This window comes from Tauraco erythrolophus, chromosome 15 (genome assembly GCF_009769465.1).
Source record: "Tauraco erythrolophus isolate bTauEry1 chromosome 15, bTauEry1.pri, whole genome shotgun sequence".
NCBI lineage: Eukaryota > Metazoa > Chordata > Aves > Musophagiformes > Musophagidae > Tauraco > Tauraco erythrolophus.
Genome location: NC_141479.1, coordinates 2,373,937 through 2,653,983, shown reverse-complemented (window position 1 = coordinate 2,653,983; position 280,047 = coordinate 2,373,937). Strand labels below are relative to the sequence as shown.

Genomic DNA, 280,047 nt, shown 5'->3' with positions numbered 1-280,047 from the left:
CTGCCCTCCGAAGCTGATGTGGAGGTTTGCAAAAGATGCCCTTTTTGGGGTGCGGGAAGTTTTTAATGACTCGGGTCACTCGTCCAGCAGCTGCATCCGAGGGGTGTCGCGTTGAAAGCGGCGTTAGCAACTCGCCATGAGCTTCAGGCAGCGGCAAAAAGAAAGAAGGAAATCCCCCCCCCCCGTCGCTTGCTCCAGCGGCGATGAGGGGTCGGGCGTGTGGAGCTGTGAGACAAAAAAAATAATGCAAACAGCTCCTTTATTTAAATAACAATTTCAATGAAATAGAGGAACCTGTAGAAGGAAAGCCTTGAAATGAGCCTGTAGATGAGGTGGTGAGGAGAGAGATGAGAGCAGCCTGTACCGTCATGTACGTTAAAACGTAGCTGGTGGTTTTCATCTACTGTGGCACGAGCCCAGCGCTTGCCTGCAAGGGACCAGACTTTGTTCTCGAGCCAGGAATGCAATCTCCAAGAGGTCAGGAGGGGGCATAGAAGATGTCCTCCTGCCAAAACACGCCGGTGTGCCCAGCCGCCGCGGTGCAAAGCACCGGGCAGCCCCTCACCGCGCAGGGTTTGGCGGGGGGTGGCAGACGGCACCCGTGGGGCATCGCGCAGTTGATGCTGTAGAAGGGACCAACCCGGTGCCATAGCCTGTGCCATGTGTCCAAGTATTTTGTGGCCAAAAAAAAAAATATCTCTTGGAGGTAGGGAGACGTTTGTTATTGAGTTCCTGGGAACAAGGTTGACCATGTGTCAGGGCAATTAGAGAAGCTCAGTACTGGTGTGTTTGTGTTTTTGTCATGGGCCAGGTTTGTCTTCAGGCTTACGACCAAAAACTCCACAACCATTCCCAAGGAGACTAAAACCCTCGTTAACCCTCCAAGTCGTGGCCGATAGCGATGGTGCTACTGAGCACCACCCACACCCCAACGCATCCGCACGAGAGGGCAGAGATGTGGTCCGGGTGGCACAAAGACATAGACCACGCTCTTGCCTCTACCCCCCGAGGAAAGAGCAGACAGAAACGCTCTCCCAAAGCACCCCGAGACCCGAGTGTACGTTACCATTTCTGAGCTCCCACAATGACACGAGATAACCAATGCTGACAGATATAAGTACGTGACCTATATAAGACGTTGTGCTGAGAACGTGGCTGTGGAAAGGGACTTCTCAGAGGAGCACTCATGTCCAAAGCAGCAGAGCTCTTTGTTCATGCTGCGAGGGCGAGTTGGCGAACACGAGCAAGTGCCACCCCTAAACGCCAATGTGTTAGTAAGAGCAGGAGGAGAGAAGCCTCCCAGCTGGCACCCCACGGTGCAAGGAGAGGGGAGGGAACTGGGTTGGGGACAGGGCAAAAAACATCTCCATCTCCCAGAGAAGGCAGCTCAGTTCTCTGCAGGCAACGGGTGCAGCAGGGATGAGGAGGAGAGACCTGGGGAGGAGGTGAAGGACTGGGAGCCAGCCCAACACCCGCTGTCCTGGCCCCTCTCCCACCCAGGGCCTTGGAAATGAATGTTGAGACCAAATCCTGACTGTCCTGCAGCACAGGGAAGCAGCTCCAGGTCTAAACCTCCCACTCCAGGTGGGGAAAGAAGATCAGAGTGGGTAAAACACAATTTTCAGCATTGCTTGAGTCTCACCAGCTTTTCCAGTGCTTGAGCAACCTGGTGGCACTGGGCAAGCAAATAGGGTTGTATAAAGCCCAGCTGCTGCCCTGCTAAATAATCTCTAATTTAACAACCCCAGCTCTACTCCCCCCACCTCCCTGTCCCCCCCAACACTTTCAGCTCGACAAGGGAACAGTGACCATCACCCTGCCTCTGGGCTCCTCGCTCCCCACCACGTTTCTTCCCAAAGGATCGCCGGAGGCCGCCACGATTTTCCTTTTGCCGGTTTCCCGCTGATTCGTTTCTCCTGCATGTTTGATGGCCCAAACTGTATTAACTGTAATTTTGTACGAAGAGTGACTGTCCGTTGGTTTAATAGAGCGTTAGTTATTGTAATAATTTATTGGCTGTCGGTAATGTATTTATTAGTTACGAACTGTTAATAAAGTGCCAGCTCTTTTCTAGCGTGAGAGGGTTTTATTGTGTCTCCCTTGAGCGCATCCGGGTTCTCAAGGCCGTTATTTACCGTGCGCAGGGCACGCGCCTGCAGCCTCATTCGCCTGGAAATAAGGAATTTGAGAAGGATATAACCAAAAGGCATTTAATTTGATGTAAGTATTTGATGGAAAATTTTTTTCCTGTGTTTTGAACAACTTTACCATGGTTTCCGTTTGTTCCTTGGCTACTTGAAATGAGACTCTTCCCCTCCAGAAGCCCCTTGTGCCCAGGTATCTATGTCAGACCATCCATGCTGTTCCCCTGGCACTGCCAGACCCCATGCTAGCGTCCGTCTGTCTGCGTCCAGCTGCCCTTTGAGCACTGGCATTGGCAGGGCAGAGCATCCCTGCTGCCACATTGCTGCCTCCAGTTGGTTCTTTCGTGTTTAAACCAAAGATCTTCCTTTATTTGGGGTATGGAATGCAAGCAAAGAAGAAGAAGAAACCAGGAGAAATTTCTCCATAAACCTCAGCAAAGGAAAATTAATGGTTATTCCTATCCACTTCACCAGTTTCCAGTGATGTAACTTCAGCTGGAGCCGTCCTTGGACACCTATCCACATATGTCTCATCCTGCAGATCAGACAGAATTATGGGCCAGCTCTGAGAAAAACTGCTGGCAGAGAGGGAGAGAATTTTTCTTCATATATTTGTATCAGGGATTTCTAAAAATCTCCTCCAGGACACCTGCACGGGTGTCCTGGGCTCAGACATCACCAGGATTATTTTCCTTGTGCTTGGGAATTTTTTATTATTATAAAGCCATTCCCTGGGCATGTGCTTTGTTTCAGCTGCTCCTCCACCACCACCATCAGTCCTTTATTTCTATATATGGGACAACAAGGGAAAAAAACCACCACACCCAGAATCTTTCCATGAAAATCTCAAGACCTGGCATTTTCGCAACAGCCACAGGTCAAGAAGAGCCACGTCCTTTTGTGGCGGTTTCTGTTCTCCCTGTGAAAAAGATAAGGCTTTTTTGGGTTGTTTTTTTAAAAGATAAGGATCAAATGAGGTCCTGAAGCTTCGGAAAGCGGCTGCTTGGCATCCCCAGCTCCTCTTTGTCAAGGAACCCACGGTGCAATCTCGAAGCCTTTCAAGATGAAATCAGACATCTGCTAAATTTTGCATGCAAAGCTGCCGTTGAAGTGGAGCTAATAAAATGACTCACTTAATAAAACATTCATGGAAAACGCCACAACGTGTAATTGGGTCATCATTTCATTAGGAAACACGTGTGCTCTCACAAATCTTCGCCAACTCCAAAGCCTCCCCCACCCACCCTTACTGCACCTCCAAAAAGAGGGGTTCGGGGGGGGGGGGTTGCTGCAGGGAGGGGGTTCCCAACTCTTCACAATGCGTCTCTCAGCATCATGCACGGCTCTTCCCGTATGAGGAGCGGACAGCCAAGCCAGGACTCAGGGGAGTCATCCCTGAGACGGGGGTGGCACAGAGGGGCACAGGGGCCCGTGGCTCCAGGCTTCACGCAGCCCCTAGTTTTGATCCAGGAACTTTGCAAGTTGGAATAGTCAACTAGGTGGGTATGTACAATGAAAAAAAGTGTGTGGACCACCTAAAACATCTCCTAAAGTTGTCAGCGGAGCAGCAGGAGTGGCTTTCTCTGTATTTTAAGAGCACATTAATGACAGAGAAAATTTTTGAGAGCTTCTAAAGAGCCTGACCCGTCCTGCCCAGCAGCACCTTCACACTAATGGACACACCGCAGCCGCTCAAGTGAGGTGTGAAAATACTCTGCTCGGTGGTGCCCTGTGACAGCTGATTCGCACAGGACACCCTCACCACCTCCTTCTCCTCCTCCTGTCCTTCTGTCCACTCTCCGCTCCTTCCTGGTAACAACTTCCATAGCATGGGGAAAAATGGCTTCACAGGGCTTTGGTCCACATGGGAAAGGACAATTAATTTTTCAAAATGACAGCTTTTAGAGACTTTTTTTTTCCTCTATTTATGCTCCATCTAAAACTTTTGTGTTTAAAGTGTTGCTGGAGCAGCCCACAAGCCTGGAACGCTCAGGAGAGCCGGGCTGGCAGAGGTATTTGCCATGGTTTCCTCCATGCAGCAGCCCTGGGATTTCTCAGCAGGAACCCAGCCACTGCTGGGGTATTTTCAAAGGTGGGCTGGAGGTTTTTCCTGGGGCAGAAGGGCCCAGGTGGGATAGGACTCGCCCCAGCCTCTGGGCAATCCCTCAGCACCTGTCTCACCACAGTGGCACTGCTCAGCACAATTCCCATCCAGGCAGGTCTGTAGGACCACCCCGAGGTGGCCAAAACTCCCTCTGTCCCAGTCCCTGTGCCCAGCACGTCCTGGCTGGTGCTGTCTATCCTGCAAGTGATGCTTCAGGGGTGCCCAGCTCCTGCAGGGTCACAGGGCTCCTTCCACCCTCCTCTGGCTCAGCAGACAATGACCAAATGACTTTTTCCTGCTCTTCCTTGAAGCTCCGGTGCTGGCCCTGCCACAGCAGCCCTGCAGGGACACAGTGGGGGAGGCTCGGCTGCAACCTCCACCCCTGCCTTGTCCTCCAGCCCAAGAGGAGCAAGCAACAACCCATTTCCTCCACCTTTGTAACCATCTCCCCTTTACCACTGTCTTATTTTAGATGTTTTGTTGCTTTCTAACCGTTTCAATTCAGAAAAAAAAAGTTCTCCTCTCCTCTAACTCTCTCTTTCTCTTTGCCTTTCTCTCTCCCGTCCTCCCTCCGTGCTCCCCGTTGCAGAACCGCATGCACGAATCTCTCATGCTCTTCGACTCCATCTGTAACAACAAATTCTTCATCGATACCTCCATCATTCTCTTCCTCAACAAGAAAGACCTATTCGCCGAGAAGATCAAGAAATCACCTCTGACCATCTGCTTCCCTGAATACACAGGTACGTGCCAGGGCTGACGCAGCACAGCCTGGCGTGATGCCCACCATAGCGCCCGCAGGGCTGGGGGGGCTGCGTCTTGCCCCAGAGGTGGGCAGGGGGACAGGGTGTCTTTATGGGTGGGGTAAAAGCACTGCCCACCTCTGAGAGCTGGCTCATGGGGTGGAGTTGTGTCCTGTGTGCGGTCAATTCTTGCGGCAAAGGTGCACGACCAGCTGATGGGACAGAGAGATGGTCAAGATGGTCAAGATGGTCAAGATGGTCAAGATGGTCAAGATGGTCAAGATGGTCAAGATGGTCAAGATGGTCAAGATGGTCAAGATGGTCAATCTGAGTTTTAATGAGTCTAGGCACAGGGAGCCATGGAAAGGAGAAGCCTTGGTGGGAGCCGACTGCCCACCACTTGAGCCGTCCTGTTGGCTGATGGTTCCTGAGAAGCTCCTGCTACAAGAGCTGAGACACGTGGTCCTCCATACGCCCTCCTAGGAGGGCCTTTGCCCAGGGTACAGCGGGGGAAGGAAGGAGCCCCTTTACAGCGGAAATCCATGAAGGCACAAGGGAGCCACGGATTTTTAAGTGAAACCAATGTGGCTTGGGACAAAGAACAAAAAATAAGAAAATGAGGTGAGAATAGATGTCTGTTCTGAATCTTCTAAGAGAAAGAAAAAAGTCAGTTCCGATTCAGAGGATCCAGCATCTCCTACAGACACATGAACATCTCTGAATTATTTCACCCGGAGCACACCCACCCTGGATGCCAGACCTTAGGGACAAGGAAGTCCCCCATCAAGACAGCACCCATTCCCTATGGCATAAGCACACTGGCATCTCCACCGGAGGTTTTCAGGCTTCTCCATCACAAAAGCAGCAGTACTTTTTTTCCCAGCCACTTGGTGGGACACCTCAAACTATCCCACATGGAGTCACAGGGCACATCCCGGCTACCACAGGGTGAGGGACAGCCCGGTGGCAGCGGGCCACCTCCCCTCTCCTTTGGCCACCCGCCGCATTGGGAAGGAGGGGAACCAGCAAGCTGGAAAAGGAAAATAAATCTCCAGATAAGAGCAGCTCTCCCAAAGGCGATTTCAGGGGCGTAATTCGGGCTTTGTGGCTCCCCGCGAGGGCCCGGGCGCCGCCGCTCGCGCTGCCGTAAGCGGCTTAATGCCATAATGCACATTTTTCGGCTCGGCCATCTGGCCCCTCTCCAGCCACCGCGCAAAAACAAACCTCCCCGGGCGGCCGAGCAAACAGGCAACAGCAGCGCGTCCCCAACACCCCTCGCCTGTCCCAGAGCCCGGGCTGAGACCCCCCCACACCCACCCTGGGCATTGCCCCGACGGCACACAGAGGGGCTCAGCCCCGCTACGGGGTCACAGCTGGCACCTATGGGTGATGTTGGGGTGGCCACCGACCGACCCTCCCTCCCCCCTCCTGCCTGGCTGGCCGGGGGGCCACCAAGCCCCCCGGCCTTTCTCCCCCCCACCGCGCCGCCTTAGGCTGAGCGCTGCGGATGCGCCGCGGGGACTCACCGGTGGTGCTGATGCCAACGGGAGGATCCCTCTGGCACAGCCCGGCTGGGCGCAGCTGGGGGCTGCTGCCCTTCCCCGGGGAGAAAAAGGGGGCGGGTGGGGAGGGTAAAGTGGCCACACCTGAGGGGGAGGGAGGGGTCTGCAATGGGGCCCAGGTGCCCTGCGGTTTGGGGGGAAAAAGGGGGGAAACGGGGCAGAATGGAGCAGAAAAGGGTGCGGGGAGGGGAAGGAGAGAAACCGGGAGGAAAAGGGGTAAATAGACTCTGCCGAGGGGTGGGTTGAGGGGAAAAAGTGGAAAATAAATAGGATTTGGTCGGCTTTTTTTATAGAAATAAAGCGCTTTGCATCGGCGAGGGGCGGGAGGGTGGCGGCCCTGACGCCCCCCCGCTCTGCTCCCCCCCCTCTGCCCGCAGGTCCCAACACCTACGAGGACGCGGCCGCCTACATCCAAGCACAATTCGAGAGCAAAAACCGCTCCCCCAACAAGGAGATTTACTGCCACATGACGTGCGCCACGGACACGAACAACATCCAGGTGGTATTCGACGCCGTCACCGACATCATCATCGCCAACAACCTGCGGGGCTGCGGCTTGTACTGAGCCCCGCGGCGCCGAGCGACACGGTGGCGGTGGTGGATCCGGTGCCGGGAGGGGAAAGAAATGAAAATATCAAAAATGGGAAAAAAAAAAAAAAAAAAAAAAAGCGACAAAAAAAAAAAAAAAAACCAAACCAATCAAACTCAACACAACCACACACAGACACACGCGCGGGGGACAAAAAAAAAAAAAAAAAAGGTGGGAAAAAAACAGATTGAATGAGAGAAAAAATAAATTGTCGTCGTTAATCATGCAAGTTGGTAAATAAAAAGGCATAAGGAAAAATTATATATATACGTATATATATAAAAAAAAAAATCCGCACCCACTTGTTTAGTTCGTGGGAAGGGGCTGAGGCAGCCCCCGCTCCCCGGGGGGGCTCGGGCATGTCACAGCCCCGGGGGGGACCGGGGGGCAAAGCAGCATCTCCTGGGTCACCCCCCGGCACCAGCAGGGCCAGATCCTGCCAGGATCCCCCCCCGGATCCGGGGGGGGTGGGAGGGAGCTTCTCCTCTTGTGAGTTATTTGACCGTGGGGGTTTATTTTTATTCTTCTTCTTCTAATTAATTATTGTGGATTGGCTTTTTAAAAAATATTATTAATTATTACTGTTATTATTATTAATTATTTTATTCCCAGCGTGGGGAACGCCGGGCTCCCCCCTCCCCGGCCGCCCCCAGCCCAGGCAATGCGTTGCCTCGAGAAACGAAAAGATACATTTTGGTTAAAAAAAAAAAAAGGGAGGGGAAAAATTTTGAAAACTCCCCCCTGGCCACGTGCCATAGCTAAAAAAGAGAAATAATCAGAAGAAAAAGCTCTTTTCCCGTTTTACCCCCCCCCCCGGCTGAGGCGGCTGCGGTGGGACCATCCTCCTGCCATGCCCCCACGGCGATTTGGGGTTTTTGGGATCCCCCCCACACCCCCACACTCCTCCCCCCAATTTTCACTCCCTCCGGGTTCACCCCCCTCCCTCCGCCTGGTCGGCACCCAAAAGCACAGCCCGGGCCCCCTCCCCACTCCTGCAGGGCCCATGGGGGGAGTCAGGGGGGGTTATACAGATATAGGGTTTTTTTTTTTTAATTTATTTATTAGGATTTTTTTTTCTTTGGTTTTTATTCATTTTTATCTCTTTCCAGTGAATGCTTTTTTGTGCTGCTTTTTTCTCCCCCCACCCCGCCCCAGTCCTCACCCTTTTAGTGAATGGTGGTTTTTCTCTCTCATGTGGGGACGTTTGTGCTGCGAAAACAAAAACAAAAAAATTTTAAAAAAGGGGAAAAAAAAGAAAAAAAAAGAAAAAAACTTCAAAAACAAACTTCAAAAAAAAAAAGGCGAGAATGAAAACAATTTAAAAAATTTTAAAAAAACACACACAAATCCACGAAAAACAATTAAAAAAAAAAAAGAAACAAAACTCGAATGTAGTGTTTACATCGAAGCCACCGTTTTCATGACCAATCCTTCGTCATTTCTACTTTGATTAGTAACCAGACGTCGTCACGGTTTCACTTTTACGAGTTACCTTTGCTGGAGACGAGCAGTTCACACCTGTTTAAAAGAAAACGAATAAATAAAGAGGAAACTAAAAATAAAATTAAAAAAAAAATATTATATATATATATATATAAAGCGCCAGGTCTTTCTAAGCCTTTCTATTACCAATCAGTGAGGTTTCTGTGATATATTACACACTGCCAATCTCTTTCTCTGACTAATGGAAAAATTCATGTGTAGCTCAATAAAGAGAATGTTTGTCTGTACCCCGGGCTCTCCCCTCCCGCCTCCGCCTGCTTCTTTCCCCCGCGCCCGCCCGCCTCCTTCCTAAGAGAGGAAGAAAAAAAAAAAATTTAAAAAATCACGTTTCAGGGGTTTTGCGGCTGGTAGAGTGGGCAGAAGGGGCTGAGTGAAGAATTGGGTGTGAATCTGGGGAAACGGGTGCATGGAAGATCTTTCTGGATGGCACGGGGTGCTTCGGAACGTCACCAGGAGCAAAAATCAGAGAGTCATGGAATGGTTTGGGTTGGAAGGGACCTTCAAGACCATCTAGTTCCAACCCCCCTGCCACGGGCAGGGACTCTTTCACTACACCAGTTTGCCCAAAGCCCCATCCAACCTGGCCTTGAACACTTCCAGGGATGGGGCAGCCACAGCTTCTCTGGGCAACCTGTTCCAGTGCCTCTCCACTCTCAGAAGGAAGAATTTCTTCCTTAGATCTCATCAAAATCTCCCCTCTTTCAGTTTAAAGCCATTGCCCCTTGTCCTGTCACTACACGCCCTTGTCAAAAGCCCCTCTCCAGCTTTCCTGTAGCCCCTTTAGGTACTGGAAGGTGCTGGAAGGTCTCCCCAGAGCCTTCCCTTCTCCAGCCCCAACTCTCTCAGCCTGTCTCCATAGATGAGGTGCTCCAGCCTTTGGATTGTCTTCGTGGCCTCCTCTGGACCCGCTCCAGCAGCTCCACGTCCTCCTTCAAAATCCTCCCCAAACAAGAAAATATTTTGATTTCTTTTGGGAACACAAAGATAGTCACCAGGGTGAGCCCTTCATTTTGTGGCAACATCAGGAGCCCCACAGTGCGACAGCTTTTTCCCCCCTAAGACACAGAGAAGGGTCTCCAAAGAAGTTGAGATTTTACCCCTGCTGCAGGAGCAACTTGGGCTTTGTTTGAGGTTTGAGGGTTTTCTCCCAGTTTGGTTTTTTTTTTCGTTTTTTTTTTTTTCTGCACTCTCCTTCGTCCCGGGTCCCCCAGCCCCTGCAGACGCCAGTGTCAGGCACAGTGATGGCAGGTGGGACACTCAAGAGTCAGGTGGGTGCCACTTGGCACAGCGCAGCACTCACTGTCCCCTCTGGAGCCACGGGAACACTTCCCAACCCTGTGGGACCACGCGGAGGTCCCGGAGAAGGAACCATAGGGAGGGTTCCCCACAGAGCCAGGACCTCCCACCTCAGCGTCACACCAGGCCACCCGTCCGACATCACCCCCCCTGCCCGTGCAAGGGAAGGCTAGTTAGAAAAGCTGCTCCTTCACGCTGCAGCATCTCCTGACCAAGGTTCCTGCTATTTGCAGTGATCCAGAAGCAGCTCGCGTTGACACTGGAGAAGTCCATCAGGCTTTTCCTCGGATGACCTCCCTTTCCAGGGCAGCAGAACCAGCCAAGAGGCCACCACTGGTCCAAGTGCTCCTCCATGCAAAACCCAAGGGAGCAAAGGGAAGAGCTGCTGGGAAAAGGTCAGGAATCCAACAACAGAAATCCAGCAGGAACAGCCCAGGATTCTCTGAAACATCCCCACCCCTCCTTGGTTTAGCTCCAGGAGCCTCCCTCCACCCACGAAAGCCAGGCAGCCCCTTCACTCATCTCCACCACATCCCGAGCAATTGCAGGACCCTGGGCAAGAGGGGTTTATGCAGGACAGGCTCATGGCATCTTCTCCTTCCCCACCGACCCGGTACTGGGCAAAGGACTGGACTCACAGCAGGGTTCCCCAGCATGCAGAGAGAGGGCTGGTGGCTGAAAAGAGCCACTTTACCAGTACCTTTCCAGGTACTTTTTTCATAGTGGTGAAATTTGGGGTGACCAAGACCCCGCACAGCTCAGAGAGCAGCAGCAGGTGGTGGCTTGTGAAGCACTGCTGCCCAGCTAGACCCCATGGAACAAGGGGCTCTTCACATTCGGTGGCTGAGGAGGGGGAAGGAAACCTCTCCAGGGCACAGCGCTCCCTCCCCGGGAACTGGCGAGATGAAGCAGGGGTCGTTCCGCATCATCACGTACAAAAGCTCCCAGAAATGCAGTGAGGAGGAGGAGGAAATCAAGGAAACCCCGACCCTGGAGAAGGATTTCTGTGCTGTCTTCTCCTCTCCTGTCTGCACTCCCAGAGGCACGTTGACTCTGCTGCTCGAATAAAGACCTGAACTCTGTGCTGTTCACGTACAACAGCTCTCATCCCCTCCGTACGCTGCCAGACAGTTCAAAACCCCATTTTTTTTTTTTTTTTTTTTACAGTCCCTTGAGACACCTTTTCTCTTCTATTTCCACATTCACAGCACGACTGAATTCCAGCAGCAATTACTGCTCTGCAACCCGAGGCTCGGGAAAACGTTCCTAAAGCCGTGGTTGGGCAGCCATGCTCCCTTCTGTCGCGACAGAAAGGGGCAATGGAAGGGGACCAAAGTGCAGGTGCTACATTTTACAACCCGAACGCAGGCCAGGAACAAGAGAAGTCACGCTACAGAAATTTCCAAACAATTGCCAACACTGACCAAGATTTTATTTTTGTGGGTTTTTTAACAATAAAACCAAAACAGCTGTGCTCTGAGCAAAACCAAAGATTTAAAAAAAAAAAAAAAATTCTTTGAAGTTTACTAATAGCATCGCAAGATAAGGCTTCCCAAAGAGGTTTATTGAAATAAATTATTTTCACCTAAACATCGATGCAATTCCTCTCATTAAATTCAGCCTCCAATGTCCTAAAAACCAACAGTAAAAAAAAAAAGTTACCAACAATTCTAGATAATACTGAGCTCCTTCTAAAGGACAGCGATACTAGAACTCACTTTTCAGAAGTTTAAAAATTAAGTCGCTGCCGTGTAAAATTCAGCTAAGCAAGCTGGCATCGGCGGCTCCGTGCGGGTGGATCTCGTGTCAAAAGTTCTTTGGAAAAATGACAGGTTATCAGGTTGGGCGCAGCTGGTGTAAGGTCCAGCCACCCCAATCCCTCCCATCGTTCTGAATAAACTCACGGTGATGTTGTGGGGTTAAAAAAATGAAATAAAAGGGGGATATCAGAGCTATCGCCACGAAGCGCCATCCGCGTTACTCCGGAGTCCAGAACAGGCAGGTTTTTCTATCCTACTCCCTTGGCTTATGGCAACGCCGACTCGCAGGGGCTGTACCCTCACCTCAGGCCCCTTCTTCTTCACTCCATCCCCCTCAGTTTCTCCCTCGGGCAAAGGAAAACACCGCAGCCCTGGGGAGCGGGCAGCGCCGGACGCCTGCCGGCGCGGAAGAGCCCAGCAGCGGCACACAAACTACGTTACGCTGGAACCGAAGGGAATCGGCGCTTCGCTGCACAATTCACAAACCGGTTTCCTCCTGCGTTACGTAGGCTGGACAACTTCCATCCGGGCTCGGAAGCGACCTTCCAGCGATGCCACCCCAGCCCTTCGAGCCGGCCTACGTAACACCCTTCGCTGTCGACGCGAACAGGGACTGCAGAGCGGGCACCTGCTCGTCTAACGCAGGCTTCGCTGCGGATTCCTAAGCTTTCTTCCCTCTTGGAATAAGTCTCCCTGATCTCGAGCTGAACGTGCTGGTGCCCTCTGCGACCGGCACCCGCAGCTGCCAACTCGGAACACGCTTTGCCCGGGCTCTGCTGTGCGGTCAGCCTAACACCTCGCGTTAGCTGCCGAAATCACGCCCGCGGTTTAGAAACTGCCTTTTGTTTGTGGAGGGGATCAACGTACATAGAAAATATTACCAAAAAAAGAAAAAAAAAAGGTTAATTTGTCAGCTGTCCAAACATTAGACCACATGCTTTATACAGCAGAGAGGCAGCCAGCTCACTCGGCAGCACAGCCAGCTCAACTCTGAAGAGACGCTTTCCTGCTGGTATAGAAAGCGCAGGGGTTTTTTTTTTGTATTTAATTTATTCACTCAAGATTGCTCACGAGGAGGAGGAGGAGGAGGAAGGAGGGGCGAGGAGCGCTAAGAGTTTTGCTGCATCTGAAGTCTCCGTTCGGCGGCGGCGGCGAGCGTCCGGCGGCGCAGGGTGACGGGATCGGCGGACGCTCCCTCAGGCGGAGGAGAGGGCTTCTCTGTGGTCAGCTCCTCATCGGAGGTTTTGTTTAAATAACGCCTGCAAGAGGGAAAAGGAAAAGATGGGTGAGCAGAGCCCACCTCATTTCAGCTCTGGAAAATACATCACTGGTACATCCACGAAGTAAGGGAGGGTGCAAGGCACGCTGAAAGCAGGAAAATACCTTGATACAAGTGCACACAAGCTACGTACTGCCAAAAAAAAAATTAAAAATAGCCTGTATAACCTACAATAGACATTGCAGAGTTGGCAGAAGCTGTTAGTGTTTGTGCAAGATCCTCGTGCTCGTGGGAGGGAGCAGGTTCTAAAGGCCGGGGCTCTACTCAGAGCGATTCACGGAGACTGCAGGCGAGGCACTGCATCTCTCTGTTCCCGTTATTCCAGCGCTCGTAAGACGCCGGCAGTGTCCACCACAAGGAATCACTTGCTGATGACAATGAGTCAACCGACAGAAGGGGCACCAGGGCTGCAAAGCGTAAGGCAAAAATACAAGGAAGCAGCTGCCAGAGTTAACAGCCCAATGCATTTTTACACTTAGTGACTAAATAGAGCAGTTTGCAATTCCACAGCTCTTCGGTGCAGGAAGGGAACCTCTAAACCAGAAAGTCAAAAATACCTTGTGTCCCTAAATTACATCTTTCAAACAGAAAGGAAAAATTATTCCAGAAGCAAGCCTATTTATGGACAAACTTGCAAAAGGTGTCATAGCCCCAGTTATTTATACGAAGGCATTTCGCTGTCAATTTTAAAAAAAGCAAAGCGTAGGTAGCCTGTAACATCAAAAGACTCATAACGCAGTTTTTGTAGACCCTTTTGGCAGACTCCCTGAGACACAAAGGAAGGGACACCATTTGTTAAAAACGCTAAAAAGTTTTCTCTACACCACCAAAGCACTTTTCCTTCTCTTTTTCGTCAGCAACTGGATGCCAGTAAAGTTCTCCAACACGACTGGAGCACGTGTGGGGAAAAAGGTGACGTTCCACCTCTAACACCTCTTACTAGTGGGGCTAAAAGCAGCAGTTAAAGTTGGTCACTCTCTCTTCAGTGGTGTTGACCCGCTGGTCACGAGCTCCCCTGGTGTGCTTTAGTGTCACACCTGTCAACTCGGTGTCGCTTTGTGCTTAAGACATTCGCTCCGTATTTGGAAAAGGTGGTGCCCGGCTGTAATTCCAGCTGTAACGGCACCGGCAGCGGGGGCTGGCACCTATGCCAGGAGACAAACTAAACGTTACTAGAGGACTCAACACAAGGAATGCGTTCTCACTTATTACAGGCTCAGGCTAAAGCCCACTGAAGCTGGAGAAATTATCCTCTGATTTCAAAGAGCTTTGGATCAACCACTTAGGAAGCTGTGCGCACGTCGGGACGCGCGGCGTTATTTCGGAGTTGGGTTTATCAGTGACGGTTGTCTTAGCAGCATCCTGTGCCTGCTCTAACAGATGTGTTCGTTCCTCTTACTACTTTTTGCATCAACCCAGGCTCTCAGTGCGTGTAATCCATTTGATACTTATTCTGGGGGACTAAAACCGAGTGGCCGGCCTGGAGTTTTAGGAAGGAACGTACTTTCGAGCTTGCTGCAACAAGTCCTCCTTCCGCTGAACCAACATACGCTGCCTTTCGTCAGCTGACTTTGAAAAGCGACTTCCCCTGACCTCAAAATCTTCTGCTTCGCTAGGCTCTGCTTCCATTTCGCTGAATTCCACCATTTCTTCCAGTCTTGAGTTGAGTTCAAGTGGCACTCTCTCAGTCTAAGAGAAAAGGAAAAGGAAAAAAGTCCTAAGTCTTTGCAAAACTTGCTAACAGGGCTCCTTTGCGTCACACCAACAGCTACAAAGAACTGTCATTTTCTGAGGCACTGGAAGAAAGTAGACTCTCACCTGCCGTACCCAATTCCCTTGGGCTCCTTTGAAAACTCCAGCCAAAATACAGAACAAAGCTCTTCCGAAACACGTTCAAAGAGCCTGTATTCTACAACGCTTTATCTTTTATGCCGTGTTTGAAAGTGATCCCAAAGACAAACATTAATTACTCATAATTAGTGCTCTATGAAAACGGGGCATTTGAAACAGTCAAGATTCTGCACTGACTTGACAAGCAGTGCAACAGTAAAGAGTTGAAAAAGCAGAAAACCACAGAGTAAGGAAAGAATAGCAAATGTGTGTGCAAAGAGGATGTGTGCCGGAGAAGGGAATTTATGAGGCTTTGGTTCACTGGGTTCTGCAGTACCCAAATTATTGAGTACTCAGGCTGCCGGAGCAAGGCTGGCATCTGTCCCAAGCACGGCGTGTCAATAAAAGAAGGTGGCAGCCCCGCACTTAGTACCTCTTCACCCGTGACAGCTGGCCGACAACGCTAACGTGAAAATTGAGCTGATGAATGATGATGCTGAACTAGCCCAGGTGAACCAGATCCCATCCTGTCATACACCATCAGATCAGCTCTGCGATGGAAAAGCAAGATGTTTCCAAGCGCGGTCACGTCAAGAAACAAATCACCTCAATGGAAGGCTTAAGGCTTTAGCCATCATTTGGTACCCCAGAGGATTACTCAAACAAGTAGGATGCATCACAGAGGCATTAGCCAAGTCAGTTCCTACCACCCAGTGCTGGTATATCCACGGCAGGAGCCTCGCCAGCCAGTGACGCGGGCACGGCAGGAGGACACAGCTCACGTCCCAACGGCCTGAACCTGCAGCACGACAGCGTGCAACGCACAGGCTTCAGCAGCTGCTGTGCCAAACATGCTGAGTCATTCCAAAGCCCTGGAGACACACCGGTAACGCTCGACGCGACACCTTCAGAGAGCGAAAACTGAGAGGAATGTCACTTCCCATCAACGAAGTGAACCAAGCAGGAGTGTCAGGGCTCCAGCCGGAGCAGTACCAACACTGCAACCTCAAACACAAGCACATCTTCAGCCTATTTCAGCAAAACCAGTCAATTCCAGTGCGCTGGGGAAGGGCTCCCCGTACCACTCCTGGGGACGCACCAGGCCAACGCGAGGGGTACTGCTGGACCGCCTCAAGGCAACGCCGCATCCATGAGGAGGAAGCAAGAGCTCCACAGAACGATCTCATGGATCCTACCCACGGCCAAGACGACTTCAGCAGACCCAGAGGAACCGGTATGGAGCAACAAAACTGCTGCTGCCCACTACCACACAGGCGGGCACAGAAAAAGGAAGCTCTGCTGGGTAAAGCAGTGAGGAGGGCACTCACCAAGGTTCATGTTGAGGCAAGATCACTTTTTTGTTTTCCGATGGGCCGTTTGTATCAGAAGATGCAAGCTAGTTCACCTAAGCTTTTTTTTCGTAACGTTAACAAAGATGCAAAAATCGATACCCAGAGCCTCTTCTTCCATCCAAGCACAAAAGCAGTTACTGAGGAGGTTTCAGAGACAAAAATATCAAAACTAATTGCAGTAAAGGCTATGATAAGCCTCGGTACGAGAGCTGATCTCGGATGCAGAAACCTGTAAGCTACAGAAACCACTCCTCCTTCAGGCTCCAAGAGAAAAAGAGTTAGTTTCATGAAAGCCATGGGATGCCTCAGAAGTGTCTCTAAGCAGAATCACCAAGTACTTAAACGACGACAATAAAGCGTATTCCCAAGGGGAGGGGGGCAAGAGCTGCACCAGGCAAGCTTCAGCTTTGTAACAACAGCTTACTAGTTAGGTCTGAGCATGCCCCACTCCATCTCCACCCAGGATTACAGAAACAGATAAACAAACACAAAAAAAAAATTAAAGGATAATCTTTAAATACATTTTAGCACATGAAAACACAAGCCTGCAGAAAACAGCTATAGCTGCTCTGAGATCTGTTCTTATAGGGAGTAAGAGTAGAGTCAGAAAAAGAGGGGAGGGAGGGTAAATATGACAGGAACGGAGAGCGAGTGTGTAGAGCATTATGCACGCTGCTGGAAGCATCAGCACTTCAGTGCACAACTGGGGAAAAGTATGTGCACAGCATCTCGTTGAGTGTAGCAGCCAGCGCTGCTGGAAGCACCATCTCACAAACCTTTACCACCATTTACACCACAATGGTGCTCAGAGATGCCTCTAAGCTACCCTTATGTTATGTCAGCACTGACACCCCAAACTCATAAGCTACATTGGAGGGGGAATAATAAAAAAATTAGTCATTATCTTTATCTTAATTCTATCTAGAATTCAAAGATTTTAAGTCATGATATGATGTACAGCACAGAGGCAAACCTATGCTGCTCATGGAGAAGGGTGTTTATGTTTGAGCATCTTGGCTCCCCTAAGAAACGTTATTTCCAACAAGCAGGACTCCAATAGGTCTGTCACTTGCTGTTGGAGATCTATAAAGATTCCCAGTGAGTATGTTGATTTTTTTTTTAAAAAAAAAGAAGGAAAGAGATGGAAAGCTTGTAAAACTTACTCTAAGGCTGCAGCACAAAGCAACTAAGAGCTGCCACAGTCTCTCGCACGGACTGTGCCATGAGGTGTGAAGTTACATCTATCCACTATTTGGAAATTCAAGTCTCACCCAGAGGAGATGATGACGGCTTCTTACATCCCTTCCCACTTGCATTTTTAAAAAGCTTAAAAATCAAGCACAATCTGCTGAAGTGGCTTGTCTGCTGCTAGACCTTTCCACACGGACAAGAGTTTGACTGACTACAGCAACACATTCCTCTGGCAAGAAGAGAACTTCTACAATACGCCAGGCACTCAGTTAAAAATGAAAGCAAAATCAGGGAGATACAAAAGTGACAGGAGTTTCCTAGAGGAAAGACACTGCCAGGCTCCCAAGTGTCCTCTCCACAACAAAAATACTATCAATAGCAAGGAGGAAAGCAAGGCTGACTCCTGGGTAGATCTCTGTGGCTATGTAACACGGGCGATCAGCTTACTTGAAGCCAGCCTAAGTTAAAACTAAATGCACAAAGCATTTACGAGGCAGGAGGAGGACAGCAGCCCCACTCAGCTGCAGGGGATTCACAACTTTTCACGTATCTCCAGGCTATCACTGTGCTATTTTACAAACCAAAAATACATCCTCCGTCCAAACTGCCATTCGCTCCAACTAAAACACATCATTTGAGCAAAGTGCTCAGCTGTAATTCAGAGCAAGAAGGTGTCACTATTAGAGAGCACGTGGTCAAGGACGTGACATGTGAACATCCCTCCCAGGTTTTTCAAGTTCTGCAGAAGGCAGGACAGAGACACAGGCAGCATCAAGCCGGAAGAAAAAGGTGAACAGCAACACAACAATTCACAGCGAGATTTGAAGCCAGTACCAAGCTAAGGAAAATTAGTTAGATACTATTTGTAGCAAGAGAGGTTCTACTCTCACTGAAGAGGGAAAATGCCACCAAAACCTTCACGTTAACCCAAAAAGTTACTAAAGAGTTGCTAGCTCAAGATTTTCATTCCTGTAGTTCTGCATCTCCTGCCCCAGGCTCTTATCAAACACCTGCACCAATCCCCACCACGTCTTCTTCAGCCTCAACTGCAGTATCAAACCAGATGAAAGTTTTATCTGTCCTGCAACCTGCTAACGAGGGAACTGCTGCAGTTCAATTTCAGGTGAGAGGTTGGCTATTTAGGTTATTAAAGGCTTCAGAGGCACAAAGTCACACACCTCACAAATCCACACTTTCTAAGCCGGCGGAAACTGAGGTTTATAAACCAGAAACCCTTGAGATTTTTCTGCTACAGTCAGGGAAAACAAAGTGGAATAAGACCTTATTCTACTCACAGGCTCATTTTTTTCTTCTTGCCACATTTTAGCTAGCACACGCTGCTTAATAAAGCCCTTGGTGAAGAACAGCGAAACCCATTATTGTGATTTATATTTAAAAGAGCTGTTATTTCTTGGTCGTGTATCCCACTCCATTCATACCAAAGCTCTCTATGCCTCCAAGTGCTTTCTCTAGAACACAAAAGAATTCTTATATGCAGAAGAAAAATACTACCCATTTTAAGGGAAGTGTCTGGAGACATACAGATCAGGAATGGGAAGAAGAAGGGGAAAAGCAAAGCATCCTGCTCTTCGTATTCCACAGATGGGCACGGGCCTGACCAGACGTGAGCAGAGACATGAACTTTTTCTGTTCTTTGTATCATTTGAGAGCACTTTCCTTCAAGGAGGAAAAAGAAAAGCACACAGATAATTCTTTACTTTGAAGTGCTACTTCAGGTGCCTGACAGCGTGAGTTCTGGTGTGAAATGCCAGGAAGGGCTGCCACAGCCTGACCTGGTACGCAACCAACGGCACTGATCTGTCCATGCAGCTTCTAATTGTGCTTTTTGCTCGTTTTTATGCCAAATTACCTGGGTGACAGTTTCAGTATCCTCCTGATCGGTACCGTGCCGTTCCACAGAACTGTTCAACGCAGGTCTAACGCTGTCTGCTCGCTGAAACGCAAACGTCACGGGTTTAACACAGCGCGCGAAACGGCAAAACAAAACCGAGTTCTTTGCACGCATTCCAACTCTGCCCTCTGCAATGTCATGTGTTACGTTCAATTCAGAAACAGATAAGTTAGCAATAAACAGAATGCACTGTGCTGAAAGAGAATTCTCTCTGCTTCCCCACACGCAGGCTCCGGATAACAGCGCTATCTGATGTGCACAGAACCAGAATTCAATATTTTTATTAACGGAAACATTGTCCCCAGACTGCTTTACTGAAATCTGCTATCGCTAATTAAGAACAAGGCATCACTTTGCCGACCAGCCTAACACATTAAAAGGCCTTCTTCGAAGGGCCACAGCAAGGAACACCTGCTTACATCTCAATTGTACACCACTGACACATTCCAATTAGTCAGATGTTGCGACATGGAGATAAAACGTGCACTAGACTGCCAAAACCAGTTTGGTGCTTCCGACTGCAACAACTTCCTACAGGTAAAATCTGAAGGATAAGTCTGCATTAAACTAAGCTGGATTCACCAGTGCTTCCACTTACCTCACTCCCCTCACTCATTATATTAGCAGGCTCGGTTCTGTGCTAAGAAAGTCATTTGAGGTACACGGTCTTACGACTTACCTGTGTGGGGAAAGGTACCTGGATGCGCCCTTCGAGGATGTTGTCGGTGGTGATCTCGACAGAACGGGTTAGCTGCAGATCCTGTAGAACTAAATGATATGGAACCTGAGGGAACATCTCCTGAATCTGATGGGCCTGGAGAAAACAAACGTTTACACAGTCAGTATCAACAGTGAATAAAAGTCAGCTGGTAAGTATGTCCAAAGATGCTGTTTATGATATGATAACCCTCACGGAGGAAGAAAAACAAGAGAAAGAAAACCCATGTTGGCATGGACTTACAGGGCAATATTTTGACTCCACTGAAGCCAACGGCAAAATTGCTACTCCTATGGAGACACCACACAGTCCTGAAAATTCAGGTTCCTAAACAGGGTTTGTAGATACACAAAGGCTTCAAAAATCTTCCCTATGCTCTTTTTATGATGGCCTTTTTAATAAAGATCTATATGAAATTCACAGGAGTGACTGAATGTTAGATGAACACATCACTTTTCTTTGTCCCAGACAGATTACAAAATGGAATAGGTTTCAATAACCTACTCTCTCCAGCCACCCTGCCTGCAAACCAGTTTAATAGGGTCTGAAAGCTCAAAAAAAATGAAACTGAGCTGTCAGGGAACTGTTACTATTGAATTTCAAGCTACTTAAATAATATCCAAATTAAATAGATAAGAGAGTAGAGAAATAATATGCTTTTAGAGTCCAACAGTTAGACTTCATTAAATATTAAAATCTGTATTTTAACTAATGCTGAAAGTTACTGAGGGGGTTGGGGAATGAGAACAACAATAAGAAAAGGAGGGTGGAAGGAGTTTTGAGAGCAAAGTAAAAACTATTCATCAGCTGACAGTGAGTTCAAACACAAGCAACGATAGCAAACCTCACTCTCCATTGTACTAACTTGTGGCCAAAGCCAACTGAATCAGCATTTCAGCCTCTGGCCTTTCCCTCAAAACACTTCCCTAGGTTTTTATTCAGTAACACAAAGAAGAATTTCACTTATTTTCTATTAAAAATGTGTAACATGCTAACAGTTTGCTAACCTGGGTCTTTCCATTAAAGTAGGCATTTTAATGTAAGTTGCCACTGTACTTTTAATACTACACAACACTAAGAAATCATTACTCATCCTTAACAAAAGCCTGTTCGTGTCACTGTGTCCAGTAAAAGAAAAACTAAACCAACCTTACAGGGAGAGTTCCTGCATATTTAACTGGTACATCATCTGCCAACAGCTTACCGCTCCCTGCCTGCCTTGCCTCAAGCCCCCTAAAAATCGTGGCTTTATCCTCTTGAGGCTTAAACCTGGAATACTACATTCAGCTGTGGAGTCCTCAACACAAGAAGGACATGGAGCTGCTGGAGCGGGTCCAGAGGAGGCCATGAAGATGATCTGAGGGCTGGAGCACCTCTGCTATGGAGACAGGCTGAGTTGGGGCTGTTCAGCCTGGAGAAGAGAAGGCTCCGGGGTGATCTTATTGCAGCCTTCCAGTACCTAAAGGGGGCCTACAGGAAAGCTGGAGAGGGGCTTTGCACAAGGGCATGTGGTGATAGGACAAGGGGCAATGGCTTTAAACTGAAAGACGGGAGATTTCCATGAGATCTAAGGAAGAAATTTTTCACTCAGAGGGTGGTGAGGCACTGGCATAGGTTGCGCGGAGAAGTTGTAGATGTCCCAGCCCTGGAGGTGTTCAAGGCCAGGCTGGATGAGGCTTTGGGCAACCTGGTGTAGTGGAAGGTATCCCTGCTCATGGCAGGGGGGTTGGAACTGGATGATCTTTGAGGTCCCTTCCAACCCTAATCATTCTATGAAACAGTAGTGAAGGTTATGGGAGAGATCTCACATTCAGAAAATTTCACCACTTTCATGAGATACCTCATTTATTTACATTTCTTAATATGCTACTGCACACATCCTTCTCTTTTGTACTACATTGGAGAGTTCATGTACAATGTCAACAAACTGGGATTTCATCCTCAACACTCCTATCATCATCATGAATCTGCAAGAGTTGACTGTGCTACAGAGAGCCCCATCTCGCACTGGCAAGACACTCAAACAGAAACAGCTTTCTTGGAGCTTAGTGCTATTAAAAACAAATACTAAAAAAAAAAAATAGAAATCAAAAGCTGTAGAATGGGTTTGATCAGTTACCACTTGACCGATGGCTGAATTCTCTGGTTACAGACTCACATCCTTTGCTACCCCAAGTTGTGAGTGAAGGTAAGTTCTGAAAAAAAGCTAAAGAAGTTGCACTGAGCAAGCTGAGAAAAAGTCTGCCTATCTACGCAGAAAGCACACGTAATTTTTCTCTCTCACTTACCTACCTCCAGACCTGTTCTTTTACGTTCGCGTATTTGAACCACCATACGATCCTAACTTGACTAAAACAAAGCTTCTCTCACTCAAAAAAGGCTTTCATGTAGCATCTAAGCACTGTTTTCCTCCCCGTCCACGTTCTCCACTTACATTACCTCTTTCCCTTTACGACACAAACAGGAAGGCTGAGGTGCACACTACTAAAACAGTCTTACCATGGCATTCAGCTGGGAGTTGCTGGCTTGTGCGATACCCAGGATGTTTGTGGTATGCATCACTTCTACGGAAAAACTAGGCAGCCAGCTGGCAATTCGAGAGCCTAAGAATAAGAGATTACCGAGTCAGTCAAGGAAGAATATGAGGTTCTCAGCAGGCAAAGTACTTCTACATGTATTTAACATAAGTCTTCCTATTTCCACAAGGTACATATGGGGAGTTCTGCAGTGCAATCCATCCCTAAGGTCCCCCAAACATGGAGATCGCTGGAGTAAATCAGTAACTGCTGATACTGTCCTCAAACACGCTCATAGTGGCTTAACAATCTGAGGGCCAGAAGGGGATCAAGAAAAAAAAAACCATCATAGAATCATAGAATGGTTTGGGTTGGAAGTGACCTTAAAGATCATCTCATTGCAACCCCCCTGCCATGGGCAGGGACACCTTCCACTACACCAGGTTGCCCAAAGCCTCATCCAACCTGGCCTTGAACACTTCCAGGGATGGGGCAGCCACAACTTCTCCAGGCAACCTGTTGCAGTGCCTCACTACCCTCAGAGTAAAGAATTTCTTCCTTATCTCTAATCGAAATCCCCCCTCTTTCAGTTTAAAGTCATTATGCCTTGTCCTTGTTTTCTTGTTTTAATGTTCCCATTCAAGGGAAAATTAAAATAATCCAGAGCCAAATTCAGTTCTAGAATACAGGAAGAACTCCAGCAATTTTATTAAAAACAGGCCAGCTTCTGAATAGGCTTAATCTGGTCCCAAAATAGGCCAGCTACACGTGGCTGGCATCACTGAGAAAATATTCCTACAAAGGGACAGAGAGTAACCAAACAAAGTGACTGCTGCAATTGTGTGCTCAGGCTCAGAGTAGGGCACATGGCTGGCTCCCTCCTCCTGCACTGCCATGTAAATAAACAGAGGGTTTGCTCTACACCACTTCACCTCCTGTCTCCACAGTAATTTTGCAGGTCTCCAAGTCACAGAAGAGCGCTGGGGAGGACAGCTATCAAAAAAACAGAGTGATAATCTAAATATAAATGTCCTTTGGAGACCTAAAGCACCCAAAAAGTGGGAGCCTTGCAAGAAGCTATCAGTCAGTCTCAATGCACCTAGAAACATCTTACCCTTCTCTGCCTATTCTTCTCCTCCCACAATCTCCAAAGACTGCAAAACCAGCACAGGTGAAGAATGGGTCACCATAAGTTTGCGGCATCTCAGCTACACTAAGGGAGCTCCACAAGGACAGAGCCCAAAGCCAAGTGTTTGCACTAGTGAAACCTACCGAGAAACAGCAAGATGCCACCAAAAACCTGGGAAACTGGAAGACAAGTATACACCAATACCAAAACTATTAAAAAAAAAAAATCTAGAAGATAAGCAAAAGAAATTGCATCTTTCAGAACAAGTTTGTCTGCAAACACAGAACTCGGCATGGTCTGAAATCACGTCTGCTTTGTGAGTACTTGTAACACCACTGAGAAAAAATGAAACAAAACGTTAAGAATGTTCCTGTTACATGTTTCCTTCTAAGAATAAGCTTCTGCAGACCTCTGCGCACAACCAGGCAAGGCAAATGGACTTTTGACAACCTCACCTTAGGTAGGGATAGGGGAAAGATCGACTTTTAGACTGCACCACAGAGGTTTTTTTTCCTCTTTGACTGTCACTGATTAACCAGCCACCTAGCAACAAAGACACATGAATTGCCCATTCTGCTCGTCAGCACAGCACGCAATGAATCAACGCCAGCATTAAAGCTGCTAAGCACAACCAATCAAGGAAAAGGGAGCACTTGTACAAAACATTTCAAGAAATCTCTGTAGCTCTGGACATCAGAGATATGGTTCTTTTACAAGAGCTCAGATACCTAAGAAACATATTTGTGTCTGATAAACATAAGCAGAAGCAAGGTTTAAGTTCCAACTGAAGCATGGACAGAGTTCCCTTCTACAAAAGGCTGCTCCCTTCGTTTATTTGGGCAACAGCATCAGACATCAGATCTGCTTAGCTCACCATCGAAGTGGAAGAAGTGATTGTGCTGGTTCAAGCGTGGTCTGCCTTCTGCTACTGCCACGGGGACCAGGTTCTCCTCCAGATTTTCCCTTTGGTGATCCTCCCTCACATGATGGCTGTCAGTGATATTGAGAGACATTCTGCAGGTGGGGCAAGATGTGTCTTGTTCCAGCCAGGACCGCAGGCATGAGCTGACAGGAAAACAGTAATATCACAGTGAGCTTGCAGCATTTTTCCAAGACATCCGTGTCACATCAAGCAGCTGTAGCATGCTCTGTACGGAACACCGACACACGGACCGCGCGGAGATCCTTTGTGGGGTACGCTTGACGAGCTCCTGATGACTCCAGCAGAGGTTTCTTATTTCTTTCAGCTGAAAATACTCGTGTTCGCTTTTTATAAACAAACATGCAGATTTAACACAAACTTTAAACACTCTCCAAGTTTGTTGTCCCTCTAGCTCAGAACAGGCAATTTTTGCCTGGAAGGGGAAACAAAGCGTTTCTCTTCTGACACCATCTGCAACCGAAAAAGGACAAAACCAACTGGGCAAGTATTTAAAATATAGTGACACAGTTTCGTAGCAGTTCTGCCAGTGTGATGTGGCAATGGCACCTCTGCAGTTTTTCAAATATCGTTTCAAAAATGTCAATACCCAAATCACCACTCAAAGTGAGTACCACTCTGGGAACTCTCTAAACAGAGTTGTTAATACCAAGCAGTGCTGTGTCACTACAATGTTTACTTAATTCTGAACCTTTGCTGTCTTGCAGAAAGTGAGAAGTGTTTGAAATGCACGTTTAAACACTCAGAGCTGGGCCTGCTTTTTGATTCAGACCAGTATGACCCAGTTGCGGTATTTGTTGGCACGATAAACCTAATTTTCCGTATGGAAGAACTGAACTTCACAGAACTGAACACAATTCAATATTGCACATTTGCAGGGTGGGTTTTTTTCCACACTCTCAAAACACTTTAAAAAGGCAGAGACACAGAAAAGGGTTAAATAAGCCCATTTCCCAAACTGTGTATTTGCAAATGGAGTACAGGCACAGATCACAGGTCTGGGCTGACAGGGCAAGGAAAAAGCCCTAATTGCAGGAGCACAGCAAAGTCAAGGACACGAGCACTTGGCACAATTCCTGAAGCTGTGGCATATAGACATATTGCCAAAGTGTTTTCCACCATATTTGAACAGAGGGATACACCGTGCTCAGAAATTACAATGCTGGGTTTCCCAGAAACAACCAAAGCACTACAATAAAAATCTACCATCTGCCACCATCTTGGTCATCAGCCCAGCCAGCACGTTAGCAGTGCTGGTGCTGTCCAACCCGATCTCTACCCTGCACGCAGCAAACTCAAACCTCTGCCACAGTTGTGCTCAGAAGGTCACTTGTGAAACACCCACAGCGACACAAACTGCCACCACGGTGCTGCTCCTCAACGGCTCAACCACTGAGATGCGGGAACGGACACGAACCCCTCTCAGCTTCCATCAGCACCAAGCCCTAAAGGTGTGCAGCCAGCCAGCCCTGGTTGTACCCATTTCATACCGCACAGGCAGAAGGGCTCGGTCACCTACAGCACTTCAGCAGAAGGATGACTAACAACAGGTCAAGGTCGGCAACATTTCAGAGCAACAACTCTTCTGAAGTTGCCTGCTTCCTCCAAGATAAAAGGGAGAGCCTCCACAGAGCCTAAAAAGATCCAGATGCCCACTGCCACTAACCTTCCTTAATATTTAGGCACAGAGTTGACCTCAGCAATGTGAATGTTCCCTGCCGTCTTCTCTTCTACTCCAAATAAACGGCTACAAAAAAAGATCCCATATAACCCAGAATGGACACCATGTTTAACCTGTTGGCAAAATCACCAGGCTTTTATGAGGGGTGAAACCACTCTTCGGTTGTAAATAGGATTGTTAATTACATCTGGCTTTATATGCAAGCTTAAGTCATCCACTCTAACATGTTCCCTCCCTAAATGCACCAAGGAGGGAAGTGTAACTTAGCTTCAGAAAAAAAAACACTAAAGGATCCTTTTAGAAACAGGGAAAACAACTTTCTGAAGAGAAGACCCTGGGCTTCTCGAGTGCTCAGCAGGTGATTAAATATTCATACGATTCAGTTGCACTGGAAGAGGAGTTTCTGCTACAGAGGCACATTATCTCATTAGAGACTCCTTGGAACACAGATAAATATTTATGGCAAGGTTTGTCACAAATGACAACAAATTAGCAGGCAGATTATAACCTCTGGTTCGACAGTTACCAGAAGAGTAAAAAGCTATTTGCAGTAAGTAACTTGCTCCTAGGACACCACAGGGACAACTTAACTGACCACGCATGTTAATCACAAGGCACTTCAGAAACTCCTGGTTCAATCCCCACATCTCCTTTCATTTTGAAGCACAAGCATCAAAACGTAGGCACTGCTACAAAAGATCTAAGAAAAGACTCATCTAGCTGAGCACACTGTCTCCACGAGCATCTGATACTATTTACTACTGAGTGTAAGAAACAGTATATAGAGTGATGCTCTGCTCAGGGCCTCCCAGTTCCAACGACCAGCTGCTTAAGGACCTCTTCAGCTAATTTGGTTAACCTCTTTTATAGCCCCGATGGACTCATCTCCCCATGAAATCGTATAATCAGACCTGGCCTCCACAGCTGTCCTGGGGGACTCATCACCATACAAGAATGCACTATATAAAAACATTCCCCGTTCTCTCTTTAAAGTTAACATCTGAAAGGTACTCAAGGATCTAACTCCAATTTGAATTCCTCACCTGAAGATCAACACACCCTCACGGAAGAGGTGATGCATAGGATAAAGTAAGGGTGTGCTTTACCACACAGTTACACAGGAAGGCAGGGTGCAGATTTGCAACTCAGATACCATAACTCAACACCACCTACCCATTAGTTGATAAGATACATACTCTCAGTTTGAGGGGAAAAAAGAAGGCACCAGGTGAAAACAACTGGAACATGTCAAAACAGACCAAAACGGACATGACCTGTACTTCTGTTATTAGAAGCAGACCAAAACAGCCCCGGCAGTAAGCTTTGCTGATAGCTCGTTACTTGTCATCCTGCTGTAACTTTTGGACATGCCCATACATCCCTTCCTCTCCAGCCCCAGAAACGTACTTGTGGAAGAGATGGCCGCAAGGGAGCTTACGCGCGGATTGCATGGAGTCCCAGCAAATGGCACAGTCGTCGTTATTGACTGCCAGCTCCTCTGGTGTTGCAACGGCAAACCTACAAGGAAGATAAAGGAAGAGACAGAAGTAAGGACTACACCTGCTCAGCAGGTCCTCCCTGCCTAGAGAATCCCGCACTGAGAAAACCTTATCCTCCATGTTAACTTTTCCTTGGGAGAGGTGTGCCAGCAGGTTTGCTATTTTTTTTTCCAAACTCAAACTCACAGCACAAAGGCAGACACAGACCCTCATCCCTCCCATACCTTCTCACAGGCACTTTTGCTTTTTTGCACATCTCTGCATCCATCCTAGTTTCAAAAAGCTTTTGACTTAGTGTCTTCCAAGAAGTATGATCATTAAGTTGAGAACCTCAAACTACAACCTGCATGGATTCGGCTTATGTCATTTTTCTAAATGAGTTTTAATAGCTGTACCCATTAAGATGTCCTCTTGGGATCATAAGCATTTATGGTCTGACTAATTTTGGCCTCAGATTTTGCCAACCCCCATTTGTCTTTGATTTTTTTTTTCTTTTTTTAAACTATAGTGCCATGCAAGCAGCTACTACATAGTAGTAAAACACAAACAATATAGACATGAGTGGTGTAACAACATTACACAGTACTGCTGGTGGGAAATATACCTGGAAAACAACTACCCAAGTGCAGGGATCTCGCTGCCGTCGGCAGCTTCAGGAGGAAGTCAGGACGTGGTTCTTCCAGAACAATCAGAATGACAAACACACATCAAATCAAACAAGAAGTCCAAGACACTTGCAACTCAAAACTTTGTGAGCAGCTTAAAGGGGTTTAGTGGCTACATCCTACTGAAAAGAAACAATGCATCGTGGATGAACTTTATTATGCAGCTCTTAACCTGGTATGACAGCCATTAAATGACTTTTCCCAAAGTAAAGCTCAGGAATTTCTAGAGAAGTCAGTCTTCTCCATCTGGACTACAGCAGCAGTCATTAGAGCTAGTCAAACTCACTGAAGCCCACAATGAAAATGGTACGACGAGTACAGAAAGAGTAAAACTCCCTGTTGCTCTTGAAATTATTAAGGACATAGCTGAGTTATGAAAACACTGGATCAGAGATGCAGTAGCATCTGCCACAACCCCAGGTTTTTGCAGGCCTCCTGATTTCTCTATATTGTCTCAGTACAGGGCGATGGATTAAAGTAATTCCAAGATGCTCTCAGTTCGTCTGTTTAGAGTTGGCTCCAGGTTTAATAAATACATCCTTAAAGCTGAATAGGTTTTAATTAATATTTTCATTTAATTTCAGGCAGTAACTGAATAGTATGGCCTTGTGAAATTAAGAGCATTTACTTCTATCACAGCCAAAGCCAGTATCTGACAAGTGAAAACAGGCAAAGCTCTGCAGAGCTTATGCCACCCCACCACCTCGAGTAGCGTACAAGAGAATGCAGGAGAAGAAATACTGGACAGAGGAGTTCACTTGTTGCCAGTAACACGTTACCAGTAATACTCCTATTTTAATAAGTCAATCCTACCTATCTGTGAAAACCAGAAAGGGTGTCCTCACTGCCAAATAAAATGGGTAAAAGCATACTGTACAAATGTAAAAAATGTAGAGTTGTATTTGCAAGATTGCATCTCTCCAGCTTACACCATGCCATCGCCTACCAAAGGAACGTACAAGAATCCCAACTTCTTCATCAGAATCCTATCTCCAAGATCCACATCAAGATCCCAGAGCAAAGAAGAGGCCCACCTAGCTTCCATGTTTCCGACCACACGCAGGTAGTTCTTGTGCCGCCGAATTCTTCGTTGAACCTCGTGAAACAGGTAGCGCAGCTGCATAAAGATCACCAGGCTCGCCATCGACAACCAGATATTGCCAAACAGCTTTGGAAAAAAAACAGAACAGTCATGAGGAACAAACACCGTGGGAACCAACAGGCAGCCGCAACAGACTGCATCAGGTCTTAAGAGAAAAAGTCAAGAAACCAACAGTGAAGAATTTTCCTTCTGTTGAAACCCTTTAGACTAACCACACATGTTCAGATATGTCACTACTTGTTACGTCCTCTCATACAACTTAAGTAGTGCAGCATTTGTAACAAGGATAAACTGTATTCAGCCCTGTTCAGCTTAATGTCCCCTGCTGCCCATGAAAATAATTCAGTCTGATACTACCCAATAACAAAGCTAATTAAACACCTATTAAACAGATAATTACACAGGAGCTAATACTCCATAACAAAGTTATTTGTGAGGACTCCAGTTGCACAGAGGGAAAGTACGAGAACCCCACAAACTACATTTTCCTCTTTATTTCAAGAGCATCTCTGCAATATTTAGTTCATAATACAAGCAAAGAAAAAAAAATATATAAAATACATATACCCAGCACCCTTTATTTTAAGGCCAGTCTGTTTGCTCAACATTATGTCCAGTATTTCGTACCAGCATATGAATATGATGCATCAAGTCCAGTGAAAGCAAGGTCAGCTCCATGACAAAATCCGTGTAGTAGACGTAAGTGCCTTTGCCCTCCCACGTTCCTTCATGGTTGAGATCCCACAGATGAATGATGTATCTGCAAGAGCAGGGAAATTAACATTATTCTATCTTTTTTGTTAAATAGTATCTCTAGCATTCAATCTACTTTAACCTTTTCCCAAACAACTTCTGGGTATGGATTCTTTGCCCTTCCTAAGCCCAGCACCCACACTCTGCTTTCCTGGGGAACTTTTCTTTACTGTTTACTGGTTTCAAACAGCAACGTTTTAAAAAGGCAAAAAGCAACCAATGATCAGCCCACACTGGCATTACAGATACCACCAGCTGACAGAGAAGATGTACCATTGGCTAAAAACTCCTGCATGTAACAAAAGCAAATCTTGGGATTATAGTAACTAGTCCCACATTTTTCAGCACGCGAGGTGTTCCTCTGGCGAGGTGTTACAGCTTGGTGACAGACCCCAAGTGTCAACAGCAACCTGGACAAAGAGGTTCTGTGCTACATGTCACATCGTATATGCACACACATGTGCATTACAGATACACATGCATGTTACTTCTTCAAAGTAAAAGTTCTACAGATTAAGACTTTAAAAGAAACCCAGTAGAATGACATTAAGTAGCATATATCAACCCTCATGCAGCAGCACCAATCCATTTCAATCCATGCCTCGAGCTATTAGCCCCCACTAAAGCTACCCGTGCATTGCAGAATTCATGCTTAAAATAGCACAGGCTAAAGGTAACCACCTTTGCCCATCTTCAAACACGCATCTGCAATTCAACAAGGTAACTACAGAGATCTCTGAAATCAAGAAGTGCTATATGCACTACCTTCTGGAACAACCATCCTGCAAAACATAAGCTACTCACCGTAAAATCACATGCGCGGTTCTGACTGTCACAAGCAGAGACTGTGCAAGACAGAAGAGGGGAAGAAAAAAAAAAAAGTGTTAACAACATTCTGGCATGGACAGTGTCCAGAGGCAGGAGCTAAAGAGCTGAAACACAAAATGCATTTATTGCAGCTTAACAAGTTCCTGTGAACCGACAGTCACTATAGGTGACTGTGTGCAGAAAATGCCTGTGACAAACATGAAGCTTATAAATAAATATGGAATAAATTGTTCTCAAACACACAATGCTCATGGACCAGCCACGAGCATCACTGCTGTTAAGCCTTACTTTTTCTCTCATTACATGGGATATATTATTATTTTCAACTCTTATCACTCAGTGAGTGTCGAGACCACAATCCCACCAACTACCTCTCCTCATCCCACTGCTTAAGAAAAATCTGAAGAACCAAATAGTAGCAGGAATTTGAGGAGGAATCACAGAAGCACTTCCAAGTAACTTCTCCTCTTTGCTGAGATGTGAACCCTGCATAAGTAACTGCTCTCTTTAATCATACTTACCTCTCCAGGTTAAGTACAGAGAAAAAACCTGAGTATATCAGAAAGTGTAAGCAGATCAGAAGTGTAAAGATGAGTCACCAGAAAGAACTGTTTCCAGAACACCTAATCACATTTCCACAGGCTTTTATCATCTAAGAAACGTGGCCCCATCACCCCTCTCTAACCTGTCAGGCCCACAGGATCCCATCCCTTCATCATATCCTCCCAGTGAAAGAAAAGGGGACAGGACGAACCCCCTTTGAGGCTGCCCACACTACCCTCTAGTTAGCAGGGGATTTATAATGAGCAACAGAAACCACTTCTGTACAACTGGTCTGATGGCATGCCTTCGGCACCAGCGTTACAAACAGTACAGAACTCTCAAAACCGCCAACTTCCCAACAGAGCAATAGAACTGTTGGTTTGAGTCATTTTTTCCATCTGTAAAAAGCATTTTTAAAATGCTTCTATGCATACTTAACCCTTAGTAATACCCAACATAGCTGCCACCCATTTACTAGTTGGCATTTCTGTGACTATTTAAACACCAGCACAATCTCTTATCCAAATAAGGGCTTCAGGATGAGATGCACATATCATTCAAATAGCAGTGAAAAAAGTCAAGAAGGTAACAGCAAGTGACCTAGCACGGTGTGCTGCTCTCACCACAAATATCTTCCATGAGAAAGTTAAATTGGCACGCTAGCTGCTCCTGTGAGGCACGTTACGAGACTCTCTTCTGTCTCCTGTCACCCCGCACATGGGTACCAGAAAGAGACACCACCTTGTTCATATGAGATTTTTGGCTACAGAGAAGCTCTGAGCACACCACAAAGTAAATACATCCAAATTCTAGCCAGGCAAGTGGTGACACAGAACGATTACCTGAGCTGCTGGATGGATATGTTACTGAGCACAAATTTGTGTCAGAAACAGCACACGTGGCATAAAGTCTCTGATAAGGAAGACACTTGTCAGGTAGAAATCTGAGGAGTCTAGTCTTTGCAACTTTTAAGAAGTTAAAATATAAGTTGGTACTTGGAACCTGTGGAATTTCAGTGCTTCCTTTCCACGCACCATTTCGTTGCCAAGATATCATTTGTACTGGTTAGCACTGAGGCAGCAGCAGCATCCCAATTAAAACAACGAGCTCACACAGATTTGGTCAAGGCACTGGTCTCCAGTTCCTCCACTGTTTCCAGAAACGCATTTCAACGTTCTGACACAAGAAACACTTCGCAGAAAGTACAACATTGCATCACAAGTTACACAAGTCCACGATTTGAGGTTCTAAACGTACAGCAGGACCTTCTCAGCGCCCACAGCTCAAGAGCTCCAGCTCTGCTCCACTACACACACACTTATTCCCCAGGGCCTCTGTGATACCAGCAGATACCAGCCCCGGAGATCAGCACACGACTGGAAGGCACTCAAAACCCTACGATAATGGATGTGGTTTGAGAAGCTATATAGGAAAACACACTATTATCTGTAAGGTACAATTCTAAGACTTGAATATCACTATCATTATATGGCCTCAACTGAGATGTGTGAAACAGGACCAGAAGATGGCTGCTATAGGAATGGAGTAATTCTTTCTTACAATAAAAAAGGTGCAGCGACAGACAGACTGGATATTACTTGCTATACTACAGTTCTCAAATACCATCTATTAAGGCAAAAAAGCTTATTGTTTACTCAAAACCACAGACTGCCCTTACTCAGCCTTCTCTGGGCACTTGCACGTTTCCATCCATCCTTTGGAGGCAAGCAAATGCCGACAACACAGAACGAGGGGAAACCTAACGAAAACCTGAGAAAAACATCTATATGGCTCTATTGAAAAACCCAAGGCATCAAGCTAAATCAACGTTTGCAGAGGCAGGAGAGAGATGAACAGTTTAGTGTAACTTAACGTAATTAAATAACTAATGGAATACACTTGGCGGAGTCCCTCTTGAACAGCATCGCACAAGCGACCACCAGGAAAACATTTCAGTCTGCAAGATTTAATGCTTTTTGCTGAGAACTTGAGGACTGCCACAAGGTGTCACTGCCAGTACCTGGACAGAAAGAAACCTAAATGTTTTATTCCACTTACAGGAGTGCTAGGTATTGAGTTAAGGAAACCACTCACGGCCACCCAACCCATACAGACCATGTTTAAAAGATCTACAAAAAGGCAAGATACTAGACAATCTCATGTGAGGAAAGATCAAACAGACTAGAACCCTTCTGCTTGGAATGAAAGTCAGAAGGGGAACACGAGAAAGGGCTATAAAAATCACAAACAGCGTGAAGAACAGTAAAAGGGGAATGATTCTTCATGTTTTTTCACCATAAATGTACGAGATGATAGCCAGGGACATTAGCAGAAAGATTCAGAACAACTATAAGAGCTCTTTTGTGCACATAAAGCCAAGTTAAATGTGGAATTTGTTGCCTTTGGACATTGCGGAGGCCAAAGTATAAATGAGTTTAATAAACGAACAGACAACTTTCCAGAGTCCATCTGAGGCTATGAAACCCAAGAGGCTTGTGCAACCCTCAGCTCAGGAACGTCCTAAAACACCAGAGGCCGCAAGCAAGTGCAAGAGACCCCTTCCTATGCATTGCCCACAAACCTCCGCTCCGCCCACCAGCAGCACGGCAGGCTGCATGGATCCAGGGCTTGGCTGAGGACCATTCGCTCACGCTCACGGAGCCCCTCCTTTGTTAATTAAGCAGGCAGAACAGCTCTCACTGAAACCAAGAGCTGGGCCCCATCCTGCAACCCCAAACACATACACCACCACATGGCACAGCGCTAACGAGGCAGTGCTTCAGCACTGTAATGCTCCCTGACAAACCCACCCCATGCTGGTACATCCTTCTGCCAAGCCAAGAGAAGAGACGCAACACCAGTGAGGTCTCACCAACACCCTTCCAGTGTGTAATTACAAATCTGGCCTTGCATACTCTGGTACTTAGGGAAAACTAAACCGACATATTAAGTAACCGAACCATGGTGTGACCAGCATCATATTCTCTTATTATCAGCTGACTTACTCTGCTCAGGCAGAGCACAACAACCCATCATAACATCAAAACATACTGATGTCCACTCCACAAACACACTGATGTTTACTCCACACTGCAAAGGGTTCAGAAGTGCACAAACACGAGTTGCTCAGCTCAGCTGAGATGCATCTCTTTGCGAAAACATAAGCAAATCCCATCAGTATGCCTTAAGGAAAGGATGTTAGTCTCGTTTCTTTTTGAGAAGGATGAAATAGAAAATAGAAACTCAAAGAAACAGGTTGAGGTGTACAACACACTTTCATGTACACTCTCTTCCTCTCTTTAGTGACCACTTCAACTAACCCTTCTTGGAATGCTGATGAAGCACAACCATTATTTTTTCATAGGCTGCCATTTGATTTCAGCATCATCTTAAAGATTTATCCTCTCATTCTCTTCTTCAGACAAAGAGGTTCTTGCGGGCTTAAACTCTAAGAGTTTAAGATCTGCACGCAGATCTGGCAGCTACTCTAGAACAGGGGAGGGCTTGTTGGCGTCTTCAGAGTTCCATCCTTGTGGGAAACGAAAAGAAAACCCACCGCCAAGGTACTCCCAAGCAAGGGGTGAAAAGCAAAGCAGAAATCAACCCATGTATCAAGGAAGTCTCACCTCTGCTGCCATGAAAGCCAAGGTGTGCATGCCATGGGTGTAGCCAATAACGCCACAGACGACTGCTAATCCACAGCAGGACAGGAGCATGGCTACGAGCAGCGTCAGGACTCTGATGTGGCTGCTCATGGGTGTTGTAGGGGAAAAGGAAAGCTGCAGAACAAATACACAAACAGATAAATACATAACAGGTTTAAAGGAGTACTTCGTCCACTCTGCTTTCCATTGTCACCTCCCCAAACAAGTCCTCACTCCGGAAAATCTTTTGCTTTCTAGAATAAAATTCATTTCATGACCTCAACCACATAGTGTAGTAATAAAAGATGTAGAATAAAGCTAAATCCACACACCATCCCAAAGTCTCGTTCATCTCGCTGTCATTTACATTAACAAGGCTTTTAAAGCCAGGAGGGATCATTAGGATTATTTGATCTGATGTTTACATCACCCGTGCAAGAAAACCTCAGAGGCTTTCTCACATGGTACTTTCTGCACCAAATCCACAGCATCTGCTTAGGATGAACATGCATTTTAGGAAGACACCTAACCTTCATGCACAGTCTTTGAGCAATGAGAATAATTGTTCTGCCAATTTTGAATCTTACAGCTGATCTGAAGTTGCCCACCTTTTATCTTCCAGCCCCTAGGTCTTCCAACGTAACTTTCATCTGAAAGAGACATCTCCCCCAAAAATTTATTTTGCAGCTAGAGACTGCTGGACAGTCTACTGAAAAGAGCTGTCTCGTTCAATAGCATCTATAGCTTATCAGCTCTCTAACCTGCCTTAATGGGAGGCTACACCCAGGCTGTCTAAATCAAAGATGACTCAAGAGTCAAAGTATTTCGGTGGTACATCCCCTTATTTTCAGGGCAGGAAAAGGAAGAACAGGACAAGGAAAGGAGCTGCCCAAAGCTTTGGTTTGATGTTGGGTGGGTTTTTTTAAATTGGTTCTTTCTTCTTTGTTGATATCTGGTTCAGTCCCACATCCCCTTGAGTTAGCAAGGCCAATCACACAAGTACCATTTGTCCAAGAAAAGAACTAAGATATAGGCTTTGCATGCAGAAAGAATATAAAAAGGATTTATTCCCATGTGAGCTTTGTTCTTTTACAGCCTTCTGAACAACACTAAAAATGCCAGATGACTGCCTTGCTCACTTCTGTCTCAGTTTTCCTAACTCAAATTGACGTAGTTCCAAGCTCAGTGCTTAGCTACTTGTGAATTAACAGGCCTCACTGTGCAAAGCACAGAGCTACCAAAAGGAAACTCACAAATTCAACTCAGTTCTAACTTTTACTTGGGGCAGAGGAGCTGAAGAAAGTGCATGTCCATTAGAGATGTTTAAAGGGCAAGATTTGCTGTTCAAATTCCAGTTCCTTCTTCCTTGCCTAGCCTTCAATTTCTGCATCTCTGCTGAATTTATTCCTGGTATTAACAGAAACTGGGATATAGCTTGCGGAGAAAGTTGCACTGTGTATCGTAAAGATGTTGACAGTCAACATTGGACAGATGTAAATGAGCTTGAAACCTGAGCACAGAACACGCAGAAACAGGCTTTACAGACTGACACCAAAGGGCACCAATCTAAGGGATGCTCTGTTGTCAAGATTTCTTCACTAAGGAGAGCTATGGAGACATCTCACAGAGTTATGTAACAGTAATTACAGAGCACGTACAAGGAGCAATTTATCTAAGAAAATAAGCATCTTCAGCTCCATTTGTCTGATGGGAAAACTGAAGGAGTGAGATTGACATGGCACTTTAAAGCAAGCATTCGAAGCTACTGGGAGATACACGTGTTCTGCACCACAGGGTGGGGAAAAGGTCTAAATGATCTGTTTGTAACCTACCATGAGCCAGTGCCCGAACCAGAAACAGAATTTTTATGTCCCAAAAGACAGCCCTTAATCAAAACTTACATATTCAAAACGATCCTTGCAGAGCTGAACCATAAGATGAAGAAACACGAGTCCAGAGAACCAGAGGCACCACATCACCACTTCTTCCACTGTCTGAACATTCAGCACACCAAAAATGAAGATGAACTTGTAGAAAATGAAATTCCAGAATTTATCCTTGAGATGCTGTAAAGGAAGACATTTGGTTACTGTAGTGAAAGCACTGACAAGCCACATGCAGCAGAGAAAAGGAGAGAAAAAGAGAAAGGCGAAAGAAAAAGATGGAAGTAGAAATGCAACAATACGCTAGCAAAAGCCTGTTGCATACACATCTTGAATAGAATTTGTTACTCTTACTGAATTAAAAACATATTAGAAATATTAGCAGCCCTTAGCATCTATCTAGTCTTTCGTACCACCACAGCGTAACTGTTTCCTGCTGTACTTCTGAAACAGTGCTTGGCACAACCCAAGTTTGATCTCAGCTTGATTCTCCCCGCCCAAGCAACACAGCTACTGGGCCCCAAACACAAAGTCCTCTTTGCTAGAAGAGCTGCCATGGTTAGTTAGACAAGATGCCCGAACAGCCTAGCACCTTGCTTCCAAAAACCTGTCAAAAAGTACAGATGATTAAGAAGAGATGACAAAGTCTGCTCTCAAAAAGCAGAATGCCTACAGTGAAGAATGAGATGGATGAGCAATGAAAAAAAAAACAAACACTATTCCCACACACATGCAGTATGAAAGAAACAATGTGATGGTCTCAAGCAGCAGATCGCAAGCCAGCTTGTTGGGGATAAAAAAAAATATGAAATAAAATGTTTTGTTAAAGAACACGATGAAATCTCCAGGAGTTTAGTGAAGACAGGCCCAGAATTCCTTCATGATGCTGTCGTTTTTGGCTCACCAATATTAATAACCAGCTTTCCTTTACCTGAGAACCGAAGCATACTCCCACCGTCCCAACGCAAACGGATCCACGTTGCTACTGCTTTTCACTTCAGTTTTTAAGAGGGCAGAGAACACCCTGGAAACTATCACTGCTTAAAATTCCACATCCTTATAGTCAACATGGACTGGAAAGAAAATCTGGCCCAAGGCAGTCTGAGAGTGCCTTGGTTTTAACACACTTCACTCGGAGGCTCTACGGGGTGCGAATCACAAATACAATAGGCTTTGAGAGATCCACGGCTATTAATGAGGCTTTCTGTGCCTCAGTTCTGCATATCAAAAATCTTCATGGCCTGATTTTTCCTAAAGAACTGCATTTACACGCTTTTTTTTTTTTTAATATATATCAACACACTTCAAACCACTGCTAGTGCATTTACACAGAGCAACTTAGGCATCTGCTTTTCTTTTTTTTTAAAAAAAAGATATACAGATGCTATTCAAACCATTGCTGCTGCTTCTATCTTCTGCGGGATCCTGTTTTTAAAAAGCCTGGGCTTTAACAGTTCTCTTGCTGAACTTTTAAAAACATTCTCGCCCAGCCCAAGAGCAGGTCTAAACAGCTTGAGTTTTCAGCCCTGCTCACCTCCCTTCGCTGGGCATACGCCTGCCTTCCCCCTCGTCAGCCTGGGGGCAAATAAACCATTTGCTCCATGTCCCAGCACGGAAAGCACAAAACACAGCACAAGAGGAAACTCAACCTGCCAGTGCTGATAACTAACTACAAAACGCAACGGAGAAATGCTGCCAAGTGCAAACTGAATAGAGAAGAACATTTTATAAGAAGTCTGATAACGTTCATCAAGGAAGTAGGATTTTCAAGTTGACCACGAGCTTCTAAAATAACAACACAGTAACACCAGTGAAAAAGAGAAGTTGCCCTCAGAAATGAACTGGAAGCTTGTGGCTGTGGATACCCTAGCTAACCATGAAGGGTTTCCTGGGCAGATTGTTTTCTGTATGGTTTTACTGGACAACGTTTTCCAAAGCAAGAAGTCCCCATGGTAAGATTTAAGTTGCTCTAAAATCTACTTTTCTTGCGTACCTTCAAGCAATTCCATACAGAAACCCACACCAGCTGTACACCAAGTAATTACGAGACACCTCAGATATCCAAGGGAACAAACGGCTCTTACCTGCCTCTCGCTGACACGAAGAGGACCAAACACCATACACTGGATTAGCTTAGCAACCAACATCAGAAAACAGCAAGCAGTGTTCACCAGCACCTGGAAAGAAAGAAAGCAGTCAGCGATAAATACTTTTGCCCTACTTAGAAGGAGGGAGAGAGAAGGGGAATGAACGAGTCTAACAAAACCCACCATTGTTCACAGGACGGTATTAGTTGCCTTTTTTTTTTTTTTTTTGATGAAACTTAAGCCCAGCCTCTTCCAAGACATGTGCAGGAGCTGATAAGTCACTTAACTTTTTTCTAGAAATACTAACATGGTCAGTTTGCGACGCCAGTATACGTGACAAACAAACCTGCCTCTTCATGATGCGTTTTTTTATCTAGATTAGCAAACCTCAGCACCAAGGAACACGGGGATGAAACTTACAGATGACCAAAATGTTCATTTTGTTTCATGTACAGCAGATGAGAAAAACCCCGTTTGAATGTGCTGTTACAGGAACAAGATTCAGACATTGTCTGGAAACAAAGTAACACACAGAGTAACACCCCCCCCTCTTGTAACAACACTGCTTAAATCCTTCTCGGGAAAGCGATTTGAAGCACAGCAGCAAGGAGCAGAATACACGGGCCTGGGAAACTTTCTCACATTTGACAGAGACACTTGTAATTAACTTTTGACCTATGCACAACACTAAAAAGGGGCTGAGGAGGGGGATGATGAAGCAGCCTCACCCTATCATTTCCAAAGGACGTACAATCAGCTCTCCCAGGACTCTTAAATTAAGGTCCTGAGACCAAGTTTCAACAGGCTGAACGTGTTCGGTATGTTCAAAACTCAGCACCTCGGCCAAGCAAACACGTTGTAAAGCACATGTCTAACTAATACGGCCTTCGACTGCCGGACACATGGAAGCACCAACTCAAGCAGGTTTCTGATATCCCGTCTTGGAGCCTTTATTTCAACTACAGAAATCAGCGAGCCAAGATTCACACACCATTGCCAGGTCTGGGCTTAAAGAGCTACAGAAGAGGGTTTTTTTTTTCATTTTCTTAAGCAGTGAGAACGCTTCCTCTTACCTGCACAACTCTAAATAGTTTTTTAAAAAAAAAAACCAAAGCGGCAAAGCTTGGGCTGGGCTACCTGCCGGTGCCTCACGCAGATTTCTGGCTGCGCAGGACGCACGGCGCTCCGCGGAGTGCCAGTGCGGCACCCGCCGGGCACCACAGCCAAACGCTCCCGGGAGCTTCGCTCCGAACCCACCCCCGGCGAGAGGGGGACGCCCGAGCCCCCGCCTGGGCTCTCGGGGCGCTCGGCTTTAACGCGGCCCCACCGCCCCGGCCGGGGAGGGAAAGCGGCGGCGGCCCGGGGCGGGGCGGGCAGGCGGTGGGTTCGCCGCCCCACGGAGCCGCCTTTTCTCGCCCGGCTCGCTGGGAGCCCCCTTTATTCTGGGAGCGGTCTCCGAACGATAACGAACAAGCCCCTCCGAAGCCCGGCGGGGGGGTCCGTCGGTCCGTCCGTCCACCCACCCACCCGGCCTTCTGCTCCCCCGGCCGGGCTGAGGCGGCACCGGAGGCCGCGCCAGCCGGCCCCGGCCCCAGCCCCGCCGCAGGCCCCGCCGGGCCCGCAGGCCCCGCCGCCCGCCCGGCCCGGCCGCCCCGGGCTCACCCAGACGCAGAGGCTGTCGGAGAGCAGGTAGAAAGCGACGTCCAGGGCCCGCGGGCCGCCGCGGGGCAGGAGCTCGGCCGCCTCGGTGCCCGCCGCCCCGCCGTCCGGCTGGGCGCCCACGGGGGCCTGGCTGAGGGCGCGGCAGGCGCTGAGCACGGCGCCCAGCAGGGCCAGGGCGCTGAGCGCCGTGTAGGTGCGGAGGCTGGGCCAGGGGAAGCGCTCCAGGAACAGCAGCGGCATCGCGCAGCCCTCGCCGCCGCCTCGGCCCCGGCCCCGGCCCCGACCCGCCGCGCTCCCCCGCCTCCTGCGGCCTAACGCCCGCCTCGCCGCCGCCCCGCCCCGGGGCAGGGAACGGGCCCGCCACCCCCCGCCCCGACGCCGAGCGCCGCGGCCGCCCGCCCGGTCGCGAACGGCTCCCCGGCGCGCTGAGTCACCGCCGGGGCGGCGCTTCCCCCCGGCCCCGGCGGCGCGGGGGGAACCGGGCTCCGCACCCCGGCAGCCCGCCCGCTCGCAACCGGAGAGGGAGGGGAAATGGAGGGTTCTCCTCCGGGAGCACTGCGCGCCGCGCTTGCAGCGCTTCCCCAGGCAGCCTAACCCCCTTGGAACAAACCCGGCTCCCACTCAAACCAGCGCGCAGCCATGTGAGATACGCAGTGCTGGTAAACGCCAGGCCTTGACAGCAGCCCAGGTAAATTTTGTCGTTCTTGTAGCATCCGACTTCCAAACCTCCACCCTCCCCCTGCAAGAATTGCTCCCTTCTGCACTCCCCTGCCAGCTTTGGTTTCCTCACCCGGCGGTTGCCTAAGCGTGGGGAAATAACGGAAGATTGGCAAGGAGATTGCAAACACGTGTTGCTCTAGTGATGTGCAGCTGGGGTGTTGGAAAACCCATGTATCGCACTAATTGTTCAGTTCTCAGTGCTTGACAAGTACAACACGAGATAACACAGGCCTGCGATAACACTCTCTGCGTTTCATCCCGTTTGTGGCTGTTCCCAAGTCCTGCCTGTGTCAGCTCACACAATAACAAACCACGTGTTTTGCTAACTGTATGTCCAGGCCTTCCAACCAAAGTGAAGAGTTGTTCCATCCCAACATCAGAAGGACACGGAGCTGCTGGAGCAGCTTCAGAGGAGGCCACGAAGATGATGCGAGGGCTGGAGCGCCTCTGCTATGGAGACAGGCTGAGAGAGTTGGGGCTGTTCAGCCTGGAGAAGAGAAGGCTCTGCGGTGATCTTATTGCAGCCTGCCAGTGCCTAAAGGGGGCCTACAGGAAAGCTGGAGAGGGGCTTTGGACAAGGGCGTGTAGTGACAGGACAAGGGGCAATGGATTTAAACTGAAAGAGGGGAGATATTGATTAGATAGAAGGAAGAAATTTTTCACTCAGAGGGTGGTGAGGCACTGGAACAGAGAAGTTGTAGATGCCCCATCCCTGGAAGTGTTCAAGGCCAGGTTGGATGAGGCTTTGGGCAACCTGGTGTAGTGGAGGGTGTCCCTAGATGATGAGGGTTGGAACTAGATGATCTTTGAGGTCCCTTCCAACCCAAACCATTCTATGATTCTAAGAGCCCTACCACTCAATTTCCCACACAGCTTCAATTTGACTATCGAGCTGTCACAATTGTTCTGCAGATAACTTACCAGTACAACTGGCAACAGAACCAAGCACTTTGTGGAGTTTCAATTCTCTTGGCAGCAAGTGCTCTCCAACGATCCCTTCATAAATGGGATGAACAGTGCATCTTCTGACCAGAGGCAGAATTTGGAAACAAGTCTTTTAAAGAGTTAAGCAAAACTATGGAAGGCTAAAGGCATTAGGAGGGACATAACCACATCCAACCAGAATCAATCTTTAGCCAAGCATGTAAAAACCGTAACTATAAAGGCTGATATTTACTACCTGCAAGAGACTGAAATATTGAGGAGAAGCAGCAGAAGCACGGGTACCCCTTGCAGGATGACACAGCACAATGGTCTACTACAACAGCTCAGCATAACATGGAACAATTTGCACATGGCATGAACAAAACATTTCAACATGACCCAAGTTCTGTCCTGTAGCTATAGAAAGTATACTCAATTAATTTCACTCCCATATTTTAACTGGATCTCAGACCAGACCAACAGAATTTGTTGGGCTGTTATTTTCTTAAGGGGGCATGGAGGGAGAAGATACACACTATATTTCCTCCAAGCCCTGTCCCAATGGTAATGCATCCAGATCAGTTCTAATAAGCTTTTTTACACTGGCCCTCGAAACAGCATTTCTGCTCTCTAAGTTAAGAACAGACTCAAAATTACATCGCACCTACTTAGACTGTTCAATCTCTCCCTCAGACTAACTCTCTGCTCAGGGATGTGGGGATCAGAGCACCCAAATGGTCCCTGAATGGGTTAGGTCCTCTGCTTCTTTCCAAGATCTTCTCTATTCCTGAAGGAAAGTAATAAAGTTTAAAATATGTACCTACAAGTAGGAGACAACAACAACAACCCAAACAACCAAAAAACAGACCCAAGACAAAGAGAATCTTAACCATATTGTTTAATGTTGTACAAAAAAAATTTGGTGAGTATTACAACGAAAAGTGATTAAAACACTGATTTCACATTGCCATCCCACTACCTAAACAGCTGAGATTCACTTCTCTATTCATACAATAGAAAGTTTAGTGGCCTTCAGGAAAAGAATGACATAAAAAAAAAAAACACCTTGCGTCACACATATTCTTTTTTCTACATTTTAAAGCTGTGCTCACAGAGACGGCTTCTTCTATCGGATTCTTCAGGTATACAGGAATTCAGTTGTAAATAAAGTTGAACCTAAAATGAAAAGGATTATACCAAGTGAGGAATTTTCATTCTTTTTATTTAAGTGACGCTTTTTAATAAATAAGCAGATGTTTTGTTTCTGCTCTTGATAAGCCTCTACCTGACAGAATAAAGCTGTTATTTAAAAATACACTTTTGTAGAATAGTAGGAAGCATTATTTTTAATAGCCAACACCACACTAACATTGCACATCAGCCTCGTTAGGTTGCAGAAGAACTAATTATTAACATTTCATCTCTTAAGAGAGATTCACAGATATGAAAACGCCAGTGAGTTATGTTACTCCCATCAGCAACTCTTTTGCAGCATTTCTGCTAGCAGAAATACATACTCCAAGGGTAACAGATGGACATACTCAACAGAAAAGCTAATTATTCTCCACCAAGTTTCACAAGAAACAGCATTCACACAGTGAAAGCGAGTATCTCAGCTTCCCCATGTCCATCCTTTGGACGTGCCTGTTGTACTGGTACCAAACTGGCCTTTCGCTGTGTACTAGCCAGTGTTTTGCTGGTACTCAGGAGAAAGTATCTGCTGTCTTTAGAGCAGGGGGAGGGCGACATCCCCATAACTACAGCTGCCAAAACTGGGACAAGATCGGGGGGGGAACCACAAACAGCACGCACAAGCCTGTTATGGGCAATACCAGTGCTGATATTCTGCTAGCAGATTTTTTTCATAAAGTAGGTGGGTGACAGAACTACTTCCCCGAGTAACAGCTGACAGGCTGTGGCATGCCTGGCATTCCTGAACATTTGCTGAAGTAACAGAAACCAGCAAGGCTAGAGAGCTCTCGAGACCCGAGGCACAAGCCACTTTCAAGTAAGAAAGCCCAGGAGTGTGTACTCTGGGGAAAGGAAGGAAAAAATACAGCTGTCCCTACGGATACTTGTGTTATAAAGATGCTACACGTTAGAAACTCTACGACGCAGAATCTAAAAACCTCACATTTAATCAGCACAAAGCTGTGAGAACGTGCACGCCTAATTCAGTGCTTCAAACACGCATTTTGGCTTTTACTTTCACACTAACACTTACGAGAAGCTGTTAGTCTGTGCACAGCTTCCTCCTCATTGTCTTTCACGTTTCATAGAATCATAGAATGGTTTGGGTTGGAAGGGACCTCAAAGATCATCTAGTTCCAACCCCCCTGCCATGGGCAGGGACACCCTCCACTACATTTCCCTCTGCTACAACTACCAGATAGCACTTTGGTGCCAGCAAGTTGCGATCGGTGCCTCTAAATTGTCCGTCGCATCTTGCCTGAGGTAGATTCTAAGCTCTTTGGGATAGCTGCAACCTTTTCAAGTTGGTTTCTGAAGTGCCTAGCCTTGCTCTGGTTTCCTACAGCAAACGCGTTCCCAAGAACTGTAACACAAATAACTCATAATATACCTGCTCAAAAGTTGAGGAAGGCTGGAAATAATGGGTCCGTATCCTGGTGCATTGTCATAGAGCTCAAACAATGGCGCGGCAACCAACTTGTAATTTTTCGGGACTGCAAACAAAGCTAAAACCAAATACAAGCTGATTATTAAGGAAAAAAAAACAGCATAAATTCAGCCAAGGTATCACCACCCCCACACACCTCAAAACAATTTCACTGCATATACCACTGGAGTAGGCTTATTCCTTTCCTAGTTAAATACGGGGTTCACGTGCTGTACGTATCCTGATGCAGAAGCAGGAATAAGAATTTACTAGGAACTCACGTTCAAAGGGTCACCTACCTTCAAAACTGACAGCATTTAACTTTTTTAGAGATCAACTGTAAACAACTGGAAGCATACGAACACAGACTTGCTACTACATTCCCTTGCATGAAACACGAGCATTTAGATGTTGTTATAAACACAAGCCTTCGTTGCAAACAAACACTTACCCTTTTCTTGAAGCTGGACCAGGAACAGCTTTTTGTGCTCTTTTGGTTTCGTAATATGAGCTGGGATATAAGGATACTGGAAGAAAAACAATAAAAATCAGTGGCACAGAGCTTTGAAAATATAGTGCAGTCTTAAGTGCTACTTTAGAAATTATCAAGCACGGTGCAAGCTTTCAACCTGGTGTACGTTGTTCTTTCACGACATCAAATAACGAAAACCATTTTTATAAGAAAGTGCTTCCAGTATTAAAGCATTTAGAAACAGGGTAGCATGACTATTTTATTCACAGGGCACCTGTTCCATATGCAGCAGTGCGAGAGTTTCCATTGTTGGTAAAACAGGACTTTAAATGGCGTGTCTGGGTCAGCACAGGACTGGAAGCTATCACACCCAGTGGTTTCTCATCCATCAGGATGAGTGTGAGGAAGGAGAGGGGGGTTTCCAGAAGAAAAAGTCTGTAGTTTCTCCTCAGCCACAGGAAGGAGATGAAATAGGTAAAAAACACAAAAACTACTTGCTTATGTAGCAGGTACTCAAAAAGCCCAACTGCTAGGTTGAAGGTTTTTGGGAGAACAATCAATACTTGACTGAAGAAGATGAAAGTCAACACGAGTACTCACCTGTGGAGGTTCAAAGTTTGGTCTCCACCAGTTACCAATGCAGTCATCAATCACCCAGTCTTGCTGAACACCATCCTGACGACCCAGTATCTACCAAAAATCCAGCCACAGTCAAAACTCTTAACTACCTCAAGTCAATTTTTTAAGAAAACATATACTGGAAGCATAAAGACTTGCTGCAGTAAGGGTCTGACGTAGTTCAGAACTGCTCTGTAACAGCTTTTAATAGAACTTTAGAGTATTTTTTGTATGAAGTGACATTTTTTAGTAAAAGCCTCACCTGACAGGACAAGGACACTTTTGAGAGCATTTCAAATTCCATGCTGTATTCAGTTGAACTGAGTCCCGCCAGACCAAGGGGAAGAATTAAATGCATCATTACACTACCTGACAGAATTAATTTAGGTTACTTGGAGAGCATGCAAGGTTAATTGGTGCACTGGGAAAACTATCTCAAAGGCAAACCCTCATCAATTGTGCTCCACAACATATTTTATTGCCCATCTGCACACTCAGTTGCCTGATGCCAGCCAACAAGCAAAGCTGTACATGAACACAGACAGGACTCGAGCAGCAGGTGGGTCAGCCACGAGACCACTCTGTCACACTCATGATGCAGAAAAATACAAGCTTACTGCTTTGTTAGCTACCCCAGAACATCACAAAAGCATCAAAACAACCGAAGCAGCAAGAAGACTACTCTAATGCTTTGGCTTATTCTGTAAACTCCAAAATAATCCAACATTCTGGTATAGCAACATAACAAAAGAAAACAGACCTCTGTCATTAAGCGTTTGAGCCCTTCTACCTCATCTTCTCCTGGATTGAGTTCACCACCAGGTCTGTTAAAATAATCAATGATGAAAGCTGAAGTTATGTCTCATGGCATTTACCGACTTTCACAGGCAGGTTTGGATGCACTTCCAGGCAGGGAGTTACAAATTCCCTCAAGGCCCTTAAGTCAGAAGTTCCAAATCTGACTTTGCTGAATTCAACGGCAGTAGGATAGCTCTCACCAAAACTGTGACTAAAATGGCTACTGTATGTCCCTTAAAAAAATAACTACTACATAAAATACTTTAACTTCAGCAGGACAAAGTATAACAATATATACGATAATAACTGGGACACTGAAAAGTAAAGTTTTAACAACAACACAAAAGCACCAGAACTAGAAAGAAAGAGTTGTGAATACCACCTGTATTTGTCCTTATCTCAAAACCAGCACTCACTGAAACACACAGGAAGCAGAAAGCAAAACTTATGTGGAGAACCATCCTGCATTTGATGCACGGTTAGTGCAAAAAATCTAAAACCCCGTTTTTGTCATGACAATTTTGCAAAACTTTTAGAGTCTGGCCGACTTTGTCCGCAGACATCCTCCGAATCAAGACGTCAAAAAAGAATCTGGATATAAAATTAGATTTCACACACACACTCGAGAGCAAACAATGTTAAAACATAAGAACACGATCAGGGTAACTTGAGAAGGGTCAAGTCCAAACAGTTTAACAAAAGAAAACAAGCACCACCACCATCGCTACGGGCATACGATCCAAAGATTTGACTCCGGCTGTGATGTCATTCTGCTTTTACTGGGATTTATGCCTGGAGCTTCACTTTATCATTTTTGCCACCATAGCATAATCATATTTAAGCGTAACAGCTTTCACAATGTAAGAACGACACACAAACTGCTGACAATGAGTTGTAAACAGGAATCTACCACAGCGATGCACCGTAACTAAGGTTTCCAGTCAGAACAAAACTGCCAGCCCTCTCATGAGGAAAGTCAAATACATTTTAGGTGAAAATCCCACCATTCAAACAAAGTCTCCCCACACCAAGTCTTCCCAGCAAATGAGTGACATTCAAACCATCTAACAGTTGGCTACACTTTACGCTCTAGCCCGCACCTTTAGTGGTCTGTGACGACACACTAAAACATTCCATTACAAGAAGCAGACACTTACAGCTTGAAAAAAGTTGTACCCAGCTGCAGCAAGAGCACGTGGGGCAGCCTGTGCTCATGTACAATCAGAACCCCTTCCACTGTCCGCCTCATGCCAATCTTGTCAAACTCTTCCCTCATGCGCTGAAACCGAGCTGCCACCGAGCTGTCCTTCTCGTACAGGGGCTCCTTTGTACCAAACGTGTAATTCGTCAGAGGATACCTAAAGGGGAAAAAAAAAACCCATGTTACTGCACGGCGAGAACTCTAAATTTAAACCACTGACGCAGCACCCACCCAGAGGCAGAAGGTTCTCTGCTCGATGGAATGGTAACTCATTCACAGTGCTGGGCCAGAAGCTCCTTTGCAACGTGAGTTATGGGGCCGTGTCACACACAGACCAGCACTACGACACACACGAGTGCTCAACGTGCACCCGTGGTGCTGATTCCAAAGAGGGAAAGAAGCCCAGAAGAACCAGCAGCAACTGTCAGCCAACAGCCACCCTCTTTGATCTCCACGCCGCAGAAGAAAAGGCAGCTGAGGCTCTGAGAGGAGCTGGGAAAGGGACAGGAGAGAAAAGCTCTGCTGGAAAAGAAGGAAGCTGCACAGGACAGCATTTTTTCCACAGAGGTAAATGAAGAGGCCGAGAACAAAACTGTTAGAAGTGGCTTTGTTCTGAAGTGGGCAATCAGGCGTCTGGATCACAGAAGGGCAGAAATGCTGAGTGTCTGAGCGCAGGGCCAGGAGCCTGGGGTAAGACCGAGAGCGTGAGCAGGGCTAGGTGCTGGACCTCCACGTTCTCTCGTGGTAGTGGAAACCTGAAAGGTTTCTCCAGGTAAGAGGGACTGAAAAGAATCAGTCTTAGGCAAGAAATCAGGCAGTCCTAGAGAGCATAGAGGGCAACAGGAAACCGCTATTGCACAACAAAATCCAAGTAACACAGAGATCTGATCACAGGAGGCCTGAAGGAAACACAGGATCATCCAGCTAAGTCAAAACGGGAGAAGAAAATGGCTTCTGGGCAGGGGAGTAACGAACTATCGCTACGGTTTTATTGACTTGTGGCATGCAGCGACTGAATCAACGGAATAAATGACCAGTTTCGTGGGGAATGTGTTCCTTGTGATGCCTCTTGTCATGTATTCTTTCCCCAATACTTCATCACATGAAACTTAAGCACTATACACTCTTCCTCCTCAAATTTTTCTTCACCCCCCAAATTTTCCTGTTTTACAGTGGCAAAATCACAAGCTTGTTGCAGTTGTTAGGGCCCTTTCTCATGTACACAAGCGAGCCAAAACAACCAGTTTCCTCACTGCAGATTCCTTTATTAGCAAGCTTCCCCACTTTCACTTACAGCTTAGAAGCACCTACATTTCCTTTTCATTCATTTCCGTGTTTAGATATACAAACAGCTTCACTAATAACCTACTAAGTCAATGCGGGTACATTAGTCTGTACATCAAAACCCCCAGCCTATACTTTAAAAAAAAACCAATGCTGATAACACAGCTTCCTGCTGAGTCTTTTCTTCAGAAACGCTATAAAAATATTTCAATCTCTGAAGTGCATGTTTGAATTTCCAGAAAACGCTTCCTAACTGTGAATAAACTAAATAAAAAAATACATGAGTCTGCGATTAATAGCTAAAATTGAATATTGACCATTACAGTTAATATTTGCTGTTTCTGCAACTTGACGGATGCCCTCAGCAAAGAACACGTCCATACGAGTTTCCTGGAAGAAGCTAAAGTATACGTTCTCTCGTATAAAGCAAGTAAATATTTATTAGCACATCATTTGTATCTATGACAAAATAAAGTTTTCTCTGGTAGCAACCACTCGGAATTTTCATTACGATACCTGCGCCAGACACCTGGCAAACACCAGGCACACCTACCCACATCCTGCTGGCTGCACAGGGTCAGCCCGCATCCCATAGAATCATGGAATGGTTTGGGTTGGAAGGGACCTCGAAGATCATCCAGTTCCAACCCCCCTGCCATGGGCAGGGACACCTTCCACTACACCAGGTTTCTCACAGCCTGCTTCCCTCTCTGCCGCCAAGGGCGGACGCCCATGAAGGGGAACACAAGAAGAGAAGCATCCATGATGTTCACCATGCCCAAATACTCCCTGCACTCTCTGAGGGCCGCGCGTTCCCAGTCAGACGCCGTTTCTACACACTAAAGCGGACACTCGAACCGCGGCGCACTGCCCCGATCGCTTTCAGGACCCGCGACATCCCATAGTGTGGCGATTCACAGCTTAACAGCGCGTCCCTGTTGGGGGGGGGGGGCGGGGACGGACCCTCGCCGGCAAGCGGGCTCCTCCGCCGCCGTCCCCTCAGCCCGCGGCGGACCGGGGCCCCGGGCGGCCCTTGCTGAGGGAAAACCTGCTCCGGGGGTGCTCGCGGAGCGGGGAAGGGCTCGCTAGCGGGACGGGACGGGGCGGGGGCAGGGCCCGGGCAGGCCCGAGGCGGCGCTCACAGGTTGATGGTCCTCTCCAGCGTGAGCGGCTTCGTCTGCTGGATGTACTTGTTCCCGAACTGGTTCACCCCGCGGGGCCAGCCGGTCTGCGAGCGGTTGGGCGGCACCACGGACATGGCGGCGAGGCGGCGGGAGGCGGCGAGGGAGCGATCAGTGCTCAGCGGCGGGAACGGCGTCCGCCATTAACCTCCCCGCCAGGCCGCGCGCCGCCTCGCCGGAACCGCCCGCCGCACTTCCGGCGCACGACCATAGAGAGGAGCCGCTCTGCCTCCCCCAACCGCTCCGCGCTAGAGGGCGGACGAGGCACCCGCGCTCCGCCCTTCCCCCGCTCTTTCATTGGCCAGCGGAACGGCGGCTCCGCCCCCCGCGTGATCCGATTGGTTCGGCGGGCGGCGCGGGGGCCGCCGGGGGCTGTAGTCCGGCGAGGCTCTCGGAGTGGGAGCGCCATGGGCGCCAAGCGGCGCGGGGGCCGCGGCACCGCCGCCGGCGGGGAAGAAGCGCGGGAAGCGGGAGGCGCGCGCCGAGCTCTGCGCCGCCCTCAGGGACGCGGCGCTGCGGGAGCGGGCGGCGGCGGCCTGGGGCCGTGGGGAGCCGCTCCGCCACGGTACGGCCCGGCGCGGCCCCTCTCCCCCAGCCCGGCCCGCGCGGCGCCGGCGCGCCCCCTGCTCCCCTCACCGGCTGCGTTTCCCTCGCAGAGGCGGCGGCGGTGGAGCCGGCCCCGTTTCGGCACGGCGTCATCCCCGGCTTCTTGGCGGGCCCGGCCTTCGCAGAGGCGCTGCGCGACGAGCTGCTGGGCCTCGGCTTCCGCGGGCGGCGCAACGACCTCCTCTCGCTGCGGCAGGTGGGCCCCGCGCCGCGCCGAGCTGAGCCGAGCCGGGCCGGGCCGGGCCGGGCCGCGCCGCCCTGACCCCCGTCCCTTCTTCTCTTCCATGGGCCGCCGCAGTCCGAGGAGCTGGCGGGAAGGCCGGAGCCCCACGTCGCCGCGCTGAGGTAAAGCGCCGGCTGGGGGCTTTGCCAGCTCCGGGCGCGCTCGCTGGGGGTTACGGAAAACCCTGGCTGGGCCCCTGGGAAGGCGAGGGGCTGCGGGGAGGGCCGGGCAGTGCCCGGCTGCCTTTTCATAGAATCATGGAATGGTTTGGGTGGGAAGGGACCTCAAAGATCATCCAGTTCCAACCCCACTGCCATGGCAGGGACACCTTCCACTACACCAGGTTGCCCAAAGCTTCATCCAACCTGGCCTTGAACACTTCCAGGGATGGGGCAGCCACAGCTTCTCTGGGCAACCTGTGCCAGTGCCTACGTTTCGCCACGTTTGCCAGCCTAAAGAGCTGAATCCATGTAGGTCGTGGCCCTGAAGTCAGTTAACAGTTTTCCTCCGAGCGGTGCAATCGGATTCAGCCATCGTGTGCTGGCCACTTCGGAAATGCTTAGCTGTTTCCTTGCGACTGATTTCACACTCGCTGCTGGTTGTTGTCAGCAACGTGAGTGCTGGGCTGTTTTCCTCGCCAGCTCCTGTGTGGTTCTACAGGAATAATGTCTCTGGCAGGAACAGCACCTTGAACTGTTTCAGTAGTTGGAAAGGGGATAATAAATTAGTTTAGGCTATGGTGATACATTTTCTAACACAGGAGGACACTTACCTTGTGCTTGTCTTCTCAGACATGCTCTGTGTGAAGAATTCCGAGTGTGGCTTTCTGCTGTGACCCAGATAGAGCTGGAGCCAACTATTGACATCTCCTGTGCTAAATATGAATATACAGGTCAGTCTATAAGTGATCCTCTCCCCAGAGATCCTATGGGTGTATAGGAAACCGTGTATCTACAGAATACCTAATTATACAACCTCTTTCTAGTTCCAGAGGGTCCTAGAAGCTATCAGCAGCAAATCCAAGTGTCAGAAAATGAAGTCCCGGTTGTGGAAACACCATTGCTGTAGTCATGTTGCTGATGGCTTTAACCGGGCCCGGCGTTGTTGCAAGCCCCTGCCTTTTCGGAGCTGTTCAGCTGGCGTTTGCGTGCCTGCTTCCACGCAAAAGGGTGGCGTGTTCCAAATGCCACCGCTGAGTTTGTGAGGTCTGATGCTAAAGTGTCACCAGGTCACAGCTGCGCCTGCCCTTTTAGTCAGGAAAAATTGCTGGAGGAGGGGGAACATTTTTACTGCTGCCAACTCTACTTTTTAAGTCTTTTACACAATGAATTGTTGGTCGAGTTTTTCTGTTCCCAGGGCTACCTCTCCCCTATTCCAGCAACAGACCTACTCAAAGGGCAGTTCTGTAATTAAAAGAGCTTGAATCATTATTAAGTCCAGAATCTCTGTCTGCTGTGCCCAGTGAGAGCCACGGAGGGGGTGGATGACGAGTCATAACTGCCTGTACCTTCAGAGTGGGCAAATGTGCCCATTGCAGTGCAATCCCACAGAAGTTAATCTTGCAAATCTTGGGCTGGTGATGCTGTTGAGTGAAAACGCAGTTCTTGGAAAGGACGTGTTTTTTCTTGTTGTATCCGTGCGGGGACAAAGCAGGGAAGCAGCTGCTGGAATGAATCATGTGCGTACTGGAAAGGCGCTACCGCAGCAAAACGCATGTAATTGCAGATGTCTTGCTGTGCCACGATGACGAGCTGGAAGGTCGGAGGATTGCTTTCATCCTGTACCTTGTGCCACCCTGGGAGAAAAGCGACGGGGGAACGCTGGACCTGTATAGCACGGATGGTAAGTGCTGGGAGCTCAGCCTCAGGTGGCTGAAAAAGATGAAGTTTATGTGCTCCTTGCAGCAACTCTCTCCTCAGACAGCACAAGGGAGATGAAAACTTTCTCCCTTGTCCATAGAAGCTGATGCGTAGGTAAAGTTTGCACCTTAGAGATGGCCGTAGCAGCCAGTTAGGCTTCGCAGACAATGCTAATGGGCAACAGTGGAGAAAAAGGAGAAGCTAAAGCAGAGAGGAATCTTTTTGGGTTTTTTCCCCCCACTTTTTTGCAAGGGCCAAGAGTGGAGGCAAGGCAGGATGGAAGTGATGCCAGTAACTGTGCTTGGAACTCTAAAGTGATGGAGATAACTTCTCTTTCCAGCAGCACAAGTCCACTGGTTGCTTATCAAGCCTTTACTCTGCGCTCCATCCCTGATACTCAGGTGTCTTGCCAGTCGCAATGTCACGACGTCAGAGAGAAACAGCAGTTTCTAGTGAGTTCCAGTTCATATCTTAACCAGAGTGTGTTTTCTTCTTCCTCAGAACACTGCCAGCCACAGCAGATCATCAAGTCACTCGTGCCTTCGTGGAACACGCTGGTTTTCTTTGAAGTGTCTCCAGTCTCTTTCCACCAGGCAAGGAGCTGCCTCTTTGGTTTTTGATTCTCATTGTTGTGGTTATTCACTCTGTGTTATTACAGTCATGATGGGGAGGGAGAAGGGAAAGGGAGGAGTGTGGGGGGGAGGGACACTCATGCCAAGTGCTCTATGTTAAAGGTTGGCCTTCAAGTAGGACAAGAACTGTCAAAGCCAGCTTTAAACTGTCAGTCAAGCTTCATCATCTTGGGGGAAGAAAAATTGCCATTTCTATTTTGTGTTGCTGTCCTGGAAGGCCACTGCTGCGGGTTTGGCTGTTGTGACAAGAGAGATTTTTGCTTGTTTTAAACTAGCTCACATTTTTCATGCAGATGCCATGACTTTGCTCCAGAAGAGCTCCTCAGCACCTCACTTTGCCAGCAGGGCACTATACAGATATGGCTTTGCCCCCTCGGTAACACAGAGGTAGTATGGTATTCTACAGTAGAAATGCTGATATAGTTGAGGAGCACTTTGTGGCACTTACAGGAAGATACCTGGGAACAGGATAAATAGTCTGTGGAACTGCATGATACAAACACATGGCTGAAATCTGAAACTGCTGGGTACTGGAGAACACCACGGACTGTAACAAACAGGGCCAAAGAGCAGAAGGCTGGAGAGGAAGACGATCAGTGATGTAGGTCAGGCATGTCCTCACCTAGACTGCTTAGGCTTTTACTTTCTCTGTTATTTATGTCTTACAGTTAATTAACAAACATCTACTTGGTCACTGCCCTCATTGTTTTCAGGTAGAGGTTTAACCTTAAAGCCCTCTCAGACATTGGGCAAAGAGCACTTAGTACTTCCTGATAGATGTTCAGGTTTTGGCCTTCATGGGGTACGTTTCTTCAGGAGATAGCAAACAAAGCTGTGGGTACTTGCTGAGCAGAGTGGGTGCAGGAGCTTCTAATGCCAGGCATTTTTCTGGTTTCCATTTCCCAAGTGATGTAGGATGCAGTAGCCATTCCAAATAACCCAAAACACCTCTAAGTCATGCAAGGAAAGGGCCACTACAGCTCTGTAACAATCAGTAAGAGCCAAAACCTTTTCAGAACAGACTGTTTCTTCCTCCTGTTCCATCAAACTGTCGTAAAAAAATAAACCAAACGAGTGCAAAGTCTTTGTTTGCTATTCAAAAATTTACATCAGTTTATGGCTTGTAGCAAGTTATAAGAGGATGGCTCCCTTCACACTGCACACTAGACTGTAAAATTGCTCAGTTTAGACCAGTTTACCTCAGTGTGCAATTTGGTGAAATCAAGATTTAACAGTGGCCATCACTGTGCGAGAACCAAGGGTTTCCACAGAGCAGGTTAAATGCCAGGATAGAGGGGTTGCTCTTAGTTTGGTACATAGATGGGCAAAGAGCCAAAGGTATTGGGCAAACGCCCTTCATGCTAGCTTGTATTACAGCACTTTTTAAAAAAGTAAAAGAGAAAAACGTAGAGCAGTATAGTCTGCTGCGGCCCACGGATGCTCAGTGATTGCTGAGGTTCCAGACTAAGCTGTGACAGCTAATTTCTGCAGCCTGGGGTAGCTGGTTCTTCAACAGAATAAATGGTAGAAAAATAAAATACCATTCCTTCTCATAACAGAGTGACTCGAAGCTCTCAGAGAGAGGTAGTGGATTCTGCTGGGAGCTTGGAGGAAAGCTTGGTCTGGGATTCTGGAAACTTACAATGGACTTGAGCATCAAACTTTGCTTTAGCTCACTCTGTGAGACGAGTAATCCAGCCTGGTCTAGCCCTTGCCTGACTTCTGTGTGTGCGCAGTGGGCTCTCCAGAGTCAGGTCCCTCTCCTGTGATGAGTAACGTGGTGCCTGTTAACAGCTGGTCCTTAAACATTTTGTAGTGTAAGCAGTAACGTGCTGCTTCATGTTGTTCCAGGTGTCAGAAGTTGTCTCTGAGGAGAAGTGCCGCTTGGCGGTGAGCGGCTGGTTCCACGGCCCGTCAGTAGTCAGACCTGCACGCTACACTGAAGCTCCCTTGCCCAGGAGCCCACACATCCCCTATGATGTGAGTGACAAGCCTGTATCTGCTTCTCTGCATTTCTGTGTCTTCCCTCTCCCTGGAATACCTATTATGGGATGCACTGGTGCTTAGGGATGCTTTAACTTACCTTTTTTTTTTTTGTTTGTTTCCTATCCATAAATTTGTAGGTGGTTTCTTTCTTGTGTATCTTTCTTGACTCTATACATTTCGCACACCTACAATAGTGCAGAAAACACAGCAAATAATCACGGTGCAATTAAAAAAAAAAAAAGGGAATGGAGCATGTGTGGGGAGGAATCCAGCCCTGTGGCCAGCTGGGTAAAGGGGAATTGGGGAATCCTTTTTACTTTTGCAAATTCAAATCCATTTCCCTTCCAGCATGAAATCTTGTACGAGTGGATCAATCTAGTTTATTTGAACATGGAGTCCCAAGCTCAAATCCAGGAGGAATTTGAAGACCGATCAGAAATTCTCCTGAAAGATTTTCTTAAGGTGAGACCAGTGGTTCAATCTGATGTGGTCTGCTAGAACAGGTCACAGGGCTGGCAGGTCCCACGTCATGCAGGCTGAGAAAGGCCTTGCTCACACGGCTGTCAACTAAAACACTTTCTAGTTTCACTCCCAGAAGGGGAGTGGACCAGATGACCCCCAGAGCTCCTTCCCAACCTCAACCATTCTGTGATCCTCTGGGTGGATCCCCTTTGCCTGCCTCTACACTGCTGCAAAGAGACTCATCAAAAATCACAAACTTTGCTTCAACATTCTTGTTTCCTGCAAGAAGCAAAGCAGAAGGATGGAAACACTTCATCCTTCCAGCTTCCTGGCCTTGTGGTGACCAGAGTGTCCTTCCTTGTACCTCAGCTCTCACAGCTTAGCGCTTGGGGAACGCCACCACTGTGTGAAACAAATGACCCATAATAGCTTTGTCGTATTTGAAAGGCTTTGCTTCTCAAGGCTGTTCTGCCTCTGGTTCACTGCGCATCCATATCTCACAATCAAGTAGCATTTGATACCTGTTGATCACTGGCATCGAGAGGACATGATGCCCACCCAGGCTATGTCCCTCAATTCAGCAGACCTTAGGTGCCTCAAAGAAGTTGGGAAAAAAAATGTAGTGCCTTATCTGAGAGTAGACAATGGCTCCTTCTAGCACACCAAGGGAGACCTAGGAGCTGAACATGAAAGTTTCTGCACTGTCTTTCTCTCCTAGAAAGAGAAATACCAACTACTGTGTGAAGCTTTGGAGAACAAAGACATCCAGTGGAATAGCCGGGGCCCTGCCAATAAAAGGTGAATAAAAGGGGGAAGTGACAGCACTCGGTACCTATTGGTCAGGCCAAGCAGGAACTGCCACGAGGCTGCACTGGTTGATGCTGCCTCTATAGACATGGTCCTTGTTGGCTCTCCAACCAGGAGATACATCTGCTGATACACCTGCTGTCTTTCAGGCTCTACGAGTCAGCAGAGGAAGACAGCCTGCCAGACATCCTGAAGAAATTCCTGCAGTTCTTACGCTCTGAGGCCTTGTTTTTACTGCTTTCCAACTTCACTGGCCTAAAGCTGCACTTCCTGGCTCCCTCTGATGAGGATGAAGATGCTGGGGAAGGAAGAGCAGCAGACACCGATGGGCACAGCAGTCCCAAACCTGAGCAGGAAGAGGCCAAACGACACACTGATGGCAGTCCCCATCAGCCAGACGAGCCTGACAACATCCCTGGAGCACAAGACAGCGAGACACAGAACGGTAAGTAGAGGAGCAGCAGTGTGACACGACTGGAGCAGAATCCTGATGTTAAGAGTGTCAGCAGCAGAATTCCCAATGATTTTCATGCAACTAGCATTTCACCTTGTGCTGCAGGCAGCACAAGGCACCAGCACAAACATGGGACTTGAAGCATGTCAGATTGAGTATCTAAAATAAGTGACCGTTGCAAAAGAATTTGGAATAAATTAATGACTAACTCAAAGAGACCATTTTGAACAGACCTGAGTCTTAAGGGTGGTGGGAATTCTGTAGAGTTAAGGCATGGTTGGGGGACATTAATTGCCCAATAATCTTTCGCCAATAGTTACATGGTTTCTACATCCACATACTCCTGCTTCATGTAGAGTATCCTATGAGAGACCAAATCAAAAGGAAGAAAGCAAACAGAGCAGAAATAAAGAGAATTTTAGAATTAGAAAACAGATACCTGAACGGAGGATTTAACCTTTCAGAAAACGCTGCCAGCCTAAATAACCTCTCAGCTGTCAGCAGTGAGATATCGTTGCTATCAAAGATCAGATTAATTTTGGATTCACGGATTGGTGCTGTTTATTTAAAACAGTGGCTTTAAAGTTAAGGGTAGAATTTTTGAAAACGCTCATCTTGTACAGAGTCAGGCAAGTGAGCAAACACTGGAATAAAAGGTAATAAAAAAACAAGTCCTTTGGAAAATCCCACCAGAACAGAGCGGGATCCTTACCTGGTGCAAAGGCTTTGTTTTTCTGAGTCATTTTGCTTCTTCTATCTGCCGTGTTCCCAACGTGTGATTTTTAATTCACGGATGAGGAGAGCATAGTTTGAGGCTGCATGGATTGAAAACTAGACCCATCAGAAGAGACAGGCTTCCCCAAATTCTGGCATATCTCCTGGGATGGCACACAAAAGAGTGAGTTCAGAGCAATATCCTTCTTCACTGAAGCTTCTGGCAGTTTCAGGGTACTTCCAGAGCAGGTAGGTTGCTGGCTTTTGAGGTTCGGAGCTCTACTGTAAATCCAAGGGGAAACAAAACAAAAAAGGAACTTGTTAAACCCAAGCACGTCACAGCTTGGACTTGTCAAAGAGCAAATCTTGGCCCCACTCCTCCCTGTTGTTCAAAGTACCCAATTTAGAGCCCCCTCTAGAACAGAAGGCAAGATCTGTGGTTTTACTTTTTCTTCCCTTTGCGGGGGCTCACGCCCCACACGCCTCCAGCTGAGCAGCGGCAGCTATTTTACAACTGCATTGTTTTCCCTGGCTCGTTCGTTCCCTCTCCCAGGGACAGGATCCCCCATGTGCGCAGGGGAGCTGAGGCGCTGGGCCCACGGGCACTATACTCTAGTCCACGATGCTCAAGCAACAGAATTTGCTCTCGACCTGCTCTTCTTCTGTGGCTGTGAGGGTAAGTGGACAAAACACGAGACGTCAGACTCTCCTAACAAGTTTTGCCTAAAGGAAGGACTTCTGAAATCTCAGCAGTGCTACAATAGCCAAAACTGCCCTGCTTTCTCCTACATAGAAGGGCTCTGTAGACTTTCTCCTAGTCCTCACTTCTGCATAAGCAGGTTTTGGTGGTCCTGAGACAAAGATGTGGGATCGCAGCCTTTGCCATCAGCTGTGACCGTTGTGACTGGAGCCAGGAGGTGGCGCTTGGGCAGAGGGAGAGGCTGCGGCTCCCAGACCTCTCCTCCTACTAACCAGTGGCTCTGGCCATGGAGGAGGGTCAGGTGGGCAGAGTACCTGCTGAAAGTGTTCTGTTTGGCCCCTTTTCTCATCAAAAAAATCACTGCCTCCAATTCACAAAGCCTAGGGTTTTCCAAAGTTATTTTGGGCATGTCTAGGCATTTTAGTTTGATTGCTAGTTAGATAGTGGCAAAACCAAAAATATGAACATGAGCATTTTTGGATCAGCTGAGCCTCAAGTGCACAGCTGAAAGCACCTGGCACATGCCTGTAATTATACCGAAAGCCTTTTAGGTATCTGCCAGGGCAAAACTGCTCTACATGTGAGGAGAAGAGAGCCAAGCAACCTTCAAGGACCCTTCTGTGGTAAAATGCAAATCCAGTACATTTGCTCCAAGTTATTTCTGATTTGGAAAAAAAAAAAAAATAGACTAGTGGGGGTAAACTGGGGATTGTCCTGTGTCCATTAACTCTAAGGAGTGGGGTGGAAAGACAGCATCTTCAGGAAGACTGTATGGAGCCTGGACAGGGTTGAACTTTCTCAGAATCTTTCTTTTCTATTTTAAGACTGGGATCCGGAATACGGTGGCTTTACTTCCTACATCGCTAAAGGTGAAGATGAAGAGGTAAGGACCTCAGGCACTAGCTGCAAATTAGATCACGTTGTTCAGGGTGGAGAGGCAGAATTACACTTTGCCGTAATGCGACCACGATCCCGGGGTGCTCGGTGTGGCACTGGAGCCCTCCTGCCTCCGTTACAGCTTGTGGGCACAGCCTGGCTTCAGCTGCAAGAGGCCAGCGTTCACCATAAAGCCTGAGACTCAGGCCCTGACTGTGCCTAATGCCACCTGCCCCTGGGAGGTGCTTTTCCAAGGAAATGCTGAGTGGTCATACTAGTAAGAAGTCCAGAATCCCTTCAAGTGAACCTTGCTGTCCAATATATGCTTGAGGTTAAGCGCTATTAAAATGAAAACAGTGACACAGTTCATTTTCTAACACCAGACCTTTGTTCGGACAAGCTTTTCAAACCATTTTGTTTGTTTCTTCCTAGGAATGATACCAAAGCCATTTCTGTGAAACTCATTTCCTCTCATTTTCATGTCTTCTAGCTGTTGACAGTGAATCCAGAGGACAACTGCTTGGCCTTAGTTTATAGAGACAAAGAAACTATGAAGTTTGTGAAATACATCAGTCATCGTAGCTTGGCACGCCTGAAAAAGCACCCGAACAGAACAGGATTTTGGGATTTTTCCTTTGTCTATTACGAGTGATGGTGTGCGGAGCATGACCATTGTCACACAGAGAGCAGTGGTGGGTGGTGGGCAGGTTGTCTAAGCCCAGACAAACTTCGCTGGTGCCGACTTCATCACGCTCTGTACGAGCTGTACCTTACCCAGTGGGGTCCAGGGGACTTGAACCATACAAACGGAAATCCGGGCTTCTCCAGACTCCATTCTAATACGAACTCCCAGCTGCTTTTAATGCTGCGTGGAGGGGGTCGTTGTCACACAATTCTGACAGCTCTCCAGCTGTTCCCTGGTGGAAATGGCATGGTGGGATGCATCTCTCATCTGTCAGGGTGAAAATCAGAACTGTGCATTGCCCCAAGCTAATGGCTGATTTTTATTAAAACCAAAAACAAACAAAGGAAATGGGTCAGTTAAATGCATCGAACTCTAGCTGGGCAAGTTTTGTTACAAAACGCCTGAGACATTTTCTGGGGCTTGACTGCGTTCACTGTTTGTAGAGGCAGAAACAGAGGAGCTGCCATGGGAAATAGGAGGTTTTTCCAGCTGCACAACTCTGTGGAGTTGGGAAGGAAGACAGCGAGGCTGTAAAGCTGCTGGCAGTGGGAAAGACTTGGCGCTGTAACGAAGAGCAGGACTTTATTCTGCTAAGTGCCACGCAGGCAGACCCAGACACAGCCCTTTCACCAGATAATGTCCCAGCTAAATGGACCTGCTCCTGCATCCTTCTCTGCTTGTGTGGGTACCAGGATGGCTCTGGGGCTCCGGCCTCAGAACAGGGGTGGTGGGTGGGTAGCGGGAAGGTGCCAACTCACCTCTCCCTGGCTTGTCATCCACAGGCAGCAGGAGGGTCACCAACAGCGTGGCCTCATGTCCTGTTAGTTTTGTCCTGGGGACTGGTGTGCTCCAATGTGGCTTCTGTCCTTGGAGACCAGCTCGGATCTTTCCAGGTAGCAGACGCCCAGCTCCTGTGGTAAACAGTACCAGAAAGGCAGTAGTGGTGGTGCAGGACTGTGCCAGGCTGTGGTGCCCAGCCCATGGGAGGTGCTGTTGCAGAGCCGTGCGCGCGCCAGGATGCGGCCAGGCTGCAGAACGCCCCGCTTGCACCTCAGCCCTGGCCTGCACCTGCTTGCCTGAAACTAACCTTTTTGGCAATAAATAGACACAGGTGCACTTTCAGCTCATCCACGCCAGACAGTGCAGGCCACGGGCTGGCAGCGAGCTGGGGAGAGGGTGTGCGTTATTCCTCCTGCCTCTCCTGGCACAGGTACAGGAGCAATAACCTTCAGCTGCGATCCCAGCACACGAGGTTGGAAAAAGGAACCGCTGAAGCATGGAGCTGCTGCCGTTGCTTCTAAAATGAGAGGTGCCGAGGTGCCTGCTGATGCCAGAGCAAGGGGACAACACAGCCGTTCAGGGAGTGACGTGCCAGACTGTGGTTTCAGCGTTGGTTGTCCTGGACTGTGGGCAGTTGCTTAGTTCTAGCTTTCCTCTCTGTCCAGGAAGGACAGATCTACACCATCTTGTTCATATTCAGACTTGTGTCCCTAAGTCGGCTTCTCCGTGCACTGCCGAGACTTTCTTGTTCAGTTTTAACGCTCCTCTGCTACTGTTTTAAGGTACTTACTTAAAAGACAAAGGGGATGAAGTCAAACACCAGGTCAGGACACTCTTCTTTGTGAATCGCTCGTTTCTGGGCCGCAGCTATTCTTGGGGTAAAAAGTTCTTACTCTGAGCTGCTCCAGCAGAAAGAGACAAGTAACGGAGGTTTCAAAGAAAAAAAAAAGATAAGGCAAAATTATTTGGGTAGTTTTGAACAAAGGTGACGGGTGCCACAGCTGTTCACATCATAGTCAGCTCCACAGAGTTGGGAGTAAATTACTTAACGAAGTTACTCATTCTACTGCATCGTCAGCCTCAGTGTGTGCTTGGTAGATCTTGGAACAGCCTCCCACATGACTGGGAAGAAGCTGGGCTTTCTGAAGCTTGAGCTTGCTGCTTTTTAATAATACATAATACACTAGAGGGCACAGCAGCCTCTACTTGAGCGAGCCCGGATCGATCTGGTACACACAGAACCACCCTTCTGCCTCCAGTGACTGAGATGAAGTAATTCAAGAAGCCAACTTTGCAGTTAGCATTCAAAGATTTAAAAATCAACACTTTTGTGCTCTCCCACCCTCCCTGTTTGGTCCCAAAAGCCAAAGGCAGCCCCGCACGTGGCTGGTGCTGCGGGGACAGAGGAAGGACTGCGCTCACCGGAATTTCAAACGACACGAGTTACGTGGGGGAGAGGGGCCTTCAGTTAGACTGCGCTGATAATGGGAGTCCTCTCTGTAGATGCTCTTGCTGGATACAAATCCGTATTTACAATTAGGTGTAGCTGCTTGCAAAGTGATCCTTATGGAAAGGAATATGAGTATGAAATACGTACGTACAGACCCACAAAATGAGTAAGCAGGACAATAATAGAAAAATAGGACTGAGAACAGTATGTTATGGAGTGTGAGCAACAGAGGACAGAAACTTCCTACCAGGCAAGATGGCCTCGTGCAGACATCCATCAGCTCAGCTGATGCAGGATGCCCATTTCCCACCAGCTGACTGCATGTCCAAAGCCTGGCACCTGATGCAGGGCACCAGCAGCTTTACTGAAGCGTTGTGTTATTCAAATGCTTCATAACAAATTTTTCAGGATTTGGTGGTTATCAGTTGGCCAAGCAGCTGAAAACAGGAACAATTCAATATGGAGCAAGATAAACCAGTTTGGCGGTAGACCAGACTGAAGAAATGGTTATGGCATTCATAAACATGCCCCAAAGAAGTTCTGACACTGGGTATTGAGTGAATTAGCATTAATTAAGACAAGCAGTGATCCACAGGACTTGGAGAAACGGGCTAAAATCAGATAACCTGTTATCAAGCGTCAGTTCCAATTGCTTTGGTTTTTTAAACTCCAAACTGGAACCTGAATCAGGACGTTGAGAATCACCATTACCTACATCCCTCTTCAGCAGGCGCCGATCCAGCATGGTACTTCTGCGGCGCGTTTCCCAGGCAGCGAAGGGGCTGTATGAGGAAGGCTCCAGCCCAAACTGAAGTTTCAGGCAGGCACATACGAAGATGTGGTGCCATCTAAGCTGCCTTGCCCATGAATTTTTACCAACATGCAGCTCTACCAGTGTGGTTTCACAGGTTATTCTGTACTTGACCAGTGGCTTCACCTGCTGTGACCAGTTTCCCTTCTGTACCCGTGAAGGGGATCACTAGGGGTTAGTCCTGGGCTGAATCGTACCGGCAGGGACTGTTGGCCACTGATCTCCTGGAGCAGGTTCAGCTTACGTCAGCTGGCTGCTGCACAGCAGCCAAGGGCTGCTTTATTTCAGACAACTGCAAACCTGGTGTCGCTTCAGCTTACAGGATGTGAGGTTTACGTTTGGCAAAGATAAAAGTTGTTTTTACAGGAAAATAAATGACAAATTATTTGTCAGAAACTTAGCCAGGGGAAATCAGCCTTATCTGAGGTCTGGACTATGACCCAAGGACTGACCTCGCTGCCAAGAACAAAACAGAGCTGGGACTGGAAGTGCCTGGTGTGTAGCCCTGAAAATCAGGCTGATGGGAAAGCTGCTTTCTGGTCAGAGCCCCTCTCTTATCACTGAGTGAACTACATAAATGTAAGGAAGCATTAAGATTTTGAACGTAAAGAACAAAAGAAGAGGTTGAAACAGTGGGAACAGGTACAGCAGGTGGCAGAAAGCCCAACGCTTATGCCAAGAGACTGTTCCATAATCAAGTCTTTTAAATTTTAGAACAGCATGGGTGGCTCACCACCCTTTTTACTGAGGAGCTGGATTTGCCTAACAACCAGGTTCTTGAAAGGATTCAGATGAGCTCCTGCTGCAGATTTGAAGTGACAGAGATCCGTGCTTTGGGCAGCACAGTTCTCCGTACTGGAGTGGCCAAAGCAGTGGAAAGGGGCCGTTTTGGGGATTAAAAGAATCGCAGGAATTCCATTCCCCGTTCAACTGACTGCACGCTCACCGGTTGCGCTGTAATGAACGGTGGGCTGCTGGCTTTAACTCAGTATTGGCAAATCAGAGACAGACCAGTTACAGGACACAAATGCTCCTGACAGCCCCAAGAAGGTACCTCAGAACTCTGTTCCACCTGCGTTGTGAACACCGATCCATACAGCGGTAGACGTGATGAACGGCGCGGGAGTCAGAAGCACTGGGGCCCAACCTCCATCCTGTGCAAGATATTTTTAGCTTCTAGAAGAAATTTGCTTTGGCAAAGGTTCTAAAATATCTTTAGATCTAAGATACAGCCTTACTGCAACATTTTAATCCAATTCTAAGAGATCTCACAATTAATAAACAGGTTTGAGCCAGGAGCTACGAGGTTTTTCAATACCACCTTCTTTTGATCTCATTAAGTACTGCCAGCTCTTCTTAAGTACGCACCAAACTTGGGTGTGTAGTTTGTTTTTGTTGCTCCTGAAACACACCTTTGGCCACCTCAGTATCTGCAGTTTTCTCCAGCAGTAGCACGGAACAAGTAGCCGGAAGCAAAACTTCCTGCAATTCAGGTGTGGGGATGTGAAACAGACCACTTCCTACCTGCGTGGATCCGGGAACCGGACAGCTTTCGAAGATCTTCTGGCTTAAAAGCCAGCAAGGAGATGTTATCCCTTCGGTGGTTCTAGGACACTGAACTGCAATTTAGCTAGAAAGCAGCACATCCCTCCAACGGAACCCGGGATTCTCTAACAGAAACAAAAGTGCTTAGTGTGCACAGAGACGATGCGGCAAAACCAGAAAAGTGGTCTGGTTTTTTATTGAACAAATAAACTTAACCATACGCCTTCTCCCCAACTAAATCAGACCAAAAGCAGTCAAACCAGTCTTATCTTTTAATGGAAAAGGCCGATGCCTTAACTACAAAATATATTAAAATACATAAATAAGTTACTGTAAGAAAAATAACTGTTCCAAGGTTATACCTCTCTCAGGTTATACCTCTCTCTTGCATAAATACCGTATCTGCACGAAAACTCTGATGCTTTCTTCACAAAGCTTGCTGTCCTTTGGCTTGCAAAACAACATTTATGGCCCGATGGCTTCCCTAAAACGCTACCTTTGCAATTACTTCACCCTACAGTGGAGCAGGGGACTGAATTAACTGCTTGTCCTCGCTGGTCCGGTATCTGCCCGCTGCATGGAAGCACTGTCTGCGCGACTGCGGCGTCTCCGGTCGTTTCAAGAAGAGGCTGTTCCTACACGCATGATCCTGAACAACACGTTGAAGTTGTTGCTTCTTATTGCGTCCCGACAAGCACTGATCACTTGTGTTTTAGGTTTGCCAACTGTAAAGAGAGGAAAAAAAAAAAAAAGAAAAAGAAAAAACCACTTCAGTTACTGAGGAAGAAACCGGTAAAAATACTTATTAGATCTTAGTCTCAAAATTTAGGGGGTTCTTCTTTCATATATTTTTAAACACACAGTGAAGTGTCACCTTTCTTCTAATACACAAACAAAATCCTTTCTTTAAAGAAGAATTTTCTGTAGTGCTAGTATAGTAGAGCTTAAAGATCTTGTTGAAAGGAGAACGCTATAAACACAAAAACATACCTCTTCCCCCAAAGACCTACAGAACTAATAATGCAAACAGCCTTGCTTAAGTCGATAGCTTCATTTTTTTTGAAGCAGAGTTATACAGGAAGAACTGAAACACTACTTTAAAAATGTTTTAAAAATTGAGTTCCACAGAACCAGCAGTTTCTATACCATCTAGAAAGCTGGAAACTGCTTTGAACACTTCTTTCTAAAACTGTGATCCCAGATTACACTGGACACTCACAGTTCACTGAAAAGTGAAAGTGATCCTCAAGTCACTTAACGAACCCAGGTGGCCTCCAAGACACATCTTATCTCCCTCACTGGGGTCCAACACTCCCCGTTCCCTCCAGACACACACGCTTACCACGTAACCGCCCAGCCCTCTGGATTGCCTGATTCACAGCCTTCAGATTATTCAACAGCTCCGTGTGATTGTTGCAACGGATTTTGTATTGATTTATTAAATCTCTGTTAAGATCGTACAGCTCGATGTACCGCGTCTTCATGTTTTTCCTGGGGGAACAATCAGTCCAGTTATTTGCATCTCTGAGGACAAGAAAGTCATTCCTGGTTTGTCAATATGTGTGTAGTGATACGAGGTTGTGAAGGCTACCACTGTTACCTACATGTCTGCCAGCTGCAAGACAATGGACTTGTCTAGACATGTTGGTTATACTCATTATTTTACTTAAAAAAAAAAAAAAAAAAGCCTATTTTTGCAGTTACTTTATCCAGCAAGCCAAAGAGGAGTGCCACTTTCCCCAGTGAAAGTAACACTGCTCTGCAGTAGCTCGGACCTCTTCACCGCTGCTCTTGACAGTAAGGATAGGACATTAGCAGGAGAACATAGCAAATCAGAGTGAAAGGACTGACACGTAAAATTTTGTTCTTGGCATTCTCAAAAGCTCACACACCACAGGGCTTTTACTGCCACCTTCCCTCAGTGAGCCTTTTCTAAAGTATCTCACCATCTCAAGGTTGATTCACCCCACCAGCTCTACACTAAGCCCCTACACTTGCCCTTTTCCCTTTCCCGCTGGTTTTCCACCTAAAGATCAAGACAAGACTCAAGAAGAGCTCATGGTGGGACCAGCAAAAGGCACCAATTCTACATCTGGAGTTGTCACTAGGCAACTCCTCTATCACACAGATGGTTTTTTGGGCTCTTTTTCTGCCTGAAAAGCAGAGCCTGGCTGTTCTAGCCCCAAAACACACAAGCTAAGCAGCAATTGCTCACATGTCTCCCAGCAGCCGTGCGTCTTCTGCCTGAACCAGCATCATGCGGATGAGGTTGGAGTGTTCAGCCATGTCAGCAGTGAGCCTCTGATTCACCGCGTGGTGCTCATCCACCTGTCCAAGGCAAACGGGCATGAGAAAGGGCCACCAGCACTCTGGGCACACAGGTAATTGTTTAAGCTAAGCCTTGGCCTAATGTCATAGGAAATAACCTATTTTCTTTTAGGTCATTTCCAGCATCCCTGGGACCATTCTCCTTCCTCCCACCCTCCCTCTGGCTGCCAGAGCGGCACCTCATCCCCCACAATGGGGTGATCAGGCTGAGATGTAGACCTTAGGCCCTGACCCAAATCCACAGCTCAGTCTCCGGGACAACATATTTACATTATTCTAAACAATCAGCTGCCGGGCACCAAGGGCCTGTTCTACAGAACAAAGAACAAACAGAACGCTGAGGGCGCCCCGTTGTCTTTACACAGAACATACGCCATCGCTGGCTGACTGCCATGAAGAAGATCAAGCAGTTCAGAGATTCTGTCATCCAAATGCCCCACTGACTGCTCAGCTGCCAATTCAGAAATGCCTCCTCACCTTGACCAACACTTTCCGCAGCTCCTCGAAGTACGCAGGGAAATCTGCTTCCACCTGCAAATCTTCGATGGCCAGAAAGGAGGCCATGGACTGGATAATGTCACCAGCCAGATCAATATCATCCGTGTTGATGGCAATCTGTCAGAAAGGATGAGAAAGCACTTCAGCGCTCTTCCATGCCAAAACATCTCCCAGAACTCCCAGAATGCCAGCAGGATTGCCTCTCAAGCAGTTACCCAGGCTGAGAGCAGTTCATCCCACCAAGAGGCCAAGTTGTTGCATTAGCAAGCTCCACAGTTTTCGGGAGATAAGGAGATATTGATTTCAAAGGGGCTTTTCTTCAGGCCTGGAGCAAAGCCGCATCTGTGCGTACAGGACGAGTGCAAGAGTTACAGGCAGCCTTTGTGCCTCAAATCACGGCTCCCTGAAACCGCTCTGCGTGGGAATAAAAACACCTTCCTACAGATCTGTAGGCTAAGCAGTTTTTTTTCGTTAGCTGGCCCTGGAATTTTACCCACTAACAGTAAAACAGACTCAAAAGTTTCCAAAAACATCCCTAAAACACGAGAACTCTCTCTGCCTGTTCAACCCTCTTTCATTTTTACTGCCACTTGTTGCACCACCCTTCAGTTTCCCCAGAGTATAATTAAACGGGAGTTGCCCCTGTCCATGATGGTACTCACCTCTCCGCCGGGCTTGATTTTGATGTAGAGCTGACCGGCGTTACGAAGGGAAGTGAAGCAAACCTGAAAGGGAGCGCTCTGAAACTCCGCATCCTCTGGGAGCAAGAAGCTCTGATTCAGCCACATAACCACCTTGCAAAAACAAAATTCAGAGCATCAGCCATCACCTGTGTGGAAAGCCCGGAGAACCATGCGATGTCCCTGCACGCGACGTGCACCAGGGCACTCTAGTAAGGATACTTTGGAAATTTAATTTACTAAATTTCATCCCCTAAACCCATGTCATGAACTTGTTAGAATGGGGGCAGTTGGCTCCCCGCTCCAAAGCTGAGTATTCCTAAAGAAATCAAATCCAACAACCAGAGACCACAGCCCAAGGTCAAAACATAAGCCCAGGCCTGGAGACCAGAGAAAGCTGGGAAGCAAGACTTGGTTCTACTGCAAGAATTTAAGAAGGAAAGTTTCAATTCATCTCGGTTTTTGCCTTGGCCATTTAACACAAAAAAGGTCATGCACATACGGCAGAGCTCCAAAGTTCCGGGGGACACAACCAGCTCTAATCCCTGCCACCCCACTGTTCGGATCTTTCAGAACCGAACGGCAGCACCACTGCTCATCCCTCATCGATCTGAGCCGTTATCTGGGCACTGTACTGCCCTTCTCCTGCTCTCTGCTCACTGACAAAATTCGGCACTCACTACAGGGCTCCTGCCGCCGGCATTCCATCAGTTGTCACGCAGCAAACAACAGAATGTCTGAAACTCCTCACCATCTCAGGCCGTTAGATCCTGCAGCTGCAGGAATTCCTGAAGCAGGAACCACCTCAAGCGAGGCATCACTCAAAGACCAGAGAAGCACTGAGCCAAGCTGTCACCCTCAGACTCCACAGGCCAGCAGCGCGGTTCGCCGCACCATTTCCCTTGGCTCTCGGGTGCCTCGAGCTAACTGCAAACCCTCCGCCCGCAGGGTCTGCACGCAGGACCGGGAAACGGAGCGGAGCAGAACCCACCCTCTGCGGTCTCTCGTTCGTTGTACAGCTCACAAAGCTCAGGGGTTCCGCCGCCGACTCCGGGCTGCTCAAGGCGTACATGGAAAAGCGGGGAAGCTGTCTTGTCAACTCGAACACGTGGAACTGTGTGCTGGAAGCAATCCAAAGGAAAACACGGAGACAGTTACTAATGTACCAGAGATTCACCTATTGCAACAGTTCCTGGTTCTTTTTCAGCTGGCTACTGACAACAGCAGCTTCCAGCTATGTCAGCAGCTGCTTACCTTTCCCAGAAAAAACGCTGGAATTTGGAAATTCCAGGCTTATCACATCACAAGGTTGAACAATTCCTCCCCATTGCTTAAATTTTCCTTAATCCTTCCAATGAAATATATTCTCTAGGCTAACGCATTTATGATTTTACTATGTGATTGGATAATTCCGTGAAGTCTCATTGAAAGGAAAAACAAACACAAACAGAGAAAACAACTCAGTCCCGTACGCTCTTTCTGCAGCGGTTGGCTACCTCTCAAAATATGCCTCCCTGCTCAGGGAACGCGTGATGCTTCCTGGGGCACTGCCAGTTCTGGCAGATGTATGCAAGAAGAAGGATGGCGTCAAGTGTATATGAAGAGACATTTTATTTCTGTGGGAAACTGGGAAAGTGCTGTCCTGAAATCATATGCCACTTTCTACTGCCCTGAAGACAAATGGGTTCAGGGTTACTTCATAGCTTGGACGCCACCACTGTGCCTCCAGGCCTGCTCAAGTACCTAGTCCAGAGCAGCCACCACTGAAGGGCCCTGGAGAGGAAGCCACATGGAGCAGGCAGCCTGGATTCAGCCTCTACCTCTCTCCTTCCAGAGGTCCACCTCTGCTTCCTCCAGAGACCCACAGTAAGGCATCCTCTGGACAAGAAATGCTCACTGTTTCCCTAAAGGCAGGGTCAGAGCACAACAGGTCCCAGTGGCTCCAGAGCATTTAGACTTTGTCTGAAGAAGAGCTCAGGGTCACAGGTGCAACAGTGTTTTTAAGAAAGCATTCCAGCTCTCCTTCCAGTAACAGAGAAGTGAGGCAGCAGGGAATTAACGGTGCACTTCCCACGGGACAAGCGTGAAGCCACATCATTGCTGTTTCCTGGTCACACAGTTAGCTCTGAAGACCAGCAGAGATCACAACACAGAACTCACCTGTTCCTGTAACCCACAAAGGCTTTGATGTGCAAATCCACAGGGACATCTTTGGGTGGAGTAAGAGGAACACGAACACAGCCCGAGAGGTTCTGGAGACTGGGGTGTACCACGTGGCTCTCTCCTTCAAATATGCCTTCAGCAAAGATCAGCACAGCACGGATGATTGTGTCTTAGCAACAGGAAGAAAAAGCAGGTCCTAAATTAACAGCTGTCCTCTGGCAACAAACCACTGCTGTTTTCAGAATTAAGCACAGTCAACTCCCTACACCCCTCCTCTGAACTGTTAAAGTATTCCAGATGACTACCACTACCACCTGACTGCATCCTCAGCACACCTGCTGCCAAGTGGATTTGCTATCTCGGGGTACTTCCAGTTTTGCACATCAAGCCATGTGAGGTCCAGCTGCATTCATGCAAAGCGCTCACCAACATGGCTGTGGGTTGATGATTAGAGTCAACACAAGGAGCGTTACAGGAATCATCAACACCCGTTTCATCCAAGTTAGATGTTAATTGCCTTGGAAAATAACACATAACAAGAAACAAATTCCATCAAACTCCTCTCCCCTGAGACCCATCAAAGGAACACAGCTCAGTTCAAAACTCTGTGGAAGGAAAGCAACCACAAAGGGGAAATTACAGACAATAAAGGGGAGACAGGCAAATCATCAGCTAAATATAACTAAACGTTTGCATGAATTTACATTAAATGAATGTCAATGGTTGGAGGTTACCCCTCACCGTTTGTGGTGGAAATACACAGCTCCACATGGGCAGACTGGCTGTCAGAGCCCAGGTTAACTGAGAGGGCTGTCTGGAGTTGGGTATTTGCTGGAATCACCCCTCTCTGCCCATCGGCTTCCTTCAGTTGAGTGTTCAGTTCAGCCTGTTGCAAAACACATACCCTTCAGTATCAGAATTTCAAGATTTTCATTCAAGCAACCTAGAAAACATATTTGTAAATCAGTTCTCTTTTCTGGCAGGAGAAGGCTGCATTACAACAACTTCCAGACACTTGACGCAGCTATGAGCAGCAGCTGGATTAGGCATGGAGCTGTGGACCCAGGTGCTGCAATTTGTTCAAGCTCAGCTCTGTACCCAAACCTTTATTCAAAAAAGCAGTTAACATATACTCAATTTTAAGCACAAGCTTATATAATTCCATGCTTTTGCTACGGTGGTCATTTACTGCTCAAGTCTGCTCTTTCCTCAGACTATTTTTTGCAGCTCTTCATTTCTGCACCTTCACCATCAAGCCATTCCTACACCCTGGCAGTGCTCCCAGCCCTCACCCAATTACCCCATGCTCTCACACAACCCCCTCTGACCCCCGTGTTGGTTTATGCATTGAAAATTCCATTTTGCAGTCATAAGCCAAAGCACAGGGCTGAAGAGAACCCAGCTCCAAACATGACTGCTCTGGCAAGCCGAGAGAGCAAGGAAAGTGTTACTTATTAAAATAGAAAAAGCAAGCTCTGAGCTTGCACGGGGAGCAAGCCAGATGCAGAAGCAGGAATCCCCAGTAGACAAGCTCCCTGCATCCTAACAGGTTACAGCTCTGACGCGCCTCTGCTACCCCATGACCGCTTCCCAGATCGCTCCGGACTTATAGCAACAGAAAGGTGTGTTTTGGCCCTACACATCCTTTAAGTAGTACCTTTGCATTTTCCTCATAGTTTCTTAATTCCAGCAGCAGATTTTGTTTCTTTTGGCTAAGTTCTCGGATCAGATCCTGCTCAGCACTCGTATCCATTAGGTTTCCTTTCATCTCCTCACCTCCTGGCAGATAGCCTCGGACTGTACAGAAACAAAACATGGCCAATTTCAGCAAAGCCTTTCACAGCCTCCCCAAAATTTTAGTTTCTGTAACAAGATCCCCCTGTACCACCTCAGCAGCAGACACTGATTCTGGTCTTCAGCTGGTACCATTCATCTGAAAACCTGAGCATTGACTTACACCCTCAGAGGCTTTGACTTTCCTGGTGATCAGGACAAGAGAATTGCACATTTTAAAAAAGAAAAAAAGGTAAATTTCCAACCTGCCTTTAAGCTGCGTTCACCTGACCAGACAAGTACAGCGCCCGGTCCTTTTGCGAGACGATTCCCACTGCAATCATTCTTTCAGGTGCTTAGGCAAGTTTGCAATTATGCAAAGTTAATAAAAGGTGTAACTGGATTTCTAGAGCTGGTCAGAGGAGTTGTTGCTGTCTGGAAGTGGCAGTAAGTCACAAGTAAACAAGATTTATCCGCATTAGTTTTCCCTTAAATCAAGGGATACTTCACTTCAAGGGGTAAGACCTGTTTCCCAGCAGCCCAGTGGAGCACAGAGTTATGGAAATATCTCCAACTGCCCGTGGAGACAGAAGAGCTGAACAGATGACGAGACAAAGACACTTACTATAAACTTCCATTTTGCTCTAGAGCTGTGTGCTCTGATGGCAGCTGACAATGGAAGTCAGGGACAAAAACCATATACCTGCAAAGAACATGCTGCCTGACTGCGTAACCCCCGTAAAAAGTTGCGAGGAACTTTAAAAGCATTCGGTGTGCACACCGTCCTCCCATGAAAGGACCTGCTTTATTAACTCTGAGTGAATCATTCACTTAAAACGAGAGCAAGACAGAAAATACTCTGAAACACAGAACAACACCTCATGTGGCAAGATGCTGGCCCAAAACAGAACTCTAATAACAAGGACGAGGAACACGCCTTGTCCACATAACCCCAACAGCAGGGCTGTTACTATCCAGTAACGCCCAGAGGCTCCAGCCTAAAGGGATCCCCGTTGTGCCAAGGTTTGTTTATGACGGACCCATCAGAAAAGGATGATCTTGTTCAGTGATAGGAACCCGCGCAGCTCTGCTAGGACAAGGTGCCTTCAGAACTGTGCACAGCGTTCCCCTTTTGCAAGCTTGGGAAAAAGCTTTCCATGCTGAAGCCCAAGCGCAGCAAATCCCTGCAGCCTGTGATTAAGACAGACGGCGAAACAACTGAGCTATTTAACAAGGACGGGCTTTTGTTCCAAATGGGTTGTGCCAGACCTGCTTGTCTCAGGCCACTGACGCCAAGCAGTCGGATAATCGCACCAGTGTCTTTCCTGGAGCCATCCCTGTAAATTCCTGCTGAGCTTATTTAAATAATCTGTGATCATATTTGTTTCCACTCACAGTAACCAGGTCTGACTTCTGGAACACGTGGTGGGATAAATCCACCAGTTCTCCAGTTTCAGGATAGCATTCTCCAGGAAACAAAGTGCTGTTAACGTCTAAAATTTCTAACATAAAAACTATTCATCTTTAGAAGAAAACCAGAAGCATACACACCCTTAGCTCTCTAAACACCTTTCCTTTGGCTGCTTTACTGTGAGTAGTACCACATATAGGAAAAAAGTTTTCCTACACATCCATCTATAACAATGTTGCCTGAAGAACCACAGTTCGTACTGTATATAGTTATTTTTGCATTATTAGGATGGGATTTCTGCCGTTAGACAAATGAATTTTGATGGCTTCTTGGATCATAACGAAACATACACTGATTATCACAGAGAAGGCAATATTCAAAATCCTGTTTGCAGATAGCGTAACTCAAAATTCCCTTAACTTGCCCTAAAGCAAAGGGAATTTGGCACACAAAAATGCCTGTGGAACCGAAAAAATGTTTAGCCAATCTAAAATGATCTGATGTGCCTGATAATCTTGTGTATTAAATTAATATCCTCAACAATGCTCTTACCTTCACCGTCAACTGAACAGCAGATTAACTGGGTGCTCCCATCCATTCTGTAATCCCCCTCCACCACTCCTGCAATTGAGGAAGCAAAGTTGTCCTTGAAGATGACTTCTCCAGTTCGGTCACTGCGTGCATCAACCTGGAACAACAAGGAGTTCCAAGGCACAGCATGAACAGAAAAGCCAACTCCAAAATATATGTCATGCCATACTCTGAGCTGTTAACCGAAAGCCAGCTCCGCTCACAGAACTGCAAGTGAACTTGCAGCTCACCTGATCAGAACACCACACATGAAAAAAATACCATGAAGAAATGACCTCTAGACAGACCGAGGTAGAAGGAACTGCTCTTCAGAGATGCTTCCCGAAGTTACAAACAAGAGGAGGGAAAGAAGAGGACTGCCAGTCTGCGCTGGGAAGGTTAGGCATACACGAATGCAGCAATGATGGGACTCATCCAGAAATAACCTTAATGCGGTATTTACAATCTCTCCTTTTAGCTGCAGCCCTTGTGTGGTGAGTGATTTTTATACACAAATACCACCACTTTTAAGTGTCTTTCACTGGAGAAGAACGGCGAGGGGGGCTCAGTTCTGTGCAGTGTGTCTTTTCCAAAGCACAGGACCCAGCATTACTCTTCCTAAGAGCTAGGGACCGTTCCAGACCAACAAGCAGGGTAGAGACTGTCAGTGGAAAAGAACAGAGAAAGGAGTAAAGCAAGAAGTTCTCTCTTTAACAATGTTATACACCTAATCCAACATAAGTTACAACATATCTGGACTCTAGGCTGTCAGCTTGATATGAAGTTAATTAAATTCCTCCAGGCTAATAGGAGTAATTAGAGGTGTGAAGAAAGAAGTATAGCTTTACAAAAAAAAAAAAAAAAAAAAAAAAGGCAAGCTGTGCCAGAGCAGTCATTTCTGGCAAAGAGGAATACCAAGCGACAGGCTGAAGAGACGACGACTGAGCAGTACAGAACGCCTTTACATAAAATTCAATAACACTTGATTAATCCTGCCATAGTCAGGACTGACGCAGCTCTCCTGTTACACGACCGCTTTGTCTTCCCTGTAGTTTGAGAACATTCAGGAAACATGGCAGAGGATTACTAGCATGTCTTCAAGACGCAGCTGGAAAGAGACACTCAAGAGTTCTAGGATGTGGCACATGATCTCTGCTACCACAGAAACAACTTACCACACCTTAGCAATTGACTCTGAGCTCAGCAAAGGAAGCTGTTTTTCTCTGATCTTGCACTTGGCACAGGACTCACCAACCAAACTTGGTCTACTGCAATAGTTCTTCAGCACTCAGCTTTCAACAGTCTCTAATTTTTTGGCTGTTCTCCTTCAGGCAATTTAACAGCCTCGTTCAAACACAGCTTCCAGATTGACAGCTCCTCATTTCTCCCCCCTGTAGAACTCACCTTCCCGTTGGACCAGCCAGTGATCAGCTCACACACACCATCAGAGTTCAGGTCAAAGGCATGGATGCTCATCGCATGGTTCTTAGACTGAGGACAGAAAATAAAGAACAAATTAAGCTTGGGGATGTGTTCTAAATTGCACGTGCTTGACACATGCAAGACGCTGGCTACAGAGATTACAGAAAGGAATACTAAATGTCTCTTCACAGGAATTTGGAGCATCACTATCTCCAAGGTCACATGGATGTCTGAAATGGAATCATAGAACGGTTGGGGTTGGAAGGGACCTCAAAGATCATCTAGTTCCAACCCCACTGCCAAAGTTTCGCCCTTGCTTTACAAATCAAGTCCAGTGCTCTCAAAGGACCTGATCTTTCCTTTAAATACATTCTCATCCAAGCAGATGATTAGAACTCACAAAAGCAAGGCGTAAAAAGCCAAATTCTCTCAGAAAAAAAAAAAAAAATCAGAGGTTTAACACTGTCATAAAATGAGACCACCAAGCAGAGCCATTAGCCTCTTCCTGCCACCCCCTAAGGAATCCTTTCTCTTGTTACTATTAAATAGATTGTTCTAATCTGTATGATATTAAGAATATCAAAATGAGCATCAGGAAAGGATCTTGCCAATACGATTTATGAGCAGCAAATCGCTCAATGCGAAAAACTAGCTTTGAACATATACAATGCAAGATTAATTCAGTCTCTGAAAACAGTTTATTGATTCAACAATACAGTCAGAGGCATTTTCTGACAGTCAACTCGAGTTTCTCTGTTCTCTCTGCTGCTTAAGAAACCCTGCGAAGCTGAAGCATCCCTAAAGGTGGTACAGTGGTACCAGTGTTGTTTAAGCCATCACCAACAGTCCCAAAAGCACTGAAGGAACTGACACGGTATTAATTTTGCACATATCTATAAAATAAGTAGATTCTGCCAGAAGAAAGTTACATTAAGTGTTATGCTCAGCAAAAATTTCTAATTCCTCTAAGGAGTCAGGATAACATCAGAACGACCTGAGGTTAGGCACCAAATCTCCTAGCAGCCTTCAAGCTTTTGGTGATGATATTCCAACATTGGACCAACCTTAATCCTCCAGTAGCGAGCTGTCTTGTCGTAAACTCCGACCGTCCCGTTCGAAAGAGCGTAGCCAAACCGACTGCCATACATGGGGCTAAGCGCAGTAATCGTCTTGTGAGCAGAAAGGAGGAAAAGAGAGGATACAGGAGTGAAAACTGCATCTTCAAGTAACAGAGAACAGACTATACAATCCGCCGTATGAGCTGCACACTACTTAAATGCTAAGTAAGTCTACTGTAGGAAGTGTTAAACACCAAAACAGCTATTTTTAAAAATCAGTTTGAAATCACCGAAGGCCTTGCAGGATTTCCTCACACAAGCTGCATGGCCAGCGTTAAGATACACTTCAGCAAAGACTGCAGAATTGCCCTCAAATCATGTACTTTGACCAAACATTTCCTGCCACATGAACCAGCACAACTCGCAGGATTCCTGTGGTCATCAGTGCTAACATTTTACCATTGAAAACCTCCTCCAAACACACAACATTCCTTAAAGCTTCGAGACCTGAGGATACAAAGGAGTTTGATGTTACAAGGGTTGGGAATGCCTTAGAGATATTATAGTAGAAAATCTTTGCCCCAGATAAAATCTAACAGCTCCCACAGTTGGACTTTTTCTGGAACACAATTGGAACACCAGGCTAGGTATTAACTGAGTAAGTAACAGCTCCAGGGAAAGATCCGAGAGTCATAACTCAGCCTGTTTCTCACTCCTTTTAAGACCCATTATCTTACAGCTCTTCATTGAGCTAAGGCTCTCAGTGCTTGGAAATGCAGGTTTTTCCACCCACTAAGACTAGAGATTTTAATGTCAGGAGGAACAATTGCAATCATCTGTCTGGTCTTCTATACAAGGTAGCACAGGAGACTTCCTTAAATTCCATCCTTCACCAACTTCTTAATTCAACTTAGCTGACTGTGCTCCTTGATTTTTTACCATAAAATACCGTTTCCAAACCCTTTACCCTTCTGTTTGACAGATCTTCGCCAAAGCCCTTCCCAAGTATCAAAACCCTCTAAATTGTGAGCGCCCAGTAAGGCCAGAACACCTCAGCAACAGTCAGAAACTCGTAAAGGTACCAATACACCCTTCAAATCTGATTGTCCATTTCTAAATTCCACAACCACAACAGTCTAGGGTTTCAGTTTCACCAGAGTAAGTGATTACACACAGAAAACACAAACTATTCAAGCCTCCCAAAACAAGCACCACTGCTCCCTGAATTTACCTTCCTAAAAGGAAAGGTTTAGCTGCAGCTGTGTCCTTTTAAATTAGAACAGCAGGGTTGTAATAAGGCCTCTAAAGACTCTGCAGACGTGAATTTAAAACAACTCTACTGTGGATCTGGAAATAAATCATACAAGAGTGATGGACCTTTAGCTTCCCTTTAATTAGAAATCACAACATGATCCTGGACTGGCTTCTGTAGAGACAGCAGAACATATCACAGGCCCAGTTCCAATTCCAGCTATAGCAACAGCTTCCTTTCCTAGAACACTGCCCGGATTTGTCTTTTATAGCTCTCCCTAAGTGGTTTAATAACTAACTAAGCCTTTTAGTCCTAACTTGGGCAGCAGGGAGACCTCAGGTCTTCAAGGAGAAAAGGTCTGCAGTGTGCCCTTACACTACCCTGGGCCCAGAAGGGTCGTGAGGAGGCTAAGCAAACTCCTAAATGCAATGATAAGGGTTATTTTTCTCCCTTCCAAGCAAACAAAATTTAACAGTGGGGATGTCTCAGTTCTTAAGCCAAAAAGCAACTCCCACACCTTCCAGTTATTCCTCTGAAAAACTATCTGCCTCATATTTTACTGTAGGCACTGCAGAGGTGCAGCTCTGTTTATACAGACAGTGTGTAACTCCAACCGCAACATCAACCTCCCATTTGGCCTTGGCAACCCCCTGCTACCCCATCACACACTGTCTGGATACGCACAGCGGCGAGTTACCTCACCATGATTGTGTCAACACGTTTGAGGAAAAGTGTAGAAGACATTTTTTTGCTCAGAAGGCACCAAGAGCTTCAACCACAATCCAGTAACCTTAATCACTTTCGGACGGGGCTCTGGACTTTCAGTCAAGCAGCAGTTAATTTTCTCAACCTGGTGGAAGGTTTGTAAATAAACAAAGCAAAAAACCCCATGCACAAGGAAAGACATTATTAAACTGTAACTTTTGCAGTTCTAGCAGAGCAGATACGGTGCCAGATTGTTACGTAATTATTTAACTACATAATAAATCCGAACCAGAGTAACCAGAGCAGCTTTACAGTACACAATGCTTTCAGCTCCATCAGCAAGTACAATAAGCATTAGCTAGAAGTAATTTACCTCTGTCTCGGACATTTCTGCCACAATCTCATCTTCTTTAAATACCCGGATGTCAAAATCTTCAGAGCCAACAAGAAGCTAGAAAAAAAATAAAGTCTACCTTTAAAATTAGTTATTCAAGCTAAGGAAATAAAGAGGACATACTCCAGGACCCAGAGGGCAAGTAAATATTCCAAGTCCAGCAACGAGAAAGTTTTAACAGCTGTATGAAAAGTTGCCAGTGGAACAACAGGCACCCTCTGTCTAGATTTCAGAAGTTTCCCATTGATCAAGTACTAGTTACATCTTTTTTTGTCAAGCCAGACTCTACAACTGGGCTAGGATGAGAAAAGATACACTGGAACATCAGGGCCATGCTCTTTTCTTACTGTAGAAGATTCAGGGTTATAATAATTTGTAGCTGCAATTATACCCATCAAAACCACTATGTTGCCTGTGTTCGACCAGGAGATCTGCTGCTCAGTTCTGACTTGTACTACTGGGGTTCAGAGAAACAGACTCCCATGAGCAAAAAGCTGTGAAAAAAAAAAAAAAAAACATTGCTTAGCACTGAACGTCTTTCATTCAAAAAAAAAAAATCTCAAATCCAATGAATCTAAGTATCAAACCATCACTGCTCCTCCAACCTAACTGGTGGCTGCCACTACTGAGTAAAACAGGCTTTAGCTTTGTGCAAATGATCACACAAATAGGACAGCAGCACTGAATTGGGTCTTGTGCATCCTCATTCCTTACCGTTTCTTACATCTTCATTCTTTTCCTGTTTCCTAGATAAGCAGGCAGAAGGTATTAACTGAAAAGGAGGCCCCATGGAAAAAACACTTTTCTAAAGATGGTGACAAGTCATGGCTCTTTTTTTGCAAACTGAGAAACCGAGGAACAGATCTGCTTAGTGCCTTGCCCATAAAGTCACCCACCAAATCCCTGACAAACAGAATTATAAACTCAAGTTTAAAACCCGGTAGAACCTTTTCCCACCGGAACCGACGAGCCTTCCATCTTTACTTGGCAGAACAGATATAAATCCATATCAGAGTCGGATTTTTAAAAAGATTAAAGGCTTTTTTTCTTCCCAAGTAAAGATGCTTCAAATCATGACAAACTCCATTACACCAACCTAAGCTTACTGTAGCTATTGAAATAATTTACAACAAATAACATGTGTAAGATGTACAGATTTCTCGACAAGTTGCAACTAACAGTAAAAAGTGGCCAGCTGAAAGCACAGAATCGTGAAACAATTACTGGTGATGCTGCATTTCCCAGAGGTGCCTAGAAGATGTTTTTTTCATTTAGTTTGATTCAACCCATCCACCTCAGTGACTTTCATTCCACTGGACTGGAATTTGAAAAAGTAAGGAAAAAGTTTTCCCCCCCTAAGTCTTTGACAAGATGGGAGAAAGTAACCAGTATCGATCTAAAACCCCGAGGAAGACACGGACTACAACAAATTAGGTTTTTTAGCTACTAAATGACATTCATGCAGTTTTAAAATCAGTCAATTTTAAATGCAGACATGTTTTTACTGGGGTGGGAAGAACAGAAACGAAGCTAGCATGCCCAGTTAGCAGATAAGACACAAAGTGATAAACAACAATTTAAAAATACGTTTCTGTGCATTTTCTAAGAATTTCAATTTTAAACCAGAGGTGGTTTCACAAAAGCCAAAAATAATTTAAAAAAAAAAAAAAATCACCTCGATAATTAAGATTAAAAAGAACCCTAAAAAAAAAACTCTCAGCAAATGCATGCAGGGGAACTGTCAGAGTAAGTTAGTTGGATAAGGCATCCAGCTCTGCTTAGCCCAAAGTAGCACCTGACTATATCAACTGCTGCAAATGAATCCTTCTTCAAGCAGAAAAAAATAACAAAACAAGAAAAAAAAACCCACCACTTAGAAGCACAAGTGCAAAACATTTGTAATTAGTGCCACAGATCAGTTTCCTGGTTTCTGAACCCTTCTACTCCGCCTCCACTTTCTAGAACCACTTCTCAGCACACAAAAAAAACACAGCCTGAGAGAAGCTGTGCAGAAATTGATTTGAAAACTTGAAATTTCTCTATTTTCTGAAGATCCCAGTGAAGCAAAGGGTCTGTATCCCTGTTGTATTTACAATAAACACCGAAGGTGTAGAGGCCCTTTACACGTCACTATAACCATTACATAGCCCAAGTAAACATTCCAAAGGAGGGTTTGCAAGGAACTAAACAGAAAAGCTTAAGTAAATTATGATTAAAATGGAAAGATGACAAAAGTAGGTATTTTTAGCATGATGATTTAACATCATATTTACTTGCATCTGAAGTACAGTAGGAAGTGGTTACTTTTCTTGAAGATACATATTCATAAGCATGATCCTTTGATTCATTCAGAATGGAAGAGTGTTTACAACAACAGAGAATGCCATACAGATTCATGACTTCATCCATCCCTTGCAGCCTGTGTGATCAGAACGGCAGCTGTTTCCGACTGTCTGTCTCACATCTTACCAGCAAAGTGCTTGTTAGAAGCCATCTTCATTTCAAAACAGAAAAGCAAAGAATATTTTATTTCCCCATGTCACTGGGAAGAAACAGAAGGACTAGAGGTGAAGAGTCCTTGATTTTAGAATCATAGAATGGTTTGGGTTGGAATGGACCTCAAAGATCATCTAGTTCCAAGCCCCCTGCCATGGGCAGGGACACCCTCCACTACACCAGGTTGCCCAAGGCCTCATCCAACCTGGCCTTGAACACTTCCAGGGATGGGGCATCTACAACTTCTCTGGGCAACCTGTGCCAGTGCCTCACCATCCTCTGAGTGAAAAATGTCTTCCTTATATCTAATCTATATCTCCCCTCTTTCAGTTTAAAGCCATTTCCCCTTGTCCTGTCACTCCATGCCCTTGTACAAAGACCCTCTCCAGCTTTCCTGTAGGCCCCCTTTAAGTACTGGAAAGCTGCTATAAGATCACACCGGAGACTTCTCTTCTCCAGACTGAACAGCCCCAACTCTCTTACTATTTTACCAATAGTAAGTGAGGCTCTTCCTAGCAAAGCTTTTTAAGAGCTCGCTTTTACATGCAAGATGCTTGCAAGGTGTTTCTCTGAGATATAAAAAAGGATTTGCAACCATATTCAATGCCACTGAAACAGATGCCTTGCAACTGATGATCACAGGCATCTCATTGTATTTCTCCTAGTGTAGTTCAGGGGAAAAAAAAAAAAAGGAGAAAAGTTTTCCATTAAGTTGACAATCTATCCACCAAAGCAAGGCAGTAACACTGTAAAGATCTCAGATATGTCTAGTTTTACATACTCCAAGTAGTGCCAGAGACCAGTGCTGCTCCCTGTACATGGACTGGGCATTTGTGCATGTCTTTGCCAGACTGGAGCCTGAAAAAGGCACAGCTTCCACACAGGGATGACTTTAACCAGTAATATAAGGCAATTATATTTGATAAACCATGGGTTTTTATTATCATTTCACTACAAGACCATGAAAAGAGCTGAATTCACATGTGAATGCTTACAAACCTCAGTTTTGCCATCACCATCGAAGTCACAGAGCGCTAACGAACGAACATTGTCTCCAGTAACCTAAAACAAAACAGACAGTCCTCAACACCACTGACAGCTGTCAGAAGCTAAACTATTTTTATGATCTCAACTGCAACAGAACAATTAGTCGACATTCAAACAACATCTGAGCACAATGAATATATGACTAAAATACAGTTTAAGGTCTGAGATAAATTAAGAAAGCTCTGAGCTGTTCAACAACTGAATTAATATTTATCATATAAAAAAAAAAATCAAGAGGAACTAGCATCATAGAAAAAATCTTGTAATAACATCAAGAGCACTATGCATAGCCTTACCGTCCAAAAAAGGTCATTTCCTTCATAATCAAAGCCCTGCAGGGCACAGTTTCCACCAATAATAGCAAGTGGAGATGAAATATCTCCCAGCTTTCCAAGAACTATCGCATTGGCTCCATCTGAAACCTACAGAGAAACATTAAAGGAAAAAGAAACAGCAGACAATGAGACATCTGAGTACCCAAATCAGAAAGAGAGCTTCCAACATTATCACTTTCAGGTTAGCTAAGCCCTGAATGTCTATTAATTTTTTTAAATTTTCTCTTGCTAGGTGATGTGTGACATGTTATGAAAATCTGCTCTCACACATGCATGCACAGACACACATCACTGTCATATTTTTCTTTTGAAATATTCCAGATGTTCTAAGGGCAAAATGTTCTGAATATAGTAATGCAACCAATGCAAAGAACAGAAGCATAATTAATTGACAAAACAATGTAAAAATTGTGACCTCTAGAACGGAAAGAAAAGGAAAACAATGAAGATACTAAAACAAGCAGACAGTAAATTGAACTTGCCTCTCTGTAAAACAAATCTGAGTTGTTATACACGTCATAAGCCAATAAATTAGTCTGTGTTCCAACCACAAGACAATCGTAACCAAGCTGAGGGTTCAGCACTCCCGAAGCCAGGCAAGTGATCCCTTGATTAATGTTGAGAAGAGAAATATCCGAATCTTGGTTACTTTGCACCATGCGGTTTGTGCTCGTTCTCTGCCCTCGAGCATGAGGATTGTGAATAAAAACCTGCAGAAACAAAGAGAAAAATGTTATCACAATGCATATACGTGCTTGTATACAAACATTAAAGATTACTGTTTGGGTAACAGGTGTGATGGGGAAGAAGGACATTTGCTCAACCAAAGCAAGGACAAAAGACTGGGGGTTTGGCTGACAATAATGTTTCTGACAGTTACTCTAAAAGAGTATAAAAAAAGGGAAATCACAGGAAAAACTCCGCTCTGGCCAGCACTGCTTCATTTGTTTCTGAAAATGGCAACTGACAAATCCTCAGAGTAAGGCCAAAAAAGCAAACAAAACGGAGCAACAACAACCAAACAAACTATATCCAGCTGGCAACGGCATTACCAAAAAACCCCAAACATTTAGGACAATTTACCTGGTACCTATCTGCAACCTCCACCTGCAGGTGAACTGGTTAATTTTAGAAGGGGCCTGTGATAAGTGAGATTTTGTTCTCACTGACCAACACTCAACATAATCGTTTGGAGCACAGCCAGGGGATCACGGGATATTATCCTTAAGCATAAGGATATTACAGCCTGTCTCTGGAACAAGCCCTTGTTCTATGCTGCTCCTCAAGGCTCCAGAACACAGCTAATGATGGTGCTGGCAAGTGCCACAGGTGAACCACGTTTGTATTTACAGCGAACTGAACGCCCCTGCGGGTTCACACCTCAGCGCACGTTTTGTTCATTAGTTAGGCTGTGCTTCACCCGCTTTGGCTTGTCTTCCAAACTCGCCCGCAGCACGCACCGCGTCTCCCGTTGCCCCAGGCAACCCGCGCATCCCCTGCAGCACGCTGGGCACCGGCCCCTTCGCCAGCACGCCCCAGCAGTGCCCAGGCTCACCGCTGTGACTGTGGGCGCTCCGATGAAACCCCCGGCTTGAAAGCATCCCCTCGCCCATTAGAAAATGGGGAAGCTTCCTTGGTCACTTAGGTTACGAGCTATTAATTTTTGCAAACTCCCTCGAGCGGGGCTTCGGGTGGCGAGCCCCCCGGCCCGCGGCCAGCCCCAGTGCCCGCGGCTCCCTCCCCCCTGCCCGGCTTTCCAAGCTCCGGGGCGGGCAGGGCAGCGCCCCGACACCAAGGCGGCTTTCTGCCGCGCCCATCAGCGCGGCATCGGGGCTGCCCAGCACACCCAAACCCCCCGAGGCACGCTGCGACCTCCGCAACGTCCCCACCGGCCGCCTCCCCACCGCTCTCCCCTCCCCAAGAAGGGCCGCTGCCCCCCGCCCCGCCCCGCCCCGCCGCGGCCCCGTGCGGGGATGCGGGCGGGCCGCGCCGCCCCGGTACCTTGCCCGCCTGCGTGGCGGCCGCCAGGCACGGGTGCGTCCCGTCGTACCGGCCCAGCGCCACCGCGCGGGGCAGGATCTTGTGGTTCAGCTTCAGCGTGAACACGGGAACCAGCATGATGGCGGCGGCGGCACCGGGCCGGGCCGGGCCGGGCCGGGCCGCGGGGGCTCCGCCGGGGCCGCGCAGCGCTCGCTCGCGTCACGGGGCGGGGCGGTGCCGCGGCGGGGCGGGGCGTGCGGCGGCACCGGGGGCAGCCGCCGGGGGGCGGGAAATGGGGGGGGGCTGGGGGGGGCAGTTGGAAAGGTCGGGGGGGGCTGAGGGGCAGTTGGAGGTGTAGGGCTGGGGGGGCAGTCGCAGAGGTCGGGGGAGATGGGGAGGGGCAACTGGAGGTACTGGGGGGCAGCTGGGGGAGGTGCAGGGCGGCTGGGGTGTGGGATTGGAGGGTCAGGAGAGCTGGGGGGCAGATCGTGATGCAGGGGGCAGTTGGGGAAGCTGGGGGGCAACTGGGGGTGTAGGAAAGCTGCAGAGCTGGGGAGGGACTTTTTGCAAGGACGTGTAGTGACAGGACAAGGGGCGATGGCTTTAAACTGAAAGAGGGGAGATTTTGATTAAATCCAAGGAAGAAATTTTTTACATTGAGGGAGGTGAGGCACTGGCACAGGTTATCCAGAGAAGTTGTGGCTGCCCCATCCCTGGCAGTGTTCAAGGCCAGGTTGGATGGGGCTTTGGGCAACCTGGTGTAGTGGAGGGTTTCCCTGCCTATGGCAGGGGGGTTGGAACTAGATGATCTTTGAGGTCCCTTCCAACCCAAACCATTCTGTGATTCTATGATTCTGTGATTCTATGACTAGGGAGGACATTTGCAGAGGTCAGAGGAGCTGGAGGGCAACTGGAGGTACTGGGGGGGCAGCTGGGGGATCTGGGGTGCAATGTGGGGTGGCAGAGGGGCAGTGAGGGGGCTGGGGGCAGGACGGCAGAGGCCATTGTCCCCTGGGCAGCAGCAGCAGCATCAGTTGTCCCCAACATCCCCACACCACCATCTCGGTCCTGGCTCCCCCTGTGGGGTCAGCACCCAGTTGGGGCTAAGAGGTGTCGCCTCCCTGTCCCCAGCCCCCCCGCCTCAGCGAGCTGAGAAAGCCAAATCCAGTGCGGAAACGCTCCATGCCACCTGGGAAAAAGGCAACCTCAAAGCGTCGGTGCTGCCGTTTTATGGGCACATGCACCGGATTGTACAGAATCCAGCCCTTGGGGCACGGGGAGGAGGCTGAAAACGGGGGCACAGAGGGTGAACCCCCACCGAGCCGCTGCGTAAACGCCAATGCCGGTCCCCATCCCAGTGTGGATTTTAGTACCCAGACCCTTACAGGTCTCCAGGGTCTCCCCTCTCCATGGCAACCGCTCCCTTCCTGAGTAGGAAAACCCTGACTTGAGGTTGTGAATTTTTAGGAATTCTTACATTATTTTGGGTTTAACAGGGTAGCCTTCATGGGTGCCGTAAATACACCGTGCTCTCTGACCTGTCCCTGGATTGAGCAGTGCAGGTTTGGAAAAGGATGCGCCGGGACAGCAGCCCCTCCCTACAGAGGCCACCGGATTGAGGCAAGGATTCATTTATTTCTAGGAAAGCTGGCAGGCGCGTCCCAGTTGGCATTTACCAATGCGGCATTGGCATCGGCCAAGCCCTGGCTGGCAGTGGCATCCCTGCCCTGCATGCGAAGGAGGGCTCTCAAAAGCAGCGCTTGAGCGGAGATCATGCGACTCCGAATGTGACAACCGTCTTTTTCTCTTTTTTTTAATTGTTTTTACCAAGTTTTTCTGGCAGGTCTAACAATGTGCCATTATACTTGCGGATAGCGAGGCAGCGATCGCATATGGCATATTGAAGAGGGTTTTTTTTTCCCCCCTCTTTGTGGATCTGTTTTGGGCGAGTGTGGGTCTCGCTGCCAGCCCTGCAGTGGGTCTCCCCTCCCGGGTGCCTGTTTGGATACCGGAGCACAAAGGCAAAGCACCGGCATGAGCTCAGGCAGGCAACGGAGTGTTGCTCAAGCACAGCAAATGCTGCTGCCCTCCCAGGGAAAATCCCCAGCTCCCCTCCCCGCAGCGCCGAGCATCGCTCTGCCCGGCTCTGCACACCTGACCGAGCAAAACGGGGTGAAAAACTCAGCTCAGAGACCTTTTTAGGCTGGTAAAACTGTAAATAGATGAAAACTCCAACTTCTCACTAAATATTTATGGTCTGGGCTGTAAATATTATTTTGCATCACTAATTATGGCATTGGGTTTGGTGCTTCTACAACACAGTTAAATGACGCTGCCTCTTGCAGCTGCCGCTTCAGATTTGCTGCCTCTGAAACCCTTTGAATCGAAATCATGATTTTTAGTACTCGTTTCCCGGCGTTCCAGAGGCCTCTCATTGGAATTACGTGTACAGCCTCTAGTCCTGAATTCAGCAGCCACCCCGCTCATGTTGCAGCCGTCCGGCTGCGCTGGGGACAGGGCTCCTTCCCTTCTCCCACTTCTATAGTGGGGGAGAGCCCATATAGCCCTCGCTGAGCCCCGGGGTATCACTGCGGCACAGCCGGGGGCTGCCATATGGCCGGGGTTGGTGTGGCTGTACCCACGGGGTGAATCGCCACCGGAGCAGGGGGCTCAACATCCAGCAAGAAGACGTTCTTCCCACGCGGCCCTGGAGCTGCTCCGCACGAGCTGAGCAAGGCCATGTCTTAGGACCAGCGTTTGCTCTTTTCTAGCTCCTGGGGGAATATAACTTTATATATTTATATGACATGGTATGATATACATGATATGATATACATGATATGATATGATATACATGATATGGTATGAGATAGGATAGGACAGGACAGGATAGGATGGGATAAATTTTTTTTATATATATATATAATCTATAACCAAACATGCTCGACAGCGGTTGCTGGTTTTCCAGGCAGGTTGCACGAAGAAGCTGCCCATGACAGCATGACAGGTACAAGGATCATCACCCACCCAGGACCTGTTTCTTGGCAAAGACTTGAAACCGAACTGAAAATTCCTGATGCCCTTATCTGCCTGGCAGGGGATCCTCCTGCTCCATCTCCACTGGTGAGATGCTAAACCCCTGAGAAGCACTTAGATACTGAGCTTAGGAAAACGTTGGCAAAAATAACCATCCCCAGCCCTCAAGAAAGGAATAATATGGTCAGTGGGAGAGAGGAGGGATGAGCAGCAGCATCTGCACCCCTAAATACTTCTTAAAACGACGATGGAGCCTGTCTGAGCAGCAACAAACCATCTTTGTTGTCTGCAGGGATTTTTCTCTTTCCCCATTTGCTGCTGGAGCCGGAGCAGTGTTTCTTTCCCTGCTCCATCCCATGCACATCCTTGGGATGGGAAATTCCTTCGGATGGGGATGGGAAGAGCCGCTGTGGTGGATCCTGCCTCCCCCAAGAGCAGCGGTAGCTCCACCACAGCGGCTGCATGAATTATTCCCGGGATACACCATCTTCCGCATCCCATCCTTTTATTTCACCCCTTTATAGCGAGGAGGTCGGTGTTTTCTTTGCAAGTTCAGGCAAGTGGCTACTCGACATCCCAAGGGATTACTCATCTTTTCTACTCTCGGCTTCTAATTAGCAACTAGAGGGGAATAGAAAAGAATTAAATATGCTCGAGGTAACGATACTTGGGAAACTTCAGGTCACGTTTCAGCCGGCGGAAGGCGGCGAGTAGTTGGAGGAGGTGAGTTTGAAGTCTGTGGGAACCTGAAAGAGGCAAAAGGGAAGATGTAAGGTGGGAGGGGGGGGGAACAACAACAAAAAAAAATAAAGAAAAAGAAGAAAATCCAAATTATACACCAGGAAAGCATTAGATTTGTGAGTTAAAATGATGACTAGAGTTAAGGTGATGCTTAAAGCCTGTACATGCACGTGCCAGCACTGCTGGGCAAGGGGGGGACACACACTTGGGGACCCCCTTTCCTGGGAGGGTCTGCAGCCCTGACCCACCGATACTCTGCTCTTGTAGGTGGGGGACAAGGTAGATTCGAGCCCTTTTATTTCCCTGCCAAAGCTTTGTCGGTCCTCACCCCTTTCTCCCCTTGGGGGCTGCAATTCTGCCCTCGTTAGACCTTGAAGTAATTCCCATTAACATTTATGAGAATTTCATGATCAAAAGAGGAATCAGCCCTTTCATCTTCCAGACGTGCCCGAACACATATCGCCCGGCCCCAAAACCCCCTACTGGCGGGTGGGAGCTCCCGCCGAGTGCTGGGGTCCCTCGAGATGCACATCCCAAAAGCGGTGGGGAGTTTGCAGGGTCAGGCTCACCCTCCTGCACCCAACCGCATGGCATCGGTTCAGCATTTCTTCCTTTCCCCCTAAGAATAAATAATTAGGAAATCACCACTCTCTCCGCAGTTTTTCAAGGGGAAGGTAATATTGATAGCTCGTTTCCAGATAAGAAACATGGAATAAATTTCAAGCCCTTGCCTGGAGCCATAGGATGAGCCGGTGGCTGAGCCGGGCTCAGAAACCCGGAGTTGGGAGTCCCAGTGCCAGCACAGCCGGCTGGGTCACAAGGCGGCTCCCAAACATCCCACATCAAAGCGGGCTGCAGGGTTGTGAAAGCGCTGCAGTATTGCAGGTGCTGCAATTCCTGCTTAATGAAAATCTGCTCCGTCCCCTTCCCGCCGCGAGCGGGCCCTCGCCAGAAATGTGTTCCTGCTGCTGCAGATGTGATGGTGGCCAGCAAAGCCCATCAAGGAAGGCGTTTACCCGGATAAATGGAGATGCACCATGTCTTTGCCGATAGCCGAGCCCCTGGAGAAGCACCAGCTGGGATCTGTTCTCCCAAAGGTGCGACAGAGGTGCAGGCAGGGGTTTGGCAGGAAAACGGGCAGCTCCTGGGCAAGGAGCGAGGTGGGAAGGCAGACGATGGGCTTAGCTCATGTCTGTCACCCAGACCAGAACAAGTCTTTGCTCACCGTTTTCTGGGAAAAAGAAAGAAGACTCCACAGCGTGAGGTCACCCCACCGATCCGGTTTCACTCCCAAATCGTTTCCAAGGCTTTGCCTATGCACACGGGGAGCGGTCAGGAACAGCTTCCCGGGGCAGGCAAGGGGTGATTCATCTTCTTCCTCCTCTGCCAAAGGGCTGGCAAGCGCTGGCAAAACAAAATGACGTCAGCACCTATTTCCCGTGTTTTAAACCCTGATTTACCATCAGCAAATAATAACCTGAGATACTCATCAAATAAAAACCAAGCAGCCTGCTTTCTAAGCACCGGTCGCTCCCATGCCTTCCTGCTGGGCTTCAGCATTCGGGATGCGCCGTGTGTTTGCTGGGTGCTAAGAAGGAGACATTAGCCCCCTATTTTCGTTTGAAAAGCTGGTCCCGGGTGGGTTACGGCTCCTTGCACCCCAGGGTGCTCAGCCTTGGTTGGCCATGGCTCTCCTGCCCAGGGTCCAGGGCAAAGAGGCAGCTGGAGCGGGCAGAGTTGAGCTCCTCGCTGCACTGGGGACACCCCTGGGTGCCCTGAACAGCCAGGGTGCCACGGGGCATCAGCTCCCTGCCCAGGAAGCAGCAGGCAGCAGTGAGGGGCAGTGCCCCGCCCCGGGACTGTCCCCCAGGGTCTCTGTGCTGTGCCCACGCTGGGTTTGTCGCTCCCTGGCATCCCTGCCCATGAGCCAGGCTGTTTCAAGCTGCGGTGCTTTGCCAGCGGAAAGACGTGTCACCAAACCTGGCACTGCTTGGGAGGGGACGATGTGCCCGGTGCGAGCACTTTGGGGAGACACATGGTCTCGGAGAAGGGAGAGGCAGACCTGGAGCCGTCCGCAGAGTGCCCTGAGGTGGCTGCAGAAATCACACACAACCGGAGGCAGAAGCAGGTTCATCACGTGCCATGGCACAACTGTGGGTGACTGGAGCCACACGTCCTTCAGCGAGGAAAGACGTGTCACCAAACCTGGCACTGCTTGGGAGGGGACGATGTGCCCGGTGCGAGCACTTTGGGGAGACACATGGTCTCGGAGAAGGGAGAGGCAGACCTGGAGCCGTCCGCAGAGTGCCCTGAGGTGGCTGCAGAAATCACACACAACCGGAGGCAGAAGCAGGTTCATCACGTGCCATGGCACAACTGTGGGTGACTGGAGCCGCACGTCCTTCAGCGAGGAGTCAGACCCATGCCAGGTCACCTCCTCGGGAGCCGTCTGCTGCCCCTTCCTCCTCACCTGCCTGGCACCGGCACTGAGTCACTGCCAGCCGCTGGCATGAGCCCTGGCACCGTCCCGTGGCTGTCAGCCATCGGCTGCAGTCACTGTGGGTGTCACAGGCACCTGTCACAGGGATGGGTGCCTCCACCGTGTCTTCCCAAAGGCTGTCAGCCTCCTTCACTCCTTTCCGGGGAGCCCCATCCCTGCCATGCCCTGCAGAGCCGCTACCCCAGCTCAGCCATCACCAGCCCACCAGCAGGCGACATCTCTGGCTGTGCCCGGAGCACCTGAGCATCCCACTGACTCACCCACCTTAATTCACCCAGCAATCTCAGGGCAATTGTCACAGATGTGCCTGCGGACAGAGCTGGGAACCCCATGCAGGGGACACAGCTGCCAAGGGGTACAGCTCCAGCGTGGCAAAGGGTGGCAAGTAATTGCTGTGCAAGGATCCTACCCATTTTTCTCGGCTCTGGGGAGCAGCATCAGGCTTTGGGGAGCAACATCAGGCTTATCGAAATGGTGGGGAACACCCAGGCTGTCCTAGCAAAGGCAGGGCAGGGGTCGGAAGGCAAACCAGGGCTCGCAGGGCCTTGTAACAGCAGGTATTTAAGCAACAGGATGGTCTCCCTGGATGAGTCCCAGCTCATCACCCCAATTAGAGGCAGCTCCTGGAGGTGACCTGGCTGATGCGTGCCCGATCGACAACCCGCTGCTCCAGCCTTACCCCAAGAATGGACCAGGAGCAACACAAGACCTCCCAGAGCCCTGATCCCCAGACGTGCGTCACCTGAAAGATGTTTTTTCCTTCATGCGAAGAAAGGAAGGAAAGAAGGGAAAAAGGGCTGGGGTCCGAGCTGGGAATAGGTGCTGGGGAGCTTTTCCTCTGCCCGGTCCTTGTGTGACAGAGATTGCACAGCGCAGCCGATGTTGTTCTGTTCCCCCGGCGTGGGCTTTGCCTTCCTCCCCCCAGGCTGGAGGAGAGGGACCACTTTGGAGGGACCACCTGTTCCCGCATCCCTGGGCCAGCACCGGACAGGGACAGGGACAATCTGCCAACACCACGGCTTTGCCAAGGTGGCCAAGGGTGCCAGGTTGTGCGGGAGGACACAGCGGATGCCACAGTGGCATTGCTGCACCCCATCACATCACGTCTGGAAGCATTCCCCTGGGCATATTCCTGTACCGCGGGAATGCTCAGTGGGTTATTTGAGGAGCAGACACAGGCGGGATCCCGAGGAGATGTTCCCCCCTGCACCGTGACACCCATAGGGTAGCCAGGGCCAGTGGGTGGCCACTCACACGTGTATTCCCCGGCACGTTTGTGTCTCCCTGCTCCCGCGGGAGCGACTGACACCCTTGGCACGCGCCTGGTCCCTGGCACCATCCCTGCCATCACGCCCCAGTGCATCAGCAGCGGCGTGACGCTCACATAGTCGCAGGGCTGGCACGCTGGGGCACTGACAAGCCTCTGCCAGGGCAGTGAGGGTGAGGAAGGGGCCCATGGGCTCTGCCTTCCTCGAGCTTTTACATACCTACTTCCCACCCTGACCTGACTGGGCCGGAGGAGACGCCGAGTCGGGGCGCTGGCACCACTCCCCACCAGGTCACCCAACAAGCTCCAAACATGCCCAGACAGCTGGGTGGTAAAAATACTCCCTGGCCCGCTGTTTCGGTTGGATTAGCATCGCCTCCGACAAACCGCCTCAGCCAGGCAAAAGCCCAGCTGGGATAAAACCCTGAAGCAAAGGAGTTTTGGAGTGAGGGGCAGCCAGGATGGGGTACCACTGACACGGGGAGCACGTGAAAACGCCAGGGGTGAGGAGGAAGGATGCTCCACAGCTGGCAATGCTGCCTTGCTGTGGGGCAGTCCCTTCCCATACCCGAAATCTGAGGAAGCAACTTTTCTTTTCACTCCTTCCACCCCACACCCTCACTGCTCTTCCGAGTGGGTGCGTAAAACCCACCAGAGGAGTTGACCAGGGTGATGGCAGCTTGCCTGCTCCCCTCCTCCCCTGCACACCCAGCTCATGGCACGCAGAAATTAATTCAGATGAGTGGGACGGAGCACCCCAGCTGGGAAGGAGACGGGGCCCCTGAGGTGCCATGCACGGCACCAAGAGGATGTGGGTGCCACCATCCCGGGGCGCTGGGAGGGCACGGCAGGCTCCAGCCGGGCCAGTCCGGCTTGTTGTGGCTACCGCTTGCAGGGAGGGTGTCAGAGCCACGGGACAGGGTCTGGGGCAGAGACCGCATCCCCATCACCCCACTGTGCCAGTTCCCCATCACCCCGCTGTGCCAGTTCCCCATCACTCTGCTATGCCAGTTCTAGGAGGAGGAGGCTGGGAAGTCCCGGCAGTGGCGGCAGCTCCGGCATCAACGCACCCCCCTGAGATATGCTGGGGCTCAGCAGCTTGATTTCGGCAAAGTACCGGGCTGCGGGGGCCTCCCTGGGTGCACCCCTTCAGCCTCTGGCCGGTGGGAACCGAGCAGCGCTCCCGAGGCAGGCGCCATCTGTGTGACGAGCGCTGGCCGTGCTCTGCACCACCCTCCCGCCACGGCTCAGAGGGGAGCAGTGGCCACCCGGCCAGCCCTCCCTGCTGCCCTCGGCACCCCGGGGAGGCGGGACGTGGGAGTCCCATGTCCTGCCCGGCCACCCCGGGAGTGAATCAGCAGCGCCCGGGGCAGGTGCCAGGCTGAGCCGTGCGCACGCTGCGAGGGGCGGAGGTTTTGCACTCGGTCTCACCCGGCCAAGGATAAATAACAGGCGGCTGCGAGTCCTGCCAAAGCCGCTCTTCCCATCACCCGACGCCTTCGACAGCCAGCACCCAGCCCGGGCGGACATGGACTCCCAGGACTGCCCTTGCGCCACCGGTAAGCCAGCGTGTCCCATCGCCGCGGCCACGGGGGGCTGCGGGAGCCGGAGCATCCCAGCGGGACCACCGGCGCTCTCACCCACCGGCCTCCTCCGCCGGCGCTCTCATCCTGGCCGGGATGGCCAGTCAAATCCTCTGCCAGCGCTGCCGTGTCACACCTGGAGCCTCGCACCGGGAAGCTGCCGGGAATGCCACGACTTCGCCACCGAGCGAGGCCGAAGCATCAGCCCCGGCAGCGGATGCTCGGAGGGACGGCGATGGTGTCCCCGCGGCCCTCGCCCCGGAGCGTCCCGGCTGATCCCTGGGAGCACCGGGGTCCTCTCCCCTCTCAACTCTTTTTTCTCCTTTGCTCTGTGTTTTAGGTGGCAACTGCACCTGCGCGGACAACTGCAAATGCAAAAACTGCAAATGCACATCGTGCAAAAAAGGTACGGGGGGGACCCCGGCCCCCACGGAGAGGGGGCAGAAACACTCGTGGGGTTTTTCACTACACATCCCCAGACAGGCTGAGCCAAATCAGGCTCAGTTCTGCCAGAGATGAGTTTATTCCTCCCGTATCTCTCTGCCCCAAAAGGAGCACAGGGTGACTTCCCCCCCGGCCCCCCCGCCCCCAGCAATACGAGCCACTCCATATAACCCAAAACTCGGGGTACCCCTCGCTGCTGCCCCAGGCTCAGCGCAAGGGGATGCTCCGGGAGGAAACTGGCACCGGGATTTCTTCCAACTGCTGCTGACGCCGTCACCACCGGGCAGAGCAGCAAGCAGGAGGGTTTGCACAGAGCAGGGCTGGGAGGGCACTGGGTCCTGCGCCCCCCTGCTGCCTGCCAGCACCAGCTCTGGCTGCAAAAAACACCCCGGGACATGCTGCCGGGGACGGGGACGCTGATAAAAGGGGGCGGACACAGCGGTTGGTGGGAGATCTCCAAAGCAATCATACCCCCCAGGACCACCCCCCCAAAATCCCACCCTGAGACCCCCCCCGGGAACATTTCTGACTTATTTTTCTCCCCCCCCCCCAGGCTGCTGCTCCTGCTGCCCGGCGGGATGTGCCAAGTGTGCGCAGGGCTGCGTCTGCAAGGGCCCCCCCTCTTCCAAGTGCAGCTGCTGCAAGTAGGGACCCCTGGCTGCACATCTGGGGGTGCTGCACATCTGGGGGGCTGAAGAATAACCGTATTGTGTATGTCGGGGGGGGGGTATTTTTTGTTTTTCTATGTATTCAGATATCTTTAGTGTTTCTCACTCGTGATGTGTAATACGCTGCCTAAATAAAGCGATGTGTGTATAAAGGTCTGCAAGGCACCTGGCACTTCTGTCGGACGCGGCGGTTTCCCTGGGGAGCGGGGGGGCCAGCGCGTCTGGGGGGGTCATGGCAAAGTGCCCGCGTCTTGTTTTGCCTCTTTCTTCCAACCTCGGCTCAGCCCTCCCTGCCAGCAGCTCCGACTCTTGTTTTAACACTTTCCCTGCACGAGGTAATTTATAGGTGGGGTTTCCCCCCCCACCCCCCCGCCCTGTTGTTAGCCAAGGGCAAATCCCAGGCTCTCTCCTCCACCAGAAATCCTCGGGGCTAAGGAGCAGCTCGTTATTACAAGCCTTCACCGACAGCGTAATAACGGCTGCAGCCCTTCCCATTTCCAGGGGTAATGTTTCCACAGCAGGTGGGGCGGTGGGAGAACGGGTTTCATTTTCCTCCTGGCAGTTTGATTGAAATGGCTGGAAGAACCACCCTGCTTATCCTGCTGCCAGCCTGGCAGGGTGCTTCTGCAGGGAGCCCCGGGTGACCTGGATGTCCGCCATGGGTTGTGATGCCCATGATGGGGTGCAGTACCCGTGATGCGATGTGATGCCTGTGACAGGTTGCAGTGCCCACGATGGGATGTGATGCCCATGCCAGGGTGCAATGCCTATGACAGGGTGTGATGCCTGTGATGGGTTATGATGCCTGTGCCAGGGTACAACACCTGCACCAGCGTACAATGCCTGCAACGGGATGTGATGCCTGTGATGGGTTGTGATGCCCATGCCAGGGTGCAACATCCACAATGGGGTGTGATGCCCATAATGGGGTATGATGGCAGGGTGCAATGTCCGTGATGGGATGTGATGTCCATGCCAGGATAAAATGCCCACAATGGGATGCAATGCCTGCAATGGGTTGCGATGCCCGTGCCTGAGTGCAACACTCACAATGTGATGTGGTGCCCACTCTCGAGTGTGATGCTCGCCCTGCCAGGACACCGCACCCCAGGTGCCACATGGCACCATGCCGCTTCCCAGGACACATGAGGGTTCCTGCCTGTCCCCGTGCTCCACAAATGCAGCCTTTTGTGGCCTGTTTTTACTGCAAAACCCTTCCTGACTCGTCCACCACCACTGCCAGGGCTCAGCCAGGGTTTCAGCACAGCCGAGGCCGCCCCTGCCCACCAGCTGCTTGTGGTGCACATGCCCAGGGGACACCCCTTTGCTCCAGGAGGGGTCTTTCCCCAGGGTGTCCCCTGAGATGTCACCATCACCCCACTGCTTCCGACCGGCGTGAGGCACATCCCCACGGCAGCCGAATGTAGGGCAGGGCAGGCGTGCCGCAGGCAGGCTGCAGCCTCAGCTCTGGAGCTTCAAACTAAACTCTGTTCTGCAAATAGCAGGGCTATTTTTATTCCTTCCTATCCAGAGAGATTTAAGTGCCAACCATGTAAAAACACTGTTGGTGAGCCCACAAGTGTGAGGGAGAGGTTGCCACTGAGATTTATCCCCAAACATGTGGTTTAACCAGTGGAGGTGAGAGCATCCTTCCAGTCTCACTGTCCCTGGTAGGTTTCATAGAATCATAGAATGGTTTGGGCTGGAAGGGATCTTTAAAGGTCACCTAGTCCAATGCCCTGCCATGGGCAGGGACACCTTCCACTAGATCAGGTTGCTCAGAGATCCGTCCGACTTGGCCTTGAATGTTTCCAGGGATGGAGCATCTACCGCCTCTCTGGGCAACCTGTGCCAGTGCTTCAACACTTTCAGCACAAAAAATTTCCTCCCTATATCTAGTCTGAATCTACTCTCTTTTAGTTCAAAGCCATTGCCCCTTGTCCTGTCACTACACACCTTTGTCCAAAGCCCCTCTCCAGCTTTCTTGTAGCCCCTTTAGGCACTGGAAGGCTGCTGGAAGGTCTCCCCGGAGCCTTCTCTTCTCCAGGCTGAACAGCCCCAACTCTCTCAGCCTGTCTCCAGAGCAGAGGTGCTCCAGCTGTCAGATCATCTCTGTGGCCTCCTCTGGACCCGCTCCAGCAGCTCTATGTCCTTCTGATGTTGGGGACCCCAGAGCTGAATGCAGCACTGCGGGGGGGGGGGGTCTCACAAGAGCAGAGCAGAGGGGCAGAACCCCCTCCCTCAACCTGCTGCCCACGTTGCTCTGGATGCAGCCCAGGATACAGTTGGCTTTCTGGGCTGCCAGTGCACTTTTCCAGCTCATGTCCAGCTTTTCATCCACCCAGTCCTTCTCCACTCTCAATCCCTTCATCCCCCAGCCTGTATCGGTACCTGGGGTTGCCCCAACCCATGTACAGGACCTTGCACTTGGCCTTGTTGAACCTCATGAGATTCACATAAGCCCACTTCTCCAGCTTGTCCAGGTCCCTCTGGATGGTGTTTCATTCCTCGGGAGCATCAACCACACCACTCAGCTTGGTATTGTCTGCACGTTTGCTGAGGGTGCCCTCAATCCCACCACCTATTTGGCTGATGGAGATACAGAACAGTACTGGTCCCAGAATGGACCCCCAGGGAACACCACTCATCACTGGTCTCCATCCAGACATTGAGCTGTTGATCACCACTCTCTGGATGCGACCATCCAGACAATTCCTCATCTGTCCAACACATCCATCTCCAATTTAGCGAGAAGGATGTTGTGAGGGATCCAACTGGATCCCTTGCCCACACTGGAAGAGGGATTGCATCAGTCCTGCCCCATGGCTCTGCCCCATGCCCGTCCTCGAGCCCCACAGCAGCATGATGGAGAGCAGCTACCAGATGCCATCCCCTGCCTCCATGGGAAGCAAGGGGGCAGGCGGGGGTCCCAGCAGCTCAGCTCCGAACCCAAAGCCCTGTGCTGGGCACCTGCGGCTCCTCTGCTCACTTTATGGCTGCTACAAAATCAGAGCTGGACCTGGCACTCCTCTGACGCAGGCACAGCCTCGGGATGAACCACTCTCCCGGGAAACAGGAGCACAAGTACCAGCAACGACGTGGAAAACCCCCTAAGGTCCTCTCTCCCCGCTGGCATCTGGCACGTGCTCGGCATCTTGGTGTTCTGGCAAACTTACAGCTCAGAGGAGACATGGCTCATCCCTCCCCGTCTCACTGCGGGGTCACTTCATTAGTCGGTGGAAATGCCCTGATCGGGAAACAGGGCATTTTCCAGGGTCTTTTCTCATCCCGGCTCCATGCATGGTGCTGCGGGGACACTGTGCTGCCCCTTCCCGCTTGCAGTGATGGGGGGCCCAGGGCCACATGTCCCGGGATCCAGGACAAACTGTCCATGGGTGACATGCAGGATTCTTAGAAATCTGGGAATTCTCCCGCCTCCCTCGCAGGCTCGCCCCGGCACGCTCATCCCCCGCTTGCTGGCATGGCCCCATGTCGGGGTGCACGTCGCCGTTTCGGGTGGCGGGGGGCTTTGCTTTCTTCAAACAGGGGTGCACCAGAGCCCATCCCTGACACGGGGGCGGCAGGGGGGAGCGGGGGCAGCACCAGTCAGCAGCGCTATGCTGGGGGGGGGCTGTCCAGGAAGCGATTTCACAACCCCTGTTTATGTGTAACACGACCACACGCGCACTGTGATTTCACTTCTCCTCCTTTCCCGCTCAGCCGGCAGCCAGCTGCCTTCGCCTCTATTCACCCTCCCTCGCTGCTGCCTGCAAAACATTGCCAGGACAAAAAAAAATCGGTGTTTTTGCACACGAGCACGGGCTGTTGCCCGGCAAAACCTCCCGGGGCCACCGACCCCCTGGTCGTCTCAGGTCCCGCTGGCCCACGGTCCACAGGGATCGACCCCGTCTGCAGCACTGGCTCCCAGCCCTGACTTGCCCCGTTTGCAAGAAACCCACCACCAAGGGCACGGGGACAGCATGCCCCTGGCCCAGCTGTTGGTTTCTGTGCCACGTGGCCAGCTGGCCACGGGTATGAGCGGGGCGGTGGAAGCCAGTTGGCACGTAAACACTGCAACAAGGGGGAAAACCCATGGGCACTGCTGGTTCTACAGAGCTGATTTCCAACAGCCCAGCCATGCCACATTCCCACAGTGCATCCTGGTGCTGCACCCCCATGCTGACACCTCCGGGGGGACCAGCCAAGCACCCCAGCCCACAGCAGGCTGCCTGGGGTCACCCTGCTCTCCGCAGGATGCTGTCCCAACCCGGGGGACAGCCATCTGCACCCCATGGCCTCCCCAAGGGTAGGGGGCACGGCTGCACCCCAGCTCTCCGCACACGGGGCTGGGAAGGGCCAGGGAGCCTGGTGGGGCTGTCCCAAACGTGCAGCACCGGGTGGCAGAGCCGTGCCAGCGCTGCCACCCCCCATCTGGTGACATCTTGACCCCCAGCACGAAGCACCGCGCCGGGAGAGTGGTGGCAGAAAGGGGTGCAGGTGGGACCCCCCCGCCTCCCCAAAGTGGGCTGGGGGCCAGAAAGGGGAGGAGGGGGGGGGCAGGCAGTGCCATGACCCGGGGTGAGCACGGCACGGCCCCACGGTGAGCACGGCCCCGCGGTGAGCACGGCACGGCACGGCCGGGCCCGGCCCCCCGGTGAGCACGGCCCCGCGCTGAGCACGGCACGGCACGGCACGGCACGGCCCCCCCGGTGAGCACGGCCCCCGGTGAACACGGCCCCACGGCACCGCCCCGCGCTGAGCACGGCCCGGCACAGCCCGGCCCGCCCCCCGGCTGAGCACGGCCCCACGGTGAAGATGGCGGTCCCACGGTGCGGATGGCCCCACGCTGAACACGGCCCCACGCTGAACACGGCCCCGGCTAACCGCAGTGCCGCCCCGCCGTGCGCATCGCCGAGCAGCGCCCGGCGCCTCCACGGCATAAATACCGGGCGGCCGGCACGGCTCGGTACCGCTGCGAGCTCAGCCGAGTGAGCATCTGCCTGTTCTCCCGGAGCCGAGCCGAGCTAAGCCAAGCCGAGCCATGGACCCCCAGGACTGCACCTGTGCCGCCGGTAAGTGTCCCGTCCCGTCCCGTCCCTTCTCGTCCCTTCCCTTCTCGTCCTTTCCCTTCCCTTCCCTTCCCTTCTCGTCCCGTCCCTTCCCTTCTCGTCCCTTCCCTTCTCGTCCCGCCCATTCCCGTCCCGTCCCGTCCCGTCCCGGCGGGTCCCGGCTGACGGCCGCTCTCCCGCCCCAGGTGGCTCCTGCTCCTGCTCCTGCGCCGGGTCGTGCAAGTGCAAGAACTGCCGCTGCCGGAGCGGCCGCAAGAGTGAGTGGGGGGGCTCAGCCCCTGGGGACCCAGCCTTTCCCTGGCGGGGCTGCCCCTGCCCTGTTGGACCCTCATGAGCACCCCCTGCCCCACAGGGGAATCCCTCCTTACCCCGCAGGACCCCCGTGATGACCTCCCGATCCTTGCCCCACAGGGAAACCGCTCTTGCCCTGTGGGACTCCCTATGGAGACCCCACTGCTCCCCCATGGGGGTGCCCCTGCCTTGTGGAACACTCGGGGACCCTTCCCTTTTCCCCTGCTCCCCTTTGGAGGGGTGCCCCTGCCTTGTATGACCCCCATGGACACCCCAACTACTGCCCCGTTGGAATCACAGCCCTGCTCATGGGGAGGAGGGTGGCTCCCCAATCTCCATAGGGTGCCCCTGCCCCGTGGGACCCCCCCATCCCTTCCCACCCTAAATCTTGTGTTTTTCCCCCCGCAGGCTGCTGCTCCTGCTGCCCTGGGAGCTGTGGCAACTGTGCCAAGGGCTGCATGTGCAAGGAGCAGGCCAGCAGCAAGTGCAGCTGCTGCCGCTGAGCTACTCGCCTCTGTCTGTGAAGAGCCAGCACACTTCAAGGACGAGGGCTAGAAGGCCCTCAAAAAAGCCAATTTTTCTTTTTTTTTGTCATGTTTTTGCATTTTCTGTACCAGTGATGGAACTGGGTGGAAATAAAGGTGCTTGGCCAGAGATATGAGTGCTGTTGCTGTTGTGTTGGGCTGGAGGCTGAGCCCTGTCGCCACTTATGACTCCTGTGTTGGAATTGTCACCTGGGGGGGGGGAGGCTGCTCACAAACAGCCTCATGGCCTTCCCTGAGTGGGCTCTGCACTTTCCTGGGGGAGAAAAGCAGCTTCCTGGGGTGGGAGACGGATGGATGAACATCATCCTGTAGCCAGGTGGCAGGGGCTCTGCGCATCTTGTTGGTGCTGGTCCCCTGGTGAGGACAGGGGTGACATGCCCAGGGGTGTGGGGTGGTGGCGGGGGGCTTCAGCTTGCTCTTGCCTTGCTCTGGTTGTGCGGCCGATGTCTCTGCACCACCCTGGGGCTTCCACACCCCAGGGCTTCCTCTGGGTGAAAGAGCTTGTGGGAACAAGTGTGGTGGGTGGGAGGGTGGCATGGGCTGGCAGCTGCCTGAGCCACTGCTGCAAGGCGCCTGGCTGAACCCCACCGGGGACATGGCTGTCTCCTGGGCAAGGATGAGCAAACCCCCCTTGGCCCAGGAGCTCATGCTTCGCAAACCCTGACCCCTTTGCAGAGCAAATCCATCCCCGAAGGAATGCTTTCCGAGCAGCCTCCCCATACCAAATGCCTCCAGTTGCACCTGGCTCCTCCTGCCCCAGGTGCAACCTCCGAGCACTATTTTCCAGCCTGTTTTTGGGGAGCACCTTGCTTGGAGCTGCGATGGCATCCAGGCCCAGGAGGGCAGACAACCACAGCAGTGAATAAGTCCTGATGGTGGGTGGCTGCAGGGTGATGGGAGTGGGGGGGCACAGGAAGGTGTGTGGGCTGTGTTTTGCTTCCGAAAGTCTCTGCCAAGTGAAAGTTGCTTTTTATGGACAGGAGCCCCAGCTACCCCTGCCTGCCCATACACGTCCTCTGGGTGTGCCGCACCGTGGAGGCAGGTTCCCAGCCCCACTGCCAGGGCTGGCACCCCGCTGCCGTCACCCCATCCCTGCCTCTCCGGGCAGGGGGACAGCTCAGCAGGCAGGGATGGCCCCTCCAGCCCTTGGTGGCCAGGCACTGGGGACAGGATGAATTGAAACAGCAACACACTGGGGCAACCCTGAAACGGGGGCACCTGAGTACCTGTGCAGTCATTTTTGCCGGGCTGGGTGGCACAAAGTGGGGTGTCTGCAAGCGGGGAGCACGGCAGCACCAGTCCCCAGCACCCAGAGTTATGGACTAATGAACTCTATGGACGTTTTGGAGGGATGACCCCTCGAATAAGGGAATGACACGAACACGCATATGTGAGATCTGAGTGCGACGTGGATGGTACAGAATAAGGGGTGGATACTGTCCTGGGTTCAGCTGGGATGCAGTTTTTAGCAGCTGGAATAGCTCTGTGTTTGGGATTCAGTCTGGGATTTGTTACCAGAAGAACATTGACAGCGCACTGATGTTTATAGTTGGTGCTGAGACCTCAAGGACTTTTCAGCTTCCCAGGTTTTGCCAGTGTGGAGGAGCACAACAGGCTGGGGGGGAGCACGGCCAGGACAAAGGGCCCCCAACTCCCCATAGGATTTGAACTGAGACTTAGGATTGAGGGTTAAATTGGCCAGTGGAATATTCCGTATCATGATGAGGGTTGACTGGAAAGATGGAAATTGCTCACTCTCTTTTGGGGGACTCTCAGTCTCTTGGAGTTCTCTCTCACTTTTCGTGCCTCTCACTCATCCGGGATTGTGGTGTCAGGGCTTATTTGGGATCACTTGCCAGGATGACACAGGTGTTGGTCACCAAGTGGTGAGCAATTACACTGTGCATCACTTGTTCGTATATAATATTATAATATTTTTTTATATATTTGTATATTATTATTATTTTATCATTAATACTTCTAATTTTATATTATTGAAGTTTTCTTAACTCCCAAGTCTCCTTCCCTTTTCCCCTTTAATTCTCTTCCCCATTCCCTGCGGGTGTGGAGGGTGAGCAAGCAGCTGCGTGGCATTCAATGGACCACAACACCCCAACACCCAGGGATGCTCCAGGCACCCCGGGACGCTGCTCGCCCCTTCCCCAAAGGTTTGCCAAGGTTCAGCACATGGCTCTGCAGCGGGTGCCCAGCCTGCTCAGCACCCAGCTTCGCTGATGAGAAAAGCAACACCCAGCTCAGCACCCACTTGCTTTTTAAACACGTTGTCTTGTTGCTTTAGTGTGTGTCTTTTGGCTAAGCAGCCTCCCAGCAGCAGAGGCTTAGTGCTGGAGACGGAGCTTAAGGGCTTGCCTTGCCCTAAATGCATTTAAAACCCAATAAATCTCACAGGAAGATGCTTTGCTGGAAAATAAGACTGGAGCCCAGTACAGCGGGGCTGTGGCCCCAGCCGGTGCAGCCAAGGAGCTGTAGGCTGAGCCCCCCACCTGGGCTGGGCACCGGCACGCTGCACCAGAAACAAAGCCGGGGCGCCCATCGCGGTTTCCCCTCTCAGGAAGCGCCCCAGGCATCAACTGCTTCCCGTTCCCAGTGCTGTGCCAGGTTGGTACGTGGGCACGCACATCTGCACCCCGCTGCTGCCAGCCTGCCCTGCCTGTGCCTGGTTCTGCCTGCACGTCTGTCTGGAGGCATGGACCCCCAGCCGGGATGCCCTTCCCAGCCTCCCTGGGAGTGATTTGGGATGAGAGAAGCCACAAGACTGGCGGAATGGGTGCATGGAAGGTGCCAGCCTGGGGTGTGCCCAGTGCCTGGCTCTGCTCGTGGCTGCGTAGTAAGGTGACCAGGGTCTTTCTGGTCCCCTCAGGGGTACTTTCTATGGAAAAAAACCCTACTTTTTAATGAAATGGGAGCTGCCCTGAGCCTGCACACAGTGGTGTATGGCAGAGAGGGTGACAGGAATAAAGGCTTGATGCAAGAAGAGGCCAGTGGGCTTTAAGCAGCCCCTCGAAGCAGTTTGAGGTGACCATGTGTCCACCTGTGGGAGCTGGGGCAGGGGTGTCCTGGGTGCGCACACAGCTGGGCAGCCCTGCAGCAGGGTGCAGCACCCCAGTGGGTCTGGGCTCAGCACCAATTCGGGCTCTGCCTGAGCCCCGTGAGGCTGGTGTGTCCCCATGGGCCTGGGTGGTGCTGGCGGGCACCCTGTGCACCCTCTGCAGAGGAGATGGGCACCCTGTATGCAGAGGAAATACAGGGTGTGCAGAGGGGACAAGCACCCTGTGTTGAGGGGACACCCAGTGCAGAGGGGACAGGCACCCTGTCCTCAGGGGACTTGTGCTCCCAGTGCAGAACAGACATGCACACAGTGTGGAGGGGAAATACACCGTGTGCAGAGGGGACAGGCACCCAGAGCAGGGGTGTGGGCACCCAGTGCACCCTGTGCACCCTGTGCAGAGCAAACATGCACCCAGTGCAGAGGAGTCAGACGTTCAGTGCAGAGGGGCCTGGCAACTTGTGCAGAGGGTAGAGGCACCCAGTGCAGAGGAGATGGGCACCCTGTGCACCCAGTGCAGAGCAGACTTGCAAACAGCACGAGGGGGAAATGCACCCAGAACAGAGGGGACAGGCACCCAGTGCAGAGTGGACATGCACCCTGTGCAGAGGATGGGCATCCTACGCAGAGGGGAGAGGCACCCTGTGCACCCAGTGCAGATGGAACAGGCACCCAGTGCAGAGGGGATGGACACCCTGTGCACCCAGTGCAGAGGGGATGGACACCCTGTGCACCCAGTGCAGATGGGACAGGCACCCAGTGCAGAGGGGATGGACACCCTGTGCACCCAGTGCAGATGGGACAGGCACCCAGTGCAGAGGGGATGGACACCCTGTGCACCCAGTGCAGAGCAGACGTGCACCAGTGTGGAGGGGACAGGCACCCTCTGCAAAGGGGAAATGCGCCCTGTCCTCAAGAGAAGTGCATCCTGTGCACCCAGTGCAGAGTGGCCATGCCCACAGTGCGGAGGGGAAATACACCCAGCGCAGAGGGGACGGGCACCCGGTGCAGGACGGAGGAGCACCCAGCGCAGAGGGGACGGGCTCCCTGAGCACCCAGCGCAGGAGCTGGCTCTCCGGGGCGGGCCGCCGCCGGCTCGGTGCCGCCGAGCGCTTCCGTAAGGATTTGCTGCCACCTGCCTGCCCCGGGAGCCTGGACAGGCTCAGGGAGACCTGGGGTGGCATGGCCACCCTGATAGGACACCCATCCTTCCAGGACACCCATCCCACCAGGACACCGATCGCACCAGAGCACCCATCCCAACAGGGCATCCTGCCAGGGACTGGTGCATCCCACAAAGTGGCTGCCCCTAAAAGCCCCGATGCCATGAACATTCTCCCCTCTGCTAATTTTCGAGCTGAAGCTCCACAGAGGGTGTAACTGGGCACCTTGGGGCCAAGCCCAAACGCAGCAGATCCCAGGGCACAGATCAGCCAGTGGCACAGGGAAAACACACTTTATATGTGCCAGGTCTTGGCATATAGTATTAAATATATCAGAAAGAATTGGAACTTTAGATTTACAAAGGATGTGGACTCTGGGGAGCTGGGCAGGCACCCAGCATTGGAAAATGTTGATTTTTGGGGAGTTGCTAGCCAGCTGCAGAACAACCGACAAGTGTCACAGCACAGGGAGAGCAACCGAACCGCCTCGGAGGGAGAAAACTCAGGGTTTGCACTTTTTTTTTTTTTTTCTGGGGAAGGCGATTGAGCTGGAATGGCTCTGAGTCACCTTTGCCTCCTCAGAGACCTGAAGCAGGGCCAGGGCATTTGGGGCAGCCCCCGCAGGGCTGTAATTTATAGCAGAAGTATTTATGGGCCACCCTGCACTCTGATGGGGTCCTAAATCTCTGCCATATGTTAGAGATGCTCCTGCCCCAGGGGGCTGAGGCACGGGCAGACCCGGACATGGAGGAAGGCAGCTCCCCAGCTTGCTACGTTTTAGAGCCACTTTGGGTGGTTTTATATGCCCTGAGTGATGCTTGTGCCTGGGAAACAACGAAGTAGCAGGAGATGACTTATGATGGCTTGAAAAAACTTTTATTTAGGGAGGCAAGGAAAACAAATCCCCCGGAGCCTTTGAGAAAAGCCATGTTTTGATGCTTGTCCTGTGTGCGAGGAGAAGCCCTTGGGAAAATCTGGATTTCAGTGTTGGGGCAGCCTGGGATGTGGTCTGCCCAAGAACATCTCAGTGAGGGCGGATTTCTGTGCAGCTGCGTCACAGGCCTGCGGGCAGGGCTGTAAATCCACGGACAGGGATTCACCCTGACCCCCTGCCTGCACTCAGCAATTAGGGTGTAGCAACTGCAGCCCATGCCAGAGCTGGAGCAGCCAGGCTCGGAGCAGCCTTAGGCACAGGAATTGCTTTTTACATGGGAAATTTTGGAAATAGGGGCTGTATTTATGGGGAAATCCATTCAGCTTTTAAGGGCTTGTCCTGGTTTTAGCTGGGACCAGGATTAGCTCTTCTTTCTAGCAGCTAGAAGAGCTCCGTGTTTTGGTTTTACTCAGAGACTCACTCTGAGAAGAACGCTGATAGTGCACTGATGTTTATAGATGGCACTGAGGTCTCAAGGACTTTTCAGTCTGCCGGGTTCTTGCCAGTGTGCAGGAGCACAACAGGATAAGGGGGAGCATAGCTGGGACAAGGGGTCCACGACTCTCCTTACGATTTGTACCTGAACTTAAGATTGAGGGCCAAACTGGCCAATTAGTATTCCATATCATGCAGCGTCATGCCCAGTATAAGAGTCAGGGTCAGCCGGAAAGAAGGGCTTTTGCCCTTCCGGGACTCTCACTTTCGGGTGCTCAGAGTGTTTTCCCTCTCTCTCTCGCTCTCTGTCTCGGGGCCTCCCGTTCGTCCGGGATTGTGGTATCGAGTTCTATCTGTTTCGGGATTGCAGTTTCGCGACGAGACGGGCCTCGGTCAAGGGGTGGTGAGCAATTACACCGTACATCACTCGTTTGCATATGTTTATCCTTGTACATATCTGTATATACATATATTGGTAGCGGTAGTAGTAAATTGTTCTTATCTCAACCCTCGGGTCTCTTTTCTTTTTCCTCTTTGATTCTCTCCCTCATCCCTGAGGTGTGGGAGGGTGAGAGGGGACTGTGTCGGGTATAGTTGCCGGAGCAGCCTAACCCACCACAGGGCTGTAGGAAATCTTGGTGCTGCATCTGCTTCTCTTGCTGGGTATCATAAAACGGGATCGCTGCAGCTGGACCGTGGTGCTAGGGATTTCCTCAGCAGGAATAGCTCTTCACCAGGGAGAAAGGGAGTGGGATACGGGCAAAGGGGAGCAGGGGGGTGTTTCTTGCTGCTGCTTGTTAAAATAAGCCTTAACGAAGACAAAAAACACGTTTGCAGTTCTGAGGCAGAGACTTTGAAGGTTTGATGGGTGACATTTCGGAGCTGCGACAAGGACCAGCCATCACCTCTTACACAAGCTGGCTGTTGGATGTGCCCTATCAGGGTCCGTGAAATTCCCAGTTCCCAGATCTTGCCCTACAAATCCCCAGTAACCGGCAATACCTGCTCTAAGGCTTGTGCCAACGTCCTGCCTCCCCGCCACTGTGCACATGCATCCATGAGGGGACCGAACACAGTGTATCCCTATACACCTTCAGGAGACCATTCCGCTGGTGATGGAAAGAGTACTTGCTGGCTGTGGGTTTGTTTGCTGGTGTATTTGTCCATAGGAGGGAAGAGCATGAGGACCTTACCCTCATCTTACCTCCCAAGGAATCAGCTCTTGGATGGGGTTTGTCAGCATGAGTTAGTGGTGACTATGAAGGGACAGAGAGGAAAACCTCCGTGCACTTTCTTTCTGTATTTCTCTTTTTTCCCAGGATTTGGCCGCGGTGCGGCATGTGCAGCGCCGAGCACACGGGGCGAGGAGGCGAGGGGCAGCCTCGAACCCGCGGTCTCCGGAGGTAGCCGCCCCTCCCCGCCCCACGCTGTCCGTGTCCGCCTCCGAGCGCCTCAATAAAGTTGTTGTCGCGAGGGGGCGGGAGCCGGCGCCCAAAGAGCGGCGGCTGGGCCAATAGAGACGCGCGGCGAGGGGAAGCGCCGCGGCTTGGCCAATGAGAGAGCGATGATGGGAGTGAGGGTGGCCAATAGGGCCGCGCGGCGCGTGGGCGGCAGGCGCGGCGGCCGGAGCGGCGGGCAGGTGAGGGTTCCTCGCGGGCGCGTCATGGCTTCCCCTCCCGCCGCCTTCTCTCCCTCCCTCTCTCGGTGGGCGGTGTGGGCTTCTAACCTCCCCCCGGCCGGGTCCTGACTCCTCGGCAGCTTCCTCCTGCCCGGGGCTCCCTCTCCTTGGCCGCCGGGCGGGCCCTGCGGCGGGGGGCTGCGGCGGGGCTCCCCTGAGGAGAGCCCTCTGTGGGAGGCAGCTGCCAGAGGCCGGGCGTGACCAGCCCGGGCCGCGCCGCGACCCCCGCCGCTCCCTGCCGAGCCCTCAGCCGCAGTGCGGGCCGCTGCGGCGGGAGGCTGGTGGGGAGCACGGGCAGGGCCTCCCCCTGGGCGTTTCTGGGGCTTCTCGCAGGTTTCTGCGTATCTCTGCTCGAAAAGCAGCCCGCATTGAAGCGGCGGAGCTGGCCTCGTGTGGGTGAGGAGAAGTCTCGTCATCTGAGCTGGTTTCTGCTGTAGAAGGGGGGCTCAGCGTTTAACCAAGGTGCCCTGTTGGTGCTTTAGGAAGCAGAAGCTCGTTGTTTGAGTGAGCAGGTGTCAGGAGAGTGGGTCTGTGTTTGTATGTGATTTCGCCTCTCTCCTTCAAGTTCTGTGCATGGGGGACATTCCTCGCCATGGTGGGGTTACTGGCTGGTTCCTGACTGGGGCAGAGCACCTGCTGCCAGGCATCTGGTGGTGGAAGCTCATGAAAGGCACAGTGTTCTTTCTCTGCACTGTCCCTGGCTAATCTTCTGTTTCACAGAAGGTTTTGGTAAGCTCCTGTGACCTCATAGTTGTCAAGCATTGCTTTTGTACATGCCTGGCAGGATATAGAAGACTTTTGAATAGAGAAGATAAACTGTATATGGTACTCAGGATTCTCATGTTTTTCAGTTCAGTAAGTTTGATGCAGGACAGGATAACTATCTTTAAATGCTTAACATGGACCCTTTGGACTGTACTTAAATGAGAATGATGACTAGCCCTTTCCCCCTACCCTAGCTCACAAGTCCTCTCTGCCAACAGCAGTGCTGGCTTCTTGTGCAGAACAGGTGAAAATGACAATAAGGATTTCTTACAGAGCGTCTTGGATGTGGACCTCTATTTCTGAACCTAAAGAACACTATTTGTTAGACTCTTCTAGGCGAGATTCACTCTGCGTTATGGTTTTGATTTTCCCAGAGTCATCAGAAAGTGTAGAGAGTGACTTGCTCTCACTTTTGCTCAACTTCTGTGGCATGATGTTGAACCGCCTTTGTGTTAAAACTTGAGCTGTGGATGAACTGGGTAGCAGTATTGAATTAGCAACTGCTGTGGAGTGCTGGGTGCCATCTGTGTCCCAACGTTATCCTAAACCAGAATATATTAACAGCGAGTGGAAGGGGTTAAAGTCCAAGTGCAAACAAGGGCTACTTCCCTCCTCCTTTAGTGTGGTCATGTTGTCTTATGGGACAGTGGTTAGGTCACGGATAACTAAGGTGAGGGTGATGAAGAAAAGCCAATTCCTGTGTGCTTCACTGCTGATCACTTGTGTTGTGTCTCTAAAGAGGTTTCCTACTCCTCTGGAAAACTTCCAGGGCTTACAAATAGGAGAAGCTTAAAAATTGTTTGGAGAATGTATGTGATTTCGTCATCTAAATCCATAATGTTCCTGTGGTAATGATAACAGGAGATTCAGTGAGGGAGAAAGATCTGGGTTTTCATGTAAGGAATGAGAAATACCAAACTAAAGGTTTGCCACCCTGTGGAAGTCAGTGCCCTGCTGAGCTGGGTGAGAGTCAGCTGCTTAAAATAAGTACTAAGTGTTTGGGAAAGAGGGAGAGTGATAAGATGGCAAAACTGCCAGCTGTGTCAGTTATTCAGGACAGTGGGGACGTGAGGAACTTCAAAGCCAGATGGCAGATAGAAGGCAGTGTTGGCAAACATGTCGTAGGGTGTAGAAGTTTTCCCTTTGCTAGGTTTGATTAAACATTTATTATTGTGCTTTACATGCCAGAGGGTATCTGCTGAAGGTGTGCAGCAGGTGTTTGGGTTGTACTTGGTCATTTCTGCTTGTGGCACATGGAAAATAAAGCAGGAAGAGGCCTCAAGTGTTGACCTCAGTGATGTGTCGCTGCTCTGAATGAGGGGTCAGTAGATCTCCACCATTTCTGCTTGATGCCCATCCTACTCTTAAAAATCTCCAGTGACAGAGCGTCTGCATCCTTGGAAGTCACCGTATTTCAGTGTCTAACTAATACCCTATGAATGTCGTTGTGCTTTCCTTTAAAAACAACCCAAAATTTGGCCACTGGCTTCTTGATTTCCATCTCTGCATTTCTTCATCAGTTCCCCTGTCTGTAACATCAGGATTATGTTGCTGACTTCCTCTCTGAAATCACAGAATCACAGAATGTCAGGGATTGGAAGGGACCTCAAAGGATCATCGAGTCCAATCCGCCTGCCAGAGCAGGACCACCTAGATCAGATCACACAAGAACGCGACCAGGCTGGTTTTGAACATCTCCGGAGAAGGAGACTCCACAACCCCTCTGGGCAGCCTGTTCCAGTGTTCTGTTCCCCTTACTGGGAAGAAGTTCTTCCTCATGTTTAAGCGGAACCTCCTATGTTCCAGCTTATATCCATTTCCCTTTGTCCTGTCATTGGATGCCAGTGAGAAGAGCCTGGCTCCATCCTCATGACAGTCACCCTTTACATATTTATAAACATTAATGAGGTTCCCCCCTCAGTCTCCTCTTCTCCAAGCTAAAGAGACCCAGCTCCCTCAGCCTTTCCTCATAAGGGAGATGCTCCACTCCCTTCATCATCTTTGTGGCCCTGCGCTGGACTCTCTCAAGCAGTTCCTTGTCCTTCTTGAACTGAGGGGCCCAGAACTGGACACAATATTCCAGATGTGGCCTTACCAGGGCAGAGTAGAGGGGGAGGAGAACCTCTCTCGACCTACTCACCACACCCCTTCTAATACACCCCAGGATGCCACTGGCCTTCTTGGCCACAGGACACGTTTGGGTGTCTGCTTGTGCAAAGTGCCAGGTGTTATTGGTTCCGTCCCCATGGAATTCCCCAGGCCTGCACAACGGGCCTTCTGCTTGTTCATGGTTAGCTTAGGTAGAAGCTGCTGTCTGTAGCAGCCCAGGCTTGCAGCCTGTTGAAAAAGCACTTTTGCAGCAAGTAAAGAGTTGCTACTTCCTCCTGCTAGCGTGCTCTCGTGTCTCCCTTCCAAAAGAGGCTGATCCTGATGCGTCAGACTGGGTCTCTTGAGCGTTCGGGGTGGGAGCCTCTCTGCGAAAAGGCAGCACTAGATTCCTTCCTCTTCATTCCCCATGTTGAAGAATCTGCTTGCAACTTGTGAAACTGCATTTGCCTCTGTGAAGTCTTCCTCCTTTCTTTTTTTCAAAGCACTGATTTTTTTTTTTTTAGGCCCTTTCTCAAAGTTAATTAAAGGACACAAAGCCTGTCAGTATGGGAAATACCAGAGGTGCTTGTGCACACGTCGAAGTGTTTCAGCTTTGTGTCCTTCTGAAGTACAGTAAAACGTTCGTCGTGGTCGTGTTTGGGGTATAACAGCTATAGCATTCTTCATTAGATAGGGCTGCAGTGCTCCTGAGAAGTGTTCTGGGGTTTTTAGGTGATAAATCATCATTCATAATCAGTCTGAATAGACTTAAGAAACCTGTCATCGTCTTTTCTGGGTTCTTTTTGGCTTAAATTCAGTCAACTTGTACAATATATAACCTTTATTTGTGGTTTTAAATGGTGGGGAAACATTAAACTGGGGTTTAATGGAATAGTCTAATGCAGCAGCTCCTATTGATAAGTCATCAAAGTTGTTTTACAGAAGAGCATTTCCAGTCCTGGCTTTTAGCCCAAGGTCGATCTGATTTCACAGAAGTTAGCGTAATTTCTGATGTCTTTTCTTTCCCTTAGGTGTCAGGTGTTGCTTCTTCCCCAGCCAGCCATGAAAATCTGCCACAGCTCCACTTGTTACTGTGGTGGCAGTTTCCATCTTGCACAGCAGCGTTCAGAGTCAGACTGCAGTCTCCTGAATGCAGTAAATTCTGTCGGGGTGGAGACCAAGTTCTTCGTGCTGTTACTCAGTCTAAATGCTTGAATCCTGTTGCTTAGAAAAAGCTGCTCGGTGTTGGCTCTCTAGATTTGAGCTGTGATTTCCAGTGCTTGGTTATAATAACAGGTAGTTTAACTTGCTCTGAAGTAACTAGTTTATTCTATATTTGCTGAATTCAGTTCAATCTCAGAGTCATTGCTGTTGTTCTACATCAGCAAATTTATGGGACAGACCTTATACGGTATTGACGTGGGGTCTATGGCTGAAAAGTGCGGGTTTGGGAGCAGTTTTATAGTGCACTGATGCTCCATGCTTTTGGTTTCGGTGCTCTCTGAGAAGTTAGTGCCTTCTTGTGCTCCTGACTTTTTATCTCGTTGGTAATGGAAAGAGGAAGTGGACCGGATTGGATCAAATCAAGCTGAAATTTGTGCTGTTCTTTTAGTCGCTGCTTGTGGAGGATCCGATTGCTGTGTTCGGAACTTTATGGGAACGTGGCTGTTCCAGTCGGTGTCTGCCAACAGAGGCAGCTTCTGGCAGGACTGCACCGGAGTTATCACAAGTAAACGCTGGAAGGATGTTCCGTACTGCATTGCAGGGCATGAAACTGCTCATTTCCACCACCAGCCCTGCCCGTTCCCCTCTGTCTCGGTGCCATGCTAATCTGTTCAAACAAATCCAGTCTCTGCTCTCTCACCTGATTAACAAGTCTGTGTAAATATGCTTGCTCTCTCCCCCAGTAGCACCCAGCTTTCCAGAAGTGTGTTGGAAATGCTTGTGAAACTCTCCATTCCAGGTTGCTGGCTGTTGGGGTTTGTCCTGGTGCCCAGGCAGCAGGGATCAGTTTCTCTTTCTAATGGCATGTGTCTGAATGAATCATCATGCAGTGCCTTTAAATCACTGGGCCAGACAGATGGGAGCAGTGCTGTTGCCTCTGGTGGTTGTACTTGGGAACGGTGGTGAGACTGGGAATGGTGGTGAGGAATGTGAAAATTGTGCTATTAAATTGCTTTGGTATGATTGAGGGGTACCGAGCAATACCCAGATTGCAGGCTGGTTTTGGTTGGTAAAAACACCCTGTTTTCTTCTGGGTGGTCTCCCTTGAACCAGATTCTCTTGCTTTTACTTTTGAGTGAGTGATAAAGAGCTGGAGTTGACGGTTGATCTGCTTTGTCCTACTTGATCCCAGACACTTTAGGGTGCAAATGCTGTGAGAGGTTGTACCAGATGTGTTTTCACCCCTCATATATGCATATATATCTATGGATGCATATGTACCTGTCTCCGCTTACAATATATATATAAAAATATAAGTATACACAAATAGTTTTAACTAAAATTAACACCAAATTTTTCACAGGGACTTCTCTGTTTTCACTCACCTTTGTATCAAGGTATGAACTCTCCTCTGGCATCTCCATCCCACTTCTGATAGGTCCATAGATCTGCCTTAAGAACACTGTCCTGCAAGGCAAAGCTCTCTGAGACCACTTGGAAGTATTTGCTTGATGTTTAGTGCTTGGGTGAGATGGGCAGAAGAGTATCCTGCCCTAGAGGACCTGCTGTTGGTGGTCTGTCTATGTGCCTGTAGGTGTAGAAAGTGTTTATAGCTGAGCAAGAAGTTTCTCTTTCTCTGAAGGTTTCTGTGCATCTTGAGTGAAGCCTGCAACAGAGATGGACACCGAAGGCTTTGGAGAGCTTCTCCAGCAGGCAGAGCAGCTTGCGGCCGAGACAGAAGGCATCTCTGAGCTCCCTCATGTAGAACGCAACCTGCAGGAGATCCAGCAGGCTGGGGAGCGCCTACGGTCCCGCACCCTGACCCGCACTTCCCAGGAGACTGCGGACGTTAAGGCGTAAGTATGGAGTGCTGGCATTGGAAACTCTACGCAGAGGGTAGAAGCTACTTATGGGTTTGGTTTCTAATGTGTGGGGAACCTTGCAGAAGGATGTGCCTGGGAGAAACGGAATGACTGCAAAGTTGGTGTTGTCGTGTTCCCCCCTCCCTTCCCATGCATTTCTCCCATGTACCAAAACAAAAGAATAATTAAAGGATTTATCTGAGGCAAATCTATTCCTGATTTCAGGCACTAAAGCCAAAAAGTGCAGTACCTGGTTCTGGCCGCTGCTGAAGACATTTACCAACATAGTACAGTTTTGTTTTTTTATCTGGAAGGACTTGGCAGCTGTGCAGTACTGCAGTAGAACAGCAGAAGGAGTTCAGGAGGACTGAGGTGGTTAGATATACACAGAGGGCTTTTAAAGTTTGTTTTTTTATGCAGTTCTCATAACACAGCTGGGAGCACTGTCTGTACGTGGCTAGCTGGTGACCTAAATATTGGTGATGAATTTGAGTTGAGAGTTCTACCTGTTCAATACTAACTTCATACTTTTATAATTTCTTTATAGGTCTGTTCTTCTCGGGTCTAGAGGGCTTGATATATCTCACATTTCTCAGCGACTAGAGAGTCTGAGTGCAGCCACTACGTTTGAGCCTCTTGAACCTGTGAAGGACACTGACATTCAGGTAGGGGTGTTTCTGGTGTGAGTTACAGTGCCCTGGTAACTGCCATTCCTCTGGTTTGGTTCGAAGCTCTTCTAAGGTCGTTGTAGAAATAGTCTTGCTCTGTGTTTAATTCATTGGCTAGAGGAAGTACGGAGGAGGGATGCTGCTTTCAACGATGGAAGGTGTTTGAGTTAGCCATCAGAAGCAGCATTAAGTACCAGACTGGCAGAAGTACTTTAAGTTCTAAACTCTTGCTGAAGTCAAGAGGAACTAGGTACGTACTTAGAGCCTTTGCGGATCTTTGTTGGCTTTGCCAGCCTGAACTGCACAGGGATACCCTCCCTCATAGTTTTGAGACCTTTTTTTGTACCTGATTGGAAAAACACACATGGAACCACTTGGCAATTTTGAGGTGTTGGAATAGGGGGCATTTAAGTCAACGTGCAAAAGAGGTGAGTATAGATTTTTTTTTTTCTTGGACTGTCTCTCAGATGTCATAACCTTGTCTTGGTGGTAGACTGGCTTTACCATGTTTCGTATGCTTTACCAGTGTGATTATATCTTGTCAATTTTCCTGTAGATCATCTCCCCAGGTGTCTTAGAAATTAATGTGACCCATCTGTTTTTGCTTTTTGATAGCTGCCTGTCCTTATAGAATATCATCATGATGAAGAAATCCGTGGTATTCGTTACTCAGTTAAGAGCTGGTTATGGAATTGGTGTTGTGAGGTGCATTGAAGATAAAAGTCCGAATTACTGGTTAATCATTTTTAAGCTCATATTCTCTCTTCTTATTGGCAGATAACTAAATTAGGAGGGTCAAAAGAGTTGTAAGCTCTTCTGTTTTTCAGAAGTAGTATGCTCTAAACTACTGAACTTCACAAGGGGGAAGGGAGGGGAGGCAGGTGTGTGAAGTTACCCCGTTTTATCTAATAGTATGTTCTCTCTAAGCATTTGGTGCTGTTCGTTTTGGGTGGACAGGCCCTGAGCCTAGTTTCATTTCTAGCACTAGGAGCCTCATGCTCTCTGGTCTTTGGGCAGCTTTACTTAATCCCCTGTTCCATAAGGCCTATAGCCTTTCCAGTAGGTTACGTGCGTGCCCCAGGGCCCGCAGCGAGGGGATGTTTCCTTGCAGTGCCAGCAGCACTCCTCTGTGCCAGGGCTGCCTTCAGCCCCCTTGGGCTGGCAACGCAGAGGGGTGACTGTGCCCGTGCGAGAACTGGCTACTCGGAGTGTCTAACGTGCTTTTCAAAGATGGGATTTCTTCCCATGCCTTTGCACTGCTTCACCTTCTGGCAGTTCCTACCCTATTTGGCTATCTTCTCTCACCTTCTCCAGATTATGATCGTGTGATAAAGTCTCCAGAGTGCGCTAATTTTGAGTGACAAAGAGGGGAAAACAGAGTGAGAGCTCTAAACTACTGGCGTTATTCACTGTCTTTTCTCATTTTATTCTTTCGTTCCAATTTCTGATGTTTTTCTATTTCTAATTGGTGATGTTAAACTTGGTACATGTCTTCCTTGACCCCATTCTGTCTAGATTTTTTTAAGAACTCTTCCTTTCTTTTATTTTTTTAAGGTTTACTACTGCTGTTAATTCTTTTTTTGATTTCTGATGTTTTCCCTTCCTGTTTTAAGAATGTTATTGTAGGTTCTCAAGCCCAGAAGCAGTGGAGCTCTTGACTGTTTGCATCTAAGACTTGTGCCATATGAGAAAACGGCTAGGACTGCATAATACTCTATTTTATTTTACTGGCTACCTAGCCAAATCATGGAGGCTTTCTTCTTAATTATACCAGGTCTCAAGGCCTTATCGTTTGATGTGGTGATTCTGGTGATCTTCTCAGTATATTTTCTCATCTCTAGTCTTTTTTCTTTTTTTCTTTATGACCCATGTCAATATTTGAGTAGTTTTTCATTAGGATACCTCTATTTCTTTAAAGAAAGAAGTGTTTAAGTTTGAATTCATGGCAGTTGACATTATGGACTAAGCTTGCTAGCAACTATTAAAATTATTTAAATAAAAATAAGTGTATTTATTTTTGAAACAAAAAGTAAGTGACAGGAGATTTCTTGATTGGAAAAGCTTGACGGGATGTGGGAGGAGATTTTAAAAAAAATATATTGTCACCTGAAATCAAGAGATTTTCAGCCATGCTTAAACAAATTTGGTATCTGAGACCCATTGATTTCAACTCCAGGTGATTTGTGTGGGAACTGGGTACTTAACCTTGCGTAGATATTCTTGAAAGTTTCTGAAATATTGGTCTGTTTGCATGTTTAGATGCTGAAATGCCTCTGTGTAACCATCACTTTCAATCTGTCTTTTTGCTACTGAAGTTAATGATTTCTTTGGTCTCATAGAGACAATTTGAAATGCAAATATTTTGAAATACAGGCTGGATGCTGTTTTCTTTATATAAGGCATTTTAATAGAATATTTTTATATAGTCTGTTTCTTATGGGATTCTAGTCCATTTTAGTGGAGCTTGACACAAAGCACGTGTGTATCATCGAGTAAATAAGGAATTTCTCATTCATTCTTTTCAAGCTTAATAAAAATACCTAAGATTCTAAATAAATACTGAGCTTTTAAAATAAGTTTGTATTGTGACTATAGATACAATTGTATCCTCCTGTTCAGGAAAAGCTTCAAATTTAGCATAAAAACAGTGGTTGATTGCAGATCAATGTGTTTAAATGGCCAAATCAGCCAATAAGGTTCAGCCCTTCCTTTAGGAAAACTGCTAAAAAGTACAAATGAAAAACAGGATTAAAATCAATAATTTAAATCAAAGTTCCCTGCTCGCTGTTTTGAATCGTGATTAACACTGGTGATTTAATCAGTGATCACTTTAATTTAAATCTAACTACTCATGTCTGAGGCCTAATATGTGTGTGCTTTGAATCTTAAATATTTTTGCAGGCCCTGTGCAGAAAATACTCGTAGTAAATTAGCTAAAACTGCTTTGCAGTGGGAAGCATGGCAAGGTGCTCCATTTTTAGATCATCTTGCAGGCACATGATTAAAGCATTGGTTTTAAACGTTTTGTCCCTGTTTGTTTTGCAGTTGGCAGGTGCAAGGATGTTTATGTTGTTTTGCAGAACATCATCCTCTGCTCTGTCTGAGGATATTTGCAAGCAGATCTCGGGCTGTCTGGCTGATGTGGACAACGGTCTGTTATCCAAGAGTAACTTGCTTACAATACGGGCAAGTCTCTCATCTGTAGGTTCTGTGTGCAGCTGTCAACAAGGAGATCTTGTCCTTTCAGAGCAGTTTTTATGATGTTTTTGTCAGTTACGTGACAGGACCTTAATGTTACACACTGCTGCTTCTCCTCTAATTAGCTCTGTTTACCTAGTGGGTCTTAAAATGATTTGAGTCTTTAGATAAAGATGTGCTACAAAAGCTTCTTCCTACATTACTCTTTTTTATACCTTCTGATGATTGTTGGGATTTGTTTTCATTCTTCCAAGCGAATTAGTTTCATAAGGCTTTTTCAGGCTTGTGTTTGTTTGGGGCCTGGTGTAGCTATCCCTTTACAATGTGTAGAATTCTCCTTCCACCAGTTACTCCTGTTGTATCCTGGGAGGCAGTGTGCACAGTGATAGAAGGAAGGGATCTGTTTATTGTTTTACAGGACTATACTGTTCTTGTGCTGTTACTACTTATGCAGACATACTGGTAGGCTTTAATCCTGTGGATTGGGAAGGGCTGTTCTCTTCTGCATCAAGCCTGCACTTTCTAGCATTACCATTACTATTTTTTTTAACCAGCAAAAACTTCTTCCCCAATACTTAAGGACCTTGGTTCATAGTTATCGTCTCAGTATTGTAGGCTCAGCTGACCTTTCTCAGTCCTGTCTTTTCCTGATGCTCAACACGCACACTCACAAGGCTGTGTAGTCTGCAGCAAGCTTATTTAGCCTTGAATCCTGTCTGAAACTTACTTGTTGTGTGTAGATTCTTTAACACTCGAATTATTCTTGTATGTGTGGTGTCCCTCAAGCTTCAGTTTGAGCAGGTAGTGTTGCCAGTTCATAAATACTTTACGGCATCGTTTGATTAAGAGACTGAAACTTTTTTTTTCAGGTAAGCACCTGAAACTACAAGTCTGTGCACTCTTCCTCCCTGTAAAGCTGTGGTGGGACCCTGCGTTGGTACAACTGATGTACACCACAGCGCAGAAGGTGGTGTCTCTGGAGGTGGATATGGGCACCTGTGCCAGAGGCATAGACCTAATGCTTAAGCTTTGTTGACGTGGTTATGTGAAGCTTACAAATACAATTAAATCTGTATTTTATGAGTTTTAGGTTTCTGCTGACTTTTAAATTCTATCAAAAGCTCTTACGGCATGAAAATACTCCTTAGACTTCCTGCCATGTGGTCCCACATCTGTCCTTTGCATCCAGTGATTTCTCTGACAGTTTGCTTGAGCTTCTCCAGCTTTCTTAAAGTATTCCCTTGTTGTCTCTATTCCTTCTTACATTGCCATCTATTCTAGCAGCTTGTGTGTGGGCAGCGTAGAGAGATATGCTAGAATCTAATCTCTCAAATGATGACAGTCAGCACTGCAGAGGGAGAATTCCGGGAAATATCCTGTTTCTGGTACAGAGAGTAAAACAGCAAGAAAAATCAGAGGGGAGCATCCCAGGGCATGACGTCTCAGGATGCTGGCGTGAGACATTCAGAAAGCGTTAAGAGAATCTAGGAATTCACCTTAACAGAAGCCTCAGCTTGGGTTAACAAGCAAGAGGGACTTTCTGCACAGAACCTCTTTTAAACGGTATTCCATAGTGCTGACTGAAAAGAAGTGCACCAAATTGCAGCTCAATTAATTATCTGAATTATTTATCAGTTGTAAAATGTAGATTGCTTGCACATAAAAGGGTTGTGAGTCCAGGAAATGTCTCCCACTAGAGCAGTAGGCTGGGAAGATGATGAAAAATATTTTAGGCTTGCCATTAGATTATAGGAATTTTTATTTTTCCTCTCTCATTTCAAAGATTGTGTTCTTAAATTGCATGCAACACAACAAATGTTTCCTGCAGCAAATCCACTTCATAACAATTCCTGTGTCAAGAGTTTATAAAGATCAAGATTTTCTAAATTGTCAAAAAGCCCTATTTTGGCAAAATATTTTCAAAGTTGAATATGATCGTCAAGTGATTCTTGATGCCATATGTAGCACATAAATGCATGTCAGGTTTTGTGGCTTTTCAAAAATCCCGGGTAAGGGTTGATCGTGCGAGCTGATATCTTAAAGACAGGATATATGTGTAGAAACATAATATTGACATTCTGTTCAGAAAAGTTATTTCTTCTTTCTTCCCAAGATGCAAGCTATGGTGTCCCCTTCTGGTGAGCACTGTCATAGCAGACCTCTCTCGTGTCCTAATAATGGCAGCCAGAGGAGGAATTATTACAAGCATACGGGAACTCTGTACTGTTGTAACATGTAAACTAGGACCTGGCTCTTGCACGTGTGCTGTTTTATATACGGCTGTCAGAGAAGGTTTCACTTCTGTTCTAGTAACTTGTTTGGAGTACCTGGTGTGGGGGTTAGTTGCATGATCAAAGCCTGTTTTATACCTACTAAGATATTTTGACTGATTACAGTATATGTTGTACTTTGTGCTTCGTGTTTTGAACACGTCATGATGGCTTGATACTAGATTTAGCCCCCCTGTGTGCTCGTTTTGAAGTGTCTAAGCCCAAAGCCATGGTGGTAACTTTAAGAAATGGTGTTGCTCTCACTTTTAAGGCTTGGTCTAGCTCTGTGTAGATCTGTGAAATGGATGCTAGAAACAGACACGAGCTCTCCTTGCATACGTTGTTTGTCTGCTTAGGAAATTTGAGGTGAAGTCCTGGCTCTGCTACACTGAAGGAAAATTTTGTTGAATTATCTCACTTGTACAACAATTTCACCTTGGCCTTCTGATGTAGACAGAACTGAAATTGAAGGTTGCATACCAGGGTTTGGTTTTGACTTCTGCGTGTGGATGTTCAGAGTGTTAGGGCTGAGGAGCTCTCTGGAGGTCCAGATGCAGAAATAAGAGCTTTTATTTAAGTGAGGGCAGAAGGTTAGACTGAAACCTGTCCAAGTGGCACCTGAGGTGGACTGAAATTAAGTATCTGGGATATTTTCAAGTTTTTCAGAGTACAGTAAACAGGCTTTGTATCAAAGGCTGCTTTGACTTCTGTTTTAGTGTTGGTAGAATCTGGGTCCCAAGATGCTCGCCCTAGCACTATATGTTCTGTTTGTGTGTATGTATGTGTATAATTCATAATTTAAGAATGCTTACTCTGACATCAGGTACTGAAAGGGTGCATTATTCCACCAGTGAGCTCCTACTGCTCTTTTATATTAGCATTTGTGATATACTTTGTGGTATCTGCTGGAATAATACCAAAGCCTGTGGTAATCTACTAGAGTGTAACTAAAATCAGAGTTTATAAATGGAAATGCTGACACAACCTTAAAGGGGCAACCTCAAGTGCTGTTCACCATCCATTGTTTGCATTAGCTTAGCCTGAAAATGCATTTTTCCTTTTGCAGATTTTGTCCTTTCCCATTTGCCAAACATTGATTTCTTCCCCCCCGCCCCCAAGTCCTTCAGTTCTAATGGAGCTTGAAATTAAGGTGGCTTTATTTTTCTGTCGCTTCCTCCTTCGCCCTAATCGATGATGCCAGCACAGCTGTGGGGACCTTTTAACCATTGCAGAGCCAGGACAGTGAGTGCAAGAGGACAACCTTCTACCTTGTGTTTTTTAGGGCTGGTCATTAGCTGTTGGTTTCTTCACAGTCTGAATGAAAAATATTATTTGCGGTCATAGTTGTGAATTCTTCAAAAGTGATAGAAATCTTACGCTCCAAAAATACCACTCTACAATGGTTTTCAGAAGTCATTTTTTTCCCTCCCATTACTAGTGCATGCTAGTGTCAAACCCTGCTATCTTCTTTGCCTGGGTTGTCTCATTGATTTCATTCAGGATTTGGCCCTTAATGTACACATTTAGGCATGTAAATGAAGAATACAAATATCCTGGTAATTAACGTGGCCAGAAGCAGTTTTAACACAGTTGAAGAACGCAGTGATGTGGGATGAATGAGTATTTGACATGCAGCAAATGGAGTTAAGGGATGTGGACCTTGAAAATACAGATCACAGAAACTTCCTCATTTCATCTCTGATGTGTTTGTGTGTCTCCCTTCTTGCAGGTAATGTGTAACAATTTTACATAGACCTTCAAAGGAAAACTGCATCCTGTCTGTGGCTCTCTGCTGAGTGCTGAGACTTGCAAGGGCTTCCACAGCATGCAGCCTTGGTGAGGCAGCCGGGGGTTCAGTGGCCTGCCTGCCACCTTCCTGACACCCAGCAGTCTCCCAGGGCCCCTCTGAATGAGCAGGTTTGTCTCCAGGTTCCAGGTTTTGCTGATCAAAGGATGCCAAGGTGTGCATAGACTGGGATGTGGCTGGAGTTTAAGAGTGCAGGTTTCTCTATTTCATAGCCAGTGTGGGTTTTTGTTACTGTTGTTTTTTGTTTGTTTTCTTAAGTAAAAAAACCAAACAAAAATACCCAAACAAACAAAAAAAACCCACAACACCCAAAACACCCACAAACCAAAACAACAAAACCCAATAAAGCTCCTTTTGGCATCAGGCAGGTGAGTGAGTAACGCTCTCTTAATAAAGAGAAGCCCAAAACATTGGGAATGTATTTGGGTGTTATTTTTTTTGCTCGTCACTTTTTCCCTCACATGCTTAGTCTATGTCTAAGCAGCAGTTTGCTCTTGTGTTTGTTGCTGGTTTAATAGCATGATCTAGTGGTGCAGTTTTAAATTACCCTGGCCTTATTAACCTTAAAAACACATGCACCCCCTCCCCCCAAAAAAAAACCCAAGTCATGGGACATTTAATGTAAAACACTCTATGGCGTTTTGTTAGCTGGCCAGATTACAGTCACTCAATAAGTGCTGTGATACTGGATTATTTCAGATTTCTTTTTTTTGCTTGGCTGCATGCTAACTGGAGTAATTAATGTGGTGATACCATGGTTCATCATGGATTCCTAACCCTAAGGGGTCAGGAACAGAGGGAGAAGAGACATGATCTGCCATCATGGGTAAACAAGAGAGTATGAAAGGGACATTTTGAAACTTTATGCTAATACAAGGTCATGAAATGGAAAAATTGAGGACTTTTGTTCTAGTAGTGTTTATTGATCCATTAAAACTTTGCTATGTCCTGGCACATTTCATACTTCCTGTCTGCTTAATCCAGATATGTTCTTTGCATCTCAAATAGGTATGACTGCAGACTCTTAATAAACACCTTTGAAGTATCTGTCATAAACATCTTTAAAACAGAGATCAGATTTTCAGTCCTAACACCTGATTTCATTCCCCTACTCTTCTTTTTTCCTCCTTACACTGTGCGTAGCTCTGCCCTTTGATGAAAATTGTTCCAGTTCCCAACTGAATGTTAACTTGTACCCTTGTGAAGGGGCAAATATGCTCCAAAAGCAGTTTGGAGAGCATATATCTTAAGTGCAGCCTCTCCTGTGCTGAGGTGTAGACATCTCCGCTTCTCTCGGTAGCGTTGCAAGACCCTTTAAAACACCACACATAACTGAAACTCTGGAGCAAACCTCAGCTGGTGGGATGCCATTATCTGAGTCAGAATTTCACCAAGATCCTGCTTGGAGAAATGTTACCATTACAAGAAGTACTGTGGGATCATCAATGACTTTCAGGATCTGTGTTGTACCTTTCCAGGAGGACGACACTTCTGGCAAGGTGGTACCTCTTAATGTCACGCTGTCCCGTTAATTTAGTGCTCACTGAGGTCTTGTATTGACTACTGACCTAGACAGTGTGTGCTCAGCATGTGCAAATGAACTATTGGAATTAGTGTTTTCTTAGTGCTGGAAAAATTTAGTAGAACAGTTTCATCTCTGTGGTTATACAGATTGGTGAGAAAAAACAATGCTGAGATGCAAATTCTTGCAGCCTGGCAATTTGCCACCTCTGTGTATCATATGGTAGAGCAATTACTTGGGCTAAAGAGGTGGTTTTGCTTGTTTATTTGAAACTTGAATGCAGCTTTTGCAAAGCACCACTCCGTTTTCTTTTGTATTGCTATTTTACATAAATTTTGGAACTATTATGAAAAGTGTAGACTTTACAGGACGGGATTTGGAGACTTCCAGTACCTTGATTATAGCTCTGAAATAAAACCCCTGCAGATCTAACAGTGGAACTGCTTGTACAGACAAGTGAACCCAATTCATCTTTGTTGCATTTGAAGGGGGGGGAAAAAAGTGAGAAATTAACAAGGTAAATTAGGTGTCTAAAATATTAACAGCGTTTTGGATAGTAACAGAGTAAGACCACAGTTTGGAGTGGTTTCTGTGGGTTTATTACCTTTCTCCTCATCTATTGCTTTTGCAGAGTTTTTTGCTCGTGTCTTTTTATGACATGAGCATCTTTCTCAACTAATCCCTCATGGTGCTGTGAGCTGTGCATAATGGATCACTCTCTCACAAGGGAAGTTTGTAATGTGACCAAGCTGGACCGTCTCACTCAACTCCTGTGGTCACAAACAGCGTAAAACCCTGGACACTTTCTTTCCAGCGAGGCAGTTCCTCAAATCTATTAGAAAAACCGGCAGCTGCTGCAGCCCTCGGCTCCCTCCCCTCCTTTCAGGCCCCCCTTAATTTACTCAGGCCTCTTGGAAGTGTTACTCCACTGATGAATTCCCCTGGGGTTTGTTACCAAAGCGTGATTTCGCAGTCTGGGAAAGGCCACAGGTGTATATTGTTGTGCACACCCTCTTCTCCACGGTGGCAATTAGTCTGTTTGACTCCACATCCCAAATCTTAATCCTAGGCATTATCAAGCTTTAGTTTTAAAGTAGTGGCTAACTAATAAGTGTCTAAACTGTTCACCAGTGTCTGGGCATCAAGCTGTGGATGTACTTAAACTTCTCCATGCAAAACAGCAGCCTGAAAATTTGGCATTTTGCAGAAGAAATGTTTGGGTGGTGTGTATGGATATTTTTTAACTTTCTTTTTTGAAGTCAAAATGAATTCTTATTCCTGCCAAAATGTGCTCCTGAAAGAAAGTTGCAGCCTTTTGAGGTGGAGCTACGGACACGTGCATTTGATTCACTCATTTAGATTTTTGGCACAACTTCTGTTCTTGCTGCCTCCTTTCTGTTTTCTTTCCTGTCCTTTATTTCCCGTCTTTCTTCCACTCTTTTTTTTTTTCTTCCTCCAGTTGTATTTATTCCCTTGGCTTTCCTACTTTGGATTCATTTATTACCTCATGCCTACTCTTTACTCAGGTCTGTGCTTTGACGATATTTTGAGTACAAGAGAGTTATTTACTTACTTTAAGTGAAATCATTAAACTCTGTTTAAACAAAAAGCAGTTATTGTGAAGTGTCTCATGTTGGTTTTCCATGCACATGGAAATGACCAGAAGAAGCTTAGCTAAATGAGTTGGAAATGTTCTATACCATTCCATTACTTGTATCTCAGCAAGCATGCAAGGAGCACGGTGCTTCTGCCGGAAAGGATCTGTTTACACAGTATTTTGAGCCCCAGCTAATAGATTTTTTTTTTTAACTTACCTGGAGCAGCTTACTTAATTGTTGCTTGGTAAAAATGGCTTAAGAATCTTGGAGAGACTTTATTTTTAAAATTATAGAGAATAAAATAGCACATTGCCAGCTTTTGTGGCTGCAGTTCAAGTCTCTGTGGACTGCCCTTTCAAAGCACTGACTTCTGGATTACGTGGTATCTTCAGTGTTTGTTTGGGGTGGAGGTGGGGAAGGGGAGAGAGATCTTCCGACTTGTATTTTTTGAGGGAGCAAAGGGAAAGCTTGCTAGTGTTTTGTGAGTGCTGTTCGAAGGCTGGTGAATGAGGAAAGACCGTGGTAAACATGTCAATGTTTAATTTTGGTTTCAGCAGCTTTATTAAACCTTCCTGAACGGTTTGGTTGGCTATCCTGGACTTGAATCAGAGATGTGGGATTATCTGAAACTAAATTTGTCATAGTTGATTTATTAGATTGGATTTGGGACACATCTATTTGGTTGTCTTTATGTGCTTATGTCCAGCACCAGCTAATTCAGAGGAGAAACACTGACAAAGATGTTAGTGAGTTTACCTGCTTGCTTTGCTAGGCTTTACCCTTGTTCTCTAGCAGTTAGAGATTGGTTAAAACCCTGAAGCATGAGGGATAATAATTCTTTTCACAATTTTATTGTTAAACACAGCTCTAGATACTGTCAATATCCATATAAATACTGAGTCAGTTTGTAATCCCATTATGTTTTGGCCTTGCTGTCATCTTGTGGTACCAAGTTCCTCAATTCAATTACAGATTGTGTAAAAATTTATTTCCTTTTATTGGTTTTGAGCTTGGCATCATTTAAACAGACATCCTTTTCTTGTTGTTCACACCTGTATGAACTGGATTTCTGGATCTGCCCTTTCTAGATCGTTTATTTCAGACTTTTTAAAGTATCAGCTCTTATTTGGTTCCTTTTTAATGTTATCTGTCCCGAAAGCATTTCCATCTCACGTCACATAATGGGGTGTGCACGCTTCTGCTAATTCCCCTAATCTGTCCTGCAGTTTTTCTTTTGAGAACGGCCGTCCAGCTTACATGGTGTTCCTGATAAAGCCGCATCATTGTTTGGTTTCTCTGATGATAAAGTTCAGTGTAGCCAAACTCGGTGTGAAAGGCAGAAGGAGCAATCTGTGAAGGATTGGATTTTAATCTCAGATAAGTGGGAGTGCACAGGTGGGGATACCGTACAGTATCATGACAAATCCTTATCTCTAAATGTGTTGGCAAGCCAGTAGGATTCTTGGGGCCTGACTCTAATGTATGAGAAAAGACATTTCTGAAGAGAAGTGGGGAAGGAAATGGAGACGAAGAAAAAACCTCCAAGTTTCAAATAGATGAGTGGGAACTGGCATGTTATCTCCAGATCCTCTCAGCAGTAATTGATTTTGCCTGCTATGGTTACCATATAGTAATTCGGAAACAGTCATTATTTCTTTCCTCTCCTGCCCCAAGGCTTGTAACAGAAAATGGCGTGTTTAAGTCCTTTTACTCTGTCTGTTAAATAGATAGAAAAACCTAAAGGCTTTAATGAATCTGAAATAAGTGCTAATTCAGTAGTCAAAAGACTGACTATTGTCTTGGCTAAAAGGGGCCATGCCCATCTTGAAGTCCTAGTGAAAGCTAAATGACAGAAACTGGATGCAAAGATCCACCTTTCTATAGATTTACACATTTGGACACTGTTTTGTTTGGGTTTTTTTCTCTATAGAGCTAACCCTGCTATATTTCTCTTCTTAGTCCCTGTCTAGCTTGATTTAATTTTTCCAAGGCTAAAGATGGCTTATCCAGAAAACTTGCAGCTCATTTCTAATGGTAAGAAGCTCGATTTCTCAACAGATACAGTCAATCAATATTGCTTCTCTTATTTTCGTTTTGCTATTTGGCTTGAGGTTAATGTTTTGGTTTCATATTTGGTGGTAGGATGAAGTGCATGATAGTGCTGTACATAATTAGTTAATGTGCTGTGCAAAATGTTCTGATGTTTTTCTGTGGTTTTGTACTCTCAGATGCCTTTTTCTCTACCTTTTCTAATGTCTCCTTGATTTATTTTTTTTTCGTCTTCTGAGAAAAAACTTTGTGTATTCTCAATAGTTTCTGGTTTTAGTAAGCTTATGATTTAGTGAATTATGGAAATAGACACTCAAGGTGGATACCTCCTCTGGCTTGTTGCTGGAACTGAAGGGAGCTGAGCTGGGAGGGGATTACTATCAACTAGTTGTGTAAAATCTTTGGCTAAGAGTTGATCTGTGACTTGTCCCTCAGTTATTTTCCTGTTAGTCACTGTATTAAAATTGTTAACTCTTTTCCTTCTTTCCTCTGGGTTACTGTATTTGCTTGCTTTTTCCTTGCTTTGTCGGAGCCTTTTGCGTTATCTTTCAGAGGAATCTCTCTGGCATGTAAGGTGTCTTGTGCTGTGTCATTTGAAAGCTGTGAGAAGGCAGCTAGGAACCCCTGGGTGTTCTCCTGCCCCTTAGTTTACAGAAGGTCCACCGAGTCTGTGTGAGAAGAATCTGGGGCTTGTTTTGAAGGCTGGATGGTTCTTGCTGCCGTTTAGGGTCACCGGGTTTGCGCAGGAAACATGACGTGAGTCCATCCATCCCGAGGAATGCCAGAAACGTCATACCTTTTGCAAAGCATCACCAGGAAAAAGAAGCAAGTCTTGCTTTTCAGTCACAAGCCATCCCTACAATAAATATCCAAAGCTAAGCTTTGTGGAGAAATAATGTCCTTTTGCAGTGGAATAGCAGAACAGATCTCTTTCCAGCAGTAAAATGAGCATCAGGGGATTGGATCTGCAGTCGGTCTTAAAGGGCAGCATTTAGTCGTTTGTCTCAGTAGATCTGTCTTCTCTTGGTTATAGGTTTGCTCTGTTTGTCTCACAAGATTTCTTCCTCAAACTCTCCTGCATCCACTGCCTCTTAAGAAGCGCCTGTAACATTTTCTCTCTCGGAGATGAAATACTGATTTCCAGCCAATATCTTATGTATTAGCAATGCATCCTGGCAACAAACGTTGCTTGAAACCACGTTTTCTGGGAGGAAAGTGGGAAGCAAAATTCAGACTCCTGTCATTGCAGAGATGGCTCAGCAGAACATGTTGCATGTGGGAAGTGCCCCTGTGAATCCAGAGAAGGTTCATCGTGCCACCTCAGGAGTTTTTTTAATCCATTGATTTTTATGCAGACCTCTGAGGAGGATCCTTTGGCCTTTAGCACTTTTGATTGTTGTCATCCAGAGGAATGAGCACACCTTGGTACTGGGATATGCAAATCCTGTGTTTGTCTTGTTGCATGCAAGTGTGCTGGATGGCTACAGTCATCTCTCACTGAGGAAGATGGTGTAAGCTTTTCCCCTGTTTTTTGAAAGCCTGTATTCTTTACATTGATATACTGTGCAGGAGATCATCTTTGCCTGGCCCATGGCCACATGTATCTCATTTTGTAGAAGCAAGTGTTTAACTGGTTTCTTGAAACAGAATTTTTCTCTGATACTTTACATGAACCTTACCATGGAAACTTTGAAATTAGAGAGTCACATGGTTGAAGCAGAAGGAGCCACCCCTTATAATGGAAGTGGTTTTTACAGGCACTGTTTTTACATGCTGATTAAATGACTTCAAGCAAGTTTAATGGGCAGAGGATCACTTCTGCACTGCATCTGGTGCAAGAGTTACAATCTGGTTATAGATAGCACTGAAGAGCGTAGACAGCCAGGCAGACTGTGCCTTCGCGTTAGTGAGGCTCTTCTGCTAGTGTCAAAGGCAATGGCTTGCTTGGTTTCATCCTTTTTCTAACTGAAGTTTCAGAGTGATAAATTGAAAACTATCGTGACAGGTATCCTGTGCCTATCTGCCTTGTATAAAATGCCTGCAGTAGACGGTGAAATTGAATCGCTGTCACGTGTGACTAAAGAAAAGGGGCTTTTTGTTTCTTTCACAATTTTATTTTTCAGCAAGTGCTGCAATTTATTTTTGTAAGCTGAATCTATAGTGCACTTCCTTGAGAAGCTGAGGAGTTCTGTTAAATGTGTGAATTTGTGGAGGCTTTTGTTCCTGGTCAGGGTAGGTATGACCTCGGAGTTTAAACATAACTCCCGAGCTCATTGATCTATTTTACTCCATTTTTTTCCCCCCCCATCTTGAAACAACCCTTTATCACTGTTAGAGCACCAGATCTTTGGCATTCCTGTGTAGCATCAACTAATTATTGTAAAAAATGAACTTACAGCTTCCAGGACAAATCAGGAGTGACACCATATCAGCACGAGGAGTGGCAACATCTTCCTCTGGCAGAGAGGCCTCCATATAATCATAGAATCATAGAATGGTTAGGGCTGGAAGGGACCTTCAAAGGTCATCTAGTCCAACCCCCCTGCAAGGAACAGGGATATCTCCAACTAGATCAGGTTGCTCAGGGCCTCATCCAACCTGGCCTTGAACGTCTGCAGGGATGGAGCATCCACCACCTCTCTGGGCAACCTGTTCCAGTGTTCTACAACTCTCATGGTAAAAATTTTTTCCTAATATCCAACCTGAATCTACCTCCCTCTATTTTAAAACCATTACCCCTTGTCCTATCACAACTGGCCCTCCTGAATAGCCTCTCCCCTCTTTCCTGTAGGCCCCCTTGAGGTACTGGAAGACTGCTATAAGGTCACCCCGGAGCCTCCTCTTCTCCAGGCTGAAGAGCCCCAACTCTTTCAGCCTGTCCTCATAGGAAAGGTGCTCCAGCCCTCTTATCATCTTTGTGGCCCTCCTCTGGACCCTCTCCAACTGGTCCATGTCCTTCTTATGTTGGGGGCTCCAGAACTGGACGCAGTACTCCAGGTGAGGTCTCAATCGTGCAGTAAGGCTGATGGCACTGAAAAGAGCCAGGTTTGAAAGGCTGAAGTACTGCACTTTCTAGTGCCATTTGTGAAAGCAGTGCCGTGTATTAATAAACTTAGCTTTCATCGATGGGGACAGCTTCACAGTCTAAATCTTCTTCACTCAGACTGACACTCACAGCTGATGCTGTTGGACTCTTCTTGTTTTCCAGGGCCACCTGAGTGTAAATGATTCGAGGGCAGCACTGCCCGTCCAAGTGCTCGTATGAACGTAGTGCCTCTTCATACACCGTGGTGCATTCTGACGGATTAATCGTATCTGTGGGATCATCAAAGCTTCCTTTTGTATAAATACCAAAGATTTAGTTGCTTGTTACTTCTTACAGCCTAGCAAAACTAAAACTTAAGGCAAGAGCTAGCTTGTTCCTTATTTTTTTGATTTGGTTTGGTTTGGGGTGTTTGTTTGTCTTTACTATTAATCTCTTGAAAGACTTGCATAGGTGTTATTAGCAGCATCTGCTTGAATAAACTATTACTACCAGTAGGAGAAGCAAAACTGCAGATGTCAAGTTTCTGTGGTCAGTAGTTAGGTGAGTTTATTACAAAAAAGTTAGTGATCCTTATAATGTAAACACTACTGAAATACCTTTTAACAAAGTTGTAAACTTTCTTTTCAAGAGCAACTTCAGCTGTTTTGGAGCGCGATTTCCCTGACAGGCCTAAGATGCAGAAGCACAGGGAAGTGAAGGCTGAAATAGGAGCAGGTTCTGCTAATCAGTATTGAGTGTAACGGTGGAGATCTCGGGACTGGAATGCTGCGATTCAATGGATTGGATTGTTAGCATGTGCAGCCAGGTGGGGTGTTGGCAGTGCACATCTGCATAGCTTCTGCCTCCATTTACAGCAACTTTTCTCTCACTGAAGGTTGCGTAGTTTAAAAGTAGGGGATGGGGAGGGCAGCACAGGTAATGACTAATAATAAGAAAATGTTGCCCTAAAATCTCATAATCGTAGCTTATATTAATGACTGCTACTAAGTTGGTTTTTTTTCCTCTGTGAAGCTAAAATAATTAAGAGATTCAACTGCACATGGAATATCAAAATGGATTTGTCACTGTGCTTTGACTTGGTGAGATTTCTATTCAGATCTTGGCAAATGTTTTTTTGTCCTCCGTAGTTTGGAAGTGTCTAATGACAAAATGTGGCTTGTATTATTTTGTAGCACACATTGTGAGAACAGCCAAAATGGAGCCCAAGCATTTCACTTTTGAAGCCAGAGGTTATAAATATAAATATATCTAGATAGATATAAAAATGGAGAGTGTTGTGGAGTTTGGGTGGTATTTTCTAGGTGTGTTTTTGTTTGTTTGTTGGGGGGAATTTAGAACAAGGCCTCATAAAAAGCCAAGGATACAGGCTTTCAGCAATTCAGATTTATCCATTTGTACTTGCTGACTGAAAGCAGCACATTCAAAAGAAACCAGCCAACTGCTGTCAGACGTACTGTGGATGAGCAGGGAATAGGGTTTGTTCAGAGGTTCCACAGGACAGAAGGAAGAAGGGAATATCTGTTATAAACTTTGAAAGCAAGCGGCTGAAATATGTTCCAAGAGTATTTTGGAGCAGGAGTGCCAGTTTAAATATTTATGCAGTGTTTTATTGCACTGATTCAAATATTGAATAGCGCCTGACCCTTGAATTTTTGGATCCTTGCCTGACTGGCACCTCGTGATGGGTATATTTACTTAGAAAACAGCCTTCTGCGGCAGCTGTTTTTCAGCGCAGGAAACCGGGAAAGCTGGATTTTGATCCAATTCTTGTCATCATTTTTATGCTTGACTTTGAGTTCAAGAAATGCCTTCCCATGCATCAGTTTCTTCACCTGAGAAATAAAAGTTGCATTTACCACTGGCTCTCACAAGATTGTGAGATTCTGTAGTGGGTCGAGGCGTATTCGGATGCTTTCCATTTTACTAATTCTTCGGACCTCTTTGAATACAGATCAGGACTGTGAACAACAACAGCACTTAACTGGCCTCCGCCTTCCCTCCCTCAGATACCAGACTTTGTAAGAAATAAGGTTGTTTCTCTCTGTCAGTACTTTTTCTGGTTTGGCAACGCTGAGCAGAGCAGCCCTTGGCTGCCCCTGTGCTACAGCAGCTGTCAGCAGAGCTCCTTTCCCCACCTGGAACAAGAACCTGAGGCTGTGCTGCAAACACCCATCCCCTGGCAGCCCTGCTGAAACCACCCTTTGTTGTCAAGACACCTGCAGGGTCTATCGCCAGTCTGGGCTGGAGATCTTTGGCTTCTCTGCCCTGAAATTCTGCTAACACTGCTGTTAGTTGCTGCCCGGAGCTGGAACTGGGGCCGTGCATCCCTTTAAGCTGGCATTTGGTGAGAGTCAGAGGCTAAAACTTGAGTCAATACAGCTACTGCCTGCTACCCAATATAATCATTTTATGCAGCAGGATTTTGTAGTGTGGCGACTCTCTCTTGAGATGGATTATTTAGGATTGTAGAGAGAGTGAGACGAAGTAGCAAAACCTACTGAAGGGAGGTCTGCTCTAGCCTATTGCTGGATGTGTACCCCACTGCTGAGCTTGGATCATACACCCACAAACTGCTCCGTGGTCTATGATGGTTCGTGTGTTCCTGTTCCTTGGCTACCAGGCTTGTAGCGTTGGATCATCCTGCAGAGCTCAACGTGCAGATGCCCCGACTTCAAAACGGGAGCATCTCCAAATTCTCTCCAAACTCCCAGCCTTGCTGTGCGCTTGTTTAGAACCAAAACCCCAGGGATGCAAGATAGTTTTAGCAAATAAACGTAAGGGATCTGTGGAGGGATTTCTGAAACAATCATGTTCTGTTTCCCTGTGTGTGTTTGCAGACTCTGAGAAGAACATGGAGAATTCGGTTGGCTTGTTTACCCAAGCTATTACGCTAGCTTAACCGTTCCGTGATGAAGTTCCACTTCAGTACTGAGCTTACTAGGCTGTGGAGATAAAAATGATCAATTTGATTGGTTTTGTCCTCCTCTTTTTACATTCAGCTTTCACAGGGTTGGATCGATGGCTGCCACCATTTCTTCCTGAAAAACAGGCTTACCCTGAACCTTTCCGCAGACATACGCGCTGCTCCAAGCACCCATAAACCATGGGGTTTTTCCCACTGTTCAGAAATACAGCAGTGGCTCAGCATTATGGCCACGGCTCAGAATGGGAAGCCAGAGTTAACTAAATTTAAAGCATTTTTTCTATTGCAGAGCAATACTGCCTGACACACTTTCCAGAGGGTGTCCACGTCTCATACGCTGCGGAGTTTGCCTTTGGCTTCATTTGATCAAACTGATAGAATATATTGAGAGGGGACGTACAGGACTGATGCTGTGCAGGCTATTAAAATCTATGAATGGGATTAAAACCCAAATGTTAGTATGTTTTGATGGGATTCTTTTTTGTTTTCTTTTGACTGAGATGCTTTTTGGAGATAAAGTTGGAACTACGCTCCTAATCTGCAGTTGCTTGGGGCTTAGCTGTTTGAGGTTTCTTTATTTTGCTACTCTTACCTATCGACCTGCTTGATTAATTTTATGTCTGAACTTCTGTCCTTTTTATTCCTGACTCTTCTGCCCTGTCAGTACACAGTTGAAAAAGATCTGTGCAGTCCAGAGGACCAATTAGGTCTAGACTTGAAGAAAAATGTTTGGTGGCTGTGAAATAATATGTACTTAATTTCTTGCTTCAAGACTTTTTTTTATTTAGAGCTGAGCTTGGCAAAGGATGAGGCCAGAAGCAGTTATAAAGAGTGCATTGTATTTTTACTGTAATACTGAAGTATTGATTGCTGACTTATTGGTAGGCTTAATGCACAACCATTTCCTTAGTGTTTGAATGTCCATTAAAACGTTGGGTTGGTGCCAGAACGTTGAAATCCTGCATTTTATAATATAATTTGGCTATCCAAAAGTACTGATGTGGTTTGGATTTTTTTTTTTAGAAAGAGAGATAGGCAAATCTTGAGTTTGCATGTTTTTTTTGTATTTGTTAACCTTTACATACTGAAATGAACCTCTGAAGCTGGAGATGCTGAAAAGAAGAGAGGGAGGCAGGCAGGAATCCTGAGGTTTCAAGGTTTGTGCCTCTTAAAATTTTCCACCTTTTATCTTTTGAGATGCCCAGTGCTTGGTGAGCATAGACATTCATGGATGCAGAGTAATATTACTGTTTCTTTAATTGCTTAGTTTAAAACTAGCCATTGTGTTTTCTAGAGGAAAGTTTTGTTTGTATTGCTTCACAAGTGTGTTGCATGCTAGTAGCACTGCCAATAAAAATATGCCTGTTGTCATTTTGTAATTCTTTTCAGGTGTGAGATGGGACTTGCTCTCTCTTCCCTGCAGCACCATGGATAATCCGTGCCCAGTTCGCAGGGGCACTTCCCTGTATTGTTTAATGGTACATGTTCCTCTTGGTCCCCTCTGCTCAAGCCTCAGGCCATGCTACTCACTGGACAGCTTTCTGGCTTGTGGAAGAGGCTGCATCAGGTTTTCAAGAGACAGATATGGAAGACTTGATGCTCTTGCTCTTGTACAGGAACAATATTTGTGCAAAGCAGCTGTCTTGATTGTGGTGGCAGCTCTTTTTTGTGTTGGTAAGGTAGACGGAGGTGGAAACTTTTCATTGCTGTGCATCACTTGCCACTTCAGTCAGCCAGCAGCTACCCCAAGCCCTCCCGTTCTAACTGCTCTCTGGAACAGGTACCCAGTGCTTCTGCAAGTACATCTAAAGTTTTCTGTCTGCCTTTTCTCTGTCCTTTTCTGTCTCCCTTTTATAGAAACATAAACTTTTACAAAACAAAAAGAGTTAAGCTTGCTTTGATTTATCCATGTCTCTGGTTGTGGGTGGCGACATGAACACACTTTTAGTGGAAAATGATGTCATTTCGGCTATCTGGTTCTATCAGGTGGTATTGCTGTTTGTTACAACCTGCCATGAAGAACAATAATTACACAAAGCCTAAATACTTCATTACACCTAGAAAAAAGTACTGGAAATTGAGAGACTGCAACAGCTTTTTGCTCTACCAAATATGAGAGGAAACACTTGATGAAAGGTGAGGAGCCAAGAGTTTGCCCTCTGGCTACTGTCCTGAGTGTTATTTAATCTTTCTCACTCAGACTTGTAGCCAAGACTTGCTGCAGTCCCTTTCCTGTCATGTCAGCTTTCCATTAAATAATAAGATTTTTGTAAGGTAGGGTTATTGCATGTTAGAGTCTACCTTTTTAAAAGAAATTAGTGTGATACTTTTGCAAAAAAAATAGATGGTTTTCTCTCACTGGGAAGTAGTAGCAGTTGTTCTGTCTCTGAAGCAAATACCAGTGTGAGTGGTACAATTACCCAAATGCAGCTTATGCTGGTATTTGTGTTAAAATCAACTTTTTTCTGCCGTGGAATATTTTAGGCTTAGTGGTGCTTTCCCCACCCATCTGACCTCCATTCCACTGTTTCACTAGTCTGCCAAATCTGATCATGCCGTGCAAAGGCAGCCGTCGTCAGTGTTCAGTTGTCTTTCCAAAGCAAAGATGCTGGAGAAGAACTTTTCAGATATTTTTTTTTTCCCCCCTATGCAGTTCGTATCCATTCCACTACTGTGGTTGGTCTGGGGAATTTTATGGTGACTTTTAAATATTTTGAGTTTGGGTGACAGATGAGGAAGCAATTTAGAAATGAGTCTGTCTTGTACAAAGTGAGAAAGAGAGAACCTAACAGGCTGCTTTGGAGTTTTGGCTGATCTTTGTGTGGAGTACAACACAATTTCTAAGCAGTCATATTCACTTTCCGTGGACTCATGGGCCTTGCTTACTGGACTTAATCAGAGTTTAGCTTTAAAAGGTAGAAAAGAAAGAACGTTACCATATAGCAATTTAATTTACTCTGTGGCAACGGCTACTTATAAACTTTAAATAATTGCAATGCCAATTTAAGTTGCCCTGTTCCACTCTTTTAGATACTAGCAATTGCAAGAGATGATAAACTCCCTCTCTACAGGAGGATGAATTGGTAGGTGTCCAGGTAGGCCTGGAAGGGGCAGGATTTGATTGCATTCCTCGAACGCTTAACACCTAAGGCTCTCCAATTAGATAGCAAAGAGAATCTGTTGAAGGAACACGTGGACTTGCAAGAAGGGCCCTTGCTGATCGTGGAAGACCCTAGGGAAAGTGCATTGGGAAGTATCAAACTTCAACAGCTGGAAGATCTTGTTTGGAGCAAATATCAGTAAGATTTCTTTAAAAACAAAATCAAGTATTCTTTATTTTTGCCTCTAGCATGTCCTTGCTTCCAATAAATAGACACAGGAGTTAAGGTTACTTGCAAGACCCTAGTTCAGTAATTGTTTGTGAATAATATGTTACATCATAATTTATTAGCAACTAATACTTTAATATAAAAATATACTGATGTGTTTCATCACCATGCTGCTAAAACTACTGGTCCACAAGGAAGTGTTTGCTTAATGCAATAGTATATGGAGAGTGGTTTGACCCAAACTCCAAGTAAAGGCATCTGCAGCCTGTGTTATTGTGCCCAATAATGGAAGGAAATTGCCTTGCTGGGTGTCTCTGTATTATACAGCATGGTGCAGTAGTAGAGCTACAATTCCCTCTGAAGAAACATGGGAGACACCTAAGTTTTGCTTGATGAGCGAAGTTAAAGCAGCTGTGTTACTGGATGTACCTCCTGAGTGCTAAGCACTGTGTATTTACTACTTTTCATTAGTGAAATGTATGTTTTGGAATCCTGTCTGCCCTCTTTGGGCGTCCTTTGGAAGGATCTTCTGCAGTAACGCATCTCATAATGGACGTGTCTGAGCCCGCATTGCTGCAAGATCTCTAGTGATAATCGAAGGCTCTTCTGATCTGTGTTGGGGAAAAGGATGAAAGATATTTGGGTCTATGTTTCATGAATGTGTAAGTTATATGATGTTAGTGAGTCAGCAAAGTAATTTTACAGGATAAGTCAGTGACAAAACAACGCCCTCAACGTGCAATGTGATCTTTATGCTTGCGTATAGATGGTAAGTGGATATCTAAGTGTAGTAGCTGATTTGATGTATCCAGCAACAAACAGGTGAGCACACTAAGGCAGAGGGTCATAACTGAAAGAAAGAACTTGCCCATTCGAGCAGTGCAGCCTTCACACTTCTGCAGTGACTGGGGGGTCAGGCACGTCTCTCTGGGGACCCACTGACACCCGGGCTGTTCCTGCAGGGCCGGGACAGAAAGTAAGTTCTGTGTTACTTTCTGCAGGGAACTTGCAATATGAGCACTTGTGTAGCAGGAGCTGAAGGAATATTAATAACACGTTTTTGTTTAAACTGCTCATCAGTCTTTAGATGCTTTAGTTCTGGCCACTCCTCATCTAGTTCATGTTTGAACTAGTGACCTCTATTTGAAAGTCACTTTGTCCTTTTAATAGTTTTCTGAGTCAGCCTCTGTCCCTTCCTGAGAGTCTCTTTATCTACATGCTTGCAAAAGTTGTTTTTTTTTTTGTGAAAGACTAATCCCTGTTTTGTATGGCTATGCACATAGCATCGAATGAAAGCTGTGTGTATTCCCCTCACTTGCCTTGAATGGGTCCTTGCTTCTCTTCTGATCTGACAGTTTGTAACTCGGTTTTCAATGGCCTTCTCATAATTTTCAGTTTTGGAGGGTTTGGATGGACAAATGGAGAAGGTGGTAGTGAGGACCTCCCCCCCCTGCAGCCCGTTGTTTCCGGATCTCTTACAGGTTTATGTTCTTGAGTTTGACCTTTCTCCAGATGCTTCTACTTCCAGACACTTCTACTAGAAGTATCTGCCTAATCACAGCTAGCTGACCTTAAGACACGGAGCACTGTCGATTCTTCATCATCTTAATGAGCTCTAAGATTTGATCCCTCCCAATTCTTTCTCTTCTAGCTCTTCCCGTTCTCCAGCTATCTCAATACTCTCAACTGTCTTTGTAAAGAATTACTGGGTGATAACTCAGAACCAAGGTGATGTAAGTACTTTTGAACATAAAAAGGACGGAGATGTAGAGGTGGAGTATCATTGGGAAAGGTGAAAGGCACATGAGCACAAAAGAAAGATGATCACTGACCTCAGTCTTCTAGTTTTGATATTCCAGGTGAAACCTCTATAGATTTAAGATGTAGCGTGTTTTGGAAAGGGTTTACAGGCAGGATAAGCTGTTCATGCCTTCGTCTTCCTCTTTAGTCAAACTCAAGAGAGAGAGTCAGGCAGAGAAATGAAGTGATAAAATCCTCCCAAATTTCTTGATTTGGTCCATGAAGGACAGGTTTTTGTTTGTCTTCAATTCTGTCAGTCCTGCACAGAAATGTTACTGGGAGGAGACATGGTGCTAATCTATCTTTTAATATGTTCAGCCGCTTAATCATTATGGTGGTGATGATGATATTAAACCATTAACCAAGCAGACATGGCTGGCATGTGCTCTGTGTGAGGAGGCTGAGCCAGGGCTTGAGGAAATCTTCCTTCCCAGTTGTTGGCTGTTCCATGATCCCCTTGAACACTGTGTTTCCACTCCCCCAGGAAAGGGAGAAGAGAACAAACAACATGTGACAGATGTTAGTCATGTCACTTAACGCAGGACTGGAAGGCTCTTGGATATTAATGTAATGAGCACAGTGTAAAGACCTGAATAGAGTAGACCTGACTTCTAATTAAGCCTGTTGAGATGCCAATACTGATTTCGGTTGTACTTTCACTATGGAAAATACAAGGATGGTTTGACAAAGCAGGTGTGTACTGCTGCCGTTCATTTTGAACCATTGTGTGTGTGGGTGTTCGTTTCCCATGCAGGCCAGTAGTGCCAGTGCTGCGTTCTTCAGAACTGGCAGCTGTTAATGAAAGGAGAAGCACAGATTGAGCTTCTTTGCTAAGGAAAACCTAAAATGCTCTCTTCACTCTGCCTCTTCACAGTTAATTGTGGAACTGCGTGGTATCCCATCCTAAGCGAATATCCATGTGCACCTTAGGATTCAGCAGGTCGTCTTAGGTCCATCGCTGGTGTTTGTTTGTCTCTTGGCACCTTTTGCTTTAATCTTGGGAGCTGTCTGGTATCCTTTGGCAGAGAGCTGAGCAAATTGTTCTTCTTCTTGCAGCATCCTGACACAGAGCCTCGCAGGTTCCATGGAGCTTGCAGGGTGGCCCCCATCTGCCTGCCTTTGAGGGAGGCTGGGGACACCCTTTTGAGCCACACTCCTCGTAGTAAGAGCTGAATGCATCTGTCTTCATCTGTCCACTGTTGGTGAGCAGGCTGGGAGCTGCGGTTTCTTAACCTGTATGTGCCTGGTCGGGCCCTGGGCTGGAAATAGCCTCTGCTACATGATGTAACCTGGGGAAGGATGGTTCTGAAACTGCTGGCAGGTGTCTGTGACTTGCGTGGATTGAATTGCTGTGGAAATTAAGAATATGGGCTTGATTCTACATATGTCACACTTCTTCCAGCGATGCAAATCCATGTATAATTGCTGTAATGCCGGGGGGAAGGCAGAGCTTCCTTTTCTCGAGTCGTTTGCAATTGATCATATAACTCAGAAGGAAGGTAAAGGCACAGAATTGTTTCTGCTCTCGTACGTGTGAGTGTGCGTGCCTGCATGGTGCCTTTTGGGCTTTGTGTGATGGAGCATTCGGAGACATTTTGTGAGACGCAGGAGCATTGATAATTGCATTCTGGTTAATCATCGTAGAAGGATCGTGATTGCTACTAGCTGGTGCTTTGCAGCTTCCGCCGGAGTTAATAATTCATTGCCAGACTATGTCAAAGCGTGGTCTTATGTCAAGTCTCTCCGTGGATTGCAGGCATCAGCAGGAGTCAGAAGAGATGAAAGATGGGCTTCGTGTTTGACAGTCATTAACTTGGTGGGGGCCTCTGGGCAGTGCTAGGTTAACTTCCTTGTCCTGCCCTTCCCTGTGTTTGGGAATGCGAAGGATGTGGGAATTCATCCTCTTTGGAAATTGTGTTAAGAAATCCAGTAGCTGAAATGAAGGTGTGAATATCAGTGACCATACGGGTCTGGTTTAATAGGCTGTGGGGTTGAGAGGATTTTGCCTGCCACAATGCTGAGGCGACAGCTTTATAAAGGAGCTATTTTCCTACGGGGCTGGGTTGCTTTCCAAGGCACAGTTCCTTGCCTCCCAGGGAGAGCCTGCTTTTACCACTGAGAGTTGAATTTTGGTCATGTCAGTGCTTGGAGTCATCTGTGAGAGGGATCGACATTCAGGGCTTGTATATAAAAAAGGAGTTAGCGTTCGGAATTAAAAATTAACATGTTCTCTGCCTAATTACAGACTTACGGCACGCACTAATGCTGTACAAAAGGGGGATTTCCAGGCAGCATTTAATGGTCCGAAAGTGGAACCATCACTTCTTTCCCCCCCTCCTTTTAAATTAGCATTGGCATGTTTAAAACACTCCTCAAATTCTGCTGCAAAATAGCTGTTTGGGTTCCACTTGTGTTTTTTTAGTGAGTTTTTTGTGTGGTTTTTTTTTTTAAAGGTGATTATTCTTTTTAATGCTAAAGATGGAAAGTGGTTTGCATGTTCATGGCACATAATAATTTTGAAAATAATCTCCTAGTAGGTGTTTAACAATGGCTTTGGGTAAATGGACACTTGTTGCGCTTTGTTTAAATGATTACATCTCAATTATCGCTTGATGGTGAGAGCGTGGGTAATACCCTTGGTTCTTTGTTAAAAAGGCTCTAATTAAAACTGGTTCCTGCTCTTGCCTCTTGGACAAATATGGACGTGAGGTAGTTCAGTGACACTCTGTCAAATTGCCGAATCGAGTGCAAGTTCCCCATTCATCCTGACAAATGATGCCGTTAATTGGGGTGCGGGGTGTGGATGGCAGGAACAGCGCTGCCAGTGTTGGTGCTAATCCTCTCTGCTTGGCTGGGCTTCCCCTCGCCTCTCCCCTGCTTGGGACCATTGCTCTTGTGATTTTACAGGTTTTGTAGGGGGTTTTTTGGTTGTGTTCTTGTTTTTTTTTTTTTTCCCCTTCCCTACTATTTGCCTGGTCACAAAAAGCAGGGTTCCTCAGTCGGTGCTGTCAGAGATCTTTCCTACTCTGTGCGTTTTTTATCCTGCTGCTCCTTTGGTGCAGATTTAGCCCCAGAAAGCTGTGTTGAAGCTCGGGTCTGCTTTGAGCTCTGTAACAAGCCAATGACTCCCAGGCTGAGTGAGCTGGTGTTTTTTTCCCTGCAAGGGGATGGCTTTCTGTGATGGTACTAAACGTTACTGGAGCTAGTCGCTTCCCAGTTGTAGTTTTTGCTTTGACTCTGGATAACTCACATTCTCTTAGTCCATGAAAGTTAGCCCTTTGCCACAAAGCCCGAATTCCCTGCCAGATAGGCCAGTAGCATAATAATACACTCAGCCCATCTGACTTTTTGCTCTACAGTGTTTGTACGTGAATATAACCGTACTGATGTGAAAGTGTTAGCCTGGATTTTCTTCCTATCCTCTTCACCGCAACCTCCTTGCATCGGACTCATGAACCTTCCAGCTCTCCTGTCTGCATTCCTCTGAAGGGAGAGGATGAGTGTGCAGAGCTGAGAACAGAGGCAGGGTGCTGGGTATGACAGCCCTCCTTCTGAAGCGCCCTGGTGTGTCATTAGTGCTGGATAATCACCCTGCCAGCCTTGCAGAGGGAGGGAGCTAATGCTTTAAGGCACTTTCCAGCCCCAGTATGACAGTGCAGTATTTGCTGCTGCTGCTGCTATAGTGCTGGATTAAGCAGAAGGAAAAAGATTTTTCGGAAGGAGCTACCTATTGCTGTTTTCACTCGCTGCCAGCGATGTCTCTGATTTTTGCTGGCTAATGCTCGCTGATGATAGCAGGCGTCGCAGCTGTAGGACTTCAAAAAGCAGCTAACACAGGAGCAGATCCAGGGATGCTGTTCATACTCCTCCTCCCGTCCCTGCCCGCTGCAAGACTCTCTGAAAGAAAGGGAGAAGAGATTTCAGTGATGGTAGACTCGCGTGTTTTATGAGTTTTTGTGGAATTTAAAGTAGTGGTGATAGCGTCTTTGATTAGTTACAGTTTGATAGTTACGGTGAAGGAATCTCCTTTGCTCCAGAGGTGCAGCTGTACCTAAGAGGGAAGGAGGTGGTTGTGGATACCCAGAGAGGGACAGGGGGAGGATATTCATATTCCTACAACTTCTGCAGGATCTTTGCATCATCTTTCTCTTAAGGATATGGTGTTTTCTAGTCGGAAGGAAAACTTTTGTGTCTTTCCTTAGCTGTGGCCCAGTAGCCCTGAACAGTAGTTTTCTCCCTTCTCCTCCCACAGTCTCGTTTAAGCACAGAAGTGATTGATGCGTGAGCTGACCGAACACTCGGCTAAATTGATTGCCAGTGAAACGGCAGTTCCGACATCTTAGCTGGCTTACCCTTCAGCGTTGTTTACGCTAACAGCCATTTGGGGTGAGTAGTTTCTGCTCATAACCCTCAAAGCTGTTGCTTTAAGAAATCCGTAAGTAAGGGAAGACAGTGCTGTGTTGAGCTGCACTGGGAAAGCTTTCCCTGCAACATCATGAGCTGGAAATGCAGCATGTAAAACAAACAAACAGACAAAAATATAAACTGTGCCGATCTGTAATGTGTAGTTCCGTGGTTGGGAGTAGCTTCTGCAGTACATTACGTGGCTAGAAAATAACAGGGAATGTCTGGTGATAAAAACAGCGTCTTTAAAGTTGTGGCTAACAGCTCCAGACAGATCGTTACGCTCCTGAAATCCCTGATAAGGGCTGCAGTGTGTCCCAAAGAGCCCACTGTCTGTCCAGGTAACGCCCTTTACCTGTTTTAAGGTTTGGCTAGAAGGCAAAAGCTCTGTGTATCTCCTGTCCTCTTGGCTCTGCACTACTAGTGGGTTATGCAAACTAGAGGTAAGCAGGGGGAGAATCCATCCAAAACCAGAGCGGAGCATGTTAGGCGAGTGGCAGGTTACGGAGGCGAGCACGGCTGCAGGGACACTGCCAGGCACGGATGCTCAGAAATGCAGGAGGAATGCCAGAGTTAGATTCTTCCTGCAAATGTATACCCTTCCTCTCCCGAAAAGAACTTTGTGTGCACTCTTGGGTGTAGCTGGTCGTGACTGGTGGTTTTCCCTGCAATGCAACTGAGTGGGATTTTCCTCTAAGAAGGCTGGTGGGTTTGGATCTTTTTATCCGCTTGTGAGACTCCTGGTATGAGGATTCAGGTATTCAGCACAGCGTTCCTTTGGGCACAGGCAAGGAGGGTTTGCTCCTTGCAGTGGTTTGAGGAAAGTCACCCTTCGGATCAAGGTGGCTAGTTTCAAAGCCTAAATACGCTGTATTTAAGAGGCCACTCTGCCACTTGGGAAGCTCCAAGTTCTGCAGGATGCCCAGTGATGCCTTGGGGGTGGGTAAGCCCGAGTCGCGGAGCCCTTTCTACGGATGTAATGCTGTTAATGGGAATTGCTCCCAAACCAGAGTACAATCAATATTAATTGAGAAACTCCTTTTTTTCTCTACATGAAATATTCTTGCCCATTTTTACTGGTACTGGTGTCCAACCAATACCCCTGCAGTGTCGTTTCAATTAAAACAAAAGTGGAAATAATGAATTGGTAGTATTGGTGGTGATTCTGCAGATACATCAATGTTATTGCACGATAAAACGCTCTCCTGATAGCTTTCTGAGACGCATTAAATTAAACATTGACATCCCAAATCTGGATTATTTTTGTGTGTGCGTGTGTGTCTGTGTGTTTGCAAATACAAGATGTGCATTCGGTAAGCAGAATTATTGAATTGTAAAATGCAGTCCTGTTGCAGCAGGGCTGTCGTTCTGGGATTTAAAAAGAAACAACTTTGAATTTGGGAGCGTCACCAGCAGTTTGCAAACGGACGGGAGCTGCGTTGGCACCGTGAGTTAAATGTGCACTTGAGACCTGTGGAAGCAACTGCCCGATAGTGTTATGCTCACGTTTTGTGCAACACTTCTTTATGGTTATACGTTTTCTGTGTTAGCAAATGCATTCCGTATTTCTTTGGTGCTTCTAATTTTTTTCTTTAAGATGGGGGTGGTCCGTTTCTCGATTTTTCTCTGGCTTTCTGCACTGTAATGATGGCACCATCACCTGACTGCTGGAATATACTGGCCTGACTTTAATCATCGGGTGACTGGCTCTTAGCGTGGTTTCATCTCTGCTGTTTTACATCCCCTCTTGTAATTGCACGATTGCTCGCAGCATTGTTTTTCTATTGGCGACAAGGAGAGGCACATGTTGGTGTTTTATGTAACCTTATACTTTTTGATGTTTAAAGCATAGGTGAAGACGTGGTACTTTGCGAATAAAATCCTCTATTTGTAGGCAGCATATTTTCACCTCTTGTGCAATCATTTGTAAGACGTTATATACATAAAAACACGGTTGTAAGTGTATCATATGGAGGAAGAAGTAGTTAGGCTGTGCCTTTATTAATAACAGGGCTGCATTTCTGTAGCGCTGACAGTTTCATTGAGGTGTATGTGCTTACAATTAAACAACCTGTTCAAAGCTACAAAAAAAGAGTGGTGTTTAGTGTAAATAGTATCTTAAGTCTTTTAACTGCTAAACAACCAAACCCAGGAAAACAATAGAGAATAAAGCTCTCCTTTAAAGAACATTGATGCCAATTATAGGCAGTAAAATTATCTGCCTGTACAAGTTGTTTCAACAGCTCTGCAGGTCTAAAATGGCAGAAGCTTTCTGTTGCCGTATAAAAAGCAAACTACCATTTATTTCAGCCTCATGGTATGTGCAAATTCATGCAGCTCAGTTAAGGGAATAGCTTCACAACTGGTGTTACAATCTGTGGCTGGAGTGCTGCATCACAATGCAGCAAATGCATTTTCCACATTAACCAGACATGACAGCTGAAACGATTATTAACCATGCAATATGTCGGAAGTCATCAAAAATTCACATCAGAGTAATTGCAGTGGCTCGGGGAAAAAAAAAAATAGTAGCATCTCTCTCCTCTTGCCTGTCTGCCGCCTCACCCCCTCCTAATTCTTACATGGTACAGTCCGTTAACAATAAAATATCCTTCTGTAACCTATAAACTGTTACTCCCATCAGTTACTGGTTTCAGACTGATGCTTTCCCTAGAATTTGAATAAAGCACCACTGGGGAAAAAAAAATATATATATAGATGCTTTACAGGCAGTGGTGTTCAGCCATGGAAAGCAGCTGCTTTCTTATTGTCTTGCTGGACTCTTGACTGTCTCAGCCATTTCAGGACTTGCAGGTTTGATTTATATATATATTTCTTTATTTTTTTTTTAAGATGAGAAAACTTGAGCATTAATACAGAAAGATATATCTGTGTAAGCCTAAATACCAGGCAACTGAAGTGTGGCAGTTAGAGCCAGCATTAACAGGTTTGTAACTCCTCAGTACTGAGATCTACAGGTAGGAATGTATCTATTTAAAAATGTATAAAATGAAGGTAAAAAGCTTGTTTTGATAAGACAGAGTTTTCCTTCAGGTGTCTTCTATGGCGTTTTTCTTTGTGCTGTTGCTGCAGGTTGCTTAAATTTGTAGGTGAGTAGTTAAAGAGAACAGGTGGGTGGTTTTGGAGAAATCCTCCTTTGCTCACAGAAAAGAAACCTTGAGGTCTGTGCCTTTACCTTCTCCGATTCCTTGCTGGAGCGGCTGTTGGGTGGGGCAGTCCAGTGTCTGCTTTGGGTTTCAGTCGTGTTGCCTTTTTCAAGACCCTCTTGACATTGCTGACTTTGCTTTTCATTTAAGCAGAAATACAGTAGCGTAACTTTCTGAATGCCTTTATTCCTGTTTTCTCTTCCCCAGGCTGTAAAATATCCACGGAAGTGGATTTTTTTTTTTAAACAGAAAATAAAGATGCTACTTGATTATATGATTTTTCTTAGTTTTCAATGTGGTGCAAAGATTGGTCCAGTCTGTTTTCTCTGTTCCTACAGATGCACTTATGATTTATTTAGAGGACACGCTAAACTTTCTTTAATTTTATTTTGAAGTAAGGATTTCAAATGTGGGCTGAAAATAAAAATGAGATAGAAAATATTTCTACTTTCCCAAAGTAAATGAAGACACTTGGAGACTTGCTTTTTTTTTTTTGATGTTCGTTTCGTAAATGAGGTGGTGAAGTATATTTGCTTAGTCAACTGGAGTTTGCAGCCCAGACCCCACCTCTCGTTCAAGTGAGTAGGATACGTTCTGAAAGGGGTTAAGGCAGTAAAATGATGGTAAAGGGAAGCAGTCAGGGAATTAACGTTTATATAAATGTGGTGGCCGTGACTAGCTGAGTGGGTGGCAGCTGATTTAATGCTCTCCGATGTAGGGACTCGGAGGCTACGTGCAAACTGGAGGCTCTGCCTGCCTTTGGTGTGGGGGCAGAAGTATAGGGTGGGCTGCTTTTCCTCCTTTTCTTTTAATTCTATTTCTTTTATATGGAGAAAAACAGGTTAAGGAAATGTGCTGTGCCGGGACAGTGCCTGGGCTCTTGCAGCAGAGAATGACTTGCCTCCTTCGGGGCTCCCTCCCCAAATTTTAAGGCGCCTATATACCATCTTCTGCACTCTTCCTATTGTCAACTGCTGAGAAACGTCTGAACTGCTCAGACGGGGCGACACGGGAGCAGTGGCGTAGCACGGCCGAAAAGTCGCCTCTTTTAAACAAAATTACCTGTGCTAAGGGGAGGTCTTGCCACAAAAGCAGCTCAGTCAAGTAAAAGACAATGAAACGTGTGGTTTGCATGTGTAAAAAGATGGAGGAAGCCATCGCCACTGACCCGGTGTGGGAGACGGCTCGATTATTCTCGCAGTTGGTACGGTGTGGCAAATTATTTTCCTTTGTCTGAAGTGGGTGGGAGACAGAGTTCAACTAAGCTCCATAAATTAATGTATGGAAAAAAATGACTGAGCCACTGTAATTATTAATTAGCTGTAGGTCTCTCATAGCGTAGTTTTCCATGCTATCTGTTGGCAGCATCTGGAGTTGCCATTTCATTTCCATTAAAGTCCGAAAGCTCGCGTGCCTTGTTAATGCAACGCGCAAATAAAGGCATGCGCTGCCGGAGAGTTCCTTAGCAAGGGTGGAGTACAGCCGGAGGAGAAAAATGGAAACCTTTTGTCTCCGGTGTATCCTCAGCACACCGGTCTCATTCCCCAAGTCCAGAAAGTTTAAACCTTAGGTTTATGACACAATAGGAGAAATAAGCTGAAAAAGGAGAAAGTGTTTGTTATATCATGTGTTGCAGCAGAGAATTTTAATACATGCCTTTCTCTCTGAGCTTTGTCTAACATTGTTAAATATAAACTGTGTAATTATAACAGGTATATTCCAGACTTCTGTTTTTTATTTTAATGATCTGTAATTAATAATTTATAGGTAATTTAAATAATTAACTTCGTGAAATGTATCAGTAATGTAGCAAGGAAAAAACGTTTTTGAAGACCACAGCATGTTTAAATTGAGGATTTAAAGATATCATGACACAAATGAACTCTTGGAAATTGCTCGCTTTCACTCTTAGTAAAATATTTATATTTATTCCAAGGGACACGCTACCATGTTGCAAATACCGATTAGCTGAACAAAGTAGCTATGATTCATCTGCAAATATTTAGGAAGAATGAGTTAGCTGATTTGGGCTTATCTTTCTAACTCAGGTGGAGGATTTTGCCAAATCATCCCATGTTATTTAAGAGGGCTGAACTTTAAATTTGCTCGTTTTCTTGAAATTCCAGTGTGTATTTATATTTAAAAAAAAAAAAAGGGCAAGCTCATTCTTCACACTACAATGCATGTAATCTTGGCTTGTTCTTTGTAGCGTTAGCCGGCCACTGTCAGCGAAATACAGTGGATTTAACTTTGGAAGGGGTTTCTTTCTCCATGTGGGTTTTTCTGGGAGACTTCAAATCGAAGAAGAAATGTTCGGGGAAACCCCGTTGTGGAGGTGCAGCGCTAAGGAAAACCACCTATGCCGGGGTTTAGGATTTGCATCCCGGTTTAACTCGGTTGTGGCGTTTACAGTGCTGAGGGTTTCGATGTCTCTGAGCCAGGCGTTGTCCCTTTGAGGCAGTGAGTGTTTGCTGCGAGCATCGCTTTGTGTCTGAAATACAGATGGGGGCTGGAAGATTTTTGCTTGTGTGTTTTTTCTTTTTTTTAACTGAAGCAGAAAGATAACTAGTGCTCCTGAGGAACGCTCAGGAAGGTGGTACCCGGGCTTTCTGCTGTGGGATGGGGGCACGGCAGCGGAAATCCTTCGGCTTGAGTCAGCCCAAGAGCAGGGAGAGTGTCAGGCTCAGCACTGCCAGGCTTGCGACTTGGATCCAGAGGAGGTAAAGAGAACCAATTTTTTTCATTACTGTCGTGTGGGGTTTTTTTTTACATACAATTTCAGGCTAAATTGAAGGCATTTAACTGGTTTTATGCATCTGAAATTCTGAAGGAAGAGATGTGCAAATACCAAGAATATTTTTGCTTTCTGAAACTGCCTGAGAACATCCCTGTTTCTTGCAAACAGCAAGGTTACATGCTCCCAGCCAGACAGGCAGAAACAGAGAGCACTTACAGGGGTGGGGGAGGCTAAAGGATTGCACTAAAATTTGCACAGGTGGGTTGGAGGAGACTGGGTGTTAATGACTAGCAGGTTTGTTTAGTAATTTGTCCTTGCTGCTGTTTCATCAGAAACGTGCTGTTTCAGGCTGGGAAATACTTCATCGACTGGTAGGGACTGCAGTTTGGATTTCGGATATGATCCTGAGAAATGAATTTGCTGCTGCCAGGTTAAGTGGGTTATTGTATCTTGCCTATATGTTGATGCTAATGTACAGTTAGTCCGGCGACAGGCACCACAGGCTTGTCGGGATGCCTCCGTTATGCCATTTTCTTTGCTTTTCAAACTGCTCCCTTATTTGCTAGTGTTTTTTGTGCATTCGGAGAGAAGCCTATCCTTCTGTAACAGGGCTGAACTCTCCTCTTTCCTTGGCTTTACCAGTTTCTTGTGTGGTCCTGACAGATTTCCAGTGACTGGTTTCTCAGCTTACACCATCTCGGGAGACTCCTCGCCAGCTCTCGGTACGGTAAATTGAGGTGTGGTCTGCGATGGCAACTGTCTGCCCTGTCCCTGCCGTGGAAGGACGTGACACAGGCAGGAATTTAACGTACAGGTTCTGTTTGTCGCTGCGTTATTGGAGCGTGGTTTCCTCTTAGAGAGGGAACAACACGCAGCTACTTCTCAGGGAAATGCGGAGTAACCACGATGCTAAAATGGCAGCAAAAGAAATAAGAAAATGGCGTCATCAGTGAAATTAGTTTCGTTGGCTCGATTTGAGGGCGTCCTGCCTGATGCGAGGGTGTTTTCAGCAAGAGGTGTTACATTGCAGGCTTAGTTATGACTATAAAACAAAGACTTTAAATTTAAGTTTATTCTCAGTATTCCCTTAAAAGGATGATACCAAAGAAGCGGATATAATTTCTCATCATCCACTGGAATAAGCCATTATCTTTGTTTGCGTGCTGTAAACGTTTTTAGTACAAGGTTGCATTGTGCATCTCAAGCCCATTGGAATTATCTCATAATTTAGTTGATTTAAAGTAATCTCTGAAAAAGAGCCAAAGCCCTGAGTTTTGCTTTGATTGTAAATCTCTTGATGCATTTATGATTTTTGTAGGGTTGTGCTTTTTAATTGGGATGCTAATACAAGGGCACCTATAGCGCAGGGGAGAGACTGTAGCCGCTCGTCGTGGCGCTCAGCAAAGCCCCTCACCAAGGTCATCCTTCTGTGTTTAAAAATCTTGAGGAAAAATGGGTAGCCATGGATTTGGAAACTTGATGGATGAGCTCGGGTTTCAGATTGGGTGATTTGTTCGCTCTGTGCCGATGCTGTTGCCGATGGTGAAACGCCAGTGCCAAAGGAGATGGGCACTGCTGCTGGGTCCTGCTGCTGGTCCGATCTGTGCGGAGACCCTCCCTCCGTCAAGAAGTTATATTCCAAGTGAGATGACGTTGTGTTTAATTGCTTTTGTGACATTTGGTTTCTTTATCTTTATTAAGACAAACGGAAACATGGGCTGAGATGCTTTTGGGTGTGATGACCAGTGTCAGCCAGCTGAACAAGCTCCTTCTGGTGGCTCTCAAATAATGTTTCCCACTGCTGTAACTGGCAGGCAAGAGTCTGTCCACCTCCTTTCTCTAGTTCGGATTATTTTTTTATGATGATTGTTTTTCTTCCTTCTGTTCTTTGCATGGCCTCTAAGCAGGTTAGAGTTATTCCAGACTTTTTGTTTTGTTATTGTACGGATTTCCTTGGTGCTTTGTGGCTTGGTAGGACCTGGGATTCTTGCTGTACAGCTCCCAGTTGCGTCGCAGGGAGACGGAAAATGAGTAAATGCCTGGGGAGGAAGAGAGGATTACTAGGGAAGGTAGCACTGTTGCTTACACTATTTTTGTGTTGCATTACAATTGCTGTCAAAAATGATGTGTGCAGTGGAGGCTGATAATCGTATGTGGAAGAGAACCTCATTCTGAGCAACTTTGCTATAATATTTTAGATTAAAAAAGGTATTATCTTAGATTTATGCCATTGAAGTGTTTGTGACACTGAAAAAAGCCTACTAAACCCGCTTCTAACAGCATTCCCTTGCGCCGTGTAGCCCAACGTGACATGGCAAAGATTTTCAGAGCCTGAGAGTGAGACACTAATCTGTGTAATTGAAGTTATTTTCGTTTCACTTTGAAGGGGAAAGACACAACAAACAGTATGGATAATTACTAATATTTTAATAATTAGCTACACTGTATAAGTAATACATAAATTACATATATTATGATGGTTAATATATTTGGGGTTTTTTTAAAACCGAGTGTTTTTCTTCACTCAATTTAATCATTGCACTTGGGTTTGTTAAATCTTGCAAATCTCTCCGACGTATTTTGTGAAATCTTAAAACCCACAGGAGCATTGCAATGCATTTCCATGTTCTGTTAGGAGTTAAGCCACTTCTAAGTAAAATTTTAAGTGAAATATTGAAATCTTGTAGTGCACGGAAGCCTGAACTTACTGAGCATCTTATGTTGAATTTAGAAGAAACTAAAATTAAGCGGAGCCATGTTTCGTGCCAGCAGCGATGATCTCTGTTTATACGCAGAACAAGCAGTGCCATGTAGCAGTGACTTGGGGCTGCTGTGTGAGCACCTGGCACACAATATTCCAGTAGGAAATCTGAGCAGTGGTATTTTTGTGGCCGTTTCTAGTGTGATAAAGCTGTGCTCCCCGTATAATTCATGGTGAATATTGCTTGGTTTTGCTGCAAACACCTTGCGCTCTCCTTGACGGCCACATGTGCTTTGGAGGACTGCGGTTGGGTGTGGGATGTGATGGTGCCTCTCAGTGCTGGGGGATGGTTTGGTGTTAGCCCTTCCTGGCTTAACGGATGGTCTCATGGCTGAAGCAGGAGCTAAGAGGTGTTTTTATTTCTTCCCTTGAAGCCCGTATGCCTGCCGAAGGAGTGCATTTCCAGTCTTCGCTTGCCAGCTCCAAATGGTCCCAGCAAGAGTCAAAGAGCATGCACCATCTGCCCCTGCTTCTGTTAGGAGCCAATCTGTGACTTCCCGAGGAGCGCTTCTTTTGGCGGTTTGAGTTTGCCCTGTCACAGCTAGAAGGAATAATGATATTTATCCAACACAGCAAAATCCAGTGCTCCTGGATACGGTCTGAAGATTACTGTGAAAACTGCATGAGTTTCACAGATCAAACGGTCTGAAACAGTCAAATAACACCAAAAAAAGTACTAGATTTTTGTGTTGCTGGCACTAGCCTACGGCAGAGCACGTTGTAAATATTGCCTAAGGCTCGCTGCGCAGCACGGATTGAAGGCTGCACTCAGAACTCAGCGTTATGTCGATGAGATGCCGATGGTGGGGCAGGGAAGCCCTGCTCCTGCTCCGGAACTTGTCTCCAGATGAGACAAGTCGCCTCTGTGCACCTTCCACCCCGTCGCAGCAGCCTTGCGGGCAGATGGCGATTCCCCTTCCTTCTCCGTTCCGCGACGCGTGCCCCTGCCCGCTGGGCATGCGCCAGGAGTCGCGCGCGTTGCTGGCGGGCGCCGGCTCTCGCGTGGCGCGCATCGACTCTGGCCGCTGCCGGAGCGAGGTCCGTGTTGCTGCTCCTCCATCATGAAAGAAGCTCTGCAAAATTTGATTTTTGCTGGAGCAGAGAGCTGCTTTTAAAAAAGTGAAATAATCTTTATTTAGTCCATGCAATGGAGCAGAGATGAGGCCGGGGTTTGTGCATTTTACTGACTTGCTGCCACTGAAATGCTATCTGCTTGCAGCGTGGGGAGCAGCTCTCCTACCTTGGCTTTCAAAGGAATTGAAGGTGAGTATTGGCTACAAGCCTGGAGCACAGTCATGGCACGTGGGGGACGCGTTTCAAGACCCCTTTGAAGGCAGGTAGTGGAGCAGAAAATCTTCCTCAAGCCCCGTTTTTGGATGTATTAGCACAGTTTTGTGTTGTAGCTATTAGTCTGTGTGTTTTTTCTTCTTAGGGTTCAACATGGCTCTTCCTTTCAAAGCCTCTGATGCAACAAGTGGTTCTTGGGTCTTAGCAAACTGTGAACCCTTCTTTTTTTTCCCTGCTTTTTCTCCTGTTTAGCCAACAGTGGATTAATTTTTCAGAAAAATGTTGTGGGATTGCCCATTCTAAACGTGATGGTAAGGAACTTGACAAACGTGTATTGTAGTTTGACAAGCTCAGCTGTCTCAGGCTAAGAAAATTTTGTATTGCTAATTCCTTGAGTTGAACCATGTATACAGCGGTGGGACGAGCCGTGTCGGACCTTTGTGTCTGTGTACAATGATTTGTTCCTTGTCTCATGCAGCTTTGAAGCAATGCTGACTGATAAATCACCCTTCCTTGGGTTCTCTTCCTCTCTAAGGATCTCTGCTCTTGGATCTTCAGTCTGCATTGGCCCCGTAGCAATTTTGTCATCTGAAGTCCTCTAAGGAGAAAGCCAATTTCACAAATGCTCTTAGCTCATTACATTTGCTAGCTGATCTCTGGGCAGCTGCCTTGCTGCTTTGAAGGACGCTGTATTGCACAGGCCAAGGTATGTAGTGAAGCTGCTTATCTGCGTGTATTGAGCAAAAGCTGATGCTTTCTGCAGAAGAAATCTTAGGAGACCTAATGAAGCTTCCAAGAGACGCTGATGTGATGCATGCAAAAGAAGAGTCTGAATAGAGAAAAGTATTGCCCGTGGTACACTGGCATGTCCCCGTCCTCAGGAATACATTAGTTGGCCACACCATTGCTTATGGGCCCATCGGCCTCTCTGTTTAAAGCCAGCCAGCAAGCATTGATGCTTGTGTCGACACAAACGATAACTTGGATTAAAAAAGCAATAATATGTAGCGTAGTCTTATTGCGACAGTGGATTCCAGGTAGTTTTGCTTCATTTCCTGTTTCCAGAGCCAACATGGCCAGGAAGGGCTGTGCCATGGTGCACCACCCCGGGAGTGTGTTCCAACATGTGCACATTTGCTGTAAGGTTGTAGGTAGCAAATAGTTTCTTAAAATTGCCTGTAGAAATAATAAAATCAGGGGTTTAATCTGGAGCTGGTGTTCCCAAACCATTGCCAAAGAGGGATTTTTTTTTTGTTAACCGTATAATCATCTCTGCTGATCCTTTGCAGGATTCACTGGATCTGCTGGAAATCCAGCACTTGGAAATATTTTAATCAAAGAGCAATTGACTTGAAATGGCCCCAGATTGTTAATTTCATTTTCTTCTTTCTTCCCCTGCCAGTGGAAAAGTAAGCATTGCTGTCAACGTCTAAGGCCTCAGCACACTATTTGGCAACATTTGCTTTCTCTTGATGGCTTGAATGCTGAGATCAGGTATTAAAAGTATGGCCTGGCTGATGGAAGTAATTAAGAGACTTCTGTCAGCCAGGAGAGAGTTTACTAACCTCATTTACTGCGATAAATGGAAGAGACTTTCAATCTCCTGTCAAAAAGAGACCGTCAGTGCATGCATGCCCTTTCGTACCGATAATGAATTAGTTACCGGAACACTTTCTTGCTGGAATTCAGACTGGAGCAAGGCAGGGGCCGGTTCCTGTCACATCAGCCTGTGTCAGGCAGCAGTTCCCTGAGATGAGAAACGACAGTGGAGCAAGGAGCACGGTGAGAACAGGGAAATGACGTGACCTCCCAGTCGTGCCCCTCCTCTGGTGGGACTGCTTCTACAAACTGTCCTTGACAAGTGAGGCAGAGTGGGGCTGGATTTCAGCAGAGAGGGGAGAACGTGAGAAGATCAGACCGGAATCCAAGGGGTAAAATATGCAAGAGGAACTGGAATGTGCTGGGGAAAAGATGCCGAGAGCCAGTAGACGTGCAAGAATAAGTGGGACTAGCTGGAAAATGGGAACCTGAAGGTGGGAAGTGGGTGTATTTCTATGCCTATGTCCCTGTTTTGCAAACACCATCTCATCAGATATTGCACAAATCGTGTGTAGGAAACATTCAGCAGCGAGTGTTGCAGAGAACTTGTGATGGCAAAGAATTGTGCTGCTTCCCTTCCAAACTAGATGCAGGAAGAGCGTGTGGGAGTCCCGCAGTAGCAGAAAGGAAAATCAAATGCCACTCACGAAAGCAGGACAGCGTGATGTGACATTAGGGCTCTGCGAGCTTTTTGCATAAACCTGCCTCAGGGAAATACGATAAATATTCACTTCCAAGCGAAATCCAGGCTACGTTGGGATCCCTGCAATGGCAGAACTTGTGAACGGAGAGCTGCAAGGTGAGGATTTCACCTCTGAGGCTTTAGCAGTGCTCGTGTTAGCTATTCCTGTCTTTGCCATCTGCCTCTGAAATAGCCCCTTGTCTCCTAACAATATCTCTGTTCTCCTCCTGCTTTTCGGTGGATACCGAATATGAAGCAGTGTCTCATTGCTCGTTGTACAGTCAGTAGCGTCTCCCCTGAGAGGGCAGCTCCTGCAATATGGGTCGTGTTCTCCCCTGGTCCCTGGCGCGTGCTGAACGCCGTACCTCCGGGTCCGTGTTACCGTCTGCAGGCGTTCGTGGCAAAGTCAAACCTTGCCTCTGGGACCGCGGAAAGCTTCTAGGGCAGGTGGAACTCGGAGAGCACAACCAGCACTGTTCAAGGCCGAGGCTTAAGAGATACAAGAACCCTTAAAGCTGTTACATGGCCTGGGATTTTTGAGGACCAAAATTCTCTAGCATGAAGCATCTCTCTGCCGTCTTTCTACCCACCCTTGTTCCTGAGAGCTCTGCTTTTCCTCGTAGCAGATGGATGTTAGTGTGCATTTATGTACATGCATGAAATGTCAGTGCCCAGCGGCCACATGCAGCACACCACTAGATGGCAATGCAATTAACCCAGGAATAAATACTGTTCCAGCAGCCGGACGCTTCTCACTTTCTTCCTGTGTGACATTTTGGCCACCAAAGCCTGTAGTGACACCTGCAAGAGCTCTCATTCTACCTAAGCAGCAGTCTTGCAGGCAGTAGCAGGAGCCCCAGCATCAGCTACTGAAACTCCCTCTTCTGAGGTTTAATGATTAGCCTGTAATTAACTGAAGCAGCAATTCTCATGCTCCTTTCATAACGTTTAGCACAAGGCATAGGGCAAACTTTTTAAAATGTAACTCTCCTCAGTGAGGCATTACAGATATTATTTGGAATGTGTGAGGATTTTCAGTTGCTAAAGGAGTAGTTTTTGAGATTGAAAAAGACAATTATCATCCCCTAATTGGCATTCGGTGTAATGTAATCTCTTAAACGGACCTAGTGAACTCTCTGGGAGCTGGGAGGTTTTATTAAGAAAGATACTCAGCCTGGATTTACTGACTTCAAAGGAAGTTCCTGCACATCTTAAATCACTCTGCTGATTACCATCATTGTGTGCACCTTTCTAGGCAGGTAGCTGCTCTGCTCAGGGCGTATATCCCTCCAAGGAGAGAGGGGAGGACCAAGGGCAGTAAGGTAGGACTTGTATCTCTCGGGGCTTTTGGGACCCCAGTGCTCACAGAGCAAGCAGGGAGCCAGGGCACTCGGGACATCGGCAAGCTGCGGTGCCTGGCTCGGTGTGCCCAGCACCTTGCATCACATCCACATAGTTGTAAAACTGCATCCTAGAGACAGTGGGCTTGCTTTGCCTGTAAAATTAGCAGCATTGTTAGGATACAGCAAAAGTGTTCTTTGCAGCATCAGGTCTACCATCAGAAATGTAACTTTTGCTCCTGCGTTGGCGTGTGCTTTGAAGGTCTAGAAGCACTACTTGTTATAATTCCAGATAATTTTTCTCCAATTGAAGTTGGAGGTGTGGAAATGAAAAATAAATAAATACAAAAGAACTTGTTGCCCTCCCAGAACCCTTCCACCTGTGCAGACATGGACAAACCTTACAAAGCCGTGTCTCCATCCCTTCTCGTCTCTCCCACACGGAGCCAAGACTGGGTCTTGGCCCGGTTAGGTGACTGCGGCAACCCTTGCCTTGGTGACAGCTGCTGTAATCGATGGTCCCCAGACACGTGCAAGGACCTGGATTTAGCTTCCCTTTTTCAGATTGGAACTGTGCTTTCTCTGCGGGCATTGCCTAAAAATAAAGGGACCCGGCGGATGGTGAAATGAAGAACAGGCTGCGTGGAAGGGGCCGCTGCCTTCCGCATGTAATCGAAGGGCTGTTTCTGGGGAGACTGCATCGCGCGGCTGTCTCGGAGGATGGCAGGGCGTTCTCTGCCTGGTATACAGAAAGGGGTCACCTTCCTATCTCCAGCTGAAGGGGGTCGCAGGCTGTCCCATACCCTAAATGCTTGTTCTACATGTTTCAGGAGGAAAGGGTGCGATGCCCTTTGTTTCACATACTGTTGCTGGGTAGCAGGAAGGCAGTTGCTACACCTGTGCAGCACATTTCTTCATTTTGAGGAAATTTCAAGCCCTCCTCACCTCCCAGAGCTAAGTAAGTAGTAAGCAAGCGTAATACCTGTGGCTGCATGTAGTGCTGTTGCAGGACTGTTTCTAAGACTTAGCATAAATACATTTTTGCAAAGGTCCGCATCCTCATGACAGTGATTTTATTTTTTTTTTTTTTATTTATTTTTTTTTTTTGTCCTGCCACAGGATCCGTGCTCCTCTGGAGATCCTGAGCAGCTCTACCTAGGTTGATATTGTCAGATTGTTGGGACGGGAACCGCTTATTTGCAGGAAGGTGTGAGGAATGGAGGGCACAAAAGCCTCCTGATGCCTGACAAGTTTGGTTAGCACTGCTGCAGTTGGATATCCTCATCGTAAAAGCATAGAGCGTGGTACGCTGGATTCCCGCTGCCTGGATTTGTTAGTAGCCCTTAAGCTTAGAGCTGTGGAGTGAGCGTACAGACTCTTAGGATATTAGCACTTAATTGAGTTGATAATGTTATAGTTGATTACTTCAGAGGGAGACAAGGGCTTCTTTTCCTTTTTTGTTATTTGAGTAATGATCAAGTTGAAGTCTGGGAGTGCAAATCAATTGTTTAATTGGGGATATAACAGTGAAAAAGCAAAATAAAAATATTCAAGTTAAGGTGTAATAAAACTTCCTGTTTGTTGTCTGTGTGTGTTAACTGCAGTTTACCTCAGGGCTATTTGTTGAAAATTCAAAACATTGTATGTTTCTTAGTATGGGTCACGAAAGTAACCTTTGGGATAAGGAGCTAACAGCTCATCTAAATCAGTCTGTTCATGTATACATGACCTCTTCGAGATATGCTGATACACTGAAAATTAAAAATACAATTCTTAGGTACTACTTTACCCACTCCAGCTGCATGCATGGAGAGAGGCTGTGCAGTAAACTTTCCCTGTATGCTTTCCAACTGTTTAGTTATTTCCATCCTTCCTCAACTGACTATTTTTAAGGCTCTTTTTCACAGTTCCTATCGGGCCTCCAAGAGCTCTACTCCTGCGTGAAGCTGCCAAGTTGAAACCTTTTTTATTTTTTTTTTTAGCATACTCAAGTCCAACAATCTTATCTTGGCTTATCGCTCCTGCCAGCTTTCATCCCAGCTCCCTCAAATGGAGAGGAAGAGGAAGCAGTTGCTGGGACGCAGAGATAAAAGAGAATAGAAGCAGGATGTTTCACTAGGATTTAATGCATATTAAAACAGGGGATTAATGCGTTTTCATTTTCATGTTGGTCTGTATGGACATCTTACTGTACCTGCAGTAAAGTGACCTTTAAACTTCTCAGGAGTGGATTGGGGAGAGCTGCAAGCACTTCTCAGAGTTGAAAGAGCTGAGTACTACGATATGTATCTGATGTTAGCACAAGGCTGATTTTTTTTTTTGACTGAAGCTCTGTTTCTCCTTTTCTGCAGGGATTCCTGAAGAATGAAAAAGATAATGCATTGCTGTCAGCCATTGAAGAGTCTAGGAAGAGGGTAAGCTGGAAGCAAGCACCTTTTTTCTTTCTTTTTTAAAAAGGGAGAGCCCCTAAGGAATTAATAAATTAGATATTTAATAAACTAGTGGAATGAAAGGGAACTGTATTGAGAATATAGAAAAAGTAGATATAAGGAAATACTTGCTTAGGATTTCTGGAAGAAATACTTGTTAGTTGTATTTCAACTGCAGTATTTTGTAGGGTCGGGAGGCTCACAGTGTTAAATCTGTTGGAACAGAGCAGCTGTTGTTCGTAAGGCACAGCACACTTCCTCCGACCCTCTCCGCATGGATACTGCCTTTCCTAGAGGTGATAACGCTAGGGTATGGGGTTTGTTCCCTTTGAGAAATGCCGTGTGCGCTGACTTCCTGCACAGTGGTGATGCTCAGTGAATTTATTGAAGCTGTTCCCCCAGGTTATGGGAGTCGAGGTACGTACAGCCACATTCAGGCCAATGCAGCAGCAGTGCTGTAAGGCTTAATTCTTCTGTCTCTAGAAGAGCCAGGACACCATACTGCATCACGCTCTCCAAAGCTGATCGCTCATATAGAAAAAATAAAAAGTTTTTGAAGCAGTGCAGAAGAAAATGCTATAATAAGAAAGCAGTTGTCATCACTTAGGCTCAGGCTTTGCCGAGTCCAGTTTTCTGCCCTCGAAAGGGACCAGTACTTAGTCTGTAAGAAAGGAAAACAGAGATATTTAAGCCTTCCCTTGTTCATCTCCTGTCTCTTCGCCTCCAAGCAAGTAGTTGTTTTAAGGATTTTCTGAACTGGAAGTTGTTTTCTTATGTGAGATGCATCTGATCCTGGTTTTGAATCTGTTTATGCTTTTGGTATCTGTCATGTTCTGGGGCAATGATTTCCGCAATTGAATTATGCAGTGTGGAAAAATGCTTCCTGTTGTTTGTCTTAAAACCGTTGCTTGGAAATGTCATTGTGTGCTTTCTAGTGCTTATGTTACGATTGTTTCCCTCCATGTACACTTGGGGCATCAGGTTTATAACAGAGCCTGTGTTTCTTTCAAATGATAAGAAATAGTAGTTAAGCATTATTAAATTATTTTAATTACATAGAATTACGCTGTAATTGTTGAAGCATATTTGAAATCCAGTTGAATTATTATAGTGAAGGTAAGGATAAGACCTATATTCTGCTATGAAAGTATAAAGTGAATTTATATACTAAACCAAAGAAACACAAATCTTATGCTCTAGTTGCACGCACGCACCATAATTAAATATTTTCCAAATGTCACTGCCTCTTTATCAATTCATTTATACTGGGAACGGTTTGCCCCTTAATTGACAATATCTTGTGGGCTATAATGAGATGGAAAACTTATTCAGCCAACCAAGACATTTAGTTTTGTACACTGCAGCACAAAGATATATGAAAGACAGAAGGTTGGGAAAGGGAAAGAAGTGGAAGATCCAATGTAGCTTATTCTCTGTTTAGAATTAGTGGAAGTAATAATGTTTCCTGTCCCGGTGTACTCAAAGCTGCTGGTTAGCATCACCCAATAATAACAAGAAAGGTAGTGAAGCATCTTCTCTATCCTAATGACATTGCCAAAATAAGGAAGATGGAGGGAAAAGCTCTTTTTTTCCATGAGTTCGCCAGTTGAATCTGAATACAATGTAGCACATCAGCCATTTTAAAGGTAAAAGGATGTTTGTTTCTTGGGATGTGATTTTTCTTGTATGCTTTCCTGAGTTATGTTCCTGATGAGAGACTCTTCTAATTCTTTGACACTGATTAATTTTCCTTAATACTTTTATTTTATCCTATTTCCCATTTGAAAGAAAAACATAGCGGTAAAGACCTGAAAATGAAACATGGACGATAAATACGCATCTCTGCTAAGAGTGCAGGAAGACAAACCTTTATAGCCTCCAGGGAGGTGAAAAGCTGGTTGTCCTTAGGGAAGTTAGTCCCAACCACACGGATCAGGGATGACCTGGATATTGTGTGCATGCTGCTAAATTAAAGAAAGAAGCCTATTGATTTCCAGCCTGCTAAGTTTTGCGTGTATCACAGTACCATGGAAGAGAGACACGTATTCTCTGTTTGACCAGTTGTGTGTGAGAGTTTTGTCTTAATCCCACGCACGCCTACTTTCTGAATCCCCTCGTACCTTTACAGGAAGCCTGTTAAAATAACGTACAGAACATTATTAGCTCTTGAGGGCTTACCTGGTTGACTTATCTAGTTGCTATCTTCTGTTTCGTTTCTAAGCTGGTCTATTAAGAGCAAAGCTAGGCTGCTTGGTGTTTCTGTATGTTCCTTAGCTCTCCTTTTCCTTCACCAACAGACGTTTGCTATGGCTGAGGAATATCACCGAGAATCAATGCTGGTTGAGTGGGAACAGGTGAAGCAAAGGATTCTTCACACTCTGCTTGCGTCAGGGGAAGATGCTCTTGATTTCACCCAGGAAAATGAGGTAACTCTTTTCTCTCTAAACACTGCGTGTAGTCACACACATGTGCGCAGCTGGCACTCCAGCATTGCTGAAACCACCTCTGGGTCATGCTGTAGCTACAACTGTGTGAAAATGAGACTTAGCAAATCTCTGTTGAATTCCAGAACAGCTGTAACTTACAGAATGCATTGTGTAGCAAAATATCAAACTCTTAAGATTGTTTTTATTGACTGATGCATACGGGCAAAGGAGCTCCTATTGCTGCAGCTGTTTTAAGCAGCATATGTGCAAGCTGGAAATTTAAATTCACACTAATGTGTATTAGATCAATACACCCAGCGGACAGAAAACACATCGGGGTGAACTTCAGCTGGAGGAAACCTTTGCAATGCTAATAAGACCAGACAGTTTCTCAGGTCTAACCGTGCTCACATGCAGGTCTTAAAGTGTCGCTTCCCCTTAACACTGTGTGCTAGCCAGGATTTCTGGTTTTTCTTAGAAGACCGATGAAGTGTCTCAGGTTTCTTGGCAAAACCAGATGAATATTCAACAAAATAACAGAGATAGTACACCTTCCTTCTTACCTTGCTTTCTCACATAGTGCAGATTCAAGTTTTGTGCCTCCAAGACCTCTAGTGTTCAGCAATTCAAGTGACAATATCCTTTGGGCAAGATGGTCCCTGTGTTTGACATAGAAAGCTTTTGACTAGCAACTTAAAATATTCCTTACCTTATGTTACACCTGAAAACTTTACAGTTTATTCTCTTGAAGAAAACATTGCAGTTGAGTAGAGTAAAACAGTTACATGCAGAGTTATGGGAACTCCACCTGTCTGAGCTGGAGACATCAGACATCAACTGAGATCCCTGGAGCACAAAGTTACATCACAGCCTTTGCATCGTGCTGCGTGAAAATTGTGACCTTGGGAGGAGAGGTGATAGGGGCTGAAGGGGATCCACGTTGCTGTGCTTTCAGGCTGGAAAACAGGCACAGATTTTTACAGCTATGTTTCTCCTTCCTTCCCTTTTTGTGCATTTTTGTTGTTGCTTTTTTTAAGTAAATTCTTGTTCATTGGAGTGACTTCTAGCACTGCAAAGTGCATTAAAATAAAAAAAAAGCCCTTGGTGTTAATGGGGTATGACCTGTATAGGGATTTGGAAATAATTAAAGTTTTTAATGAAATGTCCCTTTCTGATTACTGTTCTTTTAAATATAGGTTAATCCCAGTTAGCATACATCTTTCTGGGGAAGATAACTTCTATAAAAAGTATTTTACTGATACTTTACTGTGACTTCTCAGAAGGTTGTCCAGCTTTCCAATATTAGAAATGCTAAATAATGGAGGCTGAATTAATTTAAAACTAGGAACAGCTATCCTGTTATTTTAGGATGTGAGCTGAAGACTTGGCAGCTATTTTGATAGCTTCCAATGTCTTTGATTTGTGCGTGAGTTACTGGTGTGGGGTTTTCCTTTCAAAGTGTGGTTATTGACTGCTAGGAGAAGCAAGTTAAGAACCTACTCAGAAAAGGTAAAGCCCTTTTTCTGATGTTTCAGTGTCAAATGGACACTACCCCCAGTCCCTGGCACTCGAGAATGACAAGCATCAAATTGGTGGGAGGGAGGAGGAAAAAAAAAAAAAAACATAAAAACCCTCTAATGTTTTTCATGAATGAGTTTAAAGACTCAATATACACTATCACTCAGTAATATTCCACTCTCCGTTTCAAAGCACTTGTAGTATCACTATGTCATTTCAAGAGCATTTAAAATCCTTGATATATTCTAGTCTTAGCCTCAAGATGTCAAAGGTCTGAGAGGTTTGAAGTGCTTCTACTGTGTTAAAAGCCTGTTATCTAACTTCCCCACAGCAGGTTGTTCCTCTAAAGCCTTGTTCCAGTCAAATAAGTTTTTTGTGTGTGTGTGACACAAACAGACACAGCCTGTAGAATATAGTAGAGGTTTAATTGATATCCTCTGGAGATGGAGAATCAACTGAAAAGGCACAGATCCAAACGCAGCAGGGGGCCGGGTCTGCCTGCGAGCCAATTCTCAAGCTTTGGGCAAGCTAATTTGGGCAGAGTGAAATACCAACACGTTATTCATGGAAATAAGACCAATTAACAGGCAGAGCTCATGATTCAAAGAAGCCAGCGCAGGGCTTGCCATTCGGGTTTTCTGCTCTCCCTCGTCCTGCAGCCTGGCCTTATTCCTTTAAGGGAAAAACAGAGCTAATAAAAAGGTGTTTCTTGCAGGGAAAAAGGGAGGAAAGTCCGAATTTTGTTTTCAAGGAATCAAAAGCCTGTGCTCTCAAGGTGTTTATTCCAAGTCTTGTTCCACTAGGTGCTGAGGCATTTCTTTTGTCCTCTTATTCCAGGTTTTTCTTTCTTCCACCCCCACCCTAAGCTCTTCCACTCCTGCTGTCAAGCAACCCGCTCCCGCAGTGACAGAGAGACGCTGTCACTCGGTTTCTGTTCTGCCCCTCTGTATCCTGGTATTCGTATCCCTTAAATCCCAAGGACTGCAAGATGCTTTCTGCTCCCTCGCTGCGCCGCAGTGTATATTGATGGTGTTTTCTCCAGCTCAGTCTCCTGCCTAGTTATTCGCCGCATGTACTGGCCAAGCCATTTGGAGTGCTGACAAAATGTCTGCGCAGACTTCTGCTGAGGAATGTGCGTATGCATATGAGGGCGATGAATAATGCATCTTTACGTGCACGTGGTTTGCTGTGCAAGTGGGGCTGAGTGCTCGTCTGAGTACAAATGAAGAAGGACTCCTTTGAAAAGCAGCATCGTTAGGCTAAACGAATTTAAAAGATAAAAAATGCGGCAGTGCGGTATAGCTGCAGCTTTCACGAATGGCTAGTATTAAGAATAAATATTACAGTTCTGAAGAATGTTTTGGAAAGACTTAAATTCAGGGCAGGGAAAGCAAATGTGGTTGATAAAACCAGCACAAGCCGTTTAAGCCGTATCGGACTAGAGACGCAGAAGGACGTGTGTGTGTGTGCGTGCACTTCTGCAGTCCTTTGTGCATTTCCCACTTTTCTGGTTTTCCTTTTGCTGCTCCAGCTAAGCTTAAGAACCTGACTTGAAAGGTGATTCTTCTCACATGCACCTAGCTGCTGTTTTCAACACATCTCTTGTCGTCTTTTCCTTGCTTGAAAACTTGCTGAGTTCTGACTTGCCACCAAAGGATATCCTGCCCATTCCCTGAATCCCCTCCGCTTAGCTTGTAGGGGATGCCTTTCCAAAGGCTGGTTACCAGCTACAGAAGGATTACGTGCCCAGCTCTCCGTTTCTGCCATTCAGGGTGAAGAGTGGAAACGGCTTTTCCCATGATGCTGACTCACTGCTTTAGTTTTCCTTCAGAAATTTCATTTTCACACAGCCATGAGATAGTTCGGTGAGCTAGTGCTTTTTTAAAGCTTAATAATTCAGAGATGAAGCCAGAATGCAAGTATGAGATGGAAAATATAGGAGATAAGCTTGCTCCTGTGGCTCTTGGCATAGGAAAGAAAAGCAGGACAAATTCTGGAATTTCTGATTTCCTTCCTTGCTGAAGTGCTAAGTCGGTAGTGGGAATTTAAAGAATTTAATTTCAGTGTGGCAGATTGTTAATAAACGATCCTCAAAACATAGCGGTGAGGATAGAATTAAAATTGGAGAATGGAAAGGGGGGAAGAAAAGAACAAACCCCAGAACAGTTACTACTTAGTTTCAGGTGTGCATTTTTGAATTCAGATCCTTACCTGTGGGTTTTAACCTGTCAGTCACACACCGCTCCGGAGCGGCGGCCACGTGGATGCTCTTTGGTGCTGCAAAGCAGCAGCAGGAGAAAAAGGAACCACATTGACAAAACAATGCCCCAGTCCTTATGTTTCTGGTGTTTGGGCACTGGTTGAAAAGTGACACTGAGTCACAATGTACCCTTCTTCACTTGCTTTAGAAGATGAAACCTCATCAGTAATTAATGGCAACGTCCATAATTTAGTGTTACTTTAAATAACTCTGCAATTTATCTGGCACAGCATAGGGGAAGGCTGCAAAGCGCTATTTCTGCCATCGTGTCTGTTTCCCAGGAAACCTGCTTTAACAGCTTCTTTGTTCTTTAGAACAAAGAATTTGTCGTTTTTTAGGTGGGTTTAAAGGAATTTGTGTCAGATGATTTGGCACTGAAAGAAAAATGCAAATGCTTCTGAATATCAGTATCCATTAGGAGTGACTGTGAAGAGTATTTTTAGTGTAAGTTCAGCTGCAAAAAGAAAGTGGGATTTCTTTTGGGTTTTTGGGAAGGCAATTTTATGCTGCAAAAGGTCTAAATGCATCTTCCTGATTTTATAATCAGGTTGGACATCATTTAAGTTGCACTATTACTGGGAAGTTAATGTGGTGATAAAGTAATTCCAGCAATTTTAAAGCAATGTCCACGTTCATCTTTGATACCTTCATTCATTTGTATTTCAAGATATCAGGGACAAAGACAACCAAGTTTGTGGGGTTTTTTTTATTCTGTAATCAGCTGTTGTATGGTAATGTGGAAAGCAGTAATCACAAATACTGCAGAGTTCTTATAAGTTCTCAGTAGAGGTCAATACCTTTATCTTCACAAAAAGATTCCTAGATAACTCAGACCAGCTTCTTGGCCATTACAATTGTGTCACTTTATTGGTCTTTAAATTTACAGTTGTGACAATTTTCCTGATCAAAACTCCTGGACCAGGACAGTGAATAGCCATTGTCTTTGCCAGAACATATGCTCACGAGTGTAAGGGAGGTCCTACACCATAGAAGATAACCTGAGTTAAACTGGTATCAAATTAAAATCATAAACATTTGGGAATGACTGAGACACTTTTCAATGCATACACTGATCTGTAACATGTCTGGAAGTTCATATGTTTGTGTTATTTCATTTCAAAGTTGGGATACAGTTCCCAAAAAAGTGAGATTCTTTTGAAGACTCTGTCAGCATTTCATCCTCATTTGAAACAAGAAACTGAATGATGACACCATCTGGAGAAAAGCTACCCGTTTCTTGGATCTTTTCCTGAAATCCATGCAAGCCAGGTCATGGCAGGAACGTTGGTCCTGCCGTGCAGCCTGACAGGTGTCAGCAAAGCTGAACTCTAAAGCTGATTGAACTGAAAGTGAAAACAATTATTTTTTTTTTAATTTTTTTTTTCCCTCCATTGCGATTGGCCTTTTGTCTGTTTGAACAGGCAGCAAGTCGGTTACATTTAGCTGAACTCTTCCAGGAAAGAGTAGAACATGTCCTTAAGCAATACTTGAAGGTGATCCTATCTACAGGATAAAGTACTGACATTCCGGGTAACGGGTGCGTAAGAAAAAGTAGAGCTGTTGGCCAGTATCGCTAAGGTGCGGTGTAACGGCTAACGAGGATGTGCAGCTAGCCCTAACTGACTGTGGTGGTAAAAAGCTTAATTTTAAAACTCTGCAGGTGTACCTGCTCTTTCTTGGAAAAAGTTACTGATTCCAGTTTAGAGGAATATAGATGGACTTGAGTTATCTGGTAACAAACCAAGGCCCCCTCTCAGTGCTTGCTTACAGCAGCTTTCAGTATTTAGCTTATGTACTTTGTGTCCTTTGTCCTGGTGGAAGTAAAGAACCATCTTAGATCCTCGTAACTACCTAAGCTGGACACCTGAAGTAAGCTGAGCAAGGTTTGTGTGGAGAGGCGACTTCTGTTACTGGACCAACTATATCTGCGAGAGTCAAATGAGCTTTTGGGTTCAAAGTCTGAAAATCAAAGGCCGTTGCTTCAGTTTCAGACCTGAAAACATGCTTGCTTTTCTGAAAGCTTGTCTGTTCCTCTTTACTTGCTCCAACTATGTCGGTTGGCTTCATAATAAATATTATGCTTCTGTTGCAAGCTTGTCTTGCTTTTATCTTCAGACAGTCATGGCTGTAGCACTGCTTATGAGGTGCCTCATATTAAAGGACTGCTTACCTCAAAGGGATCTGTCTTTAAAATGATTGCACTTTATTTTTCAAACCCAAGACTTGCAATGCTGATGCTGAAATGAAGAATTATGTTTTTAGGAAGCAGGAAACATCAGAGTATTACATTCTTAATTGGAAGTATTCTTTCCCCTTGGGTGGTGAACACCCCTGTTCAGTAGTGGCTACACTGAAAATGTACCTGTGATTTGTAGGGAACACTTACAAGGATAGCTTTATGCAGTGTTGGAATATTATGTCAGTATTATATTTCAAGTTTTAGAAAAGAGCACGAATTTTCCATGGTATGACTCCATCTGCTGTCCCTCTACACTGAAAATATCTCAATCTTGATATAGTCCCTGTGGGTTAGAAGATGATTTTTTTGGGGCAGTATATTGCCATCGTCCTTCTTCCTCCTACAGCTGACCAGCAATGGGGCACTTTCTGGCAGGTAATTGAATGCTGCAGTCACATTTTGTGTCTCTTTCCTGTGCTTGGACAAAACTGGAATGTCAGCCTTGCTAGACTGGATCTGTCGAGGTGGTCCATTGACTTGTGTGTCCTTGCTGTGATGGCGATTCAAACTAGATGCTTTGTAGTGAGATGCTAACATGACAATAAGCAACCTTTCAAGAAACAGAAGGAAAGAATTAAAATTATAAGATATTATTTAGAGACACTGATGTCCTAAGTGTAGAGAGCTAATGGCTGGTTTGTGCACTGAATAAGGAGGATTTCTGTCACTTTAGAAAGTTGAAGCTGTAGTGGGAAGATAATAGGGTATTGCAGTGAGACTGTGTGTCTTACTCTGTAGCATTCAAAACCCTGTTCTTGGTTCTTGCAGGAGCATAGTTTGGCTGTTGTTCTTCAGGAGTAGATCTATTGGTAAAATGCCTTGAAGTAACTTTAGACCTTACACTTTCCTTCATGCTTCTCGTTGAACAGCCTAGCTACGTTGGTGACTTGGGCCCTCCAGGTCGCAGCTCCTTGGACAACGTGGAGATGGCCTATGCTCGGCAGGTGAGTGGGAATGAAAAAACATAGTTAAACATTGTTTTCTACAGAGAGAGGTGTGAGGAAAATAAAGATCTGTGAGTATAGCGTGTAGGATGATATGGTAGGTAAACCTGGAAAACATCTGCCTGGCGTGCAAATGCAATTGGAAAATAGAAAAAATTTAGCCTGACTTTTTAAAGTGTACTCACTTGTCTGTGATGGGATTTTTTTTGTCAAAAGAAGATCCTGAACACCTTATGACTGCAGAAATCCTCTATGCTCATATAGTAAAATGAAACTCTTTCAACCTTTAAAAAAAAAAAAGTTTTCTAGAATTCATGTCAATGTGTGACTGTACACAAATGAAGACTTTATATTCCCTTTATTCTCACATGTGGAAGATCACTTTTCTGATATGTGTGAGAAGGAAAAACCATGCTGGAGCCTTAATCCTGATGTTTGTCAAATCACATCCCTTTTAAAAGTGTTGCTTGTGGGAAGCTTTAGTGCATCAGCTATGAATTAATATGCCTGGTGGCGTTAGACTCCCTCTCAAAATTTTCTGGGAAAACTGATAAACCTTTACATAACCAATTTGCTACTTTTGTTAGAGATTATCTGTTTACCAGTGTTGGAAACAAAATGAAAGAGAAGAACTTGATTTTTCAAAATGGAATACGTGAAACAATGACGTAGACAAAGCGTTGCCTAATTTGCACACAATTGCTGTTATTGTGTGCCTTGGCTCAGCAAAGGCTGAGCCAGAGAGCAGAAGTCCGTGCTGTTTCAGTTTACCATCAGCCATGAAATGTTGTTTTGATTACACTGAAATGGTTAATTGTTCTTCATGTCTGGTTGAAACTGTTCCACAGAAACACGGTGAAGTCCACGTAGGTGACTTCACTGATACTAGATTCTGGTTGCAATCTTGAGCTCCGCACCTTCTTTGCACGCTGGACGTGTTGAAGTAGCAGTGCATGCAAGAAAAAAGGACTTGAAGTACCACAGCACTGCCTTTGTAGTGTTGGGAATGGTTGGTTATTTTCAGAGGTAGCTGGAAGGTCTTTGGGCTGAGAGTGGAGTAAATAGTAGAAGTAGCTAAATTAAGACCAAGATTTAAATCACAATGTGTCTGTGCATATGCATGTTCAAGGGCAAGTTTTGAAGGTCTAGGTTTCTGTTCGCATTTCCCTGGGTCAGGTTTCTCTGGTTACTACCACAAACCAGCAAAATTCCATTTCTCTTCTATCAGCAGGTAGGAGGCTGCCAGGCAGGGGAATATCACAGCCATCCAGTTGTCAGGTCTCTTCCAAATCTTTGTTCTCCAACAATTAGCTGCAGTTAATGTAGCACAGGATTCAGTGCAGGGCTTTGCCATGCAGCACCCCTGAATGGCTGGATTGCTGCCCACCTTCAGGCAGGCCTGGGGCTTCAGGGTTGTGGAAGCGCGGTTGGTGCTGATGCCTGTTCCTCTTGCGTTGGGTTAGAAGCGGCTGATTTGGGAGAGAAGCAGAAGGGACTTGCTGGGGACGCTCTGATCTTGAAGCCTGACTCAGATTTTTGCTGCTGTGGGTGGGGAGGGGGAAGGGGAGTAATATGTTTTGTTAAACTTGCTTACTTTCAATATGTTTCAGATTTATATTTATAATGAGAAGATAGTGAATGGACATCTGCAGCCTAACCTGGTCGACCTTTGGAGTGGTGTTGCAGAACTGGATGATAAGGTACTGCCAGTGAGTTAACATAAGGAAATGTATTTAATCTGTTTTCAGCTGTGATTAACAGCCTGCTGACACTGGTGGAAAAATACTGATATTGCCCCAAATAAATGCATCGCTCCACATAAAACACAGAGCCAATGCTGGAATCTTCTCTAGTACAGCAGGACCCACCTGTGATGAACTGGTTCATAGTGAAAACTTCTTAACACAGTGAGGAGGAAAAGAACTCGATTTCACTGCAGTGTCCCATCATGAGTGATGAGCCGTTGTGGAAAAAAATTGCTTTTGATTTTCAATGGGTTCTGTTGTGTTTGGTTTTCAAAATGTGGCCTCCTAATATCCTCTGAATGTATTTAGCTGTAGGTGGAGGGTCTTCAGTCAGACCCTGCTAGAGCTGAAGTAGGCTCCCATAGCAAAGCGTAAAGCCCCTAGGATTGACTTTAAACCAGTGATCTGCCTGCTTTTCTTTTTTTTTTCCACTCCTTTAATTGTGTTGGCTTGATCCACCCAAAAAAAACCCAAATGCACAGACTTGGCCACCTTCAAGAAATGCTTGGAGGAGAATACTTCAGGAGGGTCAAGCCGTGAAAAAGCTTTGGAAACGAGGAGAGCAAAAAGCTATTCAGAGGCTGAGGGGCAGATGCTTCAGGCAGATCTGAATGACAGACTTCATGCGTCTTCGCTTTGAACAATTGTGTTCGTTTTGCTGGAGACAACACAGCGAGTTTCGATGTTCTTGCCGCTTTGAAGTGCTGAGATCAAACACCTGCCCTTGCTGGAGCTAACAGTGCCGTTACTTCTCCGTATTTTGCTGTTTCAGCAGGGCTGCTCTAGTCCCAGAGATATTGATACGGTCTCATCCTTACGAGTGAGCAGACCTGGATGGCTTTCAACATTTTTTTCAGACCTGAGTCTTTGTCCAAGTGATCAATGTCCTTTAGATTTTTCTCATCACAGCCGCTTGCACAGATTTCCACTGGCAGCCAGAGCAGTTTCTTATATGGAAAACTGATGTTGTTGTGATGTTTATTGAGTGGGGTGTACAAGCTGGAAATGGGAAAGGAGTCTGAGCACCAAGTTCCCAGCCTGATGTTGGCTATCGTTGTCCATACTTTTTTGATGCTTGTTTCTTAAGCACGAAAACACCATGTAACTCAAAATGGTGTTGCCTGTTCCTCTCTGTCCTAATCACCGTTGCATGGAATTACTTGTTTATAGAACATCTCTGAGATGTGGGCCATGGTGAAACAAATGACCGATGTTACCCTGGTTCCTGCTAGCGATGCCTTGAAAGTCCGGACCAGCATGGAGGTGCGTATGGAGTTCGTGAGGCAGGCTCTGCACTACCTAGAACAAAGGTAAGGTGAATGCTCTGGGTACCACAGTTTATTTAATAGAGTTCCCTAATATTAAGGCAGAATGACTTTGTAATGTGCACAAACATATTAACGAGTCAGCTACCTCTTGCTCTTCCCACAAGTGTGTGTTGCCTGTCTTTTCTGTTCTGCAGGGCTTGGAGCTGCCACTTGAGTATAAAACTGTTTTAGTTAAAAACTGTTTTAGTTAAAAAGGCCTTGAATCCATGGGGAGGTTGTTTAAAAGGCACAAAGACCTTTTATTCTTTCTTGTATGTTGCCCTTAAATATTCTATATCTGTCATAGTGATGCATGAAGATTTTTCACTTGTGGAAAGAGATCTGTTTTCCCTCTGCAAAAAAAAAAAAAAAATCCCCTTTCTATACTCCCTTTCTGATTGCTGATCACTGTCAGGAGCTGGTGCTGGGAGGAAGTGAGGACAGTACTGGGGACAAATCTGGTGCAATGAGTCAGATTCTGTTCATGCTATTTCTACACTGAAAGGTTTCTGTAAAACTTGAAGAGGCTGAAGCTGAGACTACTAGCAGTGATTTTTGGACTACGGCAAGTGGTTTACTGTCTGTATTGGCAAGTATCATGGTGGCCTAAGCTCCTTGACCAAGAAAATACTTGGGAGAGTTGCAGGCTGTGGAGCAGCCCAAAGCTGAGTCCCGGTGTGGCCGTATTACCCATTCACTGCACACGTGGATATTGCAGTGTCTCTTACCCAGTAGCTGCCGACGCGATGCCAGCAGGCGAGTTCAGCACTGGGAAGCAAACAATAGCCGCAGTGTAGCGCGTGGGTGTCTGTTACGGCTACGGATCTGCCATCTGAGCACGGAACGTGCTGCGCTCTGATACAGCACACTGGGAAGAGATGGTTTTGCCTCCTGGCGCAGCCTCACCGCCCCTGAGAGCTGGTTGTCACCCAGGGGTGGTGGCGGTGTGCCTGCCTGCGCGTGGATGCACTGACACAGGAAGGATCTGCTGTTTCCAGGTCTTTGCTATCAGCAGTGTGTGGTGAGCCAGTGACTCTTAGCCTGATTTGCCCGGTATCCAACTTGTGACATTTTCAGTTCCATTAACTGCTAACTGAAATTAGGAATTAGTTATAGACTGTTGGCCTCTACCCTCCCAGTTGTGGAAACTGGGCCTTTCAGGCTTGATTCTTTTTTTTCAGTTGTTTTTTTGTTTGTTTTTTTTTTTTTTAAAAAAAAAACCCACAACTGTTCCTTGCTTTATAGCTCTTCTTTCCTAGCAGGAATTGGCAAATACTGGGGTGTTTCCATGCCTCACCAGCCCCTCACACATACCAGGAGGGGATGTAATGCTGCTCACAGCTGTCCTTGCGTTAGTTTCTTTGGAGCAACTGGGATGTTAAGCCCTGGGGAGCATGTGCTTACCTCAGCCATAGTGCTAGTCATCAAGATACACTGATACTTGCCTATGTTTAGCGTAGCCTTTCAGTTTTATAGTCTGGTGGTGCACAAGTCTATCGTGTGCTGCAGAGGGAAAAGAACTTTGTGTAATTTATTGCTACTGCTTATATAGATATGTCCTCGGTGAACAGGCTTTCAAGACTCCTGCTTCTAAACAGGAGTTTGTTAAATTCGATCTGCCTTGTTTAAAGGCTTTCATGGGTTATTTTAGAACGTGTTCTCAAAGTTGCCTCTACCAGTTGTTTAAATTCCATTTTTCTCTGTGATTTCTTTCTGGTAAGTCCATGATCCTAAGGTTTGTATTTGTCCAGAGGGCACGGAGGAGAGACAAATACATCTGTGGTGTTTTACTGTTCTTTTGTGACAGGATTGAGAGTTAAAGTATTAGGACGGAAAGGCTTTTTGCCAGTTACATAATTGAGTCTAACTTAGTACTAGGAGAACCTAATGAGAGGAACCTCATAATAGAGAGTTGAACCTGGAGCAGTCCACCACGGACTCCAAGCGTGGTGTCTCTTGAGACTGCTGAATACAAGGATCTTCCTAAATCGACAGAAGTTTTTGCCTCATTTTGTTGTAATGGTAGTGTTTGAACATCAAGGTAATTTGCTTTAAATTGCTAATTCTGTTGGGTTGGAAAGGCAGTGGAAGATGTTTTTGTAGCAGGCATATTTCAGTCTCTTCGTATTTGTTTTGCTTGTGTTGTTTTCCAGTTACAAAAATTACACCTTTGTGACAGTCTTTGGAAACTTGCACCAGGCTCAGCTGGGTGGAGTCCCAGGGACCTACCAACTAGTCCGCAGCTTCTTGAACATCAAACTCCCTGCGCCTGTCCCTGGTCTCCAGGTATGTCCATCACTTTCAGCAACTGAGCCAAAATAATAACACAAATCTGTTTGCTCCAGCACAGCTGGGAAACTAGTGCAGCCTCCAGTGGATTTTCTGTTGTTTAAACTGCTTTTAGGGCAGCAGGCTTTTTTGCCTTCGCTAGAATTTTTCAGTAGGAAGATGGAAGATATTAGATGAAATCACTTTGAGTTCAGAGCTAGTCCTGAAGCATGATGGTGCTTAGTAGTTGGAGTTCTAAATTCTAGAAATTATGGTCTCTTCTGGTGGTCTTTTTAGGGACCAGCAAGCAAGTATTTAAATACGTTATGATGTTTCAGAAAAGCAGTAACTTAATCTCCCTGTTTTGCTTTTTCTCCTTTTTTACGCTTACTGTAAGGTGGTGACACCAGTTGTTGATAACTAAATATGTCATGAATTGATCTGAATTGTAGCCCGAGCCTTTTATTTAGGAATCTGAATAAAATGCTGCTTACCTGCCTGTATTAGAAAGTGCATAGCTGTGCACCTACAAAATCACCAGATAAACAGGCAGGCTGCATTGAAAAATTAAAGTTAAAAGTTACATGAAATAATAATAAATTATAATATTGGAGACCACATAGCTGAGTCTAGCTGTAATTTTCTTAGCTACTGAGATCCACGATTAGTTTGGTATCTTTCAGTACAAACGTCTTTAATACCTCAGTGGTCTAATCCAGATCCAACTCCCGAATGAGGAGGTTATCTGTATGCTAGTTCTGGGATTGTCAGAACCTCACTCAGAACTGAAATCTGGGCAAGAAGAGAGTCCCATCCTTTGCTGCTAGGATGTGCACAGCTTTCCCAGGGCTTAAACTTCATGACCTCTGGTTTCTGTAACACAAACTGAATTTTTTTACCGAAACCAACGTGTAGATATAAGGTCAGAAATAACAAATGAGGCAAACGATAAAGAAAATTAGTTCAAATATGCCGCTTCTTTTATTAAAAAAATTAATTATTTCTTACGTTATTTTCAGGATGGTGAGGTGGAAGGCCATCCTGTCTGGGCACTGATTTACTACTGCATGCGCTGTGGAGATTTGACTGCAGCCATGCATGTGGTGAAACGGGCACAGCACCAGCTGGGAGAGTTTAAAACCTGGTTCCAGGAGTACATGTACAGTAAAGATAAAAGGTAATTGGGAACTAGGAAAGATCTTTGAGAGGAGTGGGAATTACTGTGGAGTAGTGAAATAATCAGTGGCTTGGTAGAAATATAAGAAGCTCAGGTCTCCTCTGGTGGTGGTGGTTGGCTGGTGTTTGTATTACCTACCTAAACTGTGTGTAAGAAGTTTATGTATTTTAATTTGCAGCTTTGAAGTCTAGAAATCTCCATAGAGAGAGAGTGTTGTTTGAAAATATGCGAAAACTTACGTTTCAAAAATGATACAGTGATGTAGCTTTGCTTTTTTACTCTAGGATCTGCCCTGTGTATTGGTAGGTTACCGTATGCGATAGATCAGATTTAGTGTGCTGTCACAAATCTGGGGTCTTTTTATTTCCCCTGTCGTGTATTTTAGTTGAATTTCCTTTGGGGAACGCTTTTTACCACACCTGTTTTCATAAGAATGCCATGCCACAAAAGCAAGTAGTGTTTGTTAGAGGCCTTTAGAGACCTTCACTCTCACATCTTTCCTGTGCTTGTTCTCTTCCAGTTTTTGCTGTCCATCACTGGGCAGAGGCCACTGGCCAAACTACCAATGATATAGTTGCAAGCAGTTGAGCTAGTGCACCTGAAGGTGTGCTCTGAGCTCTGCTGTGGTGTTTTAGGTTATCTTGTTTATCTTTCTGCTTGCAATGAATTTCCAACAAGCATACAGTCAGCATGGCATTAGCTGTGCTCCTTCAGAGAAACGGCACAGGGCTAAGGTACTGGCTGAAATTAGGGGAAGCAGGAGGGGTCAGATAAGTGCTAGAACATGAGCCTGCAATATCCCACCTCAGCCTATGACTGTTTCATTCATGTGTGGGATGCCCTCATCCTGCAATATGTTGAATGTGTTGGGGCTCTTCAAGTATGAGAATGTGCACTAGAATGTAGTAGTTTGCATGTCTTAACAAAAAAAACTCCAAAAACCAACAAAACCAAACTGAAAGGAAAAAAAAATACATCAAAGTGCCGTTTACCGGGTAGTGTATGCCATGTTATTCTTCTATAGGTTAACCTGGTTCGTAGAGAATATCTAAGGGTCCTCATTATAATAAAAATCTTAGTGAAGTTAGTGTCGTTGTTTTCATTACGCACACTTTAATGAGATACAGTATAATTGATTCATTTTGGTTTTGTTACAGCTATGAGAAGGTCCTCTGCCTACAGATTTGACAAACAATGTCTTAGTCTAGCAGAACACTTTATTGATTTGATTCTGTAAAATTCTCTACAAGAGAGTACAAGAAATAGAATGACAAAGAACGTTATGACAGTATTTAATGATAAAGATGAAAGTCTCTCTCCTGGAAGACTTCATGGTACAATGACCTGCTCACTTATTAGTTACTAACCCAGAGAGTTCCCAACACCTTCTGAGCTCTCTTTTTCTGAAATGGTGAAATAACAGTGTCAGGCAAAAATAGCTCACCTACCTATTAATTATTATTAATGTACCCCTAAACAGGCTGTCATCTTTTTTAATTTTTTTTCCTGCAATGAGTGGTTGAAGATGATCCTCCATAACTTTAATTATATGTTTAAATTAATATGTGTGAAATTTTTACCTACAGCTGTAAATAGAAAGTGCAAGAAATATTGGCCAGTGCTTACTGGCATTATGCCTTTGCTGTGAATATACACCTTTTTACATTGATTTATATCCAGGTTTCCTCATACAGGGAAAGATGAGTTTCATGATTGTTCCTTCCATCTTTTTTTCCCTTTAGACTATCTCCTGCCACAGAAAACAAACTGCGTCTTCATTACAGACGAGCTCTGAGAAACAATACCGACCCGTACAAAAGGGCTGTTTACTGTGTTATTGGCCGCTGTGACATCGCTGATAACCAGAGTGAAGTTGCTGATAAAACAGAAGATTATCTTTGGCTAAAAGTAAGCGTGGTGTTGGTGTTGTGGTCTTTGTTTGTTGGTTTTGGTTTTTTTTTTCCTCTTAAGAACAGATGTAAATGGTACTGTGTTTCTGCACTGCTCTGCTAACCTCTCTGCTTCTAGGTCTGGTGTTTTGCATCAATTTAATGATGCGACTTGACCTTGTGGATAGTGAAGGACTGAGAACCCCAGTCCCAGGGCTGCCCTGTTACCCTCTGCACTATCAGGTGTTAATTTGGAGACACGCGTTCTTCATTTGACACTGATCTTTGTCAGCTGTTTTTACAAGCAGTGTTAGCTTGCTAGAGTGAGGATCCTTTGAATTTTCCTTTCTGGATGGATTATGGCTGAAACATTGATGTCAATTGGCAGATGACACTGTCAATGTCTCTGAAGTCCAAAGTCCTTACAGTTTTGGTCGGGGCATGACAGATACTGGTCAGTACCTGTTTCTCTCCCTTATTGGAAGAAGGAGTGGAGGGATGTATGTGTCAAGATTTGGTAAAAAAATATTGCTTCTAATTATTGCTTAGTGAGCATTCAGAGTGCCAGCATCAGAGTTTGATGGCATGGACGGATACAAAAAGACCTCTGCATGGATTTCTGCTGTTGCTACGTTAGAGATCTTTGCTTCCCAGCAATGGGTGGACCCAATGTTGTGACTGGAAGTAGTTTCTAGTGTGTTAGTCAAATCTTAGGAGGGGCTTCAGATGGAATGAATATCTTCTGAGTGTGTCCCTTGTGCAAGATGAAGTTGAAATATCTGTGCTTCTTTCTTCGGATGCATTTTTTAGCTGAACCAAGTGTGTTTTGATGACGATGGCGCAAGTTCTCCCCAAGATCGACTAACGCTATCACAGTTCCAGAAGCAACTGCTAGAAGACTATGGTAAGAAACCACAAGTGTTACTTGTTGTTTATGTAATAACAACTTTCCAGTTGTTATTACACAAACCCCAGACTCCACATAAAACCCTGTAGGTCTCCACTTAGTGCCAGGCGTCTTTAGGGTGTTCACGCTTCTCTAGAGTAACAGCAGAGTTCAGTGAGACATGGTGAACGAGTCCTGTGTGTTCCCAGCAATCCAGAGAGTGAATATGCATCTGTGAACAACACTACTGCTCTTTGTACTTTTAACAATACTGAATTAGGGGTTGCCTTCTCTCACATAAATACGATAAGGTCTTTTAACAAAACTTCCAGCTTTTGGAATACAGAACAGAAAAGTAATCATTACCTAATGTAGGCATGTACTTCCAAGACTTTTCTCTGTGCGCATCCCTTGTTCATTGTTTCCCTTAAATTGCTGTTTCAAGTAATTTTCTAGGGACTCAAATCACAGCTTCTTCCGCTTCAGAAAATTTTAGGAACATCTACAGCCCAAGAGAGTACCTTTTCCCCCTAAACATCTTCCAGTCAGTCAAAATCGGGTCACTCGAACTATCCAAAACACAGTATTTCATTTCCACAGCCTTCTAGCTTGTAGCATCCCTCACACCCAGATAAAAATGTGTGGAAAAGAAATAGAAAAAGCTACCGTTGGTGTCACTGAGTAGGAAAATCCAGATTTTTAATATTATGCATGCAATTTGGCATAAGTATAAACAAAGACAAAAAGTTGTGGTCTTTAGAGGATCTGTTGCGCAGTCTATCAGAGTTGATGGTTCGTTGTCCGAAAAGAACACAGGAACTTTTTTGAGCAACTGTTTATTCTCTTTCACTTCTTGAATACATCTTTATGCTTTTGTGATATATTTGCAGTGAAGCAGTTGTAGGTAAGCCACTGACGTGTGATTAGGTACTCAGTTTTGTCCAGTGTATTTATTTCTGTGGGCACTGAGTAAACAACAGTGATGCACTGTGACAGGAAGCATCCCCTGTCAGTGACCTCTGATTGCAAAATCATTTTCACTTATGCTCTGTGTGGTGTGTTTTGCTTTTTGTTTTGCTTTCAGGTGAATCGCATTTTGCAGTGAACCAGCAGCCTTTCCTCTACTTCCAAGTATTGTTCTTGACAGCACAGTTTGAAGCTGCAATTGCTTTTCTCTTCCGGACAGAGCGCTTGCGTTGTCATGCTGTTCATGTTGCGTTGGTCCTGTTTGAGTTAAAATTGCTCCTGAAATCTTCTGGGCAGAGCGCACAGCTGTGTAAGTCCTGCACATTTACTTTATTGTAAAGGAATATTCTTTTCTGAGCCCATAGAGTACCCTGTAGATACTGCAGGTCTACGTAATTGATCAAACAAACAGCGTTTATCAGAACAATCTCCTAAAATGTAATTGTTTCAGTTGCATTAGAGCTCTGGATCATGGCTCTGACTAAGTTGAGACAAGGATTAGAGCAGTGTTTCCTGGTATTGGATTCTCTGATAGTGTTGTTTCTAATGTTGCAGTAAGCCATGAACCTGGTGACCCTCCTGGCATCAGGCGTCTGAATTTTGTGCGGCTTTTGATGCTTTACACCCGTAAGTTTGAATCAACGGATCCAAGGGAAGCTCTGCAGTATTTTTACTTTCTCAGGTAGGAGCTAAGATATGACTCTAGATTTTTCTCCTGGTTATTACTGCTTAATTATCCTTATCTGGGAAGTCCTCAGAAACAGGAGTACCTTCCTCCTTCCCTTTCTTTTGTAGGAACGAGAAGGACAGCCAAGGAGAGAGTATGTTCTTGCGTTGCGTTAGTGAACTAGTAATTGAAAGCAGAGAGGTATGTTTGGCCATGGTTTTTTTTGCCTTCCTCAGTTAATTTCTTCGTTGAAGTCTTTACGAGGCAGGAAAGTCTTAAACAGTTGTTTACTCTTTCTGCCTGATGCAGACCTAGATGACAGGAGATCTCACAATGGCCATATATTTAAGATATTTAATCACATCTTTTTGCTTGTTATTTATATAAAAATAATTTTGACATCAACCACTGTTTTTCCTTCATCCATGACTGCATCTTTGTGCTTGGTAAATATGTTGTGAAATACATGCAATTCATCTCTCTGTTTTTGTTTCCTTATTTCTCGCTTTACGTCCGTGTGGATATAGTTTGATATGATTCTTGGAAAGCTGGAAAACGATGGTAGTAGGAAGGTGAGTTGAAAATTTATGTTTATATTTTACATAAAAAAGTACAAACTGTGCGTGATTTCCAAAGTAGTCATGAGGCATCTTGCTTTTCTTCATTTTTCACTAGCCAAATTATTACTGAGTTTGAATATACAAGTTCTCCAGGTATGAGATCCTTTTACAGAAGAACCTGTGAGCTGTCTGAACGGAAGGCAGGTCAGGAACTGCAGGGCAAACTGTCTCTGTAGACAGATGATGTAACTAAAGAAGCAAGTGGCATCAGATAACTTCAGTGAGTTCAGAATTCAATCGTTACAGTAGGAAACGGAGTTTAGTACACGTTATTAAAAAGCAATTAGTAAAAATGGCTTGCTTGTAAGTGGGTGTGAGATTTTTCTGTTAGCTGAGGGGTGTGTGTGTGTGAAAACTGTCTATATGACATGATCCTCATTCACCTCCGAGGAGAAATGTATGGCAGCCTATTAAAAATTCTTGTAATTAAGGGAGCAAGGGCTAACAGGCCACAGGCGTAGCCACAACTGATCTGTCCTCTTCACATAGATGAGCGTAGGTGTTGTAACAAAGATCAGCCGTTTTGAGTTGTGATGGATCTATCTTCTGCTATAAAAGCAGTAATCTAAAAGTAAAATGTAAGCTTACGTGGTCAGAAGATAAAGGAAACCTTAAAAGTTTCACCCGAAAAGAGGAGAGTGCATGCAAATAGTTAAAATTTTAGATATTCAGTGAAGTTTCTCTCTTCACTGCAGCAGCTTCAGCAGCTTTCTGTGTAAAGCAGACTCCAGAATCGTTTAAATCTTAATTTTAAGATTAAAGCTCATGCTGCAATCACGGCTAGTGTCAAAAGAAAGAAAAAGAAAAAAAGTTATTTCTGGCAGGATTTTCTTCTAGATGTTTTTGTTCTGTCAGTTTAAAAGCAGTGAGATTGCACACATGAGAGCAAGGTAGCTCGGTAATCTCTACAAATATTTTTTTTCTTTTTACAGCTCTTTGAAAGATACATGGTTTTTAGATTATACCATTAGTGTCGAATCATGTTTTCTTACAATTTACTCAATTCCTTTTAAATGTAACTGTATTCTTGTATTTCTTTGGCATAAAATCAGCAATCTTAGTTCTAACATAAATTCTTCTAGAGGATATGGGCTTATTTTTTCATTCTCGACTACAGTAAAATTCTTTCCAGATATCCTTGACTCTTTTGTCTCTTTTATTCTACTTGTGTTTATTGTTTCTTTTAAAATTCTTGTTGCCCTTTCATTTATCCCTGTAAGATTTCACTTGAACCTGTCACGCCGCTATACACAAACTGCATCCCTGGAGACCCTGGCACATTATATGCAGAAGTCTTTTGTGTTTTCTTCTCCTATAATGTGTCATCAGCAATTAACAGGTCAAATTCTAAATTATTTTTTCTGGGTCGTTTTGAATGAATTAGAAACTGCAGATGTCTCAGTGCTGACTCCATTTTGGAGGAAGTCTGTCTCATAAGAGCTCTTTCTATTTTTAACGTGTCCCTTTTGCGTGTTCCCATGGAAATGTACAGGCCATTCTAATCACAATCCGACATGTAAAATATTCATTGCCTTAACAAGAACGTTCAGGAGTTTTTAAGCATTCTGATTTCTCTTCTCTCCTTTTTGTTTTTGTCTCACCTCTTTAGCCTGGAGTGATAGACAAGTTTACAAGTGACACAAAATCTGTTATTAGCAAAGTGGCTTCTGCAGCAGAAAATAAGGGATTGTTTGAAGAAGCTGCAAAACTCTACGACCTTGCAAAGGTAAATATCTTCTGTGTGCTGCCTTGAATGTGGAGCTGGGTCACCATTTTTTCCCAAAACATGTTCCTCGTGATGAGGAGGTTAAATTTAATCTCGGAGATTGAATTGCCCTTATTCAAGCAGGTTGTTTCTGCTGCTGTTTAAAGCAGAACCATTGGCTGCATGGAGGGGGTTTTCAGTGAGCAAACCCAGATGGATTGCACTCCAACCCAGTCTGATTTAAGACATCCTGGTTCTTGATCAATTTGGTCTTCTGAAGAGATTGACTTTGTTCTGGCTGGTAAAGCTATTTACCTGGAGTGTTCTCTTCCAGTTTCATAGATGTTGAATTGAAGTCGAAAATAGTTGGGCTTGATAGTGAGTACTCTTGTTTTCTTTTGAAATATATTTGAAATAAAAGCGGATACAACCATAGCCACTGTTTTAGAGCAAAATTAGGGGAAAATAATTTTTCGCATGAGCCAGCAGCATTATGTTGCTCATAGCTAATGTGATCTTGAGCCTATGGGAAGGAGGCATCTCTGAGCTTTCACTAGGCACTGCTGCATGAAACCTTTCTGCTTTTTCAATGAGTTTAAAACACCAAGTCCCATCAGGCTCCTTTTATTTGTGTGCAACTTCAATACCAACAGAACCCTGACAAAGTTTTAGAACTGATGAACAAGCTCCTCAGTCCCGTCGTTCCCCAGATTGGCACTCCCCAGTCCAACAAAGAGCGGCTGAAGAACATGGCTCATTCCATTGCTGAGAGGTAAGATGGAGGGGCAGGACTGGGTGATCCTTCTGGACCTGACCTTGGACTGTCAGTTCAGTGGGTATTAGTTCCTGATTTTGTTTCTGTTGGCTGGGCCGTGGCATCTGCAGCAAGGCATTCAAGAAGACAGAAGAGAGGTCAGAGTTTACCCTGTCCTAGTAGTGATAGCTTGTAGTGCTGAAACCAGAAACGTAATCTTCAGTGGCAGGTTGGGTAAATTTGCCAAGGAGCTTTATCTGTAGGTGAATCAGAAAAAGGGAATTGCAAGATTGCCAACTGGTGACAGCGTCTAGTAAGGAGCAATAATGATGGTCCGAGGGCTGGAGCACCTCTGCTATGAAGACAGGCTGAGAGAGTTGGGGTTATTCAGCCTGGAGAAGAGAAGACTCCAGGGTGATCTTATAGCAGCTTTCCAGTGCCTAAAGGGGCTACAAGAAAGCTGGAGAGGGACTTTGGACAAGGGCATGTAGTGACAGGACAAGGGGCAATGGCTTTAAACTGAAAGAGGGGAGATTTCGATTAGATCTAAGGAAGAAATTTTTTATAATGAGGGTGGTGAAAAACTGGCACAGGTTGCCCAGAGAAGTTGTAGATGCCTCATCCCTGGAAGTGTTCAAGGCCAGGTTGGATGAGGCTTTGGGCAACCTGGTGTAGTGGAAGGTGTCCCTGCCTGTGGCAGGGGGTTGGAACTGGATGATCTTTGAGGTCCCTTCCAACCCAAACCATTCTATGATTCTATGAATAAATATAATGACTTATATGTTTTAGATTATTTTTAAAACAAAATATCTGAACAGTTGGGATTCACTACGCACAATTCACTTGTTCGAAGCAGTATTGAGAGAGATCTACAATGTAACCAGTAATTCTGAATTGTAACAGCAGAGTGGCGAGTTTAGTAGTTGTCTGAAAACTTCATTTCACTGTTGCTTTAATGACAGCTAAAAAGGGAACATTTAAGCTGGGGTGTGTCTGTGGCTAAGGTAACCAGTGGACCATGTTTCCACAGCCCCTTACTTCAGGAAAGTGCCACATGGTGTTTAGAAAAGAGAGGAATGGAAGTGACCAAAAGGAATATCACCTGCAGCATCAGTGTGCTAATTAGGATATGTGTTTGAGACCTATCAGTGCTCCAGATTCATTAGCAGCTGGAAGTTAGGAATAACCTGCTTCAGAAAGGTTGTAATTGCAAAATAGCTTTGGGATTTTTTTAATCATCATCTTTTGGAGCATCTTGTCCCAATGACTGCCATGGAGAATTCCTGTATTTTACTAGAGCAAAACGTGGGTACCTGTGAGAAACGTCTCGCTGCTTTTCCTCAACCATTCTGGTGGGAGGAGAGCAAAAATAGCGCCAGCAAGCTTGCTTGGTTTTCGAAATTCAGGAAGACAAATACAGGAATGCATGTATTGATTTCAGTCAGAGGCCTTTGCCTGTCTTTTTTTGACAAGTGGCATTTGTCAGTCACTCCTTCAGTCAGCCTTTCCTTCGTTTAGTGATTCTGCGGACTGAGTGAAAATTGGTGCTGTATTGACGTAGAGACTCATTCAGCAGCAGATGTTAAGGAGAATTAAACCTATGGCTTGAGTTTAAGCCTCAGCAAAGGCCGTAAAGGGCTTTGTTTTGCTACTTGCTTTGATCTGGGTGAGGGCCCTAAATATTGCTGGTCAATAATGCCACTTTACAGCTGCAAACCTTCGTGATTGCAAAGCCAGAACTGCTCCGATTAGCTCATCTTCTTGCCAATTAAACGTAATGCAGGGCTTTTCATGTGCCTGTACTCTGCAGACAGTACTGTAGCGATGCAGCTTTCCTCTGGTGCGTTCCTGTGATGTTTTTGGAATGGGACATACCCAACAGAAAAGGCCAAGAGGCTCCCTGGCTTCCTCCTCTGCAGCAGCTTGATGCCTACCGTGTACTTGACCACTCTTACTATTACCTTGAGGAAGGAGCTACTTTCTGACCTCGTGCTGTTAGCAGTGAGAGCAGACAGCCCTCCCATTCATCTGCTACAAAGTGTAGCTGGAAAGAGCATGCAGAAGCATCTAATCCATTTTTAAGTCTTAGCTTCTTGCCTGAAGCAGGCAGCTGCGCTGGAGAATTGTCTGCTGTAAAACGGCGTGTTAGACGTGCTGGTACAGCGCTTGCCTTGCAGGTCTCTGGTTCCTGTCTCTGTTTTCCCCATGAATATGGGAAGTGTAAACATTTAAAATGAAACAAATGCTGGATTTGATGAAAGACTAAAAGTGGATAAACTAAAAAAAAAAAAAGCCACAACCCATGAAGATTCTGCCTCCTGGTTAAGGAAAATTAAAGCTGTCCTTTTTTAGATGCCTTCTGTCCTTGTGCTTGATGTCCTTCGCTTCCAAGAATTGCAAGTGCATGTTTATAAATGATTGCTGTTTTGCAAAATAAAATTTTAAAACAATTTCTTTCAGGTACAAAGCTCAGGGGATAAGTGCAAAGAAATCCGTTGACTCCACGTTCTACCTCCTGCTAGACTTAATCACGTTTTTTGATGAATATCACGCTGGTCACATTGACAGGGCCTTTGATGTAAGTTTCAAGAGTTCCATTTGAAGTGCAGCCTTCCTAATGCCCTTGAAAGCCCAGAATGTCTTGAATAACATCACTTAAAACAACAAAAAAAATATATTTAATGAGTTAGAAGGTACTACAGTGCTATAGGAATTGAAAAATGTGTTTCTTTCCTGTTGCTTGATGATCAGGAAGATCTTTCTGGAGCTATTGTGTAGTCACTGAACAAAATGTTCCTGCAACTCAACAAAATGAGGAGATAAACCAGTAAATAACAATGAAATTATTTCTCTTGAATCAGGGGCATTTCATTAACACTTCAAAAACATGCTTTGTTATTATATGGTACATAGCACATTGAGTACCTACCCTGATTCCTGCTTTTCTTTTTGAAGATTATTGAACGCCTAAAGCTTGTACCCCTTAGCCAAGATGCCGTGGAGGAGAGAGTTGCTGCCTTCCGGAATTTCAGTGATGAAGTAAGTAATGTCTCTTGGTTTTAACTTCCAAAAGCCTCTTGCTTTGTTAAAAGGATTTGAAAACCTTGCCATCTCATCATTCTAATTCTTTAATAGGGAAATAGGATATGTTCCTATTGTTTTGTGTTCTCACAAGTAGACTCTTGGCTTGCAGCTTTTTCTCCCTAGTGCTTCTCTTTGGAGCACTAGAAATCCCTACCTGGAAATCAAATCCTGTCTCCATTTTGCAGAAGGAATCTGCAGATCTGAATCTTTCTGAACTGACTGAGTTAGATTCAAGAATTTAGAAGGTTGCAACCTTTCAGCTGCGTTGCTGACTTAGTTCTTCACTGACCATTTGTAAGGTCTCGTGTTTCCATCCCTCCAACTGGAGAAGCTCGTGTACTTGGCTATTAGCAGATGCAGCATGTGAAGCATAATAGAAGTCTATGATTGCTCTTGAACTGTTTTAACTGCTTCTCTTAGGTGCTGCTTCTGTGTATTTGGGGTTTTTGTTTTGTTTGTATTCAGGTGCGTTGGGTTTTATCTGAACTGTTGTTGTCACATATGAAGGCGCAGCCATTATGCATGTCTGTCCCAAAACTCTGGGTAATGTTTTTTTGCCAGGTGGTGCAGTCATGGCAGGGGTAACCATTAAATGTATGACTGTTGTAGGAGTAAATATCAAGCATAGCTATCATTGCTTCATTTTCTGATGTTGAATATGATTCTGTAATGATTCTGACAACCTGCTCTTCATTGCAGTATCTTCTCTTTCTCCCCTTCTTTGTGCAGATCAGGCACAATTTATCTGAAGTTCTGCTTGCAACCATGAATATTTTGTTCACCCAGTATAAGAGGATGAAAGGCACAAGCCCAGCCACTCCTGCCAGGCCCCAGCGAGTAATGGAAGACAGAGATTCGGTAAGACTGTGATCCTCAGTGACTGACAAGTTTTTCTAGCTCCTTTTTCCCCTGATTTCAAGGGATTGGGCTTTAGGTGACTGAATCTCTAATGGTCTTTGCTTTTGACTAATTTGCTTGGTCAGCTACTTAAGAGGCCTGAGGCTAGTCTCTCATAACTTCAGCTTTGTGTAAAGAAAGGATATTGCTCTAAATGGCATTGAGTTAATTAAGATGTGTTACACTGTGTATCCACTTCCTAGCAAGAGAAAACAAGTATCCAGTTTGCTTCTTGGTGGGATCTTAAACAGTTAAGAGGTGTGCACACCGCAGTGTCTCTGGGATGGTTGGTGTTGCTGCCTTGACAGCTGAGCTGTTGTTTTTCAAGAACCTGATTTCCACTCTTTTCGTTTGAATTAGTGCCCTGTTCGTGCAAAACTGATTTCTGGTGGTAAGGCCTGGCTTGACTCTTCTCTTTGGCTTATGTCCATAGTGGCATAGGCTGCTGTTTTCCAAGTGTCCTTGGGCAATGCACCAAGATGCTCAAGTCCATTCACTTGGCGAACAGCTGTAGCAGTTTGCCAGCGGTGTTCTGCCTCTGCAGCGAAGTGGGCAGCTTCCAGGTGTGGTGGTGCTGGGTCTGGCTGCCTGGTTTAAATGGCTGGCAGGATGGCTCTGACTTCACTGCTGGAGTCAGTGCTGAAGCATTTCCCCTGCCTGCTGATGGGAGCCCACGCCTTCAGCAAGCCCCCAAAAAGGTGTCACTTCAAGATTTGCGGACAGTCGCCTGTCAACGTGCTGTGTTGAGCAGAGGGTTCTCGGCTTACCTGTTGTCAGGCTCGGTCTCGTAGCTCTTATTAAGTTAAAGCTGCCACAGGCAGTTGAAAACCAAGGCCGAACCACTCATCCTGTCTTAGAGATTAGGAAATAAATATCAACTCCTTTTGAGAATGCAAAACATCTTGGGCCACAGCCAGCTTTATTCCAGGCTTTAGTCATTGGCAAAAGTGCCTTTGGTGAATTTCAATATTGCTAAAAGCCTTAGCAGTGTTTCTAAATTACATGAGAAAGTGAAAGACTCGGGTAAGGATACAGTTTTTTGTCTTTGGGGTACAGTCTGTGTGTGAGCTACAGGATCCCGCCTTGCAACTGCACTTGTGCTCTAGGCCAGCAGCAGTGGAGAAGGACGTGTGCTGCTTGGGCTTCTCCCACCTTAAATTCCGTGTATGTGCAGAATTCCCACGCTTTTGCAAGCTGTTTCCTGCTCTGTGTGTTCACAAGGCTGGCGCTGAGCGAACAGCCTTTGCGCTTTCCTTTCTGAGTGAGCCATTCCTTTCCGTTTCGTAATTTCAGTCTTGTGCCTTGCATAGAAGCCTTTACCATCTCCATAGGGGTGTAATGCTGTCAGGTGTCATCTTGGCATGAATACCATGACCGTGGCCTACCAAAGATTGTCAGGCTGATTGCTGATGGGATCAGCAGCTTTGCTGGCAGGAGTTTGTAGAAGGAAGCCACCATGACATCGTACCGTATCGCCAGCACGCTCAGCGTGAGCGTGTTTAGTAAACGTGCTCTGCCCTCTGTGCTGTTACAGTTGTGGAGACCAGCTGATGATGTGCCTTGCTAAAAACCCTTGAAAGTTTTCTTTTTTTTTCAGCTTCAAGTTTTGTTAATGGAGCTTCTGGCCTTGCGGTGGGTTCTCATGGCAGCAGGGTAGCAGTGGTGTTGGAGACACAGGCTTTCCGAGTCGTGGATCTCTGGCTGCCGTGTATAATAAAAGCTGTGCTTAGCTGTCGGAGGGGGTGAGTGCCTGCTGTCCCTGCAGCCAGGCAGGTGATGGGAGAAGAGCTGTGTGATTGTAACGTCAGAAGGGAGCCTAAATCTCCTAATGTAGGATTATCTAGAGAGAAAAACATCTACAGCCCTGTAGCTCCTGGCTGCCTTTAGGATTTGTATGTGCAGGAGAATACCAGGCAGGGACATACAGAAGGCAGGGTGAGAATAGCTTTAGCAGGTGTTCCCCTTTTTACGCTGAAAAATTTCTTCTAAGACTATGGGAGCAGGGAATCTAGATTGCTCCAGTTTCCCTGTCTGGGATGCAACTTGGGGGATTTTAGAGGTGGGAAGAAATGAGGGCATTCCAAATGTGAGAAAAAAGGGGTTTCTTCAGCAAAAACCCCTTTACCTGGACAGAGACAGCAGATACGAGCTTCTGCAGGAGGTTTTGGGCAAGAATTTTTCTTTTGAACCTCCCTGGGAGACAGGCAGCTTTTCCTTTTTCCATGGGGAAGCAAATGTTAGGGGAAGTCACTAACCCTGCGGATCTTCCAGAAGCTCTGACAATCTCAGCACATTGCCCAGTAGACAGTGCAAACGGAAAATGACCTTTCCTTGAGTAGGTCTTTTTGAAATCCCTGGGTTTTCTCTAGATCTGTCGGAGCAGACAGATTCAAACCCCTCTGTTCATCAGAACAATTTGAAAACACGAGATATTAGCTGTTTGTAAGTCTGAGGCTTATTCCACGTAGCAGGGAAGAGAGCTTCCCAGAGTAGGAGCGCATGGCTCTTGAATTTGCCCTCTGGTGCCAAGCACTGGTCCGCTGGCTGCCCTAAGCAGGATGCTGCTGTAATGGGTAGGGAGTAGAGGGGGTTTGGCAGGAACAGCGAGGGCAGGATCGGGAGGAATAGTACCTCTGGAGCCTCCTGAGCCCGGTAACGCTCTCTGCTAGAATGTCTCCTGTCCCATTTCAGAAATTATTTAGCAACGATCAGGTTTGGAGTCAGAGCTGGGGTTTATGCATTTTGTTTATTTCAGGATCAAATTACCTAAGCTATATTTTGAGTCTTTTTTTAAAAAAAAAAAAGTATATACATTAATTAGTTTGGGGAATGAGGGAGCAAAGTCCTGTCCCACTTGGCCTGGTCCATTTTGTCAGTTTTCAAGCAGAGTGTGCAGCGAGCCCGGACTGCAGGGCTGGGAACCACAGCCGCGATGACAGTCCTGACCCAGATGCCACCAGTGTGGGACAGCAATGTCGTACGCTCCCCACCCCGATCCAGGGTGGTGAACTCTCTGGAGCAGCCCAAGGGCATTATCTTGGCGGCAAAATTAGGTCATGAAAGGAATGGAATTCTTTCTTATTTATTTATTTGTGGTCTTATTTTGCATCGCAAGTGACTCTAACATTCGTTAAGTAATTACAGCCAATAGAACATCTAGACCTCCAGGCCGCTCTTAACCTCTGCGAACCTCCAGTCCTTCTTCCCGAGGTATTGCCACTTGCAACCTGTCCTGTTGTTTTGATTTTTAAAAATAGACCGGCTCCAGTGTCGTTGCTACCGACCAGGTAGAGGGAACAGTAGCTCGCAGTGCTCCTAAGCCTTTCGTAGTCACAGTACGAGTTCAGTAAGTAATATTTTAACTCCAAAGAGTCAGACACTTTGACAGGCATTTATTTCATGTCACCTGCTTTGACCTCCACTGAAACGTAGCAGGTCAGACATAACTACATGACCTCACTGTGTAACAAATTTGGAAGCAGACTAGAAGAAGTGTTGACTGTGACTGGAACCGAACAAGAAATGTTCAGGCTACCTTGTTAAGTATCCAAAACGTTGGTGTTAACTGGGTGGTAACTTAACAGCCAAGGAAACTGTCCTGGGAGCCTTTAGCAAGTGGCTCAGTCTCAGTTTTGCTGCTTACCTGTGGCATTCCTCAGCTGCAGTGCTCAGGGAAGGGAGGAGTGCCTCCCGCTGCATCGCTGGCCGTGCCGTCTGCAGGTCCAGGTATTCATCCGTCCTCGGCCGGACAGGAATACAGCGCCAGGTGGGAACTCTGCTCTGCGTTTCAGCCAGGCCACTGGGCTTTGTAGACAGTCACGGCTTTCCTTCGGACGGGATAATGGAAACAGGAAATTAAATGGCTGTGGTCTCAGCGCTAAAGAAAACTTACTTTCTGCCCCAGGTGTAAAGTTGAAGGATTTTTGCACAGCTGAAGCAGTAGCATTTAGACAGTGTCTTGAAATCAAAAGATGAGCATCCCGGCTTTTCCGTTACCAGCTTCCAAAGCTCCCCTGTCACTATTGAGTAACTGACTGGTTTGACATCACCCTGAATTGCCCAGATGGGCATCAGGGATGGTGGTTATAACTGTTCCCAGCCAGGTAGTGGGCTTTGGTCACTTCTCAGTGTGTAAGTTCCTGCTGCACACAGCCCACAGCAACCACAGCTGCTTCAGCTTTCCCCTTTCCCTGCAGTCAGTAGATTAGAGGGAGATTAGAACAGTGGGATCTTCTAGTACAGGAATTTAGAGATGCTTAATGTTTAAGAAGAAAACACTGTGAGCAATCAAAACAGTCTGCCCAGTTTTCCATAAAGATTCAGGCTTTCTGTGTTCTCCTGACCTCTACCAGTTACCGGAATGGTTTTCCTTCTAATTTACCAATGGTTTTAACAAATGAAACAAATTATTCCTGGAGTCTTTCAGCTGTTTCATGGCCTTCTGGTGTGCAGGAAGGGGGTTGATTTCTTTAGGCAAAGGTCTCTGAATGTTCTTGGTACGTCTACTTTCATCATGTTACGGAACGAAGAGCCTTTAAGGATGTCAGTATGTTGGAGGGGCTGCAGGAGACCTCCAGGTGTGTGTGGCAGAACCAGTTTGTTTGTCAAGGCATGAGCACTGCAGTGTTAATACTGCATTTCAGCAGCATCAGCTTGGTACTTTACAAGGTGGGAAAGAATCCTGTTGCCTTGGGAAAACCCGCTTTGTGCGGGAATGACAAGATTGCTGCAGTACAGTAACAATTTAACATTGTTTAAAATGTTTTTTCTTAGGTAATTTTAAATAAAGGAGATTTTTTTTTTTTAAGCAAAAAGGTAACTCGACATGCTTTTAATAGTTGGAAAAGGAAATAATTGAATTTCCTTCCAAATGCAGAGATACATGATCCAACTGATAAATAAAGATTACACTTGCTTGTTTGAAAAGGCAACTGTTTAACTCACGTCTAACTCGGCGCTCGTTGTGGATTTGTTCATACTGAAGTAATGTTACTTTGTTTTTTCTGTTTTTTTAGCAACTTCGATCTCAAGCGCGCGCTCTGATAACCTTTGCTGGAATGATCCCGTACAGAACATCGGGAGACACGAACGCAAGACTGGTGCAAATGGAGGTCCTTATGAATTAGCAGAGAAGCTTTTGCGTAGGGTCGTAGCAACCCCTGCCTGTCTTTAGTACGTTCAGAGGGTGGGACCAGTATCGTTTTGTATTCTGTATTTTTGTTGATGGAAATAAATTTCTTTGATTTCTATTTGTTTTTGATATTTTCATTTTCACTGGTTTTTGTGGTTTTATGTTTTTATTCATTTTATTTTAAATCAGTTTGTATTTAGAAAATCATTCTGAACGAGTTAGTGGACCATGGGGAGAAAGAAGTCATAGTTCTGCAGTAGAGAGGTGAACGAGCAATTTTAAAGCAGAAGTGCAGAAGAACAACTTTGATTTAATGCTTGCTGAATGTACAGCTTGGAAATTTTAGGGTTTTTTTTGGTTGTTTTTTTTATTTTGAATTTTTGAATGTGTTAAGTGTTGAAAATCCGTGTGTGATACCCCACAGGTGCTGTCAGTCCGTGAGGTTGTCTCGTGTGGTGTACGTGTTTGTGGTGCAGACGAGCTCTGTGTGCTGCAGAGATTCGTTTATGCTTAACGAAGTTTATAAACTCTTGGGTCGGTGTCTCAGATGGACACAGCTCTGCAAATCCTGGAGCTCTGCTGAAGCTTTTGCGGGAGCAGCTGGGATTGGGAACAGGTATATTTTGATAGGAGAGATTTTTGTGGTCAACACGTGGGTTTTTAGCCAGTTGCATTCAAAATGATCCCGTATGATCATCAGGAGAAGTAAGGAAGCTGACCAGAGGAATCCAAGTGTGGATGCATTGGGTGTGGGTGGATATTACTGTTGGTTTACTGGGAAACCTGAGTCCCATTGAAGTGAGGGGCTTTAAAAAATGGTTGGCTTTAAATGTTTTGAGCTACAGCTAAATCGGTGCGAATGCCCAGGGAGCTTTTCTCTTTGATGTAGCTGCCTGTCTTTGGCACGAAATGGGAGGAACCTTGGTGGTTGCTCTTGTTGCTCCCTGCACACACGTGCCTCTGTGCTGCTGCCGCTGCCGTGTCCTCGTGCCGCTTGTGTTCCTGGGATATGAGAACACGTGTGGTTCTGGATACAGAACGTGCAACAAAACGTAGGGGCTGACTTCAACCTTTGCGTATTAACAGCTGTCGCGGGAGGGAATTCATCTCTGTTTTGCAGTGTCTCAGTTTGAATGGCAGAGGGGGATATTTGACTGCCTTGATGACCGTTTCCTAATTACTTTTTTCACCAGAAATGTTGTAGCGTAAATTTTTGTCAACTTTTTGGGCAGGAAGCGAAGGCACGGCTTGCCGAGCCACCCAAAACTGTCCCTGGTGGCAGGAACAAACTGGCTGCTGGCGCTCCCAGCCACCAGAGTAGGCATTGTGTGTGGCACTGCCCGCTCCTATAGCGTGCTCAGGGTTGTTTCAACTGAAGGCTGAAAGAGACCTGGACGGCATTCTGCAAGTCAAGGGGATTTGGTGAGTCACCAAGGAGTTGTTTGAGGGGGGTGAAAAATGACAAAATGTCAACAGGTGAGTGTGGAAAGCTTTATCAGCTGTTACCATTTCTGGCATATTCATGGGGAACGCTTCTTGGTATGTCTCCATCATCCAATCCCCTAGAGAAGAGGTTACCAAAAAGCAGGTGGCAGGCAGGGCAAGGCATCTTTTCTGATGCTCGGGGACAGTCCTGGTTGGGCCAGGGTTACCCCACGTCCAGTCCTGTGGGATTAACCCTGCTCCTGGCTTTTTCCTAGCTGGCACTCAGCCCCTGTCCCTGAGTTACTCCTGGCATCGAACCACCTCCCGTACAGAGAGGCTGGCGAGTCTGTCCTTGTCCTCAGGCAACCGCTGACCTGAGCGAGAGAGGGACAGTGTCTGCCGGAGTCTATTCAGGAAGGACGAAGGTCGCCTTCCCCACTGTAATTCCCTCTCCCCGCTCCACCCTTCCTGCTGGCACGGCAGTTCTTTGGGCTCAGCTCCTACCGCTGCCGTTTGCAGGACCTTGTTCTCCTGTCTTTTGCCCATCTCCTGCTCAGCTGAGCTATCATGTTGCCTCCCTGGCATGTTTCTGACATCAAACATTGAACCCAGGAACCTTTCAAAGACAGTATGTTGCCCTTTCTCCATCTGCCCTTTGAGGACGGCTGTAGCAGATGCTTCCTGGTGCTTCTCAACCTTCTGATGGGTGTTAGTGAAAGAGAAAACTGACAGCCCTGTGCAGCTTGCTCCCTTTGTGCTCTGCAGTTGTGACTCCAGCCTCTGGTCCCTTCTAGGCTAAGTAGAAACTGAATTATTTTCTACTTTCAAAAGCCAAGATGGTCCTTCTGTGATGGACAGACAGATGATGTAAACCCTAGGGAGTCGAAGCCTTGAGACTAGCCTTGTAAAGGTGAAACCCAGCCCTGTTTCAGACAAACGCGAGAGGTGGTGGGTATAACAGAATGTGCCATGGATAGTTGGAATTAAATTATCTCTTGTTGATTGCCCTGTGATTTCTTCTTAGGTCCGTGCAGGTGGTGAACGTTGCAGCCCATCCATCTTCCTGCGTTCCCAAGAGTGGCAGGTTCCAGCTCCACACCCAGGCCTGGCTTTGGCAATCCTGGCTCTCCTCTGCACGCCTCTAAGGGCTTTGCTGCATTGAGGTAGATGCTGACGCACGTACTGGTGCTTGGCTGAATAAGGCACCCCCGTGGTTTTCCAGATGTCTCCGTTTTCTCGCCACCCCACGCTTGTTCTGCTGGAGAGAACAACCTGGTTCTGCTCCCTCAGGTTTCTGAGGGGCAGACCTGCTGCTGCTGGGGTGAGACTCGTTAACCCTTTGTACCGTTGCGCTCCAACTTTGCTAACGTGCTTAGCCTTGGTTTTCTAAATAGTTCACCTGCTAGAAGGGTTTTTTGGGCTGTCACTAAATTCTTACCTTGTGTTTGGCACAGCCTGCTCAGAGGTGGTGTCACTAAGCACTCCCTTTACAACAGGGAGTAGGGCTCACTTTTACGGTGCGGTGCTGTCAAGGGCATGGCAAGAGATGCCTCTGTTTTCCTCGTGCACGAAAGGCCTCAGTCTGCTTGGACACCTTTGCACAGGTCAAACTGAAAATCGTGATGGTGTGCAGCAACATCTGGGCGAGTTAGTGTTCATCGTTTGCCAGGCAGAGTTTGCCGCAGAGCTGTGGATGTTTATCTGAGCTGAGTTTATTCTTGGTATAAACTGACAAATCTTCTCTAAGTCAGCGGAACACAAGAAAAAAGTACAGATGAACACTGCAGATTAAATTTAGGATAATTCCATCTGCCTTTTCCTACTCCAGGACTAATCCTCAGCAATAAGGATCCTCTGGATAGATGAGATGCATCCTAAGGGTGGCTCACGGCTTTGAGTCCAATGCAGCTCATGCTGCCGTTGCATGAGAGGATTCAAGGGAAGAGTGAAAAGGTGATGTGATGTTCTGTCTACAGGTGCAACAGCGACGTGTTGAGTCTCCAGGTCTGTTTTCCACCGTTTGCGTGGCTCATCGGTGACGAAACATCGATGGGTGCCACGGTGTCAGCACAGCAGCTCTTAAAGCTTTCCAGTCTGCACGTCCTTTGACGAACGAGGTCTGAGTTGATGTGGTCTGGATTTACAGGGGAGTTGCAGGAGAATCTAGAAATACTCATTGTGAACTTCTGTCCTACGTTACCTGTCCAGAAAGGATAAAAAAGCTGAAGGGGTTAACTGTGGGGCTACTGGTAAAAACTAAACTGAGCTAATGGAAGACAACCAGCTCATGTGGGAATTAACAGGTTTTCTGCTCGTTGGCAGAAAACCTGCTGAAACATGCCTGGAGGGGCCCTTCCTAAATGCTGTGTGGAGCTGGTGTCAGTGGGTCTCGTCTTCTCAGCTCAGTTTCTTTAGTGTTTGGGGGGTATTTTTTATCCCCACAACATTAATTCTTCTAAATACTGGCACACTGGTGGCTGCACTGCTACCCCAGTGTACGCTCAGCTCAGCTGGTCGTACGGTCGGGTCACTGCCTACAGCCTGCAAGGTATGTTCCTTCTCCTCTGCCTTTCCTTGGATTTCCCCACTGACTGCAGCTTCTGCATCTCAAGGCTGATTTTTTGTTTTGTTTTGTTTTCCAGACCCTCTGGCTGGAGTAGACTTACTGAACGAGTGGCTCCTGCTTCACCACAGTCTCCCACCACTGCTGCGTTTGTCTAAGACAACACTTGGACCTTGTTCCTTGCAGGAGCCGAAGGAACTGTGTTCAGAAAAAATGAATTTAATGAATTTTTTTGTTCTTTCTACCCTCTCAACACTTGTCTCCCCAATCTTGGTAAGCCCCAGCCTCTCAAGGAAGCAAACTCTTTTCCTTCCAGCCTGGAGGAAGGAAGGGGATATTGTTAATTCCAGTTCTGCGTCCCTGGGTTGGGACAACTGCCACTGTGTCCCCGTACCAGCATTTTTATCCTGTTTCTGTCTGGGTCTGAAGTCGGAAGGATGGAAAATGGAGTCTAGAAGAGGATGGGAGATGATCCTTTTGTCCCCATTGGGTTTGGTTGCGGACAGTTGCCTGAATAACCATCTGTTTTCTCTTCCCAGGCTTTCCTTCCCTGCAGTGCTGAGAAATTCAGTCCAGCTCCGCGCGGAGGGTTTGCAGAGCTGAGTCCCCGTGTCATTTGCGTGGCCCGTGTCGCTCGGGGCGGTAGGTTCCCTCTTCCCTGGGGATGGAATCAGGACAATTAAAACTTCATTAAAGGCCCATCAGAACATACTGCTCTGGCAACCTTCCAAAGAAGTCGTACGTAAAGCTTTGCACCCTTCTCTTCCTAACGCGATTCGGGTCCGTTTGATGCAGTTAATAGCCAGAATGGACGGGGGGGGATCGGCTGGAAGCGAGGGGCACCCTGCAGAAGCAACATGGCACCTCTTCCTTCACTGAGCGAGCCTCGGAGGGACGTGCCACAGAGCTCCCCTCTCCTGCTCCCAGCTCCCAGCGCCGGACGGCCGCGGTATTGTTGCTGCAGCTGGTGTTGTGAATCAGGCCGACGACAAGCGCATCCTACTATCCGGCTATTTCACTACACCAGGGTTGCATCATACCACTCGCTTCGCTCTGTGCCCGCCGTCTGGAGTCTTCGTAGCTCTCCTGGAGCATCTTTGACCACGCTGTGTTTAAGAGATGCCCCCTCTACTGAAAAGACTCTCTGATTCGTGCTGGTTTTGGCAAGTTCGCGTTTTTAATGAAACAACGAGGTTCTAAAATAAACCTGTTTCTGTTGGGCATGAGTCTACTGCTGCTTCTCTTGTTTTTTCCACCTGGGCAAGCTGGCATCCACCTTGCAGGAGGTGTGTGTTGCACTAGGAGCTGGAGTGAGTCTTTTTCCTCGTCCCCATCTCACCCTTCTCCACCTTCTGCCGGCTGCAGGGATGGGCAGCGCCTGTGCCAGCGCGTTTTGCGCTGCGGTGCCCAGGCGTTGCAAGGGCTGAGCCATGCGGATGCTGCAGGCAGGGCTGCCCGTCCTCGGCTTCCCGGGAAAGCGGGTGCGCACGGACCCGTGTGGGGCTTCTGCAGTCGCAGACTGTGTCCGCTGGCACACAAACAGCACCGGGGGGCTGGAGCGGGTGAGAACTTGTGCGTGAATGCAGAAGACAGCCGGAGGCAGCGGGGCGCCGAGCCCGAATTTTCCATTAACTTGCAAAGCCACACGGGGCTGAAATTCACATGGGCTGCCCTCGGATTTGATTGCCTGCCCTCTTCCCTGTCTTTGCCGATCTTATCTGTAACTGCTTTTAAGGCCCATGTGACACCGGGCTGCAGAGGCAGTGAAGATGCCTGTCCCTCGCCAGGTCCTCGCCCGGAACGCTGAGTGGCAACGCGGCCTCAGCTCGTGTTTTGTGCGATGCAGGGAAGGGTTTAAGTGGTTTATGAAATCAGGGATGGGGTTTGGGGGAGTTCTGAGCCCCGGGTGCTCAGTGGTTCCCCCTCGCTGGGGTCAGGAGGGGAAGGGGGCTGTGGGGCCGTGGGCATCCCTGCTGCCTGGCACCGGAGAGCTGCCAGCCCCCAGCCCTGGGCAGTCGTGGAGGGACCGTGGCTGCAACCACTCCGTGTCCCCCAGCCTCTCTATCCCCCTTCCCAGCCCCTTGGCATCAGATCCCAGGCAGGAGCATCCCTCCCCTCCCTCCATGTCCCAGTCTGCCCCCTTTCCCCTGGTTTCACTGGGAGGAAAAGGGGCCGTTTCCCTTCCCACATCCAGCACAGCTCGGTGCCGCAGGCAGCAACTCGGAGGCCGGATGAGATGATTTACGGGATCTGCTGGGTCTGGGGCAGTGTCCCAGGGAAGGGCGAGAGTGTGTGGGAGTCTGCTGCCATTTTCCATAACAAATCCCGGTGGGAACTGAATGTTCCTGGGTCGGGGCCGGAGGCAAACTCAGCTCAGCATTTCTCTGCCGGTCTGTCCTTGGGACTTAATCTCAAATCCGTTATCGCCATCCCCATCAAACACTGGGAGTCAGCGATGCCCATTACAGCAGTTTTGACATCCCTTCCAGCTATTTTTTTCCCCCTGACCAGCTCGGGGTGGTTCGAGCCAATTCCTTTCCCCCGTTAGCAACGGCGGTGGGTGGGTGCTGGTTGCCTTGCTCCGGTTTTGCGGGGTATAAAGCTGGCGAGCCCCTCTGCCCTATCTGCTGGCACCGCCAGCAGGGACCTGGGCAGGGGCGATGGCTGAGCTGCCCGTCCCGGAGCTGCCCGCCGCCCTGTCCCACTGCAGCGGCCGCTTCACCATCAGCACCCTCCTGGCCACGGAGGATGGTGGCCGGGGTCCCTATGCACCCAGCGAGGGGGCTGGCTACGACAGCACCCACCTCTCCGGCAGCACCCTCTGCAGCAGGACCTTCGGCTACAACACGGTGGATGCGGTGCCCGCCTATGAGCACTATGCCAACAGCAAGGGAGCGGGCGATGCCGGGAAGGGCAGGCCCTCGCTGGCGGACCTGCACTCCATCCTCAAGGTAAGGTGGGGTTCGGCTGTGCCACCGGCACCTCCTGGCCATGCCGCTGGTCCCCGCCTTGTGTCCGTGGTGTGGCACTTTGGCATCTCTTTCTCGGTGCCATAACTGGCACGGTGCCGATGTGCACATCCTCAGGAGAAGCTGGAGGGATAACCCAGCTGTTTCCAGCTGTGCGCTCTCCCCCCACCTGCCCACCCCTGGGGATGGCAGCTGCCTCCAGCCCTGCCCGCCCTCACCCGCCTTCCCCATGTCCCTGCAGCCCGACCCGGGCCGCCTCCGCGTGCCGGTGTTGGACCCGCAGCGGAGCAATGGTCTGCCGGAGGCCGTGCCGGAGGAGGCGGCGGGCGAGCCGGACAGAACCCCCGCACCGGAGCCCGTCCGCTTCGGATGGGTGAAGGGTGTGATGGTGAGTGCCGTTCCTCCCACGGGGAGCATCCTCCTGCCCTCCCACTCCTCCGCGTGCCCCAGGGCCACGATGCGTTTGCCCCTCATCGTCACGTTTTTCCCCATATTTATTGCAAGCATCCGCCCTCCGAGCAGTTCCCCTGCCCTCCGTGGTGGCTTGGTTTCCACTCGGAGGAGCAGGAGAGCTGTTGTGGCACCAGCTGGCCCCAGGTGCCAGCACACTGAGGGCTGCTGTCCCCTCTCTGTCCCCCCAGATTCGCTGCATGCTGAACATCTGGGGAGTCATCCTTTACTTGCGTTTGCCCTGGATCACCGCCCAGGCAGGAATCGGTGGGTGCCGTGGCACATCACGGGCAGGATGGTGGCACCGGGCTCACCATTACCCGAAACACCTCAGGGGTGGGAGGGGTGTGGAAATGCCGGCAGCACGGAGCGTGGGGTGATGTGTAGGGTCCTCGTGGGTCTCCTGGGGAAGGCGTGGGGCTGTGGGGGTGCAGGAACGAAGCTGTGCCCTCTCCCCGCAGCCCTGACGTGGCTCATCATCCTGATGTCCGTGACGGTGACCACCATCACCGGTTTGTCCATCTCTGCCATATCCACCAACGGCAAAGTGAAGTCAGGTAGCAGGTCCCCCCCAGCCACCCCAGGGCATCTCCTCCACCCCGGGGCTGCCCTGTGGACTTGAGCTCCTGGCATGGGCTGGAGGTGCGGGGGAGGCCCCGAAAGCATGATGGGGAGATGGCAAACACCACGGAGTGTTCCCACCGCCACAGGGGGCACCTACTTCCTCATCTCCCGGAGCCTCGGGCCGGAGCTGGGCGGCTCCATCGGGCTGATCTTTGCCTTCGCGAACGCGGTGGCCGTGGCCATGCACACAGTTGGCTTCGCTGAAACTGTCCGGGACCTGCTGCAGGTAAGAAAGTGGCTTTATGTGTCCTCTGAGTCCCGTCCTCCTCCACCTCCCCCATCCCACCCCCTCCCTGTACAACCTGCATTAATTATCAACATTTACGTTAATATTGGGCCACCGATAATCACCCACCGGCTACTCAGAGTCGTGGCAATCCGTGGTTCCGGGAGGGAAAGGGTTATTTCCGTGTCGTGGGTGGTTTCTCCTCCCCAGGAGCACAACTCCCTCATCGTGGACCCCACCAACGACATCCGCATCATCGGGGTCGTCACCGTGACGGTGCTGCTGGGCATCTCCCTGGCTGGCATGGAGTGGGAGGCCAAGGTAACCCCCGCTGCTTCTGCTCACCTTGGTGCTGATAAGAGCCAAGGATGTTGGTAGCTCCTCAAAAACAGGCGAGGGTTTCTCCTAACGGATTCTTCACCCTCTCAGTGCCCAAAGCCCGACCTCTCAGACAGCTCTTTCTGGTCTGGCAGGCGCAGATTCTGTTTTTCCTGGTCATCTTGGTTTCCTTCATAAATTACCTGGTGGGGACGGTGATCCCGGCCACCGCCGAGAAGCAGGCGAAGGGCTTCTTCAGCTACCGAGGTGGGTCCGCCACGGGTTGGGGTTACGCTCAACAGGTCCAAGCACATGAGCCTGGTTCTTTGCTGCTGATGGGGCAGAAGTTTGTTATGGGAAGGTGCTCCTGGCTGAGAGACGCCGCTGACGCGCAGCATCTTTCTCCGCTGGGTTAACCACCACCAGCAACGTGCCTCCGTCCAGTGCTGATGGAGGAGCTTCAGCCAGGAGAAGGGTGGTTGGGAGGCTCCAAACACTTCTCCTCTGCTTCCTCCCCAGCCGACATCTTCGCCCAGAACTTCGTGCCCAACTGGCGTGGACCCGAGGGCTCCTTCTTCGCCTTGTTTTCCATTTTCTTCCCATCGGCAACTGGCATCCTGGCTGGGGCCAACATTTCGGGTGACCTGAAGGTGGGTTTTGAGCGTTGCTGCCTGAGCCGGCGTTTCTCAGGGTTCAAGCCCCGTTTTCCCCAGGGCTTTAGTTTTGATTCAACTTTTAGACCCTATTTTATTTCTTCTGGCAACATGGGGGAAGGCCCAGCCAGGAGATGCTCCGCGGCTTTGCGTCGCGAGGATTTATAATTCCCCCGTGTAGCAGCTGCAATTAAAATGCCGTTTTAGCGGTGCTCCTGGAAAGCTGTCTGACATCTCTCTGCGACTCCCTTGGACAGGATCCCGCCGTGGCCATCCCCAAGGGCACCTTGATGGCCATCTTCTGGACCACCGTGTCCTACCTGGTGCTTTCTGCTACGATCGGTAAGCAAAACATCCTTGGGTGAGCTGGGTGGGACCCCTCCACCCAAAATGAGTGGCCTGGGAGGACTGGGAGCGAGCCATAGATGCTGGTACCAACAACCCAGCGCAGGTGCCAGACCTCATTCCTGCCTCCGTGGGGGAACAAAGTCCTCCTGGGTGGGCAACACAGCTCGTGGCATTGCTCGTAGCCATTGTGCAGTGGGGCAGCCCCACGGCAGGGACTCAGGGGTTGTCGCAGACAACGGGGATGTGGGGCTGGGTTGCATGAAACCGGGGAGAGATGCTGGCACTGCTCCAGCCCTGCCGGGATGGCATGGGTGCAGGAGGTGAGTGGGTGCTACGTGTCCCCTCCCCAGGTGCCTGCGTGGTCCGGGACGCCTCGGGCAGCCTGAACGACAGCGTGGCGGTGGGCTCGCCGGGCTGCGAGGGACTGGCCTGCGGCTTCGGCTGGAACTTCACCGCCTGTGCCCAGCGGCAGAGCTGCCGATACGGGCTCAGCAACTACTACCAGGTGCTGCTCAGGGCTGTTGCCCATCCCAATCCCTGCTCTCCTGGCCGGATTTGTGCTGGAAGGGATGGGTTTCCTGGGGCAGCCCCATGCCTAGCATCCCCCCAGCATCCTAGGAGGCACCTGTGCCTGTAAAGCACCTACATAACGGGGATGCACTGGGAAACGTGTTTTCCTCGGGCTTTTGGATGCAGCCGGACTTCGCTGCGCGGATAATGTTGGTGGAAAAGGCAGGGGGTGGTGTGGTGTGTGTGTGCTGAGTACAGCAGGATGAGGCCCAGGGGGTGGAAATCCCTAAGGGTGAGGGCAGGGCTGGTGCCCTGGGGGTGCCAGGGGTCCTGACCACCTGGTGTTGGGGCAGAGCATGAGCATGGTGTCCGGATTTGGCCCCCTCATCACGGCAGGGATCTTTGGTGCTACCCTCTCCTCGGCGCTGGCCTGCCTCGTCTCAGCCCCAAAAGTCTTCCAGGTAAGGGGGTGACGTGTCCATGTCCCGTGTTCCCGTCTCCAAGCCCGGCAGTGGGAGCGGGCGATGCCCCTGGGCTCACAGCAACCACCCGTGGGCAGCGAGGCCATGTTCAGGGCCAGGTCCAGCTGCATTTGCACGTTTTATTAATTGCAGTAATTACTGCAGCGCTGCTGACGGAGGCACGCTGTCGGCAGCAGGTGCCTGGCAGCGGGGAGGGGACGTGCTCAGCGCCGCGGGGCTTCGCGGCTGCGAGCGGCGCCGGGGCGAGGAGGACGCTGCCGTCGGCGAGGGCACGAGGCCAGTTCGGCTCTTGCCGTCGTGGGTGGGAGAGAGCCAGCGCGGCACTGCCATCTCCGGTCTCCAGCCCCCAACGTGTGTCTCCCCACAGTGTCTCTGCAGGGACCAGCTCTACCCTCTCATAGGCTTCTTCGGGAAGGGGTACGGGAGGAACAGCGAGCCCATCCGCGGCTACATGCTCACCTACGTCATTGCCATCGGCTTCATCCTCATCGGTAGGTGCCCGCCGCCGGCCGGGTGGCTTGGTCCCCGCTGTCACCAGCTCACGCTCCTCCTCCCTGCAGCCGAGCTCAACGCCATCGCCCCCATCATCTCCAACTTCTTCCTCTGCTCCTACGCCCTCATCAACTTCAGCTGCTTCCACGCCTCCATCACCAACTCCCCAGGTGGGCTGTGCCACACCGCGTCGTGCCGTGCCGCGCGGCTCCTCGTCCGGCTCCGCGTCCCGGCAGCGGCCGCTGTGTGTGTTTGCGTGCAGGCTGGCGACCCTCCTTTCGGTATTACAGCAAGTGGGCCGCGCTCTTCGGGGCCACCGTCTCAGTGGTGATCATGTTCCTGCTGACCTGGTGGGCGGCCCTCATCGCCTTCGGCATTGTCATCTTCCTCCTGGCATATGTCCTCTACAAAAAGCCAGGTGCGTGGCAGTAGCCTGGCACCGGCGATGCCCCGGAGGCGTCTGGCCCCGTTGCTAATCCGTCTTCCCCAGATAGACGTCAACTGGGGCTCCTCCATGCAAGCCAGCTCCTACAACATGGCCCTCAGCTACTCGGTGGGGCTGAGCGAAGTGGATGAGCACATCAAGAACTACAGGCAAGGGGGGCTCGGCATGGTGCTGGGCACAGAGGGAGGGGGATGCAGAGCCAGCCGCAGCCACCAGCAAACCCAGGATGGCTTCACCCCCGCGGCCACGTCCTCACCACCATCCTCAGGCACCGGGAGCCCCGGCAAAAGCTGGCTGTCTCCAAAATCCCACGTCTTTGCCATGCGGGCAGAGGTGGGATGCAGGGCAAACCTGCCCTTCCCTGTACCAGGCAGACACAGACACGTTGGTCTCACCTGATGCGAAAAGACCAAAGAGTGAGGCTGGACCTTCAGCTGTCTGATTTTGTCGCATCCTAAAGATGCTCCCTATAGTTGCTGCTGGCTGGGCATGGGAGGAGGGACGTGGCTTCTTCCAGAGAGGCTCGGTGCCTCCAAAGTACCAACCTGTGCCCCTTGTCTCTCCCTGCAGACCGCAGTGCCTGGTGCTGACCGGCCCCCCCAGTTTCCGCCCGGCCCTGGTGGACTTTGTGGGGACGTTCACCAAGAACGTCAGCCTGATGCTCTGCGGCAACGTGCTGATTGTGAGTCACCTGCAAAAGCCGTTTGGGTCCTTCTCTTGGGGGCTCCAGCCACCCGTGGGTGATGGGCTGGGAAATCCACGTGTCCTGGTGGGCTCATGGGGTGGGATAAAAATGTGCCCATTTATGTGGTGCCAGATGGTGAAACGTTTCATCTGGAAGCCTCTCCAGCTTGTTAAGCAATATTGATGAAGCACTGGGATGTTCCTCTGGGCTAATGGCTTCCCCTTGCTAATTAATTGCCAAAGCAAAGACGCGGTAGGACGAGGCGGTTGCTCGGAGGATGGGGGGTGGTCCTGCAGCCCTGAAGCCCCCAGAGCAATTGGAAACATGCGGTGCAGCAAGCACCAGCTGGTTCACAGCCATGGGACCGCTGGCATCGTGTGCATCGGCTGTCAGCTCCCAAAGTTCACTGGTTTTCCTGCTGTGACTGCAGCCTCCCCTGTGGGCACTGGTTACCAGGTCTTGCCAACGACTCGGGAAGAGAGGAGCTGGAGCTCCTCGGTGGCAAGACCACCAGCTGAAAGGGGCTGCCTGTGACTGAGCCCCTGGCCCTGCTCCCCCCAGGGACCGCATAAGCAGAAGATGTTGGAGTCCCGGCTGATGGCAGATGGCCACACCAAGTGGCTTATGAAGAGGAAGATCAAGGCTTTCTACACGGATGTGGTGGCTGAGGACCTGAGAAGCGGCATCCAAATGCTCATCCAGGTAGAGCCACCCTTGGCTGTTGACCATCATGGTTCTTCCTCTTTCATCACAGCTCAGGGGGCTCTGACCACCCTCCCCAACCTCCCAGCACCCCTCATTGCATCATGCCCCTGCGGGCTGACACCACCCCTGTCCGTCTGTCCCTGCAGAGGGGTCTCACAGGGACATCTATCCGCAGGCTGCCGGCCTCGGGAAGATGAGACCCAACATCCTGGTGCTGGGCTACAAGAGGAACTGGCAGACGGTGTCCCCGCAGAGCCTGGAGGACTACGTGGGCATCCTGCAGTATGGCCACACCAGCTCCTCTGCCCCCAGGGATGCCGGTTGGGTGTGGGGACGCTGCAGCCACGGGCGCAGGGTCCAGCTGGGCTGGCAGAGCCACCTAACACGAGCCGGCCACCGTTAACTGCCTTCTCCTCCCTCCTTCCAGCGACGCCTTTGATTTCAAGTACGGCGTGTGCTTAATGAGAATGAAGGAAGGGCTGAACGTTTCCCGAGTGATGCAGGCTCACGGTAAGCAGTTTTGGGCAGCCGGGGATGCTCGGGCACGTGCAGGAGGTGCCAGCCAGCACCGTGTCCCCAGGCCAAAGGTCACAGTCCTGGGGGACATCACTCCTGGACTGGGAACGCTGGGGATGGGGACAGTGGGGTGCAGCACTGCTGCCTGCCCTCTTCTCCTCCCTCCCCAGTTAACCCCACATTCGAGGCAGCAGAGCACCCCGAGGAGAATGGCACTGGTGGCAGATCAGCACCGGGCACAGGTTGGTCCTGGCTCGAGGCCACCCAGAGCATTCCCAGCTCTGAGGATTATTTCGGGGGAGCCAGGCTTGCAGGCAAGGGCGTGGGTTTTGAGCACCGATGGGGAGGAGGACTGTGACCAGGAGAGAGCGATGCCTTTAATCCATGGCTGGCAGTGCCCCTCACCGACGCTGGGACCCTCTTGTCCCAGCAGCAGACCCCACCGCCTTGGCCGGCGAGCAGCAGGCGAGCACCATCTTCCAGAGCGAGCAGGGCAAGAAGACCATTGACATTTACTGGCTCTTTGATGACGGAGGTAACCTTCACCTTCGCTCTTCGCCGTCTGGCTAACGCGCACCCAGCACCTCCGTCGCGGTGCCCAGGAGGGGCTCGGTCCTTGCCGAACGGTGCCAAGGCATCCCTGGCATTTGGCATCAAGAAAAGCGCTGGCGAACCCGCGGGGTTGCCGTCGCCACATCTGCCAAGGGGTTGTTTTGGGGACAGGTCTCACGCTGCTCATCCCCTACCTCCTGGGGCGGAAGAAGCGGTGGGGAAAGTGCAAAATCCGGGTGTTTGTTGGTGGGCAGATCAACAGGATGGACGAGGAGAGGAAGGCGTAAGTGCTGGCAGCCGCTCGCACCCCGCAGCCCCTCTTAGCCATGTGTGGGCTCCGACCTGGCTGCCTCGCCTCACTCCTTGGAAAATCCCTGCCGGAGCCACCATGCCCTGCTAATTTTTGGAAAACGTGTCCTTGTTCTTCTGGCAGGATCGTCTCTCTGCTGAGCAAGTTCCGTCTTGGCTTCCACGAGGTCCACATCCTCCCCGACATCAACCAGAAGCCCCGGCCGGAGCAGTAACCACCCCCTGTCCCTCCTCGTTCCCCCCACCCCACCCCAGCACCCCCGTGCCCGCCCGGACCCCCTTCCCTGGCACTGTCTGCTTGTCTTGCAGCGTCAAGAGGTTCGACGACCTGATCGCTCCCTTCAGGCTGAACGACGGCTTCAAGGACGAGGCCGCGGTGACCGAGATGAAGCAGGGCTGTCCCTGGAAGATTTCCGACGAGGAGCTCGATAAAAACAGAGCCAAGGTAGCGCCGGTGCTGGGGGATGAGCGGCTCCTGCAAAGGGTCTCCTGCTTAGGAGACAAAATTCAGTCTTTTTGGAAACAATTATCTGGCCTTTGTCAACCTCCTTTGCTCTGCAGTCGCTCCGACAAGTGAGGCTGAACGAGATTTTGCTGGATTACTCGCGGGACGCGGCGCTCATAGCCATGTAGGTGCCAGCAACGCCCTCGCGCCCGTTTCTTGCCCCACGGAAATAATCCCTCTGGATGGTCACCCACCCTGTGCGGGGAGATCCTGGACAGACACTCTGACGTGGCGGTGGGACAGGGCCGTGCCACAGGGAAAAACCCTTGGAAGGCACCAAAGGGTCTGGCTCGGGTTCCATCGGGGGGGATGTGATGTTGTTCCTTTTTTGGGGAAATAACCTGCAAATTAGCAGGGGATTGAGAGAGGGGCTAAGGACGGAGGGGGCTGCGCTGGCTGTGCCTCACCCGGCCCCCTGGTGCCACCGCAGCACGCTGCCCGTCGGCAGGAAGGGCCGGTGCCCCAGCTCCCTCTACATGGCCTGGCTCGAGACCCTCTCGCAGGACCTGAGACCCCCCGTCATCCTGACCCGAGGAAACCAAGAGAACGTGCTGACCTTTTACTGCCAATAAAACCTCCTGGATCCCCGCCGACTCGGGGTGTGAATTTTTCCAGCCCATTTTGATCTCGGCGCGCGCTCGCTCGGGGGTCCGGGGGGGTTGGTGAAGGCACGTGGTCGCCAGCTCTCGGGAAATGCCCGCCGTGCGCCGCTGCCACACTCTTACAAAGGCTTGTTTTGGGAATCTCGGTCTTTGATGGTTGAATATGGATAGAAAATAACACAGGCCCTGCTGTGCAGGCATTGCTCCGGCCCTGGGTTTGGCCGGAGCCACGCAGGTGAGGTGAGGGGTCCCACCCGGAGCGCAGCAAGGGGACAGTGGGACCCCCCTGCACCAGCTCCCCCAGCAGAGCCTGAGCAGTGCACGGTGACTGGGCAAAGCCACCGTCCCAGGGTGCCAACTTACCCCGGGGGACAGGGAGCGGGTCAGCACTGAGCCCTGGGGCTGTGGGGACCCCACGTGTCTGCTCGGGAACAGAGCCTCCCGGCCTCAAAACGGGCTGAGCCCATCCCAGCGAGCTGCAGCGAGATGTCACCTCGGGCTGCAGTGCCTGGTGTCCAGCCCCTGATGGAGAGAGACACAATTAACGCACCGGAACCAGGATGTTTCCCGGCACAGACTGCTCGGAGTGGGAGAAACCTGCCCCGTGTGAGGCTCGTATCCAAAATCACAACCCAGACCCACCCCCCTTGTCGCGCTGCAGGAGAAACACACAACTGCCTCCACCTCCATCATTACAGAATTTACTGATAATCACCACCAAGAGTAGAAGCGTCAGTAGAAAAATAAAATTTACAGCGTTTTCTATCATACAAAGATTCGTTGGGGACAGCTGCGGGCATTGGCGAGCCAGGAAGTGGGGCGGCATCTCCATCAGCCCGGCACAGAGGATGCCCACGCACAGAGAGCAGGGCCACCAGTCTCGGCTCCAGCAGCAACGTTTCTCCAGGGCAGGTGGCTCCTGTGCAAGGTGTCTCCTTGACCCACGCTCCTGGCTGGGCTCCCTGGATGGGTTCACAGTGCTGCCTGGCCCGGGACACCTCAGCGTTTATGTTTTCCCAACTCTTGGCAAGTCTGACTGAGCAAAGTCTACCGACACCGGCTGCAAACCGAAGGGATTCCTCTGCTCGCCTCACTCGGGATAAGGAACACACAGGGAAGACCCAAGTGATGCATCCAGAGGGGAGGAAACGGCCGGCAGTGCCCGATGTGATGCCTCGACTCCAGACTACTCCCCTTTCCCATCTAGATCTGGTTTTACTGGAGAGCAAGGTCGGGAAGGCAGCCAGGGGAGCGGAGGATGCTCTGCGAGTACCGAGGTGACACAAAGAACTCATCCCCAGCACTAATACCTGTCAAGTCAGCAGCTCGTTCACCTTTCATGCAAGAATTCCTCGAAAATCTCCCGGTGCCTGGGCACACAGAGGCACCACCGGCTCCAACCGCTCAACTTCCAAGCTGCCAACTCCTCAAGTAAAGCAGACCCTGCTCAGAGCAGACTTTGGGAGATCGCCATGGGTGGAAAACAGGAGGTTTTCGGTGTGCCCAGCACCGAGTGATTTTACTGGGCAACTTTTTTTCCGTTTGTGAGCTCTTAGCAGCTCGGATCCGTGTGCTGTGTGCTGCAGCCCCGTTTCCGCAGAGGAACCGTCCTCCTGCCGCGGCACACTGACAAAGTGCTTTCCCAGTTGCTATCAGCTTCGTCCTTGCCACTGAGGGATGCCAGGCACCGGGGCAGGGGGAGAGGGGAGCACAGCGGGTGCCCAGGACACTGGTTTCTAGTGTCACCTGAAAGGTAAGGCCAGAGCTGCCCAGTCTAAGTCCCAAGAGCAACTTTTAATCCATCCAGGAAAACACACGATGATTCACGTGAATTAAACCAGGCGGGCTGGACACGCGGAGTGTGTGCAGCCTTTTGGAATACGAAGTGGGAAGGGAGAAAGACATCCAGAGAGATCATTCTTGCTTTTTTTTAGTGGGGGCAGAAGCGAAGGGGAAAGGAGAAGCGCGGCCTCTCCCAAGGGATGCCGCGGTGGGAAGACTGGCTCTCCACAAGCAGCCGAAGGAGCTGAGCAAATGCAGAGCTGGCACATGTGTCCTGGGAAGCCGGGCACAGACAGCGCCTTCTCTCAGCAGCCCGCGTGGACGTCGGCAAGGACCAACCTTGGGATTCAACCTCAGCTTGCCCTGGGGCCCCGAAAAACCAAACCCCCTGAGCGTGCCCAGTGACCTGCCCGAAAGCCCTGGCCACGTGGCATGCCCCCAGCAAGAAGAGTTAGTTAAAAGTGGCTTAAACCAAACAAAAAATTAAACCAATTCATTAGAGGAGACTGCACTGCCTGTCGGTAAGGGGTGGTGTGGGGCCCGAAGAGCTTCACCATAATAAAACCCACTAAACCAGCGATCCTTTATTTCCCCCGTGCAGCACTCACAGTCACAGCTCCTGGCTGCAAATCCACACTCTTGTCCGTCTAAAATGGTTTTTCTTCCTTTTGCTGCTCCCAAATTCACTACAACAAAGATCTGGTATGAGAAAGTTTGGGCCAGTAAAAGAATTAAGTGTCTCATTTTAAAAATCCACATTAAAAGAGCGTCAGGTTCACTGCGAACCCAGCAGCAAGAGGCCAAAGCAGTAGGTGAGCTCCGAAGACATCCCATCACTCTGTCCTACTGTTCCTACCCCGGAACAGCCCATCACCTCTTAGTCACGTCCCGTTGCTACAACTCGGCGCTGGTAAAAGGTACCCGGGCTGCTTCCGCCTCTGGAAGCCACTTTCCTCTCCTCCAGAGAAAGTGTTTCGCTTGGCACTTAGCATTACCAAAAAGTAACAAAATTCATTATTTTTAGCTCAATTTCAAGCCAGGCTCGAGGCAGGGGCAGCCCTTCACGAATCCTTTCACCAGCGGAGAAAGCGCAGGCTGAGACAGGCCTTGAGCTGCGCTCCCTCATTCTTCGCTGCCGAGACGGCGCGGGTGGCAGATCCTTTGCTGTTCCTTCCGTTTGTGACCTCCAGCCCCTCGGGAAGTGCTAGAGAGTGGCTAAAATGCGTAGAAAGGAAACCACCACCACACAGAATGTCTGACCCACTCCTAAAATGAGGGCTTCAAAGGGGATCATTTTTTTCCCGGCAGCTCTGTAAACTCCAGCAATGGCAGCGCCTGTGGACAGAGGGGAAAAAGCCAAAAAAAACAATGGGTCAGGCAGACACTAGTGCAGCACAGGGACGAAGGGGGAGGTCTCGGGGGATCTGAGACTGGGGTAGAGAACAGGGGGTCTGCAGGAGAGGGCCCTGAACCCCTGCGCACCAGCTGGCAGAAGCGCTGGGCTGGGTTTACCATGACAAACCTCAGCCAGTAACCAACGTGTGCTGGTGGCAATGGGTAAATTGGTGGGGAAAGTCTGCTGAGGCCTCCAGAAGGGGCAGAGGTTGGGGCGGTTTTGGGCATGCTCTCATCACGAGATCCTCTACACCGCAGCCCCCAAGCTGCAAATATGATCCAGTTTTGGGCACAGGCACCAAACCCGTGTGTGTTTTCTCTCCGAGTGCTCAGGAGCCTGAAAGCTCCCCTGGCTCTGCACCTGACAGCAGGCTCCATGGGTGGGACGGTCCCGTTCTTTCAGACATGGGGCGAGAAGCGGGGAGCATAACCAAACCATTAATCTCCTCTCCATCTCGGGGAACGCCGCGGTGCGGCGCGCTCCCCAGGTCACCCTCTGACGGCTGCCGAGCCAGCCGGTCGGTATTTCCGAGCGTCTACTGTACTTGTGAGGATGCCGGCGGTGATGGGTCCCACGATGCCCATCAGCAGGAGGCTCACGGACATGAACCGGCCGTACTTGTGATGCCGCAGCGCGAAGAGCGCCAGCAGAGCGGCCGGGACGTGGAAGGCGAGGGAGGAGACGAGGGCCCACAGGAAGACGCCATACCACATCTCTGCGGAGAGAAAGGCCGTCAGGCCGGCGCGGGGCCCGCGGGCCTGCGGCGGCGGGAGGGCCCGGCAGCGGGGGGGGTACCTGGGAAGGTGGAGAGAGGGCTGGAGTAGGTAGTGCCGTTGCCCACGCGGGGCACCAGCCGGAGGCTGAGGATCTGCTGCAGGAGCCCGCCGCCGCCCGGCTCGCCGCCCTCCATCCCCTCACCGGCGCCGCCGCCACCTCCTCTTCCGCCCGCTTCGGCCAATGGGAAGCACCGTGCCGTGACAGGCAGGGCTCTCCGCCAACCGCCGCTCGCCGAGGGGACCGCCCGGGCAGCCGGGCCCCGCCCCCGCCTCCGCGCTGCCATGGGAACGGCTGCCGGCTGCAAAGGATGCCGGGAGCCCTGCCCGAAGCGGAAGTTCCCGTCGGCGCCCGGCGATTGGCTGGAGAGGCGCTCTAGCCCGCTGGCTGACTTCTCGTTGCTGCTCCTTGTGCTCGGCGCCGCCGGGGGTGTTGCGCGGTCCGCCGCTCCGCCAGGGGGCGCTGAGGGGTGGCGGCGGTGGCCGCGGCCGCGCGTGTGCGGCGGTAGCGGCGGCGGTAGCGGGGCAGCACCATGTCCGGCTCGGAGGAGTACTCCTCGGCCGAGGACGAGGACTACGTGCCCTCGGGTGAGCGGCGGCGGGCTGGGGGGGTGGCGGTGCCGGCCCCGGTGGCGGTCCCGGTGCTCACCGGCTGTGCTTGCAGGTGCGGAGTACAGCGAGGACGACGTGAGCGAGCTGGTGCAGGAGGAGGCGGCGGCGGCGGCCAGCCCGCGGCCCCCCCGCGGCAGGAGGAGCCCCCGCCGCCCCGCCAGCAGGTACGGCCGCGGGCGGAGCCGCCCCCGCCTCCGCGCAGACGCCGGTTCCCGGGCGGGAGAAGCCGCGTTAACTCTGGCCGGGAGCCGCCTCCGCCGGGGCTCGTTCCGCCGGGCGCGGCGCTGGGGGGCTGAGAGATGCCGTTCTTCGTTCCCGCTTAACGCCGGAGGCGGGGATCCTCAGGCTCGAAAGACACCGTGCCCGGAAGCCCTCCCCGGGAGCCGTTTGTTTTCCTTTTAACGAGCCTTTTTAGGGACAAAACTCTTTTCGGTGCCATGTGCGTGCAGTTTATTTGGAATTGGTGCCCGTCTTGCCCAAGCCCTCCTCCCCTTGCGGCTCCTGTAGTGTCCCAGAGTCCGTGATGCGCTTACAGGCGCACACAGACCCGCGCCAGGCCACTCCGGGGGGCTGCCTGCCCCAGTCCCGCTGTGTTTTCTCAACAGCGTCATTTTCCAGTTAAGTAGCTTCACCCCCAAGATTAGGGGGAGCCTCCCGGGTAGAATGTCTTAGCAGGAACATGAAGTGCCGTGTTGCCTCACTCGTGCGTACAGCTCAGCTCTGGGACAGTGTTGCAGCACCTCAGTGTATATATTTTTTTTTGGCATCTACTTCCAGGAAGAGGAAGAAAGGAGGTCTCTTGCTGGAGCCAGATGAGAAGGAGGAAGAAAAGGCTCAGCAGAATGAAGAGGAGGAGGAAGAGGAAGTGGATAATGTAGAACAGGTGGAAAGAAACAGAGAAGAAGAAGAAAAAAGGAAAGAGGATGCTCTTTGGGCCAGTTTCCTTAGTGATGTGGGACAGAAACCCAAAGCAGGGGCTACCACGCAAGTGACGCAAGCTAAGAAGGTAACGAGGGCCTGGGCCTTCACCCGGGGCGTGCGGGAAGGGCCTGAGGCTTGACAGCACAGAGATGGAAAGCGCTGGTTCTAGCTGGTGCTAGATGTCAGTCAGAGCTGGGAAGAGGCTGGGTTTGCCCCTGCCCCATCTGTTTTGTAAGCCTGGAACCCTATCATGGGGGAAACTGTAAGCTGCTGCTTTCTTTCCAACTGGGGAGGTCTATGATCTGGTGGTGTTGCTTTTGGAGCTGCTTGTCAGCATCTCGGAGTGTCCCACAGAGCTCTGTTGGCTTCTCTTCCTGGTCCTGGATTTTCCTTGTGACATAGGAGTAGCACAGAGAGCTTCAGTCTGAGTTCTGCTTGTGGGCAGAGCTCTCCCCCGAGCCTTGTGCCTTTCCTGATGCTCAAAAAAACCCCACGGAGACTCTGGATGTGTGAGTGGGGAAGCAGAAGAGACCTGGGCTGACATCTGTGTCTTCCCTTTCACCCTTGTGTACTGAGGGAGTCTGGAAGGTGCTGTGTGTTGGGATGGACATTTGCAACGCAAACGAATCTATCCAGCTCTAGTTTCTTTTATAAACCTCATGGACGTGCTCCCGCTCTCTGTCTGCAGAGGTTTTCTGTAGAGAATTCTGTGTGTAATCAGCTTTTCAGGACGATTTGGTTCTTAATAAAACCAAATGCACGTATTTGCCTTGCAAAGCCTTTCACGCTGAAGGTGGTGGAAGGGAAGAAGGTACCAAAACTGACCTTCTGTTGCTAGAATTGACCTTTTTGGTTTTTTAGTGGTCAGCCAAGAAAGTATTTTACAACAAAAGTCTGGACTCTTGAGTCAGTGGTGCCCAGTGAGTCCAGTTTTTCTTGCTGTGGGAAGCTTCTCTCCTACAGCTGTTGGAAGGTTGCAGAACAGGTGTAGTTGGTTAATCTTTGCTCACAGCTTTTAGAAGAAGAGTCCTTTCATCTGAACCCTCCTGCTTCTCTCTACCTCAGTTGTTTCTGGCTGAAACTTGGAGTCTCCTTCTCTGGAGATGTTCCAAACCCGCCTGGACGTGTTCTTGTGTGATCTGATCTAGGTGGTCCTGCTCCGGCAGGGAGATTGGACTCGATGATCCTTTGAGGTCCCTTCCAATCCCTGACATTCTGTGATTCTGTGAACAGCTGAGATGGTTAGAGGTGGAATTAGAGAGAGGAAAAGTTCTCTTCTGAGCAATTCGACTTTTATGGGCGGATTGTTAAAACATAAGTGGTCTTTGAAAGTTCCTCCTTAGCCTAGAATAACGTTCGGAGAGATGCAGGTCCCCTGTTCTCTTTGTGGACTTCTTCATCTGGACTTAAGATGTTTGCTTGAAGCTCTCTGCGGTATGTGGTTGATTTAGAGCTAGAATTTTTGGGTTTGTTTTGATTATTTATAGGGTCTGAGTTTTTTTTTTAATGTGTGCTGTTAAAAGCTGTAGTTGTGACTGAGTAAATTAAGAGGTGTTGACAGTAAATTAAGAGGCTTAATGAAGGTATTTCCCTCTCAAGTTAGAGACAATATTGACAAGTAGCTTAATACCTTCAAGGTTCTCTGTGAAGATCAGCCTTGATTTCCTGCTGATGGATTTTGCTCTTCTGTATTCTTGAGTGAAAATAAACCTGTTTGTGTGTAATCCACCCCGGCAGCTTTGCTGCCTGGCGGTACTTAGTTTGGGAGAAGTGAGTCTTCAGGCTTTGGCTCGCTCTCTGAGCCACAGCACTGTATTTCTGCTCCTTCCTATGTTTAAGCACAATTTCACTTCTCGTTTTGGGTCTGTTCTGATCCTTGACCTCCAGTGAGACCCTGGAACCAAAACGGGGAGTTTCCTTGTGGTGGCAGGGGCGTGTGTTTCTTGTTTTCTTGTCCGTGGGTGACTTGCTTTGAGCAGCCAGCCTGAGTCGCGGTGCTACCTGAGGTCTGCCTCGGGGCCTCGGCTGCTCGGAGCCATCGTTTGGCTTGGCTCCACAAATGCATTGTTGTGCTTTCTCCTTCGTGTGTTTTGTAGGCTGAAGAAGAGAAGAGTGGAAACAAGCTTCAGGAGAAACCAAAAGAGTCGGAGAAGCCAAAAGATTCAGGAAAAGTGACAATCACCAAAGTGTTTGATTTCGCTGGTGAGGAGGTCAGGTGAGTTGGCAGATGCGATGTGTCTGCTGCGGGCTCAGTGCAAACCGGGTGCAGCTCTGCTGCAGGCAGGCTGGAGGTGTGAGATGTGCTGTGAAGCATAGTCTGTCTTCTGCTTCTTCCTTTATGTGTTTTTTTTTTTTTATCGTGAGCACATAGAATCATAGAATGGTTAGGGTTGGATGGGACCTCAAAGATTATCTAGTTCCAACCCCCCTGCCATGGCCAGGGGCACCCTGCACTACACCAGGTTGCTCAAGGCCTCATCCAACCTGGCCTCAAGGAAAATGAGGAAGGAATAAGGAAATATCCTTACATGCAGACCTCAGTCTTTGCCCAACTTCAAAATACGCCTGTAAATTCACGTAGGCCTCCCCATCTGGACAGTGTTTGAAATAGTTGGCAAAGCTTCTCGAGGGCACTGCCCCTGAGAAGGTTGAGAGAAGGAGAGAACCACATATGGCCCCGCCGGGATGATGGTAATGCCTTTTATTCCTTCAGTCTAGTCCAAATCCTGTGCTTGGGAGCAGGATATTTGCTGGCACTTTCCCTGGCGGTGTTCACAATCTGCTACAAAGATCTGGAGACAGTAAGAGATGTTTTACTGGACAGACTAATAGCTGAGTGGTTTTACCTCTGAAACAGCCGCAACAATGGCGATGGACTGGGTAAAATCATCCTTTAGGCTGAGCTTGGCTCGCAAGATGCCTTGTGGAATGTGCTGCAGGCGTTTTATAAACGTGTAAGGCCAGAAACTGAGGGGCTTGGGGGAACTCACTGGAAATCTGAGTGTACTGTGACCTTTTGGTTATTACCGTGGTGTATTTTTTTATATATGTAGCTGTAGACCTGGTTCTGTCAGATGAGATTTCGCCTCGATGTTGTGTGACAGCAGAGGGCAGCAGTTCCCAGCAGTAACACCCACGCTGCCTGCATCTGGCGGAGGGAGCGGGGAACAGGGGCTTCCACTGCTCTTGCTTTTCATGTCAGCGCTGCTGCCTGAGCCCTTTAAAAAATACGAGGAGAGCCATGAGTCATAGTAGCAACATCTCTGTTTCCCTGCACAATCCAGGCTGTAGGAATACCCTTAATTCACCAATGAAATGGCACAGAACTGTGTTTGCAGACAGTATCCGTGGTACCCTTTCCGCCAAGGAAAGGCTAAGTCTTTGCTGTGGACAGATGAAAATCTGCAGCAGAATTACAGACAGACATGTTGCCTTCTGATGCACGCTCCCCTCCTCAGCCGTCAGCTTGTTTGTCCCTGATTTTCTGTTTTTTATTTGTTTTTCTGGTTCAAACTCGATGTCCTACCAGGCGAGAACAGCTGGAGCTATAGGATCACAGGGCTGTCGTGCAAAAGCCTTGTTGGGTTCTGACGTATCGTGCAATGGCTTATGGCAGAGCCGCGTTCCTGGGGCTTTGGGGTTGCATGAAATCAGTGTGCAGCCTGGGCATGTCCATCTGTGTGTCGTAGGTGAGTGTCCTGTCCTAACGTGAGCGTAGAAGTCTATTACTTAAAGGCAGGGGTTGATTTACAAGGAAACTTAGAATCACGGAATGGTTTGGGTTGGAAGGGACCTCAAAGATCAACCAGTTCCACCCGCCCTGCCATGGGCAGGGACACCCTCCGCTACACCAGGTTGCCCAAAGCCTCATCCAACCTGGCCTGGAACACTTAACTTGTCTAGCAGGCTTCCTTCAGAACATGAGTGTTCCACTTGCGGAAAGGAATTTTTTCGGTGTAGTTTTTTTGTGAAGTTTAGGACCCTTTAAAGTGGGAAGCTAGTAAAAACATCTGCCTTGAAGCCTCTTGTTTACCTGTCTCTATGAAAAGAAGCCCCAGATAATTACAGTTTAGGCATAGAATTACTCAGTTGTTGGTCTAATTCTGGTGTTCTAGATTTTGCGTGGCAGTTACAGATTAGCTTTACCAGTGCTGCTCTTGCTTTTGTTCATAATACTAGTTGTAGAGGTTGAGGAAACTGCCTGTCCTTCAAGACAGTCTTATGTGAACAAAACTTGTTCAGTGCTCCAAAGATGCTGAGTTTGTGCTTTTGACATCAGTATCTTATCTGTAGATTTTTAAATAGCTATCTACTAAGTAAAGTTTCCAAGTTAAAGGCATGTTTTTCTGCACCAGTTGCTTTTCTAGTGTCCTTTGGACTGCTCGATACTGACTGTTTCCCTTGGGGAAGCACAAGGGAATCGATGCAAGTTTCTACTTATTTTTAATTGAATAGGCAGAAGTTGGAGCCCGGGTGACAATGAGACTGTGATCCTGCAAACCACCAAGGCTAAAGGATTTTTTGTTTACAGCAGCTGCTGTATCAACAGGCTACTGAGCCGGCAACAGCAAGTGTGCAGCAAGGCCTGGAGGACTGTTTTCTGCTGGTGCCAAAGTTACAACATGTTGCTTTCTTTAGGTCTTCGATAACAGAAAAAAATATTTCAGTGTTTTTTGCTCCCTTGATTTTTGTCATACTCAAAGCTGAAGCTTTTGTGTGAGCGGGAGGTTGTCTTTGCCCGACCCTAACGTCTGCAAATGCTCTGAATACCAAGCACTGACTTCCTTGCCTGGGGAAGCAGCTGGCAAATTGTTGCTCACGAAGGCCAACACGCGGTAGTTGTGTGTGTGTGTGCATTTCTGGACTGAAAAAACCCTGAAATGAGAGAGCTGCCTCTGTTGCTTTCCTTTCTAAATGGTTTGAGGCTACTTTTGAGTGTTGCTCTTTTGAAAGCTTGAGAAGAATTTAGATCAGTATTTAAGCACTGATAGATTCAGGGCACAAATTTCAACAGTCTGCTCACTGAAGCTCTTAACAGAAGATCATTTTGCCCTGATCTCGTGTTGCAGAACAATTTATTTTCTCCTGTAAGAAGATGGTGTAATCTCTCTTGCATGATTGGAATAGCAGAAGTCTCTTGAAAGAAATCTCCAGCTACAGGGCTATACTAGAGTAGTGAAAGACCTTTTTTTTTAAGCTGTCAACTCCCCTGTAGGTTATTGTTGCTCTTAATGTCCGTTTTGATTAGTCTGTGCTTGTATCAGTTGCTAATGCTGAGCTTTAGGTTCAGAGTATTACAAGTTACCAAATAACAGATTAAATTTAGTGGCTTTTAATTTTATAAAATACACTATTTAGTATTACCTTGTAAAACCAAAGCTGTTGAATCCTGAGACTAGAAACAGTCTTTAACTGATTTCTGTGTTTCCCAGTTGTGACGGTTCCGTCTGCTTTTCAGTCCTCCCTGGTGCTAAACAGATTAGGAGCAGCAGGTGACTGTCACCCAAACGACTGTAACTGTGGGCAGTGGGAGCAATTTCCAAAGGCAGTTCAGCATCTGAATGGAAGTTCAGGTCATTTCTCACTGGCAGAGGAGATTGAACCCCCTCTGAAGCCTCTGGTGTATGAACTTGGCTCACGATGCAGGACATGTGGATGCATTAACAGGGCACCGCGTCCCTGGTGCCAGGGTTTATCTGTTGCAAAATGTAATTGCTGTACGATGAGGCTTGTTCTCTCTTTGGCTGTCCAGACTACTTTGGCTTTCTTTAAACCGGGGCTGCGCTCAGTGTATCAAAATAGTTCTTCTCTGCTCCTTCCATGAAAGTCAACTCTGTGTCCATCCAGGACTGCAGCAGAACGCAGCTCACATACATGGAGCTGGCCCAGCCTCCTGGTGTCAATCACCGTCAGCATAACAACGTGTAAGGGGAGGGTAAAATCGGGTCATGGAATGCTAGCAGGAGTAGGTTTCAGTTTGAAGCATCAGCTATGTACCCTTGTTTGGCTTGTGGGAAGCAAAACAAAGTTGAGAGGAGTAACGGTGTGTGGCTCAGGTGCTAATTCAGGGATGGGAGGCCTGTGTTCGACACCCCGTTTTATTCATGCATTGCAAATTCCAAGTGGAGGACTCAAAACTAGAAGCTTTGTGTTTCTGTGTGTGTGTGTGCTTTGTTCGTGTGGTTTAAATCCACAGCTGTACTCGGGTTGTTCTCCTGGTGGGAATGCTGTCCCGGTGTCGCAGAGCTGCTGTGCTGTACTGACAGTGTCACGTTGTCCCGTGTGCGCGGACAAAGCGGCTGAGCCAAAGCAAGGCCCTGGAAGGGCTCCGCTCTCCATCCATCACTGGGAAGAGCCCTCCTCTTTCCCTGAAATCCGGCAAGGCGTTCCTGTCACAGCTCTCTTTTACTTTCCCACAAGGCTGTCTTCTCCAGGAGTGCTGGTTTTTGAGATCCGGAAAGACTCCCAGCAGGCTGGGCGATGGCCCCAGACTTCTGCGCTGTGGTCCCTTCCTGCCTGCTCATCACCCCTGGTAGGTGGCAAACAGCTAACTTCTTGGAGGCAGTTGCTCCTGGCCCCTGGAGAACTTGTGGGTTAGATTTTTTGAGCTTTTTTCTTGAGCTTCTGCACTGTGCTTGCACACTCCGAACCTCTTTCTTTCAGCACTCTCAGGTGTCTGACAGGTGTTCCCGTGATGTGAGTAATTCTCGGCTTCTCGCCTCATCCGGGGCCAGAGTTGTCATGCACCCCGCTTGGCTGCTGGGCCTGGATCCGTGTAGAAATGTTTCGGGAAGATCTCCTCTCCACGTCTGCAGCGTGAGCTCCCTTCTGCTGTCTAGATGCTGGGATAAGCGAGTGCGAAGATCCAGCCGGTCCTTTCTTGCACGCTGCGTGTCTTCCTCCTGCCGAGCAGCCGATGAGTGCTGAAGGCATCGTTCTCACTGCTGTGTCAGAAACTGCCCGGCCACAGAGCCCTGAACCTGAAGCATTTACAGCCAGGGAGCTGGGGCTTTACCCTGGACCTCGTGTAATGGGTAAATGTTTGTCTGGTGAGCTCTTTGGTTACTTTCGTGTTTGAAGGCTGAGCAGATGGGTGAGATTTTGCGGAGTTTGAAGCTCATTGTTTCAGGTTGAGCTCGGTAATCTTTATCTGCTTCTTAAGTGCCTGTTTCCTGATGAATTCAGACTGCTTCTGAAAGGGTTCTTCGGTGTTTGCCTGATTAAAGCTTACTGTCGCTCCGAAACTCGGTGTAGGAATGCCCAGGTTTGGTGGGACAGCAAGCCCTGTGCAGTGCTCTCACTGGGAGCTCTCTGCTTAAATTCATAGCTGTGAAAATCCCCTGACTTATGGTGGTCTTTTCTTCTTTCTTTGCTCCAAGGGACAGATGATGACCCAATTCCATGGATATTGTTTGCTTTTTTAGATTGCTTTTAGGTGGGTTTTAGTAAGGCGTTTAGTCCGGAGGTATATGCAAAGGAGCAGAAGGCTCTCTGATGTGTTTGAAGTCCTTGAAGGCTTTACAGATGTAAAGAGGGTAAATCCTTAGCTTTCCTACAGAACTTTCTGTCCATGCATCTCGAAGCACTTTTTAAAGAAGTGTTGTTATTCCCTGTTTGGGAATATGAAAACTGAGGCATGCCAGAGTTGATGACATCCGCTGATTCACTGAGGCTCCTGGATCTCATGGCTGAGGATATCCAGGGATCCAAGCTTCACTCATGCATTCCACATACCAAATCAAACCAGTAAGGGCCAGTGCCAAACATACTGGACAATAAGCAGTGTCACACTGAGTGTGCAACTTGCTGCTGGATAAAGGAACTCTTAAAAGTTCATATAATTTCATAGAAGGAACTGGGCAAACTCACATCAGGAAAATTTGTCTAGGCTGTCATGTATGGGACATGAACTCCATCTCTGGGTAAGGGCTCCCTGCTGTTGTCTCTTGTGAGAGACCAGATTTGTGACTTTATAGCCTCTGGTGTGCTGCAGTGTGACTGCTTTGTTTGTGCATCCACCGTGGTGTGAGGAAACGGGTTGTGCTGGCCGCGCGCGCTGAGCCGAGTCGAGGGGCAGCCTGTGTTCTAAGTTAGGGGAGATGATGGGTCACGGTGCGGCTGTTGCGTCTTAAAAGCAAAATGCAAAGCTTTAAAAAGATACAGAAAGTATCTGATTAATAACCAAGTAGTTATAAACTTAAATCATTGCAGTAGTTACTGGGGTTTATACTGGCTGAGGTTGATATTTCATCTACGACAGTTAAGTGTGGGGTGAAAGAGAACCTGATTTTCCTCTGTTACTGTTTGTCAATGGTTATCATCTAGGGTGTGCCTGGAAAAAACTTCATTACTCATTCTGTGCTGCTGCTTCACAGGTTTTCAGCCCACCTTAAGGATTCAAGAGAGAGATTATTCAGAGGAGGTTGTCCTGAAGTTGGAACGTAAGGACCTTGAGCCGGACATAAAGTTGGATCAGTGGGTTTTGGTGGGGAAATTCATGACCTTTTGAGCTGGAGAAGCAAAGGTGAAGTGAGGTGGCTGAGGGCAGGCTCTTGTCAGGAGGCTTGGCAGTGCCAGTAAAAGCCTTTTCTTGGCCAACAGTGTGGATCTCCTTTGTACAAGAATGCCGTTGATGATGGCAATTGTGTGGGCAGGGCTACAGGCCACGTCCAAAGTTTCTTTTGTTGGTGTCCCACAGAATCCTCAAGGTCAACATATCTTTTTACTCAGGGCGCAGGCTGTGGTGTTGGCTGGGCTGCTGGACTCTCCACCTTGGTGAGCTGCTCAGGAGAGCTGAGCAGAGCTGGTTAGGGTCTGATTTATTCCCTCACAGCAAGGAGAAGCGCTGACCTGTGCGCAGCAGAGCTGAGGTTATAATTCAGTTCTCTGCAGTTGTGCTTCTTGGATATTTCTTGATGCTGCCTCCTATTACTGAAATACTGTTTTGATTTCTTTTAATCTTAGCTCATCCGTGTGCTTGTTCGGTAGAGGAATGGCAGCCATGTCCTAGACTGCTCACTGTTTCTAACCTCAGACTGCTGTCCTCTTCCAGAGCTCCAGCCCCTTGAGCCTGACCCTTTTCAGGAGGGAGTAGGTGGAAATGGCTGCAGGAGAAGCAGATCGGACATCCGAGAACAGCCTGAGGTTTCCAAAGTCCTTGTTCAGCCTCTGATTTCCTTCTTGGTGGCCATGATGTCCTCTCTGCTCCTTACATGACACCTGAGACCAACCAAGTGAGACAAAGCTGGGAAACAAAGCGGCTGTAAGCCAGGGAGTTTGGGAGACTGTCACCTGTTTTATTGCTTTGCTTTGAGGACAGATAAGGCAGCTGTCTGAGCAAGAGCTGCTGCTTCTGCTTCTTCCTGGCAGCACTGAGCAGGAGTGGGGAGAATGCTGAGGCTGATAGGGTTAATGTAGTTCAAGGAGAAGGCGAAAAACGAGCAGGGAATTTACTCCCACAAGTCTCAAGGTTTAGAGCTGGCACAGAGAGCAATTTTAAAAACGTGTGATTGTCCATCTGTGTTCTTGCTCTGTGGTCTCAGCATGGCTTGGTCAGATGCGTTAGGCTAATTAGCACTGAGAGAACACGTAATGCCGTTAACTCTCTCCTCGCCTCATGATGCTTTTCAGGAAACTCAGCAGATGAATAATAGCAAGGTGTTGGCAGCACGCTCACACTTCTTGCTGGGTGTGAATCTTGGTCATTTTATTTTGCGCTCGTGGGGTTTTGCACACGCTGAGTGAAGGACAGTTGCTTTTAAAATCAGGAGAGAGATCAGTAGTTTGGCTGTGCATCTCTTACTGATGTAGGTGGTGTGGTGCATGTCAGATCAAGGCTGATATGTGCGTGACGTGTTCCATATGTGCTTTTTTTGCAAAAGCCTTTGCTGTATTCCTTATACATGTGAGTGAGAAGGCAGGTGAGCGTTCCTGGGACCTGTGTCCTGAAGCCTTATATTTAGAAAGCCCTGCCTCTTTTCCAGGTGAATAGCAAGTGATACACAGCTTCCACCAGATGAGGTAAATGGGTGTTGTCAAATTAGGAAGGGAAGACAATGAATTGAACTAACAGGGGCAGAGGAAGGAACCACTCGCTGTATTTTGGTGTGCTTTTTGCAGTGGCTTTGGCTTCAGTAGCAAGGAAGCGTTAGGAAAAGTAAGACAAGCGAATTTTTCAGTAGCCCCTTGAACAGCCACTCCAAAGTCCAGCCTCTCTGAGGACTTCTGTTTAGTGTTGATGACCAGCGATGCCAGATGTTCATAGGGTTTTGTCCTCAGTCTTCCTTGACTAAGGGTAAAATGTATTCCAGCCACTTTCCAGTGACATACTGCTTCCTCAGTGAGGCTTGCACAGTGCAAAAACCTTTTAAGATTTTCCCACAAATTTAATCTGAGCAGTAGGAGCCTGGGGATGGTGCCTTGAGACCGTAAGACAAATCAAACCACCCAGAATTACATGGAATATAAATGTGACCGCTATTTAGAGGTGACAGTTGAGAAAGTGACTGGTTGCTTTTCTACAAACAAGCACCAAAATGCTGATGTTGGCATAATGGAGTGTAGGCAGCAGCCTGTTCCTGTCCTTAAACTGTTGTTATTCTTAGAGGTCAGAGCATGCCTCGGTTATCCACAGTTTATATTGGCTTTTTCCAATTTAAAAAACAGCTATTGATATTTTTTTTTTTTTTTTTTTTGGAAGCCATTAAGTGAAAATACGTTACCTTTCAAAAGCTGCTTAAGAATGAAAGGGTCTTGGGGGCACGTTTTGATAACCTTTCCTCTGCGTGCATCCATTCCCTGATGCTTCAGGATTTCCTTGGGGAATCCTAATGTTGTACGGTGCGGATTTGGCACGACGGTGGCCCAGAGATGAGGTCATTAAGCAGGAGCAGGAGCTCTGGTTCGCTCTCCAGGCGTTTGCCTTTCTCAAAGGCAGCTGTGAAAATTAAAACTTCATCAACAGTGTGACAAACCTAGCCAGAACTCTAAGACAGAGCACTTGCTTCTAAACTAAATCGTATTATGGTCTGCTTAATGTCCTTTGAGAAGGGGAACAGCCTCTGTTTAGGATTTTCCTGAGTAGATGTGCAGATGAGGCTTCTGCTTAGATAGGGAAACGGAAGCACAGAGGGGCTGTGGCTTGCAAAGTGTTACACAGCAGTGCCAGCTTTGTCCAGCGCGGTACCTGGCATCCACCAACATGCTGAGTCCTGTCTTCTCCCTTTATCTTACGTGCTTTTGAAAATCCCAGAGTGACTGAGCAGATGTCCGCCCGGAAATCATCTGATGCTTCTAATACAGCTTGAAGCTTTTAAGGAAATAACTGATGTGTGCTGGTTTCTTTTGTGCATTTTTGCTGGTAATCAGTGCGATGGAAAAAAAAAACCCCACAAAACTCAACTGGGATCTCCAAAGGTGGGAGGAGTCTCGAAGCATCTCTGAAATGATGGCTTGACCTCCAGATTAACGTGAGCGTTTCTAGGGCTTTCAGAGCTGTGATGTCTGGGCACTGCATCAGCTTTGGGAACTGGATGACTAACTGCGTTCTCCCGTTTTCAGATTCTTCCGAGTGCTTTCTGCCTGTGTTGTATGTGGTTAGTGTGGAAATACTTAAGAAAAAATCCCAGTAGGTAAGGGAAGACACATTGTTCCTGTGCCTGGCTCTCAGACAATTTCCTGGCTTTTAAAAATCTGGAAACAGAAGGTGCTTAGTGACCTATTCAGGTCTCTCAGGGGCTCTTTTGCTCTTAGTAAGGAGATCTTTTGTCCTTCTGTTCGTGCCTTCATCACAAGAGCGTCAGATCCAGTCCCAGCATTTTGCTGCTTGCCACATTTCCTGTGCTTCCAGGCTGCTGCTTCGTTCCTGACAGCTCCAGGCTCAGACAGGGGCTTTTGATGTCTGGTGAGATGCTGGCAGAGCCTGCTTTGCACCCCGTGGGCCTGGGCTTTCCCCTGCCGGAAAGTGCAGCTTGCGAGATGGATTATTATTATTTTTTTTTTTGTAACTAAGAGATTCTGAAGCGGGAGGGTTTCTGCGTTAGCCCGAAGGGAAGGCAAAGCTGTTCGCTGCCTTTCTGTCTCATTAACACGTTACAAACCGTGTCGAGCTTAGTCTGGCCTTTTCCCCCTGGGAACGCTTCTGCTTTGTAGAGCCTGTTGTGGTCTGTGTAACCTTTGTGTCCAGTGCTTGTAGTGTCTGTAGTGCATTTTGAACCCCTGGCTCTTGAGACCTGCAGTACTCCTTCCCTCGGCGAGAGAAGAGGTCCGTAACGCCAGCGGTTGCCCTGCTTTGCCGGAGCTGTGGAGTGGCAGGGATCTGTCTTGCTCTCAGCGTACTCGCAAGTCCCCGTTGAGATGCCTCAAGGACTGAAATGCAAACTGCGTGTCGGGATTTTGGGCCGGCCACGCGAATAGCTATCCAAAAAAGCAAGCGGAGACCTGATACTTGGAGATACTTAAAACTGGGGTGGGTAAAGCTCCAGTCAACAGGGAGGTGAAGCCTCGTGCCCTGGCTGTGGGTCAGCTACTCCGGAGGGCTGCGTTTGATGTCCTCTACCTATTGCAAGCCCCAGTGGGAGCTCAGTAACTGGAGTGTTACTTCCCTTTGGATTTAGAGAGCCTCTTGCAGAAATAGCAAGCAGAAGCCCAAAAGGGGCCTGACAGCTTGGTCAGCATCTCAGATGGCAACACCATCCATATATTTTCTTTACATCTGTCGCAGAGTCTTTGTCATACAGGAGGTGATGGAAAATCGGTCGTTTCCTTCAAGGCTTACGAGTTTAGGACATGGATGTCAAAAAGCACTTTTTATGCATTATTGATGTTAAAATACCATTCGTCTCTGCTTATTTTCAGATGAATGTGTTTGAGATGCAGCCTGGTCTGACTGCTTGGATAGCAGCACACACCTGCTGCGAGGAGCAGCACCAGGCAGGCAGCTTGGCCCTCGCCTGACTCCAGGAGAGCTCCGAGCAGATTTGTTTCTTTTGAAAAACCAGCCAGCAGCTTCTGTGCAGATAGGCAATCCACAAAATTGTCAGTCACTCCAGCCTGGTCTTGTCTGCATTGCTTCAGGGAATAGGCTGTTTCCCAGAGAACAGCTTGTCCCACTTGGTTTGAAGAGTGAGGTTTGGAGAATGTGGTTCGTTTTGTTTTTTTTCCTGAAAGGGAGAAAACTAGTGTTTTACTTTGAAATTAGAAAGGTGATAGGGACCTATTAATTTTAGCTCTGCTTTACACCAGGTAATCCAGCATAAAATAAATGCATACCTACTGTGCAGGCAGAGGTGGCCTGGAGGTTCAATTGTGTGAGGACTTAATTCTCTCCTGGAAGGTGCTGAACATGTGCACTCCAGCAGCTTCAGGATCTTGCAGACTGGAGCATCTGCCTCTCGTAGAGTGCATATATCTGTGGAAGGCACCCAGGACACGGCAGCTCAAGCACAAGAGTCCACCAAAAAAATATTCAGACAAAATATTCCTCTTGGCTCAGAAGGGATTAGGTTTTTTTACAACCCCCTGTAGATGAGTATTGCTTCCTCCTTCAAGTGATCATTCTAGAAGGCTGGAGGACTACTTAATGAGGCTACACACAGACAGGGAATATTGAAAAAAGGATAATTAGCCTCATTTTACCCCCTCCTTGGTCTGTGATTCCCCAGAGCTGACAACATTAAGATCATGTGGAAAGTGTGGTAATTGTGTCAGGTCTAAACTGGAGCAGGTTTCCCAAGTGAGGACTGTGTGTCCTGAGTACAAGTGGTGAAGAGCTGGCGTTTTCCAGAGCTCCCACTCTTGTTCTCCCTTTCTGAGCATGGAGGTCAGGGGAGATGGCACTTTTGTGTCACTGTGATTATGGATCTTAACTATCTTCTCAGCTCCAAGTCCCCTTATACCCAAATACTAACATGTGCTTTCTCAGCTGATGTACACCAGGCATTTTGATTGGGAGAATGCAGTTGTGTTGACCTACCTGCGGGTAAATTGGAGGGATGTGGGCACTTGGGATGCCTAAGGTTGCTGTTCTGCAGCAGACTATGGACAGAAGCCTGCAAGCCTTCTTGATGTGGCTGTTTTGTCTTTCCCAGCTTTCCCTATCCTGCCTTCGAGACCCTGCCACCTTTTCCCCTCCTTGCAAGGATGTGGCTCTGCTGATGCACTTCTGTAAGGGTTTGCAGGACACCTTGCTGCTCGCTGCTGAGCTGGGCACTCTCCTGACACACTGCACCCTTGGCATCTCTCGTGCTAGTTCTGTGTCTTCCAAACAGGACTGGATTCAGCTGTGCTAGAGTGGAGGCATCTGATCACTGCACTGGGGTGAATCCTGGGGTATGAGTGTTGTGCTGTGCCATGGCAGCAGGAGTGGGATGGTGCGATGGATTGGGACCCTCCTCTTCACACCTGGTAACTCGGCACCTGGTGTAAAGACCAGAACGCAGGAGAAAAGCTGGTGTATTAGACTTACTCTGCCACTGAACTGAAGCATGAAAATTTGGGTTTAAGCCCCTTCAGCAAATTAGCTGGAGCTGTGTGAACGCAGTGCTAGTTTTAGCCTGAATTCTTCCTTCCTTTTAGCTGCTTGTGTGGCTAAGGGGACTGCTGGGAGCAGATCAAACACTTGTTCTTAAATTAGGATGCTACAATTCAGTACTGTAAGTGCGTGTTCTGTGGGACAACTTCTGGGACAGCCCGTGACAGCATGTGGGCTCTTTTCACATGGTTTGGTGCCCAGCATGCATAACTGGGGCCTTTTCCACTCACGTAGGTTGCAACATTTCAGTTGGTAAATGTAAAGGGAAGGGGGAGAAGTTCTTCAGTGGAAGATGGAAGTGACGTGCCCACAGCTGGGCACCAAAGCAGCGGGCTGGGTGGGTATGGGTGTGCTTGAATGCCTGGGTGCCACTTTGAGCTTGGTTCAGAGATGAAGGGTCCCAAGGAGGACACCCATAAGTATTAAGAGACACTTGGTGACAGTAGTATCTAGCATGTTTTCCTTATAACTTTAGAATATGGAAGATCTTTCTATTTTACAGTTGCGCAGCACCTCATACGGTGGCATTGTCTGTGCTACCAGGCTCCAGAACGGTCCAAAAAATTAATAACTGTTCTGTATTTTGTGAGTCTTATTATGCAATTTAATAGTGTAGCAGTATAATGAAATCTTTACAGGAAAGTGATGAGACTGAGTGGTTTTGTGTGTGAAATACGGGGTCTGCGACTGGGCAAGACACTAGCTACTTGTTTTATTGTTGACAATATACTTATTTTCATGTTTATTCCTGGATTACAATGTGTGAATAGCATCCCAGTAAACAGTCAGGCAAATAGTTATTTATCAAGTATTTAGAAGTGAAAGGTCTTGTAATTTTCCTTAGTAATGACTGTGATTTCTTCCAGCTGGATTAGCAGCTCCCATTTCTCCCCATGAAGAAAGGGGAGTGTTTTGGTGTCTGCATGGAGAGTTATTGTCTCCCATAATAATGCAGACCAGAGGATTTTTTTTTTTCCTTCCTGGCTTGGGATCTGGGAAAGGTTGAAATGTGCATACCCTGAATTAATACCTTGTAAAAGCCCTTAATACTCTTTCTTTTGTCATTCCTGTTGGAGTGGTGCAGGAGTCGCTGCTGGCATCAGCCCAGCAGCAGCCTGCCTCAGAGCTGCTTTTGTTTCAGTTTGAGGCAATCAGTGGGTCTTGTGATGGAATCGCCTTGAAAGGTCACTTTTAATTACGTTTCTGACGCGTTCCTCTGTCCTCAGCCGGGCAGTCCTGGTGGAACAGGTCACCTGCAGCTTTACGGCTCTGTTGCTACAGCAAACGATGTCAAAAATATACCCTAGAGCAGCTGCTGGTGGGCCAAAAAATATTGAACATAGTGCTATATTCTTTGCCCAGCCATTGCTGCTGGTACCCTGAGGTGGTGGAGGAGGCAAACATCAAAGCCTAAGTAATCCCTCGGTAGCAACCTGTCTCGTGCCCCTGGGCAGCAAAGTGATTTTGTTGCTTCTGAACTGGCTGTCGTTGAAGGGCTGTGCCAAACCTTCCCTGCACGTCATCTTGAGGGGCCACAGCAGGCACAGGTTTCTCCTTTCTCACCCTTTCTGGATTGACCATCTTCCTGCTCCGAGCACTGGTCCAACCAAGAGTGTGCTAACAACCGTCAGGCTACAGGTTGGCAAATCCCTGGAGCTGTTTTTCATGTGCATCTTCGCTTCGTGCCTGGTGGGACGGGCATCATCAGTTTTGTCCCTGGCTTGGAGAAGACTGAAGGTAGTCATGAGGTTAAGACCAAGACGTGTTTGGATCCTAGCTCTGCCACAGGCTTTGAAGACCTGCTCCCCATCATGTGTGTCCAGATCCTGTAAGCTATTTAATTGCCGGATTCCTGTAGGTTTATGGGAGCTGCACTGAGCTGTCATCTCCCAGCGCAACAAGCAGAGTCAACGGCGAGGCGTGCTTTCTGTGACCCCTGCTTCCTTTCCCAACCCTTGCCTCCTTTTGGTCCTATGTTCTTCAAGTCCCAGAAACGTGCAGGGTTTCACAGTTGGGATCTAACCCAGGAGCAGGTCCTGGGGCTGCGTCGAGACCAGTGCAGAAGGTTGTGGGTTTTTTCCAGGGAATGTGGTTACTATGCTACTCCTCTGAAATTCCTGCGTGCTTGGGGTCTGCCTGATGTTTCTCACGGCAGCTTGTGTGCGCCGGGGGTGGACCCCAATGGCATGAGAGTGCAGGGGGGTGACGAGGAGGAGGAGGGACCGTGCCGGGAGCCGGTGCTGCAGAGTGCATGAGAAACAGTGGTGCTCCCAGCTGGGCAGAGGACAGGGCCTGCTCTTTGGACGCTGCATTTGAAAATAAATAGGGGCTCTGTGGGGAGTTCTGACTAGTTGCTGCATGAAGACATGGAGTTGACTCTGTCGAAGGAAATTCATGGACATAGAGTAACCTTTGGCACATGACTGCTGCCTGACGTGACCGTCCTTGCCGAGGGCTGTCACTGGGGCGGTGCGTTTGGGGCGCCCTCCGTTGTGACAGTGCTGTAGTTAAGGCTTTTGTTCCTTCTTGAATGGCTTTTCCCGCCCTGCTTCTTTCCAATCTGATCAGCAAACACTTCTAAATATTCATAACGTGAGATTTGTCTCTATCCGCATGACTGCCGCCGGTTTGAAAGGCATGTGACCATGCAGGGGGGGAACGGGGTTAATCTCCTGCGCTGGCAGAACAAGGCTGAGCAGGAGATGTACAGCACAAGGATTTACTCTTATTTCTGAATGTGCCTTTTCCAGCATATTTCCATCTAGGTAGAAGAAGGAGGAAGAACAGTTTCTCTTCCCTAGCCGCATCTTCAGGCACTGATTCACCCTCGGGATGGGGGCGTGTGCGCGCTGGTTGTGTGCCAGTGAGATTTGAGGGCATCGATGCCTCCGGGCTTAACAGACAACTCGGCAGCGCTTTCCTTGCCACCAACCCAGCTGGGCTTGCAGGTCCTCGGGTTTCTCCGTGTCCATCAGACAGTTTCTACATGGAAGTGGCAGGGTCAGGTTGGTGGGGAGGAGGCAAGCAGCGATTAGCCTGACTTATAACCAGGGCAGATCCTCTGACCAACAAGGCTTTCGCCCTCTCATCGGCACGTGCTCCAGACCGGGACGAGCCTGCCCACCCTTGCTGGCAGCACGTGCAGCCAAGAAGCCCAGACTGCAGGAGGGTGGGATGGAGGTCTGTGCCTTCCGGGCTGGCCGAGCCGTGGGTCAGGCTGCCTCTGAGCTGGCAGAGCCCCGGAGATGCTCACAGCCTCGTGCTCCAAGGGAGCAAAGTTGTGAGCTTGGCAAACAGGGACAGCCTCATTAATCGCTCCTGAGAGCGTGAAATGCACGTTGCCGGAGGCAGGTCGTTGGAAATGAGGGGGCTACAGTAGCTGGAGTTTTCTAACAATTAATTATTGAGTGGTTTTCTAGAGATTCTTTCTCATGTTTGTAATTCGTTCCCTGCTGTAGATGCCATATTGATTTATAACATTTTTTTTTCAAGTTCAATATTTTGCACCCTCAGGGTCTCAAACAAAGATTAACTAGAAAATGAGAAAAACTTTCTGCGTTCTGCCTTGTCAGAGCTTTCTCTCCCATTCTCCATTCCTGGAGCTGGTTTCCCAGCTCTGGTTTGGGTTGCAGATGTTGCCGAGCCCGTGTGCCGTGGGTGGCGGAACGGCCGTGGCAGAGCTGGCTCACTGACCAACAAATGAGGGAATCAAGAGCCCAATTAAGAGCCTGGAATTGCCCCTGGTGACCTGAGCAGCGAGTTCGGTAGCTGCTAGTGAGACGGAGGAATGAATAAGCATTCTTCTTCGTTTGAAGAAAAAAAATCCCCTCCTCCCCCCAGCTCTAATTAGCTACTCTTTATTCCTTTTTTATGCCATGAACATAGAGGGTTTGTCACTGGAATGAAATCTTAACAAGACACGAGTTCTTGTACAAGGAGGTGACCTCCATGCAGGTGGTGTGGAGGCTCCTGTACCTGTTTGCTGTGGTTTCCTTGCCAGATCTTTGGTTTTGCTGTTGTGAGTATGGCTCTTCCTTACCCGCTGGTTCATCTGTTTTCCTCTAACAGAGTGACTAAAGAAGTGGACGCAACCTCCAAAGAAGCTAAATCTTTCCTGAAGCAGCAAGAGAAACGGCAGTCAGCAGCTCCAGCTTCCCTCCCGACAGTCTCTGGGTGAGTATGTGGTTTCTCTGCCCAGGTATGGACCTTAGGAAGAAAGACAATGCTTGAGTCTCTGTAGGCTCTGTGGTATTTGAGCTAATGGGTATTTATTTTCTGCAGGATTTCAGTGGGAGCAAGACTAGGCCTGGAAGGTGTGATGATTTGGGAGGGAGGGAAGCGGGGGAAGCAACCCATGAGTCTCAGTGACTCACTTGGTAGGTTCAGGCTTGAATTTCTCAATCCTCATAAATCATTCATCCTAGTAAGGAAATAGAGTTTTGAACAGGTTGAGCAGCCTGATGAAACTGCAGGTAGCCAAGGAACATGCCCGGGATTGCCTGCAATTCCTTTGAAAGCTGCTTCTCGGGACCATAAAAAGCCATGACAGGCTGGGCTGTGGCTGCTTATAAACTGGGGGAGCGTTTGAATGAGCGATGCTTTTGCCTCTGATGTTCTCTAATATCATTTTGATACGGATTTGTCACTTTCTGTTCAAGCTCCAACACCTAATTCTGAGATTATCATAATGCTTGTCAAAGATACAAAGAGGTCGGGGCCCCTGTGCATCTGACATGCCACTCTGTGTGGTTCTTGATGAGCTTTGGAGATCACCCGCTCCTCAGGAGCTGAGGAGATGCTTCTGTGTTCCAACAGTGATTTTTATTTAAGTCAGTCATTTGCATTTATATTTGAAAGACATAAGCTGCGTACGATTTGGTCACATAGAAACAGCACCCATCAAATACATACATTGTCCTTCCCATCTGCTGAAGAGCAATTCTCCAGTGTGAGTTAAGGCTGCCTTGCCCCGAGACAGGCTGTTATTCAGTTCCTGCAGCTGGATTGTCACTCGTTTTTCCAGCTGAGCGTTGCATAGCTTGTAGTTAGATCAGGGTGGTGAAAGCACAGTGTGTGTATGTGACTCTTGACAGCTGCTGTGCCCCGGGATGAATGAATGCACAGATGACCATGGTCTTGTCGCTGTTGTTCGCACCACACAAGGGTTCGTCCCTGCAGAGCTCGTTAATTGTAACTGAAGTGTTGTGTGGGGGGTTTGTGCTGGGAAAAAACTTGCCTTCAGTTGGGCTGGTGGCGTTCTTCGTTCAATCCGGGTGGCAGCTGAAGCTAGGGCAGCTCCTTGCCCTGTGTGCTGCCGGTGGTCCCGTGTCTTCAAACCCACCTTCCAGTTCCCCCAGCAAATGCTCTGCTGCTCCGAGTGCAGGCAGGCTTGGTAGCCTGCTGGGAAAACCCCATGGGCTGCTCACCTTCCCACTCTGCTGTGATCCCTGTTTTCCCCTGTGTCTTACTGGCCCAGGGCAGGAGGTGGATGGTCCACGGGCCGGCACAGCCCAGTCATTACCAAGGTGCATGGCTGCTTGTGCTGGGGCTCTGATCGCTCAGGAGAAACAGCCAGAGCCCAATTTGGGTTAACGCTGCGGGTGCCTGACGTGATGAATCCGCATCAAATATGGAAAAAAAAGGAATAAAAATCAATACAAGAAATAATGAGTTCAAGGACTCTTTTAACTTTCCTCAAGCGTGATTATTTTGGAAGCAGCTTAATTAGGTCGTCGTTCAGCTTGCTGATGTGTGATGTCCTACTGACAGTTGCTTGCCCGGAATATGAGGTGGCCTGGCTGTAGGGAAAGGAGAGGAAGAATACCCTGGGCTTGGATGCCTTGTGTTCCTTCAGAGCAGCAAACCCTGCTGCGGTGGTGCCCTCCCTGTCACAACCTGCTGCAGAAAATCCTGGTTTTGTGCAGCGCTGCTACGGCAGAGGTGTAGCAGTGGTATTTTGATCCATGTGTGGAGCAGCCCAGTGCTCTTGAAGATTTAGCAGGAGACTGTCCAGGGCAGCTTGGCCAGTGTGTGCCCTCTGGTTGGAGAGTGCTCCAGGGAGTTTTTTTTACCTTGGGATAATATCCAAGACTGATCCCTGAGACTGCCAGCAAACATGCTTGCCTTTGGGCTTAGGAGGTTGCTTCCAACTGGGAAGTCAGCCAGGGTATTTTCAGGTGAGAAAATTACTAGCAGCCTTGCAGTGTTCCTTAAAGCCAGAGGTGAGGCCCTTATGTTAAGAAAATTACAAAGGTCAGGGTTTTAAACTTGGAGCCAAGCTATTGTCCAAGCCCTGCTCCTCTGGAGCAAAGTGCCACAAGCCTCGGTGATGTGCCAGAGTAGCGCCTGGGGACCGCTGGAGCCTGGCGTAGCTTGATGGTTCTCTGCTGGAGCCCTTGGGCTACTTAAAATAGAAGTTTTGGGGGAGAGGTTGCATTTCTCCCTTGTGTATTACAGGAGATAACGCAGGGGATATTAACCCAGTCTGGGTCGGTATCACTGGAAGGCACTGAAAAACGTGTGATTTGGGATCCTAGACGTGCCAGTGGATACCCACTGTGCTGTGGGCCATTGTCAGCCCCAGGAGCTTTGTCAGCTATTCAAAAAAAAAAACACAAACTGTTGCCCTGTGTGCAGGGTATTTGAGCAGCTAAGAGTGGCCTCTCTCCATCTGGCTTTTCTTTCTTCACCCTGCAAGCAGCTTGCATTATTTCTGGATGCAGCCAGCCTACCCTGCATTTATTTAATTCCCCTTCTCTAAACAGACAGAAGTAATCCAGGAAAGCAGTGGTCACAAAACCAAACATCCGGTTCCCCATCTCCACGTTACAAACCTCACAACCTAAATGGTCCAGGGGAAGGGATGTTTGGGGCTGAAAGTGCATTTCCTGAATGTATTTAACATCCATACCGGATGTGCTATAAAAAGCTGGATTTGTGCTTGTGAGGGACACGGGGGTGGTTGGAGGAGAATAACTTAAACACTCGGCTGTAATTAAAGCCAGGAGTACAAAACAACCCACCCGGTTCTCTCAGCAGGCTTTGCTAGAAAGGTCAGAAGCCCTGGGTTCCCAGGGATGCGATGGTTTCCCAGCCTTCCCATTATTCCCATCGTGTCCTGCCGTGACACCCAGCTAGGCAGCGGTCGGTCAGCAGTGGATATCGGTTTGTTGGAGGCGTTTGGGGTTGATACTCTGTTCCAGCTGTGATTCCGTTGTGCTCCTGGGTTGCGTTAGGCTCTTGCTGATGCTGTCAGAGGTATCAGATGTGATGAGGGGATCCAGTGATCCCTTCTAGTTCGCTGTCATAAAAAATGGCATTCAGAAAAAAGCCCCCCACCCACCTCACTAAGCCTTCTTGCCCGTCTCTGTGTTTTGGGGCTCGTTTCCTATCCTTGCTGCTGCTCCTGGGCCTTTTGCAGGCAGCATGAGTAGCTCCTGGCTGTAAGTACATGACCTGATGGAGTGGTTGGTCAGCTCCGTGGGCATCCCTGGTGCTCGGAGAGCCGCTTTCTGCTCCCTTCCCAGGTCAGGCAGGACCGACGAGCTGGGTCCGTCGTCCTCTGCGTGAGTAATGCTGTTTTGCAACACCATTTCGTATTCAGAGGAGGTTAAAGCAAATGAAATCCTCCGCGCAGCTGACTGCAGAAGGGCTGTGTGCGTGGACTTGTGCACGTGTGACTGGAAACACAACGTGGAGGGGGTGGGTGGTGAGCTACAGGCTGGGAAATACCTGCACAGACCCATGCCCTTCGGTGCGGGCGGCTGCGATGCATCCATCGGTCCCTAGTGCTTGTCCAAAGCACAGGGAACAGTGCTGCTGGAGCAGTCCTGAAAACGAGAAAAATGTGGTTGGCGGATCTTATTTGAGATTCTCCTCTAGGCAGCTGTTTCTACATGGCCTGAACAGGAGCCAGGAATAAAAAGGGAGTTTCTCACTGGCTTTGTTCTTGCCTTTGCTTATTACCAAAACCGTTTGTAATTAAACGTGGACTTGCTCCCTCAGCCCAGCTGTTGCTTTTCTGTTTGATCCTGCCTGAAATTACAGCGGTGGATGTGTGACCTCCCAGGCCTTTCCATGCCTTGTAGGCTGGTATAAACACAGGGTAAAATTTGCCTTTGAAGCACGCGGGGCACCGCTCCCATGGAGTTCAGGAGGTGCCGTGCTTGCCCGCTCCGGTGCTGAGTTTGGTCTGGGAGGGTTTGGACCTCGGTGCAAGACCCAGCAGGGAGAATCACTGCAAGAAAGCTCTGACCCAGAGGCACGCACTTGCCCTAAACTAAGAAAGCAAGATAAACTCCAACCTGTTCATCGTGGATGCTTTCCTCCCCCAGTCTCCGGTAGAGGAGTTGACGTGGACTGACCATGATATGGTGTGAGAAGCTTCAGGCCTTTGCATTTAGGAGTTGTTTACTCTGCTGCATGCTGATGTTGGAGCCGAGGGACTGCAGCAGGAAGACATCTATCCGTGGCTTGTCTCCCACCTTCGATGTGCAGGAGGAGGAATGGTGGGAGGATATGGATGGTGGGAGAACCGCCAGCCTTTTGACAGCATCTTGACTTGTTACTATAATTTCTAAGCTAACCTTCCTCTCAAGCCTGATTACTCCTAGGAGCTGCTTTGCATCCAAAGCTTTTTCTTGCAAAAGATGCTTTTTCTGCATGAGTTGGCTGGAGCTAATTGGATCCCTTTGCTGTCACGACCAAAACTGGTCACTTGAGACCTTAAGTGGATGCTGGTGAGATGGACACAGGCTCTCGGCTTCTGTAGACCTCGGATGATCTAGAGCAAGTGCTGCAGCACTTGCGTGTCTCCAGGGAGCAATTTTATTTCACAGCAATCCCACGGGCTTTTTTTCCTTCAGAAAGCAGGAACCTACAATCCAATTTCAGCTTGGCATCAAATGCCAGCGATTATTTAGCTAAAACTCTTGCACGTGTTGCTTGTATGGGCTGAATGAGGATGCAAATAGAGCAAGTAATCGAGACCTTTGGGGGAGCTGGAGATGTTTTGGTTTTTTTTCAGTAGTCACTTAAGCAATAGAAGAGCTCTGGTCTTGCTAGTGATTTCAGGGCTTCTCAGCTTTCTCCTGCGCTTCCGTTGCTGCGCTCCAGAGAGTGCTGTTCTCCCAGACGGAGAGCCCCAGCCTCTTGCACCATAGCCAAATGTCTGGGTGTGAGTAGTACATGACATTTTTCTGTGCACAACGAGATGAACCAGCCAGGGGCAATATTCGTGTGCCCTAGAGCTAGTTTTACTTATTTCCTATTCAGATGCTTTGCTTGTGAAAGATTAAATGTGGCGGTAGCTGTTCCAAGTGAGTAATTTCTCTTCAGGTCTTAGATCCTTTGTTGTTTTTATTTTTGTTTTAATTATTCATTGTTAGCGTCTGTCTACTGGTTTATGCATATCCATTTCTTGAATCAACATGGTAACGAGGCTGGGTGATTCTTTTTTTTTTTTTGAAGTATCTTGGATTTATTTGCTAGGTGGACTGAAATTAATTACCCTGTGGGGATCGGTGTGGAAAGGTGTTTGTATCTGCAGGGAAGGGGAGGTTTGTCATTAGGAAAAACGATGGCTGGTTCAGTATTGAAGAGGAGGGTTTCCATCAGCCCTAGTAGCATCGTAGAATCATGGAATGGTTTGGGTTGGAAGAGACCTCAAAGGTCATCTAGTTCCAACCCCCCTGCCATGGGCAGGGACACCCTCCACTACACCAGGTTACTCAAAGCCTCATCCAACCTGGCCTTGGAATAGTAATAGTATAGTAAATAAGATGCTTGTGAAGCATGCCAGACCACCTTATCCTCTGAACATCTGCCTCCCCTCTTGAAGTCAGCGTGGACTGAGGTTTCCAGCGTCACACGACATCGGATCCCTTGCAGAACCCGCAGCAGCAAGGATGCCCATCTCCAGCTGGCACAGGTTCTGCAGCAGCGGGGGCACTGGCGTGGGCTTCGCAGCCCAGCTGTGAAGCAAAGTCAGTCGGGTTGTCCAAGCTGTGAGTCGTGGCCGCGCTGCCGTCGGATCCCGTGCTAGGGACCTGACTGCTACCTGCTGACGGGCTAGCCAGGGCTGCAGGCGCCTCTGAGGCTTAACTGGGTGGGAGAGTTCTGCTGGTTTGGGTCTTTGCCCCTTTTCTGAACAGTTCTTACTCTTGAGCTTACGTTAAGCCTTTTCCAATAAGAAACAAGAGCTTGGAGTGTGGGAAGTTTCGTACCCACTCTCCCAGACTCAAAGCAAAACGTGCGCTAAACATCCTTCTTTTAAACTAGTCTCTCAGGAGCAATCCTTTCTCGTTCCCAGGCTAAATGAGTCAGTGCCTTCTGCCCCAGCCTCTCTTTTGCAATAGAAATGAATGAGATTTTTTAGCTCCGTTCCGTGCTTTCCTGTGGCCCTGTGGTTGCTTTTGCTTGGGGCGATGGCATCTTATTGGAAGGAAGTTTAGCAGTGCCCGGGCAGCTCCCTGCCTTGCTGCAGCCCTCCGTCTTGATGTGGTTAAGCTGGATCCCTGGGCTGGACTAACTGGGATCAGCTGTTTCTTTTTCTAGTCTCGTTGGAGGTTCAGCAGAATGGAATCTCAGCTATTTGAGGACTTATATTCTCTAAAGCATCTGTCTTATAAAGTACAAACAACCCCCCACCAGTCTGGGGCCTTTGATAATTCCCCAATGAAAGTCGCGGGGCAGTTTTTCCCTGAGGGCAGTACAGGTTTTATGAGGCTTATTTTCATTTGCTTTCATCTCTTAGATCGTGAGCGTTCCTCTTTCTCCCTCTGTGAAAATGACTGAGGAAATTAACTGCTAATGGGGAACGAAGCCAGCTGTATTTTTATTCCAGACCCCTCGCAAGTTTGCGAAGGGAAACCCCTGTATCTTCCCATGTTAGACTTGGTCTCGTTGGAGCGAGAGGTGAGAGGAGCAGCCTTGTTTTACGGTGAGAGCCTGGGATTGGAGGTGGATGCTCAGAGCTCCTGTTCCCAGCTGTGCCGTGGCTTGGAGATGTGTCTATCAAGAAGACTGGTCTCCACTCCTGTCTTATTTTGCTTTTACAGTGCTTCCTTGCATATTAACTGAGCTGCATCACGTCCCTTGAGTGTCTCCCCCGTACCAGATGCTTGTGTTACATCCTCTGGCTTTCCCACACTCGTGTTCCTCCCTTTTTCTCACGTCAAGGAACAAGTTCAGCTGAATCATCCTTCATAAAACATGAACCAGCTAAGTCAGGCTGGGGCGGCAGTCAGAGCAGAGCGATGCTCCCTGCTTTCAGGCAGTCTTGTTGCCCCAGGCTTTTCACATACTAGTGGCTTCATTCATGGAAAAATCACATACTGGTGGCCTCATTTGTGGAAAATCAGCACACCAAGATTTTCCAGTGTGTTTATTAGCCAAAACTTTGATCTGCACGCTAGGTTGTCAGCCTCGTGCAGGACTAGGCTTAGAAAACGGGCATGCCTGGGCTGGCCGGCTCGATGTCAGGATGTGAAGTCAAGCATTTAGGGTTAGTTACCGACTAAAATGTTGACTTTCTCCATTTTCCTGTCTTAAAGGAGATGTTGGTGTGACTCTGCGCTCTTGAAGGGCGCGTGGTCTCTCTTCACAGCTCCAACCTTTTTGGATGGCAGCAGACTCTGCAACTGTTTTTTTTTTATTTGTTCCTCAAAAAAGCCCAAGAGAGGCTGAGGAAGTGTTTGTGTCTGCCCCAGCCATGGGGATTTCCTGGGCTGGTTTTGGCCATGAGGATGATTGGCATGGCTGAGGTTTGCTTTGGCTGTTGCTGTCCTGGCACAGAGGTGGCAAAACTCCCAGTTTTTTTCACTCCCCTTGCTTATTCCTGCCTGAAACCACGAGCCTCAAGTGAACTGGTGTGCGGGCTGAGCTGGAAGGGCACCTTAAACAAGCTCTAGGCTGTCTCAAGCTCCCCAGGGTGCTCTAATCTGGTCTGCCGAGCCACGGAGTACTTTATTTCCATATCCAAGGAGTTTCAAAGCCTTCCTGATTGGGTTCCAGCCTTGCCCCGAAGCCCTTGCTGCTGCAAGAGCGGGGTCCTTGGGGCGCTCGCTGTACCGAGGGACCCTCTGCGGAGGCAGATAACCGGTGCGGCGTTGGCAGCGGCCGCAGGGAGCGGAGGGAACCGTTTGATTTGACGTGTCTGTTGGAGACTGCTCTTTTTTTTCTTTTTCCTGGGAATCTCAGGGGCAGACGTGTTTCATACCCTCTCTTCTCATAGCAGCTCCTATCGATTATCAGCAAATAATCGTGGATATAGGAGTTTGATCCGACCTTGGGCAGTAGCTTTTGATACTCTTCTAGGAACTCCTACTTCAGCATGGTTGCTGTAAGCCTCCAGGCAGCCAGTGGACAATACAGACGCCTGTTCATCGCCCAACTGCCTGGTCTGAGAACAATGATGGCATTTCTTGATGTAACAAGTCCTGGGCATGTGCAGGGTTGGATTGTAGCACTATTTTTTTTTTTTTTTTTCCTTTTAAGCTGCAGGCTTGAGAACAGCAGGCCGGGTTGCAGCGCTCGTGAGTGCAAGTGCCTAGGAAACTTGTGCCTTTCGGAGAATTCTCACCGAAATAAAGCCAATGTCTGTTCTTTAGGTGCTCACCTGTTCTGCTTTGTGGTTGAGTATGCATACGCTATGCGTCGCTGGTATGTGTATGCTGTTAGGAGGTGGGCTGAGATGCTTGTTTGGCAGCAAGGAGGGGGTTAAAGCGAACCCGCAAAGCCTGGCTGATTGCAGCTCATGGCTTTCATAATGCAAAGCCGGTGGGAATTCAACCGAAGGCTTCATCTCCCCCTTCCCCCCTGCTAGAGGCAGGCCAACCTTCTGCACTGGGCTGGAGCTGCGTCCCTGCCAGTCCGGCTCGCGCAGGGAAGCTCTGCGAAAAACCAGCAGAGGCGTAAGCGCGTGAAAGATGAGATTATTAAACTTTCTTGGGAGAGCACGAAAAGAGTCGTTTTCCAGCGTGGTCGTGCTGTTTCCTTACACGGGGGCTGGTATGCAGCACGCCTGGCTCTTCATCTGTGACCTCCAGATTTCTCGTTGCGGGACGGCTGAGGAAGCAGCTGGTATATACGATATCTCTAACTCTCCGGAGACTGGTATGCAGGGACGTCCTTGGCTTTGCCGTAGGCTCTGGCTGATGCTCAGCGAAGTTGCTTAGGCCAGAAAAACATGAAGGTGGCTCAGCAGTGGTTTGTACAGCACCCAGCACGCTGACCTGTGCTGCACCAGGGCCGGACCCTGCTACCAGGGTTTCCGTCTCCCTATATGACACGTTTTTTGTTAGAGGAGCACTAAACAGACAATGCAGCCCAGAGCCTTTTGTTGTAGAGCCTTCGTTTTAAGGACAAGCACCATCACAGTGTTTTTCCTAATGTGTAAAATCCCTTCTCCCTCCCTGCTGTTTGCAATAACCCTTTGGAAAGCTGGAAGGGCTCTCCGTTTCCTCTCCTGCTCACACGCATGTGCTTGCGAGCCTGGCCAGCACTGTTTGGCTGGGGGGGGGTGTTTTTTTCCTACTTTCCCAAGTCAAAGGAGTGTGTGTAGCATTTGTTTTGGAAACAAAACAAAACTTGTACAGAATTACATGGCCTCTGCAAACAGATCAGTACAAAACAGGTCGTGTGCTTTGGCCTGACTCCGAAGACCGTACAAGATAGCTGTCTCCTTCCTCACTTTATGGTTTCATGGCCACTGCATTTAACGAGGACTCTTAAGAAACCTTTGAAAGCATAGTATGTCATCAGCTTTACTAGTCCTATGGGACAGTCAAGATGCTTAGCAGCTTTCTCCTGGTCAGTGCTGTGATTGCAGGGCAGGGATTGAGTCTTTTATTGGGGTAGAATATCTGCACTTGGACAAACGGGTAGGATTTTTCATACTGACTTTTCTTCAAAGCCTTTGGGAGTAAAAGTGTTGGTAAATATTAATAAGAGGTTGTTGGTCATAGCTGTTGAGGGACGCTAAAGAGCTGTCTTCAACTTCCTTTGTTACAAACAAACGTCTCCTGGAAAAAAAACTGCCTCTGCCTCCTTCCTTTAGCACTAATGAGCTGGATGGGAAGCAGGTAGTGCTGCTGTGTCAAGGAGTGCTTCCCAGTCTCTGCGTGGCACGGACATCCTTCGGACAGCTTCGATACCTTCCTGCTCCACGACCTGCCGTGCTCATGTTGTGCTGGGCTGGTAGGTACACATCTGCGTTGTCCTTAGCTGCTAAAATTGTCTTTAACAAGAATGGGGCTCAGTGTCAGGTCTCTAGGGTAGCTTGGGAGGGACAGCAGTGGCGCCACTAACACCTATGAACAAATAAATGAGTGTCATCTTTGACCATGGGGCTTCTGGCCACGCTTTTCCTTTAGGAGGTGATGAGATCATATCGACAGATCTGAGAATATAAATCCTTGCAGGCTCTGCCACAGGTTGTCAAAAACCTTGAGTGCAGTATCCTGGGGCGTAAAACCCAGGCAGGAATTGGCACATTCCCTACACACGCTCGTCTTTGTGCCAGAGCTTCTGCTTTGCTTGATGTATGACAGACTGGGAAGGGAAGTGGCTGGATATCAGCCAGTGCAGTTATAAAGTCTTCATTTTCTGTATCAAACTTAGAAACTGAGGAAGCCTGGGACGGTCTTGGAAACTCCCAAGCAACGCTCTGTCTAGGATTCCTGAAGCAAACCATGCAGTTGTCTCTTCTCTCATTTGCAGTGCTTTTTCTGCCCCTTCCACACCTCCTGTGTTGCATTGTAGAGTTGATTGCCAGTTAACATATCCCCACTCTGTGCTGCGTGTAACTTTACTACGGAGCACACAACCCTGAACTAGAGACCTGGCAAGGCAAGCCGGATCGGCTTTCCGGCAATCCCGTTCTCAGGGTGACAGGGAAGGCTTGGAGGTGCCTGTACATTTGTTGTTGGTGGGTTGGCTTCACGATTTACAGCTGGGTATAGTACACAGGAGGAAAAACCCTTACAATATACAGATTTATTGCCACTACCTGCTCTGTGGGACATATGGCTCAGGGAAGAACATCTGAGCTCCTTGTGAGCCACATTGGAAGCTGGAGATTCAGTGAGCTGAACCTTAAACCTGGCTTATGCTGGGATGGGAACCTCAATCAGCTCATGTCTTTTTAACCAGTAAAAGTGCAGGGTCCTAAGTCACTCTAAAAGTTTATTTGGAGTCAAATCCGTGCCTGAAATTAAAGGAGGGCTTCGAGCGTGGTCCGGTTTTGTCCACACTGACAGACTAAGCCATCACAAGGTTCTTAGCCTGAAGCAGCTCTGGGCAGTATGTACAGCTGCAGTGGGAACACAGCACCTTTACAAGCCCACCCTGGCCTCTTGCTGTATTTTTATTTTTGAGTAGCAATGAAAAAACACAAGCTCTCAGTGCCCTGTCTTTGCCAGGAGCTGTGCTGTGCAGGAGGGACCGGAGGTTTTGGCTTTATTCTCTGGGCAATTTGAGCCAAAATAAGGGGGTTAGTGTTGTGTGCTGAAGGTACCGAAACTGTTACTGGAATGGGTGAAAATGTTTGGGACCAGCTGTCCTGTTTGTGTACCTTCTGGAGATGCCCTTTGCCTGGTCCTCATCACTGCGGCGCAGTTAATGTCTTCATCCCGATGGTTAAACAGAGAAGTGAAGGCACCGTTAGGCTGGTTTGCCCAAGGTCACCCGGCAAGTCTGGCCCATGAAGTTTCCCAGGTCTGAGGCTGATCCTGAGCTTCTGGATTGCCTTTATTGTAGCACTTGCTTTCCATGTAGCCTTCATGCCTGCTGGGTTGAACGCTGCTGCTTTTACGTGAAAGGTCTGATTGTGCGTGGGAAGAGCTTTTTTTAATAAAACAAAAAAACCCAACTGTTTGAACTGGGCATGCCCCATGTGACAGACCTGCAAAATAGCTCCTTAGTCAACTGCTTTCAGCTACAACCTCTGCCTGGCTGCTGGAGCTGAAGGCCAGAAATGCCCATGAGTTCACCTGCCCTGCGCTCCTGCAGAGCACGCTTCTCCCCAGCTACCCCTGTGCCCAACTAGTGGCCTCTGTTTGGTCTTTCTGGTAAAGGATTTTAAGCTAATCTTGAGTTGAAGACCTCAACAAATGAAGAATTCTCCCCTTTCTTTGAGGGTAATTAACTGTGGCAGCTAATTGTTGAACAAATCGTTTGAAACGGTTACAAATACACCAGACCTTGCCAGAATCCAGTGAACGGCTTGAGCTCTGCTCTTGTGAGTTTGATTAGGGATCACCAGGACACGGATGTGTTTCTGCCTGTTTAATTCGGAGGTTTCTGCTGCTCCTCTTGCTCTCCAACTCTCTCTAGGTGCCTGTCTCTGTATTTGAGGATCCACGGTGGTATTTGAGGATCCACGGTGGCTGCCTTAGGACATTCAGCAGCTTGACCAAGGACAAACTCCAGAGCTGTATAGCTGGGAGTGATTCATCTTTCCTCCTCGTACACAGAGATAAACGTTGGGATGGATGTCAGCTGTCAGGCTGATGCATGAGTGAATCCATTTTTGTATGTGCACCTTGAGCTGAGAGTACGCACGTGCGTTTTTACCCTTTGTGATAAACCCGGAAACGCAGATTGTGTTGGAGAAAGGGGATCTTTTGGTGTTCAATATTGATAACAGGGCAACAGGGCTGTGGCTGTGACAGTCGGGGAGCCTTGAAGCGTTAGCTCGGGGATTACGCTCAACGCCGTGGGGAATTCGGTGTTGTGCAAAACAAAAGAAAGGGCTTTGCAAAGCGATAACACGCTTCAGATGCAGAATTAATGGATGGGGGGTCCTCTCGGGTCCGCAGGCTGGGGATGTTTGGGGCTGAAATCGAGAAAGATTCAGACTGAGTCTTGGGAAGAGGCCCCTGACAGAGGGGTTTTTTATTTACTTTGATTTGTGATGTTAACTGAAAAGAAAGCAGCTGCCCAGAATCCCAGGCGCCTACGGATTGATTGCTGTGGAGGAAGAGGTGAAGACTCCATTCCTTGGAAATGCTCTGGAGTAATGGTGAGTTGGATGTGGTAGGTCGGCATCATCTCTAGAGCCTCACTTCAGAGAGCACCGAGGAGTTTTGCTGTGTGGTTCTTCATCAGCTCATCAAGTCAAACAGTCATCCAGAAGGCACGATAAGGCTGGGAAGCTTTTTAAAGTGACTTTCAGCATTGTTCTCGTCTCTCCGGTCCTTTTAGGACTCTGAGCCACATGCAGAGTTAATAAGCAGTCGGAACACGCTGGGTTTCTGGCGTGTGTGGCTGCCCCTTGCCCAGCAAGGGACCCATCACGTGGCTTGTGAATAAACTGTCACGGGGGCCCGCGGACCCCCGAGCTGGCTCCACGCAGAGCGTACCTGCCACTTCTTGGAGGGCTTATTAGCAAAGGCAGAGCTTTGTGCAGGCTGAGCCGTGCTGCTTCCAAATCCGAGCTGGCTCTGTGCCTTGCCGTGCCTGGTCTAATAAGCTCTCTCCGAAGGGGATTTGCTGGGCAGTGGCTGTCGAGGCACGCGGGCTGGCAGCAGCGAGCAGAGGTCTGGAGCTTCGTCTGGGCATTGCAGCCCCCCTTTGTCCCCTGTTGCTGTGAAGATGAGGAGCTGACTGTAGGATGTTTTCTGCATCTCAACGCCAGCTTTTACAACTGGTTTTTGTGTGTCTACAACATTACTGGTAGTTGATGGTTATTTAATTTTTGCAGGCTGTTCCAGCGCAGGGTATAGCTCTTGCTGGGAGAAATGTTCAAAGTACAGGGGTGGTTGTTGAGGAGGGTAGCAGAGAACAGCACAGCACAGCTCGGACTGGTGGGCGCAGGGTAAAGCTGCCCAGGAGAGCACTTGCCTTTCATCCCGTGCCAGAAGGGTCTCGGCATCCGATGCATCAGGCAGCGGTGCGAGAGCACGTTGTCAGGAGTTAGTGTGCACGTTAGTTGCATTCACTGCCCTGTAGAATTTGAGCACCTTAGTGTGTTTAATCGGTAACGGAAAAGCCAGCTTATAAAACTTCAGGATAACTATCTTTATGTAAAAAACCAATCCATACCAAGAGGCTGCAGGGGATAGGGACGGGGATAGCAACCCGATTTTGGACAACAGATGACTTGCAGTATCTCCTGTTCTGAAAGCCGCTCTATGTGCATGTGCCTTAAGGTGACTGTTAGGATAACATCATCATTTGTTGCATAGAGTTGCAAGAAAAAATATTTCATGTCCTAGCAGAGCATTGCTGCAGTCCTATACGTGCGACTGCTAGTGCCTGTGGTCTTTGCAGTCGTAGCTCGCTCACACCTACGACATTGTGGTATCATTTTCTTCAGTTTTTTAGTTAAGCAGAGGCTCGACTTTCATATATTTCTTTCCATGTTTCTTCAAAGCTCTTGTGTTCACCCCCTTCCCCCCCACTTCAGCTTTCCCTGGTAGATTATAGCCTGCTGGAAAACATAGAGCACATTGTGAAGCCCAGAGCAAAAGCTGACTCAGCGATCCTTCCCATTTAGGCTGCCGCTGTTCATGGAACAGGAGGTTGGCCTTAAAATACTTCTGCCAAAAAATACCGCTGCTGTAACGGAACTGGTGCCCATTTTATTAGCTGTTGCTGTGTCCTTTAACTTAGTTTTTTAAAGAATGTAGTCTACTAGTGCCTTAACACTCTGAGAAAAAGGGTTTTCTTTTCATATACTGAAATAATTCTCATTCTTCTGTAAGAAGCGTTTGGCATCTCTTCTTCAGATCTTGGGAGAAAGGTTCAGCTCACGTTGCCAGTAACTGTGTCCTCTGTCCTTAAAGGATTTCAGCTCATGCATCCCTGCCCATGGCAAGGGGGTTGGAACTAGATGATCTTCAAGGTCGCTTCCAACCCAAACCATGCTGTGATTCTGTAAACTGGAGTCCTGGGAGTTGCCATATGGAAGTGAATGGGCCTTGCTTGTAATCTGAATGTCGGCACATGGGTAGATCTTTACATGTTGAAGCCCACCTGTGGTCGTGTAGATCAGGTCTTTCTCTCTCTCTGTGGGACTTCTCCAGGTAGCGCTCAGATGTGCAAAGAGCCACCCACCAGTTTTCTGCTGGGGACTGTTTCAGCTCCTGCAAGCAGGGTCAGTTCTGGAGCTGCCAAACCTAGTTCCTGCTAGGAGCATCTCCCCAGCTCTTCCATGCTGCGTGGAGCTGGAGCTGCTCTTCAGTGCTCCCTCTCTCTTGAGGAGAGGAGGAGTGGAAGTGGTGCTGGGTGAGTCCCTTTAGAGCAGACACAGGGCAATACAAGAATAAAACCCCTCCCTTACCATTCCCATCATCCTTACTACCTGGAGCAGATCCGTTCGTGACCTCGGAGCAGATGAGTGTCAAGACCTGATCCGTGTGCATGAGTGTGACCTCAGTAACGGGTATGAAACTGGATGCAAACACGGCAGCAACGCAGGACTGGCCAGTGTGGTGAGGTCTGTTATAGAGAGAAAAATGAATCTCATCAAGTTCCTGTGTTCTCCATAAAGCAATCGGTGACAACTTAGGGTAATATTCCAGGGAGAAAGTGGGGTTTGAGGAGGGAGCTGGCCAAAGACCAGTGCTTTGCATGACAATGGTGGGAACTATCGGTGTCTGTCATTCCCGGAAATAGACTCAAGTGCCCTTTTTCCAGTGGGGAATTAAGAAGTTATGCAGACTCAGCCTAGTTTCATTAATGGATTTAAAACAGGTTTAGGCAGAAGGCAGCCAAGCACATCAGGAATGGGACAGAAAATACTCTTCCCGAGTCCAAGAGCCTGGAAACTGCCTCTCATACCATCTAAAGCAAGTGACAAATGCTGTTCTCGTCATAATCTGAAATCTTTCTCTTTTCTCCCTCCCCCACGTCCATCGTGCACGTGAGTGCATAGGGTATTTATTAGCAAACTTAAAGCCACAGGCACAAGACTATTATGGAGTCACCCCAGGACTCCTGCACTGGAGGAGGAACGTGTTGCATTAAAAGGTACTTACTAAAGCAGCTGAACTCAGTCCCTTGATTGCCTTGGCTACAGCTCCAGGTACTTACTCGTATTTCTTCCTTTTAACCCTTATTTCTTCTCCAGTCTGATCTGCATTTTTGACAGGCGATTATTATCGCTGAAAGAGCTGACAGCTCTGGTAATCTCGAGTGCTGCGGAAGTCCTGTTGCTAGCTGTAATGCACACAGGTTGTCTTTGAATATTTGGAAAGAAAGGTGGTAGAAAGCTCACACAGTATGAACCTTCTCTCTTGGAGCAGGACCTACCCTGGTCCCAGAGCATCCCTAAGGTGTCTTGGACCTCGATGGGGAGCGCTCCTAATCGTGAAAATGTGGAGTAAAGCGGGGATGACAACAACTCGACAACTCCATCTGTAGGTGTTTACAGCATTTCCCTGGCTCTGTCTTTAGTCCTTCTTCCAGCTGGGCTTCCGCAGTGCCAGTACACACGCATGGAGCTGTGCATCAGTGACCCAGCTTTTGGGTTTGTTTTTTTTACAGTGACTGCCTCTTAAAAAGTTCATCTTGTTAGTAGGTAATCTGTGACTTCTCCCAGTCCAAAGGAGAAGCTTGTCAGTGTCAGACCCAAACCCAGGCTGTCAGTGTGCAAATACCTTCCTCCTATAATGAAAGACTGTAGGGGTGCTCAGACCGGTTGCTCAGGATGTCTCAGTTAAACTGTGTTCAAAGTTGGGACAACTCTGCTGCACAGGCTGCTGCGGTACTTTGAGACCTGTCGACGTGAAGAAGAATATTCCACTATGATGGATGATAGGAGCGCTGATGGAAAGCCCCACCAAGGTTTGAACAACCAGCAAATACTAGGATTAAATGAATTTCATAAAGGAGCCTATTTTAATGCCTTAATATTTGATAGAGACAAAGTTCTTTGTGGTTGTAGCTGCGGTTTGGCATGGTCCTATCTCTTGCAGGAGGGGTCACTGCTTCCATACAGTGTTAGAGTTGGTTTATCCTATTTTTACTATGAGTAGACGTAAGCTGCGAAAGTTGTTTTTCTAACATGCTGTGACTCTGCTTGCTTCCCCACCCTTCAACTCCATCTGTGCACTTCAAAATAGTAGGAGGAAGAGGGCAGAGAAAGAACAAAGGCTCGTAACACGAATGGAAGGAAACTAGGGAAGTTCAGGAGGAAACGGACAGTGAGAAATACAAAAAGATCCAGCTGCGCTGAATGCACGGGGCGTGAGTGCACAGGGATGCTTTCTGCTCGGTATTCAGAGCTCAAGACCTGTATTGTGGAGCTGAACTTTCCTTTGAGTCAGTGACCTATTCAGACACCTAACAATGTCCATTATGTACAGTCAGCTTGTTTATGCCCAGTGCTGGGCTTTCGTAATTTTTTCGTGTACAATACAACAATATCCTCCTTGCGAAGCAGCCGGGCCCAGCTAGGTCCTGCTGTGCGAGCGCTTGGCCCACCGCTTTCAGCAAGCATCTTGCCACTTAAGAAAGACTGAAGAACACAAACTGTGATGACAAGATGCTCAAGGAGAACATCTGGTGGTGAAAATGCTGTTCTTGGTTGGCTGATAGCAAGTGTCTCTCTTCTTCAAAGGATGGAGGGGAAAAAAAGAGATAGCACAAGATGGGTCGCTGCCTCTTTTAGTGATTAAATTGGCAGCCTGAGGAGGTGAGTCCAGAAGAGCTCTGAGGCTTGGTGGCAGCATGGGACCTGCCTGCCAGCGATGCTCGTATGGGGCGGGAGCGGCAGCGAGGCAAAACCCAGGGAGCTGGAGGAGAACATTTCCACTACGGAGAGGTGAGCGGTGCTGCTGCAGCCCACGTCCTCGCTGCAGAATAGGTGGGGCTGTCAGCTTAGAGTTGTTCGACAGCTGCAGAGAAACCAGCTGGCCCAGGTTTAATGTATGAGGGGGATCTCCCGAGAGGTTTTGTACGCTCTCCATGGAGCTGGGAGCAGCAACTGCGGAAGTGCCTGAGCGTGCTCCGCAGCAGAGATATCCTCTGCGACCTTGGGCAGCCCGAGGTTTTAGCTCTGTTACTGGGAAACAGCTCCCACCTCCACTGCAAAATAAACACAACGTGAGTTGTCGTTGGATCAGGTGGTGGTTCTGCTTCACGTGAGAGCCGAAGTGCAGCTTTCGGGTTAGAAGGAATCATGTACGGTAGGGCTTGACCTTGGCCTGTAGTTTTCTGCACGAGGACTTCGTTCTCCATTACGGGAGGTGCTCTCTAACCCAGGCCACCGAGAGGCAACTGTAAGCAGCAATTGACAGAGCTGGAGCTAGAAGTAAGGTATACGTTTTGTGGTGAGAGTAATTTGGGCATCAGAACGAGTCTGTGCAGGCGATGGTGCTTTCTCCTCCGATTTAAAGAGAGAAAGCATTTTGGCAACTTGCTCGTTCCATCTTATGCCCTGTTTAACCACCGCTCGTTCACTTAGAGCCACTTAACTTTTAAGACGTTTGTTTAGGGAGAAAAAAATGAATTCTACGCGTTCAGGGAAACATCTGTCATGGTTCAGAGCAGAAACTGTAGTTAACGTGGTCCCTGGAGCGTGTGGGAGAGCTCCAGTCCTTTCCTGCCGCTGTGCCGTCGCTTCTCGGAGAACAGAGCTGGCCGTGAAAGGTGAAGAAGGTGGTTTAGCACCGTTGCCCTACATCTAGAAAAACCAAGCGGTGCCTCTTTGAAGCCTCGAACGTGTGCGCAGCACATGACACACGAGGAGTGGTTTTATTCGTGTTTGTTCTCAGGAAATCGTGTTGCTTTGTAAGCTGAGCCCTTTTAAGTGTCTTAAGTTTGGCACCCCGAAAGCTGGGCTCTAGCAGGCACTTCTGGAAGATGCCAGCCTGAGCTGTATTTTCCTGTCTCGGATCCTTGCAGTAAGAACTGAGGAATGGAGCATTTAAATAGGAAAAAAAAAAAAAAAAAAAAAAAAAAGAAGCTACAGTGCAGCTAGATAATGTCAATCTCATCGTTGCTTTTAATATTCATTGCCAGGCACAGCGATCAAACTTTGTCAGTTTTAAGTTAAGCAACCCTTAGTCCTAGTCAGCTTCTGTCTACGCACATGAAAGGGATGACTGAGCCCACAGCTGTTAAAAGCATCTCTTGATTACTTCTATTTCACGAGGTATTTAAAGATTAGGTCGGGGCGTAGAGGATGAAAGGGTTTTTTCTTTATCTTTTAATAAGAAACTTGTATTTGCAGATATGAAAAAGACCAAAGACTGAAGCATCTAACACGCTCCTCTTTTCCCTGCTGCTTCCTCAGAGTGTGGTGGGGGTAGGGGAGCATGTAGAGATCCTACAGGGAATAAAACCATGTCCCACTTGGTCTGCTGCTTACCACAGCCCTGCCCTGGTTCCCAAAATTGATGGGTAAGGATGTGCTGTGCTGGAGTTCTCATGACATAGCCTCGATTGCAATGCAGGAGACCGAGCGATGTACGTGGGAATTAAGTATATGGGGCTTTGTACATTTTAAACGTGAACAACAAAGGGGAGGATGATCTCTTCTCTCTGCCTGTAATGAGAGAAGCTTTGAAAGATTCTTGTAGTCGCTTGCTTTTGCTGTCTCCACTGACTTTTCGAACCCTTTTTGGGGAAAGGATGTTTTTGATAGCCTCGTGGTGCTCCAGCCCTTCAGTCGAAAAATAACCATCCCTGAGATCTCCAGAAAATTATCTGGCAAAATCAGAGAGGACCAGATTAACATTGTCCTAAACAACAACAAAAAGAAGCAGGGGAAAATAGTTTGGAGAAGGGCTTCCAGCTGTCTATGTTTAAAAATGTGGGAAGAGGAGAGAAAGGCATGGATCCCAGCATAAAACAAAGCCAGCAGCTTTAAGGCAGACACATGTGGCAGGAACAAAGATGCCCCCCTTGCTGTAGCTGCATGATCACAGAAACGAGTAGCGTCTGGGCTGTGTTTGCACCAGCGTGTGCTCAGAAGGGTATGAATGGTTCCCACACGACCTTTTCAAGAGCAGCCTGAAACAGTATTTAGCGTCCTCCTGCCAGCCATCCGTCCTTACGCTGGCAGGTTGAAACAAGTGATGGAGATGGAAGATCTGAGCAGCCCAGGACAGCACTGCTTTGGGGACACGGAGTGAACCTGAGCATCCCGCAGCTTGGGTTCTCCACGTGGCTCTGGGTGCAGCTGCCCCGTGAGGGACGAAGGCCCAGGGAAACCCTGCAGCTGAAAGTACTCTTTGTTCCTTGTCTCGTTTTTCATCTGAATCGCGTGCTACCTGCGCGTGCGGCTTGGCTGAGAGCGCCTGGCCGTGCCGCGAAAGCGCTGGTAACTCAGCTGCGTGTCTAATCCAGATCAGGGACGGTAGATGCTGCGCCTCGATTCCTTTGCTTTTTCAGTTGTAACAGCCTCAGGGCCTGAAGGCAAGAAGCGCAAGGTGAAGAGGAGGTGATCCTGGTAGCTGGTCGTAGCAAGGAGCTGGTGCACATCAGCTCTCCTTAGCCCTACCTCTGAGTTTGCTGTGAGATTTCATCTCTCTGTGCTGCTGTTCTGTCCCTGAGGTCCCAGGATGTGCCTCATCCACACCTGTGGAAGGCTGAGGGGTTGTGTCTGTTCTCTTCTGAAGTGCAGCGTCGTTTCTTGCAATGGTTTAACTCTGAGAGTTAATACCTCCACATCACTTTTCCTGGTGTAAACCAGTCTCACCTGTAGCTTTGGTCCCTCTGCTCGTGTGTTCATGCCCCAGCAATCCTTTGCTCTTCTGAGAGCCTTCATCTCAACCAAATGTGCAAGGTTGGGAAGTCAGCAGGGAAATTCTACCTCAAACTCATAAAAGCAGAGGAACCAGGTAAAATAAACACTTACCTTCTGAAGTGGTTACTTGGGATGGTGCCGACGCAGACTTTCCCATCTGCTCTGTTCTCTGCGGAGTTGAACATGGCAGGGTCTGCTCAGGTAAGCACCCCACCTGGGAGATGTTTCTGGAGGATTTTGCTATGAGGGAAAAGAAAACCGAAGAGGGTTTTTGTTCATCACATAAGAATCCTGCTTCTAAGCTGTGCCTTTAGGCATATATTTAAATGGGAAAAAACTGTCGGTTTTTCTTCTGTCAGAATTTATTCTTCTTGGTGCAGCGTTCGCGCGAGGGTGTGCTGCGAAAAACGATGGTCTCTAGTGGCAGCTTCACTCCACGGCCTTTCGCCGTTCAGAATTAGCCTTATTTAGCTCTGCTGCTGAAAAAGGAAGGGCCTTCAGGCAGTTTTGCTTTGCTTTCCTTACCTCTGCACGGAATCGGCATGGCAACAATAAGAGCAGAAAGTAAGCTTCAGTTTCTCCTTGCACGTTGTCACCAGGCTGGCTATTGGGCTTTGGGCATCTTGGTGTTCTCCCTGCTTTTCCAGGCAGGAGAGTAAATGAGAGTCCCCAGGATAGGTTTCAGCCTGCAGAGATGTTTGTGGTAACCCACAAGCTAGGAGGAACCCTAATTTAACCCTTTCGTGTTGCCTCTGGTGTCCATGAGTTCTTTGTGTTGCATCAGAGGAGCGTTCTTCTGAAATCTCCGGGGTTTCTGTTCTGTCGATACTGCTGTTTGGTATTGACAGCTTTCATACCCTGCTTTTGCTGCTTCTTGGAGGATTGCTAGGAACTAGTAACCCTCTTTTTCTGCAGCATGACGTTGTGCTGCACCTCCTCCAGCACAGAGGATTTTAGAGGGCCATTCACATGGTCCATGGTCAAAACATGGTCATCTAGAGTCCATGGACAGTTTAAGCCTTTAGTCTCCCTGCTGAAACTCTTAAAAAAGGGAGTGAAGAGCACTGATTTGGTGGCATAAACCTTTCCATCAGGCTCTCTGGGCTGGGTTGTGGACAACAGCTCTCCTCTACTCTTGAGCAACTAGCACAAACCTCTTGGTGCAAATCCCGAGTCACCCAGTGTCACGTTTGATTCATCATGGGTGAACCACCGAGCTTTAAAATATTTGGCAAATTTTCCTTCTAATGCTCAAGTCCTGGGGGAAAGCGATCAGGTAAGAACCTCAGCTTTTGAGCAAGGAAAAGAAAGTTTCTGCCTCTAATGCCTGGAAGGAAAGGAAGGAACCGAAGGCTTAGAAACCAGGAGGCAAATTAATACTGTTTCTGATTTTCTTCTTTTTCTGCAATGTCTAGCTTTTAAGCTAACCTCGACTGGAGGGGGTGTGGAGGTTGACTCATGGCTTTTTGAACACCAAGAGCTCCCACGTGCTCCTGGTTACGCCGATGTCCGTGTGCCTGTAAACATGGGGGGTGTGCTCTGGTTTGCGGCGCTGCTTGTTAACGACGTGTGGCTGGATGTAGGTGGCCCGCGCTCTCGGCTGCCATTTGGCTGGTGCAAACACATCGGCGCTGTGCAAATCTGCCTTGAGTTAGCGTTTCCCTTCTCCCAGATGTGCGACGGTGCACGCGGGGTTTGCAAGGGGAGGCGCTGTTGGGGGATTGTCATTCGCCCGGGTTTAATTACGTGCTCAGACAAGGCTTTGTCTTGAAAAAGTTGGGGTTTTTCTTTTGGCTTCTGAGTTCATCCAGTCCCCTTGTAGTCTCAGAAAATCATTATCAAGAATATTACTTGATGTACAGATAAAACTGCTGGGTGGCTTTTGGACGCGTCCCAGTCTTGCCAGTTAACGATGGGCTGGAAGAGCGGGTCAGCGGGCTTGATTTAATAGCAGAAGTGGAGGAAAACTGGTGGTGGTTAATTTTTTTTTTTGTCTGCAGCGATCTTTAGCTCAGAAGAGCACATCTCTGCTAATTGACTATTAAACGATATTGCTTGCGGAGGCGCGCTATCTTGCCGTTTCAATCCTTTAAGGAATAAGTCTCTGATCAGCTGCACATCGAGCTCTTAAATATAATCTGCCTAATGACTGGAGGGCTTTGACCTTCTGGTATTAAGGTGCCAATGTTTTGGGTTAGAAACCAAACCTTTGGAGTGGGGCGCCGAGCAAGGGTGGATTTTTTTTCTGAAATGGTAATGTTCCCAACAACAAAGGCTGCTTTTTAATCTCAGAGCGAGACTTGGAAGCAGCACAGAGTCAGCCTAGAGATAAGTCTCTTTTAGCTCAAGATTTCTAGGATTGCACACGTGTTACCGCATGCCTGGACCACCGGTTAGACGCCTACCTGGCCACAGACCCTTTGTCCCACTTACTGTGCATGCAAATAATGTGTGTTTGCTTGTGTTTACCCAGGTTGGAAAAAAAAAAATCTGAGCCCTGAGGGATTCGAGCTTCCTTTTGTGTTATGAAATGGGCCACGCTGAGAGCCAGCTCACTGCCTGCTTTGCAGAGGCACTGCGGGCTCCGGCGCGGTTTTGGAGCCGATGGGCTCGGTGTTGGAGGAAGGACGGTTAGTCCCATTGCTTAGCGAGGTTTCCCACTGCCATTTTAAAGAGCTCTGCCGACAGACTCCAGAGGGAATCCCAACCCAGGCCTGAAAGACAGAGGCAGCTCTGGGTGGGAGTCAGAAAGGGCTGGGCGAAAGGAGGGGCTGGCTGTGAACAGAGTCTGGCTTGCTCTTTCTCTCTTCAAATCCTGCTCTGTTTTATTCAGCTAGGCCAGCCCCTGGCACCGTCCTCCGCAAGCAGGGATGAAGGGGAGGAATGCTCCTTGTCCTGGGAGGCTCAGGGCGCCCTCCCCGGGGCGTGGGGAAGGCGCAGATTATTTGAATGCTTTCCCGTCCTGTTCTCCCCCACCCCAGTTGGTTGATATTCATCATCTTAAAGCCTTAATATCACGTAGGGATTGAGGCAGCAGGCTAGAAATGGGATGGAGGACAAGACTCATGCTTGCTCTGGTGCTTTAGAGTAAACGCAGCGGGAGCAGTTGGTGTTTCATTGCTGATATTAAACCTGGAAGCGGGGAGAGAAGGGAGAATGTGGCTAATGCAGAACACCTGCCTCCGACAAACGCCCAAGCCGCTAGAGACCCCACAAGCATTTTGTAAATCACAAGCAGGTTTTCAGCCCTCCCAGAAATGCACACTTCTAAACGCGAACCATCGGATGGCCCGAATTACGGATCCAGCAGATTAATCCATAAATTGAGGTGGGCTCAGAACAGCCGTTGGCGAACGGCGTTCAGTACGTGGTATCTGGTTCAGCGCTCGCTCTCTCTCTCTCGTTAGCCTGACCTGACAAATAACACAGCCTCTTGTTTGCGTTGCACTAAAACATGTTGTAGGAAAGCCGTTTAGACGGGGTCTTTCTGACCTGTCACGCGATGTGCATCTCTGGGAGAGAGGGCTTCTGCGTGCAGCAACGCTGCAAGCAGAGTGAGCGGGATGCTGCGGGTAGTGAGCGGTGCCTGGAGCCTCAAAATCCAGCCTGCCTGCTTTCCCTGCCTGTCTCTTCCTTTCTTGCTCCAGACACTTGTAATGAGAGAATATTGAAGGTTTGTTGCCTTGCTTATCGTAAAACCTCGCAGCGAGGATCAGCCGCGGGAGCGGTGTGTTCCTGTTGTGACCTGAAGTGAAAGTAAAGCCCCTCCGTCCTGCACGTCCCGCTGAGATGAGTCAAGCCGCCACCTCTTTCTAAGGTGACATTACAGGATGTCTGTCTGCAGACTTTGGCCTTTTATTTGGGAGGGGAGAGGAGGGAGGTGGTTTCCTTTGCAGCAGCAAGGGCAAAATAGGCTTTTAATAAAGCTTAAATTCTGCAGCTGCTGGCTAAGTTAAAAAAAGAAGTGCTGGCACTCTGTCCTCCTGGAGATGAGCCTTTTCCAGCTCTCTGCCATGACCCAGGGATGCGAGCCATCCCTTCTGGTCTTTTTTTCCTTTGTGCTGCTTTCTTGGATGGGAATAATGGGAGAGTTTCTTCCCTTGGCAAGGCTTTACTCTGCTTGGGCTTTTCTGCTCACAGAGATGGTTTAGGTTGGGAATGGAAGGAAAAGTCTCAGCAGGAGAAGTGCTGTAGTGGAGATATCCTGGAAGGGGCTGTTGCTTTTTATTGGGTATAAATCAACTCCTCAAATCTCTGATTGTAGACCCTGAAGAGAACTAGAAACTCAAAAGCCGAGAGATAAAGGAGAAACAACTTTGTATATGATACTATAAACCTTTCCACCAAGGTGCACATGTGGATCAGCTGAGAGCTCCTAGGGATCTGAGAGCAGGCTCCCCGAAACACCGGGTTACAGTCCAGATACAGACAAGAACACTTTATCCAAATACTGTAGAATCATAGAATGATTTGGGTTGGAAGGGACCTCAAAGATCATCTAGTTCCAACCCCCCTGCCATGGGCAGGGACACCTTCCACTACACCAGGTTGCTCAAAGCCTCATCCAACCTGGCCTTGAACACTTCCAGAGACGGGACATCCACAACTTCTCTGGGCAACCTGTTCCAGTGCCTCACCACCCTCAGAGTTATTACTGTCAGAATTATATTACTGTCATGGAGGCCAATAAGGGATTATTTTGTTGTTGTTGTTCCTCCAGAAAGTTTCCTGTTTCACGCTGGTCCCCTGGGATGCTGAGCATGACCTCCTTGCTATTTGCAGAGCCTGGTCCTGGTGCTGGAGAGCCCTGGCGCATGGTTTGTAGTCGGGGGGAATGCACAGCACCTGGCTGGTCTGGCTTCCTGACAAACACAGGCTGGTTTAGGTGGACTCCAGTAAAGTGAAGCATTATCCATACTTCTCCCCTGTTATCCCTACCTCTCTCCTCCCTTCAAATGTATTTTTCTCCCCCTTCGCTAACAGCAGCCTCTGAAATGCACCAGAATTGTTTGCAGGCAGATTCTCTAATGCAAACTGTTGGAAACCACCAAATGTTTTGGAGCAGCTTTGAGGCATCTGGTTTGACAGGAGATGACCCTGAACACAGAAGTAACTAGGTGCTTAGCATCATTCAGCACACTGTGGAACGCGTGTCGGGGTGTCCCGAGGCAGCTCCTGGGCAGAGCGTGATAGTCTTGACCATTGATGCAGTGGTCATGGATGAAGTCAAAGAAAAGGAGGGGTTGTGCTATGGGTGAGTCTCAGTCTCATCTCTCACTTGCCAAGGAACGCTCTGCAGGAGCCAAGCGTAGGCAGGGTGGTGGAGGACCCGTGTCTAGCAGTGTGGGTCATTGGGTGCTGCATGCCATGAAAGCTTTCAATAGTCCTCATCTGGGAGTTTCACCAAGAAACTGGTGCTGGGGGAACAGAATTGGAAGCAAAGAGACAGAGAAACTTTCACCAGGAGATGTAATTTGTAATTAAAAACAAAAAACCAAACGAACAAAACCAGCTAGACGGGTGACAAGGTCTGGAGGATTGCTCAACAGGTCAGGTCAACGGGAATTTAGCTGGCCTGGGGCACAGCACAGAAACAGCTGGGAACTGGGCTGGGCAGAGACACAAAAAAGGGATATAGCCAGGAAAAGTCTTGAATTGCCATGGCAGGGTGGAAAGGACAGGGATTTCGTAGGTTGTAGCTGGAAGGTCAGAAGCGGCTGCTCGGGCGCCCAGTCTGAGCTCTTGCCTTCTCGCTGGAGTCGCGGCGTGTCCCCAAGAGCTCCCCGCGAGCACTGGTGGTTGAACCACAGCCTGCGTTTTGTGAAAGAGGCATCCACTCGCAGTGGGAAGACTTACAATTTGGGATCCACCACATCCTTTGGGAAGCCGTTCCCATGGTTAATGCGTTTACCACGTAACTGTTACAGTTCCCTGAAGGAGTTTGAGTCCTCGGCTGGCGGCCTGCCCGCCGTGCTCAGCGCTGCTGCATAGCTCTCGGCCCCCGGAGACAAAAGTCTTGCTACAAAAGGACTAAATGACCTGCCAGGGGTCACGCCGGCTGCCCGCCAGACAGCCGAGGACCTGAACCTCCAACCAAGAGTATGGGAGTGTGTTTGGTTGAAGCATTTGTCTGTTCATTCATCAGCGGCCCGCTGATCCCGTCTTCTCTCTGGATGATGTACGCCTCGCCGTTTTGCCCTCAGCAGCTGGTAGGTCACGCAGGATTTGAAAAACGGCTCTGGCGTCGCCCCAGGCAGAGGCTGCGGGACGCTCACCAGCAAATTCCAGAGATGATGTGTCATGAAAACCCCAGCCCTGCTGCCCTCCTCTGCACGGAGCCGCTGAAGGTAGTGGGAGCCCAGCCGGGCTGTGGTCCCCACGTTGAGTGAGAGCTGTGGCTTCCCAAGCAGCTTTTGGTAGGATGATGTTAGCTGCAAAACCTTTTCGGGAGCCTCTGGCTTTGCGTGGGCAGAAGGGAAACCTCGCTCTTACCCCTCTGCCTGCCTCCGGCTGGGAAGTGACAACTGAGCTTGTGGCTGGGAGAAGTCAGCTGTTTCCATGTTCTTCCTCTGGGGACTTGGAAATCTATTTCCAGTTAGGTGGGTCCCTGGGAAGAGGAAAGGCAGCTCTTCGAAGCGGCTGCTGCCAAAGCTGGAAGGTGCTCGGAGGTAGCCTTGCCAGCCGCAGGCATTCAAAACACTTCAGTCAAGCCCTGGAAAAAAAAACACGGGATAATCTTAGTTTTTCCCTTTTCCATACGTTTTGGGCTTCTCTTCTCTGTCCTCTGGTTTGTTACGGATTTTTTTCTGCAGCCACCAGCCTTAGGAAGTTGTAGTTGAGAAGAAAAGCGCGTCCTTTCGTCGGTTAACTTTTTATTGCCTGCTTTCTCATGGGTTAGACTTCAGCTTTTATACGGGAAACATCTTTAAAGCCTTTAGGGTATTTCCCTCCTCTCCTTACCCCCTGAAATACCCTCTTTGATCTGGATCATTCGGCCAGCTCTTAATCTGTGATGGAACAGTTTTGTGCAAGGGAAGGTAATTGTGATGGATACCCCGGTGACGTTACCCTTCCCAAAAGCAATTAAACGTGATCAAACTCTCGTTCTTGTTTTATGGCTGCTCATAGCAGTGCCCAAATATTTATTGTCCCCCATGGTCCCACATACTGCCAGGCCAGGCTTTCCACTGGAAGATAATATATTATGCTCATGCTATTTATTAACTTCCATGATGCTGCAATGCAACTGCTCCACCACACTAGAGTTTGTTGCTCGTAGCGATGCGTTTGTCCAAGGGAGCCTTGACGCTCCTTCACCCTAATTGAATTTCCCAGGAGCTTTCCCCACTCCTGGACTGAGCTTTGCAAACGTTGGCCGGTGGAAGGCGATGCATTTATTTTAATCGGAACTATTCTTGAAGCTGCCAGATCAATTGCTTGGAGAGGTGGGGGAGTCCCTCCCTGCTTCTGTCCTGGCTTTCTCACCGCGTTTCGGTCAAAGCCTGGCACGGATCTGCTACAGTGGGAAGCTAATCCGGACTAAACGCTGGGACTGTGGACGCATCACAGGGATGGAGCCAGGGACGTGGCATCGCCGGGTCGGGGGGACGCTGGGGGTTGTTTTCTCAAGGTTGGGGTGTCCTTTGCGAGGCACAACTTGTCCGGGAGTCGCGCCAGCTGCTGTGCCATCCGCGCTCATTCACTTTGAAATCCCTTTAGTGCTGGAACAATTCCATTAGCGGTACTTCTCAGGCATGATTTGGAGCTGTTTCTCTGCCGATTAAAACCGAGTCCGCGCACCACTCCGGAGGGCTCGTCCTAACCGAGACATTCCCCTCGTACCTCGGGGCTGCTTGCAACTGAAATCCTGAACAAAAGATCTCCTGTGAGACAAAGGAGGAAGGAGTGAGCCTCTGAAAAGAGGAAGAATTTCTCCTCTGTTTGCCAGCAGGATTTTTTTTTCAAACTTTTTTTTTTTTTTTTTTTTAAGGATTGGTCACCGATTAATCAGTGGTGTTTTGCAGACAAAGCCGTCAACGTTTTTAGGCTTGCACGGTGAAATAACTTCAGTGCTGTTGGTTCTAGCAGCTCCGAATGTTCTCAAACAAATGCCTTTTAAGATAAAAATGGCCTGTGCCTGGTCCCAGCCCAGAGTTGTGGCCGTTATTGTTTTATTTGAAACGTCTCAACTGAACCCAGTGAAGTCAGTGAGAGCTGCAAGCGTTTGAAAATCAAGTCACACTTATTTCCATGGCTAAATATGGGCGTAACACAGGGTGTTACTCTCAAATACTCCGGCGTATGACCCGCGCTGTCGCCCAGCAAACATGCTGTATGCCACAGCTACCAACCTGCCGTAGCTTCTCGCAGCTTTCGGACCATCCACCTGTTAGACCTGGGTACCAAAAGCATCACGCCTTCTCGCTTTTGTTTTTCGTTCTTGCCCACTCCTGGGGTGCGAGATGCGTCGCAGCCGCGTAGGAGCGTGAGCTCGGTGGTGACTTGTTTGTATATGTGTTTTTGCTGATTTCTGTGCGTTGGATCAGAAATGAGAATAGTAGAAGCAGAGCATCTTCCCCCACACACACACGCAGTGCGGACAGCTTTATAAAAGGCATTTCTTGCCACTTCTCAGTGGCAGCACTGAGATATCGGCTTAAATATAGCCAGCCGCCTTGGAGTGGGGTAGGTGTACTGGTTCCGTGCTGGTGTAGCGAAATCCATCTGAAACCGGCACATTTATTAGCCCAAAATGTTGACAGCACTTCAGAGCAACGTGAAATATATCTCAAGAGCACGCGTGATATTTTTCAATTAAAAAGAATAAACGCAAGCAGTGCTTTGCAGGTTCAAATTAGTCCACGTGGGAACAGTTTGGGGAATTCTGGTACACGTAACGTGGTCCTTCGGTGGCAGGAGCCGGTCTGGAATTGCGTGGATGCCCTGGGCGGAGGAGAGCTCGCTCATGTGAGGAGTCGCCGCAGCTCCCAGCTGGGAAGGGGCGATTCCGTCAGCGTTTGGCCGCAGCTGCTGAGTTAACAGGGGCGTAGCTTTGGCTGCAGCCCAAGCCCCGAGTTACAGGTCCTTACCCGTCAGCCGAGCACCAGACAGGGCTGGTTAGCGCCGGGTTGGAATCGTGAACGTCTTCATAGTATCAGAAATCATTTGAGTGCTCCGGCTCTTTCAATTAAGCTCCCGTTGAGCTCCGTACGCGGATATCGTAACATAATTGGCTGGCCCGCTGCAAATGCATTAGGAGAGTCTACTCCTGGAACAGCCTCCGTCTGTGCTCCGGGCTGGAGAGGAGCCAGAGCGAGCCGTGGGCTCCGCACAATGGCACACTGATTAGGAGGGCGCGAGATTTTGTTTTTTGCTAAAAGAGTTCTGCCAGTACAGCCCGGAGGGCAGCTGCGGTTCCCCGGGTACAGAGGGCCCTTATGCCGCTCTGAATCGGCCCCGGCTCTGGGGGCAGGCGCCGATGCTGCTGGGAGCACCTTTATCCCGCGGTAACAGCCCGTGCGCGGCGTGCGCTGCCCGGCTCCACAACTGCAACTTTATTGACGACCGCCCCGTAGCAACTCCATCTCAGAGGCCCAAGGAAAACATTTTGCTTCCTCTGGCTGTTGGGAAGCGGGTTCTCCATGGCAGCAGTCCCTTCACAAAGGGTTCAGTCCTGCGGAGGAAACCCTGGTCCATTCCCTAATGAGCCCTTCCTGCCGATAAGGGGACCTGCGGGTCAGGGGCTCTGCTCTGAGCCAGCTGGCTCCCCGAGAACTGATGTGCTTCTTGATGAGCTTGTCCTCCAAAGCCTGTAAAACCAGACCCCAGCCTGTGCTCTCCACCAGGTCCTTCAGAGAGGTGGGTACAGATCTGGATGCTGTGGGATGGGACCTGCCTGAGGAAGGGCCAGCTCCGGCCAAGCCGTGCACCTGTGTTACTGCTGCTGCCGTTCCTGAGCCATAGCACCCCATCTCTCCCCTGCTCAGAAAATTTGCATCTCGGTGTACATGGGGACTCAACTCTCGTTTTATTCCTGGAATAACTATATTCGTGCGTGCAGTATTACTGCGCATTTACACCTGGGTTATTCACCAGTTTGGGGAGTGGACTGGAGAACAAGGTGGTACCACATCTGTGCCGTCCTGGTTTGGAGCAAAGCAACCCTTAGGTCTGTTTTTCCAGCCCTGCGCCTTGGAAAGGCCTATCCGGCGCGATGCGTGGTGTGGAGAGGAGCACAAAGTATTTGTGGATCTCGGAGAACACACTAGAAAAGAAGTCACTAACTGGGATCTCTGCAGGCACCCGGTGGCGTGATGCTCCCAGGCCCCTTCGCCACCTGCAGCGTTGGTTTTGCTGGTCGTAAGCTGGTACCGTGACACCTATTTCCCTCCTGAAGCATTGCACAACTTGTGAAGTCCCACAGAAACTCACTGCACTGGATTAACAATAAATCCAGCAATAAAACAGTGGCTGGAACACCAGAGCATCACCCTTTGGTGGGCTGTTGCTCACCAGTGCTGGGAGGTGGGAGTGACGTGGTCAAAGGCTTCCTACAAGCGGCGAGAAGCCGTGTGCGGCAGCGTTCATGCGGGATCTTCACCGTGAGGTCTTGGAGGGATATGGGGGGGATGTCAGAAACCAGAAAGGACCTGAGGCTGGGCTTAGCTGTTGAGCTTTGCCAGCTTGCGTTGCAACAGCAGTGATGGCAAAGCAACTTGGCGCTCCCTTGGGTTGGCAAGCCTGAACAAAAACCTGAGAAGAGTCAACTCGTGCTGTCGGCTCGCGTTAAAACCCACGTTTTCCTTATTCATTCTAAACCTTCTGCGGGGGTAATTGTACTTGGAGTGTTTTCACCGGGAGCTGCCGACTGCTCCTGTCCTTGGATATCAGCTTGCCTCCATCTGTTGGCAGGATCACAGGCAGGGCGATTGCGTTTTCCCAGTGTCCTTGCGTCTCTTGCCGCCTTTGGATGTAGCCACCTGCTCCGTCGTGCCCAGTGGCACAGCCAAAAGGGTTTTGCCCCAGTCGTGGCTGCTTTTCCCCGGCGGTTTGGTGCGTGTCGCTCGTCAGGGTGCACGAAGCTTTATGAGCCTCGCTGCAAAGATCCAGGTTTATAACCCTGCCTCAGAAATCACTGCCGCCCCTGGAGCGCTTCGGGCAGGTTCTTTGGCTCAGTTTGTGCGTGCTTTAGGGTGTAAGTGCTGGGTATCCGCTACCAGAGCACATGGACAAGCACCGATATCTGAGCTGGCAGCGAGTTCCTCGGGCAGCCCTGCCCTAGCCAAGCGGTGGGAATCATTGGGCAGTCCTCTCCCTGCCAGCCTGCCCTGTGTTTGCTCAGTCCCGGGCACTGCCATCCAAACAGGATCATCACCACCCTGCCAGCCCTCCAGCAGCACCCACCCTTTTATCTTCATTTCCTCCTTGCTTGCTTCCTCCCCACCCCCCAGGATGTCAATGTTTGTTTGTTTGGCATGGGGGAAGCTTTCTTGTTTGGATTTTTAAATACCTGTTGTGACAGGCAGGGCTGATATCGGGCTGGGCTGCTCCCTACATCCATCCGAGTGCCCGTTTGGGAAATGATGCCAACTGGAGGGAGGAAAAAAAAAAAGAAGAAATGCGGCTGGATTTGGCCTGGGAGATTTGTCTATCCGTGGCGGGTTACGCGGGGTGTAGAGATGGGAAGAGCTGATCGGTTTTAGGATCTGAAGAAGATGACCTGTTTTATCATTCTGGGGAAGGCTCCCACAAACTGGTGATACCGGGCACCGTCGTTCTGCTGCCGCCTGCTCTGTCCAGCTGGACCACCCTGACCTGGAGGAGCAGATGGCTCCGCGCTTCCCTTCTTGCCCTGTGCCCTTCGCCCTCCTCACCAGTGTTTTCGCTCCGCTCCACTGTCGAGGAAGACAGTCTGGAGAACCTGGGAGCGAACGGCAGAGCTGGCACACGGGCCACCAGCCAGGTCTCTGCCTACGTCCTCCTCGTGCGATGTCTCTCGCGCACCCGCGCACGTTTTTGTTTGATGGGAGGACAGCAGGGCTGGTGGTCCGTGGTGCGCCGGGCAGGAATCTTCCTCTTTAATAAAACGAAAGTATTTACTGGCTGCATGGGTTGCCCAGCTGTGGTTAGCTTGTATGAGAACCATTTCCTGCCGTTAAGGAAACTATTCAGCTTTACAGCAGTTCGTGGCAGGAATGCATCCCACTATTTACAAAATCTTGTGCTCTTCCCTTTGCCAAGCGGCAGTTTCTCACCTGCGTCCCTGCCATTGAAGCGTTTGGGGTGACAGGGACAGAGCTACAAGTAAATATTGCAGGTGCCAGTGGGGAAGGTCGCTGGGCAGGAGAGGGGCTGCAGGAGAGCCAGGGCGTGATGATGAACGTGGTACTTCCAGGGCTGCGTGGCCTGAGGAGCCATCTTTTTGTGCTTGGTGACGTTTACTGGCCGGCATCCTGTTCTGATGGCGGGATCTGACACGCTGCTCCGCTTTGTGGGCAGGCAGCAGGGAAGCAATTCTTGTTATAGCTTGTGTTTGAGTTGAGTTCTTCTGCTTGAACACCTACGGACCCGCTCAGCTGTGCTGGAAGACCTGCAAGCAGATGCCTCCTGCTTGTCCTCTTGTGCCCGTTGCGATGGTCTCATCTAACACACAGCAAAAACTCTCCGTCCTGGTCCTGAACTTTCCTTGAGAGTGGATTTTTTAGGTTGTAGGAGATGTAACCTGCCTTTTTAAATGGTAAATCTAATTTCTTTGATAATCTGTGTACAAGGGCTGGGGCAGGAGATACGGGTTCTTTCCTGGCCTCGCAAGATCTCCTTCTGATGAAATCATGTCATCTCTGTGAGTCCAGATTTGTTTCTGTAAAAAGAAAGGTCACTCTGCAGTGCCTCATGGAGAGTCACCAGATGTTTTGGATGTATGCTGGAAGGGGATAGAGTGCCCAGCACCAAATATTCTCTGCCCAGGGAGGTGCAAAAACCTGCGATGAGGCCGGAGAAGATGCCCCACTCTGTTATCTTGTGTCCTCCACTCTGCAGCTGCTGGGTGTGCAGGATACCTTGGTAGAATCAGCATCATTTAAAAAAAGGTCCTTCTTGGTCCAAGTCTTGCAGCAGCCACTTTGTCACAAGATCCTCATTGACGAAATGGGTTATTAGCCACTCGGTTTAACAGGGGCTCGGGGGCTGGATTTCGCTAAGGGAAGGAAAACGAGCATCTCACTCGTGGTTTGTGTACCTCAGTGACCGTCCTCTTAAGTATGTTTGCTCACACTATTTCCCCAAGACGTGACATAGCGAGAACAGGGATGGGGAAGTGTTGGGGTGTTAGCTAAGCATCAGTAACATCCTATTTTGTGCTCAGCGTTTGCATCTTATGAACTGAGCCCTTGTTAAAAGTACTGATAGAAGACAGAAGTAGGACCTTCCTGCTGCACAGAAGTTGTTGCTATCCACAACAAGGAGGACGGTACAAGGTGGGTGGAGAAGCAGCGCAGGGTTTGCGGTCTACACGCTCCCGTGGAGCCAGCAGAAACACAGCAGCAGAGGCTTTGTGATCCCCAAGGGTGGAGGTCAGGCTGGAGCTGAGGGTGCTGCTGGCTTCTTGGTCAACACATGAGTAGGTGTCCTTTGGGCACCCTTCGTTCCCTAGAGTTGGACGACACGATCTGTCCCAGCTCCTCCTGCAGCCTGACCCTGCCTGCTTCTGGCCATCAGCTTCGTCTTGTTCAGCCAACTGGTGCTGGTTCAGCTGCTAAATTGTCTCCGTTGGTGTCTCACAAAGACGGGAGGTACCTTCCCCAGGGTTCTTCTTCAACAGCTGCAGCGTGGCTTTGTGAATAGGAGAGGCTGATTTGCGAAGACATCCGAGATCCGCTGCGTCGAGGGAAACGTGAGGACAAACAGGAGGAACAGTGCAGGAGGACCAGGGCAAAGCTCTGCCTTGGAGCAGCAGCAATCATCCGCACCGGTCGAGGAAGGAAATAACTGGCTTGGCAGCAGCGGAGCAGACAAAAATCTCAGTGAATCACAGCCTCGTTGACAGTGAGTCAACGCTGTCACACGGTTGTGAAAAAGGCACACGTCACAGGAGGCCATGTAAGGAGTCGGATGCTTCGCGAGGCATCTGAAGTATTCCTCCTGCTCCCGGTGCCGATAAAGCTGTGGCCGGAGCCCTTTGTTTCCCGTTTTGGATGCTGCATTTCAAGGAAGATGTGGGCCAAGAGCAGAGAGTCCGGGGATAGCAGCGAGAGTGGTCAGAGGGCTGGAAATCGTGAGGAATGAGAAGAGCTCGAAAGGATTTGGGATTGTTTAGTCTAGGAAGGAGCAAGCTGAGCAGAGTGGGGATATGAACAGCTTGCAAAGACATAAAAGGCTGCTGCGAGAAGTGAGGGAATGATCTGTTCTTAGCAGCTACTAGGAAGAAGATAAGTCATAGGCTGAGCAAGGAAATGTAGTCATTGGGGAAAACTGACGTCAGTGAGAGGCTGATGAAGTCCCAAAACCTCTAGTGAGTGTGGGGTTGGTATCAGGAGGCCTTCGAGCACCCATCGCTGGGTAGGTGGGAGAGGAGCTCATCTTGCTTTGGGTGGTGAGCCACACCATGAGACCTTTGTAGCCCTGTCCTCCTGTTGCTTGAAGATTGTTTTATAAAGTTTGAGATGAAATCTGCCTCTTTGAGGCAAGCACGTGTTTCCCAGATGCTGCCAACCTTCATGCTACCAGACAATGTGACAATGTCGCTTTCTCATCAGTGTAGCAGCGATTCTCCCAGGTCCTGGCTGGGCTGCAGGCTCGCACCGAGATGGGAGGAAGCCTAGTTGTTAAGGACAGGAATACAGAGCGTGTTCGCCTACGGTGGGACGGTAAAGGAGCCCTTGGCTTGCTCTTTGTCCCTGTGATGGGTGATGCACAGGCACGGTCCTGGTCCTGAAGGCACTAGATGGGTGTGGGGGAATCTCCCAGCCAAGGCAGAGCTCACCAACCCACTTATTTGCTGGTTCAGGGGCTGATTTGGGCCATGCTTATTAATCATGGAAAGAGCAAGTGTGTCTTTGTGTCCTAAATAGACGATTGTCCTGATTCTCATCCCCGGGATCCATTATGTCTTAGCAAATTACTTTCTCTCTTTTAAATGCCTTAGTGATTAAAGATGCCACAGCAGATACCCTTAATGAGTACAAAAAGGGTAATAATTCCTCTTGTTGGCACTGAATGCAATTAATCAGGCCCCTTTACTTGCTTTTTAAACAGATGAGGCATTTAAGGCCAAGCAAGTTTTTAATTGGACTTTAATGTCTCTCATTTACTTCATTTTGGCACAAGCAGAGGAATTCCCACCCCCAGGTTTGCTGTTGGATTGATTCAGGGTGATGAAAGGCTCAGCGCGGAGTGAAGACTCAGCAGCAGACTCGAACGTGTCCTTCAGCCCGTGTCTTGCTCTGTCTCGTTGCCTGGCCCGGGTTTGGTCCTGCTGCAAGCAGCACAGAATTGTCCAGGCAGGAGCAGAGCCAGGTCCAGCCCAGGGTTCATGTCCAGCATGGGGCTGACACCAGATAAGGGCAGTATTTTTGGAGTAGTCGTCAACATGACGGTGCAACATAGCCTGCCCTGTTTCGTTAGGTCCCCTTGCCTTGGAGGGACTGTTAAGTTGTAAGTGTTCTTGTGGCTCTCTGGGAGCCCTTGATGGAGGTCCATGTTCATAACCTAGACTCTGTGGCGTCAAGCGTGGGATGAGTTGTATCTTTTAAGGGATGTTCTTGAGATCCATGGCCAAGAGAAGATACAGAGGTCTTGAGCACTGTTGCAGAGGGATGTGTGCATGTAGAGCTTGCTAATTTATGCCAGAAATTCCCATGGGAGGAAACGTGTGACGACCAACCTTGGCCTAGCCTGCAGCCCCTGCTCTGAAGCTAGCACCGCCTCTGCTTCCACCTCTGGCCACGAACTGTCTTGCCTTGGGTTCCCTTTGCTCGTGGATATCCTGCGCTGTGGTCTGGGGACAACAGTTGCCTGTCAGCCTGTCCCAGCCTGCGTTTAGTGCAGGGACGCGTGCTGCAGCCCAGCCTGGCCGCTTGGCGCCTGTCCCAACCCAGCTCTTCCCCGCCGGCAGCTGACAGCGCCAGGTTCAGCCGAAAAGACATCAGTCTCGACGTGTGTGAGCCTGCCTCCGAGCCTGCTGGTCGCCCCGTGGGGCAGGCATACCTGGAACACCCAGGAGAGAGCCTGAAACGGCGCCGAGTGGGTTTTCCAGGTGCGTGCTGCGTCTTTGGCAGAGTCAGGCGTGTCTGCGGTACAGCGGCTGTGTGCTCCCACCGCGGAAGAGCTGGCCGATGCAGGTGAGCTGAGTGCTGCGGGACAGGTGAGATGGCTCTTATGCCATTGGGGTTTTTTACCCTAAAAACCATGTAGGAAACGTCTAGGAACAAGGGACAGCACCCTCCATTTTGCATCCCTGCTTCTCCCGCCTCAAAGGTAGGGAGAATTGTAAGCGCAAGTGGGTCTGCAGAAAGTTAAGTGTATTCAGAAGAACGTGTTATTGAATACTTTGTGCTAATTTAAACACTTTCTGCCTGCTGGGCTGGGAGGAAGAGGAGAATTGCCAGCTGGATCAACCATAGCACTTCTCTAGATCTGTCTCAGAGCATCTTTAAGTCCTGCACTAAAACCCCAGGCCGCCCAGCGCAGCGTAAGGAACTGCCGTGCAGGAGCACCAGGATCTGCCTCCTGGGCAGCTGCTCAGCAGGGACTGCTCCAGGGGACACTTGCCCAGAGTTTTGGTTGGTTTCTTACTTGTTATATCTCCTCTCCTCCCACTCCCTTCCAACTTGAACACTCATTGATACTGGATTTGGTGCAAGGCTCACGTTTGGTCCTGGATAGCCAGATGTGGGAGCCGAATCTCTCCAGTTTTATCGTGTGCTGAGAACATCTTTGTACGTTTTTTCCCACTTGCACCACGTTCCTGCCAGCTGCAGACGAGGCGACTCGGAGCCATCAGGTCTTGAAAAACAAGGGAGAACGGGAGGCTGAGCGAGGATCAAGGCTTTATGGCGTGCTCGTGACGTCTCGATGAGACATTCAGGGATAAAGGTGAATAAAAGAGCGTCCAGCTTGCCCTGTGTCCCCACAGCGGGAAAAGCGTGGGCTGTTGGCACGTTCTCAGCAGTGGGCAGGCACTGAAGGAAATAAGGGGGCCAGATCCTGGGATATTTCTGCTCTTCTGGCTGGGCAGTATGAGGAGGGGCAGGCAGCCTTGTCCTGTGGCTATGGAGCCTGCCAAGGTGCCCTGGATCCAGGGTGTGCAGCCCAGATATGTCTCTGTCAGGAAGCTGCAATCCCAAGTGACCACGGCGAGCCATTCTTGCGTTGAGAATCTTCTGGCTGAGGCTTACAAAGATGTCATTTTCTTTGATTTAATTCCATATAAACTGCGGAATTATTTTCCTTTAGAGGCTTGCAAATTATGGAAGCATAAACCATGCTAATGATCCGATAAGGGCAGCTTTGGATGCCTTCCCAAGAACGGCTACCCCTGGGCGGAACGTGCTTGGAAAGACCTGATGGAGAGCGCTCTGCCACGCTCACCTGGCTGCCTTCCTTGGGGCCCCCCCCCCTGCTCCTTTCCTCTAAATTCCTCCATCTCTCAGGAACGAGAATCATTTCCTCTCCGGCTTCTTGCAGAGGTAAAGGCCACGCAGACCTGAAGTTATCTCTGGAATGTGTGTAAACACCGAGTTCAATGGGATGTTGTTTGCCCCCCCTCTCGTGGAGGGGGGGCTTTAAGAAGGGGTTAATATGAGTTTGTTTTTACGGGTTCCTAGCCCTGAGAATTGTCTTCCTCGCAGGATGACCTGGCTGACCCGAGTCCCTGTGTGTGCGTTTCCCAGCAGAAAGGGGGAATTCGGGGGCCCTGCCACGTGGGTGGGATTTCGGTCCTCTGAGAAGAAGGAGATGAAAGACCGAGGTGGTCTCTCTGCCGAACGGGGGCCCGGGAGACGGTGCGGGACGGCAGCGCACGTGCGCTGGGACTCAACGTGTCGTGTGACGGTGTAACTAACGGGATTTAGGCGATCCTCGGACAGATGGAGGTTTGTGATCCGGAGGAGGGTGGGGGTTACGCGCGATTCTGGTGCCCCCATCTTCAAAGGGCGTTGAAATGTAAGCAGGGGGCACAAAACCTTAGAAATGACATACTGGCTGGGACAAAACACGTTTCAATGAGAGACGTAAAAAGCTCTCTCTGTTTGTCAAAAACTATAATTCAGATGTAAGTTCGTTATTGTGCATGAGTACATCGCTAATGAGACCCGCCCGGGCACCAAAGTACTCTTAGATTTAGAATAAGCAGCAGCAACCAGAGCCTAAGGCTCGACAAAATCAAGCTGAAAACAGGCGCCTGGATACCAACGAAACGGTTAATTCCGAGATGTGTTGTCAGCGCTGGTGACGCACTGAGGCTGGATCCCTTCCAGAAAACAACACTTTAAACCGAAGACAAAGAACGGGGCTTAGCACGGAGGTGATCAGTGGAATGGCTTGGCCTGGTGTATACAAGAGGTCAAACTAGATGATTTAATGATCTCTTTGGCCTGAAAGCTTTCTGTTCTCTTGAGAAGATAAATGAAAAAGCTCTTTCACAAAAAGCGAGCACTTGAGATATGTGTGTAATGAACTCGGCTGCTTCCAGGGGAACGGCGGAGCAGGATCTGCAGGAAGCGTGACCTTGCTGCCCGCAGGCTGCCCGAAGTTGGTGGCCATCTGTTTAGCAGCGGTGGCTCACCACCACCAAGGCCACCGCTCTCGCACGTGACGTTTCTCAGCTCCGTTTTTGATTGCTAACTGACGCTGTCTTCCTGCGTTTAAGTAACGTTCGCTCCCTTATCTCCGTCAGGGTGAAGAGGCCAAGCGGTATGAGCAGCCTCCTGGGGAAGATTGGCTCCAAAAAGCAGAAGATGAGCACACTGGAGAAATCAAAACTGGACTGGGAGAACTTCAAGGAGGAGGAGGGGATCGTGGAGGAGCTGGCGATCCATAACCGAGGGAAAGACGGGTAAGAGGGACTTTACCTAGTAGTAGTCCAGTGTTTCCCACCACTTCCTATACGTGTAGGAACCCCATCACTTGCTGCAGAGTTTAGCAAACCCATGGGATTTCTTAAGGATTTCTCCCCGGGGTTATATAAAGCTAGTAGCTGCTTTAGGTAGGTAAGTCTGCAAGCACCTATCGCTCTCTGCTAACAACCTCGTGAGATCTTCAGGTCCAGCTTCAGCAGAGCCTGGCTGTGCTTTATCTTCTCTCCTGCTAGTGGCACAGATCCAGCATGAACCGGTCTAATGCAGCGCTTCCATGAGGAAACAAAACCGCCTTTGCCCTGTTTTCTTTTTTTTTTTTTCAAAAAAAAAAAAGAAGTCTCAAATTGGGAGGTATGTTTTTTGCTCCGTTCTTCAAATGACACGTTCCAGCTGCGTCTGTCCTCCCTCCTGCTGCGTAAAGCTGTATGCAAACCCAGAACAGCTGGCAAGGTACGTTAAAGATTATGGCAGCGCTGGGCGTTGATTGTCTGCATCAAGCAATGTTCACTCCAATGAAGTTAATGGAAGTATCGTAAAAGTAAATGGCAAAGCTGTAAATAAAACAGGAAAGTTAATAACATGCACCACAGGGAAGGATAATAAGATCAGAAGTGGCGTTTCCACTACAAGTGCTTTGCTAAGCTCCAGGAAAACCTAACCAGCCTAGTGGACAGCTCATAAAATGTATTTTTATGGTAAGCTGTTCTTTTACTCTGCAGGAAAAACTCAGAGCTTCTGCATTCCAACAGATCAGATTTTATATTTCAAATAGGTATTTTGTTTATAACTGCTGGCTCTTTTCAATTTGCACCCTTCCATAACACCCCTTCTCCATCGGATCTACCCTGATCTGTTTCTGGACACTTGCCTTCGAACAAGTAGGAGTGCTGGAGGTGGGCAGGTGTTCCTCCGAGATCCCGGAAATCCAAGGAGGTGAGCGATTTACGTCGTGTACAGGGGTGGCAGAGCACGCGTGCACCAGATCACCACCGATGCTGCCCATGGCATGGCGAACGCTACGGTCGGAGCCCCGTACACAAGGCACTCCATTGAAATGGCCTGTGCCAGGAGTCTGGAGCCATGTACCAGGCTCTGTCTGAGAGAGTGGAAGAAGAGGAAGGTGAGCTTCTCCCATGAAGCCCCATCAGGAGCTGCAGGCTGCTTTGGAAGAACCGAGCTCCAGGGAAGGGTCCTGTTTCTGTCTGTGGCACCTGGCTGGTTTGTCCTGATGGGATGTGAAGTAAGAATTTGTCCTGTGCAGACATCTGAGTGGCTGCCAGGTGTGGTAACGGCTTTGGGCTTTCACAGCTCTGGACTGGGCTGATGGTGGTAGTATCACCAGTAAAACCCAGACCATCTCCTGCTGATTGCTGGGACACACTGTTTCTTTCCACTGTCAAAGGAATCAGCCTGAATGAGGGTCCGTCACTCTCAGCTGGACTGTACGTGCCCCAAACAGACCAGGCTGCCCTGCACGGGCATTTCATGGCATCTCTTGCTTGTTCAAATCTAGTGTGTCGGCCTTTCTTGGCCGGTGCTGTTTCCTTTCCCACCCTATCCAAGCAGGACAGCTCGCTCTTCACACCTGGCAAACCTTTCCTACGTTAGGGACACTAACGTAGTGGTCCTTGAAGGCTGAAGAAGAGATCAGCACATTGAAAAGATGAGCAAAGCACAGCAGCAATTTTAAGGGCATCTGTAAGCTTGGACAGCTTTGGGTCTTGCTGCCCATCACATCCCAGGCTAGAAAATCCACTGGGCTGTTGACAAGTGATGTTTGTCATTAAACAAACAAGAGACGTGCTGCCGTGATAACTTCAGACACTCCCTACGGATCTGTTTGTGCCAGTCGGGCATGTCATGTGAGGGGGTCAACTGAATATCTGCTCACCATGAATTACATCCACCTTCCAGGTAAAAGGAAGGGAGAAGAGAGGAGCAGCGTGGATGTGCAGCCCACTGCATTTCTGCTTACAGGCCACCTCCAAACACCCATGATGTGAAGCACCGTGCACCATTACAGAGCAGCCACCCTGCCACTGGTTTCAGGTCGTTTTGCAGGAGCCTGCTGTCCCTTCCGCAGCCGCCTCTTCTCCTGGAAGTGTCTGCCCCACACCCCGTGTGCCTGCACACTGCAGAGGTGGTCTCGAGGACGGTGGAAAGTGTTTCTTTTTGCTCAGAACAGCAGGCAGGCTGGATTTCTCCTTTTTTGTGGTACCCTTGCAGAAGTTACTGTTCACAGCCCAGAGCTCCTCGTGCCTCGGACCTCCCCAGCCCTTCTCTGGTTGAATCACGTAATGCTTAGGGTTGGAAGGGACCTTCAAGATCATCTAGTTCCAACCCCCCTGCCATGGGCAGGGACACCTTCCACTAGATCAGGTCGCTCAAAGCCTCATCCAACCTGGCCTTGAGCACTGCAAGGGGCCGTGGCATCTTTCTGCTGCCACTGCTGGTTGCCAGCCAGCTGCAGCCTGGCCCCAGGATTCCTGAGGCAGAGGGAACACGGGATGCCCCGTGGCTGTGTCCACCCTCGCCTCTGATTTTTCCACCCCTTGTATCACCAGCCCCGGACGGTGATTTACATTTCCCCAGCAGCAAGATCTGGGCTCATGCAGCCTCATTGTGTCAGATCCAGAGGGCCTGGCCTGGATTTGGCAGGAGGGGCCGAAGTAAGGAGTGGAGGCAGCTCTCCCCTTTGCTGTCCATCTCCCTGATGTGCTTTATAAATGGAAATGTGTAGCGGCCTCTTAATTGGGCCACCTTTGTAGGACAGGCCCGGTGGGGAAGCAGCCCCGCTCCGGGTGCGGGGCCGGACCCGTGTGCCAGGTGACTGATGGTGACTGGCAGGGGACGGGCAGCGCCAACAAAACCCTCCCCGGAGCGTTTTGTAGGTGCCCTCGTTAGCAGAGAGATGGCTTCTTCTTCCAGCAAATTTACCTTCCTGTGGGTCGCAGCTGCCCTGTTTCCGTGCGGGCTGATAATTTACGGGAAGGTATCGATTCAGGTACCAAAGGTTATTTAGACAAGCGCCAGTTTGTGCCTCGCTCGCACACTTTGCACTGCCACCGGCTGTGCGGAACCAGGCTGGGAACCGGAGATGGAGCCGCGGCTCGGGTGCAGGGTTTGGGGCACAGGGGGGCTTGTGCCAACTCTGCAGACCTGCTGCTGCTTCCCTGCTTGTGTCCCTCATAGAACCATAGAATGTTGGGTTGGAAGGGACCTCAGAGATCATCTCATTGCAACCCCCCCTGCCATGAGCAGGGACACCCTCCACTACACCAGGTTGCTCAAAGTCTCATCCAACCTGGCCTTGAACACTTCCAGGGATGGGGCAGCCACAGCTTCTCTGGGCAACCTGTGCCAGCGCCTCACCACCCTCATTGTAAAAAATGTCTTCCTTGGATCTCATCGAAATCTCCCCTCTTTCAGTTTAAAGCCATTGCCCTCTGTCCCTCAGCACCTCCAGCCTCCGTGTGCGTGCAGTACAAGCCAGCCGGGCTCGTTCCCAGGCTGCCTGCCCCATAAACCCCGGGGTATGCACAGGCGGTGCCTCGCGGGGTCTGCTCTGACCCCTGCGGCGCTTTTCTGTGGCCGGCCAAGGACAACGCCACGGGCTAACGTCACGGTTCCTCCTCCACGCAGAGCCACAGGCTGCGGCCGAGAGACCACATTCCTGGCTTGTGATCTGTATCGATCTCCCAGGAGCCAGTCTCTGCTGGCCAGAGAGGCACAACAGCCATGGAGGAGGAGGAGGAGGAGGAGGAAGGCATTGACCCCTGAGCTGCAGAGGGTCCAAAGGAGCTTCAAATTCGGTAGCTCGGGCTGTTGCTGCCCAGGTGCTCGGGGTGTTCCCAGGTTAACAGCGGTAACCCCTCTCCCTCACCTTCCCGGCTGCGGTTGCAGTTGGCATTTGTCAGCGAAGGGGGAGGAAAATGACCCTCCCAGCAATACGACACACTAATATATACCGTGACCCCCCCGACTTCCTTCCCGTGGCCTCTCCGAGCCCGGCCCCGGGAGCGGGTCACCTCCCTGTGTGCAGGGCTGAAGGGAAGCGACACTCCCCTGCCCGCCTTTCCTGAACCAGCGTGGGGAGGGGGCTCAGTGCATGGCCCTCGTCCCACAGCGAGGGGTGGGGGGGCCAGAAAAATCCCTCCTCGCAGGCGGCGCGTCGTCTGCGTTGCGCCGCGCTGGCCCCTGCCCCTCGCAGCCGGCGGAGATGAGCTGACCCAGTTGTGTCAGCGCCAGACGGGCTCGGGCCGCGATGGGACGCGCGGGGCTGTTCATCCGCTCGGGGACAGAGCTGAGGGGGGTGGAATCGCTCGCCGAAATGAATTTGGATTAATTCATTTCCGATGACTGGGCGGGCGGGAGCGTCGGGGCCGTCACTTGCCGCAAGGGCGAAGGCACCGCGGTCCTGGGAGCGTGTTCAGTGCCGGTTCGATGGTTGTGGAGCTTGTCACCGAAGGCAGAGCAGCCCCTCTGTCCTAGAGGGACAAGTGGTGGTGGTGGGAGGGGAGGGGGCTTCAACCTTCCCATGCAGTTGGGTCTTGGGCGCCTTCGTGCGCGCTGCCGGCCAGCCGGGAGCCTGGAAACGCCCCCCGAGCCCGCGATGCTCATCCCTCTGGCTGCTGCAGCCTTCGGTCTCGCTTTCAAGCCGTGGGCTTCTCCGGTTAGCGGGCACCAGCCGCGGTGCAGGAAAAGCGGCGACCGACAGAGAGAAGCCGAACGCGGCGGCGTCTCGTGCATCTCGCGCCGCGCGGAGCGTAATGACCTTGTCATGACAGCGGAGCCCTCGCCCGCCCGGGAACAAACGCAAAACAATTGTGATGATTCAATTAGGGCTCCTGTTTTGAATTGCAATTTCGCTCCCTCTGTAGGTTAATTAGTAGCACAGCCCCGGGCTGTCTGTGGCAGAGTTTGCAGCAAAGTACGTGAAAATTCAGCTGCACGTTATTAATGAGCGGCAAGGTGCTTTTCCAGGCGCGGGCATGCTTGCTTTCTTCCTTGCGGTGCTTGGGTGCCTCACTGAGAGGGAGAAGTAAATGCTCAGTGGTGGTCAGGAACTGGGAAACCTCTGGCCTGGATCCCTGAGCTGCTGGAGGCAGCTGAGCGAAGCTGTTTGCATCCCTGTGCCTCTTATCAGTTTGTATCATGGGCCGCGCTGCTGCGGTTGGGCTTGGGAGATGCTTTGGGTTTGGGAGGTGCTTTGGATTTGGGAGATGCTTTGGAGGGGGTGTGTGGGCAGGGTGGCCCAGGCAGCCTTGGAGCTGCCTCTCCTGCCAAGGACCTGCCCCAAGCCCCTTCAAGTTGGTTGTGAAGGTCATTTCTCAGCCATAAGAGAAGAGCTGGAACCAGAAGCAGCCAGCCCATGGCTCCAGCCTACAGGTACCCTTCACCCCAGACCTCTGCGAGTCCCTAGGAGACACCCAACTGGCCACGGGGCAGTTTTGGTGTCCGTAGAAGATGCTCAGTGCAGTGATCAGCTCATGGAGAATTATAAAATCACGGAATGGTCTGGATTGGAAGGGACCTCAAAGATCATCTAGTTCCAGCCCCCCTGCCATGGGCAGGGACACCTTCCATGAGACCAGATTGCTCAAAGCCTCATCCAACCTGGCCTTGAACACTTCCAGGAAGGAGAGAGGGAGGCAGATGACACCTTCCCTCCCTGCTCGTCCCTTTGAGTGGGCTGGGAGCAGCACTGGCTGCTACAGGCACTGCTCACAGCCTCTGCCTCTGTCTCCCCGCAGGTACATCGAGAGGAAAGCATTCCTGGAGCGCGTGGATCACAGGCAGTTTGAAATCGAACGCGACATCAGACTGAGCAGGATGAAGCCCTGATGTGCTGGGGTGGCCGCGGGGGATCCTGCTCCCTCCTGTGCCCGAGCGCTGGCTGGGGGCTGCCAGCCACCACCGGACCACCGGGCACGGAAACCGTTCTCTACCCAAGACTCAGCCTGTATGTCTCAACGTACAGGTTTTTCCTTTTACTGTAATAGTTTGGGGAGGGTATTTGTCAGTGGGCAGGGGACATTTTGAGGGTTAAATGGTCCAGCAAGTGACAGAGGAGACCGGCATGATTATGGCAAGCGGCTTTCCAAGGAGAAGAAATGGTGGCACCCATTCTTTGCCAACCCTGGGGGGCTTCTGGCAACAGGAGGAGCCCGCGAGGTTGGGAGGGTGCTGGAGCCTGGGTTGAGGCCCAGCTGGTGTATTTGGAGCTGCAGGAAGGTTTTGCGGCTTTCAGTGCGTGCACAAGCCGTGGGATTCGGGGCTGGAGCCCTTCTCCCTGCTCTGCCAGCCCCGCAGCGCTCCCTGCCCCGCAGTGCTGCGCTCCTGCCTGGACAAAGCTGAACTGTTTGTACTTGTTCATGGGGTCTGGTGATGCTGGGGGGGTTTAAGCAAGCCGATGAAGAAATCCTTCCTTGTTCACGCTGTCAAGATGGGAGCAGCTGCAGCAGGCAGGACGGGCCAGGATCCGAGCGTTCACGTGAATAAAGTATTCCATCCCGATGTTCTTGCGTGCTGGCAGCGTGGTTTGTGCGAGAAGCAGAGGGCAAAGAAATGAAGGGTCACGAGTGCCTGACTGCGATCATGAAAATCCCTGCTCACAGGTGCCCGGTGTCCGCCTTGAGAGCAGCCCCAGGGCCAGGGCTTGGATCCCTTTCCCTCTGCGGTACTGGGGCTGGCGTTGTGTTTAAATCCCGAACTGGGAGGTGATGGGGACGGTGTAGTCCTCCTGTAGCAGTGCTGCAGGAGTAAGGACGCACGGCCACACAGGGACGTTTGGCAAGTGTGGAGGACAGACCACAGTGCCCGGGTGTGGAGCTGGAGGCCAGTGCGGTGCCGTCATCTCGGCTGTCCCTTCTGCTCCAGCTGGCCGATGCTCCCCACATTGCAGAAGCGCTCACCAGCTTTTCCCCATGGGATGTTCTGAGCCCGCTCTGTGGGGCAGCCGGTGCCGGGGCGGGAAGGCGGCACAAGCCCCATCCTTCCTGCTAACGGGGCAATGCCGCCGCTGGCCCCTTGCCCGCGGCTCCGAGCGCGGTCTCAGCTTTGGGCTCACGTGTCAGCTGCTGAGTCAGCCCTGGCTCCGCGCGGCCCGTGTTGCGGGATGGACGGGAACAAAACAGCACGTGCTCGGGGCGAGCTGCAGCCTTCGGCGCCCTGTTCTGTACAGAACCAGCTGTCACCGACCTGCTCACACGAGCCTGAAATCGGGCAGAACAAAACGCCGACCAAAATCCTCGCTGTGGCACGGGCCCCCCGGCTGCTGCGGGGTTTCGGGCTCCTTCTCCAGCAGCTCGGCAGCGGCTCGAGGTCTGGAAATGGAAGATAATTCTGTGCGTTGTGTTATAAGCGACAGCTGAACAGAGATGTAATGGGGGAACCTTTGGAGGCACCAAACCCAGCCCGGCTCTTAAAAGCCTTAAATAGCTCCAGGCTGTGTCCAGAGAGAGCTCTCCAGACGGCTTGGGGAGGGTGGCTTTGGATTTACCTTTTGGATCTGGCCAGCACACTGGTAAATTGGGACAATCGATGACCCCGGTGCGAGGGATCCTGCCTGCCAGCCCAGCACTGCTCTCCAAAAGCGCTCCAGCCTCTCCTCTCTTGGATATTTTTTCCTTCCCTTCAGCTGAGCAAACGTGGAAAATTCTGAAATCTTGGAAGCAACCTGACCTGCTGGAAAAGTGCAGTTTAACAGCAGCGGCCGAGATCCTCGGCTCCACGCTCCGCTGGGCTCCCCAGCTGGCGGCAGCGTGGCGTGCCCGGCTCGGCTTGAGGATGCCGGGCTGCAGTGCCAGCTCCCGGCCCCAGCAAGCCAGGACGGGCTCGGCAGGACGGCCAGGAGGCAGCCCCCAGCCTGGGGCTGATTCCTGGCTTCCTCCCCGCACGCTCCCAAGCGTCCCTGCGTTTTTGCTCGGTTGGATCATGTATTCCTCGCCTCTCTTGCCCAAAGACGAGGAGTGATTTACAGGTCCCCAGAAAACACAGCTTGGCTGCTTAGGAAGGAAAAAAAAAAAAGCCGGAGCTCTTATTTCCATTGCCCAGCCGCCTTCCCACGAAGGGGGGTGGCCCCAGTACCCGCCAGCCCTCGGCATCCCCACCAGCCCCAAGCTTTCTGGAAGGAGCAAAGCTCCCAGAGATGCAGGTCCCTCTTTCAAGACCTTCCCACCTTGAACCTTCTTCTCCGGGAAGCCCACACAGCCCCCGTGGGTTGGGATCCAGCCAGGGCGTTTGCTCAGGATAATTTGGACCCTGCAAGGGCTCCCTCGTGGCCCGAGCATCACCTCGCCCCGAGGAGCTCCCCCTTCCCCGGCCGCCTGAAGGGACCCCTTGTGCGGCCGGGCCCCGAACAAGGCGGCGATTGTGTCTGCGTGCCCGGACGGTCGGGGCTTCTGCCGCGGCAGCCGCGTTCCGGAGCCGCGGTAAAACCGGCTGCGTCCGACCCGCCGGCTCGTCTTTGTCTGGTGGGGTTCAGGGGGGCTGTTACGGGGCCGCGGGAATCGCGACGGGGAGGTGACGTGGTGTGTTTAAAGCTGCTTCGGCGATAGGGGTGCGGGAATAAACGTCCGGCTCTCGGCGTGGGAGGTTGAGAGCTGCCGGCCCGGGGGATGTTTCCTGTACCAGGGGCCGCAGTGGGATTTGGGGCCGGCGGAGCTGCCGTGGGGTGAGGTGTGCTGGTGTGCCATGCCGCTGCTGGCAGCAGGACAAGGAGGGTGGGAAGGAGGCATCTCCCCATAGCTGGGGCAGCAGTTCCCCGCAGGAACCGGGCTCAGGAAGGGCTGGTGCCCAGGAGGTGATGCCGGAGACACCGTTGTCCACTTCTCCAATCTGCTGGTTTCAGCCTCTCCCACCATTTTCCCCGCAGCAGTGTCCCGTCTGGCAGCGCAGGGGGGTTTCCGGCTGCGGTGGTGGGGGACTACCGGGGTGACTCACGTGTCTCCCACCCTGTCCGAGCGAGGGTCCCCACCCCAGGCAGCCTCGTGCCAGCAGTGGGTGCTGGTGCTGGCGTTCGAGGCTGAGCTGGCGGCAGTGGCACAGCCAGCCCT

At 48.5% G+C, this 280,047-nt stretch overlaps 10 protein-coding genes across 17 annotated transcripts; 6 read left to right on the top strand and 4 right to left on the bottom strand.

Annotated features, from left to right (window-relative positions):
* Positions 1 to 11,346: 11,346 nt before the first annotated feature.
* On the bottom strand, positions 11,347 to 41,155 carry AMFR (autocrine motility factor receptor). Of its 4 annotated transcripts, none has more exons than XR_015222561.1 (15): positions 40,916 to 41,155; positions 39,251 to 39,343; positions 37,185 to 37,349; positions 35,266 to 35,418; positions 31,073 to 31,113; positions 30,143 to 30,275; positions 29,448 to 29,581; positions 27,657 to 27,767; positions 24,503 to 24,693; positions 22,483 to 22,586; positions 19,945 to 20,079; positions 19,224 to 19,307; positions 14,485 to 14,669; positions 11,660 to 12,960; positions 11,347 to 11,572 (listed from the first exon to the last, which is right to left on the bottom strand). XR_015222561.1 is itself a non-coding variant. In XM_086620694.1 (15 exons), the coding sequence occupies exons 1-15, from the start codon at positions 41,153 to 41,155 to the stop codon at positions 12,810 to 12,812; spliced, it is 1,881 nt and encodes a 626-aa protein (XP_086476820.1). In that variant the 3' UTR covers positions 11,347 to 12,809. The 4 variants fall into 4 exon arrangements, 3 of the variants coding, with proteins under 3 accessions (XP_086476820.1, XP_086476819.1, XP_086476821.1); XM_086620694.1 differs by having other exon boundaries at positions 11,347 to 12,960; positions 40,916 to 40,996; positions 41,036 to 41,155; XM_086620693.1 differs by having other exon boundaries at positions 11,347 to 12,960.
* Positions 41,156 to 43,456: 2,301 nt separating this feature from the next.
* NUDT21 (nudix hydrolase 21) lies at positions 43,457 to 50,808 on the bottom strand. Its single transcript, XM_009992891.2, has 7 exons — positions 50,692 to 50,808; positions 48,222 to 48,422; positions 47,027 to 47,090; positions 46,249 to 46,338; positions 45,628 to 45,703; positions 45,141 to 45,255; positions 43,457 to 43,735 (listed from the first exon to the last, which is right to left on the bottom strand). Exons 1-7 carry the CDS (start codon positions 50,805 to 50,807, stop codon positions 43,714 to 43,716), a joined length of 684 nt encoding a protein of 227 aa, XP_009991193.2. The 5' UTR covers position 50,808; the 3' UTR covers positions 43,457 to 43,713.
* Positions 50,806 to 61,253, top strand: OGFOD1 (2-oxoglutarate and iron dependent oxygenase domain containing 1). Its single transcript, XM_086621249.1, has 14 exons — positions 50,806 to 50,819; positions 51,150 to 51,295; positions 51,387 to 51,532; positions 51,635 to 51,681; positions 52,351 to 52,451; positions 53,285 to 53,401; positions 53,920 to 54,011; positions 55,902 to 56,030; positions 56,385 to 56,498; positions 57,217 to 57,296; positions 57,455 to 57,750; positions 59,033 to 59,149; positions 59,998 to 60,056; positions 60,540 to 61,253. The coding sequence occupies exons 1-14, from the start codon at positions 50,806 to 50,808 to the stop codon at positions 60,699 to 60,701; spliced, it is 1,620 nt and encodes a 539-aa protein (XP_086477375.1). The 3' UTR covers positions 60,702 to 61,253.
* A 4,310-nt stretch (positions 61,254 to 65,563) lies between these two features.
* On the bottom strand, positions 65,564 to 85,570 carry BBS2 (Bardet-Biedl syndrome 2). 2 transcript variants are annotated; one of them, XM_086620943.1, is made up of 17 exons: positions 85,454 to 85,570; positions 83,935 to 84,162; positions 83,414 to 83,539; positions 83,070 to 83,132; positions 79,554 to 79,631; positions 77,230 to 77,334; positions 76,148 to 76,234; positions 74,726 to 74,861; positions 72,647 to 72,786; positions 71,731 to 71,875; positions 70,987 to 71,158; positions 69,818 to 69,947; positions 68,809 to 68,940; positions 68,126 to 68,263; positions 67,536 to 67,648; positions 66,663 to 66,844; positions 65,564 to 66,045 (listed from the first exon to the last, which is right to left on the bottom strand). In XM_086620943.1, exons 1-17 carry the CDS (start codon positions 85,568 to 85,570, stop codon positions 65,939 to 65,941), a joined length of 2,199 nt encoding a protein of 732 aa, XP_086477069.1. In that variant the 3' UTR covers positions 65,564 to 65,938. The 2 variants fall into 2 exon arrangements, with proteins under 2 accessions (XP_086477069.1, XP_086477070.1); XM_086620944.1 differs by having other exon boundaries at positions 66,663 to 66,811.
* An 8,897-nt stretch (positions 85,571 to 94,467) lies between these two features.
* Positions 94,468 to 95,700, top strand: LOC147527747 (metallothionein-1). Its single transcript, XM_086620955.1, has 3 exons — positions 94,468 to 94,535; positions 94,900 to 94,965; positions 95,557 to 95,700. The coding sequence occupies exons 1-3, from the start codon at positions 94,505 to 94,507 to the stop codon at positions 95,649 to 95,651; spliced, it is 192 nt and encodes a 63-aa protein (XP_086477081.1). The 5' UTR covers positions 94,468 to 94,504; the 3' UTR covers positions 95,652 to 95,700.
* A 4,965-nt stretch (positions 95,701 to 100,665) lies between these two features.
* Positions 100,666 to 101,674, top strand: LOC147527746 (metallothionein-like). Its single transcript, XM_086620984.1, has 3 exons — positions 100,666 to 100,743; positions 100,926 to 100,997; positions 101,440 to 101,674. Exons 1-3 carry the CDS (start codon positions 100,713 to 100,715, stop codon positions 101,532 to 101,534), a joined length of 198 nt encoding a protein of 65 aa, XP_086477110.1. The 5' UTR covers positions 100,666 to 100,712; the 3' UTR covers positions 101,535 to 101,674.
* Positions 101,675 to 114,542: 12,868 nt separating this feature from the next.
* Positions 114,543 to 191,949, top strand: NUP93 (nucleoporin 93). Its single transcript, XM_009978331.2, has 21 exons — positions 114,543 to 114,726; positions 115,280 to 115,397; positions 159,271 to 159,333; positions 161,646 to 161,774; positions 168,661 to 168,735; positions 170,346 to 170,435; positions 171,651 to 171,790; positions 173,941 to 174,073; positions 175,075 to 175,232; positions 176,975 to 177,140; positions 177,932 to 178,025; positions 179,092 to 179,283; positions 179,529 to 179,655; positions 179,769 to 179,841; positions 180,168 to 180,212; positions 181,870 to 181,986; positions 182,619 to 182,737; positions 185,180 to 185,297; positions 185,675 to 185,758; positions 186,533 to 186,661; positions 191,716 to 191,949. Exons 1-21 carry the CDS (start codon positions 114,548 to 114,550, stop codon positions 191,824 to 191,826), a joined length of 2,460 nt encoding a protein of 819 aa, XP_009976633.1. The 5' UTR covers positions 114,543 to 114,547; the 3' UTR covers positions 191,827 to 191,949.
* A 6,530-nt stretch (positions 191,950 to 198,479) lies between these two features.
* On the top strand, positions 198,480 to 207,180 carry SLC12A3 (solute carrier family 12 member 3). 2 transcript variants are annotated; one of them, XM_086621274.1, is made up of 26 exons: positions 198,480 to 198,770; positions 199,030 to 199,176; positions 199,430 to 199,505; positions 199,700 to 199,795; positions 199,949 to 200,088; positions 200,299 to 200,409; positions 200,562 to 200,673; positions 200,926 to 201,056; positions 201,317 to 201,401; positions 201,758 to 201,912; positions 202,271 to 202,378; positions 202,767 to 202,890; positions 202,960 to 203,061; positions 203,154 to 203,309; positions 203,386 to 203,485; positions 203,907 to 204,018; positions 204,583 to 204,723; positions 204,902 to 205,008; positions 205,154 to 205,236; positions 205,413 to 205,484; positions 205,676 to 205,777; positions 205,966 to 206,077; positions 206,228 to 206,314; positions 206,413 to 206,548; positions 206,665 to 206,732; positions 207,039 to 207,180. In XM_086621274.1, the coding sequence occupies exons 1-26, from the start codon at positions 198,480 to 198,482 to the stop codon at positions 207,178 to 207,180; spliced, it is 3,096 nt and encodes a 1,031-aa protein (XP_086477400.1). The 2 variants fall into 2 exon arrangements, with proteins under 2 accessions (XP_086477400.1, XP_086477399.1); XM_086621273.1 differs by having other exon boundaries at positions 205,673 to 205,777.
* Positions 207,181 to 207,935: 755 nt separating this feature from the next.
* Positions 207,936 to 211,298, bottom strand: TMEM170A (transmembrane protein 170A). Of its 3 annotated transcripts, none has more exons than XM_086620911.1 (3): positions 211,184 to 211,298; positions 210,894 to 211,103; positions 207,936 to 210,330 (listed from the first exon to the last, which is right to left on the bottom strand). In XM_086620911.1, the coding sequence occupies exons 1-3, from the start codon at positions 211,296 to 211,298 to the stop codon at positions 210,197 to 210,199; spliced, it is 459 nt and encodes a 152-aa protein (XP_086477037.1). In that variant the 3' UTR covers positions 207,936 to 210,196. The 3 variants fall into 3 exon arrangements, with proteins under 3 accessions (XP_086477037.1, XP_086477038.1, XP_086477039.1); XM_086620912.1 differs by having other exon boundaries at positions 207,936 to 210,327; positions 210,933 to 211,103; XM_086620913.1 differs by lacking the exon at positions 211,184 to 211,298 and having other exon boundaries at positions 207,936 to 210,327; positions 211,002 to 211,105.
* A 396-nt stretch (positions 211,299 to 211,694) lies between these two features.
* On the top strand, positions 211,695 to 277,505 carry CFDP1 (chromatin remodeling protein CFDP1). Its single transcript, XM_086621275.1, has 7 exons — positions 211,695 to 211,749; positions 211,826 to 211,937; positions 212,551 to 212,779; positions 214,803 to 214,909; positions 231,293 to 231,397; positions 270,811 to 270,969; positions 276,745 to 277,505. The coding sequence occupies exons 1-7, from the start codon at positions 211,695 to 211,697 to the stop codon at positions 276,833 to 276,835; spliced, it is 858 nt and encodes a 285-aa protein (XP_086477401.1). The 3' UTR covers positions 276,836 to 277,505.
* Positions 277,506 to 280,047: the final 2,542 nt, after the last annotated feature.

Bases quoted from the DNA above. Each gene is read 5' to 3' on its own strand.
- AMFR (XM_086620693.1), bottom strand. From the start codon at position 41,155: ATGCCGCTGCTGTTCCTGGAGCGCTTCCCCTGGCCCAGCCTCCGCACC. The intron at 22,587-24,502 runs GTGAGCTAAGCA...TCTTATTCTTAG, and splicing joins TCACTTCTTCCACTTCGATG to GCTCTCGAATTGCCAGCTGG. The intron at 20,080-22,482 runs GTAAGACTGTTT...TGTTTTCTCCAG, and splicing joins ACTCCCAGCTGAATGCCATG to GCCCATCAGATTCAGGAGAT.
- OGFOD1 (XM_086621249.1), top strand. The intron at 56,031-56,384 runs GTGAGTGACAAG...TTTCCCTTCCAG, and splicing joins GCCCACACATCCCCTATGAT to CATGAAATCTTGTACGAGTG. The intron at 56,499-57,216 runs GTGAGACCAGTG...TTTCTCTCCTAG, and splicing joins TCCTGAAAGATTTTCTTAAG to AAAGAGAAATACCAACTACT.
- NUDT21 (XM_009992891.2), bottom strand. From the start codon at position 50,807: ATGTCCGTGGTGCCGCCCAACCGCTCGCAGACCGGCTGGCCCCGCGGG. The intron at 45,704-46,248 runs GTGAGTACTCGT...TTTTTCTTCCAG, and splicing joins CAAACTTTGAACCTCCACAG to TATCCTTATATCCCAGCTCA. The intron at 45,256-45,627 runs GTAAGTGTTTGT...ATTTGGTTTTAG, and splicing joins GGTCCAGCTTCAAGAAAAGG to CTTTGTTTGCAGTCCCGAAA.
- BBS2 (XM_086620943.1), bottom strand. From the start codon at position 85,570: ATGCTGGTTCCCGTGTTCACGCTGAAGCTGAACCACAAGATCCTGCCC. The intron at 83,133-83,413 runs GTAAGGCTATGC...GTTTTGTTTTAG, and splicing joins GAAATGACCTTTTTTGGACG to GTTACTGGAGACAATGTTCG. The intron at 68,941-69,817 runs GTGGGTTCTGCT...TGTTTTTGCAAG, and splicing joins CGAACGAGAGACCGCAGAGG to GTGGTTATGTGGCTGAATCA.
- SLC12A3 (XM_086621273.1), top strand. From the start codon at position 198,480: ATGGCTGAGCTGCCCGTCCCGGAGCTGCCCGCCGCCCTGTCCCACTGC. The intron at 205,009-205,153 runs GTATGGCCACAC...CCCTCCTTCCAG, and splicing joins GACTACGTGGGCATCCTGCA to CGACGCCTTTGATTTCAAGT. The intron at 205,237-205,412 runs GTAAGCAGTTTT...CTCCCTCCCCAG, and splicing joins CCGAGTGATGCAGGCTCACG to TTAACCCCACATTCGAGGCA.
- LOC147527746 (XM_086620984.1), top strand. From the start codon at position 100,713: ATGGACCCCCAGGACTGCACCTGTGCCGCCG. The intron at 100,744-100,925 runs GTAAGTGTCCCG...CTCCCGCCCCAG, and splicing joins GGACTGCACCTGTGCCGCCG to GTGGCTCCTGCTCCTGCTCC. The intron at 100,998-101,439 runs GTGAGTGGGGGG...TTCCCCCCGCAG, and splicing joins CTGCCGGAGCGGCCGCAAGA to GCTGCTGCTCCTGCTGCCCT.
- TMEM170A (XM_086620911.1), bottom strand. From the start codon at position 211,298: ATGGAGGGCGGCGAGCCGGGCGGCGGCGGGCTCCTGCAGCAGATCCTC. The intron at 211,104-211,183 runs GTACCCCCCCCG...TTCTCTCCGCAG, and splicing joins CCCTCTCTCCACCTTCCCAG to AGATGTGGTATGGCGTCTTC. The intron at 210,331-210,893 runs CAGCCGTCAGAG...CCCCTCTGTCCA, and splicing joins ATACCGACCGGCTGGCTCGG to CAGGCGCTGCCATTGCTGGA.
- NUP93 (XM_009978331.2), top strand. From the start codon at position 114,548: ATGGACACCGAAGGCTTTGGAGAGCTTCTCCAGCAGGCAGAGCAGCTT. The intron at 161,775-168,660 runs GTAACTCTTTTC...CTCGTTGAACAG, and splicing joins ATTTCACCCAGGAAAATGAG to CCTAGCTACGTTGGTGACTT. The intron at 180,213-181,869 runs GTGAGTTGAAAA...TCACCTCTTTAG, and splicing joins AAAACGATGGTAGTAGGAAG to CCTGGAGTGATAGACAAGTT.
- CFDP1 (XM_086621275.1), top strand. From the start codon at position 211,695: ATGTCCGGCTCGGAGGAGTACTCCTCGGCCGAGGACGAGGACTACGTG. The intron at 214,910-231,292 runs GTGAGTTGGCAG...TTCCTCTAACAG, and splicing joins TTCGCTGGTGAGGAGGTCAG to AGTGACTAAAGAAGTGGACG. The intron at 231,398-270,810 runs GTGAGTATGTGG...TATCTCCGTCAG, and splicing joins TCCCTCCCGACAGTCTCTGG to GGTGAAGAGGCCAAGCGGTA.
- LOC147527747 (XM_086620955.1), top strand. From the start codon at position 94,505: ATGGACTCCCAGGACTGCCCTTGCGCCACCG. The intron at 94,536-94,899 runs GTAAGCCAGCGT...TCTGTGTTTTAG, and splicing joins GGACTGCCCTTGCGCCACCG to GTGGCAACTGCACCTGCGCG. The intron at 94,966-95,556 runs GTACGGGGGGGA...CCCCCCCCCCAG, and splicing joins ATGCACATCGTGCAAAAAAG to GCTGCTGCTCCTGCTGCCCG.